At 37.8% G+C, this 242,586-nt stretch overlaps 10 protein-coding genes and 1 long non-coding RNA gene across 22 annotated transcripts; 7 read left to right on the forward strand and 4 right to left on the reverse strand.

Annotated features, from left to right (window-relative positions):
* Window positions 1-5,326: 5,326 nt before the first annotated feature.
* LOC115424090 (nuclear GTPase SLIP-GC-like) lies at window positions 5,327-13,187 on the forward strand. The gene is made up of 17 exons (XM_030141197.1): window positions 5,327-5,421; window positions 5,562-5,655; window positions 5,838-6,054; window positions 6,133-6,384; window positions 6,545-6,751; window positions 6,847-7,013; window positions 7,331-7,424; window positions 7,497-7,584; window positions 7,730-7,848; window positions 7,969-8,136; window positions 8,225-8,391; window positions 8,678-8,795; window positions 8,953-9,061; window positions 9,174-9,307; window positions 9,425-9,506; window positions 9,661-9,739; window positions 12,933-13,187. Exons 1-17 carry the CDS (start codon window positions 5,355-5,357, stop codon window positions 13,003-13,005), a joined length of 2,235 nt encoding a protein of 744 aa, XP_029997057.1. The 5' UTR covers window positions 5,327-5,354; the 3' UTR covers window positions 13,006-13,187.
* Window positions 9,659-11,099, reverse strand: LOC115424091 (uncharacterized). Its single transcript, XR_003936047.1, has 2 exons — window positions 11,049-11,099; window positions 9,659-9,736 (listed from the first exon to the last, which is right to left on the reverse strand). It is a non-coding gene; the product is annotated as an uncharacterized LOC115424091 (long non-coding RNA).
* A 14,293-nt stretch (window positions 13,188-27,480) lies between the features above and the next one.
* Window positions 27,481-40,782, forward strand: LOC115424089 (nuclear GTPase SLIP-GC-like). Its single transcript, XM_030141196.1, has 21 exons — window positions 27,481-27,556; window positions 28,060-28,172; window positions 30,981-31,019; window positions 31,203-31,236; window positions 31,339-31,431; window positions 31,582-31,675; window positions 31,859-32,075; window positions 32,154-32,405; window positions 32,566-32,772; window positions 32,868-33,034; window positions 33,350-33,443; window positions 33,525-33,612; window positions 33,766-33,884; window positions 34,005-34,181; window positions 34,267-34,427; window positions 34,714-34,831; window positions 34,969-35,077; window positions 35,188-35,321; window positions 35,439-35,520; window positions 35,687-35,765; window positions 40,163-40,782. Exons 1-21 carry the CDS (start codon window positions 27,490-27,492, stop codon window positions 40,239-40,241), a joined length of 2,523 nt encoding a protein of 840 aa, XP_029997056.1. The 5' UTR covers window positions 27,481-27,489; the 3' UTR covers window positions 40,242-40,782.
* Window positions 40,783-45,001: 4,219 nt separating this feature from the next.
* LOC115424088 (uncharacterized) lies at window positions 45,002-47,494 on the forward strand. Its single transcript, XM_030141195.1, has 2 exons — window positions 45,002-45,016; window positions 45,100-47,494. The coding sequence occupies exon 2, from the start codon at window positions 45,727-45,729 to the stop codon at window positions 47,278-47,280; it is 1,554 nt and encodes a 517-aa protein (XP_029997055.1). The 5' UTR covers window positions 45,002-45,016; window positions 45,100-45,726; the 3' UTR covers window positions 47,281-47,494.
* Window positions 47,495-49,785: 2,291 nt separating this feature from the next.
* LOC115424085 (centriolar coiled-coil protein of 110 kDa-like) lies at window positions 49,786-58,064 on the reverse strand. Of its 2 annotated transcripts, none has more exons than XM_030141191.1 (14): window positions 57,898-58,064; window positions 56,934-57,144; window positions 56,022-56,150; window positions 54,219-55,422; window positions 53,397-53,518; window positions 53,076-53,253; window positions 52,423-52,532; window positions 52,183-52,299; window positions 51,715-51,816; window positions 51,519-51,635; window positions 51,203-51,276; window positions 51,044-51,109; window positions 50,902-50,961; window positions 49,786-50,535 (listed from the first exon to the last, which is right to left on the reverse strand). In XM_030141191.1, exons 2-14 carry the CDS (start codon window positions 57,096-57,098, stop codon window positions 50,460-50,462), a joined length of 2,520 nt encoding a protein of 839 aa, XP_029997051.1. In that variant the 5' UTR covers window positions 57,099-57,144; window positions 57,898-58,064; the 3' UTR covers window positions 49,786-50,459. The 2 variants fall into 2 exon arrangements, with proteins under 2 accessions (XP_029997051.1, XP_029997050.1); XM_030141190.1 differs by having other exon boundaries at window positions 56,934-57,147.
* Window positions 58,065-62,621: 4,557 nt separating this feature from the next.
* Window positions 62,622-94,717, forward strand: sun1b (Sad1 and UNC84 domain containing 1b). 8 transcript variants are annotated; one of them, XM_030141124.1, is made up of 23 exons: window positions 65,608-65,884; window positions 68,302-68,399; window positions 78,605-78,802; window positions 78,947-79,212; window positions 79,689-79,976; window positions 80,131-80,265; window positions 80,649-80,777; window positions 81,497-81,580; window positions 82,289-82,399; window positions 82,495-82,617; window positions 82,717-82,810; window positions 83,089-83,147; window positions 83,618-83,820; window positions 84,577-84,852; window positions 84,948-85,040; window positions 86,260-86,351; window positions 88,884-89,028; window positions 89,142-89,459; window positions 89,570-89,654; window positions 90,425-90,540; window positions 92,451-92,618; window positions 92,703-92,795; window positions 93,127-94,717. In XM_030141124.1, the coding sequence occupies exons 2-23, from the start codon at window positions 68,317-68,319 to the stop codon at window positions 93,241-93,243; spliced, it is 3,276 nt and encodes a 1,091-aa protein (XP_029996984.1). In that variant the 5' UTR covers window positions 65,608-65,884; window positions 68,302-68,316; the 3' UTR covers window positions 93,244-94,717. The 8 variants fall into 8 exon arrangements, with proteins under 8 accessions (XP_029996986.1, XP_029996984.1, XP_029996987.1 ...); XM_030141123.1 differs by lacking the exon at window positions 65,608-65,884 and adding an exon at window positions 67,724-67,851; XM_030141126.1 differs by lacking the exons at window positions 65,608-65,884; window positions 68,302-68,399 and adding an exon at window positions 62,622-62,757.
* Window positions 94,718-95,158: 441 nt separating this feature from the next.
* Window positions 95,159-120,638, forward strand: iqck (IQ motif containing K). 2 transcript variants are annotated; one of them, XM_030141133.1, is made up of 10 exons: window positions 95,159-95,708; window positions 95,808-95,935; window positions 99,203-99,353; window positions 99,445-99,542; window positions 101,049-101,101; window positions 101,233-101,310; window positions 101,426-101,510; window positions 113,433-113,544; window positions 119,271-119,396; window positions 120,378-120,638. In XM_030141133.1, exons 1-10 carry the CDS (start codon window positions 95,654-95,656, stop codon window positions 120,395-120,397), a joined length of 906 nt encoding a protein of 301 aa, XP_029996993.1. In that variant the 5' UTR covers window positions 95,159-95,653; the 3' UTR covers window positions 120,398-120,638. The 2 variants fall into 2 exon arrangements, with proteins under 2 accessions (XP_029996993.1, XP_029996991.1); XM_030141131.1 differs by lacking the exon at window positions 120,378-120,638 and having other exon boundaries at window positions 119,271-120,321.
* Window positions 120,639-121,634: 996 nt separating this feature from the next.
* On the reverse strand, window positions 121,635-127,527 carry gprc5ba (G protein-coupled receptor, class C, group 5, member Ba; the record flags this gene model as incomplete). The annotated part of the gene is made up of 3 exons (XM_030141134.1): window positions 121,635-125,275; window positions 126,223-126,368; window positions 126,579-127,527. Coding segments are annotated over 3 exons (1,140 nt in total), but the record flags the coding sequence as incomplete, so codon positions are not given.
* A 26,424-nt stretch (window positions 127,528-153,951) lies between these two features.
* On the reverse strand, window positions 153,952-171,347 carry proza (protein Z, vitamin K-dependent plasma glycoprotein a). Of its 2 annotated transcripts, none has more exons than XM_030141883.1 (9): window positions 171,196-171,347; window positions 168,078-168,181; window positions 164,309-164,451; window positions 164,134-164,158; window positions 158,995-159,108; window positions 158,777-158,911; window positions 157,941-158,062; window positions 157,683-157,800; window positions 153,952-154,912 (listed from the first exon to the last, which is right to left on the reverse strand). In XM_030141883.1, the coding sequence occupies exons 2-9, from the start codon at window positions 168,154-168,156 to the stop codon at window positions 154,383-154,385; spliced, it is 1,266 nt and encodes a 421-aa protein (XP_029997743.1). In that variant the 5' UTR covers window positions 168,157-168,181; window positions 171,196-171,347; the 3' UTR covers window positions 153,952-154,382. The 2 variants fall into 2 exon arrangements, with proteins under 2 accessions (XP_029997743.1, XP_029997742.1); XM_030141882.1 differs by having other exon boundaries at window positions 168,078-168,222.
* A 14,149-nt stretch (window positions 171,348-185,496) lies between these two features.
* On the forward strand, window positions 185,497-201,246 carry gpr139 (G protein-coupled receptor 139). Its single transcript, XM_030141953.1, has 2 exons — window positions 185,497-185,644; window positions 200,137-201,246. The coding sequence occupies exons 1-2, from the start codon at window positions 185,497-185,499 to the stop codon at window positions 201,114-201,116; spliced, it is 1,128 nt and encodes a 375-aa protein (XP_029997813.1). The 3' UTR covers window positions 201,117-201,246.
* A 28,009-nt stretch (window positions 201,247-229,255) lies between these two features.
* Window positions 229,256-239,194, forward strand: LOC115423480 (promethin-like). Of its 2 annotated transcripts, XM_030140314.1 has the most exons (6): window positions 229,256-229,308; window positions 236,031-236,228; window positions 236,519-236,626; window positions 236,703-236,871; window positions 238,428-238,573; window positions 238,674-239,194. In XM_030140314.1, exons 3-6 carry the CDS (start codon window positions 236,540-236,542, stop codon window positions 238,716-238,718), a joined length of 447 nt encoding a protein of 148 aa, XP_029996174.1. In that variant the 5' UTR covers window positions 229,256-229,308; window positions 236,031-236,228; window positions 236,519-236,539; the 3' UTR covers window positions 238,719-239,194. The 2 variants fall into 2 exon arrangements, with proteins under 2 accessions (XP_029996174.1, XP_029996173.1); XM_030140313.1 differs by lacking the exon at window positions 229,256-229,308 and having other exon boundaries at window positions 235,957-236,228; window positions 238,428-238,585.
* Window positions 239,195-242,586: the final 3,392 nt, after the last annotated feature.

Consider the following 242,586-nt stretch of genomic DNA (forward strand, 5'->3'; position numbering starts at 1 on the left):
GAATACATTTTAAATGAAGTTAACCATCATTACATATCCTTGATTTCTATTTAAAAATGGTAGAACATGTATTTTCAACTTCCCATTCCTTAAACTAAATCACATCTAACTTTAAGTGTGATGGATGGTCCTTTTTCATTTGTATTGTTTTATAGATATAGTCCAGGTTCAAACTTAAAGTCATACAGATTTACTCAAATGCCTGCATTTAATTCGACTGCATATTACTTATAAAAGTACTTATACTCTACTTATATTTTGATGCCTTGTAAATGAACAGACAGTATTAAGTTAGATTTTGTTTTAATTAAAAATTGAAACAAAACAAAAGGTGCAAAAAAAAAACAAAACAAGTTGCCTTGAGATTAAAAGGGAAATAAACATGTGTGAATGGTTCGGGCTTCTGGACCAGGGTCTGGACCAGCTAGTCTAGGATAGCCGGTCTGGAACTCCATAGTCCTGGTCCCTATTTTGCTTTCCTACATGAAAAGTAATAAAAATGCATAAATGAATAACAGAACACATGAGGATTATCGTTAATATTATTATTATTATTATTAAGAAGAAGAAGAATCTCAAAGAATTTTTTACAACAGCAGAAAAATAGAAAATGTAATCAATATAACACTAGTGTCTACAATCACAATGCAAGCAATGCTACTTTAGTAAAAGATAATAAATTAAAACATAATAATTAATGAAATAAAATTATATTATTATTATTATTATTATTATTATTATTATTATTAATAATAATAATAATAATAATAATAATGAAGGTAACATTCCACAGGACACTGTTGAAATTAACATCCTGTCCTACTTACTCTGATTTAGATGGATTTCCTCCATCCTTGAAAATGTTGGGTGGTGTTTTTTTTTCTTGTCAAACTCCTCAAAATGTTTGGAATCAAAGGTCTTGATTGTTTTCAGAATCTCTGATAGTTAGTTAGTTAGGGCTCCTGCGATGGGGCGGGTGTCCTGTCCCGGTGTGTTGAGCTGACCAGGTGAACCAGTTTTTTCCATCGCTGGCGGTCTTGTGCCAGCTGCTCTGCGTCCTCCATGGTAACTCCTTGTTGTTGGAGGTCACCCACAATGACGTCGAACCATCGAGTGCAGGGCTTGCCTCGTGGTCGTTTCCAGTCTGCGGCCTCTCTGGAATCTCTGATAGCAAGAGTGTATTATGGTAAACAGAGAGCCTCCAGTGCAGTTTTGTGCCCCAAACAGGAAACGCGTCACTTGTCAGTTCACTAAATGACTGAAAACATTTTTAAACTACACCTGAATATAGATTATACATGGTACTCACAGGCTTAATCACGTATAGCTCATTTATTTAAGTATTAATGTTTTTACAAATTTATTTTAGGGGATTCCTTTCGTCATCATCTTCATGTGAGACAGGTAGGGCAGCACCCTCTATTGACAAGGTGCTGCTGCTCAGGACTAGAACAAACAGGCTCAAACACAGCCTTCCCACAAGCAATTAAATGAACCCCTCCACCCCCCACACCCATGGACTGAATAACCACAACCCTTAGTCTAATGAACAATGCAATACTCATCCTACCTCAGCTCAATTATAGTATTTAATTTGAATACTATATATTCAATATTACCTGTATATGTTCTTTATCTGTTGTACATATTTCTTCTATCTGTAGTATAGAGTTGGCTTTTGTATATTTTAGTATTTCTTTGTAGTTTTGTATATTGTCAGTATTTTTCAGTATATATTTTCAGTATAATTTTGTGACATTTTATAGTGTTTTTGCACTTAAAGTGTTTGCTGCTAAACAGAAACAGAGCTGCTAAATGGATTTTCATTATTCCTGCAACAGTGACAGTAAAAGTAAAGTTCTGTTCTGTTCTGTTCTATTCCATAATCGCATTTGACCAGGTGCAGTGGTTTCATACTGAGGGGCAGTTAACCTTTATCCATCATGAATAAAACACATTTTCACAGTCATTTTATAAGAAGTAAAAAAAAAAGTTTCCAACTTAATGGGCAACTGTGTATGACATGACTGTATCTGTTCTAAGTATTGGCAAGCAATAATAACATCTAACGAACCAACTTTTTTTTTTCCTTTTTTTTTTTTTAATTTATTTTTTTTTACATTAGTTCTTTTTTGGACATGGATGATTTTGTAAGCAACAAATTAACCTAATGGGGTTTCAGCGACTTGATACAGAGATTTAAAGGTAATGTATTGCCTTGTTTCCTTGTTACACACAGATTGAATGAAATATGACCTGCTAATCCTAAATCACCTATATGTTTACTAATCTAGACATGAACATGATTCAAGGTTACTTTCCTTCATTGGCATATATTTCGTATTATTTTAAAAACAACTATGAGAGCAGTAGAAACAAATCCATTGAAATTGTGTTTGTGCAGGATGGGGATGAGGTAGAAAACATAATTAGATTGAGAGACTTTGCAGAATTTTATGGATTATTGAGAGTAAAAGCTTTACACAAACAGGACAAGAATTGTGAAACCTTACATCATGTTGAGTTCATGAAACCAAATTATTCTTTGTGAACAATTCATGTTATATAAATATATTTGTTCAACAAGCATATTGCCTTGTCTCATAACCAAAGGATTTTTTGAATGACTATGTAAAATTATTATGCTAGACAGTTTTTCGTATTTAAATAAAACATTATACATAATGATGTCTTTTTTTATTGCAGATGAAGAAGTTGACCAGGAGGCTCTGGGCTGTCTTGATGATCATGAAATTGAAAAGTTGATCAGTACAGCAGGAAAAAGGATAAAATTCAAGAAGAAACTTAAGTTGTTTCAGGTATTTTTTACACCAGGAAGAAAATGTACACAAATATTGTATTGTTTTCTTTCAGATTCCATCTGTGAATTTTGGAGTAAGAGGTGCTCCTTTTCCTGTACTGTAATATTTGTTTTAACACCAACCATTTGTCATAATCTAATGCATTTAATGCTGTTAACTCTTTAAGTGCCAGACAGTTAAGGGGCTAATAAGCCTTAAAAGTGCCACAGAATTTGGCCGTTTTTCAGTATTTCGTGTCGTTTTTATAATATTGGAAGAATCCTGCAGGAAACCGCTCTGTAACATCCGACCGATTGCTGATTAGATCCAAAACGCACCGGACGCAGCCGATTCATTATTGATCGTAATTTGCATAATTTATAATGATAATAATAATCTTTATTTACATAGCACTTTTCATACATTAAAAACTGTAGCACAAAGTGCTTTACATATCAGTTTAAAAATCAGTACCGCCCCCCACCCACACCCACCCACTCACCCGCACACACACATATACATGCAAACCCACAAGCTCACACATACTTAAGAAGACTGACTGAGCACGGGTAGACCAGAACAAAAATGTACAAGTAAAAGTAAAACATCAATTTAGGAGGCGCTGTCTCAGGGAGCCATCCGCACCAGGAGGCAGCCGTCGACCCCGGCGACCAGGCACCAGCAACACAGCCCCGCATCCCAACTAGTGGGAGAGGGCCAACTGGGACCCCCACCCACCAGAAAGGAGCGGACCCCAGTGAGAGAAGGCGCCACAGCCCCCGGAGTCCACAGCCGCCCCCCAGCATGGAGGGCTCCCTCTGATGAAACACCGGAGAATAAGAAACATTAAAAAGATATAAAAATATTATTCGGTCGCGTGACCTCAAATTCCCGTCTGCTTGGTCTCAAAAGGGGGACACAGAAAGAACGTCATCGAAATGTGAGAAAGAAATGGGGGTGGATGGTTTGTTTGTACACAAATGTGGCGTGTTCTCCAAAGCCGATCTGATCGGCCCATGGCACTTTACAGGTTGTTTTCGTAAAGCCGATTTAATCGGCCCATGGCACTGAAAGTGTTAAAGGTGACGTATGTAGGATTGTGGCCAAAACTGGTACTGCAATCACATTCAAAATATTGTAGAGTGTGGTATCCTCTCCGCCTCCCCCCAGGCAAGGGGTTGCCAGATCCAGCATGAGAGTCTACTACTAGTGTTTCCACTAATCCTTGCCACCACATCATAAATTTCATAAAAAAAATCATCACCAGACTTATTCTACATAAGTATAATATATAATAGGTCAGGACAAACGTCCTGCCCACTCAAATGAAAGTTTGCGAAGATTCAGGAGATAGGGAAAAGGTAAGTGAGCCTTAAGTTTCGCTTTTACTTGTGCGAAGTACAAGCGACACGGATCGCTACCGTACACCCCTTTCAGATTACATACCGCTACATGAAGAGGTCACTTCCACAGAAAACATTGTACTACAAGGGGCTACCATGGCAAGCGACAAGTCCCACATCGGTACCTGGTCCCTTCACTAGTCCCGGACCGGCAGTCTCTTCATCAGTGCCAGGAGAAGAGACAGCAGGCCGGCCCCAGGAGAACACACTAACGGTCTGAGACCGTGTGAAGAGACCGCGGCCCCGGCTCTCAGTGGTTCTTACCGCCTGGTCAGACTAGCTGGCGTCGGTCTTCAAATTCTTCTCTGCTTCTGTCCGTCTCCATGTTTCAAAAGCATCTCCTATACATATCTTTGTTTTGTTTCTCACTTTGTCACGACGTATTTGGGAATAATAAGAGGCCTTTTAGGTTTATTAACATCAGACATTTATGATCAGAAATGTTGCAGCTGCAGCTCAGTGTGAACTGACAACCTGGATGCTGAAAGGCTTCTGACTCTGTGACTGGAAGACAGATGATGGGTGGAGCATCAGACCAAAACACACAATGTCAACATAAACATCATTTTGGGGCTGACACTGAGCTTTTCAAATGCAAATATTCTGGCTGGACTACTACTGTTAGTGATATCAGTATTTGAAATGAACATGATTCCTTGATGTCTGGTGACAGTCAAGGCCATTTTAGAATTATTTAGAACATAATTCCTACATACTGCACCTTTAAATCTCTTGTTTTCTTTGTGTGAAAGTATAATGTGACTTTGTACACTTTTATTTGCAGAGTCAACAGGAGTGTCAGGAACCAGCTCATTCTGCTCAGGTTTGATATACCTTTCCTCTTTACTCACTGTCCCTCATACAAAGTTAAATGTGTGAACCATAAATATGCATTATATCTTGTAGAATCCTGTTCTAAAAATAAGATTGTGTGAATACAGTTTTTTAGAAGTTTTCCCCAAATACTGTACTGGTTAAAATATTAAAGATTTATGTTCAACTTCAGGTTTTACCTTCAACAAGGAACAGAAGTGAGCCAGGTGAGATGATCCACACTGAATAATAATTGGTGTCCTTTTATTGTCGAGCTAAAAGCATTAATATTTTTATCCCTTAAAAAAAAGTAGTAAAGAGAAAGTTGGAACTTCGGATGGAGGAAAACAAAAATCAAACTCCAAATAAACGACAGTGTAACACTGTAACAGGAGCATATGAAGGTATTTATTTCATTAAAAATGTGGTACTTCACACTAATTTATACACTATATATTTTGAGACACATAATTATACAGTTATTGAAGATAGTGGTGCATATTTCCTGCTGAATGTTTTTTTAATTGTATTTTTACAATGACAGAACACAGAAAATTGGGTGAGGTGAAACGCATCATGAGCACTCTTCATGACAGATTACATAACTATGACAGAACAGAGCTGAATGATTTCCTGAGGTAAGTATATTGCATGCAAATGTTTTTGCATGTATATTTATCACAGATGTGTTGATGTGTAGATATGTAGCTGTTTGCTTACCTCCTGAGCTCCACTATTTATCACTTGTGTACCTGATTCCTAAGACATCCTGTTTTATTTTCTACTGAACATTTCTAACTCAATTTAACCTCTTAAACAGGAACCAAATTTGTGATTTGGAGACAGACAAAAGGGAGATGGTCGGGGTCTTTGGTAAAACCGGGGCTGGAAAGAGCTCTTTGATTAATGCCATCATTGGAGAGAAGCGTCTTTTGCCATCTGGAAGTGTCAGTGCATGTACTACAGTCATGATTCAAGTAGAAGCTAATATGGAGAACCAAAAATATGAGGCACACATTGAGTTCATCACAAAAGAGGTAAAATGAGCTAAATGATGTTTATGTTTACATAAAGCTGTTGAGTATTGGGTTTAATGTAATTGTTTTCATCCTTAGGAGTGGAAGGATGAGTTGTGGTCTTTCAAAAACCTCTCTGGTGACAGTGGAGATGAGGACAGTGACAATGGAGATGAGGAAAATAAATCTACCAGAGATGATGATGAATATTACGACAATGTTGAAAAGCTGACAGCACTTTATGGAGATCAATGGAAAAGCAAATCACCAGAAAACTTGATGGCATCCAAGTATTTCAAAGACGTCCCTGAATTTCTCCAATCCAAGAAGAAAATTTTGTCATGTGACTCGGTGAGGAACACGAATCATTTTCAATATAAATCACATAATGACAAAGAGGCAGTATTGTACGTCAGTCACAATTATTCACCATGTCTAGTCTTGTTTTGCATCAACATATATTTTAATATTTGATTTATTGATTCTACATTTGTTTGACTGTTGTGTGCAGCCCGAAGAGCTATCTGCAAAATATCTGAAATACACAAGAAGTGGGTCAACAAAAGAAAACAGTGGAGAAGTAGAAAAGTTTTATTGGCCTCTGGTGAAGTGTGTGACTGTCAAGGTGCCAAAAAATGATCTTCTCCAGCATGTCACATTGGTAGATCTTCCTGGAAATGGAGACCGTAACAAGAGCAGAGATCAAATGTGGAGAAGGGTAATTCATTATATATGAGCTTTAGTTCACTGGGAATCAATAATTCACCTACATGTTATTACAGGTTACTTTTTTAAAGCTTGATGTCCTTTCAGATTGTTGGAAATTGCTCTACTGTGTGGATAGTGGCTGAAATAAACCGAGCAGCAACAGAGATAGAAAGCTTGGAGATCTTGAAAAGAACCTGTAGCCTCATGGGAAATGGTGGCGAATGTCAGAACATTCACTTTATCTGCACTAAGACTGATGATGTAATTGAAGAGTAAGTAGTACCCTTTAAAATATCAGACAACTTTCCTTTTTGTTTTAATTAATTTGATTATACTTTCAGTATGTTTATTTAATTGAATTACTGTTGTAATATTGTTTGTAATAGTTATTAACTCAGATGTGTCAAGTTTTCTATGTCCTTTAATTCTTTATCATACTGTGCAATTCATGAAAATATCTCTAAGATTTTGTTTTGCTTATGAGTACCAAATCATTTCATATGAAACTATTAAAATAAAGTATGCACTTTGCTAACAAATAACACAATTAAATGAAAAGGATGCAGACTTATAGATACATGTTTTGCAGCTCAGATGCAGATGTTGGCCGTCGCATATTTAAGAGGAATATGGAAGCTAAGGACAAAGTGAGGCAGGAGTTCAACAAACTAAAAGACATTAAGGTGGGTATTATACAGAAAAATCTTGAATAAACTCAACCTCCAAACTAGAATAAACCCTATCTCTTGTTTCAGAAACAATTCAGGGATGACTGCTTCACAGTATTCACTGTGAGCGCCAGAGAATTTCTAAAGGAAAGACTTCTCAAACCAGAGGAAACTGGTGGGTTGAGTGCCTTGATAAAATTTTTTTCAGTTTTATCTTTTATAATGAAATTTTCTTTAAACAATTCACAATCAATTATAATTTTCTCTGAAACTTAATGTACAGTAACTAAATACTTTATATAAAATATGTATTTATACAGAAATACCCGAACTTCAGAAGTTTCTGCGAAGTCTCAATGACCAGCACTCAGAAACACTGAACTATGTGTCTGGAGCCTATGGGATTCTCTCTCTGATGAAGGCGGCACACTGTGGAGATGTGATCATTTATACTTACATTAATCTATAAAGAAAATATTCTGTTTTGAAAGCTTACATTCTCTAATAGTGTTTGTAGATGTAATAATGCTTATGCAGTGATTATTTCTGTTGGTTTCAGGCTGCCAAAAGAACATCTGTGTTTGCAGAGCTTATGGAAAATGTAGAACGTGAGAAAGAAAAAGTCAGAAAACCCATGAACGACGCTTACAAAGTTTTTAAAAAACAGCTTGATACGGGTGTTGAAAAATCCAAAAAGTCATGTGAAAAGGCGCTGGAAAAGATATTAGGCATAAGCCTGTATGTACAATTCTTTCAAATCAACATATACTTCAGATGAATATCTTTTCTGTTTGTAAAATGCTCATGTCTGTTTGTTTCAGACAAAATCAGGGAGTGGTTTTCACAAGAAATTGAAGTGTGTTGTGGTTAAAAATGGCATCCACAAACCAGTAAAAAAAAGGAAAAAAAGAATCAGCATGAACATGACATTGTCTTCACTTCTGTCTGCAAGCATTGATGAGGAGTTCAAAAACACCTTCCCGTAAGAAACACTTTGGAGAACACTTGAAATATATGCATATTTAGAGTATGAACAGAAATGTAAAATTATACAAGTTTACCCTTTAGGTGCCAGAGGTTTTTTGTTTGTTTGTTTGTTTGTTTTTGTTTTTTTTGGGGGGGGGATTAAGAATTCAATTTTGTTTTCAAAATTTCAAAAAGTGGTCTGTTTGATTTGATTATGTTGCTTGTTGCAATATTGTGAGTTTCACGCTTAAAACATGAAATAGTCTGTTTGGTTTACAGTTAAGTTTGTTATTACATTTCAGGAATGACGGGAATTCGGGTTCAGTCTACAGAGCTATCAGTGAATTTTCACTTGACACAGAGAAACTGATTCAAAACTACAAGGATGTTGAACTGCAGCTGATATTTCTCAAGTCAGAGGTAAAAGATCATGTCTTCATGTCCTTAGATCTATTATCAAGCAGGTATATTAACTTTGTCACTGAGAACTGGAGTGATGCACAACATTCAATTAGAATGTTTAAAAAACATAATCTTGACTTTAAGATAATCTACACTTTGGGTTTTTTTCTCTAAGGAAGAAAAAATGAAGGCGGAACTCTGCAAAACTATCCGGAATCGCAAGAAAACAATCTACAATAGTCTGATAGAGACAATTGAGGAAAACATGCGAAAATGCTATACAAGTAAGAGTTTCAAGACTTCATCTAACCCTATAATAAAACACATTTACACCTTTCATGGTTGTATAAAACATTATATAATAAAAATGTATAATATTGATCTATCATATTGCAGGAGTAGCAGAGGTCAGTGGCAAAGAGAGTCTTAATACAATGAGGAAAATTATTGAGGACCATGTACATGAGTCAAAGGCCACTATGTTTGACTTGGCCAAGAAGAAGATGTTGACCAAACTGAGAAAGCTGATGGTTTGTTTATTACACAAATTGTGGAGTTATTGTGAAGTAGTGTCATGAGAAAAATACACAAAGTAATATTTGTCCATGTGAGTAATGAGTAATGGAGGTTTTTTGATGCTGAAATAGAGGGACATCTTGAAAACACTGACGTACACTATGCAGAGATCCATAGAGCTGTCACTGAAGATGAATGACAACTCAATCCCAGGTAGAGGAAACGTTTCAAAATAAGAGATTATATACTGGTTATATATAAATGTATGTATGGATACAATAGATACAAATAAAAAAGACTGGAATTAAGATAATGTAAATGTGTAAACAGGTCTTGAATTTAATTATTTGCATTTTCTTTTTTTCAGATGTTTCAGCTGAACATTCTAAAGTGGAGAGTTACTACAAAGAGCTGAAAGGCCCAGATGAAGAGACTTCCTTACTCTGGTAAAACTTAATGCTCTGTTCTCTACACCAAGTGCTACTGTAGTTAATGCAGCCCCTTGAACTCTGCACTATATGATTATCACACACTCCTGTCCCTGCAAGATACACTGATCAGCCATAACATTATGACCACTGACAGGAAAAGTGCCTCGATATCACCTGTCTTTGGGTCAGTGTTTAGCCCTCAAAACTGAGGTGTTGAAAACAGTTCAAATGGGAAAACATTAGGATCTGAGTAACACTGATAAGGGAGCATTTGTGATCTCTAGATGATTTGGTCAGAGCATCACCAACACTGAAGGTCTGTGGTCTGCAATGGTTAGTATTACCTACCTAATGAAGTACAACTGGAGCTTAACACAAACAGGTATCTGCATGTCACACAAAAGAATTTAATCCATGGAGACCCCACATCGCAATTTATAGGATCTGCCACTAGTGTGTTGGTACCAAATATGAGAACACACTTTTGCAGACCTTGTAGAGTCCAGGCCACTAGGCCACTCATCAAGTCCTGCAATTTTGGAGGTCTTCTGATTCAGGATCATTCATTTAAGTCCCTTGGGCAAATGTAAGGACCTATTATGCTGCTTCCAATATATTAAGACTAAATGTTTGCATGCTGACAGGTGCCATTGTAATGAGATGATCAACATAATTTCCACTTAACCTGTCAGGGCTAATAGAGTCATGGCTGATTGGAATTAATCTAATTAACACCCTGTCCACATGAATACAGATATTTTTCTGAGCTGGTATTTTCTTCTACAACCTTCATTTTATAAAATATCTTGATCCACACTACAACACAGAATCAACTACAAACTAGTGCAAAATGCTCTGACAAACTATTGTGTCGGACAGACATTAAACTTGATCACATTAGATGTAGCAGAGTTTAGCCTGTCATGGAGATGAGTTACTAAACCAGGTTAAGTAATAAACCCACGAAAAGTGTGGGTTCAGTTGTGTCAAAGTGTGTTTTTTACATTATACAGGATTTTAATGTGTATTTTTTTGTGGTTTGAGGGGTCATGACAGTATTCAATGTTGGGCCTGTCAGATGTCACCTTTTGAAAATCTCTGTTTTTGTGACGTCGAACACTGTTTATGTGTGGACAAGAGGCCCAGATGTTGAAAAAAAAGTATGTTTTTTTTTTTTTTTGCAACTATCCACAGTAGTCCGGACAGGGCAGAAGACACAAGCAATGCATCAGCACTGGATAATCAATGTCATGTTATCTTACTGGGATAAAAAAAATGTTAAGGAGTCCACATTGTGTGACAAAGTGTTTCTTTTTCACTACACTAGGCCTGACATGTTGGATGACTGATTGGATTCACCTGGTCCAGCTTCAGCAGAGAGGCCAAACTTCAGACTTCATTGAAACTAACCATGTCTGACATTTCCTGTTTTGTAGAATTGTCTTATCTCCTGTGGTTTATGATCCAATGTGGGCATGTGTATTCAAAAGTGTAGCTAAGGTAAAACCTAAATCCTATGATCATAAATCTGCCAGTTTAGTATGTTGACCAAGATGTGCTATCACAAGAACTTTACCACTCACTAGTGAAATAAAGAAATCTAGTGAAACAAAGGAATTATCTTAAAACATTAACTACGACTAACTAATATATGATTAAACTAAGTAAAATAATATGAAGTATCTTTTAAGATGATTACATTTTGATTAAATGTTAATTAAATGTTAATTAAATATTGATTAATTCTCACATGATTTACATCTATTTTTGGGTCTAGCAAAAGCAGTATTACTGTGAAGCATTTTAAAAACATACAGTACAATCATGAACTTCTTGTGTAGTTCCACCAAGATGTATGGATTATTAATAAAATAAAGAATAATTGCAAAGCTATTTATGGCATTATTGTGATTTTACAGTAAGCACATTGTGTCTCTCTTTAGTGAGGACTTTTGTGACCAAATCAATGTACAGTACAAACAGAAATCTGAAGCTGAATCAACATCTTCATGTTTGGCAACAAACCTGCAGGTTAGGTGTGTCCTGTCCTGGAGTGGAAAATCACTGCAGGGCAGAGAGCGATGGTTGGGAATTGAAAGTGAAAGTGTTTGACAGTTAAGGGAGTGGAGGGACAGTCAGTAACCACAGCTTTAGGGATAACCTTGCGAATAAATTATGTAACAAAGGAGGAAGCAACCAGAATTTCCATAAAACAGTCACATGCAGTGACATGTAAACCAGGTAAACCATGTGATGCACATTATTTAGGGAGGGAAGAGAAAAAGCCATAACAAAATATTTACAACACCACAGAGTTGGATTAACTCCCATTCAAAATCAAAGAGACAAAACTGTAAGTATGATTACATGTATATTTGCATTGGTATTGCTGGACTGAACATATTGTTGCACATTTATAGAGAAAACGTGTCTCTGATGTAATCCTTGCTGCTCCTTGGTAGAACAGTGAAGCAAAGCACACACAAGAGTTTCCACATTAAAACCAAACATCTGTAACTGCACAGTTTTTGAATTAGTGACTACATTCAAGTCACCAGCCTTAAATATTTTCTTGTATGAGTCAAGTGGAAATGAAAATCTGAACTCCAAAGTGCTTTAAAAACTTGTCATGAGTTCTATGCACATGCCAGGAAGCACCAGTCCTTACATGTAACATACCATAATGTGTCAGCAAAATGAGTCAGCATGAAACTCAGTTAAAAGCTCTTACCAAGCGTTGCCACATGAACAAACAAAAATTCAAACCACAGCAATTATATGGCCACATCACAAAAACACAGATTCCAAAACAGCATGATAGTTTAAGTGTTTTTGTCTCAGTCTGAGAATGTCAATATGTTCAGCTTTTCACTACAGTATTATACTGCTTACATGGTGTGAAAAAATGTTTCTGCAGGATTTGGGTGTATTTATTGTATATCCATCTATTCTACAGTAAAGCTTGATGGTACAGACCTTGGGAAGGGACATGAAGGATAAAAAAGTATTGTGTTATAACATTTTTTCTTCCTTCATGTCCCTTCCTCGGTTCCGTACAATGGAGATTTGCAGTTTTGTCTGAGATAAATTAACTGAATGGAACCTCAGTCAGAGCTGAACACAAATATGTAATATGTCAGAATGATAAGGTATTGTTTAATACATCATGTGACAAAGTGCTGTGTTTTGTTTTTTTTCACTACACTAGGCCTGACATGTTGGATGACTCATTGAATTCACCTGGTTCATCTGCAGCAGCAGAGACGTCAGATTTCATTTAAACTCATCATGTCCTCACCATGTCGGACTGTTGTTTCAGGGAAAACAAACAAGACAATCTGATTAGCTGCAGAAGGTTTCGCTGCCATACCTAGGCTGTGGAGTTGCTATCAGTCACTTTTATTAACATATGTTGTATTTTGGCATTATTTTAATGTTTACCTTCATGTTAGAATAGGTTTGTATGAGTTTCAGTAGCATGCAGAACTTCCTCTTTGTAGCATTGTGTTTAGTGGAATGTTTTTCTTTGTATAATTAAACACAGCCAGGGCAAAACAAAACAAAAAAAATAACCCTGGATTTAACTAAGCAAGTAGTTCCGAACCATCCAACTGATAATTCCTGCAGTGATGAATATGTTTCAGCTGCAACAAGTTCTTTAATTCTAACTGATGCAGTGAGTAGCTTTTGATTTATTAAACAACCATCAGTTGAATATAGAGCATAAAGATTGGACTGTGTCTTGTGAGAATTAATCAAAATTTAATCATCTTAAAATATACTTCATATCCTACTATATAATGCATGTTGTCCGATTGATGTTCCAGCATTGGGAGGGTGTTTGGGTACAATGCCGCTGTTGCACCACAGGAGGGCGTTTTAGCCTCTCATGCTATCGTACAATGGCACCACAGGTACAATGCCAATAGTTACTTTAATTTAGATAGTTAAAGTTTTAAGTTTAATCACATATTAGTTTGCAGTAGTTAATGTTTTAAGGTAATTCCTTTGTTTCACTAGATTTCTTTGTTCCACTAGTGAGTGGTAATGTCTTAGGATAGCAGTGGGTCACATCTTGGTCAACATACTAAACTGGCAGATTTATGATCACAGGACTTAGGTTTTACCTTAGGTACACTTTTGAATACACATGCCCACATAGGATCGTAAACCACAGGAGATGAGATATAAACACATGGTCAGAATACGCTCAAACATCTGCTTGACCTTAGAGTCAGGTAATACCAGTCCATTATTTATGACACAACCCACCTAGTACGAGAGCGGTTTTGCAAAGAAATGAAACTTATTACTTGAATAAAGGGGAACTAGGGTGTGTATATCTTAACTGTCGTCAAAACAGGTTACATGGTGGAGTCTCAAGGTGCAACATGAAGCTACTGGAGAAAACCCAACCTACTAATGGAAACACTTATCCAGGGAAGCAATGAGAGGATGAGATCAACCTACATTGCTAGATAATCATTGTCTACTATAAAACACTGGGTCAGGAAAAGAATAGTGAGTAAGACTTTCCGAACTGACAAGACATATTGTTGTTGTCAGGGACAGAAAAAAGACCCAGAACTCTGTACAACTTATCAATTGCTACTTAGTAAATAAAGAGTTAACTGAACTCACGATTATTCTTTATAAAGGAACACGTAGGAGAACACAGACACATAGATGGCAATGAAGATAGAAGGTGATTCCCCAACAGTTTCAATGGGAAAAGGTCATGTGATCTGATGAATCTAGACTGACCCTGTTCCAGAGTGATGAGTGTATCAGAGTAGAGAGGTGGATGATGCGATTACCCATCATGCATAGCGCCTTCAGTACAAGCCCTAGGGGGCAGTGTTCTAGGTTCAGCATGTGTCCATAAGATGACAGAAATAAATGTTTTGACATTCCATGCATGTTTTGAAACAATATAATGACAAATGCTGTAACTGAAGCCAAAGGTGCCTTTTTTTTTAGTTAGGACATGTGAATGAAAGTTAGACAAATAACATGCAAATCATTAGAGGAGGAGGATGTGCAAAACAGGTAGTCTCACAAATTAAATAATAGACAATAGTAGTTTCCATTCATAGAGGAGTCTGTCAGGGAAACTTGAGTTTTCTGTAAAGTTAAACAAAATAGGTAAAGGGACTTTTAAACTTTTATGTATTCATGCAATTATAACAAAGGGATGTTTCCTTCCTGCAGACTTTCCTGTAGTTTGCATAAGTTTTAACTCATACACTCTGTAGTTTGATGTAGACATTAAAAATAACCTATAAAAACTAATTTAACTGTGGTTTGTTCTTTTCCAATAAGCAGACCCTGACAAAGATAGAACCGCCATTCACTTAAGAGTATAAATACTTCTTTTTTCACAGCATTTGCTTGTAGAAGTTTGACAGTTTTTGTCACTTAAATTTATCTTAATGAATTAATAAAATGAAACAGGAAGGGGGTAAGTACAATGTTCAAAGTGAGTGTTGTTAAAAGCATGTGTAAATGGAATTTTATAGTGTTTAAAAAGTAAAACATTGCTAACTGCAATTACTCAATATGCATTTTACCAGAACTAGATAGAAAAAAGTAAACTATTACTACATTACCACCACTACTACTACTTCTGTAATTGTTTTTAAACTTCAGGGCTGTGAACCAATTCCAATTGTTAATGGATGTTCTGTGTTGCTCTATAACAGAATACAAAATGTGTATTTTGGCTTTTTATGGTTAATTGTTCAAGGTTGATGCATATTGCAGCTTCACATCTATTTTTGTTTTAGCAAAAGTAATATTACGGTGAAGTATTTTCAAAACATACAGCACAATCAAGAACTTGTGTGGTTTGAGGGTTCTGGAACTCTTCTTGCCTTAACCCATAAGGACCCAAACAGCCACAGACAACCAAAACCATCCACTGATCTAAACTGTTTAATACCTGTTGATCCATTAATCTGAGTAAATAATTGGTGTAAAATGCAGTTTGTCATTATTTCATGGTCATCAGATATGACCCATTTGGACGTTTAGAGGCTCTGTAGTGAATGTGGAAACATCGTCATCTTCCATAACATTGATTCACCAGTAAAACCCATGGAGATGGATCAATGACAGTGAATGAAGACACTTGGTTTATGTTCAGTTAATGATAGATTTTACTGAAAAACTCACTTTTTCATCAGTTTTTCTGTTTTTGGTATAATAATCCTCAACTTTAATTTGAGCTTTTTAAGAACATCTACGTGATCAGTGAATTAAATATAGTAAAATACCTGATTTTCACTGAAAAAAAGCAAAATACAGGGGATGATATTATAATAAATGGTGATAAATCACTTTAAAAAGGTTAGAATAGAGAGAAAAATACTTTTGGGAAATGACACAAAAGTAGCACTGGGTCTTTATGGGTTAAATTATTGATCTTCTATCTTACGTTACTTGTCTTTGTTATCGCTGAAGTTATAATCTTTGGTTGTCCCTTCTGATGATTCCCCCCCCCCTCCCCTCTACACACACACACACACACACGCACACACACACACATTCCACATTTATAGGGGATTGACACCCAAATTCTTTAAAACACCCCTTTCTTAAGCCAAATTCCAATGTAAGATGGATTTCTCCTCATGTTGTTTGTAGATTCAGTTACTATATAAACATATGATCAATATGCAAAAGAATCTGCATATATAGATCATTATTTGGGACCTTTTTTTTTTTTTTTTTTTTTAATAAATCAAACGTTTTTATTCACAAGACTTCTCACAATTTTTATTGATTTCCAAAAATTTTGATGGAAAAATACATGTGAGAAGTTGTGATGTGTTGCTGTTGTTCTGACAGTGATTGATCTGGTTCAGTGAGATATTGGTGATTTGACATGAAGTTTAACTGCAGCAAATCTTTGTAATACTCAAGTGGCAATGTCTAATGTAAAACAAAACAAAACACCATGATTGCTTTAACTCTTATTTTATTTATGCTTTCTTCATGCAGGAAAGTTCCACTGAGATACAAGAATAATTTCACATGTAAAACAACATGACAAAGAAGATGTAGTAAAGAACCTGAAAATGACATGGTAAAGTAAAAGGAGGATAAAATAATGGTAAAGCAGATAAAGAGGTATGTAGACCAAACCAGTGATAATCATAATTCACATCATCTACAGAAATTATGAAAAACTGCACCAAGTGTCTTTCATAACACTTTGTAAAATGCATTTAAAGAAGGAAGTATTTCAAGTTGGATGGTGTTTGCAATTCCTTCCTTCTTCCTAGAGAATATCAGAAGTCAATCTATGTATGTAAATAGCTTGCTTGTACCTGTACCAAACACATATGAGCTATAATAGTCACCACAGCTGAAGGAAATGTAAATGGGGACTGCAGATGTCAATTAGCCAAAGGCAAGGTAAGGCAAATAAATTTGTATAGCACCATTCATACACAAAGCAATTCAAAGTGCTTTACAAAGGCATAGAAACACATTTGATTACATTAAAATCATAGACTAATACTAGGACAATAGCAGAATAAAACATTAAACAAACGGTGCCAGGCACAACAAACCCCGACCCTTGCAGGTATAGAGGGTATGCATGTGACGTCACCGCTAGCGGAAGTCACCGCGGTTCCACCCACTGAGTGGCAGAAAGAGGGAGATGAGTGACAGCGTTGGCTTCAATACTGTCTAAACTGAAGAACAATATTTAATAAAACATGGGGGAGAGCTGTTGTGAGATTGATTGTATGAACAGGTTTGAAAAGCAGTCGGAGCTATCGTTTTACAGGCACTGAAAGACAAAGAAAAAAGAAGTAGATGGATCCACAAATCCAGGAAACCAAACCTAGATCTGTGGATCCTGTTTGGTGTCAGCTAACATTAATTTATGCTGTATTTTTGGGTCAAATCAGACCTTAAATGACGTATTCTTTTGGCTAACGTTACTTCTTAGTAAAGCTCTTGGTTTCATGATCAGATTTTTCATGGTTTTTATCTTCATTTTGTGATTCTGAACCTTGTGCTCCTACAGGATTAGTAAACTAACTTAAACTGAGGCTAACCTAGTTTTTCAAATACAGGGGAACTGGAGAATAAACCTATGACGGAGTATTAGGGCCACATAAGAAAATAAAAACACTTGTCACTACTAGTATAAAGTCATAAATATCGATATAAAACCTGTAATTTTATGAGAATGAAGTCGAATATAAAAAGAATCACAATGTCATGAGAATAAAGTCGTAGTTATATAAAAAAAAATCATAATTTAACAAAAATGTCATTCGTTTATGAGATTAAAGTCGTCATATTCCGACAATAAAGCCATAATATTACCAGAATAATGTGTTAATTTAAAAACAGGTGGTATAAATCTCCTAATTTCCCAGAATCCAGTGGTCTCCTGCTGGTCCACAGCAGTAGTATCTGTGTTGTATAAAGTGCTTGATCTGAACTAGACTCAGTAAATCTCCTCAGTACCAGTAGATCATGCATATATTCACTGGGGTCAGTACACGGTCTACTGTAAACGCACTTTGGATCAGCTGGTTCTTGGATCTCCTGTATGTTTATGTAAGGGATGCATACACTGCCACAGCCACCCACCCACCCCCCAAGCAGATCCCACCATAACCTAGTCCTGTTGGTCCCTAAGTATGTCTGTCTCCCTTGTGAGAAGGCAGCCTGTTCACACCAGGATGGCGAAGAGGTGGACAGAGGAGGCTGCTGATGCACTTCAAGACTGCTTTGAGACAACGGACTGAGATGTGCTCTGTGATCCACTTGAGGAGGATATGGACAACATGACTGACTGTATCACAGAATACATCCAATTCTGTGTGAACACCAACATGCCTGCCTGGACTGTGTGTTGTTTCTCCATTAATAAGCCATGGATCATCAATGACCTGACAGCACTTCAAAATAATAAGAGGAGGGCTTTCAAGTCTGGAGACAGAGAGGAGCTGAGAAGAGTGTAGCCTGAACTCAGAGAGATGCTGAGGACTTGTAAGGACAACTACAGGAGGAAGATGGAGGCCAAAGTCCAGCAGGACAGTGTGAGAGACATATGGACAAGAATGAAACACATCACAGGGATGAAGGGAAAGGACAGACAGACATCAGGGAAGCCTGGACAGAGCAAACCTGTTAAAGCGTTTTCTCAACAGGTTTAGCTCACCTACTGTTACCCCCCAACACTCCCTGACTCCTACACACCCGCACTGTCCCACACACTTCAGCCCCTCCTCAGACAGCTTAGATATCCCAGAAGGCTGTTCACACTAGAGGATCAATGCTTGTGTAAAATAGTGGTGAAATGAAAGCTACTCTGAGACTCTGCAGTACTTTGTAGCCTGGTTTATAGCGCTCTGCTTCTGTCTTGTCTGTTCATTACCTATGACTGCACTGATGGGAAGATAATTTACTAGCTTCTATTGTTTTTTATTCACCAAACTAAGTGTTGCACTGACATTTCAACTATTTTCTGATGCAATGGTATACAACCAAGTTGAACACATGAATGAGCATTTATATGTATACTCATTGTGCCATTTATGGTTTTTCTTATAGAGAGTATTTGGCTGTCCATTGGTGTTGGACTGGAGGTGGTTGGACTGCAGAGACATGCTTTAATAACATTTGTTAACCTATCAAAACTGTTTAATTTTTTGAGTCTTTGAGTGTCCAAAAAAGCACTTTATAAGTGTGATGTATTATTATTATTATTATTATTATTATTATTGTTATTATTATTATTATTATTATTCACTCTGTTGTATTTATTCTATTCTTGCTGAATTGTTTTATCATATTCTTTCTCAAAGTAAAATCAGCAACGCAGGATTTGTCCCACGGTGCAGTGACCATAAACAACCAGCAGAAGTCACTAGTGCAGCAAAAATGGTGAAACACCTTTACAATATATCTACTTTTGCTTTTAATGGGTTTGTTAAGATGATGGTTGGGAATTTGAACAGTATTTAATAGCCTAACCCAATATTTAATATGTCTATCTACCATTTCTAAGTTTCCCCTGCTTATGTCTTTTTGTTTGTTGATAATTTTGTTTTTATTTCTTTATTTTAATTTATGTGTTGTTAGTGACCACATTATAACTTAACAGGTAGTCAGAGCCGCCAGGATGACGTAGGCATGGTAGGCAGCTGCCTAGGGCCCCCTGCCTGAAGAGGGCCCCCGATGGCCGCATGGTCATTTATCTGTACAACTTATTAAAAACCATCCATTGTAAACAAACCACCACAGTGAGGCAGTGCTAATCCTCTCCTGTACTGTTTTGTGACTGGCCCCCCAGACTAGAGGGATTCCCCCTATGCAATGACAAATGCTATGAGGGTCATGTAGAAGTGACCTCCGCCCTCGCGCACCCCCATCACACCCCCTGCTTGCTGTCAGTGGAGGAACAAATGGTCTGTCCACACTGAGCACGGCGGCAGCCATTTTAAAAGAACATCAATAGGCCCTTTCCCACCAAAAGGCCCAGGAACTTTATTACCAGGAACTTATTCACCAGGAACTTTTCAGGGTAAAAAAGTTCCTGGTAACTGCGTTTCCACCGCACCCGAAAGTTCAGGGTAATTTATTCAAATCAGGTTGATGATGTATGAGGAAGCAGTAACAGAAACTGTAGTCCAGTTCATGTACATTCACAAACTAGTTCAATAAAATGACACAGTACTTAAGTGGACAGTTTGGGTTTAACATTTTACTGGTTGTTGAATCACTTAATCCATCTGGAATACATTTTAAATTAAGTTAACCATCATTACATATCCTTAATTTGTATTTAAAAATGGTAGAACATGTATTTTCAACTTCTCATTCCTTAAACTAAATCAGATCTAACTTTATGTGTGATGGATGGTTCTGTTTCATTTCTCCTGTTTTATAGATATAGTCCAGGTTCAACCCTGAGGTCACACACATTTACTCAAATGCCTGCATTTAATTCGACTGCATAATACTGATAAAAGTACTTATACTCATATTTTGATGCCTTGTATATGATCAGACAGTATTAGGTTAGATTTTTTTTTTTAATTAAAAATTGAAACAAAACAAAGGTGCCTTGAGATTAAAAAGGAAATAAACATGTGTGAAAGGTTCAGGCTTTTGGACCAGGGTCTGGTCCAGCTAGTCCAGGACAGCTGGTCTGGAACTCCATGGTCCTGGTCCCTTTTTCACTTTCCTACAGGAAAAGTAATAAAAATGCTAAAATGAGTTACAGAACACATGATGACAGATTCCTACCAGTGTGATGTGACATGTCAAATCTGTTACCAGGGCTGTTGTAAACAGCAGTAGACGATGGACACAAACGAGCCGCAGGTTCAGAAAAAGAGGCGAGTCCGTCCGGTGTGGCATAAAATACGGACCTTGTAAAATTTGGACCTATTTGGAATTTGCGCACGCGCGAGCGCAGCCTTCCCGGATGTCAGGTTCAGCGAGGCTTATGAAATAAGTACCTTGCGAGTAGAATTGTGCGCTTTTGGGTTGTTAGGGTGAGGGTTAGGGTTAGGGCAGGGGTACAAATTTTATAGGGGTCCATACTTTATCCGACAGCGGTCCATTTCAGGTGGAAATCACAAACATAAAGAATAAATCAGTGTTCAGCTCACAACGACAACACGAATACATCCAGTTCTGTGATTTAGGTTTAGTGTCAGACTGTTGACCAGCTAGTATTAGGTTAACTGGACTTCACTTTGGACTAAACAGCTGATGCCGCTGACTACTGTTACAACACTGAACCAACTAAACAGTGAATATTTCTGTCATATTCTGACCATTGGTTTGTTCGACAGTCAGATCCACTGCGACTGTTGTGGTCCTTTAGTTTCTTTTAATCCTGCATAAGTTTCTTCTTCTTTTCTCATATTTCTTTAGGTATGTGTCTCATATTTGGCTCCAACAGCTTTTACTCGCTCGTTTTGTGTCGGCGATTCAAAGTCCATCTGAATTTCCTCGTCGTCCGTCCACTTGTTGTAGCTTCTCTTTTGGTCCATTTTCCGAATTATCAAAATACAAAGCTTGTGGAAATTAAATGAGTTAAATATTGAACAGAATGCGGAAATGCTGCCAGTCTAGTCCACCACTCAGCCTTCTCCAGCACACAGCTCCGCCCCCTAAAGTTCCTGGTAATCTGGAAAGTACTACCTCTGTACCAGGAACTTCTTCGGGGTAAATTCGGAGCCGGGGGAGGGTCAGTTACCAGGGTAATTTTCGATGGAAACGCACCAGGAACTTTGAAAGTTCAGGGTAATACAGAAAGTTCCTGCAAAAGTTCCTGCGGTGGGAAAGGGCCTAATGATGGAGCACTCCTACCCTTCAGGGTTTGCAAAAAGACAAAAAAAAAAAAAGAGAGAAGAGGAAAAACGCCAACAACACAGCGGTAAGTATTAAGTAAACCATTGTTTCCTCCAAATAGGCTACACCTGTGTGATATGTTTGAAAGTGTGTGAACAAAAGCCCTCACATCAGTGACCAAACACACAGATAGATGTTAGCATGAGAGGGAGAGGATTCAGTTCAATAACTAATCACATACACACAACACAACTGTGTTCTGTTGGAAGAATTTAACCATAGAATAAACACAACTTCTCCATCACCCTTTTCTACTGTCGTACAGCGTTCCAAAACTTCTTTGGAGCTGAATAATTTGGATGTGGAGGACTGAAGTACGACAGCAATAAAAGTATTTAGTCATGAAAAGCCAAAGCTAAGCCTACTGAAGTGTTTTCACTTACTCTGGACGGTTGTCTGCTCCTGCTGCGGTCACCCACACAACTTTATTCCAAACAAAATCGTCTGGTCCTGTGAATCCCATCCAGTTTGGCCAAATAATCCATCAAGTTCAATGGACATTTTCGGTTAGCTAGCAATTTCCGCTGGTGATCTGTCCATCCCATTAGGAGAAAAATGTCCCTTTTCCACTGCGTTTGTCCGTCTCATCCATACGTCTGTTCCTTGTGTGTCAGCTGGTTTAGGCACAGAAGAGGACTAGAGTAGGACTGCAGCAAAAGTTTGTATTTTCAAGCCAACATTTGTTCGAGTCCCTCACATCAGCTCTGTGCCCTCACTGCGGAACTGAGTTCTGTTCACGTTCCAGGAGGCACACGTAAACAATACATGAGGCGTTCAGGAACAATTAGAATAATTAGGAAATTACAACACTTTTCAAAATCGTCAAATATTCAGAATATTCTGGTGGTTCTGGTTCTGTGAACCATGTAATCACAATCCTACATTTTAAACTCTGTAATTATCTATATTTCCCACACTTGCCCATCAACACATCACAACTTTTTGCACCATGTGCTCAGGTAGTTTTGTCGATGAGGTCTGACGTTACATTTTAGTGCATTATGGGAAGTGAAGTTCTTCTCCTGCAAAGTTACTATCAAATCCTCTGCACTTTAATCATATACTTCTAGAATAAGGACAAAAGTAAGCCTACTCACCAAATGCCTTTTTTTTTTTTTTTTTTTTTTTTTTTTTAGGTGCTTTGCTTAAATTTCTGTCAGTCCCAATTGATAGTGACAATGCCACCTCCTCACAAGCTGAAGGTATTTATCAGGCTACATGGAATTAGTTACATCACAGTCTAGGGAAAAAAAATCTTATCATTATTAAATCTATCACAATCAGTACTAATTGCATATTATTATATAATAAATAGGCCTAATAGTAATAATAATATTTATTTTTCTTCTTTGGTGATTCGACCACCACATCTTCACGTATTAGGGGCCTCACTTTACTTTCTTGCCTTGGGACCCCAGATATCTTGAAACGGCCCTGCTGGTAGTTACAAGTAAACCGCAATTGGTGCAAAGTACTGCTTCATAATATTAGTCTCCTATGTTGTATTTTGTTGATCTTATGACCTCACCTTACTGAGCATGGGGCATTCTAGTTCAAGTGGTGCTCCCTGCAGAAACACAAGGGTGGAGCTGAACCAGACTCAGACCCAGAGGAGAAGGAGGTGTCCATGTAGAAGAGATATAAAGTTAAAGTGAAGACGAGTTCGAGCCATTTTTGTGCAGTAACACAAAAGAAGCAGAGCAAGGCAGAGAAAATGTAAGTACACTGACTGTTGTTATGTCTTTTACCAAGTGTGATTTTGATCATCTTTTGCAGTGTTATATAGTAACAAAATAATACTTCACTACTGTACTGAAGTATGTTTTGGGAGACTTTGTACTTTACTGTGGGAGGCTCTGTTCACTTTTACTTCACTACATTTTCTGACTCAATTGCATACTTCTACTCCCATTCATTTTTAATGCACAGTATCGCTACTCGTTACAAAAAACAAATGAAAGGAAATTGGATGTTTTAACTGCTGGTGTCCCCACCCCCGCTCCGAAAATCATGGACCGTTACTTGCCCCGCTCTCACAAACTATTCACCCCCCCACCTCCGTTTGTGTGCTTTCTGTGTACCTCACAATTTCATTCTGCAGGTGTGCCTGGGTATTAATACTGTATATTAATTGTCACATTTTAAAGAACGATTTAACAAACATTTTTTATGTCACTACTTATAAAATATAGACTCACATCTTTTCCCAAAAGTCTGCTCTCCCCAGCATAAAAACTACCACATCTACAACCTATGATTCCCACAGGTCACATACTAGTCTAATATGAGACTATTATACAGCGTTTTAAAGTTGTGTCAGTTATCTTTGTGAGATAAAAAAAGATGCAACTGTTAATTCACATGTCCGCCATTATCTAATATAAGACTATTGTATCCTGTGTCTATTAATGTTCTTATTTCATATATCGACCAATAGGGCTAGGTATTTCTTTTTAATTTTGCGTAATCGATTAATGGTGGATGAGATCGACTTTTCAGAGCAGGATCGCGAGTAAATGACCCGGAAACCGCCGACGGGAAGCGCGACCGGCTCCGTCTCGTGAGACCCCCCCTCCCGGAGAAGTGGGGTGTTGGCCGTGCTCGTGACGGTTCTGGCGCAGGAGGAACGCGGAGTAACGGTGGAGAAAACCCCTCCACGGGAGGTCCTCCGGGCCTCAAACTCGAACCCGCAGTGCGGAGGAACTGTCCAATGGAGGCGGGTCACAGAAGGAAGCCAGTCATTCTAAAAGTATGAACTTCCATCACCTGTGGCTGAGTGTGGAGTTAGAGGAATAGTAAAGGCTGTTTAAAGCGGAAACACGAAGCTCCGCCCACCCTCTCCTACCAGTGAGTGTGTTGTACCAAAGGCCCAACATGATTCTGTTTGAGGTGGGGGGGCAAATTGGTGTCAGTGCCCCAGGGTGATAGTAATGTGCCTTAAGGCTGGAAGCACCAGGTATAAAACAGAATAAAGATGACAAAGAAGTCTGATCTGAACCACTGTAGAAACACGGACATGTTTGTGTCCTGTTCATTATTTCAGAGCAGATTCAGCTATTTACTGCTGAAATGACCTTTATTTCCTTTCTAATATCAATATTGATTCTGTATTGCATGGCTGCAGTTGTCAAATAATCAAGTTACAACTCAAAATTATACTTTGGGATCACTAAATGAATCTGAATCAATCAATTAATACTGAATTGAACTGAATTTATTTGTATCACAGTTAATCGATTCAGAACCTTATGAATCGAAATCAAATCGATTAAGGAAATTGGCTATGATACCCAGCCCTGTCAGCAATAAATCAGTTATCTGCCTTTTTTAGCCCTCAATATCAGTATCGGCCCCAAAAATCCCATATCGGTTGGGCTCTACTTTATACATCACTGCTCTTTTGGGCCTTTTCCTCATTCTTTTCATTCTGATCAAAGTGATCGCTGTGTGATAGTAGTGGAGGAAAAATGTTTTGTTCTTTGTAGGATGGCCATACAACACAACAAAGACCTTTTATGAGGAAACTTATAATATGCATTTATTACGAGACTACGTGTCATTGTAATGTCATGTTGTGGATTTTGTTACTGGATTACTATAACCTTGTTTGTGTGATGTAGTGTAGGGTAACCATATCTCGATTTCAAAAAAGAGGACACTCAGCTCAGCCTTGAGATATTTAGATGATCCCATGCCATGCAAGTACCGTAGTATTTCTGTGCAAAGTGCCTATAAACCCAGAGAAAATATTTCAATGAAACAGATGGCTTGGAATTATTTTATTGTTTTAGCTGCAGAAGTGTCATAAAAGCTGCTGTGCATATGGACTTGTCCTTTTCTTGACGACTAGCCTATTTCTACTTTCCTGACCTGGCAAGATCAAGTTTTGCTTTACTGTGTGTTTTAGATGGCATAACAGGGTAGAATAACAGACAAAACAAAAAATAGAATTGATTTTTAACACATTTTTACTCAGGCACACAGAATGCACATCAATGGAAGATTTAGGATTTTCAATGAGTATTTGAATTTCAATCCAGTAGTTTTTGTTTTAGGTCTCTTTTCTAAATCAGTCCAGCTCCATCTAGGCCTCCATTGCTCTGCAGACACTTCCAAGGAGTGCTTCTCTTACAGTCAGTGCACTGTTGCCTTTCTATGCTGGTCTTCTGTCTCTTTTCCATCTCTCCAGTGCTTGTAGACTTGCATATGTGCCGTCCAAGTGAACACACAAACCTGCATAACTGTCAGTGACCCTTCATCAGAAGACATCCTAAAAATGAAAGATCAGATCAGATTAATCTCAAAGAATTTTTTACAACAGCAGAAAAATAGAAAATGTGATCAATATAACACTAGTGTCTACAATTGCAATGCAAACAATGCAACTTCAGTAAAAGATAAACAAATTAAAACATAATAATAAATGAAATAAAATTAATAATAACAATAATAATAATAATAATAATAATAATAATAGTAATAAAGGTAACATTCCACAGGACGTTGTTGAAATGAGCATCCTATCCTACTTACTCTGATTTAGATGGATTTCCTCCATCCTTGAAAATGTTGGGTGGTGTTCTTTTTTTTCTTGTCAAACTCCTCAAAATGTTTGGAATCAAAGGTCTTGATTCTTTTCAGAATCTCTGATAACGAGAGTGTATTATGGTAAACAAAGAGCCTTCACTCCACCCCCCACACCCACTGACTGAAGAACCACAACCCTCAGTCTAATGAACAATGCAATACTCACCCTACCTCAGTGAAATAATCATGACTCATGCACCTTGTTTTAATTTTAACTTGAATACTATATATCCAGTATTACCTGTATATATTCTTTATCTGTTGTACATATTTCTTCTATCTGTAATATAGAGCTGGCTTTTGTACATTTAGTATTTCTTTGTAGTTTTGTATATTGTCAGTGTTTTTCAGTATATATTTTCAGTATAATTTTGTGACATTTTATAGTCTTTTTGCACTTAAATTGTTTGCTGCTAAACAGAAACAGAGCTGCTAAACTGATTTTCATTATTCCTGTAACAGTGACAGTAAAAGTTAAGATCTATTCTATTCTATTCTATTCTATTCTATTCTATTCTATTCTATTCTATTCTATTCTCACCTTTGACCAGGTGCAATGGTTACATACTGAGAGGCAGTTACACTTTATCCATCATGAATAAAACACATTTTCACAGTCATTTTATAAGAAGTAAAAAATATTTTATTCCAACTTTATGGGCAACTGTGTATGACATGACTGTATCTGTTCTAAATATTGGCAAGCAATAATAACATCTAACCAACCAACTTTTTTTTCCTTTTTTACATTTTTTTTTTTTTTACATCAGTTCTTTTTGGACATGGATGATTTTGTTCGCAACAAATTAACCGAATGGGGTTTCAGCGACTTGATACAGAGATTTAAAGGTAATGTATTGCCATGTTTCCTTGTTAAACACAGATTGAATGAAATATGACCTGCTAATCCTAAATCACTTATATGTTTACTAATCTAGGCATGAACATGATTCAAGGTTACTTTCCTTCATTGGCATATATTTTATATTATTTTAAAAACAACTATGAGAGCAGTAGAAACAAATCCATTGAAATTGTGTTTGTGCAGGATGGGGATGAGGTAGAAAACATAATTAGATTGAGAGACTTTGCAGAATTTTATTGATTATTGAGATGAAATGCTTTACACAAACAGGACAAGAATTTTGAAACCTTACATCATGTTGAGTTCATGAAACCAAATTATTCTTTGTGAACAATTCATGGTATATAAATGTATTTGTTCAACATGCATATTGCCTTGTCTCATAACCAAAGGATTTTTATGAATGACTATGTAAAATTATTATGCTAGACAGTTTTTTGTATTTAAATAAAACATTATACATAATGATGTCTTTTTTTTATTGCAGATGAAGAAATTGACCAGGAGGCTCTGGGCTGTCTTGATGATCATGAAATTGAAAAGTTGATCAGTACAGCAGGAAAAAGGATAAAATTCAAGAAGAAACTTAAGTTGTTTCAGGTATTTTTTACACCAGGAAGAAAATGTACACAAATATTGTATTGTTTTCTTTCAAATTCCATCTGTGAATTTTGGAGTAAGAGGTGCTCCTTTTCCTGTACTGTAATATTTGTTTTAACACCAACCATTTGTCATAATCTAATGCATTTAATGCTGTTAAAGGTGACGTATGTAGGATTGTGGCCAAAACTGGTACTGCAATCACATTCAAAATATTGTAGAGTGTGGTATCCTCTCCGCCTCCCCCCAGGCTAGGGGTTGCCAGATCCAGCATGAGCGTCTACTACTAGTGTTTCCACTGATCCTTGCCACCACACCATAAATTTCATTAAAAAAATCATCACCAGACTTATTCTACATAAGTATAATACAGACCTGATCAAAATCTTAAGACCAGTTGAAAAATAGCTAGAATTTACCTTTTGCACATTTGGATCTTAATGAGGTTTTAAGTAGAGCTACAATATACAAAAGCAAGAAGGGGGAGTGAGACAAAAAGCACTTTGAAAAAGTAATTTATTGAAAACAACAAGTAAACTGAAATAGGCTGTTTATCAGCTGATCAAAAGTTTAAGACCATCGCTCAAAAAATTACAAAAAACTCTCCAAACCAGAACAAAAAATTTTCTCAGTAGGACTCAGTAATGAGTAGCTCCACCGTTCTTGTTAATCACTTCAAAAATTTGTTTGGGCATGCTTGATGCGAGTGTTTCCAGGAGGCTGGTGGGAGCATTGCTTCAAGTGGGGAAGATGGCTTCACGAAGGGCATCAACTGTGTGGAACTGATGGCCATTTTTATAAACTTCCCTTGCCATCCATCTCCAAATGTTCTCTATGGGATTTAAATCAGGGGAACATGCGGGATGGTCCAAAAGAGTGATGTTATTCTCCCAGAAGAAGTCCTTTGTCAAGCGAGCATTGTGAACTGCAGCGCTGTCCTGTTTTTAAACCCAGCTGTTACCACACAGACGAGGGCCCTCAGTCATGAGGGATGCCCGCTGCAACATCTGCACGTAACCAGCCGCCGTTTGACGACCCTGCACCACCTGAAGCTCCAGTGTTCCACTGAATGAAAAAGCACCCCAGATCATGATGGACCCCCCTCCACTGTGCCGGGTAGAAAACATCTCAGGTGGGATCTCCTTGTCATGCCAGTAACGTTGGAAGCCATCTGGACCGTCAAGGTTAAATTTTTTCTCATCAGAGAATAAAACTTTTTTCCACCTTTCAGTGTCCCATGTTTGATGCTCCCTGGCAAAGTCTAAACGGGCAGTTTTGTGGCATTGTAGGAGACGAGGTCTTTGAATTTGTTTTTTGTTTTTGAAATCCTTTTCCCGCAGATGCCGTCTGATGGTTATTGCGCTGCAGTCGGCACCAGTAAAGGCCTTAATTTGGGTCGAGGACCGCCCTGTGTCTTGACGGACAGTCAATCGGATCCTCCGGCTCAGCGCAGGTGTAATTTTTTTGGGTCTACCACTTGACTTTTTTGTTCCATAATGCTCAGGATCTGTCAAAAAATTTAGAATGACTGTCTTACTGCGTCCAACCTCAGCAGCAATGGCACGCTGCGAGAGGCCTTGCTTATGCAGCTCGACGATCCGACCACGTTCAAGAAGAGAAAGCTTCTTAGCTTTAGCCATCAGGAGGGCATGACCGTGTGAATGCCCGACAGAAAATGAGAATTTTGAGCAGATTTTGGCTTTTATAGCCTGCGGTCTTAAACTTTTGATCAGCTGATAAACAGCCTATTTCAGTTTACTTGTTGTTTTCAATAAATTACTTTTTCAAAGTGCTTTTTGTCTCACTCCCCCTTCTTGCTTTTGTATATTGTAGCTCTACTTAAAACCTCATTAAGATCCAAATGTGCAAAAGGTAAATTCTAGCTATTTTTCAACTGGTCTTAAGATTTTGATCAGGTCTCTATATAATAGGTGAGGACAAATGTCCTGCCCACTCAAATGAAAATTTGAGAAGATTCAGGAGATAGGGAAAAGGTAAACGAGCCTTAAGATTCACTTTTACTTCCACGAAGTACAAGCGACATGGATCGCTACCGTACCCCCCCCCCCCCCCGTCGGATTACACACTGCTGCATGAAGAGGTCACTTCCACAGAAAACACTGTACTACAAGGGGCTACCATGGCAAGCGACAAGTCCCACACTGGTACCCAGTCTCTTCACCAGTCCCGGACCGACAGTCTCATACAGCAGCCCGGCCCCGGGAGAACACACCAACGGTCTGAGACCGTGTGAAGAGACCGCGGCCCCGGCTCTCAGTGGTTCTTACCACGTGGTCAGACTAGCTGGCGTCGGTCTTCAAATTCTTCTCTGCTTCCATCCATCTCCATGTTTCAAAAGCATCTCCTATTCATATCTTTGTTTTGTTTCTCACTTTGTCACGACGTATTGGGGAATAATAAGAGGCCTTTTAGGTTTATTAATGTCAGACATTTATGATAAGAAATGTTGCAGCTGCAGCTCAGTGGGAACTGGCAACCTGGATGCTGAAAGGCTTCTGACTCTGTGACTGGAAGACAGGTGATGGGTGGAGCATCAGACCAAAACACACAGTGACAACATAAACATCATTTTGGGGCTGACACTGAGCTTTTCAAATGCAAATATTCTGGCTGGACTACTACTGTTAGTGATATCAGTATTTGAAATGAACATGATTCCTTAATGTCTGGTGACAGTCAAGGCCATTTTAGAATTATTTAGAACATAATTCCTACATACTGCACCTTTAAATCTCTCGTTTTTTTTGTGTGAAAGTATAATGTGACTTTGCACACTTTTATTTGCAGAGTCAACAGGAGTGTCAGGAACCAGCTCATTCTGCTCAGGTTTGATATACCTTTCCTCTTTACTCACTGTCCCTCATACAAAGTTAAATGTGTGAATCATAAATATGCATTAGATCTTGTAGAATCCTGTTCTAAAAATAAGATTGTGTGAATACAGTTTTTTAGAAGTTTTCCCCAAATACTGTACTGGTTAAAATATTAAAGATTTATGTTCATCTTCAGGTTTTACCTTCAACAAGTAACAGAAGTGAGCCAGGTGAGATGATCCACACTGAATAATAATTGGTGTCCTTTTATTGTCGAGCTAAAAGCATTAATATTTTTATCCCTTTGTGTTGCTTTCATTAATAAAAAAAAGTTGTAAAGAGAAAGTTGGAGCTTCGGATGGAGGAAAACAAAAATCAAACTCCAAATAAACGACAGTGTAACACTGTAACAGGAGCATATGAAGGTATTTATTTCATTAAAAATGTGGTACTTCACACTAATTTATACACTATATATTTTGAGACACATAATTATACAGTTATTGAAGATAGTGGTGCATATTTCCTGCTGAATGTTTTTTTTTTTTTTTTTAATTTTACTTTTACAATGACAGAACACAGAAAATTGGGTGAGGTGAAACGCATCATGAGCACTCTTCATGACAGATTACATAACTATGACAGAACAGAGCTGAATGATTTCCTGAGGTAAGTATATTGCATGCAAAATGTTTTTGCATGTATATTTATCACAGATGTGTTGCTGTGTAGATATGTAGCTGTTTGCTTACCTCCTGAGCTCCACTATTTATCACTTGTTTACCTGATTCCTGACACATCCTGTTTTATTTCCTACTGAACATTTCTAACTCAATTTAACCTCTTACACAGGAACCAAATTTGTGATTTGGAGACAGACAAAAGGGAGATGGTCGGGGTCTTTGGTAAAACCGGGGCTGGAAAGAGCTCTTTGATTAATGCCATCATTGGAGAGAAATATCTTTTGCCATCTGGAAGTGTCAGTGCATGTACTACAGTCATGATTCAAGTGGAGGCTAATATGGAGAACCAAAAATATGAGGCACACATTGAGTTCATCACAAAAGAGGTAAAATGAACTAAATGATGTTTATGTTTACATAAAGCTGTTGAGTATTGGGTTTAATGTAATTGTTTTCATCCTTAGGAGTGGAAGGATGAGTTGTGGTCTTTCAAAAACCTCTCTGGTGACAGTGGAGATGAGGACAGTGACAATGGAGATGAGGAAAATAAATCTACCAGAGATGATGATGAATATTACGACAATGTTGAAAAGCTGACAGCACTTTATGGAGATCAATGGAAAAGCAAATCACCAGAAAACTTGATGGAGGCTAAGTATTTCAAAGACGTCCCTGAATTTCTCCAATCCAAGAAGAAAATTTTGTCATGTAACTTGGTGAGGACCACAAATCATTTTCAATATAAATCACATAATGACAAAGAGGCAGTATTGTGCGTCAGTCACAATTATTCACCATGTCTAGTCTTGCTTTGCATCAACATATATTTTAATATTTGATTTACTGATTCTACATTTGTTTGACTGTTGTGTGCAGCCCGAAGAGCTATCTGCAAAATATCTGAAATACACAAGAAGTGGGTCAACAAAAGAAAACAGTGGAGAAGTAGAGAGGTGTTATTGGCCTCTGGTGAAGTGTGTGACTGTCAAGGTGCCAAATAATGATCTTCTCCAGCATGTCACATTGGTAGATCTTCCTGGAAATGGAGACCGTAACAAGAGCAGAGATCAAATGTGGAGAAGGGTAATTCATTATATATGAGCTTTAGTTCACTGGGAATCAATAATTCACCTACATGTTATTACAGGTTACTTTTTTAAAGCTTGATGTTCTTTCAGATTGTTGGAAGTTGCTCTACTGTGTGGATAGTGGCTGAAATAAACCGAGCAGCAACAGAGACAGAAAGCTGGGAGATCCTGAAAAGTGCCTGTAGCCTCATGGGAAATGGTGGCGAATGTCAGAACATTCACTTTATCTGCACTAAGACTGATGATATAGATGAAGAGTAAGTAGTACCCTTTAAAATATCAGACAACTCTCCTTTTTGTTTTAATTAATTTGAGTATACTTTCAATATGTTTATTTAATTGAATTACTGTTGTAATATTGTTTGTAGTAGTTGTTAACTCAGATGTGTCAAGTTTTCTATGTCCTTTAATTCTTTATCATACTGTGCAATTCATGAAAATATCTACGATTTTGTTTTGTTTATGAGTACCAAATCATTTCATATGAAACTATTAAAATAAAGTATGCACTTTTCTAACAAATAACACAGTTAAATGAAAAGGATGCAGACTTATAGATACATGTTTTGCAGCTCAGATGCAGATGTTGGCCGTCGCATATTTAAGAGGAATATGGAAGCTAAGGACAAAGTGAGGCAGGAGTTCAACAAACTAAAAGATGTTAAAGTGGGTATTTTACAGAAAAATCTAGAATAAACTCAACCTCCAAACTAGAATAAACCCTATCTCTTTTTATCATTGTTTCAGAAACAATTCAGGGATGACTGCTTCACAGTATTCACTGTGAGCGCCAAAGAATTTCTACAGAAAAGACTTCTCAAACCAGAGGAAACTGGTGGGTTGAGTGCCTTGATAAAAATGGTGGATTTGTTTCTTAGTTTTATCTTTTATAATGAATTTTCTTTAAACAATTCACAGTCAAGCAAAATAGTTAATGTACTTAATGTACAGTAACTAAATACTTTATGTAAAATATGTATTTATACAGAAATACCCGAACTTCAGATGTTTCTGCGAAGTCTCAATGACCAGCACTCAGAAACACTGAACTATGTGTTTGGAGCCTATGGGATTCTCTCTCTGATGAAGACGGCACACTGTGGAGATGTGATCATTTACACTTACATTAATCCATAAAGAACACATTCTGTTTTGAAAGGTTACATTCTCTAATAGTGTTTGTAGATGTAATAATGCTCATGCAGTGATTATTTTTGTTGGTTTCAGGCTGCCAGAAAAATGTCAGTGTGTGCAGAGCTTATGGAAAATATAACATGTGAGAAAGAAAAAGTCAGAAAACCCATGGAGGACGCTTATGAAGGTTTTAAAAAACACCTCCATACAAGTGTTGAAAAATCAAAAGAGTCTTGTGAAAAGGCGCTGGAAAAGATGTTATATCGTTCTGTATGTACAGTTTTGTCAGATCAGCCTTTACTTCAGATGAATATCTTTTCTGTTTGAAAATGTTCATGGCATTCATTTGTTTCAGGGAAAAGCAAAGCGTGGTTTTCACAACAAATTGAAACATGCTATGAAGAACAATGGCATCTTCAAACCAGTGAAAAAGACGAAAAAAGGAATCAACATGAACATGACATTGTCTTCACTTCTGTCTGAAAGCATTGATGAGGAGTTCAAAAACGCCTTCCCGTAAGAAATTATTGAGGAACTAAAACCATGTTACACTTTGAAGTACATACATATTTAAAATATGAACAGAAACGTGTCATTATACAAGTTTTAGGTGCCAGAGTTTTTTTTGTTTGTTTGTTTGTTTGTTTTTTAATATTCAATTTTGATTTCAAGATTTCAAAAAGATGTCTGTTTAATTCAGTTATGTTACTTGTTGCAATATTGTGACTTTCAGGCTCAAAGGGAAATAAAAGGTAAAACAGAGTCTGTTTGGTTTACAGTTCAGTTTGTTATTACATTTCAGGAATGATGGGAATTCGGGTCCATTCTACGGAGCTATCAGTGACTTTACACTTTACACAGAGAAACTGAGTCAAAACTACAAGGATGTTGAACTGCAGCTGATATTTCTCAAGACAGAGGTAAAAGATCATGTCTTCATGTCCTTAAATCTATTATCAAGCAGGTATAGAACTGGCATGATGCACAACATTCAGTTAGAATGTTTAAAAAACATCTCGACTTTAAGATAATCTACACTTTGGGGTTTTTCTCCAAGGAAGAAAAAATGAAGGCAAAACTCTGCAGAATCACCCGGCATCGCAAGAAAACAATCTACAATAGTCTGACTGAGACAATTGAGGAAACAATGCGAGAATGCTATACAAGTAAGAGTTTCAAGATAACATCTAACCCCATAATAAAATGCATTTACATCTTTCATGGTTCTATAAAACATTATTTAATGAAAATATATAATATTGATGTATAATTGCAGGAGCAGCAGAGGTCAGAGGCAAAGAAAGTCTTAATAAAATGAGGGAAATTATTCAGAACCATGTACGTGCATCAAAGGCCACTATGTTTGACTTGGCCAAGGATGATATGTTGACCCAACTGAGAGAACTGATGGTTTGTTTATTTCACAAAATGTGCAGTTATTGTGATGTAGTGTTATGATAAAAATACACAAAGTAATATTTGTCCATGTGAATAATGAGTAATGGAGGTTTTTTGATGCTGAAATAGGGGGACATCTTGAAAACATTGACGGACACTATGCAGAGATCCATAGAGCTGTCACTGAAGACGAATGACAACTCAATCCCAGGTAGAGGAAACGTTTCAAAATAAAAGATTATTTACTGATTATATAAATATATGTATGGATACTGTAGATATGAGTAAAAAAAATGGCTTTAAGATGATGTAAATGTTGAAACAGGTCTTGCATTTCATTAATTATTTAATAATAATTTGTATTTTCTTTTTTTCAGATGTTTCAGCTGAACATTCTAAAGTGGAGAGTTACTACAAAGAGCTGAAAGGCCCAGATGAAGAGACTTCCTTACTCTGGTAAAACTTAATGCTCTGTTCTCTACACCAAGTGCTACTGTAGTTAATGCAGCCCCTTGAACTCTGCACTATATGATTATCACACACTCCTGTCACTGCCAGATACACTGATCAGCCATAACATTATGACCACTGACAGGAAAAGTGCCTCGATATCGCCTGTCTTTGGGTCAGTGTTTAGCCCTCAAAACTGAGGTGTTGAAAACAGTTCAAATGGGAAAACATTAGGATCTGAGTAAAACTGATAAGGGACCATTTGTGATCTCTAGATGATTTGGTCAGAGCATCACCAACACTGAAGGTCTGCGGTCTGCAATGGTTAGTATTACCTACCAAAAGTGGTCTAATGAAGTACAACTGGAGCTTAACACAAACAGGTATCTGCATGTCACACAAAAGCATTTAATCCATGGAGACCCCACATCGCAATTTACAGGATCTGCCACTAGTGTGTTGGTACCAAATATGAGAACACTTTTACAGACCTTGTAGAGTCCAGGCCACTAGGCCACTCATCAAGTCCTGCAATTTTGGAGGTCTTCTGATTCAGGATCATTCATTTAAGTCCCTTGGGCAAATGTAAGGACCTGTTATGCTGCTTCCAATATATTAAGACTAAATGTTTGCATGCTGATAGGTGCCATTGTAATGAGATGATCAACATAATTTCCACTTAACCTGTCAGGGCTAATAGAGTCATGGCTGATTGAAATTAATCTAATTTACACCCTGTCCACATGAATACAGATATTTTTCTGAGCTGGTATTTTCTTCTGCAACCTTCATTTTACAAAATACACTATACTGCCAAAAGTATTCACTCACCTGCCTTAACTCGCATATGAATTTCAGTGACATCCCATTCCTAGTCTATGGGGCTCAATATGACGTCAGTCCACCCTTTGGAGCTATAACAGCTTCAACTCTTCTGGGAAGGCTGTCCACAAGGTTTAGGAGTGTGCTCATGGGAATTTTGGACCATTCTTCCAGAAGCGCATTTGTGAGGTCACACACTGATGTTGGACAGAAGGCCTGGCTCTCAGTCTCTGCTCTAATTCATCCCAAAGGTGTTCTATCAGGTTGAGGTCAGGACTCTGTGCAGGCCAGTCCAGTTCATCCACACCAGACTCTGTCATCCATGTCTTTATGGACCTTGCTTTGTGCACTGGTGCACAGTCATGTTGGAAGAGGAAGGGGCCAGCTCCAAACTGTTCCCACAAAGTTGGGAGCATGGAATTGTCTAAAATGTCTTGGTATGCTGAAGCATTCACAGTTCCTTTCACTGGAACTAAGGGGCCAAGCCCAGCTCCTGAAAAACAACCCCACACCATAATCCCCCCTCCACCAAACTTTACACTTGGCACAATGCGGTCCCACAAGCATTGTTCTCCTGGCGACCGCCAAACCCAGACCCGTCCATCAGATTGCCAGATGGAGAAGTGCGATTGGTCACTCCAGAGAAGGCGCCTCCACTGCTCTAGAGTCCAGTGGCGGCGTGCTTTACACCACTGCATCCGGCGCTTTGCATTGCACTTGGTGATGTATGGCTTGGATGCAGCTGCTCGGCCACAGAAACCCATTCCATGAAGCTCTCTGCGCACTGTTCTGGAGCTAATCTGAAGGCCACATGAAGTTTGGAGGTCTGTAGCGATTGACTCTGCAGAAAGTTGGCGACCTCTTTACACTATGCGCCTCAGCATCCGCTGACCCCGCTCTGTCAGTTTACGTGGCCTACCACTTTGTGGCTGAGTTGCTGTCGTTCCCAAACACTTCCACTTTCTTAAAATACAGCTGACAGTTGACTGTGGAATATTTAGGAGCGAGGAAATTTCACCACTGGATTTGTTGCACAGGTGGCATCCTATCACAGTTCCACACTGGAATTCACTGAGCTCCTGAAAGCGACCCATTCTTTCACAAATGTTTGTCAAAGCAGTCTGCATGCCTAGGTGCTTGATTTTATACACCTGTGGCCATGGAAGTGATTGGAACACCTGATTCTGATTATTTGGATGGGTGAGTGAATACTTTGGCAATATAGTGTATCTCTATCCACACTACAATGCAAAATCAACTACAAACTAGTGCAAAATGCTCTGACAAACTATTGTGTCAGACAAACATTAAACTTGATCCTAATAGATGTAGCAGAGTTTAGCCTGTCATGGAGATGAGTTACAAAAACAGGTTAAGTAATAAACCCACTCAAAGTGTGGGTTCAGTTGTGTCAAAGTGTGTTTTTTACATTATGTAGTATTTTAATGTGTATTTTTTTTGTGGTTTGAGGGGTCATTACAATATTCAATGTTGGGCCTGTCAAATGTCACCTTTTGAAAATCTCTGTTTTTGTGACGTCGAACACTGTTTATGTGTGGACAAGAGGCCCAAATGTTGAAAAAAAAGTATGTTTTTTTTTTTTTTTTTGGCAAATATCCACAGTAGTCTGGAAAGGGCAGCAGACACAAGCAATGCATCAGCACTAGATAATCAATGTCACGTTATCTTACTAGGATAAAAAAATGTTTTAAGGAGTCCAAATGATAAACTATTGTTGTAAATTGTTAAGAAGGAAAACACAGGGGGAGGGGGGTCTGCCCGCACCCCCTGTTTCCTGGATGCCGTGTAGGGCGGGGGGCCCCGGGGAAGGGGGGTTGGAACATTGGCTTGGGGCTCACCTGGCTGCATTGCGAGGGGGGTGCTGCCCTCTGATGAATAATGTGTGCGCATGGGGATTGTGGTCGGGGGGGGGGGGGGGGGGGGGGGGGGGTGCTGGGATAGCCGCTCTCTTGCCCACCACAGGTCGTGGTGGAACCAGGAAAGATGTGTGTATGCGGGCATTGGGGGTGTGGCGGTTGCTGGTGGGGTGGTGGACCGTTGTGGGGTTCCTGGTGGCTGGTGTTGCCGCTCTGGGCTGCAGTTGGTGCTTGGGGGGATTCGTGGCGGTGCTGCTCGCTGCCGGGGGGGGGGGGGCTGGCGGCGCTCCGGATACGCGTGTCTGGTGCGTGCAGGTGTGTGCGCAGGTGGGTGGAGGGTTGTTGATGGGTGTGGGTACATGTGTGGGTATGTGTGTACATGTAGATGTGTACGTGTGGGCGTGCATGTGGGTAGGTGGGTGTATGGGCATGGGTGGAGGTGTGTGTGTGAATGATCAAACATGTGGGATGGGTGGTGTGTATGTCTGGGAGTCAGTGGGTGTGTGCGCATATGCTTGTGTGGGTGAGTGGAGGACGGGAGGGTGTGTGGGGTTTGGGGGTTGGGCTTGGTGGGATGGGGGGATGGGCCTCCGGGCACCCGGGGCACTTGGCTGTGGCATCGGGGTGCGCACTGGCCTACAGTGGGTGGCTGTCTGGGCCAGCCTGGCCGCCCGGTGTGCTGGGTGGGACCCCTGCCTGGGGAGACGGGTGGCACCTGGGCTCGTGGGGCTCGGGGACCAGCGCCTTGCCTGCCCCTGGGTGGCCGGCGGCTGGGTGGCAGCTGGCGTCCCTGGCCCCCTGGGGCCTGTGCTCAGCTGCTGTGGGGCCTCTGGTGGGGGTTCTCCCTCGACCATCTTCGGGGCAGGCACACTGTTGCCTCTTGGGGGGGGGGGGGGGCTGGATTCCCCCCTCTCTGTGGTGTCTGCTGGATGGCCAGGTCTTGGGGCCCTCTTGGTCGGTCCCTGATCCTTGGAGGGAGTGCGGTTGCAGTTGCATGTCTGTGTTCTTCACCTCAGTCTGTTTGCCTGGTTCACTCTGTCACAGCAGACGAATGTGAACAACTGATGTTGTGTGGATTTGTTTCTGGTATTATTTGTGCGAACGTGGTACACGATATTTTGTTCATGCTTTCTTTTCTTATATTCATCATTTCGTAGGTCTTATGTATTTCATTGTTGTTGTTGTTGTTGTTGTTTTTTTTTCTTTGTAGTTTTGTTTGTTTTGTTTTTTTTCTCTCTCTTCTGCCCAGTTTACTCAGTTCTGGTTGTAGTTATTGTTACCATTATAATTGTCTCCATGGTTGTTACTGTTTGTATTGTTGATACTTTCTTGTGAGGGTCTTCGCCACCTTCTTCTCTCTTGTTCTCTCCACTTCTTCTACCCCCAGATTACCAGATTAATGACTGTTTTGACCATAGTTTGGTGAGAATTTCCTTCCATCCTTATTTTAAGGTCAAGCTGACCTGACACACACACCGCTTTACCAGAAATTGCTCAATCTCAGGAAACAGACACACACTTAAGGCTTATCAAAACAGTACATGTGACACTGGACAGATGGTGGAATTGATACTAACAGAGAGGAAAATGAGAATCACAATATTAAAGTATTCTTTTTACCTTCAAATACCATTTTAAATACCACATTATTGTTTAACACATTGTGTGACAAAGTTTTTTTGTTTTTTTTTTTCACTACACTAGGCCTGACATGTTGGATGACTCATTGGATTCACCTGGTCCAGCTGCAGCAGCAGAGACGTCAGACTTCAGATTTCATTGAAACTCATCATGTCCTCACCATGTCTGACTGTTTTAGGGAAAACAAACAAGACAATCTGATTAGCTGCAGGTTTTGCTGCCATACCTAGGCTGTGGAGTTGCTATCAATCACTCTTATTAACATATGTTGTATTATGGCATTATTTTAATGTTTACTTTTTTTGTTAGAATGGGTTTGTGTGGGAGTTTCAATAGCATGCAGAAACTTCCTGTTTTGTAGAATTGTGCTTAGTGAGATGTTTTTCTTTGTATAAACACAGCCTGGGCAAAAAAACAACAACAAAAAAACCTGGATTTAACTAAACAAGTAGTTCAGAACCATCCAAATACATACATTTTTTGAAACTATATAATGGGAAATACTATAGGTTTAGGGTTAGCGTTAGGGTTAAGGACTTTTACGTATTCATGTAATAATGACAAAGGGATGTTTCCTTCCTGCAGACTTTCCTGTAGTTTGCATACATTTTAACTCATATAAACTCTGCAGTTTGATGTAGACATTAAAAATAACCTATAAAAACTTATCTGTGGTTTGTTCTTTTCCAATAAGCAGACCCTGACAAAGATAGAACCATCATTCACTTACAAGTCTAAATACTTCCTTTTTCACAGCATTTGCTTTTACAAATTTGACAGTTTTTATCATTTGAATATGTTTTCATGACTTTGTCCTGCTCAGTGTCTGTTGGTGGCTCTTGAATTTCCCTGAACTGTTTGAACATTGAACACATGAAATCGCTTAGAGTCAAAACATCCTGATGGTTTTGACCCCTCTGTCATCAGTCATAGGGGCAGAGTTGTACCCTGTCTGTCAACATGATAGCTCACCAAATCATCTGATCTCCTTCATGTTTGAATTTTACTTATGACTTGTGAAGCTCTTTGATAAGTTCTTTGGGCGTTGACCTTGACCTTCATTTTCAAGGTGAAATTGGAGTTGACACATCAAATTCGGGCCACAATGTTGATCTACATTTTTCAGGTCTTTTGGGGTCAGTGCAGGGTCATGAGGGCAGATAGGAGAAAGCAGAACAGATGAGGAGAGGAGACAGTGATACTGGTAGGGGAGCAGTGAGCACCAGGAGTATAGGTGCAGGACAGCCCTCATTGTCAAAAGGGGTGGACGAGGGTCAGTACAATGGTCAAAGTGAGCATTAAAAGTATGTTTTAATGGAATTATCTACAATGTGTAAAAACAAAAACATTGCTAACTGCAAAATGGTGGCTTCAATATGCATTTACAGTGATCCCTTGCCAATTCACGCTTTAAGTTCCGCGGTTTTAGTTATTCACAGATTTTTCAGAAATATTCATCAAAAAATAAAAAATCAAGAAAAAAATCCACCCCACAGCAGACGAGAGGCCGCAGCTGCCAGAGAGAGAGAGAGAGAGAGAGAGAGAGAGAGAGAGAGAGAGAGAGAATGTAGAAATGTCAGTTCATGCATGTACGTGTGTTTGTGTGTGTTGATGCTCAAGACCAAAGAGAGAGAGAGAGAGAGAGAGAGAACTGATTCGTTTCTTGTGTGTATGAGAGGAAAAGAGCTGGGAGTAAATGTGCGTGTGTTCGTGTGTACGTATACGATGGATAAGCGTCACGAATGAAGAGAGGAGAGAGTACGTATCAGCTGTTAGTACGTATGCACGTGTGTGTGTTTTCTTTACTTTCTACATTCTTTTCTTTCAGATGTTTTACAGTACGTACATGCAGTGGTGCAGCTTGCCATTAGGCAAGGCAGGCAGCTGCTTGGGGCCCCTAAGCCAGCAGGGGCCCCCAAAGGACCAACAGACTTGATACAAACAGTCTAAAGAATAAGTTCACTACACAGCGGCAGTGAGAAGGTGCAGTAACAACTAGCTGTCTCAAATTCTCTGAAGAGGCCCCCTGTGTCCAAATTGCCCCTCCCCCACCTTTATGTGTGTGTGTGTGTGTGTGTGTGTGTGTATATATATATATATATATATATATATATATATATATACACACACACATTTTTTTTGGTTTTTTTTTGCTTGGGGCCCCAGGGGACCCTTTCTGCGCCACTACATACATGTACATGTATCCGATCTATATATATGCATGCATACATGTACTAATCATTGTTTTCTTTTATATATATATCTCATTTATTTCATAATTATTACATTTGCAGTACTTATATACTATTTATAGATACATACATACATGTACCTAGGTCTAGGATAGGCTTGGGGGCTCCGGTTCCAGTTCGCAGTTTTCGATTTTGGCGGGGGCCGCTGGTCCCCGTTAACCACAAAAAATACTATACAGAACAAGAAAAGCACTTGGAGAGCGCAGACCTCCACCAAGAGAGACCCGCCCCACCCCCCCAATCAACACCAAAATTTATTCTTTACTTCCTTGTGCCACTATCAATATTTCCTGAAAATTTCATGAAAATCCATCTATAACTTTTTTAGTTATCTTGCTAACAAACAAACATGCATGCACACAAAGCAAAGTGATCACAATATCTCCTGGTAAAAAAACAAAAAACAAAACTACTACTGTTTTTACTTTTTTAAATCATAATTGTTTTCTGAATGTTAGGGGTGTGAATCAATTCTATTAATGTATGTGCTGTGTTTCTCAATAACCAAATAAAAAATGTGTATTTTGGCTTTTTTGTGGTTGATTGTTTAAGGTTGATGCATGTTGCTGATTAACAACTATTTTTGGGTCTAGCAAAAGCAATATTACTGTGAAGCATTTTAAACATACAGTACAGTCATGAACTTCTTGTGTAGTTCCACCAAGATGTATGGATTATTAATAAAATAAATAATAATTTCAAAGCTATTTATGGTATTATGGTGATTTTACAAATATTTTACAGTAAGCACATTGTGTCTCTCTTTAGTGAGGACTTTTGTGACCAAATCAATGTACAGTACAAACAGAAATCTGAAGCTGAATCAGCATCTTCATGTTTGGCAACAAACCTTTAAATTAGGTGTGTCCTGTCCTGGAGTGGAAAATCACTGCAGGGCAGAGAGTGATGGTTGGGAAGTGAAAGTGAAAATGTTTGACAGTTAAGGGAGTGGAGGGACAGTCAGTAACCACAGCTTTGGAGATAAGCTAACTAATAAATTATGTAACAAAGGAGGAAGCAACCAGAATTTCCATAAAAACTGTCACATGCAGTGACATGTAAACCAGGTAAACCATGTGACACTATTTAGCGCGGGAAGAGAAAAAGCCATAACAAAATATTTACAACACCACAGAGTTGGATTAACTCCCATTCAAAATCAAAGAGACAAAACTGTAAGTATGATTACATGTATATTTGCATCGGTATTGCTGGACTGAACATATTGTTGCACATTTATAGAGAAAACGTGTCTCTGATGTAATCCTTGCTGCTCCTTGGTAGAACAGTGAAGCAAAGCACACACAAGAGTTTCCACATTAAAACCAAACATCTGTAACTGCACAGTTTTTGAATTAGTGACTACATTCAAGTCACCAGCCTTAAATGTTTTCTTGTATGTGGCAAGTGGAAATGAAAATCTGAACTCCAAACTGCTTTAAAACCTCATCATGAGTTCTATGCACATGCCAGGAAGCACTAATCCTTACATGTAACATACCAAAATGTGTCAGCAAAATGAGTCAGCATGAAACTCAGCTAAAAGCTCTTACCAAGCGTTGCCACATGAACAAACAAAAATTAAAACCAATTACATGGCCTCATCAAAAACACAGATTCAAAACAGCACGATAGTTTAAGTTGTTTTGTCTTAGTCTGAGAATGTCAATATGTTCCAGCTTTTCACTAAAGTATTAAACTGCTTACATGGTGTGAAAACATGTTTCTGCAGGATTTGGGTGTATTTATTGTATATCCATCTATTCTACAGTGACGCTGCTTGATGGAGATGTACAGTTTTGTCCGAGATAAATTAACTGAATGGAACCTCAGCCAGTTCATCCAAAGGTTTGAAGGTAACCTAATACTGACCTGGTGGGAATTTACTTCATATTCTTACTACTAATATTGAACAGGTTGGGTTGGGTATTTTCTATATGTGAGAACCAGAAAAGATGAACATTCGATTATGTTTTCATTTCAGATGAAGGTATTGACAAGGAGAGGTTCTTAAGTCTTGGAAATTCAGACAGCCTCAATATGTTGATTCCCAAGATTGGACCAAGAGTGAGATTCAGAATGAGACTCAGGGAACACATACAGGTATTGTACAACTGCCGTATACTGTTTTTTACATGGACATTTGAATAGTGTGCAGGAGTGGAAAGAATAAAAGCTCTTTTAACAAATAACAAACTCAAAGGAAGTTGCTTGAAGAAAAAACAGACTGACAAGATCATCAGAAATATTTTCCTTGAATGCAGCAGAAGTGGAATAATGGAATGTTATTCACATTAAAAAATGGGCTTGTGTTCCTACAGCAGGGTCTCAATCTAAGTTACACTGACAATGAAGAGATGATGGACACTGACACACCTTCAGATCAAGAAGATTGCAGTGAAACGGTTAGTTCTGTGAACAGGCATTCAGACTGTGTTCTCTTTATGCCATAGTTTGACTTTTTTTTTGCAGACCGTGCATATCTCAAACTGATTATCCAGTCATGACATTAGTTGGTTTTAGAAATATTCATCACATCTACAATCAAACACCTTAACTATCATAAATGTGTTCTTATATGCAGGACTCAACACTTTTTTCCTGGTTGGGACAGTCTTCAACAACAGGCACAGATCGTGGCAGTGATGTATTGACATGTCATTCTGTACGTTATTTCACATAGCTACATCACATTGTCTTTAAATCATTGTGTTACTGTACGTTTACAGAAATATTTTGTCTTTGCAGAGTGATGATCCAGTCTATCCTGGTGCAACAGTAAGTCAAAGACAGGGCATACTGGCTGCCATACTGTTCACCCTGCGTCATCATCTTACAGAAACTATGAAGTGTGACCTAATGGCTTTGGTCCATTTTCTCATCCCTAACCTGTTTGATGCATCTAAGAGTCTCTTTGATAAGATTCCTGGCATGTCTATCGAGTTTTACTGCAAAACCTGTCAAAACTACATGGGGAAAAATCCCAGTGATGCTCCTTGTATAAAATGTGGCACAATGTTCAACAGAAAAGCCAGTTTGAAAAGTATGAGCTTCTTCATGTTTACATCACTGAAAGACCTCTTGAAAGACATCCTTAAGTACCATGGCACTAAGCTGCTCCCGAAAACTATCAACCATGGGCAAGATATTAAGGATGTTATGGATGGTAGGATGTACCAGAATCTGCTTAAACAAAAAATACTGGCTGCTGATGACCTTACGCTGTCATGGAATTGTGATGGTTTACACATTTACCCAGATAGACAGTTCTACTCAGTTTAGTCTCTGCAGTTTAGTATCAATGAACTTCCTTATACTTTAAGAAAGGAAAATGTGGCAGTTGCAGGACTTTGGTTTGATTCTAAACATCCTGAGATGAAAGCATTTCTTAAACCTTTCGTAGATGAATGCTGTGATTTAGCTCAAAATCCGTTCCACTGGATGGACAGCAACGGCTCTGTTCACTCCTCAAAAGTCTTCGCCGTGATTTGCTCCTCCGATGCAGAGGCAAGGCCACTCCTTCGAAACTGCAAGAAATTTAATGGTGAACACGGTTGTGACTGGTGTTTACATCCGGGTACAACAGTTGAAAAGGGTTCAGGATCTATGAGATCCTACACATATGATAAAGAAAAGCGAAGGGCACGATCAGATGAAATGTTCAGACATAATGCAGAAACTGCAGACCACACAGGAGAGCCCAACAATGGAGTAAAAGGACATAGTTTGCTCTCTAATATTCCAAAGTTTGACATGGTTTTTGGATTTATCCCAGAGTACATGCACTCAGTTCTTCTTGGTGTGACCAGACAGCTGATGTCTCTGTGGTTGGATCCAAGTAATTCTGCAAAGCCTTGGTTTGTAGGTGAACAGATTTCAGAAATGGACCGCCGTCTTCTTGGTCTAAAGCCACCAGTGGAAATTTCCGAATCTCCACGCTCCCTGAAGTGTAGGGACAGTTGGAAAGCATCTGAGTGGCGAGCGTTCCTTTTGTTTTATGTCATACACGTCCTACCACGTTTCTTGTCGTGCAAGTTTCTTGAACATTTTTTTCTCTTGTCATTTAGTATTCACATTCTACTACAAGAATCAATATCCCAAGATGACCTTCAGTTGGCCCATGACTACTTGGTGCACTTTGTTGTAAACATGAAAGTACTTTATGGTGAAGAAAACGTATCCTTTAACTGTCATCAGTTAATCCACTTATCTAAAAGTGTACTAAACTGGGGCCCTCTCTGGGCTACATCAGCATTCAGTTTTGAGAGAAACAACGGAGCTTTATGGTCTCTGCTTAAAACCAATAATTACAACGCAAAACACGTTACTGAGAAGTTCCACACATGGCAACACATACCCAGACACATTAGTTCTTTAGTTTATAACCATTGTTCAGATTTTAGCAGTTTATTAACCAAGATGTCACCAGGGAATGATGGCAGCGGCTCTTTCAAACCCTTAGGAGAAGCACATCTCCTGGATCTAAAAGAATCCATAAAACTGATGCTAGAAAGACTCTTTAATCGACGAGTTTTTGCCAAATCAGTGGAAACTTATGATAAATTCACTTACAGCCACACTGTTTATCACTCTACAAACTTTGAAAAGTCTGACAAAACAGACTGTGTTATTGAACTTAAAAATGGGTCCTATGGAGAAATGCACATGTTGTTGTTTTTGAAAGAGAACTGTATGTGCACATCCAGCTGTGTGTGCCAGGTCATTCCAGTCATTGTGGTAAACATGTATGTCACCAAACCTGTGGAACTGTTTGGACAAACTGTTCCCTGTAGACCATCGAAGACTGTGTTTGTGACAGCTGAGAGCACAGGACAGCTCAAAGCTTTCTTCTTAGAGAACATCAGATGCAAACGTATGTATGTAAATGGCTTGCTTGTGCCTGTACCAAACACACATGAGAGATATTAGAGTCACCGCAGCTAAAGGACATGTAAATACAGAAGAGCTGTGGGGAAAAATGACACAAATGATGTGAAAGGTGAATAAAATTCTGAAGTTTTCCTGGTTGTAATAGTTGAGGTACTGTTATATTTATTGTAAAAATGTAAATATTATCTTGGCTTCACTCTACCATGTATGGCACAAGGTCATTTGTGCAGGATTATTTGCATTTATGGGTATATTTTGTATCAGCGCCTTTGTAATTAAATAAGTAAGAAAGAAGTTGTCAATAATCTGTCGTTCTTGTCAAGCAAAACTCATGTGATTTGACTTATAAGGTGAGTTTCCATCCAAATGTATACAATTGTGGCTGAACTTTCAGAAATCTGAAAAACGAAAATATAAAAGTGTTAAAAGTTTACCTGTTTATAGTAGCATTACATGTAATAGCATAGACTACCTGAGCTAATCGTAGGATGTATGTGCTTGGCTGTCCTGTCTGCAGTCTACATCTATCTTCTGTTGAAAATGTCTAGTGCATCCTCTTTTAAAACTTAAAAATAATAGGTGAGGCTGTTCACGCTGAGGTTGAATGATTTAGTCAGTATATAAACATCTGAACTGCAGAAGAAAACAAAAGACTATAATTGTTTTAACCTTTTATTTTATTTATGTATGCTTTATTCATCTAGGAAGGTTCCACTGAGATACAACAATTTCACATGTAAACCAACATGACAACATAAGAAGACATAGTAAAGAACCTAAAAATGATCTAGTAACATAAAAGAAGAATGAAATAGTGGTAAAGCAGATAAAGAGGTATGTAGACCCAGCTCCTGAAGACCCAGCTCTTCCGAGAGCACCTCCTATCCTAGCACCTTCAAACATTCCATTTTAAATATTCTAATAAGGTTTTTCCCAGGACAACCACAGATTCTTCCAGGATTATCTCTGGACCTGCTGCGGTGGTCCGGCCTCTTCCCTGCCCTCATCATCACCACTCACTTATCCTCAACCGCCTCCATGTGTCTCCCCCTACTCCCCCCTTCTCCCCCTCTCCCCCAGGCTCTCTCTTCTTTCTCCTTCTCTACCCTCTCTCTTTAACCCCAACTGGTCAAGGCAGACGGCCATCCTCCAGGAGTCTGGGTCTGCTCGAGGTTTCTGCCTGTTAAAGGGAAGTTTTTCCTCGCCACTGTCACCAGTCACAAGTGTTTGCTCCTGGAGGATTCTGTTGGGTTTCAGTAAATTGGCTTAGAGTCTGGTTTTGACCAACTCTATATATATAAGATGTCAAGAGATAACTTTTTTTGTGATCTGGCGCTATATAAATAAAATTTGATTGATTGAGTGATTTAATTGGTTTTCCCCTGTAAGTCGCTTTGGAAAAAAGCGTCTGCCAAATGCGTAAACATAAACATAAACATAGACCAAACCAGTTATATCCATAATTCACATCATCTACAGAAATGATGAAAAACTGCACCAAGTGTCTTACATAACACTTTGTAAAATGCATTTAAAGAAGGAAGTATTTCAAGTTGGATGGTGTGTGCAATTCCTTCCTTCTTCCTAGAGAATATCAGAAGCAAATCTATGTATGCAAATGGTGCTTGTACCAAACACACTTGAGCGATATTCGTCACCACAGCTGAAGGAAATGTAAATGGGGACTGCAGATGTAAATTAGCCAAAGGCAAGGCAAGGCAAATTAATTTGTATAGCACCATTCATACACAAGGCAATTCAAAGTGCTTTACAAAGGCATAGAAACACATAAAATTACATTCAAATCATAGACTAATACTAGGACAATAGTAGAATAAAACATTAAACAAATGGTGCCAGGTACAACAAACCCCGCCCCTCGCAGGTATTGTAGCTTATTTTGGAATCGATCCAGCTGATGTCATCATGTCTATGCATGTGCTGATGTCAGCATATCAATTGCCTCTATATATGTGCCAAGTTTGAAGTAACTTGAAATAAAATTGATGTTTTTATAGACATTTTTTTGCCCATTGTAAGTAAATGGGAGAGAAAAAAAAAGATTTTAAAAAATTCATAAAAAATGTGAACTTTGACCTACTTTTCCAAAAATGTAATCAAATCCATTCTGTGTCACCGGCAGTCTATAAACCCAATTTGGTATGAATTCAACAATACTTTTTCTGCTAGAGTTAACAAACAAACAAACCCAACCAAAGACAATACCCCTGGCCTCCCCTTTGAAATTTCATGGATGTTTGGAATGTATAGTATTTATTTAATGGAATGTTTGGATGTTTGGGATTTGATGTTTGTCTTTGACTTTATAAGAATAGTCAACAATGAAAAATTAATTCACCCTGGTCATTGGAAACATCAAAATAAAAAAAAAAAAAAAGATTTTGAAATTTTATTCATCAGTTAAGTTCCCAGAGAAAATGTCACTGTTGCCTGTTGTCCATCTGCTTTTATGTGAATCTACATTAATGCACAACACAACCATGTGTCAACAAATGCATTACATCTTTTTTATTTTTATTATTTGGCAATGACTTACATCAAATGAAATGTCTCAGAGCGTGTAGTACAAAAGGTAGCTCAGCACCAGTAAATACAGAAAAAAAAGCACAAGTAGGTCATTAAAGCCCTTGAATAAATAACTTAAATAAAGGAATCATACACACTCAAATATTCTGTATTTTTATGGCAACTACATCATGTGACAATAACCATGAAGCTTTTGTTTGTAAAGTTATATACAGATGTATGCACTAAATGTTTATCAACAATTAGTAATATATACATGCTAGCAAAGGCATAGTTCTTAGGCACAGCTGAAAATCTTCAACTTATTTCCCTTTAGCTCTGACTTTTTCTAGCTTACATCGAAGGACATTTAAAATGTGTAAAATGCACCTACTTTTTCATTTAATACTTCACATGAACTATTCAGCTACACATGAGTCTTGTGTATAACAGTTCATCAGTTAGGGGTGCTGGAAACTATTTTAGCAAGCTACAATAGTCAAAAACAATCACCGTGACAATGTTCATCATCATATAAGTGTTGAAGTGAATACAATCATTTAAACTTTACTAAAACACAATCATATGGTTAGCAGCGCTGACTGTTTCAGTGGTACAAGGTCAGTATAAAAAGACAAAAAAAACAAAAACAAATTCAAGTTGACAGGTCAGAAGATTTACTAAGGAACCTCTTAACCCAGAGAGTGTTGCTTCTTCAGGCTGTCTGAGCGCCTCAGCCTCTCCTCTGGGGTCTTCTTGTACCAGCTCCTGAGAGGAAACAGCAAATATCACATGAGACAACTACAAAAACTGTGGTGCAAGCTGAAATTTGTATTTGTCTGTAAAGCGTTTAGTTAAGCAAGAGTTGAGTTATGCTGGAGTCCCAGTTCATTATTAGTACTATCTTTATTGTGATATAGATTGACAGGTTTTTGCTTTTCTGTGAAATATAAGTAAATTTTATTTATATAGCACTTTTCACAGATAAATCACAAAGTGCTTTACAGTTTAAAATAAAATGTTAGTAAAAGCTTAAAATAAAATTTAAAACAATGTCATACATAAAGGAGTCAATAAGCAGAATATCAGTCAGTTTGGGTTGGCATGATGAACCAAACAGAAGTAGAAACCTACCCCTGGCGGTTTAGTTGGCCTGATGCAGGAGAATTTTGGCCTTGGTTTGGCTTTAGAACCCTGAGGAAAGAAATTACATGTAGAGAGTTAATTGTCATATCACTACAAGGTGATTATATATTTGTGACGCTGTATTTAATACCTGTTAGTAGTGGGGCTCTTTGGCTTCTGGTGCATCTTCCTGGTCTGAGCTGGAGATTCACCAGCCCTGGAAGATGTACAAATGATGTAGTAAACAAAGGCCACACTGCATCTTTGCAAACGGTGAAATCTAGAAGAAGTGTTCATATAACTATTTTACCTCTTTTTTCTGTCGAGGGACCTCTGTGTGGCAGCAGAAAAAAACACTCTTTCCTTGGGACACTTTGCTTTTTCCTATAGGTTAGAATCAAAGTTAAAAAAAAAAAAAAAAAAAAAAAAAGGAAAAAAAGGAAAAATTATGAGTTAATCATCCTGCGAATTATTTTGTGTTGTTTTTATACAAATGTTCACAAGTAATATATTAAAGGTTGCTATGTTTCACCTTTTATCCAAAGTAATAATAAAATAAGCTTTGCTGCAGAGAGGAAGTGGAGTAAAATGTATTTCTGAGCTTTAGGCCTGTATTATCTGGTTACCATGTCGCGTAGCTTCCGTTCTACTCGCAGCTCCCTGTCCTGCTGCAGCAATCCTAAACGATCCTCCAGAGGCATTTGAAAGAAGATTTCATGGATGTCATAAAGGGCTGCACGCAACTGAAAAACAAAAATATACACACAAATATGAAGGAGGATGGACCTCTGTTGGTGATTGACAGGAACTGCACATTCCTACCTGAGCTCTGACTCTCTCCTGCAGGGAGAGATCCTGTGCAGAGTAGTTGCATTTCTTTACTGAGGCTTCAGTTTGGAATGAATGGATGAACTCCTGTGTGTCCTAAAAGTACATACATGATACATATGTGGATTAATTTAAGTGCAATTTTAGGGAGACCTACAAATGTAATAGATTATACAGTACACATTGGCATAAAACCAAATCCTATTCACAGTAAAACACTGAAAACATGTCAAATGTTTAAACTGAGAAAATGTACTATTAAAACACAAGGTCATTTTTGACTTAGGCGGTAACAATAGATCTCTCTAAAGCTGGTATGCAGGCAAAAAAGTAAACCATAGGTTCATGAGATTTGCAATTATGCATTATGTTTTTATTTACATTTACGCAGCATCCACAGTTTTCTGGAATTAGGGTTATCCTCTGTCACCGTATTGGGTGAGTGTGATAGTTTAATCTTACCACAATTGTCTGGCGCAGATGTTTGACCTTCTCTGTTTTGAGCAGTCTGCGTGTGAGGAAGCCCCGAGTTATGGCACTAATTCGACAGAAGGCTTTCTGCTGTTCAGATGTCAGAACCTGGAGGAGATAACATAAGAACATTGGAAGGTGAAGTTTGTTACACGAAAAAAGGTTTTAGAAATAAAGGTCAGTCTACTGCTGTTATTCTAAGGTGCACTCTTGTTTCAGAGGTAAACTCACCACACTTAGCCTTGGCCGAGGTTTGCTTGCTGCCCATGTGGACCCCCACAGACTGACAGGAGACTGGACAGAAGGAGAGGTCACACTGGAATTCACAGGACTAGGAAAACCTGGAGAAAATATACAGACACTTTCATATACTACACACAGTTCAAACTGAAGCTTTTACATTATGTTACTATTTCAATGACAAAAAATGAATAATATAATACCGATCAATTTGGAACATGTATACTGTTTACAGTCTCTAACACAGTAATACAGTTAGGTAAAAAATTATTAGACCATCAAAAGTCATCAGAAACTATGGTTATGCAATCAAGTACTAACTCCTGTGTGTATCATGTGACTGAAACAGACAGAAAAGAAAACATGGAATGCCTAAAAGCACTGTTTTTGGCAGTACAATGCCATAGCTGTTGATGTAAGAACTGAAGTGATTTTGGTTATTATCTAGAAAACCATGGAAAATGGATAGATATCAGCTCTGAAATTAAACTCTTATGAGCTATTTTTGTTGTTATCATTATATTTGTCCAAACAAATGTACCTTTAGTTGTACCAGGCATTAAAATGAAAGAGAAATTGAAGAAAACAAGGGGTGGTTTACTAATTTTTTTCCATGACTGTATGTGAACTTTGTTAAGTGGTACCTATACTGTGTCCTGGTGAGCGTTCATTAGGTGTGTGAGCAGGGCTCAGCGCTGGGCAGGATGGGCTAATAACAGGGCAGATGTCATTGACAGATCTACGATTCCAGCTGGAAACATCTGCGCTCAGAGGACGCACGCGCCCCCGCTCCTTCATTCTCCTTTCTGTCACCTCAAGCTCCTTATAACACATGTACAAAAACACATGTTAACGCAGAAAAACACACACACCAATACAACATCCGACATTTACTCTGGAAAAACTAAAGAAGAAGAGATTCGAACACGAGTGATCGTACATATCATGCAGTTACATATATTTACCAGACGGAGGCGATGTTGCTCTTGTTCCTGCTCAGCCAGGAGACAGGACATCTGCAGGGCGTGCTCCTCCTGCAGACGCCTTTGCATGTCCTCCAGAGCCTGTGCTCGCCTCTGAGTCTCCTCTGTTGATGTGCAAAAACACAAAATATCTGGCTTTTATCATCTTAATTTCTTTTTTTTAAACTTTGTGTTTTTCTCCTGTATATCATAATTTTTCCCTAATATTGCACTGTAATAAATATTAGGGCTGTACGTTAATTACATAACTTGGCAGTGTTATTTGCATGGATATTTAGCCAAATTCCTGCTACTTTGAACATACTGTCTTTAATATACTCAGTTTGGTGGAGGTCTACTGCACATATTCCCTGTTTTTTCCATTATATGTAATACATGCAGAGCTGTGTTGAACCTCATACCACCAGTAACGCTCAACGAATAGGATAATTTACAGACCTTTTGGGATAAATGGATGTTTTCTGGAACCCATGTAATGGAAGTCTGGACCTTTTAAATGACTTCCTTTAGCAATTATATAATTACGCAGACTGCAATTATAATTTGATTTAATTAATTGTGCAGCTTTATACAGAACAAAACTCCAATCTACAATCAGTGTGGGTGTTTTTAAATATAAGATTTCACTAATTAATTGAGCCAACCAATATGTTGACATCTGCTGGCATGGTAACAAAGCTGCTGTGGGTGGAATATGTATGTGATGAATGCAATTTTTTGTTTTCATTTTTGTGAGTTGTTCTGTTTTAGCTTTTTTAATTTTCTGTTTTCATTACTGTAAGGATTAAATAAACATGCACTTACCTGACGTGTTGACCTGTGCTTCTGATGCATTTCTGAGAGCGGTTTGTGTGACTCTTGTATTGTTCAACCCCTGAGGGTCATCTGGCTCCATCCTGACTTTCACTTGAGACAAGTCAGACGTCACTCGGGGCCTCATCAGATATGGTGAGGGGTTCTCTATGTCATATGACTGGTTCAAGGGGGCTGCAGCAGCTCGCCGACCTGGGCCCAACCACGTAACTCCTGCCATAAAACGTGGGATCCTTTCTTGACTGCGGTCGATGGATTCAGCTGAGTTGTATGTGTGCAGCTGGCTGTCCAGAGTGTGGCAACGCCGGCGAAATCCTGTTGTCAGATGATCAAGGGGTCCACTTGGGCTGGACCCTGAAGTGCTGATGGGACTGCAGATTTCCTGTACTGGGCTGGTGCCACAGTGGCTAGATCGACGACTGCCACCTCTTTGAACGCTATCACCACAATCACTTCCCAGTGACCCCCAGTGATCAGTGGACCCTCTGGCCCCTGAGAACGGCTCTCCGCAATCGGCCACACCAACACGCTCCCCTGATCTTCCTGGGCCTCGGGGAATAAGGTCTGCTGGGCCAACTGGGAATGAGATATGGATGTTACCAGTAGAAACTGGACGTGGACGGCGTCTTTGTACATGAGGACTAACGGTGGACTCTGGACTGGGTAGGCGGGTATTCCAGTCAGGTAAACTCGGTGAAAGGCAGCCAGACTGCTGCAAACTGGGGTCGAAAAGCGTTTGATGCTGGATCTGGGTTTGAGGTGGACCAGTTGGACTGTGGTGTAGACTGAAACCAAACTCAATGCCACTGTCCCTCATGGGACTGCAGCTCACATTGTCAGTGTCAGGGACGCTGTCAGGCGGGAGAGTCCGGGTGACTGTGTGGACGACTTTCTGACCCTGTTCTCTCTTCACATACTCCCTGGATTTCTTGAGAAGGCTATCCAAGCTAATATCATCCTCTTCATCTTCCTCGTCACTCTTCTCTTCCTTTTTCACCATCTCTTCTTCCACTGCCTTGTGGCAATTAGGGATGGGAGTTTCACAGCATGGTGAGGCAGGAGGTTCATTTGTTTGAAGCCCAAATCCAGAGTCCCGAGGAAGTCCTGGCGAGTCAGTGACCAGGGTGTAACCACTGACAGTTGAAGATTTACAAACTGGCAGCTTTCCAACATCTTCATCTGGCACTTTATGTATCTGATTTTTAAAAAAATAACAAACAGTTGTCATTATTTGTCTTAACAATTGACAAACTGGCAAAAAATATGGTTCTACATCCCACAGGCAGGCGTAGCAATAAATTATTACTGATGTTTCCTCATTATTTGATGCCCAGAAAATGTTCAGAGCAGATTTGCAGGTGGATCCATCATCTCCGTGGATGTTGAATTACCACCATGTAAAAATAGCACAGCCCACTGGAAAAAAGTGCAGAGTCAGCCATCTGTACTCAAGTCTGAAAATGTCGCTAGAGATTCTGGGACAGACTATAATTTAGTTTTTGTGCTATGTCCTGGGATTGACACACAGACCCATTTCATATTTGAACACAATTTTAAATAAAACCTGATATTTTTCAAACAATAGTAAATAGTATTATAAATAGTAAATAGTAGTATGTAGTTGTATGATATGTCATTTATAACTTGAATATGGAACTAATAAATCTGTTCTATGGAAAATAATGAATTTGCAGTTGTATTTATTATGTTAAATGCACATTTAATATTTTCACAACACCACTGCCGCTCTCCACCTGGCCACACCTGGACCTGTGAGTATAATGTGCCACTGACCTGAACCTGGTCCACGATGTCCTGAACCCGAGCCAAGAGCTTGTTCTTGTGTTGGCTCTGTCTGTCCAACTCCAGCTGGACTGCTTGCTGCCTATAGTCACACATCTCATTACGCTGCTCTGCACTCAGCTGTACAAAGAAAGTAAACATGTTAAAATATTTGGACCCCCTAGGCTAAACTTGATACAACTTTCCACATTACAGATTCAAGAAAAAGCAATATACACTTAAAACTATCACTGAAAAATACCTTATGATGGGCTTTCATGTTATTTATTTTTTAGGCATTACACTATCTAAATTGCCCTAAAGCACACACATCCTGTGTTTTTGTTTTGTTTTACGTGAATGCATTGTACCAACATCTGAATCATCTGGCAGTTCCCAAAAACTAATTGTCAGCAGTGAACAGCAGATCAGTTTCTCCTGACTAACATCAAACAGCTTTGACATCAACAATTATCCCCTCTCTCTTTCCCCTGCCAACTGCTGATCTAATTGGGACTAGTCAGGCCACATGCTTTACATACACTCACAAAGAAATAAGGGTCTTTCCCAAAATTATACATTTAACTGTTTTCAAACCATGTAAGGGTGTATGTTAGTACAAATCTATAATCTATGCTTGAAGTACACTTTAAGTACATATACCGTAAATAGAGTAACTGAGTAAGTAATTTCATGTTTATGTATGCTGCATAAAAGTACATTTATGTATGCTGCATAAAAACAGAAGAGATGTAAAACAAAGCCGTACTATCATTTAATAATTAACAGCAGAGGTAAATGAATGGCAACAAAATAGCTATTTGTAAGCCTCATCAAACAACAACTTACAATTTATTATACATGCTTTTAATGAAGAAAGCTGAGCAATAAAGAACTGGTTTTGTGTGCTTTTTTCTTCCTTACCAGAGGTGAAAGCACAGCTCTTCCATGGAAGAGGATGACAGAGTGTGTCTTCAGGGAATACAGAGGCTCACATGTCGACTTCTTAAATTTCCCCTCCTCCTGCAGCATGACCAGACTCCGCAGGCAGAACTCCTCATAGCTTTCCATCTCTGGACACCCACACATCCACACTCTGAACAGGAAACATACACCATGTAGCCTCGTAACCCAGCTGCTGGATTAAATGGAGAGTGTCAAATTAGATGTATGTCTGCACATCAATTGTCAAGTGAGCCAAGACTCCAGTGGGTGAGGTCTGTGGAGGAATAACCATCTGGAATCAAGAGGAAGCAGGACAAATAGCTTTCAACAAAAGAGGATCTGTGTGCTTTTAGTAGTTTTATCACACTCATCACATTCCTGCCATTCCTTTCTGTTAGACCTTGCTGTTGAATGACTTCCATTTCCGTGTCTCCTAGAATCCTATTTGTAATCAATAACAGGCTGTGTTTCAGAAAATGTCTGTCAGCACATGGGCTTGACTGTACAGAACCTTTGATGACAGGTATCTTACCACAGGGCGTCAGCCATATATATGTTACATCAAATTTGGCGTAATTGCTTTGTGGGTATAGTATCATAAGCATACGTTCTACCTAAATTTTAACCTACAAAATGATCAGTGTTCAGAACTGAATTGTACATAATGCTGCCCTGATCCTCAACCGCCCTAGCGTTAATTAGCTACATACGGAGCTACCCAACACTGATTTTACAGCCTAGTGACAGCACAGTATGGGTGAGAATGGTCTTCTTTTTCTATAAAGCTTAGAACAAGCTTGACATCGAGCGTTTTGAAGATTTAAAATGAAGAATATTAAATTTGGGGGACCATATCTGAAGCCCCAAATGCGTTTATTATACAGATGTTCGGTGGTAAAATGACAGTTCTACACCACAGTCTACCGCTTTGCCATTTTCTTACCTTCACAATGGAGAAAAAGTAATATCTCCTCTCATTTTGTTCCCGAAGGCGAGTATAAGGGACGCACAAATGTCACGGGGAAACAATAAAGTGGCGGTTACAGCATGGACATTAGGTTTCTCCTCTCAATCTCGGGTTGCACATCATCATGTTCAACTCTTCCGGGCTCCAACAGCGCCTCCTAGCAACAGCAAACGGGCCGCGTTCCAATATGGTCCCGGTGCAGACCACTTCACCTTACCTAGGGGAAAATCCCGAAACAATAGCTTTTGTCTGTAAAAATTGACATTGTTTTAAGATAAATTATTGATTTTACTTTTATTTCAAGTGATATTAAAGGCCGTGTCTGTTAATATCGTGGTTAATCGTAGAAAATACACGAGCAAAAAGTCAAGGTTAAAACAATGAGAAAAATGGAACGAGATCATTTTCCTCACCATTTATTTATAAAATTATCCCAGTTGAAAGATCAAAAGATTGGTCTAATCCTGTCTCTAATTAAAGATATTACAAAATGTTTCGTGGCTTATTTAACTCCCTATTCCCTACACTTTCAACTCTGGATTTTGCAGGCAACCATCCAATGGAATTTACCAGTAAATACTTTGCATTATAGAACACCACCCTTCCTTCCTCAGGCAGGAAGGGTATACAGAACAACTCATCATTCAGTCCTTGGGCCTGTTGATAATTTTGTGTAGTTCTCAACATTCCCAAACAAAGATATCACTATTAATGTTGCAACAGTATTTGTCATTCAAAAGCCTAATGTAGTTGTAAGGGTGCAGTGGGAGTCTGGGGCCCCTGGAGGGTTGCACACTGTCATATTGCTGTCCTGGGACTCATCAGCACTGTGTAGATAATAATACAGGTCCCACTGATTTACTATCCAGGAAGAGAGGATCTGTTTAACCCTTTCATGCATGAATTATGAGAACCTTAATCAAGATTTTTATTCCTCTTTAGGCATGGGGAAAAACAAAACGAAACAAAATAAAAAAAACCCAATGTGATTGACATTTTTTTTTTTTTTTAATGAACCTATTTTTCACAGTTGCAAAAACGTCCACTCAGCTGGACACCATGTATTTCATTTTTGATATAAAGTGCGAAAACTGTGAAATAAAAATATTTATAATGCTGCTAATCTGATGTTTTCTCATATTTTAGCATACTTCAATATTAGTTATTACTCACTTCATGGAGATAATATGCAAAAAGAAAAAAAAAGTAAAGAAAGAAAGAAAGAAAGAAAGAAAGAAAGAAAGAAAGAAAGAAAGAAAGAAAGAAAGAAACCCGGTTAATTACAGTCTAATAACAATTAGCTATTGATTTACACTCAAACATGTTATTGCAGATCAGGTTTATCAAGGACAGCAAAGTTACAGTAATGATATGACTTGCAGTGTTTGTGATGATGCACAAGCGTCCACTGTGTTGGCTGATATGGAACTAAAACAACAAAACCCATGAATATATAAGAGAATAGCTGTAGAATCACTGTCCACTGTAGTGACCACTATGTATGAAAGGTTAATAACTCTGAAATAATATTTTGTCATTTACAGTTGTGGATACCCAGTGCTTGCTGCCTGGCTTCATCAAAGTATAATGGCAAATGATTCAAATTAAAATGTACACTCAATATTGTGTTAAAGCATAGGGTCCTCAGGCCCCTGTGTTTTATTACATTGCTCAGACATGATGTAGGCAAAGTTATGAACATTTGTTTCAAAGAGCAAAATTGTTGTACAGACAATCAAAAGTTATATATTGCAACAAAACATCCCATACTGAATAGCAAATAGTAAGATGTAGCTGTTTTCACAACTCATCTCTTGAGGATACAGGTGAACCTGAATGTGTGGGTTTAGCAATACGAACAATTTCCTTGTTTTGTTGAAGTAGCGCTTCAATGTCTCGTTCTGTAAAAGTGGATGTGGAGTCCTGGAACATACATTAAATTGTATACATCACAACACAGTAATAATGGAATTACCTAAAGATAATGCTAATTATTATGATAAATAAAACCAAATATACCTGAAATGAATGGCGTTTGACCCCTGAACAGGCTGTAGACTGCTCATAACACAGGACAATATCCAGGTTCTTTGGTTCTTTACTCACCAAAGCTTCACGGAACTTCTCATGGTGAGAATCTGGATGTATATTTGAGGAAAAAAACATATTAAAACTGCAACAAAAAGACAAAAACATGCACAACCTCATCCTGATCTTACCTAACAAATGTCTGCAGGACATTGTCATTTTGTCTTTAGAGACGTCATTTTTGTTGGTCTGCAGTTTCTTACACACTTCACCACTGAAGAGGTTTTCAATCACAGCCTGTCTTCTTTCAACTGTGACTTCCTTCAAGGTTTTCTCAATCTCTGAGAGTATAGTGCACAGATATTTTATTTATTTTCTATGTAAAAATATACTGTCATGTTCAGAAAAAAGTGGTAGTTACAATAAATAATTAAGCACAATTATTCATTTAACCCATAAGGACCCAGTATGACATTTGTGGCAGTTCCCAAATGATTTTTTTCTGTATATTTAACCGTCCTTAAGTGGTTTGTCATCATTTATTATAATTTCATCCTCTAAATTTTTGTTGTTTTTTTTTAAAGTGAATATCAGGTATTTTCCAGCATTTAATTTACTAAACATGTAGATGTTAATAAAAGCTCAGAGTAAAGTTTAGGATTATTATATCAAATATAGAGAAAACTGAAGAAAAAGGACTTTTTCAGCAAAATATATCATTAATTAAAAGTAAAAATAAGTGTGTCCATCCACTGTCATTGACCCAACTCCATGGGTTTTACTGGTGAATCAATGTTGTAGAAGATGACCATGTTTCCACGTTCACTACAAAGCCTTTGAACGTCCAGATGGGTCATATCTGATGATCATGAAAAGATAACAAACTGCATTTTACACCAATTATTTAGATATATTGATAGGATTAGTGGATTAACAGGTATTAAACAGTTTAGATCAGTAGATAATTTGGTAGATGGTGGATGTTTGGATCTTTATGGGTTAAATATAGTCAACACAGTCACTTAGTGTGTATCATTTTAAAACAGTGCTTCATGGTTAAAGATGAGCTGAATGATCTAATAATTCATTTTACCTTGTGCTGTTGTTATGCAACTCTCACAATAGGCGTCTGTCAAAACAAATCAGGTAAACCTTTAAAACAGCCATAACAAAGCAAACACGAAAACATATAGACTAGCCAAATTACTGAATCTATCTAAATGAGAAAACCAAAGTTAGAGCATATGAGAAATGTACTGTTAAATCAACTTACAGCGATCTATGTCTTTAAGCTGCACTCCAGAGAAGTAGCTCACGAATATTAAAAACATTAAGATCTTCATGGCAGTGATCGCAGACAAACACACAGACATTGAACAACCTGTATGTCAGAGCAGATGGACTGGGCTCAATCATGTAGGCTTTTCACATATTGTAGTCACATGATCACAGGGACAATAGGATCACATCACCATCATTCCACAGATGATGGATTTCCAGTTTTTCAGGTTTTCTCCGGTTATTTAAAGACGTTGTAAACAGACTAATTTACATTTGAACAGTGATCTTAACATACACTCAGGCCAAAGTATAGTTCTTGGCTACAGCAGTTACTTTTCATCAAGGCACAAAGACATCACCAAGAGTAGATGGTGATTGTTTTGTTGTTTGTTTTTGTAGTAGGAGGTAGTAGGAGGTACACCGCTGGGACAAAAATAAATTAAATAACACACATGCACACCCAATTGGATCACCTTTAGCTAATGTATGCCTCTTATGCAATGTCAATGTAGACCTAATCAACTGTATCAACCCCAAACCCTAACACTACCCCTACAGGCTTGAAGTGCTGGCTCTAGGCATGATGGGTAATCACTTCATCTGCCTTTCTTCTTGCTCTGATGTGCCCATCACTCTGGAACACTCTACACTAACCAGACCACATGACCTTTTTCTAATGAATCACAGTCCTGTCTTTGTGCTCTCTACAAGCTGATGATTGTTTAAGAAACCAGAAGCTACTGACTGCATCAGTTGCACCTGAAACATTAATCACAGCTGTAATTATCCAATGGAAGGAACTGAGCTAATCTGACTTAAACAAATTAAGCAAACTAAGCACATTTTCCCCTGAGGAGCCCTACATATATTGGAAAAAAAGTATATGAAAACCAGACACAGATAAATGGATGGATAAAGAGAGTTAATAGCTATTTGAGTACAAGTAAGTACATTGGAATTTCTGTTGCATTGCTCTTGAGTCAAAAGTAAAAAAGAAATAAATGTCTCATTATGTATTTGTTTAAAAAAAAAAAACAGTTAAAATACGCACAATAAGGTAGAAAGATAATAAATATATACACACAGGAGCTACAGCCTTTTACACATTAATAAAATAGTTAAAAGTTTAAATAATTTTTTTGCTCTTCCCGTGAGAATTTCATAACAGTGACAGTTCATGCTTTTTATTTTTATGTCTGTAATTTTATCAGTGGCCACTAAGAGGCGTTATTTTATCTCAAAAACAATTTGTTGGGCTCTTTATGGTCTAATCCAAATATGGTCATTTTTACCATATAAGGTGTGACGTAAGTGACGCCGGCCTCCCAACGGAAAATATGACCGTGTGCGGGAAAAGCGAACGTTAGTTAGGGCAACGTCCTCTTCTTTTTTCGGGATCGTAAATGGGCAACTACTTGTATTGTCAAGCTTTAATGATTTATCCATTTTTATCTGTTCACTGTATAAAGTCAAGTAGACCGCCGGTGCTAGTTTTTAGCCACAGGAATCCACTGTCAATGCCAATATGTGAGTATTCGGAGCTTCTGAAATGATATTTAAGCTTGTTAATTTCATACATCGGCATTATAAAGCTGCATATTGTAAATTTACAGTTAGCATGCTATCTTTAACACCTGTTGTTGGCTACATTGCAGGATATTTTGCGGTATAAATGTAGCTTATTTTGATATTTTAGACACAAGACTTCATGTAGGTTAGCTAACATATTTAACAACTGGAGTTGGAGATACATGTTGGCATTATGATAGCTTGTGTTGACTTTAATACTTTTCGTAAGTGAATTAGTGAATAAAATTAATAATGGACTTGAAGAGGAAGTGAGTTCTCCTTTCTTTTGCTTCCTAAACTTTCCATTATTAAAGAGCAGATATGCCAAGCGAGGGGATTCACTCCTATGCACTTCCGTCTTCGTTTGAGCCGTTAAGACCCTCACACGATCATTTCTTCACTTTATATGAGGCATATATTACCTATGACAATAACCACCTGCATGTGTTAACTTCAGCTACCACGGGTTTTGTTAATGAATGACTAAACAGGTCTGTGCAGAATGTTTTCAGCCTTATCAAAATGTGAAGAAGAAATACATAACCTAACATCGTTTGGTAGCATTCTTATTTAAGACAATGACTGGGTGTGTTTATAATTATTATTTACTCTTTGATCCTAGTAGGCTATAACACGCCTTCTATTGTTGACTACTAATCTTGCATAGACATTGGATCCAAAGTCCATATAAACTGACTATAAAATGCTGTCCTCTAGATGGCGCCTGGTGCTAGATCTTATTACCACATCAGTTCAATGTAGGACAAAGATGCTGGTGCATAAATATCAATACCATAGATTTCTCTGGAAAGAAATATCATCACCTGCTCAGGGGTCAGAGGTCAACTGTAAAGCTACACCACCGGTTTAGTTGACCTTGAGTGCCAGAGTGTGAGTTTTGTTGAGGTGAACCTTGGTCAAATGAGTAGGTATTAAGAGTCTTAGCAAAGTGATTATTCTTGATCTGGATTTGACTGTAAATGAGATTGTTTGATTTGGCAAAATGATTGACCTGTAGGTGGTGATACATATTCAGTCTCTGTGCAGCGATCTCATAATATTTACCTATATTGCCAGCATATCTATCTGTATAATGAATAAATTATTTTATGCCTGCAGTTATTTGATAATAGATTCATTATCTTATATTGATTCAACAAGAAGAACTGTGTTACTGCGTCATGCATATTTCCATGTCTTAATCACATTATGCAAACACTTAATATATTTCTGTGATATTACGCTAACACTGTTGTCAGTTACATAGGTTTGCTCTAAAGTTCTGTTTTGTTTGCATACTTTTTGTTTGTCTTCCTCTTGTTTTCTTTGTATTATAACCACTTGCCACTCATGCATCAGAGAGGCCTGTGTTAACATGTGAATGTGAATTTAGGTGGTGCCAATTTGCTTTTTCTTTTTTTAGTAATGGTTGTTTGTTGTTACTCTGTGCTCTTTTACACTTTGTGTAGCCTTTGTGTTGTATAAAAACTACTGTGAAAAACAGTTTCTCATAAGCTACAGTTTCAGAACTGTAACAGTAGTGATATTTAACATTTACAAAAAAATGACTGACATATTTTTCAAGTAAGATGGTTTGAAATTCATGGATTATAGCTTCACATTTGTTTAGTTTAGTAGTTTTAGTGGTGCACTACTGAATTTGCTTCCTAAGTTTCTCCTGTGAGCACTGTGGGTGTTCCTTATATCCTATCTTTGTATGACTATAACATAAACAGTAGTAAGAACAATCCCCTCAGGATTAGTTCAGTTATTTATCTGATGTCAGATTGGCGGGAATCAAACAGCAACAATGTCATCTTTCTCTCTCACTGCAAAAATCAAAATCTTACCAAGTGTATTTTTCTCATTAGTCAAAACACCTCATCACACTTAAAATAAGATATAATCACCCAAAGAGTAACTTTTCAGTGAGATATGAGAACTTATTTTTAGACATTAAATCTTGAAAATTTTATTTCAAGAAATCTTACCAAGATAATTTTCACTTGTTCCATTGGTAGTTTTTTTTTTTTTTTTTTTTTGCTTAATTCAAGATTGTTTTGCTTAATTCAAGCAAAAAAAAAATCTGCCAATGGAACAAGTGAAAATTATCTAAGATTTCTTGAAATAGAATTTTCAAGATTTAATGTCTAAAAATAAGTTCTTATATCTCACTGAAAAGTTACTCTTTGGGTGATCATATCTTATTTTAAGTGTGATGAGGAGTTTTGACTAATGAGAAAAATACACTTGGTAAGATTTTGATTTTTGCAGTGCTGCAGTTTTAGGATTAGGTTTAGAAAGTTTGTTGCAGTGTTAAAGGTGACATGAAATGGGGTAATTTACGTGATTTTATGTGAATTCTTTCAGAGGTCTGGTTCCAAACTCCAGACCAGATTTGAGCTGTACAATACTTTGATTGAAGCTTGCACACTATCAAATTTGCTACCTTTAAAGAAGACAGGTTTATTTATTATATAGGGAGTAACTGAACAGCAGTGTACAAAAACAATTAGCTATAATAGAAGCAAGAAAGTGAGTAATAATGAGTATTGTTGTGGTTATGGCTAATAGTGTCAGATTAAATAGGAGTCTGGTCTGTGCTTTGGTGGTAGAATACTGAAACTATTCAATATCAGTTAAGACCACCCCAGGGTTCAGTGTCAATGTAAACAATAGTGATTTCTGTGAGTGCATGGAGCTCCAGCAGCAGTCCGGTGCATGCCGTTGCAGCATTGCTTTCCTCCAATAGATTTGAAGTGTGCGCCCTGGCCGACAATAGAGGGCCTGGGAGTGGGAGGATCAGCTCCACAGCGATCCTTCTGGCTTTGTTACACTCGGGAAGCCATTTTGGAAATCTGCTTGTTGTGTACTAACATAACACACAGCGGCTACTTGTAAACTTTGCGTCTTTCTACGTGGATAATATCACTGAGGATTTTTCCATCGGGAAAAATAACCTTTGGTTTTCCGTGCGTCGGGATGCGGGGAATTTGCGCATCCTCCGTCATAGTAATGTGTGGATATTGTTCCTCTGGATTACGGTCCTAAAGAATAATAATATACATGGACTCTAACCACGCGGGCAAGTGGAAATGCTTCTGTAATTCATGTTTTCTAGTGAACTTAGCTGTATTCTGTTAAATGCGTGTGTTGTTTAATTTTGTCCTTGCTGGGCTCCTTTACCACACTACTGTTTTGACAGCGAACGCAACTGCAGGCCTTATTTTTTAAGGCGATTTCTGGATATCTGCGACCATATCAGACATTTACTGTGTTGTCTATTATCAGTAATATTCCATAAGTGTGTTTTTTTGGCCTGCTTATATTAAAAACGCCTTAGTTTTTTTAACGGGAATAGTGCGTCGTTGCACAACCTTGTAAGTCAGTGACGGCGTTGTCTAAATACATGGCGTCTAAATTTAGCACCAGGCAATATGAGAATGTAAAGGGTCTTGTATGTCATTTGACTGGATACTATTGGAAGTTATTATTAAACTAAAAGTGTTTTACAAGGCACTGCTCCTAAACACTGTCAGTAGGTGGACTCCAGGCTCAGTTGTTTGCGCTGTTTGGTCGCAGGTGGTTTGCGTAAAGGAGTATGCAAAACAGACATGTGAAGAGGACTTGACTGTAGAAACATGCTTATTATTACATTATATTTACTCTATAGGTGTGTGTTAGACTTAGTCATTTTTTGTTCAGTCTGTCTCCTGATTTATGAGCTCAAGCTTTAACTGCATTCCACAATGTGCATCTTTGCGTAAAGAGGTAGCCAGTGTCGATGTTATTGGAACTTAAGAGCTCACACATGCAGTCTAAGATGAGATCAGATGGATGTCTAAGAGGTTTCACTCCAGCTTCTTTATGTTTCTGCATTTTCCCCATGCACCCCGTTATTCAGTTCACCGTCCTGTGTCGCAGCCCCATAGCACAGCTGATGCACTCCAGAGGTTGGTGTTTAATTTTGGAGCCCACATTCAGATCTTGCGTCATCATTGACTGCACCAGCTGACGAGTCAAAATATACTAATCCTGTCTGAATTAAAGCAGTCCCCTTGGCTTTTGCATATTTGTTTCTGTTTATCCCTCTTTTCAGCTCTAAAACCTGAATGCGGATTTGAAACATGATTAAGATTATGGTTGAGATTTGGTGTTGGGTTTTAAGGAAAAGCCATCTGCTTCTGTGTCACTCTGTTGACATTACCTCTCTGTAGGATTGGGTATTGGTCAAACATTTCCAAAACTGGTATTAAATTGATTTGATACAGGTAATGAACAATTTTTTTTTTCTAAACCCCTTTAAAACAATGTAGTTTCAATTATCTGTTGCAAGGCTTTAGATTTAGTCTCAGCATCTTCACATTCTTCCAGTAAAAGTGATTTTAAAGTATATAAACCTATCCTCCACAACTTAAAGTTGTGTGCTGGTGTAATATTATTCATAGAAATGTATGTAAGGGGTGTGCAGTGCAGTTAAGTTGTCTAAGTGTGGTACCAAATGATGAGACGTTTTTCAATACCTGTAAACAGTTTGGGGCAATATCTGTGTAAGAAAAAATAAGTCGGTCAGTCAGTAAGTGGACAGTAAGAGTCTATTTGTCACCGAGGACCTGTAAGGAGTTTTTTGACATGAGATAAAGTGATAGAGTCATGGTCTGACTGGAGTTTTGGCTAATACAACATATTTGCACAGCCTGTTCATGCAGTACAGGTCTGACTCTGAGAAGCTCAACCCTCAGGCCATCGGTTTCCCGCCTCTTGCCTAAAAATCTGCCCCACCCCTTCCTTGTTTAGTTGGTTTCATAACACTGCTCTTTCTGTGTGTGGAGCTTACCCATGCAGTGACTGTTGGAGTAGCTGTCCTGGTGAAGAGTCCGCTTAATACAAAGGCAGAGGGGATTGTCATTCTTTCGGTGTGGTCTGTACCAGCCACTCCTGTCAGTTGCCGTCTTCTTGCTGACCAGAGGAGAAGAGACAAGTCATTCATTGCAGCTTTCCTGGCTTTCCTGTCCTCCGTCACAACCAGCCAGAGCCAACATGCAGCAAGAGGTCTGCCAAGTCTCATCCACAGGCAGAACTGTAGTAGTATTGTTATTTTCCTGGAGAAAAGGAATGTCCAGCAGCTCTCATTAGGGCCTGCCTGTGCCGGGCTTCTTGACATGGTTGTATGTTGTTAGTGTAGCCGTTACTGGTGGTTGTGTATTCTTGGAGAGTAGCCCAGTGGATAGCGCTAGAGCTGATTTGGGAAGAGGCAGCGAATTTTCAAGTGCTGTAATGTGCGTATGTTATGCGTTAATGCTGTTGCTTGGTACAGTTACACAGAAGCAGAACTTGAGCTCATTAGTTTGTCTAGTTTGTTTGTATTGTTAAAAAAATGTTGAGTTAAGAGACAGGCTGAACAAAGAAATGCATGTGTTTTTGTTTAGTTTGTGTATTTACTCCCCTCCATCGTCAGCTTTGGCCTAAAGAGTCCTGTCCCTTGCATCCTGACTCTTGCAGTCTAAACAAAGAAGAATGACCATGGATTTTTCTCAACTGCACACATATACGCCGCCACAGTGTGCTCCAGAGAACACCGGCTATACCTACTCTCTCAGGTGAGACTTGATTGCTGTGCTGTGCTGACTGCGGCATCAAACAGCTGGGCTATAGTATTTTACTCAAACTCTACTGATCATTTGAGCATCTAGACAGTTCTAATAGAGACCCTCGATCAGACCATGGGCAATTTGATTAGTCAAGTGTGCTTTTTAATTGATGTAGAAACACACCTAATTTGTGTAAAAATGCAACCTGTTCGCTTGTTTCAATGTGTAGCCCTAGTGACTACTTAACAGTAATGTTTAATTGATTTTTATCTTTTCACAAATAATGCACACTGACACCTTGATAATCACTCTTATTGTTTTTGTAGATTGTAGATTTAGATTGAATAAAGAAAGGTACTTTCTAATCCTTTTCTCTTGAGCTCATGTAGACATGGGAAAATTGCTGAAAATTGTGACTCATCCACAACACTGGGAGCATGAGCTGTAATTTTTTTCCATATCGCCCAGCCCTGCATTCTCATCATTATCAAGTCTTTGCATGTATAGAGTTCATTCAGTGCATAATATTCTTTATGTTAAGCATTACTTAATGCTATTATAGTACACATTGTCAATCCAGTTGTATTATTATAACAGTGTAAGAATATGAAAGGTGTCCAGACTGCCAAATTATCCTAGAGGTTATTTCACATTTTGTACAAAAGAACTGGTTCTCCAACTTTAATTTACATGCCGATTAAATGAAACACCTTCAGAAGAGTGATTATCCCCAGCCTTCATGACTTGAAGGTGAACAGGTTTCTGTGTGGTGACTCAGGTTTATGCTTGAGCAGAAAATATACTAGAATTATATTTAGGGCTACTTTTTATACAGAGAGATTTCTTTCTCTGCCTGTTGTCCTTGGTGAAACTTCCAGCGGTTTTGTTTTGGTTTGAAAAAAGAAAAAAAGTCTTGTGGTTGTGGTTTTTTATGACTCAGCCTCATGCCTCAGATGGCATGTTTGTATGCTCAATGTGGAATTCTGGAGCCTTGCGCAGAGTAAAAACAGAGCTTTTACGTTTTTTTTTCCAATTCTATATGAGCATTGCAGAAGCATGGTGCCCTTGCAAGCATTCTGGATGTAATATTACAAAAACTTAAATGCACAATAGTTGGTTTTGGAGTCAATGTACATAGCATTTCAAGACCTGTTTCTCCCATCATGTTATCCATGTGTTGTGTTCCACCTCACAGGTCAGACTGTAGGTGTGGTTGACACTTGTAAGGTCTGTGCATGTGAAGGAATGTTGTTATCCTCCGTGGCTGTCACCTCTGGCGTCTTAGAACAGAGAAAGGCGTGTTGGGTGTGTAGGTCTCCGAATGACACGTCTCCCCTGCCCCCAGCTTCGTTCACTCTTTGACTCAAGGGAAAGGAAGAGTTACTGCATTTCTTTAGCCGCACAGCCTGCCCATTTTTCAAGTGAAAGTATGAATGTGTCTCATAAAAAATCGAGTTCGAACAAACACCTCTCATTAGAGGTTTATAGCTAGGTCTCGGAGAAACGCAGGGCACACTGAGAGAACTGTAGTGGAAAGGCTTCAGCACATTTTCTTATCCAACTGAAACAAGTCCAGGCTGCAGACACTGAGTGGTGTGTTTAATATGTCAGTAGCTCTTATGGTTTTAATGGCTATGTGAATGATGTTGATGTGTTGTAGGAATTTGCCTTTTGGAAGTTTTCATGTTGAGATGAAGAAGAGCAGATGGTGATGTTTTTTTGCTCAATAAAAGTCAAAACAAGCTCATTAATATCATTGATTAAAGTGAGTCCTTTAGTGCACAAATAATTTGAAATGCTGTTAATGTAACTAGTTTTGTGAGGGTTTTTTTTGTGGATAATTTGAAATACCGTTAATGTCACTAGTTTTATGAGGGTTTTTTAAAGATAATTTGAAATACTGTTAATGTAACTAATTTTATGAGGGTTTTTTTTTTTTTTTTTAGATAATTTGAAATACTGTTAATGTCACTAGTTTTATGAGGGTTTTTTGTGGATAATTTGAAATACTGTTAATGTAACTAATTTTATGAGGGTTTTTTGTGGATAATTTGAAATACTGTTAGTGTCACTTGTTTTATGAGGGTTTTTTGTGGATAATTTCAAATACTGTTAATGTAACTAGTTTTATGAGGGTTTTTGAGGGGTTATTGAGGCTAGGCAAAGTGCATATACAAAAGCTCATTCGACACCCTGCTGGAATCTAAAAGGCTGGAACAAGCTAATCGTGTTTCTTTGAATGTAGTCAGCTGAAGGGCTATTAATGACCTTAGTCACAACCGTGGCTCTGATCCCAGGATTAGACTAGTTCATGCTTCTTGACTAGCTAGTAGAGAGATCTGTGCTTTTTATCACCCTCTGTCTCTTGCTGCTGAAATTCTACTTCTTCTCTGTCCTGCTAAACAAACCCAGTGAAATTAAATCAGTTAATGGTCATTAGAGTTCCTCCCAACGGAAATAGAAGGTCTGTTCTCGCTGCTTGTACATAAACATAAACCCATCGTGGTCTGACAGCTGACTGTTTAGACTTGATGGGTGTCAGTATGTGCGTATGGCTGCAGCGAATACAAGAGCAGTGTGGAGACAGCCGGAGTCAGGTGACAAAAACCGTTGGCCCATCTGTTGTCAAAACTCAAAAGAGCAGCGACACGTTTGTGGCACTGAATAGTCTAAGGCAGAGGAGGCCAGCCAGTCACATCCAGTTTCCATTTGCACTCAGGGCTCTTTGGAGCCTGAAATTATACCAGAATAGGACCATTACAACTTGGACCACCACCTTAGCCTTAATGACTAAATGAATATAAAGGCAGATGTGTAAAGGTCACTAGTAACAGGTGTTTCACAAGTTGTTTAAGGGTGAATTGGGAGTGTGTATGCGCTCACTTCCCAAGAGCTGTTGTCTCCTCCTTTCTATTGGACAGATTCTCACTAAAGACACTACAAAGCTTCAACCCACATTTGTCAGCGCTACTGCTTTGAGCACCTGGATTACATCATTCATGAGTACACACTTGGTAATATTTTTATGTAAGAATTAATACTTAGTCAAGCTTAGACTCACTGTTTATTTTGTCAATATGTGGTTTTCTTCAGAGGTCATGAAAAAAAGTTTTAACAGTAGATATATATATATATATATAAAAAAAAAAAATCGTATAAGAAAAACATGAGAATTGATATAAAAAATGCACAGCCTTCAGGAGTAGATTTGTGACATGCTGGTAGATGTTTCTTCATACCAAGGCCCTCCTGAAGGCAATGTTGCGATATGAGTGCTGTCTGCAGACCCACATGGATTCTTCATATTTTATGATGATGGAAGTGGGTCAGTGGGGCCTCTGACTGTTGACTGGAGCAGTAGTTTGATGGCGTCCTCTGATGTGCACTGATAAGAGGGAGTAGATAACTCAAGTTAAAGATAAAAAATGAATGTGGCATATAAGGCAGAACACCTGCAGTCCTAAAAAAAAACTCCACATGGCTGAAATACCATTTTGCTCACAGACTGATTCTAGCATAAATCTGCAAGTTGAGGCATATTGTTGCTGTTATGTGATGATCTCAGTTAAATTGTGTATTCAGAGTGTATGAAATACTATTAGTGCTGCCATATTTGCTCATGCATATCGTGGTCTGGGTGGAGGGGGTGTGGACAGTTGTTGTTCATGCCGCTCTCGCAGTTGTTTTGACATCTGGGTTGTGTGTATTTCGGTTCATGTATAACTGGTGAAGTGCCAAGCATTGAAATGACAGCGGCTAGATTTAAGGAGATGGCCCACACCATTCTTATCAGTGTTCAACTCATGACAGCTGTTTCTAAAGCTGCTTTGCTGGTATTCTAATAAAGAAATTCTTGGCAAATATTTAATAATTTAGTAATTTTTTTTATTTTTATGCTAGACATGCACATGCTTACTGTAAGGGCAATAGAAAAAAGCATGTTTGTGTTGGAGATGGATGTCCAGCTTCTGCTACTGATCAGTCTCCCTTGAGTCTGTTTGGAGTTGTCTCCATAGCAACCACAGCAACATGAGGCAGCACACTATAGTGCTATAATGTGGAGAGTGAAGGACACCACACAGAGAGGGGGGCAGAAGGAAAGTGTTGTCTGTGGGAGGGAAAATTGCGGTGGACAGGAGTGATCCTGATCATGGTGCCAAATTTTGCCCACCCAGAGATAGATAAATGGAAATATGAAGGCTCTCCACTTGGTCCCAGACTTCAGTTTCTGGCTTCTGGTAAAAATAGGCCTCAGCACCTCAGGGGGAAGAAGACTTTCTTCACTCTGTAACAGTTAGGGAAACAGGAAGGCAGATTGTGCAGCATTTGTGCTCGGCTTTGGTAATTTCCCTACAGGTTTCCAGAGGCTCTCTCTGCTGGATTTCAGGGAAAAATTGAGTGTAGTATAATTTTAGTAAACACAGCGGGGTCCCACAGTGTTCAAGGGAGGAGCACTACATAAATGGCTGGGAAAGGGAAACAAAATACTCTGCATGTCAGCCAAGCTACAATATCCCAAGGCACAACAACTACTTGTTACTGATGTAATCTGTGAAATTATACAATCTTAATGATATGACTAAAACCTCATTTACTGATATAGCAATTAATTTTATAACCACAAATCATAATATAATTTTTTTTTGTATTCAGCAAATAACAAGAATAAAAGGTGCTTACTATTTTTTTAGTTAGAAAGTTGTCATACATTTTCAAGTGCACGTATAACAAAATTTAGAATATGAATACAAAATTCTAATTACAAAAATGAAATGTTCTCTGTGAAGGTATTACAACCAATCAGATAATACTCTAGCAATAAAATATGATGTGATGAACATGGTGAAATGGTGAATGATTTTATTAATTTCCATGCTGTCTGGGGAAAATGACTATTTTCTAAATGATGAGATATCCTTTTAAAAAGTGTGGTTTGTGATGCAGTAGCATATAATATGAAATGATAAAAATCTTTCTGTCAACATCACATGATAGTCATATCCTACAATCTTACTGTGAGTTGACCCACATTGCCTATATGTATTCCACACTGCACAGTGTATCAGATGAGGGAGAAGATATATTTTCACTGCTGTTGTTATTATCATTGTTATTTCATAGAGTAAACTTTTTATTCTGTTTTGTGGGAACTTGTCAGTAGACGGTGTCGTAAATGTGATTGAAGGTGTATTGTCTTAATATACACTGTTCATAAGTGTACACTTTAAATGTTATTGATAAGTATTTAATTCATTTCAAAATCTGTCAAATGAGAATAAGAATTTCTAGTTGGACAGTCGTCTTGCCCCTGTATTAGTTTAAGCTCTCGTGTATGTTTTCGATAAGGTTTTTAGAGTCATACTTGTGGTTTTGAGCTGAGATTTACAACCCACATGGTTTCTCTAAAATGCATGACTCTGTGGGTATGAGTGAACGAGTGACAGTATTAACTGTATAGCAGTGGTTGACAGTTTATTTTGTCAAGGGTGATTAAAATTTAAGATTAGATAATTAAAAAAAAAAAAAATTAATTTCATAATATATTTTCCAGTTTTAATTTTTTGGGGGGCTTATGTGTTTCTTCAGCTAATGCATGTATGTATTTTCTGCAAAAATGTGGACCGTATTTTTTTTTTTTTTTTTGAAAAAAGTGACACACATATTTACACAACCCACATTTCTCACAACAATAGTGGACAACACATAACATGTAACATATACAAAGACTACTGATTGTTAGACATATGAAGATGTAGAAAATGCAACCGTTAACCATATTTGTAGCATAGATTAATAAAAAAAAGCCTTGCATGTAAACCCATTGTGTCCATCTGTATGCTTTGGGATCACATCTCTTTTTCATACACTATGCAAAGCGGGCAGCAGGTGGGTGGGTGGCAAGTCCCTTCAGTGGCAGAAAACCAAATGTGGTCTGGATGGTGTAGACTCAGTGAAGGCTATGTTACTAGAGTTACGTTTTTGTATTGTAATTGAAGGATTTGTTGTCTGTGGCTCTCTGGATTGATCTTGAACAAATGATGACAAGCCAGTTTGGCTACAACAATTTTTGGCACTTGCTGTGAACTTAACACTGTCATAAAATGTTTAGTTCTTGTCTCCAGGGTATGCTATTGTGAAAAGCTGTGGCTTAAGCCATGGCGCCCATGGGCAGATACAGCACTCATTATGTTGCATTTGCACCTGGATCAATGGCGGAGATCCAGTCACTGTATCTTGAGGCACTCTAAAAGATTTGATCCCATTCCAAAAGGGCTGAGCTGAAGACAGTGAATACGATGTTGAGCTCAGCCTTGTGATCTTTACTGTAGACATTGCCATATCTCTGTAATGTCCATTGTATTCTTAGGCCAAACATTAAACATATCATTTGCCAGGCATAGCAAAGATCCTCTGACATTTCATTCATTATTAATTAATCCTCCATCATCCCTGTTTCTGGCCCATTCATCGTTATTGAAGAATGAAATATATAAGTGATGATTTTTCACAAACACCTAGACATCTTCAGAAAAATAAAAATAAATCATGTACTACAAAAATAACATGGTCCAATTTTTAGGATTCTTTCTGTTTTTTTTTAGAACTTATTTTGCATTTCATAGTCATTTATGATAAATTGGGTAAAAGAAAACATACAATCATGTTTGGTTTTATATTCTGTTGTGCATTTTAAGGAGGTTGGCAGTGCCCACTGAGTGTGGGAAGAGTATCAAAGCATTAGTGTTATGTAAGGAGAGATTCCAGGAAACTGAATGTCAGCATGATAGTGTCTTCTTCATTCTCAGTTCTGCAGGTCTGTCTCTTCATCTGTCTTCTTTGCTAACATCTTAAAGCACAGTGTCCATGTCCATTTATATCACTGATGTGGGCTGGGGGAGCCGCCTGGGACAGAGAACCACATGGATCCATTTGGATACCCAGAACATTTGAAAATCTTTGTTTACCGCTTCTAATGACTGGCAGAACAGATACTCCTACATTTTCTGTGGAGTTGAGTGTGTTTGTCACTGGTGCTGGATGATTTACTTGTCCATATGGGATAAGTTGCTGTGTTTTTTAAATAAAGAGAAATAATTGCCAGTTGGCACAGCAGGTTAAATTAATGACTGTGTCTGATTTTAAGCTACACAAAGTATGTGTCTTTTCCCACACACACCCCACTATGCCCTGCCCTGAAATGCTACAGGCACTGACAATGCAGTGCCAGCAAATGTGGAATCATCATATTCTGGTTTGATAACCTAAGTTCACAAACACATATAGACTGTGAACTTTTAGTGTAAGTTCCCTGCATCCATCTCTCAGAACATTGAATATTGTCAGTAATAAATTCTAATATGCTGTCACCATAGGCTAGGTTGGTTTGTGGTTTGTTTGGTCTATTGGATGGGTTGTTTTTGTTGTTCCGTGCCACCCAGCAACTCTGTTCCTATATTTGAAAGTCAAATTTGCATTAGCCAAGCAGCGATGTGATATAAAATTGATGATATCTTGTTGATATCTTGAAAGTTATTTTTCCTCATATTGTATAATGTTACCTATTGTTGTACAGGACTTAATTGTGTGTGCATCTGTCAGTGAAGTTTGCAAAGGAAATGGCATTTGTTGCTCCTTTCCTGGGAGCAAGTTCTTCTGCTGCTGCTGCAATACTAATATCAATATTCTATAAATGATTTAGTGAGTTTAATAGGACAGTCTATGTATCGTACTGGATGGCTTTGTGTTTATATTCTGTCATCCTTGTTAGTTTGCAGTTAGGTGTCTGATGAATTGTGGCCAGAGGTGTGATCCAGAGGCATACAGATGCACTTCAGAGGCAGGACCAAGAATAACTACAGATGTGCACTGGTTTTATTGGTGTCTGTGGTTTAAAAATAACTAAATTATCACATGACACTTTTTGTGCTTTTGAGACATGTTCAACTCCTAATGTGTGGACTGTGGATATTCGGCGATTAGTGGATAGAGGAAGTATGATGTCCCCCATTGGTTTATGCTGTTTCAACGCAAGTAGTTTAAGATTTGGTTGTTGCCTCTTTCTATTTGGAGCTAGAAGTGACCATATTTGAATTAATGGGGCAGAACTCCATGAGCCTAAGGGGTCAGAGGTCAACTAAGGCTAAGTGCAAGCTTATTGACTCTGTAAAGAGCCAAATCTCATCAGGCCTTGCATAACAGATCATTTTACAATCTTTTTAGTGGATCTTATTAACCACATCTACAGTGGCGCTGTCTGTCCAGAAAATATGCATTTGACTAAATAAACTGAAACTGTGAAAGTCTGATTCAGAAGGTGCATGAACTCTCATATAGACCTGTCAATTAAGTCCTGACATGGCAGACATCCAAATCTTTATTCGACCTGAGATTTCATTAATGGAGGAAACATTTAAAGGTGGACCACCAGGTCAGTCAGCAGAGGTTCCAAATAAAACTGATCAGATAGGAAACAGTCCTGTGTAAATTTAAATAAAAAATATTGATTTAGTATTAAGTTCAATGTACATGAAATGCCAAATGGAGTCACTGTCACCCCCAGCGGGCCTTAGTGATATATTGCATTGGCTTTATTTTTGAGCTGAGATCCTTGCCTCCTGTTATAGACTGATAATCAGATATGATATTCAGCATTTTATCATTACCCCATCATTATTTTACTTAGTTCACTGTCTCATTTTTTCCACATTCTCCATAATTCCCCATATCAACACTGGCATTTATTTACTTCACTATTAGCCACATATACGGTATTTATAATTTTTCTAGGTCAGTGTGAATTAAATGTTCATATATCATTGAATTGTGCTGTCATTATTTGAGTTAATATTTAACAGCATGCTCAAAAATTTCACATGAACCTGTGAATAAAGATAGTGATTAAGAATATGAATCATGCATAAGTAGTACCTAGTTTGTATATTTCCTTTTCTTACACTCACATGATATCAAGGGAAAGGTGTTGCCCTGGTCATGTGTTCAGAGATGAGCCATTTGAAGCAAGAGGCAGAGACGCAGAAAAGCACATAATTGGCTCTCTGTGTGAGCGGGTAATCCTTAGGATTTAGAGTCAGAGGGTGGACCAGAGAGCACCAAGCACGGTTCATAAGCACATACGTGTACATGTATGTTACTAGCTCTACATTTTGTCCTGAGTTTCTTTGAAGATTTGCCAAACCAAAATGTGTGCACAACTCTACTCTATTCAGTCTCTCCAGTGAATGGGGCACCGACGGGGACTGTATGCTTCTAACATAGAGCAAACAGCTCCTGTTTACATAGCGAAGGCCACTCCTTTACAAGTGTCTAACAGGAAGTTTATTCTCTGTCCTCCAGTGACAGATAAAGCATTTTGCCCTACCCTGCATTTCTGGAGAGTTAGTCTGCCTGACCTAGTTTAGCCACATGATCAGGAGTGTGCACAGCTTGCAAACAAAATGCAGCATGCTCAGGACATTCTAACCTGCTCTGATAAAACATAATGGGCAAATATAAATGTAAAAATAGGCTATCGGTAAACAAAACAGAATTTTAAGGAGACTGCCTGATTTTACAGGCTATTCTGGAAGTGCTTAGTGATTTTCAGTGAATTTTGCAATCTCTGCCCTGTTGTCTGTTAGTCATGACTGACTGCCTCGACTCTGTGCTTTCTGCCAGGTGGGTGTGGCAAAGTGAGTCATTACTGCATAACACATGGCCAACTCTAAATTTATAACATTCATGGTGTGTTTCCACTTACTTCGAATTGCAGTGAGTGGAGTAGAATTATTTTCTGTCATTCAGACTACTTGCATGCTTGGAGATTATTTTTCTGGCTCTTTTTTGTCAGTTACTTTCAAACAATGTGCCCTATTCTTTTGTCTTTTATGTCCCCCCCCTTGTAAGTGAGTCACTTCCTGTCAAGCCCATTGCCAGTAACAGGGAACAAACTGTATCATGGTTGGTGTTTCCTCCAAGCGGACTGTCCGTCCGTCTGCTTAGTTTGCTTTTGTTTGGAGGAAAAAAAACAACCTCTTGGAAGTTGACTTTTTAGAGCCGATGCACATCTCAGGAAAAACACAGGATTTGTTTGAGGTTTAATGCTGCTCATAGCCTGCTCTGTTGAAGTTTGTTGTGGTAAAGTTCATTTCAGTTCAGCAGACGTGAGGAACATCCCTCCCTGTGATTAACTCTTTCCTCCCTCTTGTCTCTCTCAGCTCCAGCTACTCGACGGCAGCATTAGAGTTTGAGAAGGAGCACAAGATTGCTCCCGTGTACGAGTCACCAAGGATGTCACGGAGGAGCTTGCGTCTGCAGAACAGTGCCAGTCACCTTGGCAACGAGAGCCTGGCTGATTACTCCCTTAGCCACAGCCACAGCAATAGCAGCTACACCAGCACCAGGAGAGAAACACGGTAAGACCATCAGTGGATATACATTTTCATCATGTGCAAGCTTGCTTTAAGTGCTGAATTTGCATTCGCTAATTCTGTGTTTGTCTGAATGTAAAACCAATTGCACACAACAAAAGTTACACTTTGATCTGTTTTCTGTTCCAGAACGGCACGGAGCAGAAAGCAGCAGTCGAGCTCCCTGTCTTTATCCTTGAGCCAAGTCGCAACACCAAGGGTAAACCTCTCCTTCTCAGCTGTTAGTACTCCAATACACAACAGCAGCAGCAGCAGCAGCAGCAGGGTTATTCAGGAAAGCAATGCTGCATCCGATGCCTCTCTTCTCACTTCCATTCTGGACCAGTCTCAACTGAGACAGCGCAACATCACTACAACCACAACTACTACCACCACCACTGTGGATGGGCACTGGGGTCAGTACTAAAATAAACCTCACCAGAACCGACTCATCATTCATCTTATAATGGTTCAAGTATGCAAGCTGGTTTAGTTGAATTCAGGTTCCTCTTTTCCCACCATGTAAACAGACATTACCCATTAAGCACGGTTTTTAGCATTCTTTTCTGTCATTGGTGAAGAATAGGCTTTTCTTACCTGAATTGATATTTATTTTTTTGTTATGCTTAGTTTTGATTAATGTTCTTTCCTAAGGTTCTATCACAGTGATCATTTTAATGAATGAGCTTGTGAGTTTTATTGTTCCAGGCTATAAATACCTGAATATTGGGTTTGAAATTGTGGCCCTTATTTTCCTTGAATTACTCATATAGTCATAAAGTTTATCATAATCAACATTTTGATACTATGATGTGGAAATAAGACATGAAAAAAGCACAAATTAACTGTGTCTCTAGTAAATGCAAAGACTTGCTCATATGTTTTCCCTCAGGAACGAGCTCCAGTGCTGATCACAGTTCATCAAGTATCAATGGCGGTTGCAGTGCCACTTCATCAAAATCCCACAACACGCTCGTCAATGGCTACGTCTGTAAAGATTGCGCTCTACACGCTCAACGGACGGAGTCACTCACCACACGCACTGCTGCATCATCCTCATCATCATTGTCGTCATCATCATCTTTGAAGGCTGCTGAAGCTTCCACCGACATCCTTTCCTCCTCATCCTCACCTTTCACCAGTATATACTCCAGAGACAGGAGTCGGAGGAACAAGACAGGTGAGATACTGAAATGTGCAAAATCAGGCGCTTTACATCCCACATTTGTCCATCTCAGCAGCGAAATGAAATAGATGTGAAAGTGAAGGGCCTGCATCTTTACTTTAATGTTTCATGATAATGAGAATATAAACATAGCGGTGTCTCTCTCCAGGTGTGCTGGTGTCTGTTTCTAACACATGTATGCGCTACACCAAACGAGCCCTGGCCCCCATAGTGTCCTTAGTTACCCTGCTCGTCAACAATGTGGCCTGGCTGGGCTCAAAGGCCAAAAGCCCACCAGGAAAAGGTACAGAACAGATATTCATGATCTCCATCCATTACTCATCATTCTCTTTATCTCTTCTGCCTCATATGGCAGCAGTCACTAAGACTTCAAGAATTATAGAGGATTTTAGGTTCATCTTTCTTGCAGCTCATCTTCAGTCTTTTCTCCCGTTGTTACTTTCCTGAGCAGCTTTCTTGTCATCGTTCTTTGTTTCTAGCTGAGTCATGGTGTGTTTCTTACCAGGCTGTGGGTACCTTCTGTCATTTTCCTCTTTTTCTGCCATTTACTTGTCTTCCCACTCATCCTCTTAACCATTTTTCTGAGTACCTTTTTTTGTATCTCTTGCCGTGACTCCAGTGTACATTTTGACTAACAGTGCGTGTACGGGGCGGGTTTGTCACCAGGTGTCCTTGTGTCATTCTCGGAGTCCATGAGGCAGGCGCTGTCTTCCAGTTTGTCCCAACTATGGCTGTTTAAGCAGAGCACTCTCCACAGGATGATGGGCTACAGAGCCAATGGCTATGAAGGACAAGGTACCTGCTGTTGCTACAACTGTCAGAGCTCCAGACTTTGCAGACCTCTCTGCCACGTCTCTTTTCATAAGTCTTTGTCATATTCTCTTCTATTCAAGCTCATTCAACAGAATTGAAGAAAAAAGGAGCCTCTGATTTTGATAAATGTTTGTTTCAAAGTGGAGTTGACTTTGAAGGATCTCTTCATCTTCATCATCTCTCTTTCTTTCATCTAATATTCACTTTAAACTGTTGCTTTCGTCTTCTAAAGAAGGAAGTAAACTTGAGGTGAAATGAAAACTGCGAAACCCCATAAAACAATATTTTCTTGTCACTTAAGTTCTACGTAGTCTTGATTGGAGTCTTTTAGTTCACATGAGGTTGTCATAGTTTTTGTGTGCTTGAATTACTTCTGAAGCAGAACTAGAGTTTCTGACTTCTCCTTGATTGATAACTGCAGATGTGAAGAAAATAGTTTAAATTTGTATGACTTTAGTTTCTAGTGTACCTATGCTGACATGAGTTTTTTCCAGGTACCAAAAACTGATTTCATATATTGAAACTTCTTTTTTATAGTAGTTGTCATTGTGTTCTCTCAACTAACTATTTTCTTATGACTGTGCTTTCACTCTCTTTCCTTGTGGAATATGGTATCCTCATCCATCATTCATCATCGTCAGAATTTTCCCACGCAACATGCTTCTGTTATGTAAACAAAATGTGTTGTATGTATGTTGCAGCTCACTCAAGTTTCTGTGGAAGCATGAATGTGAAGGATCTGGTGACTGAAGATACATCACATCTTAATCTTAATGGTTCCCTGTGTAAGCAGACAAACACACAAGTCACACACAAACACAAATCTTGCCTCTACCTCTCAATACTCGTTACGTTGCCTTGTGGTAACGTTGATTGACAGAGTTAATTATATGCGTGACCTGTGTTGCCATCAGTGAACAGAGGTCATGTGAAGTATTTTAGCTGGTCAGCCGTCTGTTGACCATTATGAATTGCTGACGCCTCACTTTCACTCGAGTTTGTATACCATGCCTTTTTCAGAAATCTTTGTGAATACTTCAAATGCTTAAACATTAACAAGCTGCATTTTTAAGTGTGTTGTAGTCATTTTTATATTCACACTTTCAACCCCGTGTTAGTAGATTTTCAAGCCCAATTATCTATCCTGTCATCAAAGCCAGTGCTACATTTGAATAATGAAGCTATTAAACAGTTTCATTAAACCATGAAAACAGTAAATGTGTGTCACTCAGTGGGGTTCGACATTTTTGTCATTGCTTTGTCAAGCTTTGAGTGTTGTCATTGCTCATCTAACAGATTTTCAGATGCATGCAAATGGCCCATTTTGTTGTTAATTGACTGCATTTATTTTGGTTTTATCTTTTTTTTTTTTTTTTTTTTTTTAACATTAAAGTTATTTTTGTTGCTGCAAACCATCTTTATGCCTTTATTTACCTTTATTTGTTTTTGTGTTTTCTTTTTTCCCTGCCTGTCATCCCTTTGGCATTAAACAGGTGATGACTGTAAAGGAAAGCAGTATTCTGAGACTCACACCGTCCTCCTAACACAGTCCTCCAGGCCTCGGCGTCTGGCGGGGGCACTGTGGAGCCTCCTAGCTTACACAGGTTAACCAGCAACTCTTTCATTTTGGGATGGGATGTTTTAGTGCTGAAATGTGTATAATTAATTAATTTCTTTTTTGGTTTTCTGTGTGTTTTAGGTTACTGCCTCCTTCAGCCAGGTTACTGTGTGGTGAGAGCAGGCAAAGCGGTGGGTTCAGGAGTAGGAGCAGTAGCACAGAGACTAGTCTCACTGCTGCTCTGGATGTTTGTAGCAGCTCCGGGTTGGTGATGCTTCTTTACATCATTCTCTTTAGAAAATGGTCCATATTTCATTGCTAACTAACATGGGGTGAATCTTTTTTCACTCTTGACTTGCACAGTAAAAGCAGGAAGAGGGCTTCTCTGGTTACTCATGACTGGATGGTACAGGCTTGTGTCTCTCATGTCTCTCGTCAATGTCTTCTTTCTGACAAGGTAAGAGCCAACCCTTGTTTTCACTCTGAACTCATACTCAAATTTGTATGGTCATATTTCACAGGAAGCATAGCAAATGTAATTAAATTCTGTATCTGATGCCTTAAACACAGCATTTTGAAGTACAATTTATCAGATTTATGGTTAGAAACAGTCATTATGTGTTGCATGTTGTCTTTTCATTGGTTTGACTCTTTCCATTAAGGTCCTTGACTTTTTTTTTTGTTAAATGAATTCCTGGCAGCTGTTTATCTGACCAGTGTATGACTTCTTTACAGATGCCTTCCCAAACTCTGGAAGCTCCTGCTGCTCCTTTTACCCCTTTTACTCCTCCTAGGTGAGTTTAAAAAAAGGGTTGCACTACAGGTGTAACCCATTTTACGTATGTAGCGAAAAACTGCAGTTGTCCTATCCAGCGCACATCCCAAGAGTATGCTGCAAATCTGGTACCAAATTCAGGTCATGCTTTCTGGGCCTCTAGTGAGCTACACGTCTCTGTGGTTCAGCAACTTCATCTTAGACATCAGTGAAACACAACTGCATCTATGTTTCCGTCCTTTCTTTCTTTAAGTTACCTTAAGGTTAGATTTTTCTACCATATACCACTGTGAAGTGAAGAAAAAAGGATGAAAATCTACTACGTCTATTTTTACAGCAGCAGCTTTTCATTAACTATACACACAAACTACACAATTTTATGGTAATTTAGTATTTGGTTTTGTTAGGCTTTAAAATACATTTCCTTTGGTATGTGCAGAGTTTATACTCCAAGTGTGGTTTAACCTGCTTTATCCATCCTTCTCACAGCTTTATGGTTATGGGGTCCGTCCACTGCTGCTCTGCTTGCCTATCTCCCAGCCATAAACCTAACGGAGTGGCGTCCAGCATCTCCCTTCACCCTGTTGGCCAACTTGGTGCCAGCCTCTGGTCCAGTTCCTGCCTCTGTCCCCGTCCCAGTACCAGAGACCCCAGTGGAACAGACACCAGCCACCCCAGTTTCACAAGCATCGGTAAGAGAAAGAAAGAACTTTGTTACTGTTATTGTGTATACAAATGGCCCCAATACTGTAGTATCCTAAACTTTAAACGGAAAAATACAGTGATAACTACTTGTCCTGGTCAAGGTTACAGTGATCAACTGCTTTTATGGACAAGCCTGAGACAGAATCATTCCAATACAAATTCTGTTGAAGTAATTTAAGCCATTTTCTCTGACAAAAAATAGAAAGTAACGACCAGGGGAAAAACACCCTTGGACTGATAATGCTAGGTCATGTAATACCCGCTAGGATGGCCAGGGACATGATTTTTTTTAGTTTCTGATAGCTTTGAGTGATTTTAAAAAGAGGGAGAACTTTTTTTTTTACTGAAGCAGCTACAAGAAACTGTAGAGGTAACATGAGGCTAATGCTTCATTCATGTCATTGTTTAAACCACAACTACAACCCACTGAGTGGGAAAAACCACCCCACATGTAATTACGAGTTGGAGATAACAGGAATTCCTCACCGTTAACGCACCATAAATGTGTCAACATATCCAAAGTATGTGCAAAAACCACCACTACCAGCAGCTGAAAGCAAATTATTTTTACTCACTCAGGAAATTGACATTTTACTTTGAGAAAAGTGATACCTTCTCAGTCCCCTTATCAGAGACATCAGTGCAATCTGGATAGATATGATCACTGTATGGCTATTCTACTTTAAGATTATATTTCTCAAATGTCATGTCTTCCTCCTCTTTCACACCTTGGTGCTCCGCAGCCTATCCTTCCCCCAGTGGTGGTGTCTAGTGTGGATTTAGAGCGACTGCAACATGTGGAGCGCCAGCTAGCCCTTCTGTGGGAGCGAGTACAGCAGGGTGACCACAAACAGGAGCAGCGTCACGGGGACATTTTGGGTCTTTACAGCAGCCTGAAGGAGCAGCTCCACACACAGACTGACAGGGAGAGCCTGGGACTGTGGGTGTCCTCCCTGCTGGAGCAGAGGCTTGGGGTGCTGCAGGGAGAGCTGGACAAAGAGAACACACAAAGGGCACAGGTAGGGAGATGAAGGTAAACACATGCTGTTTGTGGTGGGTTTACCTATAGGACACACAATACAATATATGTCACTTTTTTTGTCCATGCTTGCAGACCGCAGAGCAACAAAAAAAGCAGCAGGAGAGTCAGACAACACGGCTGATTGATTTAGAATTACTGCTCAAAGCTCTGGCAGCAAAGACAGAGGTATGTCATATTCACGTGTTTTCAACTGTAAATGCCTTAAATGCTTAATATTTTCTGTGGACCACATGTTTACTTTTATTTATACATGTACTGCACTTGGCAAAGTTGAACGCTGATGTGAAAATGCATAATTAACAAATATAAAGGAAGGATGAGGTTAAGGATATGTCAGTTGTACTCTGTGGCTTTTGTTCATTTTGATGTCAACTTGAGACTAAATAAGATGTATAGTTATCACTGTAAATGTGCCACTGTCTCACTGGCTATTGGACTCAACAAAAAATAATTCAAACTGACAAGACACAAAACCATGCATAATATCAAAGCAAGTAAATTACAGAATGAATTTAATCATTAAGGAGCACACACTGCAGGTGGATAATAGAAACCATTTTTTCAAATTGTTAACTGACACATTGTAATGATGGCACCATGATATATTAAGTAATATAATACAACAATGGAGACAGTGTTTTCAAATGTTAAAACATATTCTGATGAGTTCCAACGTATGAGCTCTGCAGAGGAGAATGGAGAACACTTGGCACTAAAGCATCATGGATTGTCTTCAATGTTTTAAGGCTGAGTACAAAGAAACAGTGATGAGATACAGGGGTTGGACAAAATAATGGAAACACCTTCACCTCAAGATGATAATGCCCCAATCCATACAGCTAGAATTGTTAAAGAATAGCATGAGGAACATTCTAATGAAGTTGAGCATCTCGTATGGCCGGCGCAGTCCCCAGACCTCAACATTATTGAGCATTTATGGTCAGTTTTAGAGATTCAAGTAAGACGTCGATTGCCACCGCCATCGTCTCTAAAAGAGTTGGAGGGTATTCTAACTGAAGAATGGCTTAAAATTCCTTTGGAAACAATTCACAAGTTGTATGAATCAATACCTCGGAGAACTGAGGCTGTAATTGCCGCAAAAGGTGGACCTACACCATATTAAATTATATTTTGTTGATTTTTTTAAGGTGTTTTCATTATTTTGTCCAACCCCTGTATGATATATCAAGTGGAAACATGTTCCTTTCTTGTTGTTGAGACTTAGTGACCAAAACATGTTTCCTACTTGGAACAATAACAGAAATGTGTCATTGTCTTGATTTCATTTCCTGGTTTATTTTTCATTATGTGTTTGATTTGCAGGGTGAGAGATTTGTCTTTGTAACTGTTTCTTTTAATCTTAAACAATGTTTATGTGTTGTAGGAGATGCAACAGAAGCAGCAGCAGTTTGAGACTGAGAAGGAGGAAAGAGAGAAAGAAGCAGTTATTGCTGCAGCAGATGTGGCTCCTGTCAGGTACCAAAACCAAGATTAACACATTAAAACATTTAATATGGACATGTTCACACTGATTCTTCTTCTTTTTTGGCATATGGCATATGTACAGTATATGGCATATGTACAGTACAGGCCAAAGGTTTGGACACACCTTCTCATTCTTCGCATTTTCTTTATTTTCATGACTATTTACATTGTAGATTCTCACTGAAGGCATCAAAACTATGAATGAACACATGTGGAATTATGTACTTAACAAAAAAGTGTGAAATAACTGAAAACATCTCTTATATTCTAGTTTCTTCAAAGTAGCCACCCTTAGCTCTGATGACTGCCTTGCACACCCTTGGCATTCTCTTGATGAGCATCAAGAGGTAGTCACCTGAAATGGTTTTCACTTCATAGCTGTGCCTTGTCAGGGTTACTTAGTGGAATTTCTTGCCTTATTGATGGGGTTGGGACCATCAGTTGTGTTGTGCAGAAGTCAGGTTGATGCACAGCTGACAGCCCTGTTGGACAACTGTTAGAATGCATATTATGGCGAGAACCAATCAGCTAAGTAAAGACAAACGAGTGGCCATCATTACTTTAAGAAATGAAGGTCAGTCAGTCTAGAAAATTTCAAAAACTTTGAATGTGTCCCCAAGTGCAGTCGCAAAAACCATCAAGCGCTCCAACGAAACTGGCTCACATGAGGACCGCCCCAGGAAAGGAAGACCAAGAGTCACCTCTGATGCTGTTCATCTGAGTCACCAGCCTCAGAAATCGCAAATTAACAGCAGCTCAGATTAGAGACCAGATGAATACCACACAGAGCTCTAGCAGCAGACACATCTCTACAACAACTGTTAAGAGGAGACTGCGTGAATCAGGCCTTCATGGTCAAATAGCTGCTAGGAAACCACTGCTCAGGAGAGGCAACAAACAGAAGAGATTTATTTGGGCCAAGAAACCCAAGGAATGGACATTAGACCAGTGGAAATCTGTGCTTTGGTCTGATGAGTCCAAATTTGAGATCTTTGGATCCAACCGCCGTGTCTTTGTGCGACGCAGAAAAGGTGAACGGATGGATGCTACATGCGTGGTTCCCACCGTGAAGCATGGAGGGGGAGGTGTGATGGTGTGGGGGTGCTTTGCTGGTGACGCTGTTGGGGATTTATTCAAGATTGAAGGCAACCTGAATCAGCATGGCTACCACAGCATCCTGAAGTGACATGCCGTTCCATCCGGTTTGCGTTTAGTTGGACCATCATTTATGTTTCAACAGGACAATGACCCCAAACACACCTCCAGGCTGTGTGAGGGATATTTGACCAAGAAGGAGAGTGATGGAGTGCTGCGCCAGATGACCTGGCCTCCACAGTCACCGGACCTGAACCCAATCGAGATGGTTTGGGGTGAGCTGGACCGCAGAGTGAAGGCAAAAGGGCCAACAAGTGCTAAGCATCTCTGGGAACTTCTTCAAGACTGTTAGGAAACCATTTCAGGTGACTACCTCTTGAAGCTCATCAAGAGAATGCCAAGAGTGTGCAAAACAGTCATCAGAGCTAAGGGTGGCTACTTTGAAGAAACTAGAATATAAGATATGTTTTCAGTTATTTCACACTTTTTTGTTAAGTACATAATTCCACATGTGTTCATTCATAGTTTTGATGCCTTCAGTGAGAATCTGCAATGTAAATAGTCATGAAAATAAAGAAAATGCAAAGAATGAGAAGGTGTGTCCAAACTTTTGGCCTGTACTGTATATGTGTGTGTGTGTGTGTATATATATATATATATATATATATATATATATAATGTATGTATGTGTGTGTGTGTGTGTATTTTTTAACTCTTTATTTTGTTTTGTATATTAACATGTACAAGAAATATTATCCAAAATTAACAAACAACCCCAAAAAAAGGGGGTGGGGGGTGGATAATCATGTAGTTGTGTGAGCATTGTCCATATCTTTGAATAGTATCCATTTCCTCCACTTTTGTTCAAAGTCACCTGCTTTGATTCGCAAGTAGAATGTAATTTTCTCCATAATGTAGATCTTGTCCATAATGTCCATCCTTTGCCTTTGGTTTGGAGCATAACTTTTTAAACAGCTTCTGGAAATGGCCTACTTAATGGCCACAATCATTATTTTGAAGAGGTACATGTCTTCTTTCATGATTACCCCTTCTGGGATCAGTCCCACAAACAAAATCTGGGGATCCCTGAGGACCTTATGGTTTAAGATGTCCACCAGAATTTTGATAATATTGGCCCAAAACGGCTGAAGTTTGACACATGCCCAGAAAATGCGACTGTGACTGGCATCCATGTGACCATTGTTGTTGTGTTCCAATCTATTTACTTTTATTTTGAGGTGTAACAAAGACACGTGTTAAATTCCTCCAACCAAATTCTCTCTAGTGTCTGGAGCTTGTACTGCTATGTTGTATTTTATACATTAAATGCCAGTCACACTCTGAGATTTCAGTCTGTGTGATTAGCATATTTAATCAATATTATTTAAATTTATCAGAGCTCATTTGTAGGTTTTCTCTCTGTCTTAGTGTGGGTGTGCAGAAGGAGGACCACGATGCCCTCATGGCAGAGGTGCGGAGACTAGAGCTGGAACTGGGCAAAATCAAGCAGGACCTGCAGGGCGTTGTTAGATGCAAGGGCAAGTGTGAGCAGCTGGACACACTGCAGGAGACCGTAAGCCCACACAGATACTTTTTTTTTGCTCCTCATAGATTTAACTCTTTCTGTGACTTCTCTTGTATATCTGGACATGTTTTTACTGATTTTTCTCTGTGTCCTTCTCTCAGATTTCAGCCCAGGTGTTGTCCCAAGTGTCCTCTCAGGTGCGTAAGGAGTTGCAGGCTCTGTTCTTTGGCGCTGGTGCCGAGCAAGGAGAGCTGCCTGAGTCTCTGATCTACTGGTTGTCCCAACGCTACGTGAGCTCCCCTGACCTGAAAGCATCACTGGTCGAACTGGAGCAGAGCATCTTGAGAAATGTATCTTTGCAGCTGGACCTCAACAGAGCCCAGACCCTGGGTGACGTTGAGTCCCAAACTAAGAGCATCATTCAGACGGTATCTGGAAGTGTCCGGCACACTGCTTCTACTGAGGGAATGACAGAAGAGGTTTGTCATCTTGTATGGTCGACATCCAAGGCAAATCATCTAAGTACAGGTCTTAAATATACTTGGAAATTTCCTCTAATTTTAAACTTGTGTTGTGGTCTCTATCCCAGCAAGTGAAGCTGATTGTCCAGAACGCTCTGAAGCTCTTCTCGCAGGATCGAACAGGCCTAGTGGATTATGCCCTGGAGTCTGGAGGTAAGTAGGAAGCTTCACTTTAAGGCCTGTCATGTAGGGCTTTTACGCAATCCAGTCGTTAACCCGGTATCATATATAAGGGATTAACAAGCTAGCTGTTCCATAGTGTGATGTGCACTAATGTTTGTCTCTTATGTAATGAGAATGCAGGCATTAGCTAGACTTGAGGACAACAGGGTATTAGAGGCACAAGCACCGTTGTGAAGCCTCTTAATCAACAGTCTAGTGACTGATCTGTAGTCTGTGGTGTCTAGTGCTCAGTACACACACTGTACATTAAAACTGTAATGTTAACAGTTTGATCCTGCTCAATTCCTTTAGTTTAGGCTCCAGCAAAAATAATGAGAGTCTGTGCCATTTGGTTATAATATTGACTCGTTATGGAATGGAATTTTTTTCACATGAATATGCTGCACCAACCAGTTACTGCTGGAACAAATGTATATTCTGATGCCAAAAAAATTGAGACCAGCAGCTCTACAGAGAAAGGACCAAATGGTGAAGGAACATTTCACAGCATATGAGGGGATATTTTGGGATACTCTGTCTGTAACTCCAGTGATGGAAACAAAGAAAAAGTTCAGTGCAGATTTGGCTTCTTATATTGCCTCCGTTTTATGGTGAAAGATGCAAGCAACATCATGGTCCATCTAGACTATGAAGAGATCACTTTAATGTCTGAATTTATTGTATTGTGAATTCTTCACGCAGATGACACAATATCATCTACTCTGTACTACAGACTTTGATCATGTCTTGTGTGTGTTCAGGTGGTAGTATCCTCAGTACCCGCTGCTCTGAGACATATGAGACAAAGACGGCCCTCATGAGTCTGTTCGGTCTGCCTCTCTGGTACTTCTCCCAGTCTCCTCGGGTTGTCATTCAGGTGAGCTTTGCAGGAGAAAATATAACTGGTGATGAAAAGATGTCATTGTGCAGGGGTTGTACAATGTGACAAACTTGTGATGAATGAGTTCACCACAGAAGCATCAATATGATGCAGTGCATGTCTCAGACCATTTCACATGTGTGGGGGTGGGGTTAATGGTTCACTGTTGTAGTTGGTAAGCAAAGGCTGTTGTGTGATCAAAAAAGAATGTCCTTGACTACATAGAGGCTACACATTGAACATCAGTTTCCACAGTTCATTCACAGTTGCCTCTATATTCTGGTTTCTGAGCTAGTGAAGCCAGTAGTTCAATGAGGAAATTCAATGAAACGCTGTGATTCATCAAAACCCAAAGCAGCCCGCAAGGAAGAAAATGAAGAGGAAACGAAAGAAGAAATATTGCCAAATGAAACCAAAGAGGGGATTTATAAATATAACACCTAGTGCAGAAAAAAAGATTATCCTTTGGCTACTTTTCAGATGTAAACAGCTTTTTTTCTTTTGAAAATGGTTAGTCATTTTGCACTCATGCTATCATTGGTTATGGTCAAGCGGTTACGCAGGGTAAAAAAATTGTTCAGATGATAATGAGTCGGCCTACATTTACCTGGCATGTAAGTGTAGTACATGGATGGAAAGAGTATTTCTAGTAGTTTGAGGCCATGCAAAGACATTTGTCAATTTCAGCCATTTTTGCTGAAGTCTTTGTGAAAAACATCTCGGTTATGTAGGGTAAAAAAAACCTACATCAAAAATTGGCACATTTTTCGGCATAACAAAAGTTGCTGTTTTCACTTGAAGTTGCCAAAATTAACATTACCATAGTGTCAGGTATATTGTTGACTGCAACTCTTGCAATTTTGGTGAAAAAAGGTTACTCAGTCTGGGATTGGAGGATATCAATATGAAGGGAAGTCTGGTTGTGTAGCGTAAAGTGATTATGGTTATGTTAGGTAAATTCTCAAGTCCTCAAGGCTAGTAATTAAAATTATCTGTCAAGCACAAATGATTTAACATTATCTCAATATCAAGCTTGGAGTGAATAAGTATAGATAATGTTTAAAACCTATAATCATTAAGGTTGAGATATAAGCCAGTACTCTCTTGGGCAAGTAAAGTATGAGACAAAAATGTAAATATGGTCAAATATAGTCATTTAAAACAATGAAAATCAATTGTCTCTCTTTTTTTCTTTTTTTGTAGACATCATTTAGAAACAGTGAAGTTGGTTTAAGGACTCTCTAACAGTCATGTATCAGCTACAAATGACAAAAGAAGTCTAAAAGTTTTTTTTTTTCACCCAACATGTTCATAGTCCCCTTTGTGTGATATAGGTTTAATTTTAAACCCTTAAATTATTATCTCCATTAAAGCAGCGGTGCTTGATAGGTTTTTTGGCGTCGCTGGGCAAAAATTCCATAATCACCTCTCAGCATATTGTAATTCCAGTGGTCTGACAGGAAACAAGAACTTTATCCCCTTCACCAGACATTGTTTTCAAGCTGTACAAAATCTACCCTGAGGCAGGAGGTTTTGACTGCTCATAGGTGTTTTCAGACAGGTATGGTGATTAAATGCATGATTGGCAGCTGTGATTACAGATCGCTGTCTAGATTCAGTCAGATATGAATCTAGCTCTGTACTCTGGGTTTGACACTGAAGCAATGGAAAAGTGCATTTATTTTTCTACAGTGGCATGAAACCATATCAGGTCATCTGTCATATTTAGATTTTTGATATGAGCCAAGTGTGCTGTAGAGGGAAGATGTGTATCATGAAATATGGGCGTTTTTCCTTCAGGGCTTTGTTTCAAACAGCTTTAAGTCATTGTAGGGTAAATAAAACTTGTCATTGAAAGCACCTTCAAAACAAATTTGGATGTTTCTTCATTGCTTCCCTTTGTGCAGCCTGATGTTTATCCAGGTAACTGCTGGGCTTTCAAAGGCTCTCAGGGCTATCTGGTGATCCGGCTGTCCTTGAGGATCCTTCCCACTTCCTTCTGTGTGGAGCACATCCCCAAAGCGTTGTCTCCCACTGGAAACATCACCAGTGCCCCACGCAACTTCACTGTCTATGTAAGTACCATGCATGCATCCCAGTTGGTAATGCAATGCAAAGCAAGCATCAGTGACTAAACCTATTTTCATTCACGTCTAAAGGGTCTGGACGATGAGTACCAAGAGGAAGGGAAGCTACTGGGACACTACACCTACCAGGAGGACGGGGACTCACTGCAAACCTTCCCTGTCAATGTAACTAAAACTGTCATCCTCCCATAAATAGTAATCAGCCTCAATACAGGGTGCTTGCACAGGTCTTGAAAGTCTTAAAAAGTATGGAATTTTGAAACAGTGTTTTCCAGAGCTTAAAAAGTCTGGAAGTTCGTGTGAAAGTCTTAACTCTTTAAGTGCCAGACAGTTAAGGGGCTAATAAGCCTTAAAAGTGCCACAGAATTTGACCGTTTTTCAGTATTTCGCGTCGTTTTTATAATATTTTATATTATTATTATAATTATATAGCAAGCACCCTGTCAATAGTAATGCCTGCCAGCATGTTTTGAATATTTCCAATTTCCATTGTCAGGAGCAGAATGATAAGACCTTCCAGATCATCGAGGTGCGGGTGCTGTCTAACTGGGGTCATCCAGAATACACATGCCTCTACCGCTTCAGAGTCCATGGAGAACCACGACCACAGTGAACCCAGCACGACCATACACGCTTCGAGACATATCACCCTATCTGTACATAGCTCTTGCCAACTTCTTAAAAACGGATGTGACTCAACGGTTTTTGTGGACATTTTTATATGCCAGACAAGAAGACCCAGAAGGCTGTTAAAGGAATGTGCCCAGATTGCATTATGGATGGGTTTTGTAGAACTGAAAGAATCACAGGAAAGTTTGTACAGGGACTGTGGAGGATCACAGAAGAATTGAGTTGAACCACAGAAGAAGCTAGAACTCCCATTTCCCTTTTTTTTGTAAACACTTCTTGCACTGATTCAGCCCACGAGGGTACCAGGTTTGGCTGACTGGACAAATCTCTCCCTTTTGCCGCTGTTTTCACAAGCAGATGGACACTTGTAATGGGGGACTACAGACTCATCTCCAACATTTCTTTGCATACTTTTATCTGATTTGTGTTTTTAATCATCTTGTATTTAACTTTGATTTACCGTTAGAGTGTACTAGATTTTCAGGATCAAAGCCACTACACTTTTGCCTGCGACGTTGCACAGGCACGTTACTCCATTTGTTGGCCCTCAGTGATGTTTCGTTGAGTGGTTTGGGAAGTCTGCAGAGCTAAACCTCTACCAGTGGGTGTATATTGGACATGTACATTTTCCCGCTGTGGTTTACTACATTGAAGGTTTTGCATCATGCATCCACATAGCCACAACTAACATTTTCTGTTGCGATTTTAACACTGCCTGTGGACAGGCTTTGAATGTTTTCTCAAGTGGAGGCTTGTTGTAAGTCATCTTTTATCTACAGAAACACTATAAAACCACTCGCCTAAGCTCTAAGTGTAGAGTATTGGGAGGTTCCTCACTTATGTAAATCAAGAAACAGACAGAATATTTGTATGGTTATGGATGGACTCCAAGATTTACTCTAGCATGTGACTCTTCCTGAACCATATTTATACGTATTTTCTACATGCATCATTGCTTTAAATGAGAGTGTTCTCTCTTAGTTTGAGTTCTGTGCCTGGATCTCAAAATATAATTCAATGTTTAACGCTGATTAATATAACAATATAGACAAGTGTGGTTTCTCTTTTTCCTTTACAAGGAGGGACCTCCTTAATCTCCCTCTGGCTCAGTTCTAAACGTCCTCCTACATGGGCTCCCTCTATTCTGATACCCTGAAGGAATGTAATCTGTGTATTTCATTGTTGATAGTTGGTCCTTTATATCGGCTTTTATCAGTGTTGCTTTATTAAAAAACCTGTCATCACAATTATTGTATTATTTGAACTGTTACTCATTGTTTGTTTTTGTTGTTTCCTTTTTTGGGTTGTTAATGATGTCAAAGGATGCACTGTAACTTGAGAAATATTTGGCACAAGTCTTCACAATTTGTTAAAAAAAACCCAAACTAAACAGTGTGTGTAGTCATTAATTTTGGTTGCATATTTGGGGGGAGCCTAAAATGTCAAGTGTGTATATATATATAAAAAAAGGTTTGTTCACAATCATATTTATTAACAAGTCAAATAGTGACTGCAAGATATGAGTTACTGCAATGTATATTTTGTCAAAAGCTGTTCGGTGCATTTTGGAACCATCTTGGGACTTTTTTTTAAGATAAAATGGCTATTTTTGTTCAGTCATGAGATGACTTAACTGCTTTGGAATATATTCCAATAAAGACTTTAATTTTAAAAGAAAAACTGAGTGAATAGTGCAGCACTTTAATTTCAAAACATTTGGAAGCTGAAAAACAGCTTGACTGGAAAAATGAAACACTTCACACCAATACAGTTCAGTGGATTCAGAATTTTTCCTTTTTTTTGCGTTACTTGAAAATGAATATATACATAAAATAAATGATGATGAATAAAATACCTGATCAGAGAGTTATTATAGTTTAGGAAATTAGATGTACAGAATTGTACACAGAAGAATCTCACTATGCAATAGAGTACATTAAGTACGTTAAGTGTTAAGTAGCTGTCCTCTAGTGGCGAATATGAGAACTGCAGACAAATACTGCACCAGTATAAAATGGATCGCTAATGGTTTGGTGGTAATAATCGTTTATGTTTATACCGTTGCTCAGTTCCTACTTGTACAATATAACACCCAAGTTACTGTCATAAAATGAGAGGAGGATAAAAGCACTGCTACAGAATTAAAGTCAGTCTTTGGGATTTAATTGAATAAATGTTCGGTTGCAGAAACAGACGTAACTTAAAACTTATTATCTTCTCATTTAAACCCCTCACTGTTTTTCACCACCAGAATCTGTAGAAGTGTCAGCGGTATCTTTTATCATATGATTAAAGATCATACATCTATATTAATCTTTACACCGGAAGTGAAATGCTTATTACTTCCTTAGCAACCACCGAGTCCTTAGTAACCACAACAGTAAGACGAGAAAATGACAGCAAAGAAAATATGCGCCAAAAAATCGTTGTGGCAGCAAGTGTGTGAAGGTAAGAATGTGATTTGGCTTCATTTATCTAATGTAACAAACAACAGTTCAATAATTAAATCTGTCATGTGTTTTTTTTTTTTGTTTTTTTTTTTTGGAGAGTATGAGTGTGAGCAGCCCAGTCCTCCAAATGTTGAGTGGGAAGACAGCAGCTCAGTGAGCACCCAGTTCTCCCAGTACAGCGCCAGTACACACTCCCCCGTCTTCTATGGACTCACCACAGCCAAGGTCAGCTCCTCAGACACACAGCTTCTAACAAACCAACCATGCTGTAAGATGTTAATATTAAAATTCCTTATTAAAAGTACTAATGCTGCACTGTAAAAATACTTTAAGTCAGCATTCTGCATTCAAAGCTAAGTGTCTGTGCATGTTTTACTATGACACAATTGCTTTAAACCTTTTTAGGGCAGTCAAAATTCAAAAATCAAAATTTCAACCTCAGTGTGTTATTGGAGGACATAACCAGACTTTATTACTTCTGTGAAATTTTTCAAAATTTTTATTGTCATGTAGAAAATGAAGGTCAATGAAGTTGCTGTGTTTGGTTTCTTGCCTGTATGTGGCAATAAATAAATAAATAAATGAATAAATAAATCCAAGAAGTAAATCTAAAAAATACAAGAAAATCTCATGTAAGGTGCTAGGAACATGTATTTTAGAACATTACAAACACTGCTGTTGTTATCCTGTTTTCATATGCTGCTCATTTTAATCTTGCACTGTAGTATTTATGCATTATTTATGCATTATTTATTATTAGTTCATACTGTTATTATCAGATTTTATTGTTATTATTTTTAATACAGGATTCATTTTATAGGATTTTTACCATGTACATTGCTGGTCCTGAGTGCTGATTTTGTTTCATGTATACACTACATGCAATGACCTTGAACCTTGATTAGAACATGACTTTTAGAACATTACAACCTAAGTGCTGATCCAGACCCCTGTCCACATCCACATTCTCCCTTTGAACATCATTCCTTACATTAGTACCATTACTTCATGGTACCTAACAAAGCAGGTACACTCACTGTTCATGCAGAGGTGGACCTTACAGACCCTGTGGACCACATTGGACCTGAGTTTGTTGCCTCACTGTAACTGTCGCTGTCACTGTCTTGTAATACATGCTGAAATTACCAAAAATAGTCACTTGCCCGATAAAGGGTTAATGTGAATGTTGCATCTCGGTGAAGTAAATGCTTAAGGTCATGCTCATTTTAACTAGATTGAATACTGATGGATAATTTAATGCAGTCTTTCTCAAATGGGGGTATGCGTACCCCCAGGCCCAGGGTACTTGGAAGAAACCCAGGGGGTACTTGAAATTTTTTAGGGACTAATGCATTAAATAAGTCATCGAGTACTGAATACAAAATAAATAATGTGAATAAATGCTGAAATATAAATCACAATAAATACATTTATATAGTAGTTTTATTGTCAATCATCATGTTTAAGCTTTGGTAACATTTTATAACATTTCTATTTTATATTACTCAAGATGATAATTATTTTTTTGTTGATGAAAAGTTAGTCTATTCATTAATGACCAGTTCATTTATTTATTTTTTTAATAACGAAAGAGGGAACTTTTCAGTTTATATTTTGCATACAAAATGTGTTTATAAAAATGTGTCATTTTTAATATATTACAGTTAAATACGAGGGCTGTTCAATAAGTTCATGGCCTCACCCAGAACAGAACAACACAGACTGATAATTTATATTTTATTTTTCAACATAATCTCCATTTACAGCAATGCACTTGGTCCATCGATGTTCAAGCATCACTATCCCATCACGAAAGAATGTAACATCCTGTATTATAACAACCAGTATTTCTGGGTGAGGCCATGAACTTATTGAACAGCCCTTGTATATGTTGTTTGTTTACAAAGTTTTGAAAATAAAAAACAGACACCTTTGGCACGGGAACAAATTTTGCCTAATTTTGTCAATCAAAAATGCTGACGCGAGAGTCAGGGGTACTCGGCTGAAAAAGTATATTTCAGGGCGTAAAGTATGAGGAACACTGATTTAATGCACACACAACATATCTAAAAGAAGTCAACTTTTGCAGCTAACCAAAGGGTTTTAAAGGGTGTTGCAATGTCTGTCTGTCCACACTTGTATCTAAAAAACATCAGCACAGTTTGACTTGGATATTCTACATATGATAGGTGACTGCTGTTGCTCAATACTGCCAGAAGATGGTACAGAAAATGAATCACATGCACGCTGTAGGACAATATCTATCCCCATGATCAACTTCTTACTATTCTTGAAGATCCAAATCCATATCTTTGCAGCATATTTTCATTTCTTCAGATTTGATATTGACACTAATTGTTCATCCCTTTATCCTATAATACCTGTTCATATTTAGTACTTAATCATCTGATAATATTACTGACAGGATTGACAATCAAATGACATCCACTCAACCAAAGTAAGGACTGATAATGGGTACATGAATTCAACTCATGAGAGTACGTTTTAGGGTCAAAGAACAAGCTAATAACACATATATATGTTTGGTTTAGTAAATTTACAACCCAGTGGGAGTATTAACCACACATAGACACATTTCGTGTTCAGCAGTCTCCGTCATGTAATCAGAGTAACTAATATGCATGTATTATATATATTTGAGTAGGTATTTGTAAGCACTTTAACGTTATGTATGACAAAATTTAGGGAGATAAAATTTTTTGATGAAAAATGTCTAATTACTGCTCGGTAATGTGGACTTGAAACGGACATCAATTTTTTAAGCTTTCCGCAAACATTCAAAACATGCGGTTCTCGAAAGAAATTGATATCAAGTAGAACGAAACCTTTTAGATATTATGTTCAACTATGCTGAAAATACATTTTGGAGTAAAATATTGAAAAGTCTCTGTTTTATTGACACAGAGAATGTGGTGAAACATGGACAGGCTGCCATAGTGACACATGGACGACTCGTTACCATTGTATGCATCACCCAAAATGTATCAAAAGATCATTACTTTCTGAATGTTTCACCCAATTAACTGAATTATAGGTAACCTGAAAATTAAAATTGGTATTTTTGTGGTAACGTGTGGACAGGGCCATTTATGCAACTTGGAAATGTTCAAACTCATAAATATCAATAATATCCACAAAATAATGAAAATCTCATACTTGAAACTTAACAATCATCTATATAATCAACAGACTGAATACATTAAAAAAAAAAAATTAATAATTTTTAGCGTCAAATTCGAGCTACAGCTAGGGTGTAAAAAGTACAATCAATAAAATCAGTTGTAGCGTTTTTGTACAAGTGGTATTTTAAAAAGGATAACAGTTCGATTTGATAAATGATGTGTACAAATTAACTTTTTCATGTTGATGTTGACTCTTGCTTGATCAGATCCTTTTGTTTAAAGCAGGAACAGAATGTCATTGTTGGTCAGATTCCTTTCATTGTTGTCTTCTGTCTCTTGATTTCTTTAGGTTTTTGTAGACGATGACCCCCTGAGAGATTTTAACCCTCTGCTTTGCCACCCTGCTGTCGCTGGTTACTCTATATTAGACAAATCTCCTGCTACAAGACAGGAGAACCTCTCAGCGGCTGAAACGACACTGTCTCCACACTTTGGTGAACGTAAGATAAACTCTTCATGCAGTCCCAAACTGTGCTTCTCCAAACATCTTACCATTTCACCTTCCCTTAAGCCTTTGTATGTGTGTTTTAGATCCGGTCTCACGGTACTTAGAGCACAGGGTGTTTCCAGTGTTACTGCCTGGTCTGGAGGCAGTGCTGAGAGAAGCTGTGAAACAGGGCTGTTTTAAGGTCAGAATCATCTACTGAGACACAAAACAGCATACAAACCTGAACTCAAATATGTGCACCAACTAATTTACAGTTTACTGTTGTTTGTATTGTACTTGAAGGTGTCCATTCTCTGCATCTTTTTTCTTTAATGCAGATGCAGTTTGAATGGAAATAACAGATAAAACATTCACAGCTCTACTTACTTTGTATACGACTGTGTCGATGAAGTTAAAGGGGTCATATGATATTCAGACTGGACAACACAACAGTGTAACTCTGTCCTGTTTGTGTCCCATCTGTACTGTTTGGCTTTTTGCAGTTTCCCCTCTGTTGTAAATATGTATATAGTCTGTATAGTCTGTTAGTTTTTTTATTACTTTTATTATTTTTTTTATTTTATTTTGTTTGCTTATGCACTATCCTTACGCACGTATACTTTTTTCTTGCACTTTATTCTGTGGCTGCCTTGACCGTTGAATTTCCCCACTGTGGGATCAATAAAATCTAATCTAATCTAATCTAACCTAATCTAATCTAATCTAATCTAATCTAATCTAATCTAATCTAATCTAATATAATATAATATAATATAATATAATATAATCTAGTATTGTCTAATCTAATCTAATCTAATCTAATCTAGTATAATCTAATCTAATCTAATCTAATATAGTATAATCTAATCTAATCTAATCTAGTATAATCGAATCGAATCGAATCGAATCAAATCTAATGTAATATAACATAATCCAATCCACTCCACTCTAATCTAATCTAATCTAATCTAATCTAATCTAATCTAATATACTATATTCTAATGAAATGTAATGTAATGTAATCTAATCTAATATACTCTACTCTATTCTAATGTCATATAATGTAATCTAATGTAATCTAATCTAATCTAATCTAAATTAACAGCAGGGAAAAGGCATGTTCCACATCACATTTGCGGCTACTAATTCCACCAATAAATCCACACTATGTATCCACAGACTGTATCACTCACTGAATAAAGTATAAAGATCAATGTTTAAAATCAGATCAGATCAGACCTCAAAGGGAAGAGAAATTATTTAACTCATAAAGGAACACTCTTCAGTTTATGACAAACACTCAGAAGAATACTCACATAATTATTATTATTATTATTATTATTATTATTATTATTATTATTATTATTATTATTAATTTTTATTATTATTATTATTATTATTATTATTATTATTATTATTATTATTATTATTATTATTATTATTATTATTCAGAATAATCACATAATAAATACTTGGTTTTCATTGAACAGTGAAGAGTGGATGAAAAAATAATATAATCTGAAAAGTAACAAAGCTGTCAGACAAATGTAGTGAAGTACAACATTTGCTTTTGAGAGGTACTTGAGTAACAGCATCAAGTTATTTAAATGGAAACACTCCAGTACAGTACAAATACAGAACCGTACTTGGATAACAGCATTTACTTACATTCCATCGGTAAGTAAATGTGCACTTTTTTGTCTCTCAGCGGAAAATAACAGCGTTCAATCCGTGTGACTTCCTAACTGAGTGGCTCTACAAGTAAGAGCTCTCCCCCAAACACACAAACACACTCCACTCCTCACTTTATAATCTTCCTCTCTCCTCCTCCAGTAAATTGTGCCTGTGTGTGTCGTGGTCGTGTCCCTTCTCATTCTTGTTTTACTGCCCAGCCATAACCCCTGCAGGCGAGGACAGGCCCCAGTAAACTTCCAGGACATACCGTTTGTCAAGGACTGGCTCAGCATGCAGTGAGTGTCACCTCAGCCAGTCACCTGCAACTCATATTCACTAAGATTTACACCAGTGGAGGCTTAGGGGATTTTCTGATGCAGATTAATCTAGTCTCTTTGTTTCTCTCTGTAGTCCAAGGCTTCCCACTCCTCTGTTTTTGCGGCTGAGTGAAGAACAGGCCTCCCTGCTCATCCAGGCATTCTGGAGGGGATACAAGGTAGATGGAACATGACAAGTCCACAGCTGCTGTTTGTAGGCTTTTTGTGCGACTACATTTAAAGGACGAGACCATGATTCAGACAGTGGTTGCAGATGGAGAGTTAGTTCAAACTAAGTTAGTGGGTTCTGACAACACTGCAAAAATCCAAATCTTACCAAGTGTATTTTTCTCATTTCTAGTCAAAATATCTCATCACACTTAAAATCAGACATAATCACCTAAAGAGTAACTTTTCAGTGAGATATAAGAACTTATTTTTAGACAACAGATCTTCAAAATCTTATTTCAAGAAATCTCACCAAGATAATTTTCACTTGCTCCATTGGCAAATTTTTTGCTTGAATTAACAAAAAAAAAATCTTGAATTAAGCAAAAAAATCTGCCAGTGGAACAAGTAAAAATGATCTTGGTAAGATTTCTTGAAATAAGATTTTCAAGATCTATTGCAGTGGTTCCCAACCTTTTTTGGCTTGTGACCCCATGTTAACATCACATATTAATCGCAACCCCAGACATTCAAAACAGAGACATTTTTTTGGGCTAAAATTAATTTGTTTTCAATCATGTAATAGTTTGTTATACTATGTCGCAAATAAACATTAATTTTTAGATGACATTTAGGGTATTTAATGTATATAATGCACCTTTTTAAAGTTTTTATGAGGAAAAGTATGTGGTGTTTTAATTATAATGACATATATATTGAATCATTACAACATATTTTTTATTAGAAATTTTTTTTTTCAGTGAATCAATTACTAGAAACTTCAGGTGACCCCATTTGAATTCCAGGTGACCCTACGTGGGGTCCCGACCCCAAGGTTGAAAAACACTGATCTATTGTCTAAAAATAAGTTATTTTATCTCACTGAAAAGTTACTCTTTAGGTGATTGTGTCTTATTTTAAGTGTGATGAGATATGTTGACTAGAAATGAGAAAAATACACTTGGTAAGTTTTGGACTTTGCAGTGCAGTGGTGGATGAAGTGCTCACTTTTTTTCTTTTTTTTTTTTGACTTAAGTAAAAGTGCAGATACAGAGGCAAAAAAAATTACTTAAGTAAAAGTAAAAATATCCAGGGAAAAAACTACTTAAGCAAAAGTACTCATTTTAAAATGTACCTAAAATGTATAATTTTGCTCAACTGGAAACATAAAAACCCTCCAGCTCATCTAGTTTTACTCAATGATGTTATGGGGCACTTGCAGCTAGAAAAAATACGATGCTCCCTAAAGGACAAAGTAGGTATATTTTATTCAACATGGCAACCGTTCATTGACTATTATATTAAAAACAACCCATCATAAATAGGTAAAAAAACAAAACAAAAACAAAGCACATATGACATCCTCTATGTGTGTGTTTTTTTTCCTCATGTTTTTACTTTGTTTTGTCTTATTTTGTTTGGTTTAGTGCGCATGTTACGTGCGTATTTATTTATTCACTCATCTTCCATTTTCCCTTTCGGGAACTTATAGTATATACATATGCATCTCATTGTACCTTTTTTGAAATGTGCTTGTATCTGAGACTGTGAACAGAACCAAAACAAGCTCTGGTCACAGTAATCAACCCAACAGGCCAGACATTTCTACGTCTGAGTATTACCAGTATTTATGATTCAACTTCAAAAGGAGTTGATTGTCAAAGTCTTTAATTGAGTCGCACTCTTTTGGGAAAGAAGATCAATCCAGCTGTTCCTCTACACCTTCATTTCGGTGATGCATATAGTTGCACAACGCTTTGTGCACATGGTAAAACAATCAGTTTACAAAAAGAAGAAGAAAACAAAAGTAGCATGTAACACAAACACAATTCAAGAAGTAGTGGAGTAAAAATGTAAGAACGTCTAAAATGTAGTGAAGTAAAAGTAAAAAGTACCCTCCATAAATTTCCTTAAGTAAAGTACAGATACATAAAAAATTTACTTAAGTACAGAAACAAAGTACTTTTACTTCGTTCCATCCCACCACTGGTTCTGACACAGTACTATACTATACTAGAGAATACTATTGATATATTCTACCAGGTTCAACGTCATTGTGCTTTTTTTTTTTTTTTTACTTGTCCTCTCAAACAAATAAGTCCAAAATCTACTCAAATGAGGTCACATTTAAATTGCTGCCATGCTAATTGTTTTTTTCATTAGCATTGTAACTGTATTGTCTATTACTTGGTTGTATTCTTATCAAGCATTACCAAATGAAATCAAGCGTTACCAAACGAAGCCCAATGTGGGACAGCAGACTCCACGATCAATACTTTTTTTTTATGCCCGAATCAGAAAATAAAACCATACAACATCACATCCTAACATTTCAAGGTTCACTTTATTGTCATTACATGTATTATATACACAAAATGAAATCAGCACTCAGGACCAGCAATGTACATGGTAAAAATTCTATAAAATTAATCCTATATTAAAAATAATAACAATAAAATCTAATAACAACAGTAACACCTACTAATAAATAATGAATAAATATTGCATAAATACAACAGTGCAAGATTAAAATGAGCAGCATGTTAAAACAGGATAAAACAGCAGTGTTTTCAGTAGCAGCATGATGACATAATTTGAGGCTTCCCTCCGCTAATGTAATAATATTTACAACATTAACCACTATAAGCTGTACTTCTGATGCAGTTTCTTAACCCACTTATGTAAAATACTAATGTTCCAATCTAAAAATATAATAATCACTAATAGTTAGAATATAAAACAACCAACATTACTAAACAATTTGAAAATATTTGAAAAAAGAAATCTCATCAAGCAAGTTCAACATCAGGCAGTCTGTGTCGGATCATATTCACACCCTACATTTGTCTGCGTTCCTGTGGTTACTTCGGCTGATTGACTGCAACCATCACTTCGTAAACTTTTTAAATGAATTGCTAATGTTAGCGATCGGAAAAAATGTGATTTTTTTTTTTTTTTTTTTTTGAAGAAGGAAGCACAAAGAAACCCAGCAGCTATATTTCACGCCACAGTGAGCCTCTCTTCCTGTGGGTGTTTGTGGGTTTTTCAGGCTACAATAGGCACCCTCCTGCGTGTGCATCGGCCTACAGTGCAATCTTTTTGTATAATCCCATCTCCCTGAAAGCCCCTCATTCACAGGGACTGCAATTTCATTCAGCAGCTTGATTATGTCATCAGTGATGTTGGGCTTAATTCCTTCCTGTGTGGGCGTCATGGTCTGAAGCCTTGTGTACTATGATATTAATAGGCACACACAGACGCTACCAGGGACAAACAGCAGCAATTTTCCTGCAATCATACACTCCCATCCTCCTTCACAGACATAAACCCAACCTCCTATAGTGTAAGGATTTAAGTAGGGGTCATGCTTGTGTTGCTCCTCTTTTTATCCAGTGTTTCTTATCCTCTGGGCTTGTGGGAGGATTCATCTTTGGAGGACAGGATGCTGTAATCTGGATGCCATGTCCTGTCATATACAATTATATTTTCTGCGAAAGTGTGTTTTTACATGCATTTAAGTGGACATATAGTCCACTTTTAACATTTAGACTGCTAGTTTACCAGCAGGGGGCAACATTTACACATATTACTATCAGTTGTCACTGCTCTTCCGATGGCAGCAGTGAGCCAGCTGTCAGTCATTTCTCACTGTTTACCCTGAACTAAGAGATGTTCAGAAGGGCCACTGATAGCTCTGCAGCCTGAAATCCCAAAGGGTTTCAAGGATGAGAGGCGCAGTCAGAAGAGGGAAGAGAGAATAGTGAGGAAATGGGAGGATATGTGGGAGGAAACAGATAAGAAGGATGACTGCTGCAGAGTGGCCACGGATTAGGAATAAGGAAAGACTGAGGAAAAAGCAGCCTCAGAAACATCTGTAATTGCTAAGAATAGAGTAAAAGTTGGAGAAAGAAGGATGTAGGAAGCACAGGGAGGAGCTGCACCATAAGTTTAGACTCTGACCTCCTTAAAATACAGAGGGTCATGACTTATTCAAGATACACAGGGCAGAGATATTTTGGGTAGGCAGGTGTTGTACTTTGTCATGTCTGCTGTTACTTTAGCTTGTGGAAAACAGCATTTACAGCACAGGGCCAGCAGAGCTCAGACAAAGCATATCAGCGCAAACAGAGTCCGCTGTGAAGTGTTTGGGTACAGCAGGAGGACGTGTGTCCTCTGTTACAGAATTGACAGAAGTGTCATTGCATGGAGTCACACATCTCATGTCCAAGTGAACAATAACAAACAGCATTTCACCAAAATCCCAGTGTGAGATTTTAAACTACTTAAGAATATTTTCAAGGGTTTATAATGGTGTAATAGGATTATGGGATTTTGTTCTGGAAAAAATTGAAAAAATTAATCTGACTCACTAATGAATCTTCTTTGTAATTGTTGAATACTGCTCTGATTGTTTTAACATATTGATACTCAGACACTGTTATCTCAGTTACATGAAAATACAGGATTTAACATACAATCATAATTTTTTTCTTAGACATTTGTCCAGATTCTCTACCTTTATGAACATAAAACACTCCCTTCGACCCCCCCCACCACACACACTCACACACACCCCATCCTCTCTTTTCCCCTCACTCTTACACTCTCTGCTGTTATATAAGCTGCCTGACGCAGCGCTGACTGCAGAGGGGGTGTGTGTGTTTTTGTGTGTGTGAGAGTAATAACACAGACAGACCGAGCGCCAGGAAGCAGGGAAGGATGGCATTTTTGCTCTATCCATCCATTATTCTCCATTATTAATCTGTTTCATCAAACCATATTGAGGAGCAGCATTGGAAAAAGCACATGTATAAACACACACATACTCACATATTACATAATCTTCTTTACACTGTGTGTCTTAGCACAACTCTAATCCATTCATCCATGTCTGCTACTGTAATGTACACATACGTACTTTCGTATACACACTCACTAAGACTTTCTCAGGCTCCTTCTGATCACGTCAGCTGAGATGGAGTGTGGTGCCTGCTGGGTAATAAATAGGCATTCATATTAGGCTATCAATATTAGGAGTTTGTGGCCAGAGAGGAAGGCTTTTATCACAGTCATTTCCTCTGTCTCCATTTGCAGATTTATTAAGCGTACACACACTGTAGTTGGCTGTTAACAGGCTTTAACATTGGCCTTTGCAGACTGTCATGTCCAATCTAACCCGTGCAAACAAGAAATCCATTCCAACCAATTTACTCTATGTCAGATAAGGTGTCTGTTATTTATTGTCCTGTTTAGTTTTGCAGCCAGTTGCCATGATTTTATTTTATTTATTCTGTTTTTTGTTTTTTTTTTTTTTAGAAAATTTGGTATTTCTAGTAATGGGCACAGGTCTGAAATACATAATGTAGAAATGTTATAATGAAAAGCCTTGGAAAAAGCAGAAAAATGCTGAATTACCATGGTTGAATTATAAAACTACAATTTATAACATGATGAAATGCACATGAACACCTCCCTTTGGTTGATTTGTTATAGCTTGTATCTGTGCACGACCTGTGTTCAGATTTCAACAAAACTCTTTGTATTTATATGCCTCAGTGCTTCGTGTCTGCTCCGTGTCTAAATCATTCCTCTGAGTCAATTTTTTGGTGTTTTTGTTCATTAAATAAAATCTTTTACAGAGTTAGGTAATCTTGTGTTTAGCTTACCCATGACCTTTTGCACTCAATCACAATGTGGACAATGAAACAGTCTCAATTTTTACAAAAATCCTTCTAATCTACCGTGATATATTCTTCTGATTGGGTCTTCAAATGCTCAGAGTCTTGTTTCTTGCTCTTCCAGACACTCTTGTGTATATTTTCTCACCTGAAAATTAAATATGCAATGTCGGCTTATTAATTCATAGCTTTTTATTTTCATGCGATCCAGTTTCAGTCCTGACGTTTCTGCAGAGGCTTGCATTTAACTACAGCAGGCCCAGTTATTGTCTAGAAAGTGGGCCAATGTGAGCAGAGAATGGTTTTCCACTTGAGTTAAACTAATACAGTTTGTTGGAAGAATCTCTGACACACACACTTACACGGAGCTGTATAGTTAACAACAGAAGTAGGTCTGCGATTCCAGATGAATGATCAGAGCCCTGTGATAAATTAATGGATTGAATATAGGTCCAGTGTTAAGTCACCGACGGTCCACATGCAGTGACACTCATGCAGAAAATATGTCACAGGAGAGCATTCAGTAGCCAGCGGCTGTGGTTCATCTCCACACCCGCGTCCTGCAGAGGGCCCGTGGTAAGGGAGGCAAATTAGATGTCCTGGTCCTTACGCTGACACAGGTATTCCTATAATATCCACACATTTGTCTGCAACATAGAAAGTATTTTAGATCTTATTTGCCTTGCTGGGTCACACTGAAACCACTCACTGTGAATACATCTGCAGAAGCCTGAATTAGTTTGCTGTTTGTTTGGGTAAGTTGATGGAAGCTTTGGTCAATAAAAGGATGATGGATGAGTGGGTTGGTGACTGTGGAGAGCAGATAGAACATGTGACTGCAGCCAATTCCCTCAAATAGAATGCATTGTGTGGCTGCAAACTATGAGACTGGGAGAGGAGCTCAATCTCACAGGCAGCTTTGCACAAAGAGGAAGGCAGCTTAAAAGGCTGTGCAGTGGGATTTAAGTGTGTGTGAGAGAAAGAGAGAGCAGGTTGGAAAAGAACATAGTGCACAGTATGTTCACGTTGTAGTTGGGGGTTGTATGCATTTTTCTATTTGAGTGTGTGTGTGTGGGGTGGTGGTGGTGGTGGTGGAGATGTTAGTAGAACTTAACAGGTAGGAGACCCTCTGTTTAACCCTTTTTAAGACTGCCAGTATAACAGGCTGCCTGGATGTCTTTATGTTTTCTTTGCAATAAAAGTGTCAGAAAATGTATTTTTTGCCAATTCTTTTGCACTTTTGTTTTCAGGAAAAACTTAATTTTCAATATCAGGCCATTAATTATGATCATTAGAAATAATTTAATGCTTAACCCGTAACGACGCAAACATCCATCACCTACCAAAAGCATTTACTGATCTAAAATGTTTAATACCTATTGATCCACTAATCCTGCCAATACATGTAGATAATTGGTGTAAAATATAGTTGTCATCTTTTCATGGTCATCAGATGTGACCCATTTGGACATTTAGAGGCTCCGCAGTGAATGTGGAAACACTGTTATCATCTAAAACATTGATTCACTAGTAAAACCCGTGAAGTTTTAATAAATGACAGTGGATGGAGGCACTTGCTTTATGTTCAGTTAATGATATATTTGACTGAAAAAGTCATTTTTTTCTGCAGTTTTCTGCTTTTGACATAATAACCCTCAACTTCAATCTGACTTTTTGTGAACATCTACATGATCAGTTAATTAAATATTGGAAAATACCTAATTTATACTGATAAAACACAAAATACAGAAAATATTATTATAAATAAATGGTGATAAATCACTTAAGAAAGGTTAGCTATGGTGAAAATGTCATTTGGGAACTGACATAAAAGTAGCACTGGGTCTTTATGGGTTAAAACAGTGTGTTTTAGTTGAAAAAAAAAGTTTTTATTATATGTATTATCCAAAACAACTATAAATGTCCATAACGAAACATTATGAAATTGCAGAGATAAACTTTCAACTATTGTACATCTGCTCAAACATGCTTTTTGGTCTTGAACACTCAGTATCCATATTATGGCTTCATATTTTTTGCTATTTCCAGGTGTTTTTTAGCCTGTGTGGAAGTCTCTGAAATACTTCCTTTCTACTTATAATAGAGTCTCACATTGCTGCCAGAAAGTGTTATGTAGTGTCAGAAAGTTCAGGATCTCAGCTTTCTGATGCCATTTGAATTTTGGGGATAGTGCAAACACTTGAGGAGTTACAGTAATTTGAATGCTATAAAGTTCAAAATGCAGCGCCAGAGCAATTGCCGTTGTTAAAGGGTTAAAGTGCTGCATTATAATTTTAAATACATATATCACAATGCTGAGTAGGAATGCATGCATGCATCATTACAGTGTGTTTCTAATCTTCCTAATCACTTAAATCCCAGCTTTCATATTGTCGACACACACAGCATCAGAAGACTGACACACGTGCACACTGAAGCAGACCGTCTTGTTTACAGTGACATGAACTACAAATACAACAGCGCTCTGTATTGTCAAAAATTAACTAAGGAGGATTTTAAAAGCATCTATTATGGTCCTAAATCTGGCTGAAATACATGTAAAAACACATTTCCAGAGTGCTAGACTAGTCTCATACACATAGTCAAAACAATACCTCACTTCACTAATCAGCTGTACTGATGCGCACAGACAGGCTTCAAAACCCTCACGCACACACACTAAACTCAACTATTGTTTCCTACAGTCACACACAGCTTTCAGCATGTTGTAGATTTTTTTTTTTAACCCATAAGGACCCAGTGTGACTTTTGTGTCAGTTCCCAAATGAATTTTTCCTCTCTATTTAACCTTTCCTAAGTGATTTATCACCATTTATTTTACTATTATCCTCTGAATTTTGCATTTTTTCCAGTGAAAATCAGTTATTTTCTGATGTTTAATTGACTAATCATGTAGATGTTCATAAAAGCTCAGAGTAAATTCAAAGGTTATTGTAAAAAACTGAAGAAAAGGTGACTTTTTCATTAAAATTTATCACTAACTAAACATAAAAACAAGTGTCTCCATCCACTGTTATTTATCAAACTCCATCATGGGTTTTACTGGTGAATCGATGTTGTAGAAGATGACGGTGTTTTCACATTCACTACAGAGCCTCTGAACGTCCAAATGAGTCATATCTGATGACCATGAAAAGATGACAACTGCATTTTACACCAATTATTGACATGTATTGATAGAATTATCGGACCAGCCGTTTAGATCAGTAGATGCTTTTGGTTGATGGTGGAAGTTTGGGTCTTTTATGGGTTAATATATATGTATATTTAACAAATTCAGCTTTCCATAAACTTAGAGCTTGATTTTATCTCTCAGTGTGAGACCGATCATAAATAATTACAAAACAAATATCACATCTCATGAATCAAGAGGAGTCCAGTGGTGATTAAATATTTATGTCATTTAGATAAGGCCCACGAAGCCAAATTGGATGGAAAGTGACAGTGTAGAAATGGTTATGCAGACACGAATAGACACACAAGCGATGTGAGCAAGCACGACAGGCTCCAATCCTCCACCTCTCCTGACCCTCACCCCTTATTTCCATTTCTATGGTTTGTTCCCATCAGTAGAGGGGCTTTTGCAGCGCTGTGACACCCAGTGAATTAACTATAGGCGCACACTACTCTACTCTTAACCATTTTTTAACCCATCATCAGGCTTCATACTATAACAAACCCATTTTGAATAGCACACTTTCTGTCGCCACATAACTGGTCACTTAGGACGACATTTAGGTTAAGGTCAAAGGGCAGGGGGAAAACATAATGAGTGAGAGGTGACGTAGATGGACAGTGGTGGAGAAAGAGGAGTGAAAAAGGTGTTGATGTACAAGTGGTTAAGAGCATGGAAAGGGAAACAGAGTTCTGAAGAAGAAAAACCCAACCTCAGAGGAGGAGAGTGAGGGGAAGAGGAAATAAAGGGAAACAGAAAGAGGCCTGGTTAGTGAGAGAGGAGGAGGACGAGATGAAAGGAGGAGGAGGAGAATGAGCTCTTCAGGGACATTTTCTATTCATCTAAAACAGCTAGCTTGTGTGGTAATCTTTGAGGAAGGCCAGCAGCCCACACACAAACACAAACACTACAAGAGGGTTTTCTACAGGACTAAAGGGTTTACTGAAGACTGGATGGAGCGGAGGATAGGCTACAGCTTATTGCAACCAGGCTGCGTGAATCTGCGGTCACCTTTTCAACTAGTTTCCTATCATTTGGGCAAAATATGCAATATCTGATAACATCATTCAATGTTGTGATGACAATGCAAATATGATTAGTTGGTCAATATACACAGCCAAGCCTAGCAAATAGGTCTGACACTCTAATATTTAATCCTGTAAAACCTGAACCAATAAATCGTTGACAGAAAATTCCAGTTCTTTGAAACCAGAGCCTTCACTGGTCCTTCTGAACAACCCCCCAATTTTTTTTTTTCAAATATCAAGCATGTATGATTTTCAGTTTTGTATCATATTTGATACACCGGGTCTCAATGCTCAAATATTGTTAGTTTTGAAGAAACAGAAACATAATATAACACAAACATGTCTAAATAATTGGTAATTCCTTTTCAAAATTGGCAAAGTTCTGCCTCCGTCATCATTACTGACAATCTTGTAGTGTCACTGGAATGGCCTTTGGTGAACAAATTCCTCCCCCCTGGTGGATTATCTGTGTATTGCATGCATCTAATTGTATACATAAGTTTTTCAAGACAAAAAAAACCCACACTGATCATGTAGAGGGCTTCAAAACTCATGTATCAAATATGATACATTCGGCATTCAAGGGTTAATTGGACCTCCTGTAGCTCTTATTATATAATGGTTATATTTGTAAATAATATATACATAAACATATATTTTAATAGACCGGATCTCTGTACACATCTACTCAGTTATTTATATTTACTTTATACTATTTTTCAACCCATTGTTGTCCTTGTCTCTACTCAAATGTTTGTTTATGTTAGGTCATATTTAAGTGTGTTTGTGATTATACTTGAAATTGTACGTCATGAGCTAAGAAATAAACAAAGACAAATTCCTTGTATGTGTTCACATACTTGGCCAATAAAGCTGATTCTGATTTACTGGGGATCATTCCAGTGTAACAACATTTATTTCCATCATATTTTGGACACATCATAATGTTGACTTTGCCACTTTGCCAACTGAACCAACCCCACATCATAACACTGCTCACACAGGCTTGCACTGTAGGTACTAGGCATGATGGGTAATCACTTCATACACATCTCTTCTTACCCTGGTGTCTCCATCAGTCTGGAACAGGGTCAAGATGGACTCATCAGACCACATGACCTTTTTCCTGTTCAGTCTTTATGCTCAGTAGCAAACTTTGAAATAACAATCTACTCATTGCATCAGTTAGAGTTAAATTTGCATCTGAAAAATACTAATCACTCTAGTATTATTCAGTAGTAGGTGTAGACTTTTTATGACCAGGCTGTCATGACATTAAATGTTCTTAACCCATAAAGACCCAGTGCTACTTTTGTATCACTTCCTAAATGGATTTTTCTCTCTATTTAGCCTTTTTTTTTTAAGTGATTTATCACCATTGTTATAATATCATCCTCTGTGTTTTCCCTTTTTTCAGTCAAAGTCAGGTATTTTCCATTATTTAATTTGCTGATCCTATAAATGTTCATAAAAGCTCAGATTAAACTTGAGGTTAATTATATCCAAGACATGGAAAACTGAAGAAAAAGTGAATTTTTCAGTAAAATCTATCATTAACTGAACATAAACCATGTGTCTCCATCTACTGTCATTGATCCAACTCCATGGGTTTTACTGGTGAATTAATGTTATAGAAGATGACGATGTTTCCATGTTCACTACTAAGCCTCTGAACGTCCAAATGGGTCATATCTGATGATCATGAAAAGATGACAAACTGCATTTGACACCAGTTATTTACATGCATTGATAGGATTAGTGGGTCAACAATTATTAAACATTTTAGATCAGTAGATGGTTTGTCTGGGTCTTTATGGGTTAACTATTGTAAACTGGACACATAATGTTTCCAACCACATTTTCATTTTGTCAGCGTAACATACCTTCTTTACTAAAACTCCTGCTGTACACTTTAATAGAACAACACACTAGTTGTATTGATCAGCCTTCAGCATAATTACATTATTGATTATGCTAATCATTTGCATTTACACGTGCGACCTACACACGTGTGTCCTATGTATGTTATAGGTCAGGGCACGCCCAGATGTGCAGGAACTGCGCCAGTGGCAGAAAGACCTGAGAGAGAATCATGACATAGTCAAAACTGTTGAGGAATTCTGGGCCAAACAAGAGAGCCGAGGTGAGCACACACACACACACACTCACACACATACATCACATGGTATCACCAAATGCCAGGCCTTTCAGGCTTGCTGGAAACACAATTCCATTGATGTGGATTTTTTTTTCAACAGCTGCTGATAGGAAAGCATGATCCTCACATACATTAAAAATCACACACATACATAAGCTAAAATCCACAGATACCAGCCCATTGTATTACATACATGCACTCATATGCTTGCAGGCACACACACATATACACACAGTAACTGCAGAATCAGTGTACTCTTTCCAACTGCGCTTTTAAGTTAAAGCACAGGATGAAGATTCAGACAGCAGCAAAACAGAGAGAAAATGAGGGCAGGGCCAGAGATATAGAAAGAGATGGGAAGAGAGAAAGCGAGAGATGGTAAAGGAAGGAGAGAAAAGAAATGTCTGCAGGGCTCAGAGACTGTTTTTGTGACAGAGATAGAGCAGAGGATGGGGGCTGGGGATCCACGTGAAGAAAGAGAAGAGACACAGAGTGAAGAGGGGGAGATGAAGGCCGATAAAAAAATGAAGTGTGTCTAGGCCTTTGAGTGCATGTGTGTAGAAATACAGTGTGCACACATGAAGGACGGGGTAGAGCAGCTGAGAATGCATGGCTGTGTTCAGGTTGAGTGACTGGTATTGGTGCTCAAGGAGAGTGACAAAATGCTGTCCTTGGATCCAAACACACACAGTGGTACACTCTGGATGAGATTCACAACAGGGGTTGGAAAGGCTGCCATTTATTAGAGTTAACAGTGAATGTACTGAGAGTTTAGATTGTACTATTAAATAAAATGAGTGGTTTAATTTAATAATTACATACATGTTTGTGGTTGTGGTGGGGTAAATACACATAGAATTCCTGCTTAACCCATAAAGACCCAAACATCCACTGGCGACCAAAACCATCTACTGATCTAAACTGTTTAATACCTGTTGATCAATTAATCCTATCAATACATGTCAATAATTGGTGTAAAACACAGTTTTTCATCTTTTCATGGTCATCAGATATGACCCAATGAGATGTTCGAAGGCTTCGTAGTGAACGTGGAAACACCATCATCTTCTACAACATTGATTCACCAGTAAAACCCATGGAGTTTGATAAATGACAGTAAATGGAGACACTTGCTTATGTTCAGTTATTGATATAATTTACTGAAAAATTCACTTTTTCTTCAGTTTTCTCAGTTTGATACAATAATCTTTGAATTTACTTTGAGTTAAAATAAGCATCTACATCACAGGTGTCAAACATACGGCCCGGGGGCCAAATCTGGCCCGCCAAAGGGTCCAATCTGGCCCATGGGATGAATTTGTGAAATGCAAAATTTACACTGAAGATATTAACAATCAAGGATGTTCAAATCATTTTAGGTCAATTCAATCTAAAGTGGGTCAGACCAGTAAAATACTATCATAATAACCTATAAATAAAGAAAACCACAAATTTCTCTCTTTGTTTTAGTGTAAAAAAGGTAAAATTACACAAATATTTACATTTACAGACTAACCTTTTACAAAAAAATGTGAACAACCTGAAATTTCTTTAGAGAATTATATGGAATTTTACCAACAATCTGCCTTTTACTAAATGTTTTGTGTATTTGTAGATCCACTGTGGTCTGTAAGCTGTGATGTACATGTAAAAATAATAAACTACGGCGTGATATTCTTAAAATCTCACTTATTTTCTTAACAGTTCTCAGGTTGTTCATATTTGTTTGTGATATGCTCGAGTACAATTCATAGATGTAAACATATGACTTTTTTCACTCTAAAAATATAAGAAAAAATGTTGGAGTTGATATTAATTATAAGTTCTTATCCTATTATTTGTATAATTTTACTGGTCTGGCCCACTTTAGATCATATAGTCTGTATGAGGCCCCTGAACTAAAATGAGTTTGACACCCCTGATCTACATGATCGATACATTAAATATAGGGAAATACATGAGTTTTCACTTAAAAATGCCAAATTCAGAGAGAAATATTATAATAAATAGGGATGAATCACTTAAGAAAGGTTAAATAGAGAGGAAAAATTCATTTGGGAACTGACACTAAAGTAGCACTGAGTTGATAAAAGAGTGACTGTACAAGATGCTCCCTAAACAGACAGTGAAGTAGTTACCTTCAAGTGCAGAGAATCACACTTATTTTATCCATTTCATACATTTCCAACATTTCCAAAGTAAGAACACAGAGAAAAATAGAGTTAAAATAAATTCAGACCTGCTGGAAACAAGTAGGATAGAAAACACAGTAGAATATTCTAGGACCACAGCATGGTTTTATGGATTCCCTTTGTGAATACCGCTACTGCAGTGAATGAGTTTTCTCTGCACTGAAATAGCATGATGGGCTCAGCTGACAAAGCTGTATGGGTACATGAGACAGAAAAAAAAAAACCCACCAGCGTGACCGAACGGCAGTGTGGATGAACTACAGGACTCAAACACACTCCAACGAGCACAACAAAGCCGTTCACGGTAGCATCTCTGTTTTTGCGGCTCACAAACAATGACTCTATCATAAACACAGGTTGACACACACATTCCTCACAACAAAGGCTCTCGCTGCAGTCGTGGCAGGCTGACGAACATTCTTTCACGGGGGTGCCGTCGCCACACTGTGATGCTGCTGCTGCTGCTCCTGCTACACCACCACTACTGCTGACCTGACATTCTAGCATGGGGCCTGGGAATGTGTATGTGCCAGTAAGAGAGTCTGCTCCGACTGTTGTCCTCACTGGAAGCCATTTTATCATGTCTTCAACAGAATCTGAAAAGGATCACAATGGGAGAGAGGCAGCAACGTGTTACATAAACGGAGTGTGTGTTGGTGCTGAAGTTGCAGTTTGTTTGCTGTTGTTTTGGATGTGATGAAACAGGCATCGCCCTTCGCCAGAGGGAGAAATTATTTAGGGAAGCCCCCTCCCTACTGTACACTCTTTAAGTCGATCCTGCAACAGCTGCGCTCATCTCAACTGACCCGAGGAGACCAACACGCGATACCTCCTCTGCCATTTCACATTTCACAGTCTGAAATCAGAATTAGTCAGAGATGGAGAGAAAAACAATGAGGCAACGTGACCCCGAGGGCAGACACACAGTGATACTTCAGGGTTAAAAGGTGACGGACAGTTGGACAGGTGCAGCCGTTCAACAGCTCATGAATCACAACACGACTGACCTTGACTGTAGCCTCACATGTGTGATGTTTACCATCAGCGCAAGTGTTGTTAAGACAGACAAATTGGCAAAGTTCGTGTTAATGGTGTAGTATTATAATGAGAAGCCAGGGTGATTAAATTGACTTAGCCGTTCACATTGTTACCAGGAGGGTTACACTGGAAAAAATCCAAATCTTACCAAGTGTATTTTTCTCATTTCTTGGCAAAATATCTCATCACGCTTAAAATAAGATATAATCACCTAAAGAGTAACTTTTCAATGAGATATAAGAACTTATTTTTAGATATTTCAAATAGATCTGAAAAAAAAAAAAAAAACAATCACTCTATACACCGCGCCTTGAAATGTGTGAATACAATCAGAAGTCTTTGTTTACAGTGTTGTACAGGAATTTTTTTTTTAAAGAGGAAGTTCTATAGCAAGTTTTTTAGAGTATATATACTAACCTTAAGGTCAACCTGGTTACTAACCCACCTGTTCTGGTCTGTCTGTTTTTTGTCTTCTTGTGCTGTATGCAAAGCTATCTATCTATCTATCTATCTATCTATCTATCTATCTATCTATCTATCTATCTATCTATCTATCTATCTATCTATCTATCTATCTATCTATCTATCTATCTATCTATCTATCTATCTATCTATCTATCTATCTATCTATCTATCTATCTATCTATCTATCTATCTATCTATCTAAAAATCTTATTTCAAGAAATCTTACCAAGATCATTTTCACTTGTTCCATTGTCAGATTTTTTTTTCTGCTTGAATTAAGCAAAAAAAAATCTGCCAATGGAACAAGTGAAAATTATCTTGGTAAGATTTCTTGAAATAAGATTTTCAAGATCTATTGTTTAAAAATAAGTTCTTATATCTCATTGAAAAGTTACTCTTTAGGTGATCATGTCTTATTTTAAGTGTGATGAGATGTTTTGACTAGAAATGAGAAAAATACACTTAATAAGATTTAGATTTTTTCCAGTGTATGATGTTATTATAAAGACTCTGCTCACTGTTTCTTCGTGAACATGCACCGACATTTGGTTTCATTAAAATGGTTTATCACACATGTGCCAGGGAATAAAATACTACCATCTAGTATCTGCTAGTCTCTTCTATCTGAGGAAACTGAAGACTGCTAAAATCCCTCAGGAGCTCACGGTGAATTTCTAACACTGTGCTACTGGTAGCATATTGAGGGACAGTTTCCTAGTATGGTTGATGGGGCTTGAATATTGCAGTCCTACACTTCATTTTTCTTGTATATTGACTGAGTGATGAGTGCCCTACATTTGCTACTAAACTGTTACTGCTCCAACAACTGTGTCTGCAATAGGTATTCATGTTGTTTATTGTTTTACTATGCTAACTAGTACTCAGTACATGTTTTTGATATATTTTTGCACACTTTTTGCATGTTTGAATACTTTTGCTCTGCCAGTATTAAGATGTTTGAATCATATCCTGTTAATTATAACTGTATTGACAATAAAGTATTGAATTGAATATAACTGATTTCTTATTTATTTATTTATTTATTTATTTATTATTATTATTATTATTATTATTATTATTATTATTTGACATTGTTGAAATTGTTTGGTATAATGTAGATGCTCGGTTACTATCAGTGGCAATAAAGTGTTTTCTGTAGAGTTTCTTTCTGATAGAGGTGATACTAATAGTAGGCGTCTGAACCAAAAACCTGCATATCCAGAGTGCAAGACTGAAAAAAAATTACAGAAGTAATGAAAATCACCCACACCTCTTTTTTTTTTTTCTTATGATTAATTTTGTTTAGTTGAATTATTACTTTGAGATTGATGGTTAGTGATTGAGTTTTAATAATAATAATGGATTAGATTTTTTAACGCTTTTCTATGAACGCATATTCAAAGCGCACACAGCGGATCCATTATTCATTCACTCACACATTCTCACTCTGGTGGTGGTAAACTACATTTGTAGCCACAGCTGCCCTGGGGCAGACTGACAGAAGCATTACTACCACCAATCATTCATACACCAGTGTGAGTAGCAGCACTGGAGGCAAGGAGAGTGAAGTGTCTTGCCCAGCGACACACTAGCCAATAGCACATGACTGGGACAGAGCGGGATCGAACCGCCAACCCTTTGGTTATCGGATGACCTGCTCTACTATCTGAGCAATGGCTGCCCCAGAGTTTTATTCACTACTTATTTATTACATGACTGAGATGATCGTTTCAACAGTTTTCTGTTTCTAAAAAAAGACAGTTGATTTCAGACATGCATGATTCTTTTCAATTTTTTTTTTTTTTTTTTTTTGGGGGGGGGTTGAGATTGACCAATTAACCAGCCCTTGGCATTTCCCACCTCCAAACTACCATTGTTGCTTTATAGATTTGGTCGACCTCTAGTTAGTAGCCATAGCAACAAATTACATAACACAGGCCTCGTTATTTTTAGATATTTTAATGCAGCGATGTTACATGTTATAGTTGTAAAAGATGTGTGTTTTTTTTTCTCTAGTGGGCTCAGCAATGACAGATCTTCCCGAAAGCCCCCAGCCCGGCAATTCAGATGTTTCTATCCAGGTGGTTTCCCCCACTCCCCAGAGTACTGTGGTCCACACCCCCATCACCCAGATGGCCACCGGTGAGTGGTTGACCCCCAGCATGTGCAATGTGGAAGAAATAACCTCCACACCATTACTGACAAACATCCTGGCAGCAGCAGAGTCCAGTGACAAATCCTTGGCTTCGATGTCTCCATCTTTACTAGGAACTCATGACCTGAACTAGTCTGTTGGTAATATCAGCTTACATCATTAGTTCCATGTACAATACTCGTTTGGTGTTTCAAGGCTATTAAACTCTGTTGAGCTGGTGTCACACTGAGCAAAGTGATCAGTCCGACAAACCATTAAACATGCCTGTAACCAATTGGATATGACCAGGCAGGGATTTATGTCTGAGACCCCATGTCTAATTAGCTGATTGCTTTCATTGCCTTTTTGATGGATCACTTGGCTTCATGAGACTCACCCACCGAGCGCCATATCATGCACTATAGTTCACATATTATATTATTGGGAGTAAAACTTGTCGCACACCTATAACAGACATAATATTTCTCCCCAGTGCCTCTAGCTGATAGCTCACTGCTAGATAACCCAATCATATTTTCTGACTTGTCATTTCCTTTTCCCTGGGCAGTACATATAACTTGATTGTGGAATATGGAGCATTTTTCCATTAAAGTCAGGAATTGAGGCCAAAGAGAGCATGTGACTGTGTGCAGACTAGAGTGGTACTTTCTTTCCTGTTTATCAGCAGAGGAAATTACCTTGTCAGGGAAGCAGAGAACAGAAAAGGGCATTTAAAGACCACAATGAGATCAGTGGTGTTGAGGGAAAAGAAATACTTAATATCCATTGTAATCCAGTATAGTAGACACTGCTATGTGAGATGGCACTAAAAGTATATTTATGTGTTTGTAATGAATCGGTTTAATAAAAACTGTCACCATGTAGATTTAATTACTAAATGTCATAAAAAATTAAATGTATAGTGTGGTATTTCTGTTGTTTATGTGTACTGTATTCATTCATTACGTTGTGCATCACTGTGAGTCCAGCACCTCCAGTGTGTTTTTGAGCAACAAGACACCATGCCAGGTATCAGCCATGGAAAGCTGGTGAAATTTGCAAAAATATTCAGGATAAAAAACAGTGTGCTGCTCATCTGACTCTGCAGTTCTTCATGCCAACTCAAACCACTGAGCAGGGTCCAACTGTCCTCTCCTGTCTGTGTCAATTAAACTGAGTGAACAAAGTGCACTCCTGGCATATTTCCATCGCTCCTTGAGCTCGGGGTACCTGAGAGGATACTTCTGGTTTGCTCTTTCTTGGGCATCTCTGCAGAGCAGCCTTGTGACGCATGGCTTTATTGACCATCCCAGTCACTGATGCACAGCGCCTCACAGCGAGGCATGAAGAGGGTCATGTATCTCCCTTTGCAGGTATGTGGATGCCTGGGAGACAGCTGCCACAGGGTTAGGTGATAAAACAGTTCATTTCATTCTGGAGACATCTGATAGTGCAGCCAGCTCCAAAGAGTCTGGCAGCTCTGGGCCCGACTGTAACCGGATCACAGCAGCAGGAGCGAGCAGGCACCAGGCTGTCAGAGCAAAGCCAGATAACAACTGGCTCTGAGACACAATTCCAGGATGTAGGTGGAAGTGGAGAAGAGTGCAGAAAATGAGTGTTTACACAAAGACATCTAGGATTAAATGTTGAAAAATGTAACATTTCATACCTGTCATAATGTATGGGAGCAGAGAGGTGATTTACTATACAAATATAATAAGCAGCAGTAAAACTATTTTTAGAATGCAAAAATCCATGGCCCTGAAGCATCAAAGCAGAAGTTATTTTTAGCATGCAAGTGAATAGTTTTGGAAATGATGAGGGAAACTGGTGAAAACAGTACATTTTGCTTATATTCTCTAAACTGGATGGCACTCCAATAGCACACACCTCCACCAAGGCCCCATGACCTGCTAATTCAGCCTGACCCTATTTTAAAGTACCCCAGAAAGTGTTCTTCTTTCTGGGTCTGCTCCAAATTGTATTGGGTTCTTTCTTGGCCCATGACTCCAAGAATGACAATAAAACCTGACTGGTAATGAAAACATAACCTCCTAGGCAGAAGCAATAACTACAGACAATACAGTGAGTCTTATCGAAGTTTTCATATAATGCATTTCAGTCAAAAAGTGTCAGACAGTATTTCACTTTTAAAATCAATGCCACATCTGCTTAAAGAAATTACTAATGTTTGTACTTTACTTTCCCGCACCACCTTGAAGAAATACACCACATCCCGTTACAGGTTAGCTACAAACATGACACTTTTATTGAACTTTTTTTTCCTGCATCAGTTACAGAAACAAGAGTTAAGTGTTTTTTTCTTTTTCTAATCAGAGGAATCAAGTTCTATACATAGGCATGCTGCGTCACTGCACAGTCACAGCTGTGAAAACCAATATCACCCCTGTCAGCTGCCCTGGTGGAACAGTCTGAAGGCAAGACAAATCAGGAGAGGACAGGCAAGGACATGTCAAACCCAGGGAGGATGGGTGATCAACGGGCTGCCCAGGGATGACAAACTTAACATATAGAAGTTTTGTGCAAATTTCACCACAGTCTATTTGATTTAAACACAGAGACAAAACCAGTTGGAAGATTCTCTTTTTTCCCCCCTCGAGTCATCACACTAACAGAGGAAGTTATTGTTAGGTCCAATTATGATGGCATTTGTTCCTTTATGTGGAATCATACTATTTTGGACCATTTCCCCTGACATTAATCTCTTTTGCTTCACAAGAACCAGCTCTCTTTTGTGTTTAAGAAAGCACAGACATTAAGTGTGTCATTTGATATACACTGAAATTATGATTGCTGTCACATGACCTTTTACGTAAATAGTTAGTATTCAAAAGTACGTTTGAGAAAGGTCTTACATGTAGAAATGGTGATAAGCATGCACAGATAGGTAGTCGACAAGTGCAAAATCTACGAAGTCACATGTTATTATCATTTTTTTTTTGTATTCGACATTGAGTGAAAACATCACAAGAACTGAAACCTCCCCCCATCGGCTCTGTGTGTGGAATCTACACAGCTTTATTTCAGTACAGCTGAAGAACCAAAACCCTGAAGACCCTCCTTCTTCCTGGGCTTTGCCACACAGGTCCACAGTGTGATTCAGGCCAGGATCGGCCCAAACAGAGCCTGGCGCAGTAGGACAAGCTCTCTTTGGACATGGAGCTGGCTTACTGGTACCAGTTCTATTTTAGAATAGCCAGTGGGTAAGACATAAACATACAGCAGCAGTCAAGGGTTGACCCTTAGTCTTGTAAGTCTACCTCTGGAGTCTTTTCTTAGTTGAAGGTTGCTGTAAGACCAGGGTTCACCAACATGAGTTTGGATGGGGGCGAACTTATTTTCCTCAGCCCTCTCTCCTCCGCCTCTTAGAATTAACCTTAATGTATATTAGAATAAGTCATTGTTTACGGCATGAAGTTCCAAAAATATTCACAGCTATTTTCATTGTCATGTTTTTATCCCCATTACAGCATTAGAGCAAAGAAGAGTAGACAGCAGACGGCAAAGACAGTCAGAGTATTTGTCTTGACTAAATACTATGAATGAGTTCAGCAAGATGCTGCAGAAAAAGTATAACCAAAGACTATAAATTACAAATCATAATTGCCTTGAACGTGTATCAAACAAAAAAATAAAAAGCATATCTAGAGTTGGCAAGACATTTTCAAAAATGCTAATTAAAAAAAATAAGACACCAGCAGAAGAAAATAAAAGCTTAATATTACAACAAGCAAATGTATAAACACAAAGCAAACCAGTTAAAAAAAAAATCCCAGATACAGTTTGCAGTAGTCAGTTCTCCAGTGAGTCATATGACACCGGTGTCTAAACTCAGTCTACAGTTTAAAAAAAAAAAAAAAAAAAAAAAAAGGTAAACAAGCAAGTAAAGCTTTACAGCACTACTATGTACACAGCTTCTCAAGTGAAATGGAGAGAGCTGGTGTGATGATGAGGGGAAAGGGCGTGAAATGGAGACTCCAATGAAACAAGAGTCCTTGGCACAGGGACTTCTGCTAGCTGTCCACAGAGACAGGAGGATGAGGAGGAGGAGGAAGAGGAAGAGGGAGAGACACTTCACCAGATATAGAAGACAACCACATAGAGCCGTGCAGCACAGCCACCCCCACATTGTTCACAAACACACACTGAGGAGCCATTTTCTCCCACAGATCAGAGGCTGACAGAAGGAAGTCACAGGGATTTTACCGTCGCATTGACTCCCCTTGGACCATCCGCTGCTATCTCCTTCCTCTCTTCTAAACCTACCTCCCTCTCCCCACCTCTCCCCCTCTTCCTCCTCCAGTCCTTGCATGAGCTTCTATTTGATCTCCCTCTTTCAACCTTGCACAGTAAATCAGATCTTCCTAAGGCTCTAGGATATCTCCACACACCAGACGCAGCTCTATATATAGTCTGCCACTCACAGTCTGGACTACTGTATCTGAATAAGCAGTTGTCAGTGTTGTTCCTGTAGTTCTGTGCATCACTACAAACTTGTGTGGAGCAATAGTATGAGGGACATTTAGCACCAGAATGCAACCTTGACTCTGAATCTTCCTGTCAATTCCCAACACTCATAAAATAACAACACTCATATATGCGCACAAAAACACAGACAGAGGAACTAAGAACAGGAGACCATTTCATTTCCTCGCTCCGTTTCCTGCTGATATAAAGTGACAGTTTCTCCTGGCTGGTTCAAACCGCCAGTGGCCACCGGAGATGTGGGAGAGCACAGCAGTCTGACCTAGATTCACAAATCGCTGCCTCCCACTGATGACTGACGCCCTCCTCATCCAATCAGAATCCCTTTTACGCCATGGTTTATCCAACAACCGTTCATTAGCAGCTTATAATTCCTTCTGTTCAGGTGCTGCAGGCTGCTTTCGTTGAGTCTGCGGTCATCTGAAGTTCACATCCGACCGCAATTCAGGCTTCACAGTTTGTGTGAGATTTTTGCATTTGTGTCCATGCAGGTGGGCGGATGAGTCAACGTGAGAAGAGTTGAGGAGTTACGTGTTAAATTCACAGGCGATGCAGAGAAATGCAAACCGGAAACAGGGTCAAGGAGGGAAGGAAAAAGTGGTGTTTATGGATGGAACCAGCAGGCCATTTTTACACACTGAAGCGAGGGAAGGTTTGTCGAAGTGGGAGAGTTGAGATGTCGGGAAAATGCTCACTTTCTCTCATATACTGTACATACACACCCACAGAGGCTGGATTCTTTTATGGAGGGCGGTGCTGGAGCTGTACAGTTGCCCATGTGCTCTGTCTTCACCTACACTGTGGATGGATGGAGGACAGAGCCAAATGTTTCCACTTGAGTGCCAGCATTGCGAGAAGCACCAGAAAAGACATCCTGACTGACAGGACAGATAGAGTGGAAAGATGCGATAGATTTCACAGTTTTGAAGGATGCTTACAGTGCTGCAGTCTCAAGGGGACAAACAGAAATTTAAAAGAATACCGCATGTCGCTATATTCAGATCCGAGTCAGTGTTTGTTTTGTTTGTTGCTACTTGCTGGGCACATTTTTAAAACTCCTCTGTATAGATTTATGTGCTAGAAGAGATTTAGAGGGTTTTAGCTCTGTCCTCCATACCCTGCTGTCTCTCAGTCTCACACACACTCAAACAGTTGTTGATTGGCACACAGTCAGTGTTTTAAGTCTGTACACAGAGTGAAAGGGCCCTTGTTGGCATCCATGTTTTTAGAAGTCTATTCCAACCAGGCAGGGCATTCATCTCAGACCCCTCCTCGCCGTCTCCATCCTCTTCTTCTCTACATTTTCTGCCACACATCCTCTTTCCAGGCCTCTCCCTCACCACAGCTGTCGGCCCGTGTAGGTTGGAGGGGCAGAGGGCACCTGCAGGCAAGGAAGAAGGAAGCAAGTTAGGTTGGTCTGTTGGTGTGTATTTTTCCATATTCATTCATGTATCTGTACACACATAGACAGAGTAAGCACCATAGTTCCATTCTCATGCCTTACATTTACATACTTTACATTCTCTGTAGCTTTTATCTCACTACAAACCTCACAGTGGGTTCCATTGTTCTCTTCTAATTATTTGTCTGTGCTTTCATCTTTTATCCACTTAAAAAGCATGTGTAAAAAGCTCTATTTACTTAATGTCTTTTATAACTTATGCAAAATACGCCTCTTTAAGGATAAACCATGCTGAATAAATAAACTTACCTTACCTTTCAAATGGTTTTATAATGTTTTTGCAAACTAATGATATTTTATGCAGAACACCTTAAGAGATGTCTTTGTGTTCCCTTTGTTAGCTAAATCAGCATGACTGAATATACTTGCCACAATCTCTAGAAGTAGTGATTACAAATTATCTCGTAGTTTGTGAGTTAGAAGTGCTGCCACAGCATTTTAGCTTCCAGTCTTGTGTGAGGTGTGTTGTGCTGCTGCATGGCAGATCTAATTCATAACACAGTGGTGTTTCACCTCTGCCAAGCAGAGTGCCCATTCATCCTACATAACGAAGGGCTGGCAGACATTACCATTCCTCAATGGACATATAGCATCACATACACAAAGATATACACACACAAGCACATAGAGGCTCTCACACATCAACAAAATCGATGTCAGATGAGTAACTGTTGTGACAATCTCATCCATGCATGTGCTCCAAAATATGATACATACAGTCACGTGAGCGTGCAAATGCACACGTGCACACACACTCACACCTCTCCCTCATTCTTGTGCAACATCATATGGTCTGGAACGCACAAATGTGCATGCAGTCTCGTCGGGGCGGTTGAATGAGAGAGCGGCGTGTAAGCGGCGTGTACCTGTGACTGGGAGGATGTACTCACCGCTCCCCCGTTCAGGATCATGGTCATCTCGGTGGGCTGGTAGACATTACTGCGGAAAGGAGCACTGGGTCGAGCACCAGTGTTACTGTTATGTTGTCCAGCACCGCTACCGCTCCTCAAGCCTGGCATGGAACACACAGCGAGGCGGATGGAGATTAGTGTGATTCACCACTGATTCTTTTGAAGAAGGTAACACTTGCTGTGTAATCCTACACCACAGAAAATTCATCCTGTACTTATTTCTAGCCGCACAGCCAAAGATTTCCTGGTGTTCTATTACTCAATATGGCCTACATTCTACCCACAGGCTGCTGTAAAATATTACACTGTACCTGCAGTGTTCTCATCGTTGTATCCATAGCCCTGATTCTCCACAAACTGCCTGTGTGAGAGAGGGATATCTTCATCAAAACTCGTCTCCCTCATCCGTGTTGAGTTCTGGGAAGTGTCAAAGTAATCCGGGGCAGTGGGCTGTGGTGGGGGTCTCAGGCAAATATGCGATTCCGGAATGGCATGGAAGATCAGCAGCAGCCACCCCTGAGCCACTAAAGCGATTGCCAGTGCCGGGTCATTCCAGTCTGGGGATCTTCCCAACCAGGCGTTGCCGTACAGATAGAAACCCACCCAGGCCACCCACAGGAGCAGAGATAGAAGGCAGGTCACCAGCAGCCAGATGGCATTGCAGCGCCACTGACGAGTCTTCCCACACAAAGCCAGGGAGGCAGCAGTCAGCGCAGCTATTAGGAGGGCAAGTACGTAGCTACAGGCTAGTGAAAAGTCCAGAGGCAGGTACTGACAGGCTGCTCTTCCCTCCCTCAGCACTGTCAGGAGTAGCCACTCAGCAGCGATGATCCCCTGCACGGCACTCAAACCCAGCGCTAGGCCTGTTAGGGCACAGCCACCTGGGCTCCGACGCTCACGGCCCAGCCTGCGCAGACGGACACCCTGTACCAACAGGCAGGAAAAGCAAACAGCAAAAAGGAGACCCCACAAGGCCCTGCGGAGGAGGCACAAAGACTCATCCTGCTCAATAAGGTAAGCAAAGCTCAGACCGAACAAGCCGAGGATGCCGAAGAGCAGCAGGAGGATCGGCCCCACGCCGCTACGCTTTTCTGCCTCACTGATGTGGCGTAAACGGCACAGCAGGACAAGGGCTAGCAAGATGGCAGCCAGAGCTCCGCCGGCCGCCACTGACTCAACAGCCACACCCCATATGGAGTCCAGGTCACAGAGGAGGGTGTAAGGACGGACAAGACCCCAGCCACAGCCTCTTGAAGAGCCTCAGAGTCCTCAGAGTCTGACTGGTGACCCGATGGGCAAAGGTCAGCATCAGCAGGAGGAGGGACTGGGAGGAACGCCATCTCTGAGAGATCAACAGAACAGAAGACAGAGGGAAACAAGGAGCAAAGAAACAGAATGGAGAAAGAAAAGCAAAGACAGGAGAGAGAGGAAGAGAAATGAAGTGAGTCATTCAGGTCTAAATGTTTTGTAAGCAACAGAGTTGAGCAGTCAGTCATTCCCACAGTATCATTTGCCTCCGTGTGACAATACAGACAATCGCCTACTGCTGTGTTTTAGAGAGGAGACAATGGACAGTAGTTCATCCAGGGTGAATGAATGAAGCCTTTCCTCGCAAACACACACACAAAATACACACACATCCTGTTTCACCAGTAGTTAGAGCTCTGCATTTTAAAACCCTTTAACAGCTCTAAAAGTTTCCTTTTGTTGGAAACAACTTCACATAAACAACAGACACAGGACTGACACAAAACCCTACAAACACAGAAAAGCCTAGAGCAGCTGCTTTCACCAGTATAGTCATAGTCAGACCAACTACAATGTTTGTAAAGAGAGATTCAGGTATATAATTTGTCCAGTCTCATCTAGTACACTCACAGCTGGAGCACTGACAGGAAGGTCGCAGGATCATGCATATTTTTATGGGAAAAAAGTAAAAACACAGATAGTGAGAAAGGATCTAGTGGGTACAAGCAGTCCTACTCACTATCAGCCATCTAAGGGCATCTAGCAAGGCATGAGACACTGCATAATACACTACACACAAATACGCAGTGCCTTGAGCACAACACTTGTACTTTTTGAGAGAAGTGTCCCAGGGAAAAATAAATAAATAAAAGCAGGACTCAGCGTGCAAAAATCAGTGCTGTCTCAGTCTACCTATTCCTTTATTCATCACAGCTGTCAGACACACAAACACACATTCTGCCTCTTCATTGAGGTCTTTACTTGGATGATCTGGGCTGTCTTTTACCTGACAAGCTGTGTGTTTTATGAGAGGTTTATCTGTATTTAAAGTCACCACAAAACACACACACGGAGAGACAGTAACTACATCTTGCCAGGTTACTGTCAGCTGCCTCATCGCTAAGCTTTCAGAAATTCTTTCCAAGCTGGCTCATACGTAAGTGTGTTAAACAGTCTGCTATTACAAATCACACGCTCACACTTTCCTCTCCTCTCTATGCTCAAAGCTAGTCTTTGTTTATTCCGGCAGATTTCAGACCCACTTTAGTCTCGACATAAAAATCTCCCAGTGTCTACAAATAGTCTGTACCACAATATTTACATACCACATGAAGGACAGTTTCATATTCTCTAAATGCCAGTGAGTCTGGGATGTGTTACATGGCTGTCTCATCGGGCAATAGAGAGTTTGGCTTAAATACACACCAGCCGGGTCTTTGGGTCACACACAGTCCTTCCAGCATGCAGCTTAAATGGGGCAGACAGCACGAGAGAAACAACGGCGGGCCAATGCATCCCCTTGATACTCTGATTTATTTTGTCACACGGAACAGGCACAGAGGTAGGAGGAAGTTTAGTAAATCTGCAGCAAAAATATCCAGACTGACTGATACTGAATGATAGTAAAACCATAGTGTTTACACAGAAAAAATGTTTCATTGACTCATCTGGCAACATCTGGCAAGATTATTCCCCACTGCAGTTGATTTCACACTAGACTAGGTTATCTACGGTACTGTCTATGCCAGGGGTGTCAAACATACAACCACAGGCCAGAATCAGCCCACCAAAGGGTCCAATACAGGATGAATTTGTGATATATTCGTGAAGATATTAACAGTTAAGAGTGTTGAACTCATTTTCGTTCATTGATCACATACAGCCTTATGTTCTCTCAAGTGAAATAATAGCATAATTAGCTATCAAAATTAATGACAACTCCAAATGTTCCTCTTGGTTTAATGTGAAAAAAGTAAAATTACTGATTCAAATATTTACATTTACAAACTATCCTTTGACAATAAAATGTGAATAACCTGAGCATATGAGCAAATGTCTTAGGAAAAATAAGTGCAATTTTAACAATATAATGTCTTTCACTAAATGCTTTGTGCCTTTGTAGATCCACTGATATCTGTAAGTTGTGTTAATACTAAGCTGAGACAGTATATTGTTGAAATTTCAGGTCGTGCATGGCTGTTCTCATTTTCATAATGCAATTTTACTTTTTTACACGAAAACAAAGAGAAAAAAAAATTGGAGTTGTCATCACTTATACAGTCATGGAAAAATTTATTAGACCACCCTTGTTTTCTTCAATTTCTTGTTCATTTTAAATGCCTGGTACAACTAAAGGTACATTTGTTTGGACAAATATAATAATAACAACAAAAATAGCTCATAAGAGTTTAATTTCAAAGCTAATATCTATCCATTTTCCATGGTTTTCTTGATAATAACCAAAATCACTTCAGTTCTTACATCAATATCTATGGCATTGTACTGACAAAAACAGTGCTTTTAGGCATTCCATGTTTTCTTTTCTGTCTGTTTTAGTCACATGATACACACAGGAGTTAGTACTTGATTGTATAACCATTGCTTTTGATGACTTTTCACATGTTTTTGATGACAGATTACTTGAGATCACATCAGGATGTATGTGGCCCCTGAGCTAAAATGTAATTGACACCCTTGGTTTAGATAATCTAAAGATTGATCGATGGAAGACTCTCAAAGGTGATTCTCATTTATACACAGGTATCACCCGCAACACTTGGCCCAAAAGATATGACTGAAAACACATTATGACTCTCTGAAATTAACTGTCTTTGGCAACATTTTAAAATGGATAATTATTGAATTACATAAACAAGTGGTCCCAGGCACAACAAACCCTGCGCCTCACACGTATTGCAGCTTATTTTGGCCTCGATCCAGCTGACGTCATTATGTCTATGTGTGTGTTAATGTCAGCATAGACATAGACAGCACAGACAAATTTTGGCCATTATAAGTAAATGGGGAAAAAAAAAAAATCATAAAAAATTTGAACTTTGACCTACTTTTCCCAAATGTAATCACATCTATTTTGGGTCCCTGGCAATCTATAAACCCAATTTGGTATAAAATCAAACAATACTTTTGCTGCTAAAGTGTTAACAAACAAACAAACTGAACCAAAAAAACATACCCCTTGCCTCCCCTTCGAGGGGTGGGGTAATAAATATGGTTAACTGAATATCAAAATGGCCTTAGAAATTGTAGGTGAGAGCAGTTTTAATCTTTTCAGATATTACTTTATTCCACTTTAGATGCCTTATATTAGCCATTGGCTACTACCCAAGAGGCAACTTCTGCCAAAACAGTTAATCAGTCTGTGTCTTTTAATATATTATTGCTCTCATCCTGTTCTTCAGAGATGCAGACACAGCCATTTTTAAAGCTGTAACGACAATTCTCTATTGATAAAAGTGTTTTGGTATTAACCAGTGTTTTAGGATATATTTAAAATGCATGCAATGCTGCTCCACCCAGCTTTTGATGTCTGTCCTCATATCCATTTTTAAAAAACATTTTTGAAGCACTGGTTGTTTACATGTGAGATCCCTGCGGACATAAAGCTGGAAAATATGTGTATCTGAGCACATATGTGAGTGTGTGCATTCAGGGTTTGTGCATATTCATTTGTTTAGAGCTCTTTCATGTACCCCTCAGAGAGTTACACTTCCCAAATTCCCTCTAACACCTCATTACTAAAATTCACTTCCTTATTTCCTGTCTTTATTTTAGCCCTGTTCCTGCCATCTCCTATGATCCCCTTCTCTCCTTGCTTCTGCAGCTCGAAGCCACTGGTTATTATTGGTCTACATTAACATCAATCAGCTCTTACAGAGGGATGAGTCACCAAAAAACACATGGAAAACACGACACTGCTGGAACTTTACACCCAAACAGCTCACACCAATGGTGATAAGCTGCACAGCTGTACCCATGCTCACTCTTAACATCATGTTGTTTCTGTAACAACCATGGTTACAACCTATCAATGAGTGGCAGGAATAAAACAAAAAGAGAGGAGACAAAGAGATAGGCCTCACTCATCCTTAACAAGCTGAGCAGGCTGCTCCTCCCCTGACTTGTCTTTTTGTCTTCCTTCACTGCTTTCTTTGTCACTTCCTAATGACAGTCTACTAAACCACACAATCAGGACATACTCACAACAACACTGCAATTCATGTCATGCGCACTAGTGACCACTTTTCTCTTTCATTCGTTCACCCTCTCAGCCAGTCACCCCCTCTTGCACAGATGGTTACTCTGGCTGCTTTTGAGTGCGACTTGGCAGACTGGTGCGCCCAAAGCTAAAGGATGCACAGAAAGCTGCCAGCGGCAACACACGTTAAGCAGTCGGCCAAACATGCATGATCATAATCGCAAATGTTCATGCGAAGCTTCTACAAACATGCACAGCCTACAGTACATGACACACACCTACAAAACACATGCCACACACTCAAGTTCCCCCTTCCCTGCTGTCTCACTAATGACTCATGTGAAGATAGAAAGACAGAGAGAGAGAGAGAGAGAGAGAGCCACTGGCCTTCCTCTTTGTGCAGCACAGAGGATGCTGTCGCTGTCTCATCCTCCCCTCCCCTCTATCTTTCTAGACATGTTTCTCTCTCTGTCAGTCCTGCTCCATGCAGCCATTTTTGTCTCCCTCTGTTTAAAATCCTCAACTCTTTTACATTTTGATACCACGTCTCCTACACAGCAGCAGCAGCAGCAGCAGCGGTCTCATCCTTCTGCTACATTTGAAGACGTGCTGTGAAAGACTTGCCTCACACACACCCTCCTCTGCCCTTATTCTCTCCTTCTTTCACCTCCACCCTCTACATATCCCTCTTTCTTGCATTTTGGCTCCTCCCTCCTCCCTTTTTCCTTTGCTTTTGCCCCCTTCCTCCTCCACTACTCCCACTTTCACCCCCCCCCTCCCTCTCTTCCTCCCCTTTGACTTTCTTCTTGCTGTGTATCTTATGTAACGGGGTGGAAGGATCCAGCCTCTGCCAGTTCTACATGGCTGCTGTTTCTCAGGCATCATCTTCCTCTGTGCCAAACAGCCTGCTAGCACTAAGAGGTCCATCTTGTATTCTCCACGTAGCAGAGTTACATGCATTCATCCTGCACGTGTTAGTCAAAGACACATATATTTAAAGGCTGGCACAATGCCCATCTGTGCTAGGGTCTATTTGCATGTAAATATAACATTCAGTTTGGTTTCATGTATTATGCATGTGTGTAAAGGTTCCACATTCTCACACAAACCTAAATCTGGTAAGTATGCAGCGGTCATTCCTTATGCCACTACTATTAACACACAGCAAGAATACAAGTGTGCACGCCTAGAAATGTGCAGCGCTGCAGTCATTCATTCTGCTCCAGCCTAGATAGGCAAGAGATGTAGCAAGCCGTCCTGTACAATTACCACCTTCTATAATTATCAGACATAGCACAAAACCAGATGCTGTCTAATTACTGTGGTGATAATTGGGGGGATTATTGCATTTTGATGACTCGCTTCAGTTCTCTTTTTTTCTCCCAGTGTTTAATGCAGACAACTGGGATGTTAATGAGAAACTTCATCTGTACGTGTGGGGTTATCCACAGGGTATGCCCACGATATTTTAGGGTCTCACTTGAGATAGGACTAAAAAAATCAGTTCAATTCATTCATTCAGTTGTTGATTTGAATTTATTTACGTAGTACGTACCTTTTCTGAGTAAAGACTGAACTGTAACCCTATTAAATCATCCTTAAACTAAATAAAGCATACCTAAATAAATCACAATGTCTTTCTTATTTGGTACCCAAGCAAATTTGTGGATGAAATATCTATCAACATATTGATATAGAATTTAATTGAAATCTAAATGAATAATAAATTGGTAATTAATTTAGAAATTCTGTGGCCAGACCAATACCAAGACGCTCAGTTTGACTATTTCATGAGAACCAAAATGCTGGGAAAGACTTGGTTTTTGGTTAAACTTAGAATTAGTCTAATGTTTGGGTAAGATGCTGGGAAATGCAACATATGAGATGCTCCTACAAAGATATAACATGTGGCAGTTCAATGATCCAGCTGTTGAGGTGAGCAGATCATTTATGGGGACTGTGCTGGCATCTGCTTACTCATGACACTCTTTGCGACTCCAGCACTTCTTAGAAAAAATGCGAACAATGTCAATAACCTTATCTTTTTCTGACAGTGCATAAATTTATACCTTACATCAGAAGCCGGTCTTATGTAATGCCTCTGATATAAAAGCAGACTGTCTTATGTGGTTAAGTTATCTGCCAGAAATATCTTAAAGCTCTTGTGACATCAACCGAGTCAGTATGTGGTTTGGCCACATTGTCCTGAGATTTAGTACTTGTAAAATACTGCATGTTTTGAGCTCTATCCACTGTGAGTGAGAATAAGTGGCTTAAAGTGGCTTTCAGTGTCTGATCTAAAACATTTATTTAATTGTTGACTGTCAAATACTTTATAAGACACCCCTGTTGTTAGAAACTGTACATTTCCTTAGGTGGCCTGTTTTACTGACAGTTTGTGTGCTCTTAAAACATATCTACAGTATCACTGTCTATTTGTGATCATTCTTATTTAATGAGTTTAGCTGTCAGACAGACAGATGACAGGAATTTAGTTTTAATTCTGGATAAATGAAAACTATAAACTCATCCATCTTCCTATTTAATACAAAACATACCATAATAATGAAGGGAATCACATCACCTGATCTGTGTGACTTTGCCTTAGCTCTCTGCACATTTCTAACCCTCCAGACTGCTATCGCCAATCCCTCACAGCTGGTGCTGACAGATAAAGAGATGGGAAAGAAAAAGGATGAAGAAAAAGAAGAAGAATGAAGTAGGGCCTAACACCGAGGCAGAGATGTGGTAGACGACAAGGTATGACGTATGAGCATGCTAAAATATTGAAAAGGACTCGGGAAGGACGAAGTTTGGGAAAAGAAATAGCCTTGCAGATGACAGAGGAAAGCAATGGTGCAAGAAAAAAAGGACACTGAATGAATGGTGAGGTTGAAAAATACAGGCCCATGACTGTGCCAGCCTCCCGGGTGTCAGCATGAAAAACTGACAGTTGAAGTATTTCCCCAGCCTCTTCTGACATCTCTGGCCATCCTAATTAGGCCTCATTACCATGTGAATGGGCTCACAGCAAGACCCATATGCTAATTGACTTGCAATTATCAGTGCCAATGTTTAATCTCAACCCCCCCCACCCCCCCACCACCACCTCTACATTCTTTTTCTTACTGTCTTGCTTCAGCAATTGATGTGGTGATCAGTCAGATGTGAAGGCATCTAAAACCCCAAAATACATCATGAAACCAAAGCTCAGACTTCTGGTGTCATCCGCTCTGCCTCCACGTGATATCAATAATCATCTTCCATTATAGATAAAGTGAGGGGATAGAGGCTGTGATGAATGGGGGCTGATCACAGGAGCATACAGAGCTCAGATTTGGTTAGAGTGTGTGATATGATCAGAGGAGCTGTGTAAGCAGGAGAAACAAGGAACAGCCGGATGTATGGAGGAAGAACTGGAGCGAGCCTTGTGCCTGGAGCATGTGTGTGCATCTATGTGTGTGTTTTAGAAGGGGAGGAGGGGTAGGCACATCGACACGACGGTAAAGGGGTTCCCGTGTATGTGAAAACCGCACACTCTGTTTAGCTCATACACTTATTTGTGTCATATGTACATAAAAAGGCTGCACACACATGCACACAATCATCCAAACAGGGTGCATATGGCATCAGTAGGCCGGAGGAGATACTGTAGCATCCTCTTTTCCCAAGAGGAAGCTAACTAACTCATGAAAGCTCAGCCTGAGAATAAACAGCTCCGCTCGGCTGAATATTGATTAATGATGGAAAACAGAACACTCCAAAATAGGCCTGGGAGCTTTCGGAGTAGACAAATACTGCACTGACAATGGCTACAGGCTCATGTGTCACTGATCTATTGACAAGAAGAGCATCGCTCCATACATTGACGTCCATTTCGACACAAACTACGTTGATCTAATGGGACTCAAATGGGTATTTAAGTGCAGTTTGTTGTGGTGTTAAAACAACCAGACCAGGACTCAGGCTTTTGTTATGGACCAGTGTGGGAGGGCCACATCTCCCATTGGACATCCTTGGTTTTGGCTGACCTAAGGAGCAGCTTAATGCAACACACGTTTAGAAAATGCTTTTTTTTCTTTTCTTTTTTCAGCAACACCCCCTCTTTTAACAATGCCAGCCACATGGGAGGGTCCCTCTGGGGTTCCAGAAGAGTGTGTTTGTTTGTGAGACCAGGATAAGACCATTGTTACTTGTGTGTGTGTGTGTGGTGTGTGTGTGTGTGTGTGTGTGTGTGTGTGCGTGTGTGTGAGTGAGAGAGACAGAGAGAGAGAGAGAGAGAGAGAGGAGAGACGACGAGAGAGAGAGAGAGAGAGAGAGAGAGAGACTCAAACATAAAGAATGACATTTAACCTCTAAACTAAAGAATGGGGGAGGGCCAGGAGATGGTAAAAGGAGGTGTTGAGGATCAAGTGATTGACACTCCTAAATATCCCAATGTATTGTGCCATGAAAATTGAGGCCCAGCTACAAATAGAGCAACATTTTGATCCTCGTGAGAAAACGTGCTAAATGCACACAGGTCAGTTTTACTAAGACTTCACATTGTTTGGTCAAATGCCCCTTGAGGTCAAGGCCGCCTGTGTCGAATCCACGCACTGAATGTTCTATCTGCTTCCCACTCCTGTGTTTTTGGTGCATCGTCTTTCACACAGCAGACTCTGGGATGCACCCTACAAACACCTCAGTGGTGATAAGACCTGAAACATTAATTCCAACATAAGCAGGGAGGATGCATTTAGAATTATGGAGAACCCCAGTGGGGGATTCAGCCAAATGAGTCCTACCCACTGAATATATCACCACACACACATTAATCCAAGGATGTCACACATGTTCTTACAAATCCATACCATATGTGTTAGTCTACATGATGAGCAGCAAGTACCTTAATCGATGTAAACAATCCAATGGAGAAGGAGGGCAGTTTCACAGCTGTCAGGTATGATGGGAGACAATAAAAAATGTCACATTCGGACTGAGCCCTGCTCGCTGTGTTTGCGTATTCTCTCTCCATTCACACGGACCCTTCACGGTTTGCCCAGATGATTCCTGCTCCTGCTCAGGCTTCAGTCCGAGGGAACACACTTCTTCAGCCCCTGGTCCGTTGTCCTCAGAGGCAGAATGTGCATGAATGAAGTCCAGTCGGTGGAGAAGAAACGCGCAGGGGTGTTCAGGATTAAATTTGGAACAGATTTTGCACGTTTTGCTCTAAATCCTTTGTTGAGCCGATGCGCATTTTGACTCACACTCCGCACTAATTATTCACCAAAATCAATACTCGAAACACCACGGGTGGAAATCCTGTGTTGTGTATTAGGGATCATCCAGAGGCGGTTGTCCTGGTGTTCCGGTGCTTATGCAGCTGAATGTTCCAGGCTGTGCTTCACTGCTCCCCTATGCACATCTCCCGACTGAATGCATCACCAAAACTGCGCTCTGCATAACGTGCGTAATGATAATCCCTCTCCGCACACTCACATACGCACGCACACACACAGAAAATACACAGAAAGTGACAGCTCTATGGGCCCCCACAGCCCCCACGGACTCCTCTCTGTCCTCTCTCTTTAATGTTCCCACTTGTACTCTCCGGTAAATTAATTGTAGTCTTGAAGGGGGGTTGCCTTATTAAATCTCCACTCGACGTAGGCGACAGCGTATCCTCCCTCTTCTTTCCGCACAACAACACATGAACACACACCTCCTAAATCTGATCTAATGTCATGGACTGCGCACACTTTTCACTCTCTAAATGCCACCTCTGATTATTCCCAGCTCCACTGTTTTCCCTCGTTCACTGCGCTAAGTGAGAGCAAATAAGCCAATAATGCGTCAAGTTAAAGGTCCAATGCATTTCCGGTACAGTTTTCACAATAAAAATCACACGGCGGTCATTTTATCAGTTCACGCCATGAATGACTGACCCCTGTTGTACCAAGGCAGGTATCCTAGCTCAGAACTGTTTACCCTGGCCACAGGATAGTTTCGACTCTTTTTTAATCTCATAATTTTGACTTTTTATTGCATAATTATGACTTTATCTAATAAATATGACTTTTTTATGTCATAATTTCAATATTTTATCTCATAATTATGACTTTTTATGTCGTAATTATGATTTTTCTTTCATAATTTTGACTTTTTATCCCACAATTGTGACTTTTTATCTCATAATTTCAATATTTTATCTCATAATTATGACTTTTTATCTCGTAATTCAGATTTTTATTTCATAATTTCGATTTTTCAATCCCACAATTGTGACTTTTTATCTCATAATTTCAACATTTTATCTCATAATTATGACTTTTTATCTCGTAATTATGATTTTTCTTTCATAATTTCGACTTTTTATCCCACAATTATGACTTTTTATCTCATAATTTCAATATTTTATCTCATAATTATGACTTTTTATCTCGTAATTATGATTTTTCTGTCATAATTTCGACTTTTTATCCCACAATTGTGACTTTTTATCTCATAATTTCAACATTTTATCTCATACTTATGACTTTTTATCTCATAATTATGATTTTTCTTTCATAATTTCGACTTTTTATCCAACGATTGTGACTTTTTATCTCATAATTTCAACATTTTATCTCATAATTATGACTTTTTATCTCGTAATTCTGATTTTTATTTCATAGTTTCAACTTTTTATCCCGCAATTGTGACTTTGTTATCTCATAATTTCAACATTTTATTTCATAATGTGACTTTCTATCTCCTAATATGACTTTAAAAAAATCTCATAATTATGACTTTTTATCTCATAATTAAGACTAACCATGGGGATTTTTTTTTTTTTTTTTTTTCAGTGGCGGAAACAGGCTTCCTATGTATGGAAGCCCTAGGTGTATGAGAAATGATGCTCCCCCGACATGGGGAAAAAAAATTCTGACAGGGGATACGTACCTTACCACAACACCTGCCTTCCACCATTTACACCATCCACGTGCGCATGCGTGCGACACAAAGCTGCTTTAGTTACAGCCTACATTTATATATAATCAGTTTATGACATCACTACAACACAAGCTAATCTTTGCCTCATATTTGCATAACTTGCCAAACAGAGAACTATTTTGAAAACAAAACACCTATGTTCCTGTTGTACTCTGGTCATCTACGCTAACCTTTACGCACACACAGACTGCTGTGATGCTTATTATTTCTCCCCCTCGTCACATGCTTGTCGCTCAGCTGCTCTAGTCCTCCAGCAGCGGAGGCTTTTCAGTGTTGGAGCCTCCACAATCCCCAACCCCCAACCCACACCCGGACTCCCCATCCTGTCTTATATCTAGTTCCTGATGTAAGCCTGTGGAAACGATTGTGGCAATGTTGTCACAATGTGCACCGGCCCCCCAAAACTGTTTCACTGCAGACAAACACAAGCAGAGGATGGCAGCCATGACACCTCTGACCAGGTGACTGTAAAACCAATGTGCTGATAATCACAAATACAATAAAATAATAACCTTCCTGCTACATGCATTCCAGAAATGGATCAACATTTATTAGGGTTGCACCAGATCCAGTGGTTTGTTGCATTAACCTACATCCCAACATTACACGGACACTGGGAACCAACCAGTTACTCACATTTTGCAAACCCACATTCTGAATACGCCTGCCCTCTCGCTCCCTCTTACATCCAACTTCACTTTCACACATAAATACATGCAAAGTGAGATGACATGCAGGTCTCCAGGGCCAGTAAGGAGGCGTTTCATATGGACTGGCAGCTGAGGATGTGGAGACTAATCTGACAGGTGCAGCATGGAGAGTGACAGCATGGGAAGAAAGGGTGGAGGAAGGGGAGGGTGGTCCACCGTCCCAAACAGGCGATTAATGGTCCTTTTCCATGATCAGCACATGAGCACCATCGGTATATCACCAAGAGCTCCAGAACCTCCTCATCTTTGCTGTAGTGAAGATTATGTGCAGGAAAGGGGCACGTTAAACCTAATCACACTAAACGAGGGAGTAATGGACCTACTTTAGCAAATTATTTGGCTATTACAGGTGAATTACTGTGTCGTACTAAATGCAGAGCCAGGGAGATAACTAATGCATTTTACGCCATAGAACCCGCAGTAGCCCTTTATGATTTTGGCTTTGGAGAGTGTGTTGAGATGATGCTGCGTAATGTTGAGTGTGTACATAAGTCTGTGTGACAAATGTAATGTAGATATACCATAAATATAAAAAAAATACACTGTGTTCCTGCAAAGTAGCTTTAAAGGTTCCTTTTATGATCTCCGGTGATAGAAAGACTGGTTTCACAACTAGAAACTGTGTTTTTTCATTTCATTTGTTAAGATCCCCATTAGCAACTGATGATTCAGTTGCTATTCTTCTGGGGTCTCCTGTACACCCTCAAAAATAGAGGTACCGAGATCAGAACATTATGTACCTATAAGTACATTTTTTAAGAATGTTCTCTCAAAAGTACAGTATTGGTCTTTAGGAGGCCAGAATTGCACCTTTTAGACTATGGAAAAAGGGTCCAAAGTTATGTAAAGTACAAATTTGTACTATAAGGTACCCTGCAGCATTCAAAAATGTGTGTAGACCATGAGAATAGGCTATAGGCGAGGAGAACTGAACAGTAGGCCTAATTATAGTTAAAACATTAGGCTAGCGCATTATTTATTATATATCATACTGTAATTACTCTATATTATATTTAATAATAATTTGTGTTTTAATTTAATAGCCCAATTAGCTCAGTGATAATAGCCTAATAATTTATTATCTTATTAGAACCTCTGATTATTGCCTAATCTCTGTTGTTTATCAAGTTTTCATTCACACTCCATGTTCTTGATGTCGTAGCTTTGCCTATGCCGTTTTTTTTTTTTCTCAATTAGGCCACCGGTTCAAACTTTTAACATCATGGCATTATCAACTATACGAGAGTTTCTTTCTATGTAAAGTACTTAAGGTACAAAATGGACCATTTTGAAAGGGTACAGAAATGTCTCTCAAAAAAGTACACCCCCAGCGACAAGCATTTGTACCCTTTTAAGCACAAGCTGGTACCTCTGTTTTTGAGAGTGTATATTACATTACAATTTTAATTATTTTACATTAATCTTACATCATTCATGCCCACACAACACACACACACACACACACACACACACACACACACACACACACACACACACAAACAGGACATGTACAACAGCTCAATGCAATTAAAATAAATAAACAAACAAAATAACGCTACCTATACATTCGTACTCCTTTCACCAAACAATAGCTGTCTGATACAAATAACAAACCAAATAAATATATGCAACAGCTGTATTATTATTAAGAACGTCTAAGAAAGAATATTATCATAAATTACTAGATGATAATAAAGAGAATGTTAAAGGTATGTGGAAAACTCTAAATAGTATTATAAAAAATGGTTCAAGACAAGAAAGTTACCCAAAATATTTTATGATAGATAATTCTGAGAAACAGGACATGAATGAGGTGGTTAATTGCTTTAATAAATTCTTTGTTAATGTTGGGCCCAAGGTGGCAAAAAGTATCCCTGACTCAGGAACATCAGAGGAACTGAGTGGTGGTCTTCTAGAGAGAAATCTCAGCTCCATGTTCCTCACAGCAGTAGAGGAGAGAGAGGTGGTTGAAACGGTTTTAAAATGTAAAAACAAAAAATCAGCTGACTGTGACGATATTGACATGTTTTTTGTGAAGAATGTAATTGAGGAAATTTCACAACCACTAATATATATCTGTAATTTATCATTTCAAACTGGTACAGTTCCAAGCAAAATGAAACTAGCCAAAGTCATTTCGTTGTATAAGTCTGGTACCAAGCACCTCTTCACAAACTATAAACCTGTCTCACTACTCCCACAATTCTCGAAAATATTAGAAAAACTGTTCAATAATCGGCTGGATAAATTTCTGGACAAACACAAATTACTCCATGAAAGTCAGTATGGTTTCAGATCAAACAGATCAACATCACTGACAATAATAAAGTCGAGTAGATGGTTTATAGTTTATGAATGAATGAATGAACAAACCTTTATTTGGTATTATACATGTGTACTATTAAATTCTGTTGGGCCTCTCAAATCAAAAACAGACGAGGTTGAATGTGGTAGTATAAGTATTATGCTATAAATTGTCTTGTTGCTTAAAATATCAGAGAAGTATTAATAATAAATAACTAGTAGTAATAATCCTAATTATATTTTATATTTTTAGGTTGGTAAACTCCTTTTTTTTTAAGGCTGGTTAAACTTGGGGGGTCTTTCTGTGCAGAGTTTGCATGCTTCTAACTGTGTCTGCATGGGTTCTGTTCTCCGGCTTCCTCCCACCGCTCCAAAGACATTGCACTGATAGGTTAGATGGTGATCTAAATTGCCCATAGGTGTAAGTGTGAGTGTGATGGGTTGTTTGTTCTGTGCTGAACCGGCAACACATCCAGGATAAACCCCCACCTTTGCCCATAGGTAGCTGGATTGGCTCCAGCACCCCCCACCACCCTCTGGAGGACTAAGCGGTTTAGAAGATGAAATGAATGAAATGAAGTTGGTATAGTTTTTGGAGCATATACTGATTTATCTATTTTCTTGCAAATGTATTCAAATAATGTGAGAACCCCAATGACAGAAAAGATGCCATACTTTGTAAATATAAATCAAAATAGAACTGAAACCATTGCAAATCTCAGAAATCCATATTCTGTTCATACCAGATCATAAAAACATGTTTTTTTATATTATTATGGTTTTATATACATTATGGTATTGACAGCGGTGTTCACCTTTGTTTAGAAAAGGGGCTGGCATGTAAAAATGAACATTTAACAGTGTGCACGCTGTGGTTGCCTAAATGGCTGTCAGTCTGTTTTTTTTGTTGACTCATGTTAAAGGTAACAGGAACTAGGATGGACACTGTCTGGGCTGTGTAGAGGAAAGAGGGGAGATGCTGAACCATCTGGAGTAAGAAAATGGATTTACATGGACAATCCAACCAGAATCCATAGAAATGAGCATACAGGCTATCATATGGATGTAGGACCGGGGTCTCAAACTCAGATCCTCGAGGACCGGTATCCTGCATGTTTTAGTTGTTTCCCTCTTCCAGCAACACCTGAAGGTCATCCTCAGGCTTCTGCAGAGCTGATGGTAGGCTTATCATTTGAATCAGGTGTGTTGGAAGAGGGATACATCTAAAACATGCAGGATAGTGGCCCTCGAGGACCGGAGTTTGAGACCCCTGATGTAGGAGACATTGAAACAGTCAGAGGGTCTCATTACAGCCCACCTCCCACAGTGGGCAAAAAAAGTCACTAATACATGTGAATTTCAGATACTGTTTATATATAGACATTATTTGTAGAAATCAGCACAGTGTTGGACCACTATGATACAGATATAGATCATCCATCCATCCATCCCGCAGATGGCACCCATGGGTGAATGTACACCCTGGATGTGTACAGATATACAGATCCTATTTATCTGATGTTGTGTGATGTTACTTTATGTGAACAAACTGTTTTGTGATCGATTTGATATGTTATTTTCTTAGTTTTGAGCTGCCTCTGTGCGTGTTGTTTCATTTATATCCTGGTCCCATCGTTACTATGGCGGTCATATCAAAGCAGACTCCTGGTGTGGTATTTATAGAGGGCGACAAGCTGGGCCTGGATACATGTGATCATGTGTAGGGCTTAGTCGATGACTAATATAGCTTTACAGACAGATGCCACTAACTTTGGCTCTGTCTGGTGAGTTAGTCACCTTTAATGACAGGCCATGCTCTGGAGTGTCATGTGTCTGCAGACAACAGCTTTACATGGACTGTCAGCGTTAGCATGGGTTTATTTAGGTCTTCTCTTCTCTTCTCTTCTCTTCTTTCTTTCTTTCTTCTCTTCTTTTTCTATTCTCTTTCTTCCTTCTCTTCTCTTTTCTCTCTTTCTTTCTTTCTCTTCTCTTCCTTTTCTTTCTTTTTTCTTTCTTTCTTTCTCTCTCTCTTCTTTCTTTCTTTTTCTCTTTCTTCCTTCTTCCTCTCCCTCCCTCTCTGTTTTCTTTCTTTCTGTCTGTCTGTCTGTTTTCTTATTTCTTCTCTCTCTCTCTCTCTCTCTCCTTTTCTTTCTTCTTTCTTTCTTTCTTTCTTTCTTTCTTTCTTTCTTCTTTCTTTCTTTCTTTCTCTTATATTTGTTATTTACATTTTAAGTGACACAGCAGGGCGGGCCTACACACAGGCCACATGCTGCATCTGTTTCCAGGACAAGCATCAGGATGAGAGACTCTGACTCACAGGATGTTATCAGCTATGACAGGATGCAGGTGTCCAAAATTAGCAGGAAGAGAATCTAATTTTAAGGAGCACTTTGTTTTTTATTTCATTCATTTGAAACTATACCTTGTTGAGGCAGAGGATGTGTACTGCTGATGTCATTTTGGGAGCCGGAAAAGTTGGTAGCATATCATATTAAGCATAAACTCCTCACTTATGAACACATTTGCGTCATATTAGCTTCTTATTTTAACCCCTAAAGACCTACAACTGTTTCTGCTGTGATTTTGCAATTTGTTAGTGAAAATCTGGTATTTTCCTAATTTAATTCACTGATCATGATATTCAGAAAAGCTCAGAGTAAATTCAAAGGTTTATTCCATCAGAACAGAGAAACTGAATAAGAAGCTTGAGTTATAATTATTCCATGCTCACTACAGAGCCTCTGAACATCCCAAAAAGATACATGTGATGTCGCTGAAAAGTTGACAAACTGTATTTTACCTGAATTATTTCAATGTATTGATAAGATTAGTGGTCGCTGGTTGCTGTTTAGATTTATAAGGGTTTAAACCACTATGCTATTAACTAATAGTTCTCTCCTAGTAAATTAATTTCTAAACATTCATAGTAAGGAAGGACTTTATTAGTGTGAGGACTTTCAACATATAGTGCTTCTTGAATTGCATTTCTCCTTTAACTAAATACAGCCTAAATATGGCCCCTTTTTATGCAAGAAAACACATTAGTGTTTAGAGCAGAGGTGTCAGACTCATTTAAGTCGGGGCCATATTTAGCCCAATATGATCTGAAGTGAGCCAGACCAGTAACATAGTAACAGTGGGGAAAAAAAGTAAAATTACATTATGAAAGTGTTTACATCTACAAAATTTCCTTTAAATAATGTGAATAACATGCAACAACCTGAAATTTCTTAAGAAAAATAAGAGTAATTTTAACAATATCATGCCTCAGTTGATCATTTACCACATGTACATTATAACTTACAGATGATAGTGGATCTAAAAATACACAAAAACATTTAGTAACAGGCAGAATATTGTTAAAATTACACTTACTTCTCTTAAGACATTTCAGGTTGTTCATATTTGTTCAAGTATTAGATTTGTATGAAAGGATAGTTTGTAAATGTAACATTTTCATGTAATTTACTTTTTTATACTTAAACAAAGAGAAAATTTGATGTTGTAATATTTATAGGCTATTATGATGGGATTTTACTGGTTTCATCTACTTTAGATCAGATTGGTCTGTATGTGGAACCTGAACTAAACATTTTAAACCATTGTTGTAAAAAATCTTCAAAGCAATTTTTCACATTTCACAAATTCATGTGATGGGCGGATTAGACCCTTTGGCGGGCCAGTTTTGGCACCCGGAGTGTATGTTGACACCTGAGATTTAGAGGGTCCGATCACTCAAATTAACTAAATTATGTCTCTGTAACAACCAATATGTTTCACCCCTACAATTCACCAGTTCCTCATTCATTGATAACTACTAAAAATTAATATTGAAATTGGCATTTCTTGATCAGGATGTATTTGATGGAATTCTGGTAATTAATGACTCAGTTTTCGAATAAGATCATCAGGTCAAGTCAGTTTTGTTTTTTTTTAATCTCAATTCACCATATGTACCAGACATACAGAAGACTTCATCAAAACCTATCAACCCACAGTGTAAGTGACTGAACACACACATTCACAATATAAAAAGGTAAGCAATAATTATATACAAATATAAAAATGATAGAACTATATGAATAAATATAATACTGACTGTACATGCACTGTCCATTAGTATATGAGGTGCAGAATACCTGGTGATGACGCAGCAAAGATAGTCACTACCGTGCAGATGTTGCTCCGGAATTTAGGTTGTGAGGGAATGGGATTTGAAGACCAGAGTTTTTAAGAGGTGGATAGAGGTTTACTACATGTAGGTATACTTACTGTAGTGGAAAATAGTTTTCAGACACCTTTAACCCTTTAAACCCTAAAATAATCTGTCTGGACTTTTTTATTTTGACTATAAAAAGGTTAGAAATATGCTGTGAGTGAGTCATTTTGCAAATTTTCTAGCGCACTTACACCTTTCAAGATTGTAGCAGTTATTTACAATTTACTGCTAAAATGGCTAATTCTCCAGCTTCTAGCAGTGTAACGATCTGAGTACGGTGACTGAACCCAAATGCAAGACCGGAAGCAGACTTAAGTTTACAGTGTTTATTAAACACAGGTTTAACTGACAAGTCAAGATTGTGTTAGAATACAGATTCTTGAGGTTACAGAGTTCAGGGTTCTTCACAGGGTTTGTGAGGCGAACCGGAGACTGGACCCTCACAGCCCGGACTGAAAACACACGTCGGGTAGCCGACTAGGGGAGAGCAGAGGGATGTCAGTAAACAGACCAGGTCATACACGGTGAGGCACACAGATAGGCAACAGTACATTGGGATTAGACTAGCTCACATACCAGAAAACAGGCAAAAGGTCGTGAACACACGTGAGGCAAACAGCAGCAGAGGCACAGACAGGGGTCGGGCAGAAGGCAGAGGTCCAGAAAAACAATCCAGGTCAAAAACAGGCAGACTAGACAACAGGATCCAAAAACGCTGGTAAGTAACACACTAGGCGAATACGAACTGGCACAGGACAGGGGAAAACACAGGGCTTAAATACACAAGAGGGAGGGACGACAATGAGACACAGGTGGAGCAAATCAGGCGGGGGACAGGTAATCACACACAGGTGGAAACTGATTTAGGGAAAGGAAGCAAAGACACCAGACATGACACATGAGGAGAACTTAACAAAATAAAACAGGAAGTGACAGACAAAACACACAAGACAGACAAAACTAGACTAATGTCTTGGTGGCAGATGTGACAAGCAGAGGTGTTAGTGAAATTACCACAATGACCCAATATGGCCGACAAAGTGCAACGTCTCAGGTGTCAGAATCTGTTGGAATTTTTCCAAATGCACAAACTGTGAAAGAGTACAGCCATCCAAAATGCATATGCTCAGGGTGTGTCAGCGATGACACATCCGATTTAAAGAGTTAAATTTAACACAATCTCAAATATATCTTGATATTTAAACCCATAAAGACCCAACCATTCACCAGGACAAAACCATCTACTGATCATAACTGTTAATCCCCTCTTGATTCACTAATCCTATAAATCCATGTCAATAATGGTGTAAATGCAGTATTCATCTTTTCCTGGTCATCAGATATGACCCATATGGATGTTCAGAGGCTCCATAGTTACCATGGAAACATCATCCTTTTCTACAACACTGATTCATCAGTAAAACCCATAGAGTTGGATCATGTTCAGTTCAGTTAATGTATGTTCAGTAATGTGAGATTGGACTGAAAAAAAAAACACTTTTTTCTTCAGTTTCCTTTGTTCTGTAATAATAACTTTCAATTTCAATCTGAGTTGTTATGAACATCTATATGATCAGTAAATTAAATATAGTAAAATACATACTTTTTACTTGAAAACCACAAAGTAAAGAGGATAATATTACAATAAATGGTGATAAATCACTTAAGAAATGTTAAATATAAAGGAAAAATTATTTGGGACCTGACATAAAGTAGCGCTTGGGTCTTCATGAGTTCATATTTGTTTACCAGTAAGAAAAATAATCAAACTAAATTGTTGACAGTTTCAGCACCATGCCCTGGACATGTTTCATTATCTGCTAAATCATCCAGTTTGGACCTCGACTGAACGGAGCACGTGCAGAGGGAGCATGGGGTTTTAAGACTTAAGAGTGATTATTAATGCAGTGAATAACTTTTTTCCACCACTGTACATATATGTCTGTATACCATGTGCATTATTTAGTAATACCTAAATACTATCAATAAGGCATTAATAAGTGTTTTATAATGACCAGTAAGGAGCTAATATGTATGGTAATAAACAAATGGTGAATATGTGTACTTAATGTAAAGGTTTCCAGGTGTAAAGATGATGTAGTCAGACTACCTGCACATCAAATAAACCCTTAATAAATGTCCCATTACCCTGTACTTTATATCTGTGTTACTGCAATCAAATATGCTGACTTGGTCTCTGTGGTAATAAAGGTTGAATGTTGCGTAGTCTAATCCTGACCCGGTCTTTCCACCACAGTGACTTAAAGTCTCCGGCTGTGACTGACCATCCAGACTGTGAATATCTGTAGAGTCATGACCTTTGAGAACAGCGTAGCCCTGCAGAAGGAGAGCAGATATTAAAAGTCATCTGAATGCGACCTTGTCAGGACAGTTTACACAAACCTTACAGCGTTTGCTACAAGCCCGTATAGTATTAGTACATATGGTAGAACAGTGACCAAAACATACCCAGAAGTATCAGCATACACATTACTTACAATGTATGGTGGTCTTATCTGGAACACACCACCACTTGGACCGTGGTGCACTTGTTACCTCCGCCAAGGAGGTATGTTTGTGCCAGGGTTTGTTTGTTTGTCTGTCTGTTTGTTTGTTTGTTGTCTGTCCGTTAGTGTGCAACATAACTCAAAAAGTTATGGGCAGATTTTGATGAATTTTCAGGGTTTGTTGGAATGGGATAAGGAAGAAATGATTAAATTTTGGTGGTGATCGGGGGTGGGGGGGCCACGGGGGGGGGCGCAGACCAGAAAATTTCATCAAATCTGTCCATAACTTTTTGAGTTATGTTGCACACTAAACGGACAGACAAACAGACAGACCAGACAGACAGACAAACAAACCCTGGCAAAAACATAACCTCCTTGGCTGTGGGGGGGCCCATGGGGGGGGCCACTGATCAGCCTTGGTGGAGGTCTGCGCTCTCCGAGTGCTTCTAGTTTTCATTCTGTGCATCTTGGAGATCTTTGGCTCAGTTCCTCTGGTTCATGGAGTCTTGGAGGGTCAGGGTGAGGTCAGTGGAATAAAGGCAGTTCCATGATTGACCTCCTCCTCTATCAGCCAGTCATTGTATCTGCATGCTCTATATCACAAACTGTTTTTAAAGCCTTCTCAAGGATCTGGACTAGTGGTCAGAAGGTGTTAAAGGATGCTCTTTTTAATCAGCAGAGCAGAAAACCACAGATGACAGCAAGATTTAATAGAATATATGACATTAGTGAGATGCTTTCATTATTAGGGATGCACCGATACCACTTTTTTTCCAGGCTGAGTACAAGTACAAGTACTTACATTTGAGTACTTGCCAATACTGAGTACCGATACGGGTACTATAATCCCATTCCAGTTCTTAGTTCCTTTTGTAAATGTGCTTTATTGTCGTTGTCATTAGTCTGACTGTAACAAGGCGCTGTTACCTGACATTTAATGTGTTGGAATGAGCATTTGTCAAGTAATCACCAGGGGGTGCCGCTTTGAATTAACCATACTGGACAAATACCACGAAGAAGAGTAAAGTTTTTTGAGAAGAAGACAGTCAGTAATAACAAGCATGCAGACGACAGGTAACACTAATGTGAAAGCTTAGCTTCAGGAGGTAGAGAAAACATAAACTGAGCATTAAGTTTTGCTTTCACTTCTGTTAGCGGCACAGTCCGCACCGCTCCGTACTCCCATAGTATTATAAGTAGGATGGAAACTGGCCCAGCCTGGGTAGCTGTCATGAATCTGTCAGTAGTTTTTCTCTGACTCACACAATCGCTCTTTGAACAGATCCTCTACCTCCCCAGTTCCACTGGTATTCTCCCGTCTGGGCACGCATCTGTGAGCACCTGGAAAGCGGATGGAATGTACGCAGAGGACTGACAGAACGTTTGCGTCCATATCTGTCTGTGCCTTACGTTACTTGCAGTCAGCGTTACTTTTATCACCATCATTTATTTTGAAAAATCTCCCACACTCTTCACACTCCCCCACACATTATTCCACCGCCATGTACCTGCTACACTGAACTGTGAATGTCACACAGCTGTAGGTGGTATCGGTGCAGTTGTATTGGATTACTTTTACGAGTACGAGTACAAGTACACACACTGAGTATCGGAGCCGATGCCTGATACTGGTATTGGATCGGTGCATCCCTATCCTTATTCTACATCAGGGGAGCCCAACCCTGGTCCTCAAGAGCTACTATCCTGCATGTTTTAGATGTGTCCCTCTTCCAGCACACCTGATTCAAATGATAAGCCTATCATCAAGCTCTGCAGAAGCTCTGATAACGACTGTCAAGTGTGTGTGGATGAGGGATTATCTTAAACATGCAGGATAGTAGCTCTCAAGGATCAGGGTGGTCACCCCTGTTCTATATGATCATTCCCCCGCATGCCAGACCATTAACATTTTCCCCTCAATAACCCTTGACTGTAGTCTACAACACCAGTGCCACTGGGAAGTTATAATTAGAATGACTAAATAGATTTTAACACAACTATGACCTCATAATACTTTCCATCAACAATTTTTAATTATATGTAGTGGAAGAATTTGATGGGATTTGATAAAACGTAATAACATTTTATTTTATTTTATTTTATTTTATTTTATTTTCATTCATTCAGTCATTTTCTGAACCCACTGTCTCCTCACTAGGGTCACGGAGCACAAGTAAAATCAATAAATAATGACCATAAACATGTTTTTCAGCCAGAGAATACAATGATTCCACAGTGAAGTTGGCCTTTGATAGTTTGGATATCAAATGCCTCATATTACTGTTTTATCCTACCACACATTTGTGTAAAAGTTGTCATAATTGGGTAACAATTCCTCAGTTATGACCATGTGTCTTGACATTTGGCATGAAATACTATATTTTCTGAATGTGTTTTGGACATTGGTGCCTTATTATAGGAAAATTAGGAATAGCTCTCAACAAGTGATGCCAGACACAACAAATCCTGTTCCTCAACACATATTTCACCCATTATAAATAAATGGAAGATTTCAAAAATCTATACACAATTTGTATTTAGACCTACTGTTCCCAAAATGTAATTCGATTCATTCTGGTAACTGGCAATTTATAAACCCATTTGGTATGAATTCAACCAATAGTTTTGCTGCTGCAGACATTTGAAATTTCTCCCATTATAAGTGATGGGGAAAAAAAAGATTAAAAAAAAAAAATCATAAAAAATTTAACTTGGACCTATTTTTCCCAAAATGTAATTAGATCCATTCTAGGTCACTGGCAATCTATAAACCCATTTAGTATGAATTCAACCACATGGTTTTGCTGCTACAGACAATTAAAAATTACACCCATTATAAGTGAATGGGTAAAAAAAAGATTTTTAAAAATTCATTAAAAATTTAACTTTGACCTACTTTTTCCCATATGTAATGAGATCTATCTGGGTCACTGATAATCTATAAACCAATCTAGTATGAATTCAAACAATAGTTTTGCTGCTAGGGTGTTAACAAACAAACAAACAACAAAAACAAACAAACCGAACCAGAAACAATACCCCTTGCCTCCCTTCGGGGGGGGGGTAAAAAGGAAATAAAAAGGTAAAGAGAGCAGACACATGCAGCCAAAGGGCCCCTGAACATCAAACTCTAATCAGTTCATTCCTGAGTTCAATTTAGCTTTAGATATTCTACTATTTTTAAAATATTGCAATCTCTGAAAAGGGCCTGGATGCGACAGTTTTTGAAGCCTTCATCTAGTTATCTCTGGTGCAGAGGCATACATTAGAGAACATTAGGAGGAAACAGGACAGGATGAGTTTATACAAGTCTATAGCCTGTCTCCTGTTTCTCCTTCAGCCACTTCATCCAAACCAGCCAACCTCTCGAGGTCTGCGTAACCTCACCCCTCCTGCACAATTACCCAACCAAGTGGAAGCTGCTGTGTTTAGTATGGAGCAGTTTGAAGTGGGCCGGGTTGGTTCAGAGGAGAGGGGAGAGGGTTTGCTACCCAATCTGACTTTACAACAACCCGTGTCTATGGAGTCGTGAAGGGAAAAAAAAGATTGAGGACATGGATTTTTGGGGAGGGATGGGCGGATTTATTGGACCAGATCAATAAGCATGCCTTCACAGATAACACAGCGCTCATTATATACAAAGCAGTTAAAGCACAAAGACTTTAACTCTGTCAATCTGCCCATGACACTCAGACATACTGCTCACCCCCTGCGTGGAATCAGACACCACACAGACAGATAATCTTCCACCAAAGGCTGTCGTTTGATGCCCCCCCCCCCCCAGACTCAAAAGACATACATGTTGGTGCTACACATACATTCAAGCATGCATGTGCTCACACACAAGGGGATTTAAGGTCACAGCATGAAGCTTTTTTTTTTTTTTTTTCAGTTTGGAGAAAATAAAGGATTATTGATTTAGTAGGACAGTGACCAGATGTACACACAACCCACACATTCTGGTAAAAAGGATCTGCAGGAACACTTTCTCGTATTGCAGCATTCATGTCCAACATTATATTTGATTTGTCTAGAATGATGTCTTTGGCATTGAGTGCTTTCACCTCCCTCCATCGGTAATGGTCTTGCTAATGTTTGTCTCCCAGGCCTTTTCATTCATGTCTAATAAACTAGAGGTCCATCAAACTGTCTACACAATGGCAAACTTCCCTTCTGTGTAAACATCACAAATCCCAGGTCTCCTGCTGCATCCCTGCACTTTATCTGCAAGTCCTTTTCTATCTCTTCATTTCAGCTCTTCCTTTTTCAGCTTGTCAAACATATCTCTCTACGTCCCTCTTCCCTTTTCTTGCTCTTTTTTTTTCCCCACTCTTGTCATTCATGCCACGTCATCTCCCACCTTTTGGTCAGATTTAAAGCTCAGTTCAGGGAATAAAATGAAACCGATGCACAGAGTATTTAATATTTGAGTGATACAATGAGCTGGATTTAAAACAAGCATTAATTCAGGAGTTGAACCTGAGCTGCAACCTTGTGCCTCTGCGTAAACGTATGCTCGAGCATATAAATGTAGCTGGCAGGACCAGGCCCAGGAAGGAAGGAGCTCCACTCAAATTAATCTCCACTGGACGGCCCAGTAAAGGAGCACAGCCATTTTGGGAGTAAGGATCCATCTCCTAGGTGAGTACCATGGTAACAGCCAACGCGGGCCCCAGCTTTCAGGGCTGTCCTTTTCAAGAGCCCGATCAAAAGTGGCAGGCCAGGTTTTTGTTGTTTGGCGTGTCTTACTCTCTCCGGCCCATTCTTCTGCTTCTCCTTTTCAGTCCTGCATGACATGGCCCTGGCCTTTTTCACCAGAGAGGCTGTGAGAAGACTGCAGATGGGCCGAGTGTCTGTGGGAAATGTTGCCAGACAACACTGGGGTATGTGACAGGGAAAGCCAGCTAATATTGTCTTGGACAAAAAAAAAAAAAAAGATATATGATGAGTTTAGTCTAAGCTACAGTCTTGTTGTTTAACAGTATAATAAGACCTGCAGAAAATTCCATACACGAAGGCAGTTTGGTATATTTTGCATAACATAGAAAACAAAATAAACTCTTAAACCATAAATTATATAACTTTTAAAGCATATACCCAAATCTAAAAAATCCAGACTGCAGATTACATAAAATAACAGATTTATTGATAAGTGTAATACATTTAAGATTGTATATTCATAACTGTCTTCTTGATCTCAAAACTATTTTTAAGGTTTAATTTCTCCTGCAGCTTGCTCTTGGTATTTGGTGTGCATTAATGGAATGGTCCACTGTTTTATTAATGATAACATGCATCTTTTTGTTGTCAGTGATCTTTATATTAAAATGTCTTAAATAAAATCAGTGTCATTAGCCTCGTGGGATCTATTTATTGTGTTGTGATCATTCCAAATGCTACGTAATGTTTACTTAAAATCACGAGCACAATTTTAATGAAGCAACTGCAAGTGCACCCATAGTCCTGAAATGTTTATGAAAGCAGCAAAATGGCACAAAACTGACATGAAGTGTGGTATAGAGGTTTATTACATTCATAAAACAGTGATAACCAGTGTTTACGAGGTGCATGTCAACCAGTACAGAGATAAAAATAACATCACTTAAAAGCTATTAAAAGGTATGTTCACATCACAAAACACATGCTGAATAATTCACTGCTCTTTTACTGCGGTTGGCTGTAGTGGCAGTCGATGGATACACAGAATGAAGCGCTTCTCTGTCAAGTTTTAGTACAGAGCCACCGTGGGATGAAGGTGGAAGTCTGCAGTGATAAATGGTATTTATCTTAAAGGGTGAGACTATGTGGTTGTTCCCAACAGGAGACAGATAGGGTTTAAAGAGAGAAAGGTAAGATTAAGACTGAGCTAAAGCACACATGGAAATGTTCATCAGTACCTGCATTACCCTGTAGTTTTCATTCATTCCACTGTCTATCTAACGGGAGCCCATGATTGGTAGAAGCCAGCCAAGATGGCGTGATACTTTCTGGAAGATGTAGCCTTTGGTGCAGTCTGCATCTGGAGCCTTGGTGATCACCCCAGTGAGGAAGAACACGTCCCTGTGGAGGGTGACCACGGGGCTGCCAGAGCTCATGCTGCAGTCAGCGTTCGGCCGGCGAGTCGTGCATCCCATCTTATTGGTCATCAGATCTGGGTGAGCCGCCACACAGTTAGAAAGTGAGTCATAGTCCAGGTGGTTAAGAGTGAGCGGGCCCTGAAAGGCAGATCCGTCCTGGGATTCTTTCCAGCCGGTAACCATCGCGCCCGCCGTCATCAGGACATTGTCTGCAAAATCTTTTTCTGGCAGACAAACAGGAATCACCTCTCTCTTCAATGTGATGGGGTCACGAAGTTCAACCACAGCCAAGTCGTATTCAGGGCGATCCTGCACATAGCTCGGATGGACGTGGATTAATTTCACTTCGCGTGACTGCTCTCCATCTTCAGTGTTTGTTGTGCGTTTGCCTGAGGAGGTGCAGGAAAGAGAGGGGATTCAGAGTGAGCTTATGCAAAATACTGACATGAAGGTCATACATAAGCTGTTACAGACTGTCTCTGATACTCAGCGGTGTCTAAAGTAGGACAGGTTTAACTGGATGATGCCATTTTAATACAGAACTCACCCATTTTCTTCATTTTCTTAATATTTACCTCCGCCAAGGAGGTTATGTTTTTGCCGGCGTTGGTTTGTTTGTTTGTCTGTCCGTGTTCAAAATAACTTGAAAAGTTATGAACGGATTTGCCGTGGGGGGGGGGACGCCGCCGACAGATCTGTCTTGGTGGAGGTCTGCGCTCTCCGAGTGCTTTTCTACTTTTTCACTTTTTACTCCCTGTAGCACTGAGGTGGAAATGTGCTCCCTCACCACTGATTTTGTAACAGAATTGTGAAAGTTTACCTGGCCACTTTTCACTTATCTATATTATAAAAGCCAAGTGACCTCTGTGTGCGTGTATGTGTATCATCTTTATACAGAGCTAGCCTGTGCCTTTTGGAGTACTCATGTATTTTGGGTCAAGGATCAGACAGACCAAAACTGCATATTAATACGACCAATATTTTCGGAGTTATTAATTTTTAAATTTACAATGGGTTTACAGGCGGCCTGCAGACGAGTCCATTCACAGCCGCAAACAAGGTCGATCTGGTTCTTACTCTGGCCAGGTTCCACTCTGCCGGTCAGACCCGCCCATTAACATCCCCCTCTGGACCCCTGGATGCATTATTTTCGGTTACTTGGGATTTCAATACATAACAAAATGAGGGCCATTATATTTCTTCCTAAAGTTCGTGTTACACCACTCCTTTTAGACAAACTTTGCATAACTCAGGACCAACTTCTACAAAAACTCTGCTCCTCATTTTATCAACTCTACTTCTTCTAGAACCTGTGGATTCCCATGGGTCAACGCACTAGTTATTCATTTAATTGCCATTGCGTTTTTAGATTTTAAGGATCATAACTTACATTGATATGTTATATGTTTTGATTTGGTTTTGTTTTGGGGCTTTCACGAGGCTGAAATATTCGTGTGTATCCAGTTCCAGCTCTATCATTACCACACATTATACACTGTGCATATGGAAACAAGTGCTAGAGGGACACCAAAATAACTTCATCATAATCATCATCATAAAAATAAGGATGAATTACTCACATTTAAGATGAATTCAGTTTTGTGCAAGTACAATGTTTAACTTTTAGGCATGAAAACAGTTGATTTAGAAGTTATTAAACATTTCAGAATTCAGCCCGTGATGATACCACTTGTCTATATTCTAACATATATGTATACTATTTTTACTTTCCTCATGATTTCATTTAAAATAAGTCTTTAATGTCTAGGTGCTAAGTTGGTATATCACATATTTTTTATGTGACATTAGCAAATAATAGAACAAGACAAACTGCACACTAGTTTACCCTGTGCAAATTTTGATTCCAGCTGTATTCAACCGACATTTCTCTATTTCAGATTTGTATGGAAACATATACAGGGACACCATCTTAAAAACGCCAAATCCCTGTGTTACATCATCTTATAAAACAGGGGTGTCAAACTCATTTTAGTTCAGGGGCCACGTACAGCCCAATTTGAAGAAATGTCAACTTGTTCATGGGTTATTCACATTTTTTGTGAGAGGATAGTTTAGAAATGTAACCATCTTCATAATGTGATTTTACTTTTGCAAAAAAAAAGAAATAGTTTTTTATGCTATTACTTTACTGGTCTGACCCGCTGGAAATCAAACTGGACTGCATGTGGCCCCTGAACTAAAATGATTTTAACACCTTTGACTTTTAAATTCATCCTGCGGGCTAGATCAGACCCTTTGGTGGGCCTGTTTTGGCCCATGGGCCATATGTTTGCCACCCCTGCAATGAAATATACATATACATTTTTGCACAGGAGCTACTTGTATGCAGATTTGTTTCTTGCTCTACTTTTGTTTATTATACAACACTCAGTAAAACCACTTATTCATGGGGCTGTGCATGTTTGGACATTATACTACATCTCATTAGCCATCAGTGTTAGCCGCACAACTGCCTATGTCATATTTTTGGTCGAATTGTGTACATTACTCCCCTAACACTGCTGCTTCATTAGCATCATCGGCTATATCCTGAACCTCCCATTACCATCTGGTATTGTTCTTACCATTGCTGGTATGTGCTGCCCTTTACCATTAGTGCTGTTGTAGTTTTTTTGTTTTTTTTTCCTTACCATTGTTGGTATGTAATTATTATCATGTAAGTTGACGGTTAACTGTTATCTGTGGTAACACCACCAGGAATGTACTTTGTTTCTATTTTTTTTTACACACATTTTGGTTATGCAGTGTAAATACTGTCAAATGAGTTCATTCTAATTTGGTTTAGGCCTATTTTGTTCATTGTTCTGGCTTGAAGTCAAAGGACAGGAGTGAGTATTTAAAATGTTATTATGTTAAGTTATTTGATGATGAGAATAGGGGTGGGATTAAATAAGTTTTCTTCTTCCCACTCCTTTTCAAGTATAGATGAATGATTTTTTTTTGGAATTTTGAATTTGCATGTATTCTGTAAATGCTCCAAATAAACAAACGAATGAATGAAATAAAATATGACTTAGGTAATTATGCTATGAATCTAACGATTTGCAACTAATGAAATCATAAAATGCAACATAAATAATCAAATTGTTGCTAGTGGTGGCAGCAGTCATGTTTAACTTTATACTTATGTCTACTTACCAACAACCACCTGGAAGTATTTGTATTTGTTGGCACACTGAGCTGAAGTCAGGACCAGGTTGGTTTTCAGAATGACACCGCCACAGTAACCTGCTGACTCTGAACTCCTCAGGAGGGCCTGCAAAAACACAATAAACCCTGTAAGACTCCACATAACTGTCAGAAAGATTGATGGACTCAGACACTTAAATGTGTCTCTCAAACGGTTGCCTGAGGGAGTAACCTGCATCGTGTCACAGTGCTAGTGTGTGTTTCTACCTGCCAGGGACACTCAGTGGAAGTGCAGCTGAGGCCCTGAAAGTTGCTGTTGACATTGGTTCGCTTTCTGTCCTCCCATGAACTCAGACTCAAAGCGTTGACTTTACCGCAAGGATATGTGACTGAGGGAAGCAGAGGAGAGAAAATTACATTGTCTTCTCTCTTTATACAGGAAACAGACATTAAAGGAGTGATATTTTGCTTTTTTAAAATGGAATTATGCATTTAAAAACATTTCCCTGTGGTCTTCATAAACTGTAAATACTATAGTTGGGTTTGAGTTCTTCATTAGTTAAACTCCACAGGTCCATCTTCAACCCTAGTTCTGAGTAATGACAACAGAAAGGTCGTTTTGAGCGCTGGCCCTTTAAGTGCAAATGACCTACTTCACGCCCCACCCCCTCCAGGTTGTTGACCATGCTTTCTGTCCTGTTCAACCACTTGTGTTCATTAATACAACCAACAACTGAACATTTTAGGTAATCGGCTCAAAGTTTGGGCATATTTTCAGTTTTTACTACAACCGCTGCTGATAAACAATTACGGCGTACTCGGAGAAATGTTTGTCAGAAGTCTTAACCTTAAATGTGCAAATGTTGTGATGTAACTACTTAAAAAAAATGTAACAAATTCAGCAGGAATTATAACAGGTTGTAGAAATCCACTCGTTTTTTGCCAAAATGAATATAAAGATAGCTTTGCAGCACCTGAAGGGTTCAAATTCAAACTGTATGAACTATTAGGATCCAAATACACAAATAAATGTACCAAAGACTCATAAAAGTGGGTTTAGCAAAATATGACCCCTTTAAGGTGACGTCAGATCGATAACGTACCTGCAGGCTCACACTTATTTTTGTCTGTGCGGCTGAGCTTCCATCCCAGCGCACATGAACACTCATAGGAGGCGTATCCCGGTTTACAGAACTGGGAGCAGCCCTTGTCCTTTTCCAGGATGCACAGAGTCTCATCTACAGCAACAGAGGACGAAATTTACAACACTGACAAAACCAAAACCAAAACCAAAACCTAAACAGGAACGATCATCGCGCACCTTTCTCGCAGTGGATGCCTGAGAAACCCGACTTGCAGACACAGTCGTAGCCTCCCACACTGTCTGAACACAGGGCTCCGTTCTGGCAGGGGTTACTTACACACTGGTCTCCATCTACACAAAGACGACAAAGTACATGAGAAAATCTAATGCTACTACATACATGTCATCACCCATACACTTTCTCTGTTAAATTGTATGTAAGTATAGAGATGAATGTAAAGGCTAATGCCCCTGTGATCATCCTATGTCTATTTGTTTTTTGTTTATTTGTTTTGATGATGTCTATGTCATCATCATTATGTGTACTTTTTAAAATTTTTAATTTATAGCGAACAAGCGATGTATAAATGTTGGCTGTTTTATGTCTTGTTCTGTCACCTGCCTAGGGACTAGGGCTGTTAGAAAATATCGGTTCTGCAATATTCGTGATATTTCATTTCACAATACTGTATCGATATTAAAAAGTACTGTATCGATATTTTTAGGTATTTATTCAAATGCAGATATTGTAGAGGTTCATTTGACTTTTTGTTTTGTTTTTCTTTTTTGCTTATATTTTATTTATTATTATTTAACACTTATTAAATAATATTAGTTCCTTTGTTGGGATTGAACTTAAATAATGTTCTGATGTTAGTTATGAACTAATAGAATATGAACATTTGAACAGGATCTAAAACGGTAATGTCTGTAAAACAGAATTTAAGCTTTAACAGAGGAACATTTTGTGATATAGCATTAGATCCTGTTGTGATCAAATAAAAATGTGTTTAGTATTTGTGCAGATTTCTGCTGTAATTCAATTCTTCCAGGAAATAATCTTTTAAATAAGAAACCACACCGATTAAAAAATTGCTGTTTAACAGTATATTGATATATCGTGATATATCGTGATCCTAGTATTGTGATTTGTATCGTATCGCCAGATTCTTGCCAATACACAGCCCTACTGGGGACTACAAAAAGTAGTTATTTTTACTAATTCTGGCATATTTATATGGTGTATTTTTATACAACAATGTTCATAAATATGCATGGTCCCTATTAAACAGGGGAAAACTCTTTATAAACTTGTAAACTCTTTATTTATGTGGATAAAGCCCCATGTCTGACTATTACATTATCTGAGAATATTGCAACATGCTGACAACAATAGGACTCAGCAAAAGGAAATGAAATGAAAAATCGTTAGATAGATAGGTAAATATTTAAAACAGGTTGTAGTTATTTTGAACATCTTAATTTATTAAAGACTATAATGTAAATTGTGTTTCTCATCACATGTCTAAGGGTAGATAGGTATATATTTTAAAATATGTTTGTAGTTATTTAGAACACTTTAATTTATTAAAGATTATAATGTAGATAGTGTTTCTCATCACATGTCTAAGGGTAGATAGGTATATATTTTAAAATATGTTAAATAATGTAAATTGCATCTCTTATCACATGTCAAAGGGCCCCCATTTATAAGATGAGGACTGCTTCTGGGTGTCCTATTACAAAATGTATCTTGTAAATTAATTGTCAATTTTGACTGTAATAATTTTGTGATAAAATTTTGTAATAAATAAATAAAATGAACAGAATTAAACAAATAAAATAAAATAAAAATATATATACCAGTAGTATGTACAATACTGCATTAGATATACAGTACAATACTACGTACAATACTCATTCCATAAATAGAGGGGACCGAACATTTCAAGCAGTAGCCCCGAGACTTTGGAATACATTGCTACTGGCACTTCGCACTTTAAATTCACTTTAGATTCTTTTAAAAAGCAACTGAAGACCTTGTTGTTTGGACAGGCTTTTAGTTAGGGGTGGGTTTTATGACCATTTACTTTTATGTTTTTGTGCCTGTGTTTGTGTATGTAGCTGGGTTTTTTTTTTAATACCTGTGTGTTTTACCTCTGATTTTATTGTAAAGCACTTTGTGAGTTCTTCTGTGGTAAGCGCTATATAAATAAACTTTATTATTACTTTATTATTACTGCACTACAAAAACAACCTTGCAATGGGGGAAAGCAAATTTTACATGGAGGGACTTCTTTAAATGAAAACAAAGGTAAAAAAAAAAAAAAAAAAGAAGAAGAAACAAACAATATATGGAACTGCTGGAGAAAAGGATTTAAGGAAGCTGTGTTGAGTGCAAGCAATAGAAAATACAGTTATTTAGTACTCCTAAAGCACAGACTACTGCTATTTTTTCTAGATTTACACCTGATGTTTATTAAGTTACAAAGCAGAAATGCAAAAAAATATGACAAAAAGACTGTTTTCTGTGTAAACAAAAAAACAACAACAAAAAAAAGCATCAAGTTTAATTTCAGAAAGGACACGACTGAGGACATGAGTGATTTTAACACTTTAAGCTTGTTGAATTTAATTTAGATTCTTTTTTGCAAGAGAATGGAGTCTCTACTGTATCTAAAAGCAACAAAATACCTGGAAACTACTCCACCGACAACACTCCCACATTTTAATCTTTTCTGAATGTTGCTGGTATTCTCTTCAATACAAATCAGTATTTAGGTAAATAAATAAGAAAATTCTCTCTTCCTAGTTGTTACACTTGTTTAATATCTCTGCTACAATCGATTTTATGACATATTTACATGAAGACAAAGACTGAATGTCTGTCCTTAAGGCAGCAGGTGGAGTTATATCAGCGCTAGTTTAACCCTTTCATGCATAGTGGTCACTACAGTGGACAGTTACTCTACAGCTTTACTCTTGTATATTCATGAGTTTTGTTGTTTTAGTTCCATATCAACCAACACAGTGGACATTTATGCATCATCTCATAAACTGCAATTCATACCATTATTGTAACTTTGCTGTTCTTGATTGGTTCTTGAGTGGAAATCAATTGTTAATATTTATTTTTTGCATATTATCTCCATGAAGTGAGTAATAACTAGTATTAGAATATGTTAAATGTGAGAAAACATCAGATTAGCTGCATTAAACATGGTTTCATTTCACTGTTTTCATATCACTTTATGATATTGGGTTTTAAATACATGTTTCTTTGCTTCAAGAATAAAATTCATGGTGTAGCTGAGTGGACATTTTTGTAACTCCATGAAAAACAGGTTGATCTAAAAAAAAAAAAAAAAAAATCATTCACATTGTTTTTTTTTTTCATGCCTAAAGAGGAATAAAAACACTCAGGAAAAAAAAAAAATCTTAATTAAGGTTCTCATAATTAATGCATGAAAGGGTTAAAATGATGACTTTTCTAACTTTTAGCACCGAAGCCGAGACTCAACAACAGGTACAGACAATACACTGCCTGTTTTAATCCTAGTTCAGCCTCTCGGTCTAACGTAAACACAGCAGTGAATACAAAAATTTAAAAAACCCGCAGGCTCGCCTTCTATTTTCATCCCCTTTCAAACTTATGTTTTCCTCATGATGTTTATTTCTGCTTATCACCATCAGTTCCGGTTCCCTTTGATGCCACCAGACTCAAAATAATAAGACTGGGATCTGTTAGAACTGAATAAATGTATGTTTTCCAACTCGGTGTGGTCAGAATTAGCACTGCTGTTATATTTCTGATTCTTAGTCATGCATTATGCAACCTTCTCTGTGTGCTGTGAAGTGAAACCCTGGCAAAAGTAATACAAAATTAAATGTCAAGTGTATATGGACGTGCATAGTGTTTTCAGTTCCAGTTATTAGACTGTAACCATGACCAATGATCTATGGTGGTTAACCGACAAGTTGTACATAGGAGCAGCTGTGGAAGACGCCTCAGTTTTTAAATGGGTGCTTCTGTGAAACTGACTTCATTTTGGTATCTGGAACTTTGCCAGTTTTTTAGACCCAATAATAAAAGACACATTAGACATATATCCCCCCAGGATGTACCTAATGATGACCTCAGATAAATGCAAAAAAATTATACTCTTGCTCTGAGCCATCCCAAAATTAATGAATTTTTAATTAAATTTTGGGGCCAAAAATAGGAACAAAACTAGGACATGAAAAGCTACCTAGGTGTCAGTGCATTTGATCTGGAAAACATGGCTGAAGATGGTCTTATATACAGTACCACTATAAATAAAGACACTGTGTTAAATTTGACAATCCTAGTGGTTTTTCTAATCTAGACATGTGGGTTTTTCATTGATCTCAGTCTCATTCCAGGTTTCGTGTGTAACCCATTGTGTCCACTCATGTTACAAGTTAAAGCAAAGCTCAAGACCCACTTGTTTACTCTGTGTTATATGCCTTGATTTGTTTTTACTGTTAATGTTTTTAGTTTTTATGTTTTATTGTGATTGATTTTATATCTGTACAGCACTTTGATTGACAGCACTTTACAAATAATTATTACATGCAGAACCTGCTCATTTAGACACAAATAAATTGCGAGTGATTTTGCAACAGTGGTAATTTTTGCCTTGCATGATTAGTTCTATTCCCAAAATGCACCTGTGAGAAAATAAAGATATTCGAAAAATAGTAGCACATAATTTTTGTGTCCTTTTTACTGTGTTACATGCAGATTTTTGTATAATATAATATAAAAATGTGTTTTATCTGAAAAATTGTTTCTCTTTTATCTCAGTAAATATTTATTTTTAAAATAGACCCAAAGTGCTTCCAAACTTGCTTCATAACATTAATCTACATCTGGTTTGAATTTTAACCCCCATGTCCTGTTTTTAAGGACCAGTTTCATAGAAGCACCCAAATATGGAAAACAAGGTTTTAGTTTGTTATTTGGTTTAATGTTCCTCCTTATTAACTGGAATATCTGGAAATAAACTGAAATGTTAGATATTGTTGCTGTTGGGTGGAAACCTCGTAAGTCCATTTTTGGTCTTTTTTTTTTGTTGTCAAAGAACAATTCTATTGGTCAGTCTTCACGTTGGCCTGACGGTTTTAAATATTTAACCATTCATTTATTTAGAATATACATCGTTTTTCCACTTTCCTGAAAAACAACCATTTCAGACATAAAGAGGTTTGATGAAAAATATGCTTGGAAGATGATTTTTCTTTAAGGAAAAAATAAGAGCCATTTTCCAGAAGGTTTTATTATTTTCTTGAACTTCATTTTTTGCAGTGTGGTGACAGGACAGTTATTGGAAGTTATTTGAAAACAGCACTTACCAACGTAGACTGACCAGAAGATATCCTGCAAGAGAAATAATGGGAGACTGAAGCTGAGTCATAGCTTTATATTGGATTCCACTGTGATTTACACTGGTACAAGAGCAGAGAAAGAGAGAAAAGGTACAAAAACGATCATGGGACAGGTACTTCATGTTAAAATCCTGGCGCTCACCGTGCGGTACGTGTCTTGGAAGAACCTTCTAGCCTCGTCGTAGGTGCACAGTTTCTCCATGCACTCCTTCTCCAGGTTGGACCCAGGCTGGTTCCTCTTCTGGCGGGAAATCAGCGAGCTCGCCTGCTGCTTTTCCAGGAACACTAGATCAACCATACATGAGCATCAACCACAGAAACAGCTCCAATCTGTCGTCAGAGTCATTTTAATAATAATACTTAGATAAACAGTAACAGTGGCAATATTGAGTGGACTTACTGACTCTTTTTGACTCTTTCTGTGCTTATTCTTTAACCTTGAGAAAGACTGTGCCAAAGTTATGTACTTATCTAGATTATTCACAAAGAAGCCATAATATCATGTTTTTTTTTTCTCTTTTGTAAGTGTCTTTAACTCCTTAAATGAATACATAGTCCTGAATGTCACAACATAAAAATGATAGAAAAAATAAAATCAGAAAATTTTCTGTCTAAGGTTGAAGCAAATACTCATGAACAGGATTAGTTTATTTACTGAAAGCTCTACTAAGTCTCTTAAAAAGATGACTTCTGCCTCATATTTGTATTTCTAAACTACGAAGGAGGAAAGATACGATAAAAAATAAGACATTCCAAAGGTGAAGTCATAATATTTTGAGAAAAAGGTCATAGTATTCATTGAATAAAGTTGTAATATTTCAAGAAGAAATAATGTTAAGAATAAATTAGTAATCTACAACATTTTTATAGCAAAAACAAACACTCAACTAAATCAGGACAGTCTGAATCTGTGAATAACCTTATTTTATTTAAGTCCAAACAACTATTTCTTCTTATTCTTCTTTGTAAAACCTATAATAAAGTTTAGGTAATGCCCTATATTCTTCATTTCAACTCCTGACTTTTCTTCTTATCTTATCCTCTTCCTTTTATCTTCCTCTTTCCCTTTCTCTAAGACTTTATTCTCATAAAATTATAATCCTATATTATAAAAGGGAAGTGGACTCTGTGTGTCTCAGGCATCACACAAAATCCAGAAAGAGCTGACTGCTGCAGTTTGGCATACTTATGTATTTTTGGTCAAGAAAAAGACTAGTGAAAACAGCAAGTTGATAGAACCAATATTTTGGGAGATATTAGTAATTTTGGAATACAGTAGTCTTACAATCATGTTGTGTTGCCCATGACGACTGACGGGAAACACAGTACCATGCTGCATGATGGGAAATGAAGTTAAAAACAGGAACAACGCATTTACTAACTTTAGTCCCTAGATATCAGTATTATATGACCTGAGGTTCCCCACCAGTCAACATGCGAGTTATATATATATATATATATATATATATATATATATATATATATATATATATACACATACACACACACACATATATATATATATATATATATATATAAATATATATATATATATATATATATATATATATATATATATATATATATATATATATATGTACACACACACACATTATGGCTTTATAGATAGTTGGAGTCTTTCCCTTCTACCGTGTCCCCTTTGAAAAAATTATGAAGGTAGCCAATGTGGAGTGACAAATATTTGTTTTTCCATTTGAATTATATCTCCATATACAAATATGATGTTTGTCAGTTTAAAAGATAATTCAGTGAGATGAGAAAGGCACGGTTTGTGGCAAAAATAGTAAAGAAACATTTAGTTTCATGCTACACAGTGGATGTCACTGATACCAAAACAGCCACTGCCTTTACATTTAAACTCAGTCTTAAAAAGGAGGGTGAAAAAGAATTAAAAGAATTGAAAATCATTAGAGTCTGGTCATGATGAAGCTGCAGAGATAAACTCAGACTCTGAACAGATCATGGGGAGACAGTTAGCTTAGCAGTGTTAGTGTGCATGTAAATGATGCATAATTCAAAGGGAATTTAAAAATGTACTTGTCTTTCACCATTCAGTGCATTATAACTTTTTTTTCCCCCAAAATAAGGTCCCATCGGGGCACAGCTGGAAGGGGTGGGACGTCGGCGCTGGTCTGGAAACATCATAATTTTACTTAATCTTTCTTTAGTCTTCAGTGTGGCCCTAATCCTCCTTGTTATGCAAAACAAATGTTATACAAAAACCACAAAAAAATCTTAATGGTTATCTTGACAGATATTATGTCTTATGAGTTGTAAAATTAATTGAACTGCATTTGTAACTCCATCATCAGCCTGTGCAGACACATAACCCCCAAAAGGCTGCTACAGTGTTTAACATTTCCACATTTAACAGGATTCAGGGGGATATAACTGCATACATTCAAAAAATACTATAATAAAAGCAACGTCTGTTATCTGGTGACACTAAGCAGAGGCAGGAAGTGTGTGAAACATGTAAAATGCAAGTAGATATTTTGATTTTATTTTTATCCCGCCCCCCGAGGGGGAGGCAAGGGGTATTGTTTTTGGTTCGGCTTGTTTGCTTGTTTGTTTGTTAACACTTTAGCAGCAAAACTATCAGTTGAATTCATACCAAACTGGGTTTATAGATTGCCAGTGACCCAGAAAAGATCTGATTACATTTTGGGAAAAGTAGGTCAAAGGTCACATTTTTAATGAATTTAAAAAAAAAAAAATTTCCCCCCATTTACTTATAATGGGTGAAATTCCAAACGTCCATAAAGACATCAATTTTGTTTCAATTTACTTCAAACTTGGCACGTATATAGAGGTAATTGATATACTGACATCGGCACATGCACAGACATGATGACATCAGCTGGATCGATGCCAAAATAAGATACAAACTGTGCGAGGGGCGGGGTTTGTTGTGCCTGGCACCACTTGTTAACCATGTAATCAGTTAACCCATTTTAAGGAGGATATTTCCACTAATGAATGATAATAATCTAACATTTAGTTGTTTCAACTAAAATTCCTACTTTCTGTGAAATAATGATTATTAATTATTTTCAGAAAAAAAATCTAAAAATACTTTGTTAATAACAGGTTTTCTATTTTTAATAACCTCTTAATCACTTCATATTTTTCATTAATTTTTCATTCGTACCAAATTGGGTTTATAGATTGCCAGTGACCCAGAACAGATCTGATTACATTTTGGGAAAAGTAGGTCAAAGTTCAAATTTTTGATGAATTTTTAAAATCTTTTTTGTCTCCCATTTACTTATAATGGCTGAAATTTCAAATGTCTCTGAAAACATCAATTTACTTCAAACTTGGCACATATATAAAGCCAGTTGATAAGCTGACATCAGCACATGCGTAGCCATGATGACATCAGCTGGATCGATGCCAAAATAAACTACAAACCGTGCGAGGGGCGGGGTTTGTTGTGCCTGGCGCCACTCGTTACTGGCTTACATGTTTGTTTAGCTGGACAGTTCCAGGTAATATCTGTATTTTCTTTGGTAACAAGCCAGTAAATTCAATTCAGAGTCAAATCATTGGTTGTCAGTTTAACTTTTTCACCAAATTGTGCAGCCATAAAGTTAACATTTTAATGGGAATGGTCATTTTAATTTTCCCTGAGATGTTCCCTTATGTCAGGAGAATATGATTTGTAGGTCACAGAACCACACTGCTTCATTTATAACAGTATGCTGTGACACGTCAAAGCTCCTGTGATTCAGACATCACACTCAGTCATATTTTGACTAATTGTCCTGTTCTGCAACAAAAGCCTCTGACATGTTATAAGCAGCATGCTGTCATCTTGACCTCTTTTATTCCTTTGCTTCTGTTTCCTCTTTCTAAAGCTCAGAGTAGACTTGCAGCCTCCCTCTTACCCGTGTCTGGGCTCTGAAGGGCTGCTACAGCTCCTGCCAGTAGAAACAGCAGAGTGGTGGCCGCGGTCAAGAAGCTCATGGTGACACCAAAGTGCGACCTGGATCTGAGTTGAGGTGTTTCTGCAGCCCAGATCAACAAGCAGTCCTGTAAAAACCAGACAAACAGATAAGACAGGTTACACAGATGCACATGGTAATAAAAAATACAAACAATGACTCTACACAGGGAGAAGTGATGATGATTCTAAGGCCCATGACTGATTACTAGAACATTAGACCTTTTTTTTTTTTTTTTTTTTTTTTTTTACAAAAATTATTAACCTATCACTATAAAACAATGTTTGCTTTACAACACAGTAATAATCATATTTGTTCTTTGTATTGGTTTTGTTTTTGGAAAAAGAAAATAAAACCAGTCAGCTTTCACCCTCCCTATTTCATGATATGGTTTAGTCCAGGTTCTAGTAAATACACTTCCATCCAAAAATGTAATCTATATTTTACTGATATTTGTATATTAATGGAAAAATCTAATACTGTTATTATTTTCAAATATTAAAATGTCAAATAAGTGTTTGCGTCTAGCCTATTCCTTTTTTGGTTTTTATGCTTATTCTAATTATTGTACTATGTGCAATGATTAATGTACAAACCAAAATAAATTCATTAATTAAAAAATTGCACAAAATCATAAAATCTATTGTAAGCAGAATATTGATCCATGCCTGCGCAGTGTTATATTTTTAGGATTTGAAGCCCAAAATGCTATTTTTTTCCACAGGACCCAAAATCCCTGGTTCTACATCATATACAAGTGGATTCTGACAAGTATTAAAGCAGAAAAAGTCTGAACAGTCACCTAAAATATCATGTACATTATTATGAAGAGCAATCACATTAGCTAATAGGGATACTCAACCTATTGTCCATTCAACTTTAATGAGAGTTTCCGTAATAATACCAGTAATAATAATAATATCAACAGAGACAGTGAAGAGTCAAAGTCAGTCAAAACAGACTTGAATAAAGGGTTTCTTGATTTGAAAACATCGGTAGCTGTTTCCATAAACTTGAGGCAAACTTTTGTGTTTCTATAAACTGGTTTAAAGTGAATAATCTGGGCCATGTTGAGTCGTCAGTAGGTGGTGTCATGGGTTACATTACACATGGTTCTAATAAAAAGAGTGGAAGAAGTAGATCATTCTGTGTTCACATTTTCCATCTAAAATAACTGAAATGTGACAGATAAAATTCAGTTTCCTCATCAGTCCATACAACCGGTTGTGTTGCCCACTTTTTTTTTTCTTTTTTTTTTTTACACCTTTTCACTTTATGAGTGCTTATAATACCTTGTGACCACACAGCATCCTATTTAAAATGGGAAAACAATTCATAAAATATTAACTAAATTTCACATTCACATCCATGTTTATATTGTAAGTTTTATACATAGTGACGGAATATTATAAAAAGATGATGATGATTAGGCAGAAAAAGTAAGGTCAGAACAAGAAAAGTACTCGGAGAGCACAGACCTCCGCCAAGACAGATCTGACCCCCCGTCACCACCAAAATTTAATCATTTCTTCCTTGTGCCAGTATCAACATTTCCTGGAAATTTCATGAAAATCCATCCATAACTTTTTGAGTTATCCTGCTAACAAACAAAAAAACACGCACACAAACACACAAAGCAAAGCGATCACAAAACCTCCTGTGGATGTAATAACTGAAAAGTGTTAATACTACCACTAATTATCAAAATAATGTTAATGATGATAATAATAAAGTAAAACTCTACTTATATAGAACTTTTAAAACACATGGTTCAAAAGTGCTGCACAAGGGCTGCAAAAGGGCAGCCATGGCTCAGTTGGTAGAGTGGGTTGTCCAATAACCGAAGGGTTGGTGGTTCGAATCCCGCTCTGTCCATGTGCTGTTGTGTCCTTGGGCAAGACACTTCACCTCCCTTGCCTCCAGTGCTGCTACTCACACTGGTGTGTGAATGTTCAGTGGTGGTCAGAGGGGCCATAGGCGCAGACTGGCAGCCACTGGCAGCTGTGGCTACAGATGTAGTTCACCAGCACCAGAGGGAGGATGTGAGAGTGAATGAATAATGGATCCACTGTATGCGCTTTGAGTGAGCGTTCATAAATCTAATCCATTATTATATAATATATATATTATTATATATTATATATATTATATATATTAATATATAATATAATTATATGCTATATAAATCTAATCCATTATTATTCACACATAAAGCACATCTATCTATCTATCTATCTATCTATCTATCTATCTATCTATCTATCTATCTATCTATCTATCTATCTATCTCGATTGGAAAAGCATAAAGCAACAGTTTTTCAGATACAATTTTTAGTTTTGTCTTACTTTTTTGCAGTGGACAGGAAGAAAAGCTGTGAAACTCTTGTCCCCTACAGAGGACAAAAATGCATTGTTGGGTCTAAGGAGGATAAACCTTGTGAAAAATATACCCTTTAAACTCATATTCTATCACTCTTGTTTCTATTCTATTCTATTCTATTCTATTCTACTAATGTCAATAGAAACCTTCTTTAAAACAAAACAAAAACAATGTGATACTTATTGCCAAGCTTATTTTAAAAATGAAGAAATGTATGAAGCAGATCCACTCACTGCCTTCACACTGTGACTGTGCACTTTTCCCTCCTTTGCTTCTATTTGTTTACTGTAACCAAACATTGCCTTAATGCTAACTCACATAATTTTTTACTTTTATTTTTGATGACAGTCTTCTCAGCACAGATCTACAAAACAGTAGAAAGCAGACAGTGCTTTGTCGGAGTAGGGCTGTTTTTAATGCATGCATCCCAGTAGCATTAGCTCCTCTGTGGTTACATCAGCTGTTCTGACTCCATGTTTATTTTGGTGTCAGAACAGCATCTTGATTTGCAGCAAAACGACGCTACAATTAGTGAAAATAGTAACATGAGCACAGATCTGTCAGTGTTTCAGGGCGGGTCGTCGCAGTAAACAAACCTAGGCCTATATCCACATGAATAACGATGCACAATGAAACTATAATAACCCACAAATATAATAGGGATGGTCGGATCATACCTACCGTTCAGTTAAACCAAGATCGCGGTCTATCCTGCACCCCTCTGCTCCCGAAACACTCCACAACCAGCAGGGTGGGGCCTATGTGGATCTGAACACACCGATAATGACAACATCCAGAGCTGGAAAGCCTCCAGATGGTGACGCCTTAGGTGGATGTAATGACAGAAGTCAACCAGCAGAGGGCGGTGTAGGACAGAGCTGAGTGTCCATGTGGAGGGTGAGACAGTTTGGAGGGTAGAGAGAGGTCATCCTGTAGGATGAAGGGTAAAAAAAAAAAAAAAAAGTCTGTATTAACCCTTTCATGTGTGAATTATGAGAACCTTAGTCAATATTTTTGTCTTGAGTATTTTTATTCCTCTTTAGGCATGAAAAACAACAATGCAATTGAATTTTTTTTTTTTTTTTTTTTTATGACCGTATTTTTCATGGAGTTACAAAAATGTCCACTCAGCTGGACACCATGCATTTCATTTTTGAAGCAAAGAAACATGTATTTAAAACTCATCATCAGAAAGTGATATACTGTGTGAAAACTATGAAATAAAAACATTTTTATTGCTGCTAATCTTATTTTTTCTCATATATTAACATACTCTAATACTAGTTATTACTCATTTCATGGAGATAATATGCAAAAAAAAAAAGTCTATATTAACCCCTTCATGCATGAATTATGAGAACTATAGTCAGTATTTTTGTCTTGAGTATTTTTATTCCTCTTTAGACATGAAAAAACAATACAATTTAATTTTTTTTTTTTTTTTATGACCCTATTTTTCATGGAGTTACAAAAATGTCCACTCAGCTGGACACCATGCATTTCATTTTTGAAGCAAAGAAACATGTATTTAAAACTCATCATCAGAAAGTGATATACTGTGTGAAAACTATGAAATAAAATCATTTTTAATGCCGCTAATTGCTAAATTGCTAATGTTTTCTCACGTTTTATCATACTCTAATATTAGTTATTACTCATTTCATGGAGATAATATCCTCCTGAGACCCAGGAAATAGATAGTTTTAGCTGTTTTACATTAACCCTTTCATGCATGAATTATTAATCAAGATTTCTTTGGAGTGTTTCTATTCCTCTTTAGGCATGAAAGAAAAAACATGATTGAATTTTTTTTTTTTTTTTAATGAACCTATTTTTCATGGAGTTGCAAAAATGTCCACTCAGCTGGACACTGTGCATTTAATTTATGAAGCAAAAAACATGTATTTACTGATATACTGTGTGAAAACTATGAAATAAAAACATTTTTAATGCTGCTAATCTTATTTCTTCTCATATATTAACATACTCTAATACTAGTTATTACTCATTTCATGGAGATAATATGCAAAAAAAAAAAAAAAAAAAAAAAAAAAAAAAAAGCTTAAAAAATAAACTATGAATTTACAGTCTAACAACAATTAGCAATTGATTTACACTCAAACATGTTAGTGCAGATCAGGTTTATCAAGAACAGCAAAGTGACAGTAATTGTATGAATTGCAGTGTATGGGATGATGCATAAGCTCCACTATGTTGGCTGATATGGAACTATTAACAACAAAATCCATGAATAAACAATAGAACAGCTGTAGAATAGATGTCCACTGGAGTGACCACTGTGCATGAAAGGGTTAAACTGCAGTAGAGTTAAATGTGGCAGAAAATCTCCCCAAGATAGAAAAAAGAAAGAAAGACAGGTTCAATTGCATGTGTTTAATTCAGGCCGGTTTTATGTAATGTGTTCTGAAATGCAGTGTCATGTTCAACCTGATGGAAAAGCACAGGGATGAGACAATATCTGACTCACTTTCTTGTCATATTATATCAGGGGAGTCAAACTCATTTGAGTTCAGGGGCCACATACAGCCTAATATGAAATAAAGTGGGCCAGACCAGTAAAATAATATAAATAATAGGATAAGAACTTATAAATAATGTCAACTCCAAAGTTTTTCTTCTATGTTTTTGAGTGAAAAAAAAGTCAAATTCCATAATAAAAATGTTTACATCTATGAACCATACTTGAACATAACATGAAGAAATATGAACTTGAAAATTCTTAAGAAAAATCAGTGCAACTTGAACAATATTCTGCCCTAGTTTATCATTTATACATATGCATCACAACTTACAGATCACAGCGGATCTACAAATACACAAAACATTTAATAAGAAGCAGAATATTGGTACAATTCCACATACTTCTCTTTCAGGTTATTCACATTTTTTGTAAAAGGCTAGTCTGTAAATGTAAATATTTTTTGTGAAATTTTACTTTCTTTTACACTACAACAAAGAGAAAAAAATTGTAGTTTTCATTGTTTATAAGTTATCATGATGGTATTTTACTGGTCTGACCCACTTGAGATTGAATTGACCTAAAATGATTTTAACATCCTTGATTGTTAATATCTTCAGTGTAATTTTTACGCTTCACAAATTCATCCAAGGGGCCAAATTGGACCCTTTGGCGGGCTGGTTTTGGCCCCCAGGTCGCATGTTTGACACCTGTGTATTATATGATATTCTGGAGGATCCATGCTCTTTGAAAAGAATAAAATCACTCTGGGATTACTTTACTCACAGCTCATGCCAACACTTGTATTTTTTCAAGGCCATGTAGCTGCAGGGGCATTATTGTCTCTTACTGCAGCAGTGTGATCAGAATCACAAATTTCTCTGATGTGAACACTTAATCAAATAAATTGGGGTGCAATCTTCTTTGATCAATAGCAGAAGCCCAACTGCAAACAAACACACATCAACACAGACAATAGCCAACAACCAATAAACAGATCGGCACTCACCACAAATCAGCAAAAGCAGGCAGTTGAAAATCAAAGAGAGCAGACGGATTAGATAGAAGCTGTTGTCAAAACTGAGAGCAGGGATGGTGGTAAGTTTCTGACAAAGTGAACAGCAAAGTCTGAAAACTAGATGTCACATTTAAGTCACCCCAGAGGAGATATGAGCTTGATTTTTTTTTTTCTTGCAATAAAATTTTTATTTTCATTTTCATTTCCATTTAACAAATGAAGTCCAACAGAGGTATTTCAGGGGATACAGTATTACTGGAATGGATTCTCAGAACAAGAATACCAACAGTGGGCTCAAGACAAATGAAAGTGTCATGGGATAGAATGGAATAGAATAGAATAGAATAGAATAGAATAGAATAGAATAGAATAGAATCTTTATTTTGTCACAGACATAAACATGCACCACAAACCAAAACTTGTCTTCTGCCTTTAACCCATCACTAGATCATGCATCACACACACCACATGCTTGGAGCAGTGGGCTCCCCATGTGAGGTGCCCAGGGAGCAGATGAGGGGGAGTGTTGAGTGCCTTGCTCAAGGGCACATCAGCTAACAATTCACTGCCAGTCCAGGAAATCAAACTGGTGACCCTTTGGTCACAAACTGACTCTCCAGTCAACTAAGCCACAGCTGCCCCCCCATAGAACACAGTGATAGTATGATGATAAGAAAAGAAAAGAAAAGTTAATTACACACTCAAAAAATAAAAATGCATACATAATCTATAAAAATACACACATGTATACACAGAACATACAGACACAGAGACACACAAACAAATATAGACAAGAAAGAGGGGACCTGACATCTAGAGGCACTAAGGTGAGAGAGCCAGGAGCAAAATTAACTTATAGCATGTTTTTTGGAGTCAGCAGTGCTACACCAGGTATTTAGAGTGCTTCCATTCGCACCATTAGTTTGAGCCGATGAAAGCTCCATGTATATGACATCCAAAAAGGAGACAATCCAAGATTGGATAATTAAAGAATGAGGGGAAAGTTTTTCATATTTAATGCCAAATCTTGGTGGTGATGATCAAACACACAATGAAGTCCTGGTGAAACTGGGTCATCAAGACTATGCTGCCAGAGTTGCTCCTCACTGGCCTTATTTCAATGGGATTGTTTGTGAGAGCAATGTAATTTACAGACAGAGCCGTGGGGCTAGTCTCAGCTGCAGCCGTGTTAAATGTCTCCATTTCCCAAGTCTAATAACTGAAGCATTATAAGATCCTGCTCAGACCAGCTGGTCCCTGGTGCTGGACAGGGGCAGGAGCTGGACTGCCCGGCCCACAGAGACTCACCCTAAGTGTGGAAGAGGAGGAAGAGCCTGCCCTGGCCTGTACAGGCTTCCAGCACTGCACTGGGATGTGTAAATGATTGTTATTGTGGTAATTTCCCCAGTGACACAAACTCAGTACTTTGTGTGTTCATGTGTTATTAGGCATGAATGTCGTTATTGTAATTCTTTATTTTGTGGTCATATCACTACCTAGTACGATGATAAAAGTTAATAAGAGTTGTTAGAGAAATAGCACAGAGACACAGCTCTATGTTCAGTTTGACATCTGTATCAAAAGGCAGCACAATAACATTACTATCTTTAAATTCCAAGGTTCAAGGTTACTTTATTTATACCTGTGGGTAGATTTGTTTTGCAGAAAAAAACCCCAAAACTTTCATATTCATATGTTCTTCTTGAAGGCTTATCGAGGTGTATAATACTCTACTCTACAAAAATAAAACAATAAGGCTCCCAGTTGAAAATATTTATCATGACCAGGGACAATACACACACAAAATCACAGTACAGTGCAGTGCAGACGTTGGTTTTAGGTCATAGATCTGTTAAAATCAATCTTTCAAACAGAGCTAAGCTACTGTGTGGAGTTCCTCAGGATTCTATCCTTTGACCTCTCCTGTTTTTGATTTAAATGAATGACTTTCAACTTCCAAAAATCTAATTTGATGATATTTTGTGACAAGAATAAGAAGTATACCAGCGAATGTATAAAATATTAATAGATAGCTTGAAAATAACTCACTCTCCCCATGTTAAACTTTAGGAGTCACAGTAGAAATGCAAAATCTGAAATTTATTGCCACAGTTTTTGGTTGTTGTTGTTGTTGTTGTTGTTTTTAACCAGTTGTTGTTATCAATGAAACATTAACGATGTGCAAAAATAACACAGAAATACAAAATCTAAACAAATGTAAAATATGAGACATTAATGCTGCATGTTCTCCATAAATACATAGAATAATCTCCTGTAAAAACTATACAGTGTCCAAAAATATATTTTAAAAATTACAGTGCAACAGTAACAATCATACTCTGTCTGTCCACTTCTCAGATTTATTTTCCTTTTTCAAAAACTTAACTGTAACATATTCTGTTAAATGCAACAGTTGAGGCTTGTAGCCTTGTCCTTGCTGTTTTATTCTCATATTTCGGTCTGAAAAATTATGTTCACAATAGTCACTAATAATTTGAATACATCATAATTCAGTCCAATAATTAAATGAACGTTTGCACAAATGAAATCCTTGGAAAAATAAATCTTACTTTCCAATATGTTGACTAGGCTCACGTGTATCTGAACATGCATGTGCACAGTGTAATGCATAGGTCTGCATATTTTCCTCAATCATCCATCCATCTCTTTCTCCTTCAGTTATGTTTTATTCAACATCCCCGTCTTGTATTGTCTCACCCCACACCCACACCCACACTCTCTCTCTCTCTCTCTCTCTCTCTCTTTCTTGCTCCTGTTTCTTCCTCTTCCTCTCAGTACACCCCCACTTCTTGACCCAAATTGGTAAAGAGGAAAAGAGAAGAGGAGGTGCTCATGTTTGACCTCCCTGACCCGTTCCTCTCCAAATCCAGGGTTCAATTTTACAAGCGTGCTAACAAACAGCTCGGGCATTACAGTAGACATCCATAATTAATGCTACCTGAAACTTGACAACTTTCTGATGGATATAACAGGCTGCAGACGCAATCCCCAGGACTCCCTACATGTTGGAGTCGTGATTATTCTCCCTGCTTCTCTCTCCTCGCTCAGCTGTGTTCTGCTTAGCAACTAAATGTCATCAGGCACACATAAATTGACAATTATTTCTGTGTCCGTTTGAAGTGGGAACACGTGTGTGCTTTTGCACGTTTTGGCATGTCCGTGTGTCATTGTTCTATTTGGTGAGAATGCGACGGTGTTAGGTCCCCAGACAATCTGTGTAATGATGATGTAATGGGTTAATAACACACAGAAAGGCTTAGCTGCGCTCACAAACACACACACACACACATGCACTAATGACCTGAACAGACCTACTGACCTCAAAGCACTGATTTATCACTGTGGTATGTAATAAGGTCAAATAGACGTATGATCGCACATACATAACTAATAACACATAACAACCCTCACTTGCCCTGGTTTGGTTTGGAGTGAAACACCATCATCAAAACATACCAAGACACATAAACGGTGTCTTTTGTCCTGTATTGAATCCAAGTGCAAACAGCAGCCCACGCACAACACAATCACGCCTTTATCAAACCGCCAGAAGATTGTGTGTAACTGAGTTTCTCTGACAAGGACCAATGATGATGTTGTATTAAGTACTGGAGAGCAGGCAGGCACTGGCCCTGTGGGGGTCTCTCTGCGCTATACACTAGCTACTCTTGAAGAATCACCTTCTCCTGTCCTATATGTCTCCATGATCAATTCACGTCAGCTGGCCATATTTTATTTAACACTTAATCGTGGTGCGCCCCTCCCTGCATCTCCCACAGCTCATTTGTTCACGTGTAGGAGAAAAGAATTAAAGAAGGCGTGATTGCTCCCTTCAGCACTCAGCTACCTTCACTCCTTCTCACTTTTTGCATCTTGTTTCTGAATCTGAATCAAGTGGCATTCTGCAGACACAGGTCACCCATTATTACCCCGCCCCCCGTAGAGGAGGCAAGGGGTATTGGTTCGGTTTGTTTGTTTGTTTGTTAACACTCTAGCAGCAAAACTATTGGTTGAATTCATACCAGATTTGGTTTACATATTGCCAGTGACCCAGAATAGATCTGATTACATTTTTGGAAAAATAGGTCAAAGTTCAAATTTCTTATGAATTTTTCAAATCTTTTTTTTTTTTGCCATTTACTTATAATGGGCGAGATTTCACGTGTCTATAAAAACATCAATTTTGTTTCAATTTACTTTAAACTTGACAAATATATAGAGGCAATTGATATGCTGATATCGGCACATGCATAGACATGATGACATCAGCTGGATCGATGCCAAAATAAGCTACAATACCTGTGAGGGGAGGGGATTGTTGTGTGTTGTTGTGCCTGGCACCACCTGTTAACCATGTTACATTTTGGGAAAAGTAGGTCAAAGTTCAAATTTCTTATGAATTTTTCAAATCTTTTTTTTTTTTGCCATTTACTTATAATGAGGCAAAATTTCAAATGTCTATAGCAGCAAAACTATTGGTTGAATTCATACTAAATTGGGTTTATAGATAGACAGTGACCAAGAATAGACGTGGTTAGATTTTGGGAAAAGTAATCAAATTTTTTTATGATTTTTAAAATTTTTTTCTCCCATTTACTTATAATAGTTGAAATTTCAAATGTCTATAAAAACATCAATTTTGTTTCAATTTACTTCAAACTTGGCCCATATATAGAGGCAATTGATATGCTGATATCGGCACATGCATAGACATGATGACATCAGCTGGATCGATGCCAAAATAAGCTACAATACGTGTGAGGGGTGGGGTTTGTTGTGTGTTGCTGTGCCTGCCACCACTTGTTAATCATGGTACATTTTGGGAAAAGTAGGTCAAAGTTCAAATTTCCGATGAATTTTTCAAATCTTTTTTTTTTTTGCCATTTACTTATAATGAGGCAAAATTTCAAATGTCTGTAGCAGCAAAACTATTGGTTGAATTCATACTAAATTGGGTTTATAGATAGACAGTGACCAAGAATAGACGTGGTTAGATTTTGGGAAAAGTAGTCAAATTTTTTATGATGTTTTTTTTTTTTCTCCCATTTACTTATAATGGCTGAAATTTCAAAAGTCTATAAAATATCAATTTTGTTCAAACTTGACAAATATATAGAGGCAATTGATATGCTGTCCTCACCACACATATAGACATGATGACATCAGCTGGGTCCACACCAAAATAAGCAACAATATGTGCAAGGGACGGGGTTTGTTGTGCCTGGCACCACATGTTTGAGTTTCTGTAATTAATTCCCTCTTTCACAGTGTCCTCCTCTGACAGGTCAGACAGGCTCAAGATGCCATTATTGCAGCTTCAAGCAGCTTTTTAGATGGCGTTGATCCTTTTTGGTGACACTCGTTCACCCTTTTCTCCACATGTGCAACAGCTCATGAGTTCTTTCCTTCCCTACAATTTCTTTCTCCCTTTGTGTGTCTTTGTGTAGAAATGCTTTAATCTCTTCTGCCCTCAGGTCCTTGTCACAGCCACATGCTGTAGCCTCCCTTTAGAAATATACTGGGTGGGGAAGCAAAATTTACAATGAACATTTAGTTGTTTTTTCTCAGCAGGCACTACGTCAATTCTTTTGAAACCAAACATATATTGATGTCATAATCATACCTAACACTATTATCCATACCTTTTCAGAAACTTTTGCCCATATGAGTAATCAGGAAAGCAAACGTCAAAGAGTGTGTGATTTGCTGAATGCACTCGTCACACCAAAGGAGATTTCAAAAATAGTTGGAGTGTCCATAAAGACTGTTTATAATGTAAAGAAGAGAATGACTATGAGCAAAACTATTACGAGAAAGTCTGGAAGATACTATTAAAGAAGAATGGGAGAAGTTGTCACCCGAATATTTGAGGAACACTTGCGCAAGTTTCAGGAAGCGTGTGAAGGCAGTTATTGAGAAAGAAGGAGGACACATAGAATAAAAACATTTTCTATTATGTCAATTTTCTTGTGGCAAATAAATTCTCATGATTTTCAATAAACTAATTGGTCATACACTGTCTTTCAATCCCTGCCTAAAAATATTGTAAATTTTGCTTCCCCACCCTGTAGGTTCTGCATCCTCAGACCTGTGGAGAGTTGGCATATGCCTGGAGTATGTTCAAGAGGCAAATAGTAGAGATGCAGGTGAAAACTGCTCACATGTCAGCTTTTCAGACTTGAAACCAAAGGGTAACTTAATAATGAATCTTAAAAAAGAATAAATAAAAAGTGTAATAATAATAATAAGGTGCTTTTCCTTTCTTTGTTAATAATTATTGGATGCTCATTTTCGAATAGATGAATAAAACACTTTAGATATATAAAACAATATAGTTATCTTTTCTCGTTTTTACATAATTGGAAAGAGGATATTTACTGTGGCGCAAAAAATTTATGACCACCCTTGTTTTCTTCAATTTCTTGTTCATTGTAATGCCTGGTACAACTAAAGGTACATTTGTTTGGACAAATATAATGATAAAAACAAAAATAGCTCATAATAGTTTAATTTCAGAGCAGATATATATCCATTTTCCATGGTTTTCTGGATAATAACCAAAATCACTTAAGTTGTTACATCAATAGCTATGGCATTGCACTGACAAAAACAATGCTTTTAGGCATTCCATGTGTTCTTTTCTGTCTGTTTTAGTCACATGATACACACAGGCGTTAATAATTGATTGCGTAACCATAGTTTTTGATGACTTTTGATGGGCTAATGATTTTTTTCTAGGACTGTATGTCTCGATTATTTATCATAACAAAAGTGATTTAAGAAGAGGAAATGCATAATCTATAGTGAATGTTTGTTTGTATATGTCAGGGGTAGGCTCTGGAAGTCCTGCAACCCTTATGAGGATTAAATCTTTCATAAAATGGATGGATGAAATACATGATCTAAATTTCCCATGTTTGTTTATTTCCCAAATCTTTTCGGCTACATTCCCTTCATCAAGACAGTGAATATAAAGTAAAGTACCATCTTGGTGAAAAATAATGTGAACTGTTTATTAATTAGATTTTTCTTTGTTATCCTCACAAACCTGCAACTTAATTAGATCATCAATGTTTTTTGGTTTTTTTTTTTTTGTAGATTTAACACATATCAGATGACTTATAAAAGTGACAGTTTAATCTAAATAAAAAACAAGTGTCAGTAGCAGCCCTGCTGTCACCTTCAAAGAAAGTGATAAACCAGAAACTGTAGCGTGACTTAAGAAGAAATAATTGTGTATTTCAGTGTCAGCCTTGTCCTCATTATCACATTTTAGCTGGAGAATCAGACAGTTCACGCTGCATGGCAAATTAGATTGAACAGCCAGCCCTCACCTCCACTCACATACACACATGTGTCTAATTGCATGTATTTACATATTAGGTGTGATATAAAGGTGGATGTGGGTCTGCATGTTGGGAAACACATGTCTGTGCATGTGGCTAAAGAACCAACCTGTGCTTCAGTTGCCAAGTCACTGAATACCATGCATTTGCAGACACCAAACAAGACAAACACAGACAGATGCAAACAACACGTCAAGGGCAAACACAACCCATCCTCTCCACAGTCAACCTGTGAGAGGCACCGCAGCCGAAAGCTTATAGTGATTATTTATTCACAAGCAAATCATCAATATTCATTTATCTGAGTCACAGTTACACTTTATCTGTCAAGAATAAACCACATTGTCCCAATTATTTCATGAGAAGAGGTATATAATATTTCATTCTGGCTTTATGGACAGTGTAGATGTCATATGAAAGGCAGTCTCATGTTAAGTGTTCGGAATTTTTGATGATTTTATCAGATTGCAGAATAGTGACCAAATGTCTATTTTACTAAATAGATTGTGACATGTTGGAGAAGCAGCTGGGGAAGTTTCCCAGAATGCACTGAGACAAACTAGTTTGGACATTTGCATTTGTTTACAGTGTTCTGGGTTTATAAGTGTTGTTCTTGTTGGAGAGCAGATATGGTGTGTTTTACCCTTTTTGTTGTTGTTTTTTTGTTGTTGTATGATTTTTTTCTATTAAGATCATTTTCTTGCACTATAAGCTAAGTTGTTCCTTTGTTTCATGAAACTCTGTAGTGGTTTAATCATGAATTAATAGGTTGAAATCCTAGTTTCTAATCATTTCCCAGTTTGCTATAACATGTTTGTTGAACATAACCAGGATGTACCCCGCCTTCACCCATTGATAGCTGGGATAAACTCCAGCATCCCCATGGTCCTCCAAAGGATTAATTTCCGTGTATTTCAGACAGGCAAAAAAAACAAACAAACAAACAAACAAAATTATACATAACATAAACAGTAACAACAGCTATGCCTGAATGGGAGTGGGAAGAAGCCTCAAATGAACTTTTAGTTGATTCCATATTACCTCCACATCACTTATTTCATGGTCACAAGCTAATATTCTGCTGTTATTCTAAATATGACAACATTCAGCATTTGATTTGGTTATGCAAAATGGATCTTCCAAATTTGGTCTTTTTCCACATGGATCATTTTATGACATTGAATACGATGACATTATTTCGATTTCACAGGCATCCTTGCTTGTATATGCACCATTTAGATCATGTGTATCAGGTACTGCTGTTTATGATGGAGTTCCAACTAGCCAACAGTTTTTGAAGGTGTTTGTACAAGACAGGAGAAACACAGTTAAACACTATAGAAGACTTGGATATCAGCAGGTTTTTAATATTTAGATTTTTCAGCGTTTAAGTGATCACACAGCCCAACAAGTGCACTACATCCTGTACTTCAAAATAGAGCTTGAAGCTTTTTATATTAACCCATAAAGACCCAGTGCTACTTTTGTGGCCATTCCCACATGAATTTTTCTCTCTATTTATATGTAAAAACATAGAAAACTGAAGAAAAAGTGATTTTTTTCTGTAAAATCATATCACTAACTGAACATAAACCAAGTGTCTCCATCCACTGTCATTGATCCAACTCCATGGGTTTTATTGGTGAATCAATGTTGTGAAAGATGACAGAGTTTCCACGGCAACTACGGACCCTCTGAACATCCAAGTGGGTCATATCTGATGACCATGAAAACATGACAAACTGCATTTTACACCAGTTATTTACATGTATTGATAAGATTAGTGGGTCAACAGGTATTTAACATTATAGATGAGTAAATGCTTTAGGTCTTTGGGTCTTTATGGGTTAAAAAAAGAAAAAAGAAAACCAAACGACTAAGGTACTCCAGACATTTTTAGATAATTGATACAAACATTTTGTGTGCTGATTGGGTGGAATATGTAAAAAGCTCCAGTTATTTCCCCTTCAGTTTGGGCTCTCAGTTGCATGTCACTAAGAAAAAACTGAGGTATAGATGTTAAAAGCCTTTAACCCTTAAAGACCCTGAACAACTACCAGCAACCAAAAGCATCTACTGATTTCAAATGTGTAATAACTGTTGATACATCAATCCTATTGATGCATGTAAATAACTGAGGTAAAATGCAGTTTCTCAGTTTTTCATGATCGTCACATATGAGCCATTTGGACGTTCAGAGGCTTCGTAGTGAATGAAGAAACACTGTCATCTCCTACAACATTGATTCACTAGTAAAACCCATGGAGTTTGTGTAGTATGACAAATGACAGTGGATGGAAACCCTTGTTTTTATGTTCAGCGAATGATATACTTTGCTGAAGAAGTCACTGTTCTGATATAACCTTTAAATTTACTCAGAGTTTTTTTCAACATCTATATGATTAGTGAACTAAATATAGAAAAATACCTGATTTTCACTGACAATGCTAAATACAGAGGATAATATAATAAATGGTGATTAATCACTTATGAGGTCTTATTAGGTTTTTAAAGGTTAATATTTCTTGGCTATGCAGTCATTGTTGCAACACAGCAGTTATCAAAAAATGCTTTTAATGATATGTTACGGCTGGGGTGTCAAACTCATTTTCTTCTGGGGGCCACATTCAGTCCAATCTAATCTGAAGTGGGCCGGACCAGTAAAATAATAACATGATAGTCAATAAATAATGACAACTCCAAATTGTTTTAGTGTAAAAAATAACATTCAGTTATGCCAATATTTACATTTACAAACTATCCAAACAAAAAGGATATGAATAACCTGGGAAAAAAAAAACAAAAAACGGAATTTGTTAAGAAGTATAAGTACAATTTTATCAGTATTATGCCTTGACTTATCATTTATACATATGCACAAAAAATTTAGTAACGGGCAGAAAATTGTTAAAATTGCACTTCATTTTCTTCATTTCTTCATATTTGTTCAAGTTATTTATATGTTATTGTTAAAGGATAGTTTGTTAATGCAAACATTTTCATAATTTAATGTTTTTTTTGCGCTAAATCAAAGAGAAAAAAAATGGTGTCGGAATTTTTTATAGGTTATTGTGATATTATTTTTGAGTTAGATGCCCTAACTTGCACTTTGCAAATTCCCCCCACGGGCCGGATTGGAACCTTTGGCAGGCCGGTTTTGGCCCCTGGGCCACATGTTTGACACCTGTGTGTTATGGCATTGTTACCTAGAATACATATGGCTGTATGGAATATTAGTGGATTATTCATTTTTGTTACTGACGCAATCAGTTCAGTGATATTGACTTTTTCCAAACAAGCACAAAACTGCAATATTCTGTGCATTTAAAGCAATACCTGCAGGTGTTTGGTTCCTGTGTTTTTAAGATTGAAGAGTCATTGGAAGTTTTCTTTGACAACCCCATTTATCTTTTGGTATCTGTCCCACCTATCTGTCACATCAGTTCCATTGTCTCTATGTCCACTGCCCTCAGGAGAGACCATGTTTCCCCGAACTCATCCACCCATCCTCCACCTTCCCTCCTGCTCCTGCCTTCCATCTCCGTCCTCCTTCCCCACTTCTGCTCACTAACGTGTCCTTGTTCTCAATCTACCTTCTCCTCTCCTCCCTTCTTACCCTCCCCTCTCTCTTCGTCTTCCCTCCTCCTCCTCCTCCTCCTCCTCCTCCTCCTCCTCCTCCTCCTCCTCCTCCTCCTCCTCCTCCTCTTCCTCCTTCTCCTCCTGCAGCGCTCTCGACTCGCTCTCATTCCCCCTCACTCACACACTCAGGCAGCATCCCTCCCCTCTCCACTTCTACCTTCACACTCACCTCTTCGCGCCTCCCTCTCTGCTCCTTTCGCTTCCTTCCTTCCATCACCTACTAACACATATCATCTCTCGCATCTCCCCGCCTGTTGTCTCCCTCTCACACTCTTTCATCTCTCCCATTCCTCCCTCCTCCTCACACACCACACACTCAACCTTGCTGCCTCCCGCAAATGCACGCATACACACACTCATGCTGATTGGCACCCAAGGACAGAGCACCCTCTCTCCCAAACCGGCTACCCTGCAGTTTGCTTGTGTGGCCAGGCTTCTTGACACTGAGCTCAGCTAAGGAAGAGGATACAGAAGAGGCCATGGAGCACAGCCACATCTTCCCTGTTTTTTCCCCAAATGGAAGCACCTGGAGCCCAGGGCAGCATCCTTCTGAGGTTACCCAGGGATGCCCCCTCGGACCACTGCCTGTCATCTACTACAGTGTCCTGCTCTGTCTTGGCCTGCCAGGTAAGAGAAGCCAGGAGCCTGTGTGTGTGTGTTTGTGTGTCTGCACCTAATCGCATGCACAATACATTGGTTTTAATTTGCTCATACATCTGCATGAACGTGCACCACTCGGTTGCAGAAGTTATGCTTTGCATCTTGATTTGTTGTGCAAAGGTTTATGTCAGCTCGTCTAGAGTGTCAGCCTTCACACACTGTTGATTTGTCATTCTGACCTTGTGCATGCATACATACTTTGCGTTTGTTTGTTGCTGTGTCGGTGTGTTTGGAGTCTTTTTACTTGCCAGTACAAAATTAAAAAAAAACTGCAATTGCGTTGAGTAGAGTATTAATAAATTCACTGACTACCCCTGAGTTTGTTGAATCTAAATATTCCATATTTCTTTGTGATAAATAGTTGTGATAGATAGTTTTGTAATCTGGAGCTGTTATACATTTACATTTGTATAACAGATATTACGAGTAATGACTCAGGTTTGACCTCTGGGACAAGTATGGAATATATGATTCCTGCTGATGACCTGAATTAATGTCGCTTCCTCGTTGTGTCTAATCAGTCTCCGTTGACTGATTGGACCATTCACAGTCATTGTCGGACCCATTTGCTGCCTCTGTCCCACTGCGTGATCTATGAGCGATGACCTGCTCTCACACAATGAAGTAAAATGACATGCATTTAAATGTGCGTGTCTACATACGTGTATGTGTGTGTCCAAGAGAGAAAGATGGATTGACAGAGACGAGAGAGAGACACAGACAGAAAAGCTGGAGGTCAGATGAAAGAGGACGGTGCTGATGCCTAATCAGAGATTGGGGTTCAGATGCCTGAAGCCCTCAGGACTGTCAGACCCTCGTCCACTCTGTTTCACATAACGTCAGTGTTATTCTGTTTCCAAAAACCCTAAAAAAATAACATCAGGGTGTCATTATGAACACATCATTAATTATATAAATAACTAATGGCTTAAACATATCTCTAAAGGTGTGTTTTTAATAGGTAAGAGATTACAGTATTTTTGTATAACTTTTATCTTCTTATTTACTCTTATCTTCTTTAACCCTGAACTGCAGTTATTTGATAAAACTTGGGAGTGAGATGTTATCAACAACAAGCTGTTCTGGTTCAAAACAAATCTGCAATGCAAACTAAAAGCTTTTGTCTGCCAAGACTGCAGTTGCACCTCAGATTTGCTGTCTTGTAGAAGGAAAACCGTTGTTTCTGATCAAATCTTGCTTCATTATTTCTCCTGGACAACAAATCAAGTCTTGTACAAGCAATTCTCTCTGCTGTCATTTAAAGTTTTTCTAGCACGGCTGGAGTTTTATTTGATTCTACTGCTTGGTCGTCTTTACAAATGGGATTGAGGTTGTTTGTTTAATCACTGAGTAACAAAAAGCTGAGAGTGTAATGCAATCTCACAATAGTTGTCTGAATTAATGGCAGAGTTGAGTGCAGTGGGCTGATACTTTGCAGCAGCGACTTCGACTTATTCAATCATTATGACACAGCTCGTTCCACTCAAGCTGAATCATGAATGTTTCATGAGCTCGGCATGTGTGAGTAGTAGCGGTGTGACCTAAAGACCCACACGTATTTAACACTCCAGAAAGATTGGATGCTGTTACCTTGATTACTGACCGGTGTTTCATCAGTTAACAGCAAAAAGGCTTCTCAGAGACTTCATCACATCTGTGTTTCTCACAGGCTTGACCTTTATGCTGCAGACAGTGAAGGGTCACATCAAGAGTACAGATGTGTGGGGTGAACCGAGAGATGAAGAAAGGTGATGAGAAAAAGGATTCTGCAAGTCAAGTAGTAGGAGGTAATTATGGTGTGACCTGAGGAAATGATGAAGCGTAAGATCCACACAAAAAGGGGATGAACAGGGAGATACTGAAGAATAAGCAAGACAAGGACACAGAGAAGAAGAAGAAGAAGAAGACGGAGAAGAGGAGTGGAATTGAGAGCGAGAGATCAGAGCAGTAATAGAGAGAGAGATTAATAACAGCAGAGCTAGTGAAGTAGCACCTCTGAGCCCTGAGTGGGGGAGCTACAGACGACAGAGCTGAGACGAATTGCCACATTTTTAATTAATCGCTAACTCGCTCCCTCTCTTTTTCTCTCCACTCACTACACCACACTGCTAGAGACAGAACAGACGTGTGCTGGCATAGCAAACAGCACACTGACGGGGGGTTTGCACAAGTGAAGCCTGGTCTTTATACAGTAAAGTCCTTCTGACAGCACTCACTGCTCAGACACCAAACCTTAAAGTACTGTATGTTAAGCAGAAGAAGATAATGATGAGCAATTCTGCGTGACATAACTGGATGTTAATTAGACACCAGGCAAAGACAGCTTCTTCTATGTGCACCTGTTACATTTCTCTGCATGCAATAGACATATCTGAATTTGCACACCGGCAATATTCTAACCTGCCACCTGCTCGGGTGTGATTTGACAAAGGTGCTCGGTCTTCACACAGTTCGCTGCTGGAGCCTGAATATAGCCCAGAGGAGTATGTAATTGAATGAATGCAACAGTCTGTTAATAGAAATGTGTGTGCTGCAAAATCATGCAGCAGAAAACAAGGCATTTGTAAAGTCCCATAAAAGGAAAATTTGTTAAAACTGACAGTGCGTGTTAAAATTATACGTTTTTGTACATGGGATTTTTCATTTAACATATTCTTTACAGTCTTTACACTCCTAATGACTGTGATGTTTTTTTCTATTACCGAAATGTTAATGAAGTGTGTATAAGCTGAAAAGAAGTACTTCAAAGACTTCATTTTCATTTTAATCTTAATATTTTATGACATTTTGTACTGCATGGATTATAACCACCATGCTGAATAATTTCTACAAGTTCTGAAAACTCTCAAAGAAAGATTTGGATTCATGTTTCTATAATCATAGTGTCTGACTAATGTCAAAGTGATTATGAACGACCATTGGATGTGACGTTTTGGATCTGCAAGAAATGTTGATTGATGCAGGATTAACTTTTCAGGGCAATATATGACTAGAAAATTACAATAATGTCAAAAAGGGAAAACAAAATAGATAGACAAAGCCCAATAATAATAAAAATTACAATTATTCATAATTCAAGATTCAAGATTCTTTATTGTCATTAAACATTGGTATGATGAACAAAAATACAATCCACAAGATCAATAGTGAAATAAAATGAACATTAAAAAAAACACACACATATTTAAAATACAAAAAATAGAAAGTAGAAAACAGAGCACACAGACACTTAACCCATAAAGACCCAAACAACCACTGGCGACCAAAAGCATCTACTGATCCAAAATGTTTAATACCTGTTGATCCACTAAACCTACCAATACATGTAAATAATTGGTGTGAAACATAGTTTGTCATCTTTTCATGGTCATCAGATATGACCCATTTGGATGTTCAGAGGCTCTGCAGTGAAAGTGGAAATACCGTCCTCTTCTACAACATTGATTCATCAGTAAAATGCATGGAGTTGGATCAACAACAGTGGCTGGACACACTTGGTTTATGTTCAGTTAATGATATATTTTACTCAAAAAGTCACTTTTTCTTCAGTTTTCTGTGTTTTTGACATAATAACCCTCAACTGTAAACTCAGCATGATAATTAAATGATATGACCAATAAATTAAATATTGGAAAATACCTGATTTTCACTGAAAAAACACAAAATTCAGAGGATAATACTATGCTAGATGGTGATAAATTGCTTAAAAAAGGTTAAAATAGAGGGGAAAATGAATTTGGGAACTGCCACAAAAGTAGCAATGGGTCTTTATGGGTTAAAATAGAAATAAAAAAAAAACAAAAAAAGCAGAGCAAAGTGCAGATAATAATAGTAATAAATAAATCAACATATAAGAGGAAGAGAAATGACTGAAATGTAAACAGATTATGACACGTTATATGTAGAATTGCATGGACTTAACTTCAAATTGTTCACCATTATTTTGTTTTTCTGAGCTTTCTCTCACATTTCATGGTCATCACTAGTGTATGAAACTGCATCAGGTGTCACCACATCCACCTTTGTTTACAGTTCACGTACATGCTGGTACACAGTGGTGGTCCTTGGCTGAACACTGAAGCTGTTCAGTAGTCAGCAGTGGGCCTGGTACACATGTGGTTTGGAAAACTTTTCCTCCTACTCCCACTTATCCACCCTCCCAAGGGGAAAAGAATGTGATGTTCAGCGCTAACAGCCCTCTGTTTTGTGTCGCAGTGTAGGCCACATGTCAGCTGCTACTTAATGAAGAGATGGGCCCCATCGATTTTCAGTTGGACTATTGATCTGTCAATCTGCAGCAGTGAGAGGGTATCTGTGGTGGGATGGGACGTGTTAATAGATACTATCACAGTGAGAGTGAAGTTTAAGGTTAGAAGGTTTAAACTGAATGAAAGCAACGGATGTGAAGGTTGTGCTGATGCTCTTTGAATGGTAAAGGAGCAGAGGTGGTTAGTCTGGTTAGTCTCCAGGCTGCAGTGGAGGGAGCTTGTCAGATTTTCATAGAGGAGACAAGGCAGGGATAGGTACGGGAGGACAGAACAGAGGGGCAAAAAGAGGAAGGAGGAGGGTGTTTTTTGAGGCAATAAATCATTGTTGTTGTTGATGCGGGGACAGGGCTGACTTTGTTTGACCAGCTGAAAACAAAAAGCTGTCACTGCAGCTGAACTTCACACATCCAATCAGCAACAAACTGGACGAAGGAAATCCAAGGGCATAACAGGACTGTTAGTATGGTTTATGAAACAATTTAGTGAGATCAATGCCACATGATTGACAGACCACAGGGTTAGCCTTGATCTAAGGACAGTCATGTCCACTAAACTTTGAGTCACTGTGGTCTGTCTGTAAAATGAATGGTCGTGGAGGTGAGCAGAGACAGCGCAGTGAGCAGGCAGCACAGCACTGCAGTAGCATCAATATCATTAACAGCAACCGAGGCCTTTTTCTCTTAATATCTCCATTAGTCCTGCTTCAATATCTTTTTTGCTCATTCTTGGTGTTGCATTCTTCAGTTTCCTCTATCTCTCTGTCAACATTTCTCTTATTTGCCACCGGCAAGTTCAATGTAGACGATTATCATCTCGATAAAACATGGAATGATATTAAATTTGCATCATGCCACAGGCCTGCAGAGGCAAACTTATAATGATAAAAGTACCTCTTCTTTTGGTAGAGCGTGTCAGTAAAAATTTATTTTCATCTTTAATGTATGCTTTTTAAATACAGACATGGATTTGTAGCTTGGATATGTCCCTGGTTTTTGTTCGGTAGAATTAAGAATTGCCCTGCTTTATGTCCGGCCTGACACTTAGAGAAGACAAAGGGGAAATGGTTGTCATCAGGAACAAAGTGCCTGTGACCTTTGAAGCAAGCTTTGATATTCACCTCTCTGTGTCTGTCGCCACTTCCCTTCCTCCCACCACCTCATCGCTCTGTTCTACACCTCTCTCTTTTTCATTCTGTCTTTCTGTCTAATCCTCTCTCTCATTCTCTTCATTCTCAATCACCTGCTGTCTTTTTTTTTTTTTTTTTTTTTACTCCACGTGACCTTCATCCAACCATGCTTTTCCTCCATCCTCTGTCTAGTCGCTCAGCCCTCTCTTCTCTCATTTTCTTTAGTCTTATTAGCTTTCGGATAAGCCTTCAAAGCTGAAATTGCAACACCCGCTGCCTTTCTCTTATTTATTTATTTTTTTAAAAATATATTTTCATTTTCAGACTATGCCATATGAGACCCATTAGAAAGCATGATGACAAGAGAGTGAAAAGGTGGCGGTGTGTTGGCCAGTGCTTTCGAGGGGTTAAGCTGCGCAGTGTCGTTTGTCGACAGCCCGTCTGAACACGTCCCTTTAGTGGTGGGATGAGTCAGCCTCGTTACACACCTCAGGGAGCTTGCTGTGCCTTCTCTCTTCCCCGCTAAACAACGTCAATGGCCCTGTCCCTCGTTATATTAGAGGAACAGTTGGGGGAGCTGAGACACAAAAGCACTCCCACACAAACAGACAGAAGGGGTCACCCATGCAAACATACGCACACACAAATACACACACACACAAACAAAAAAAACAAATGTGGGCAGACTCACAAACACACACAGGTGCCTATTATATGTCCTACAGGTCATTTCAATCCCCTCTCAGCTGGAGATAAACTTCTTCTCACTTATTATTCCCTGCAAACTGAAAAAAGAAAAGACAGAGATCCTCCTTGTGACTATTTCCCGGTGTTTGGAAATGGAAAATATGAAACTATCACTGCAGAAATATAAAAACTAAGAGATCTACTGTGAGAAAAGAGAGTAGTGTTTAAAATGAAGTAGTTCGGTGAGGGAATGCATTATTTTTCTGTGTCCCGGCTTTAGTACTTGCTCTTAAATGACAATTTTTGGACACTAATTTCCCATTTTAAGAGAAAGAAACGTGAGGGTGTCTGTATTAAAAGCTGTTTGCATGCAGTGATGTTACTCCCTTATGTTACTCCCTTATGTGCTTAAATTTACTATCAAATGGTACCATCTTTTAATACTCCATAATATGTCAGCAGTTTATCCAGAGCCTTAAAAGGTCTGAGGCTCAGTACGCAGACCTGGTTACGTGACTGATGAGGTGAAAAACCATCTACCATGAACAAAGGGAACACCTGCAGACTTGTACTTGTACTTTTTTAAAGACATTGTTTTGATCCTATTTAGATGTTTGTCAGTATTTGTGATGTGGAATAAACGTGCAGGTATTACATATAGTAGAGGCTCATGTTAATGCATTCAGTATAAATACTTAGATTGCCTGGCTTAACCCTCCAGTATCCCGTCCAGCAAGACCCTTACTACGCCCCAAGTGTGCCTTTTCGCACACTTGTGGAATAATGTCAAAAATTTTTTCATACAGTTTGTTTTTAATTATTTTACACTTTTTTCTATTTCATCAACTTCAGCCATAAATAAAAATACTAAATACTCAATAATTGCCACATTTTTTAACATTTTAAATGCTGTGTTTGTAATGTAAACAATCCCTTTTTTTTTTTTGGATGCAAAAGCCAAAAAAAAAAAAAAAAAAATTTTCAATATACTACATAAAAAGTGGACCACATATTATTTGATTTTTGCAGCCTGGCATATGTCAATGATTAACAGCAACGTTGGTTAATTTGCATTATTATTTTTGGCGCTAGGTCAGATGTTCAAAAATACTAGCATCTGTCACCAAGTGTGCATAAAATACACATCTATAAATCAAACTATTAAATATTATATATCGATTTATTTCTCTGCTCTAATTTGATTTTATTTTTGTAAGTCAAGGTCAGCCCTAATCATACATATCAAATGGAAGAAATAGTGCGTTTTAGGCACACTCGGCAGAAAGATGCTAGTCTTGTAGTTTTCTTTTGTTCACAATGTGCAAATTTTAGTTGGTGGTCAGAATTATAAAGATCATGCACAAATGAACAACTTTTGAATTCTAACATCATTTAAATTGTGAAAAAATAATATGAAGTTTTTTAAAACAAAGTGCAAAGTGTGCCTAAAAGGCTCACCCAGATACAGGAGGGTTAAAGAATTATTGCCTTGCTTTACAGTCAATGGCACAGTTGTTCATCTTAACCAGAATGATTTTCTTCGGGGGAAAAAAAAAGAAAACATCAAATGAAATGAGATGCATTTGATTTTACTCTCCTGATCCTAATGGGAAATGAGTACAAGTGAGATAATCTGAACTGATTACAACTGCAAACACTAAGTGGCACAAAATGATCAAGTAATGATACATTCAGCTTTACTGATCATGCATGATACAGAGGGCAAAATTAGCATACATCTGGCAACCCCGCATATGTCGGTCTGACTGTGCAGCCATGGGTGTCCGTGAGTCCAGGCGTGACGTGCAGATGTCTCTGTACAGATGCCTTTGTGTGTACCTGTGTACATGTGTGGTCTCTGTGTGCGTGAGTGTGAATCTCTCCGGCTCGTCTGTCCCTGTCCCCTCTGAGACGAGCCTCGTATATGAGCCAAGTCATACCCATAGAATGCCGAGCAGATATCTGGCTCCTCTCCTCTCAGCCCCTGAGACGACGTAAAGAGCAGGAGTCAATTGAAATGAATGGGCAGCACAGTGCAAGCTGGCTGGAGCTAAATGGAAATGTCAAGCTCACCACGGATCCCTTTTGTTTGTCTGCAGAAAGCCCTGTCACACTGGGGAGCCCAACCAGAATAATACTGAGCCAATGACAATCAGAAACTCCCCGCTTTCATTCCATGTCACTCCTCTCTATTTAGCAGTATACGGACAGAGAAAGAGAGGAAAAAGCTATAGAAAAAAAGCAAGGAGATGGAAAAAGGTGAGGTCTACTGTATATGATTTTTGCCTCTCCATCAGGAAATTTTTGAGCAGCCTGTAGCCCCGGAGTGAAGCAGACTTTACCTCTTACAGGCACTGATTATATCCCACTATTGGATAAATCAGGTAAGAGGCTGCAGGTGCTCTTACAGTACACACACTGGCAGCTGTGAGGGGCAGCTGTATGGGAAGTAACATGTACTCCAAGGACAAAAGAGATTGATGACAAGAGCTAAAATGAGAAACAGTTTTATAACACAAAAATAGGTAGCTCAACAGATGAGTAGTCGCTTAGGTTAAGTGGTTTTTCGACCGTTTTTGGCTCGTGAACCCTGAACACAAAAACTGTCACTAGTAATATGCCCCTGGTTGTGACAGATGCATCCAAAAGGTCTAAAAAGAAACAATTTGGTGTTCTTCTGCTGTATTGGGATCTTGAAAGCACTAAAAGGTATTCTGTGATCCATAAGGAGGGTTCATTGGGAGTTTTTTTTTTTTTTTTATTATTATTATTGTTATTTCATTCCACAAAAGTAAAAAAAAATAAGAAAAACTGAAATCAAATCCTGAACAAAAACAGATAATGAAGAATAGCGACCAAACCTGAATTTAGTCAGTTTCATTACACAAGATTAAAATGAAATCATTTAGTAAAATTAGTCACTAGTCAACATCCTATAACAAACAGTTGATAAAGGGTCAGTTGTGTCATTATGGGACTCATCAAAATCTATATCCATTAACCTACAGCTGACCTTTGTATTCTGGTGTATTATGACTGAGATGTTGAACCAGACAAATAGAAAAATGAAAAAAAAAAAAAAAGATAAATAGAACGGGCAGAAGGTGAATGATTGCAGTTGAATACTACAGTCAGTGCAGAGGGTGCACAAGCAGCTTGACTTGGACTGAGGGTGGATGAAGGGGTGTAGTGTGATCCAGAAGCCCGACATACACAAGCATCGATTTGTCAAGTTTTGCAAGCTGGTTTGACATCTTGTTTATGGTTACTGATAGATTGCATGTTAATGAATTGGTGCATCCCTAATGATCTGAGTGTGCATGTGCAGACACGTGTTAAAGTGTGTGTCTTTTGCTGTACATCCTCCAGTCTGGCAAGGACATCTTTAGTCATTATCTGGAGCCGGTTTTGTAATTTGTAATCAGCTGATAGTGGCTGAGGCTGTGAAGTGTGATGTACCAGACTCCAAGCTGCCATATTTAATCCAATCCCAGATCTATTACCACGGAGAGGGACAGGACGACACGAATTCACCCACTCACACACACACATACGAACATGCACAAATATATATAGACAATGATGGCTGCTAAGTGCATTGATGTCTCAGAGATGCTGCAACGCAAATCAATGTCATCTACTGAAGACACAGATTGGAGATGGCTTAATGCTGCAAAAGCAAGTTTCACTGAAGCAAATGTAAAGGACAGAAATAACAATGTGTGTTCGATGGTTAGTTTTGGTAACTGAACTAATGCAGCAAGCAATAACAACTGTTGGGGACATTAGTAACATAATGATTTGGTCAAACAATCTTTTCATGTTACACTTCATGGAATCTGCTTACTTAAATGTGTGAGAAAATAGTTTCTTCTTCAGAGAATATAACAGAGTCAATGTCAAACAGACAGAGTCAATAAACTAACAAAGGCAAGAATTCAACATTGTTATACTCTTGTCAGCATAAACCAACTAAGGAACTAAGAAAAACAAATTCAGACCAGATGTTCATCATTAATTTTATTATATTAATTCATTTTAGATTAAATAATTTCAACCCTGAAAGGTTTTTTGTGTTTGTTTGTTTTGTATTCCAGGGTGTTTGATTTGCAGGACTATACAAAAACTACAGCACAAATGTTAAGGCCCAGTCCCAATTCACCCCTTACCCCTACCCCTTAGCCCTTCCATTTGGCATGACCCCTTAAAACGGAGTTGCAAAGGGTCACTGTGTTTACCTCCATATTGCTGACGATTCGAACAGAATTATGGGAGATTTCTCATACACCTCAGTTTGTAGTGTGGTCCTGAAAAATCTCTATTTTGAGGACCAAACAGCCCTCCCCCTTAGCCCTTTCCCTCCAACTCATCAAGAATCGGGACACTCCTACCCCTTCACGTGAACAAGGTTATTATTGTTAGCGAAAACTAACGAAATGACGAAAACTAGAATTGTAAAAACATTTTCGTTAACTGAAATAAATAAAAACTACAATTAAAAGAAAAAAATAACTAACTGAAACTGTATTGTGTGCTTACAAAACTAACTAAAACGTATAAAAATTATGGATACAATTCCCTTCGTTTTTGTCTTTGTCAATGTCGGATTGATATAAAATCGATTTATTTCCCTCAAGCAATTTTAGCTGCTGGCACCATATGATATTTAACGGTCCGTCACTTCTCGTCACTTGTCGTTTAGAGTCATCTTCTGGTCCCCACTCTACCTGGAAACATGGAGACTAAAGTTGGGAGAAAGCAGCAGAGTCCTGTCTGGGATTTATTTGAATACGACGGAGAAGAAGAGAAAAGTTAAAAAAAAAAAAAAAAACTAAACCTAAACTAAAACTAAGCATTCAGAAAATAACCAAAACTAATAAAAACTAGCAAACCTGCTCTAAAAACTAATTAAAACTAACTGAATTGGAGAAAATAGTCAAAACTAAATAAAACTAAACTATAATAAAAAATCCAAAACTATTATAACCTTGCACATGAACACGTAAAATGGAGGGGGAGGGGTAAGGGGGAGGGGCCAAGTGGTGAATTGGGATTGTATCTACATGAACCTTGGTGAGATTGCAGAAGCTTTTCTTTTTCATTTTACACCCCACATGAAATATAACTGGAAACTCATTAAAAAAGGTCTGACTATTTTGGCATACTTCAATTGTACAGACTAACATGCACATATGGAGCGAGGGGAAATAGGCAACAGAGTAAGAACAACACAAAAAGACATATAATGAGTCTGTTCAATTTAACGCCCATAGCACAGATCCACGTGAGAGTCAAAATCATGCTGCTTCTGTCAGATGCAGGTGCACAAAGGTCAAATCGTGGACAAATCATGTGCAGGTCTTGGTTTACAATCCTCCTGGAATACGCTGTTCAAAGAATTTTAAGATAGACAAAAATAAGAATAAGGAGTAAGGGACTGAAAAAGAATTCTATGTAGCAGAGTGGCAGACAGTTCAGCATATTGCCAGGGTTTTGATGTTGCCCTCCTGTTTTTGTTGTGGCTTTACTCTTTATTAGAGATAACAGTTTGGCCAAAGGCAGAGGCAGGTTCTGCATGAATTGCACAGCAGGTGTACATGACTAGCGCTGGAAAAGCCAAGGATTACTGAGTAGCAGAAGCTGATTGAATATTGTAAAGTGGCAGCAGGAGAGAAAAGTGTGTGCATAATGTGTACTTGTTCTGGACACTGTAATGTAAATCTAACAAGGTATTTCTGGAATATATGTATATAATAAGGAATCAGTCATTTATCCCTTTTGAAGCACTAGAGCCGTGTAACATGCATAGGCACTCGGGACATTTCTAGATGTGTACCTTCAGTCTACAGTCAGGACTCTATAAAAATGTAAAGAGTCTGGTTGTACAACTCAGAAGCACAGAATCACAACACACAGCCAAAACCTCTCAGCCACAGAAAAAGAATAAAACATTCACTACGAACCTTTCGGCTGAGTTGTGCGATGGCGTGACCATTATTTATTTGTGCTTTAGAATGTAACAACCATAAAGCAACAACCACCACTGCTCCGTCCTGTTGAGCGGAGAGGAGGGAGGAGTCTAAAGTGTTTCTGACAGCCAACAATAGAAGAATATTATCTATTGTACTTGAAAATATTAATGTCACCCAACACCATTTTGAGAACAGATGTTTGCCTTTGACCTTTGGAGACAGTGTTGACCATATTTGGACTAAAACAGGGGTTCCCAAAGTGGGGTATGTGTATCCCAAGGGGTAGTTGGAAGAAGCCCAGGGGGTTCTTGAAATTTTTTGGGGGAAAAACACATTAAATAAATCATTGTGTACTGAATACAAAATAAATAATGAGAATTAATGCTGAAAGATAAAAAAAAACAAAAAAATAAATTCATTTAATAGTTTTATTGTCAATCATCTTGTTTAGCTTTGGTAACATTTTAAGAACTTTTCTATGTTATATTATTTAAAATGTGATTATTTGAGTAGCTAAGTAATAATTTTTTTGTTGAAAGATTCATTTATTAATTAATGACCAATTTATTTATTTTTCTTATCAATGAAAGAGAGCATCTTTCAGTTTATATTTTGCACACAAAATTTACTTAAAAAAATGTATTACAGTTAAATATATGTTGTTTGTTAACAAAGTTTTGCAAATATAAACAGACACCTTTGGCACTGGAACAAATTTTGCCAAATTTTTTTCAATCAAAAATGCTGAAGTGAGAGTTGGGGGTACTTGGCTAAAAATATATATTTCAGGGGGTTATTCCACTGTAAAAAGTTTGAGAACCACTAGACTAAAGGATGGAGCAACAGGAGGGTTGGAGATGAGGTGTGAGCTGCTGCTAAACATTAGTTTGTTCACATGGTAAAACAGCAAACTTCCCCAAACATTTGTATAATGAAATAATTTTATGGTCTTGTTCAAATGTCCCATGAGGCAATCTGTAAAACTGAATTGCAGTCAGTGGGGAAAGACAAGTAATTATTTGATTGTGATGGAATTATGCCATTTACACATATGATGTTTGCCAATTTGAAGATAATTTTGCAAACCAAGAAAGCTGCAATTTGTTGTAAAACTGCTTGAGTAACAGACTGTGAAAATGCAAAAACTACACACCAGAATGTTGCAGAGGTGATATCATCCTAACAGTCTCTCTCCATCATCTGTTCAGAGTCACTGATGTTTCTGCAGCTTCAACATGATCAGACTTGTAGTTATTTTCACCTCTTTTAGAACTTTTTTACCTCACTGTCAAAGACTGAGATGTCATGCCATGGAAGTGGCCATTTTGGTGTTGATGATGTGTATTATGTGAGACAAGAGATGCTGTTTAACCCTTAAAGTCTTCTGCAACATTAGTGCACCAATAAAACCCATGTATTTTCACAAATTACGGTGTTTGTAGATGCTTTTTTGTGTAGAATTAATGATATATTTTGCTGAAAAAGTGTTGTTTTCTTCAGTTTTCTCTGTTTTGGTATAATAACCTTTGAATTTACTTTGAACATCTACATGATCAGTGAATTAAATACAGACAAATATCTGATTTACACTGAAGAAATCCAAACAAAAATATTTTAATAAATGATGAAAAATCACTTGGTAATGGTTAAATGAGGAGAGCATTCATTTGAACATTACCACAAAAAATAGTTCTGGGTCTTTCTGGGTTATCACAAATTAAATGTTTCATTACCATCTTTGTCTCTCTCATAAATTTATCTTTTAAATTGTTAAACATCACAGGTATAAATGGTGGAAAATTCAAACAGGATCAAAACATTATTTGTTTCTCACCACTGACCATATATTTATCCACAGGTAGATTCCATGGGGCACACTGGAAGGGGTGGGCTCTCTATTAACCTTAAAATCCTATTAACGTAGCAGTAATTGGACCACCAGAATGAATCTACATAAAGTAAATGAAACCAGAATGACTCCTGGAAAATAATGATGTCGTTTTTTTTAGGCGTAAGTCTGAGAGCTAGGACTTAGCAGCCTTCGATAGAGAGGGGGTTTCTGTTTAGGGTAAGGCTTAAGGTTCGTAAGAAGAGCAGGTTGGAGCAGGGGTTAGTCTCCAGGAAGTACATGTAAGTCTGTGTAATGTCCCCGAAAAGTGATTAAGAATATGTGTGTTAGCATAACCAAGTGTTTCCTCCTGTGCTGCTCTTTTTGTATTATTGTGTATTGTGTATTGTGCTGTGGTTTATTGTCTGTTCATGTTTAATTGGCTGCGCTCTAACACTCTGTTTCCTCTCCTGCCATAACCTTCTCCATTCCTTTTTTCAATCTCTTCATTCTTTGCCATGTTCTATCATTTCCCTCTTTCCTCTGCCAATCACCTCTGCCCTTCTTCTCTCCCCTAGCCAACATCCTGACAGTGGTTATCCTGTCCCAGCTGGTGCTGCGTCGTCAGAAGTCCTCCTACAACTATCTCCTGGCTTTGGCAGCTGCTGACATCTTAGTCCTGTTCCTCATTGTTTTTGTTGACTTCATATTAGAGGATTTTATTTTGGCCACACCACTGCCCCCCTCCTTAAACAGTGCCGTGCAGGTCCTGGAGTTCTCATCCATCCACACTTCCATCTGGATCACCGTGCCTCTAACCATCGACCGTTACATCGCCGTTTGCCACCCACTACGTTACCATACGGTCTCCTACCCGGCCCGTACACGACGAGTGATATTTGCGGTGTACATCGGGTGTTTGCTCTCTGCTGCACCTTACTACTGGTGGCCTGAGCTGTGGCACAGCCTTCCTGGGGTGGGCAGTGGTGGTGGAGGGGAAGGAAGCAGGAGAACCGTGGCCCAGCATGTCCTGGTGTGGGCCCACTGTGCCACCGTCTACCTCCTCCCTTGCACTGTCTTCTTCTCACTTAATGCTGTCATTGTGCGTAAGCTACGCAGACGACGCAGCTGTTTCCGTCTGCGTGGTTATTCTACTGGCAAGACCACCGCCATTCTCCTGGCAATCACCTCCATCTTTGCTGTGTTGTGGGCACCTCGCACACTTATGATCCTCTACCACTTCTACTCCCCTCCTCCAGCCTCACAAGGCGCCGGTCGACTGCTCCACATGCTAACGGATTTGGCGAACATGCTAGCATTGCTCAACACTGGTGTCAATTTTTTCCTGTATTGCTTCATCAGCAAGCGTTTCCGAGGCATGGCGGCCAATGTTCTGCGGGCCCTGGTCCACTGCCGGAAGCAGCCGCCACCATTCTATGCCAGCCACAATTTCTCCATCACAAGTAGTCCCTGGATCTCACCGGCCAACTCCCATTGCATCAAGATGTTGGTGTACCAGTATGACAAAAATGGAAAACCCATCTGCATTTCCTCTTGAGTCTTCAGCCACCAGCAGCTCACCCCACCTTCAACAGTGGGGGAAATTGTTGAGGTTTTGCCTTCATGGCAACCAGCTTAACTCACATGGGATTCTTTGAGGCTTGAAAATGTCATCATGCCCAGAGAGCACAAAGGTAATGGTTTAGCTGGCACTGAGTGATAACCACATGAAAGATGGAAAACCAAACAGCAGATGTGTGCTAGTTAAAAAAAAAAAAAAAAAAAAAAAATCACAAGCATAAATAGTATTCCCAAATCAGCAACCAGCATCTCTGAGATGGCGATTGTTTCCTCCATGCAAAAAAAAAGAAGCTACTGTAATTGACTGACTGCTGCCTGAGTGAGAACTCCAGACTGTATTATTGCCTGAAATCACAGACTGATAAACGCATATCACCACAATCTATCACTGACTTTTATGAGCCACCGTTTGAAACGGTGCTAAAGTCTAAAGTGACAATTCGATGTATCCTTGGTGGAGCATCAAATGCCTGATGACATTGGTTCATTTATGGTCGCTCTCTGCCTACTGCTGCCAGAAGTGAAAAACACCTGTGTCATTGTGCACTGGGAGTCATTTCCGGGAAAGGAGAGATCTAGTCGGAGGCTGGGCACTAAACATCTCACCTCAAGGGGTGATACACTCAGGCAGAGCCACCGATGGTGTGTCCACTGCCCACAGTTATGACTGTCTCTCAAGCAATGTAAAACAGCGCTGTAATTTCCAGTTTAATATGCAGAGGATTCTCAACAGCATGTTAACTTGGGCGTTTATAAAACAAACAGCCTTCTCTGACTTTCCTCTTGCGTGTTGAGTGCATCCTAGCAGTGCAGGTCACCTTCACGTCTGTGCTCGCTATGAAAATCATCCCACGTCGAAGAATTTTGTAAGATGAGTAAGCTTTCTGTTCATTGATGGTTAAATATCTATTAATGTTAGACTTGACTGTTATTGTAGTGTCACAAAAAATCCGAGACAAAAAATATATGTGGGGACGGTGTGGCTCTGAGGTGTCATTAATCTAGTTATCATATTTCCAATATTAGGGAGAGGAAATTTCTGCTACTTGTAGATAGTCCTCTATTAACTATTAATGGTCCTTGATGACTTACTGTTATAATGAATGTAAGAATATAATGAATGTAACTAATCTCTTTAACCCTTTAGCTTTCTGGGAGACTGAGTTTGAGAGAGAGAGACAGAGAGAGAGAGAGAGAGAGAGAGAGAGAGAGAGAGAGAGACAGGAGATAGATAGAAATTTTTTCTCTCATCCTTTGGTTGCTTTTCTTTCCCATGATGCAGAAGTGAATTTGGTCTCAGGGCCACAGTGATACATTTCAGCTCTGCTCATTCTGCTCTTGGCTGATGGCAGCTCAGTAACATTTTATACCAAAACATAGTCACGTACATCAACTCAGTCCTGCCCAGTAACAAACCATAAATGTGCACACACATACAGACAGAGCAGACACCTTGAGTTGTATTACCCACAGAAGAAGCACACTGAGATCAATGGGCATCCATTCTGTAGAAACTCTGGGCTATTAGCAGAGTTCATTCAGCAGGAATGGAGCAGTGCCAAAGGGCAAACATCTCTGAATGCCTGCCAGGGGGAAAAACACACATCATGCCTTTTTAATGGAGAAGGCTTTAAATCTGATGAATGTTAAGTGTATCTCTCATTGCTGATTAAGTCATGCCCTCAAAACGCACCACTCAAATTTCTTTTTTTATTGTACTTTTATGGTGTGTGTTGCATATTTAAATAAGATGAGTACATGGGAGGAAATAAAGAAAGAAGCCATTTTACAAATCATATACACGCACATATACAACTCTCAATCCCATACAAGTATGATTGTGGAGGAATATGTACTTTGCACTTTAAGCTCCTTCAAATTGAGTGTGAAAACAAATCAAACATGCACCTGTCAGAGTCTAAAGGCTGTAGTGTAAATTACTTACAATATTTTAAGTGCAATTAATCATAACACAACTAAAACTTAAGATTTAACATGGCATGAATGGGTGTACAGTGGTTTAATTTTAGAACTGTTATTAATTGTTTTTAGTATATAAACATGGTGATTTCTGTGTTTTGACATATAACTTATTACTAATTAATTAACAGAGGAGTTTTTTTTCCTATTATGTATTTCAAAAGAGAAAATATATGTATATTTTTAAAAAGTCATTAAGAAAAAGTACAATAAAAGCACATAAAGTCTCCGGTCATTGTGTTACATTCTCCACCTTGCAGCTTAACGCTAAACATGTCTGTAAAAGATCTGTGTGATCTAACAGGGCAAAGTCTTAAAACTTCAGATTGTTAAAAACAGAAAGAACAAAAGTGCTGCATTTGCACCATTTCTAACTGCTGGTGATTGTGATCATCTTTCCCATTTCCTTCCCCATCAAAAATTTGATGGGAAAAGCAATTGTGCACTCCATGACTGGCTCTTCCACACTCAATCCCCTTTTTTTGTTCCATACAAATTGATTTTCTTCAAAATTGCAAAGTGATTGAGGGAGTGCAGATGGCCACCTGCTCCTCACCTTCTTCACTTTGTTCCACTCCCACTTGTCCCCGTTTTCTCCCACTTTATGTCAAATGCACTTGCTCAAACTTAATTTCACAAGCATCCTCTTTACTTAGTGTCATTATGTGATGTCTACATAAGCTCAACACCTCATCATTTCTCATCAGAAAATGGATCGATGTAGTTAGGGGCTAACAGATCCCGAATGTTATTTGATGGAGATGAATGACCAATCTGACAACAAAGAGTCGATAACTGTCAGTCTCTCATCAACCCCAACCCTTAAGAGCCGTTTATTTAGTGAAAAGGCGGTAAAATGCACGCTTTTTTTCCCCCCTAATCATTACACCCTGATAATTAGATTGTGATCATTGAAGATACTGGATCACAAGAAATGAGGGAGGCTTTACCCGCTGGAGCTGATACCAGATCAATGTTGCCATGACATTCATTCCACGTATTAACCACATCCAGGGTCTGAGCCATGTAAATGTGACATTTCTGCGAGAACCGAAACAGCCAGGTCTCATTTCTGTGGCCTCCGGGGATAAGAGAAAGGCATGCTGGGAAACCAAAGCAGAAGGATGAGTTAGTGAGTGGAAAAGAGTGTCACATGCAGGTGTTCCTTCTACTCCCATGTGAGGCACTCGGGAGCTGGTGGGAGGGTGTGTGTGAGGGCGGTGATGCCAAGAAATCTCCCCCAGTGTAAGAGAAATAAATTCCCAGGATCTATATTTTGTTCAGCTAGATATTAAAAAGATAACCAAGCATAAATCAATCAGAGGGGGAAATATTGTATTTTCTCTCGCACACATCCCTGCCAGCTCCTTCTCTTCTGTGTCTCTACCGGCTCAGCTCTGCAGAGTGTGTGAGTGTGTGAGAGAGTGTGTACATAATGTTCGTGTTAGACAGACAGAAGCTTTAAAAAGTGTTTGTGCCATAGGAGCTGTAATGTATGACTTTAACTATGTATTTATACTCAGTCATGATGAATATAACTACATACAGCACAGTATTATAATGATATATTCATGAATGTAAACAGGCGCTTGTGGCATTTTTGTTGGTATTTTTCTGATTGTGATTTTCTACACAATGACCTTTTTGATCAGTCTTTTACCTCTCTCCATGGCAGTGTTTAAAACTGTTTTTTTTTATGGTACTGGAGTGATTATAGGCTTGCATAATTTGCTTTCTTTTCTCCTACTGAATGTATTGACTGTTTAAAGAGTATGTATTTCTGTGCTGTGAGAAGGTAAACAGAAAAGTATTGGCTAATATCAATATTTTTGATGAAAGAAATAAAGAATAATATCTTCAAAGAGCTATGTGGTGGCTGCTGGTCTGTGTGTGATTTTCTTTAATTCAACACTATAGTGTCAATTTCACATTCAGCGCAATCGATACGAATGAATGACGAGAATTTCACAGACTCACCAGGTACAAAAATCTACACTTTCAGGTGCAATGTTTTGTTTTTTGTTTTTTGTTTTTTTTACAAGATTATAATACAGTCAGCCTCATAGGCAATAACTCAAACTTTGCAATTTTGCCTCTTTCTTAAATCAATTTGAAATAAACTCCAGACCTTTCCTTTCTTTCATTTCTAATAGAATAACCAGGAAACAGGACTGGACATGAAGCTGCTGTTATGTTGTCCAATTACTGCTGAGCCTATAATAGTTGGAATTCCTTATTATTTGAATATTGTTGTTAAATCCATTCCTAATCCACTGTGGTGGTGTACAGATGAGAAATGAAAAAATGTGTGTCACTATAAATACTTATGGACCCGACTGTCTGTACTATTTAGATTAATAAATAAAATAATAATACAACATTTGAGAAAAATACATATTAGGCGCTTTCTTGTATAACAGTAGTCGTGTCAAATTTCTTTCTTTTGTTTAATTTTTTCAAGCCTCAGCTAGTACACCATTGCCCATAAAGTTGGAATAATTTTGTTTTCAGCCACATTCCTCTTTTTATTACTGTTTCTACACATTAGTAATCACCTCTGAGCAGGTGCAATGATAACATACTGATTCCCAGTTGCACTTTATTGTATGTAAGAATAAATGACATTGTCACAATCATTTCATGAGAAGAGATAAAAAATATTTTATTCCAACTTTATGGGCAACAGTGTACTTTAATTACCCCGCCCCCCGAAGGGGAGGCAAGGAGTATTGTTTTTGGTTCCGTTTGTTTGTTTGTTTGTTGGGTAACACTCCAGCAGCAAAACTATTGGTTGAATTCACACCAGATTTGGTTTATATATTGCCAGTGACCCAGAGCAGATCTCATTACATTTTTGGGAACTGTAGGTCAAAGTTCACATTTTTTAGGAATTTTTCAAATCTTTTTTTCCCATTTACTTATAATGGGCAAGATTTCAAATGTCTATAAAAACATCAGTTTTGTTTAACTTTACTTCAAACTTGGCACATATATAGAGGTAATTGATATATGCTGACTTCAGCACATGCATAGACATGATGACATCAGCTGGATCGATGCCAAAATAAGCTACAATATGTGCAAGGGGTGGGGTTTGTTGTGCCTGGCACCACGTGTTAACCACGTAATCAGTTAACCCATTTTAAGGAGGATATTTCCAGTAATAAATGATAATAATCTAACATTTAGCTGTTTCAACTAAAATTCCTACTTTCCTTGAAATAATGATTATTAATTATTTTTGGAAAAATATAAAAATACTAAAAAATACATAAATACTATAAAATATAAAAATACTTTGTAAATAACAGGTTTTCTATTTTCAATAATCTCTTAATCACTTTACAGAGAAGACGGCTTTAGCACCCAAAAAGAATATTCATAATCACCTTTGATGGAATCCCTCCTCTGCCTCTTACTGACTTTACATTCAAGCTGTATTTGCAACACACAGGGGTATTTGCCTTTGTCTGTGGGCTTTTGTGAATGTCAATAAATTCAATAGAAATATGCAAATGGTGGCATCACACATCCTAAATGCATGGGGCATGAGCAGCGCTGCATGGTGATCCTTCAGGCTGGTACATCCCTCAGCTTGGTACTGCTTCCAGTCACAGTGGGCAGTACCGGTGTGTCAGCGTGATATCAGTTTGTTATAAATTGTCGGATATACGCTGTAGGTCGGAGTGACAAACAGGCTTTGTTGTCCCACAGGATTAAGCCTTTCACTGCTTCTGTGCCCAATTTAATCTTAACAGCTGAGCTGAGTCAGCCGACACTCCGCCTCTGTCAACATCACAATAAGTGACGAACAAAGTGAACAAATACAAACACACATATGCGCAAGATGACACTTTTTATGTGTCAGCAACACAGGGATGTCAGGTTTCAAAGTCCCCTGGTTACATCCACAGGCACAGTCAGCCAATCACAGACGTGCTTATATTCACAGTCTACCAATCCTTAATACACACAGCTCACGACAAAAACCAATTAACACCTCTCTGACAAATAAGATGAAAAGTCACCCTCCTGCCAAATACAGCTTGTTATCTGACATTTCCCTGCACAAACAATCAAGTCACCAGCAGCCGAACAAAGGCATCATTGTAATGTTTCAGTGAGACAGCGTGTAGCTTCAGTAAATCGACATCATCACCTCACACTAAGGTGCCTTATCAAGTCTTTACACAGGTCACTGTACTGTAATATATTTGCTAAATTTCCTGTGGGTCTTTAGCTGAATCACATGTGAAACGGCAGCACCTGATGAAAAAAGATGTTGGTAGAGACAAGAGGGAGAAAAAGAGAAAGAAACAGGAGTGGGTGATAAGACGTAGACACTATATTGTGCATGTGTTTCTGGATGTGTGAGGGTGTATGTTTTGTGCCAAGTCTTTGCCATGTGTTGCAGTGATAAAGATGGATAAACCAGTCTGATGTTGATGTGATTGGGCTGCTGATTGTGAATGTGTGGGCCCACATCTATGCACATCTAAAGCCACGATTATTCATTTTTATTTATTTGGAATATTTGGTTTGATCTTGAGTAAATGAAAAGCAGAAAATGCATAAAGATAAAAATTCTGACAATGACAACATAAAACATTTCTTCCTCTCCTTCATTTCAAGCTTTGGACATATTTGTCAATGTTGTGTTAAAATCTTTTAATTCCTAAAGACCTACAACTATTTTTTCTTGTGACGACCAAATACATTTTTCATATTATCGTCGTTTATTATACTTTCCTCTGCATTTTGCATTTTTCAGTGAAAAGCACATATTTTCCTATATTTAATTCACTGATCATGTTTATGTTCATAAAAAGTCAGCGTAAATCATTATGTCAAAACACAGAAAAAAGGAAAAAAAAAAAGTTACTATTTCAACAAAACATATCATTAACTGAATTTATTTGTCAAACTACATGAGTTTGATGGTGAATCACAATTTCAGGAGATGTTAGAAACTAAAGAGCTCATGAATGTCCAAATAAAACACATCTGATGCTGGTGAGAAGCTAAGAAACTACATTTTATTAGTGCTGTCAAACGATTAAAATTGTTAATCAGCTTAATCACAGGGTTGCCATGGATTAATTTTGATTAATCACGATTAATTTCATTCATTTTTAATCTATATTAATCGTGTTTCATTTTGCATGAGCAAACAGACTCAAGAAAAAAGGGAATATATATGTACATAATGTGTTCATGAAACACCTTCAACAGTTTCAACAGAACAACTTGAAACAACTGTTCTGTCTTAGATTTTTTTTTTTGTACTCAAATTTCCCATTGAAAGTGTCATCATACTGTTTAGCATCTTCCATTTTTATGGGTTGATTCTGCTGCCTGTCACTACCGGATCAACTGCCCATTTGCGTATGCGCTACGTTAACTCTCCTTGGACAAATTGCCCGAGATGTGTTGCGTTCAGAGTCATTCTGCGCTGCAGATGGGTTAAATGTGTTAAAATTTTTAATCAGATTAATCTTGATGATGGATGAATCTGTGTTAATGCATTAATTTTGACAGTCCTAGATTTTAAATAAATTAAAGGGATTAATTTTCAGAAGTTGTTAAACATTAGTAGACATCAGTTGATGCTTTTGGTCATTGACAGTTGTTTAGGTTTTGGGGTCAAAATCTAAGATGAAAAAAAAAGGAATCTCCACATCTAATTCTCTGCTAAATGTAAGAAAAGACTTGTTTTGGTTAAAACCTCAATACTGTATGATCACTATGATCACTAAAGAATATGGCTGAAGAATGGGGTTTTTGTGGTGATTTCATCTGCAGGTCCTTTGAACAAAACAAAAAAATGATGAGTTTTTGATAGGATACAAACTATTTAGAAGAGGTTCCTGTAGTTCTCACATGAACTTCAGACTTTGATTGCGATCTGTGTGATCAACAGCATCACAAGTAGCTCAGAGATTAAGGAGTACTAAGATAAAACTTTGTGCAGTGCCAGTTTCAAGAAGAATATCTTTTCAGACTTTTAGCAAAGCTGTTTCTGTTCTGAAACCAAAAAGACCTTTAAACCAATAAATCAGCAAACTTGCCATACAGACCTCTGGAGATATGGTGAGAGACAACTGATGGACTGAAAAAAGTTCCTGGATAATGATTATCATTTATACTCTGGGCTGAATCTTTCCTCGGTTTCAGATGAAATGTGAATTTTAAACATGTGCATTTTCTAAATGAGGTCAGCCCACCTGTACTTTCTCATTATGGCATTAGTAGTTCTACTTAACCTTGAGGGAAAAACATTTAAAGTACACTACAAATACAAAATCTGCCATATTTACAAGTAAGAGGTTAAAAGGACAAGAATCTCCATCCACTGTAATTCAGTTTAATGACTTTGCAATAAATACTACTGCCAAAATGGTAATGACTTTGTGTGTCACAGTCTTTCTAGTTCTTTTCATTGAGCACATATTATGGAGGATTAGTGGGAGGATTGCATAAAGATGTAAATCTTATTTGTGTTGTAAGTTTGTGTGTGTGTGTGTGTGTGTGTGTGTGTGTGTGTGTGTGCGTGTGTGTGTGTGTGTGTGTGTGTGTGTGTGTGTGTCAGTGACAAGTAGAGGCTCAAATACTGCAGTCATCCCTTGTGTCTTCATAGAAAATGTTTGAGACTTGAAAAGAGGTTAACACTTTATAGGGCACTCATAGAAATACCTTAGTTTGCTATTGTAGAAAATCAAGGTCAATGAAGTTACTTATAAGTTACTAATATTTGGTTCCTTACCCGTAAGTGGCTAAATAAATAAATAAATAAATAAATAAAGAAAGAAAGAAAGAAAGAAAGAAAGAAAGAAAGAAAGAAAGAAAGAAAGAAAGAAAGAAAGAAAGAAAGAAAGAAAGAAAAGTAAAAACAAAAATAGGACCAATGGCCCTGTAGCTTACCGACCAAATTAAAAGCTTTGGGAAATGTATCCAGATGCCATTTATTATCACCCAGTTCTGTGTATTTATTATATTACAGAAATAGCCCATGTTTTGGTCATATTCCAATCAGATCTGTAAAAAATTCAAATTCCAACTTGATATCATTGATACTTGCTGATTTATTGGATCAATCCACTTCCTATCTGTTATAAAGGGAAAATTGTTCAAAGTCGCACCAAATCCAGAATCAGATCTGGATCAAAATAATTGCAATACCTTGTGTTGACATCATCATAAAGAAGCTGTATACCAAGTTTGAAGTCAATCAGAACTGTAGTTTCGGAAAAGAAGACGATTGAAATGTTTTCCCCATAAGAGCCCATGTTAAATTTTCCGTAAGTTCCCGGATCCAGAAGAAGATCCTGATCAGCATGTGGCCATTATGTTTTGGTCATCTCCCCATCAGGGCTGGACTGTAGAAATTTACACTGGATATCATTTATATTTACAGAGTTATTGCATCCATCCACTTCCTATCTCTTATAATGGGGAAATTTTTCAAAGTCGCACCAAATCCAGAATCAGATCCAGATCCAAATAATTTCACTAACTTTTGTTGGCATCATCATAAAGAAGCTGTATACCAAGTTTGAAGTCAATCGGTAGTTTTGGAGAAGAAGACGGCTGAAATTTTTGTAACAGACAAAAGACGACAATGACGATGGACGCCGCCGCCAGATGCCGCATGACGACAATAGCTTACAGCCTGTTTGCTGGTAAGCTAATAAGCTAAAAAAGAAAACAGAAGTAAAGAGAAAAAATACAAAAAAAAACATATGTATTGTGAAAGGAACATGTATTTTAGAATAATAGAACATTACTTTTATAACATTAGACCAACATAAGTGCTGATCCACACACCTGTCCACATCCACATTCTCCCTTTGAACATCATTCCTTACATTAGTACCATTACTTCATGGTACCTAACAAAGCAGGTCCACTCACTGTTCATGCAGAGGTGGACCTTACAGACCCTGAAGACCACATTGGACCTGAGATTGGTGACTCACTGTCCTTACTGTAGCTGTTGCTGTCACTGGTTGCTTTCTCTTTGGACATATTCACAAAACTTTATCAATATTTACTAAATGTCGAAAAAACAGAAGTGTGTAATGTCGGTTTTTCCATTTAATCACAAATGCAATGATTTGTTTATTTATCATCACGAGATGACATGAGAAGTTATTCCATAAACATGACGACAAACATGAATATTGTGTTGATTTACAGATATATCCTGTACTAAATTCAAAAATGATTTGGTTCCTAGTGTGTCCACACATACTGCACCATGTTTCTTTTAAAACTCTCCTTCGCTTGTTGTAACATATGTCAACATCCATTCTTCTTTATTCACATGACTGTAATTGTGGAAAAAGGTCTTTCCATTGCAGTTTTGCTTGATATACCAATTGTGCTACGTCCAAAAAACCACCTCTTGCCAGCACAAAAACTTTTAATCAAAAACAAGAGTTTTGGCGAAATTGACATTTTTCCATTTGGCAAATTTTTATGCGTAAGTTATATTTGCACCAATTTGAGGGTCAATGGAAAAACAACTACGGTCTTGTAATGCATGCGGAAATTACCAAAAATAGTCACTTTCCCAATAAAGGGTTAAATAAAAAGAGACAAAAAGGAAGCAGCAGCATTTTGTCCTGTGACTCAACTGCATGAGTATGAGTTCAACATCTACACACAAACAACAGCTCAGTCCATTTTTTTACAAGTCTCTCCCACAGATTATTGAATGACAGAACAAAAAGACATCAGTAAGAATTTATATCTGTGAATTCTCATTCGCAGGAGCTGATCTGCTCTCAGGTTGGGCCTGCAGATGATGGAAATTACACTTTGAGATTGAAAAAATTATACTCTGAGGCAGTGTAATGAAGCTTTCATAACAGTTCTGGAACTGGAGGACTGTCTTCAGGCACAGTGAATCAGACTGTCTCAGACAAGAAAAACATTATTAAGTAAAATCTGAAACACACATTTTCAACCCCAAACATTTTGTTGATCCTGAGACTGGTGAAGCATAATAAATATTTCAGGATGTATTTTATGAAAACATATCAATGAATGCACAAGACATGCATATTTCAACCTGATGAAATAGTCAGAGACAGAAAAAAACACAGGTTTAGTCTGAATATTTCCCACATCATATTCAACAGTTATTTAATTTTGGACTATACGGAAGTACAGGCGACATTTACAACATACCTGAGCAATACTTGTATGAGCAGTGGTGATAAAAAGAGTAATGAAGCAATTTAGTAACATTAAAAACTTAAATGAATAATTGACAGAATTGTGGGAACAGGAAACTGAGATATACATGGTGATAAAAACAATAGGAGGTAATTCAGTAAAACAATAAAAACCATTAAGAATAATTGAAGCTATTAAAATATAAAGTAAATGACTTGGCTGAAACAAGAACAGCTAGAGGTAAAATATGGTTAAATTAAATTTTTAAATTAGCCCAGGGTTATAAATGAAGTAGGCTTATTATTATTTTTTCTGTATGTTCTTCCAGGCAGCAGGTGCACAATGAATAAAACTAGATTTTCTGAGATCAGTAAAAATAGTCCACACTTGTAACACAACACAGTTATTTGCATGTCTTGAATAGCACCCTGGCTTAAACGGTAACAACTGAGTAAGTAAGAGGGTACATTACCAGTAAGGGCCCTATAAATAAATTAAAATTTAGTGTCTCGCCAAGAGGTTACGCTGTCATTCTTATCACCCAATTCAGAATGAGTATTGTATTTATCACTGGTAATAAATATAAGTGCAGAGTGATCAACAACAGTCGAGCCTGCATGTGTAAAAATGTCACCATAAACTAAAACTGATTGGAGAGCTGCCTCAATAAACATCCTTCTACAATACAGAGGAAAACATGTTTTATTCAAAATTATTCAGTTCTAATTTACTCACCACTTCAGTCACTTAATGTTGGTTATTGATGCAGATCCTAAGATACTTGAATACTGCATGACTGTTTGAATATTTGTATGATTTTTTAGGAAGGATTACAAGATTAAAGTGAACAGTATTTATCAAACATTGTTTTTAATAATCAAGGCCTTGACTATTGAGTGAAACTTCTGGTGTTATTTAAAGCCCACTTTTAACCCTTTCATGGATGAGTTATGAGAACCTTAATCAAGATTTTTTTCCCTGAGTGTTTTAATTCCTCTTTAGGCATGAAAAAAAAAATGCCATTGAAATTTTTTTTATGAACCTATTTTTCATGGAGTTGCAAAAATGTCCACTCAGCTGGACACCATGCATTTAATTTTTAAAGCAAAAAAACATGTATTTATGGACATACTGTGTGAAAACTATTGAATACATATATATATATATATATATATATATATATATATATATATATATATATATATATATTTTTTTTTTTTTTTTACCTGTCTTGTCCCGCATCATAACAGCAGAATGGTAGTCTGGCTGCCTTTTTGTGCTGAACAAATTTGCTTTTCTAAGGGCAATTTCAATGAGGCTCCCCTTGATATTCTACTGTCTTTATTATGAGTTTTGTTGAATCACATTTCGATACCGGACCTGACAACAAAACATGTATTTACTGACACACTGTGTGAAAACTCTTTTTTTTTTTTTTTTTTTTTTTTAATGCTGCTAATCAGATGTTTTGTCATTTTAACATACTCTAATACTAGTTATTACTTACTTTATGGAGATAAGATGCAAAAAAAAATATTTTAAAAAAACTGTTAATTACAGTCTAATAATAATAACAAGCAATTGATTTACACTCAAACATGTTACTGCAGATCAGGTTTATCAAGAACAGCAAAGTTACAGTAATGGTATGAATGTCAGTGTATGGGATGATCCACTGTGCTGGCTGATATGGAACTAAAACAATAAAATTCATGAACATACAAGAGAACAGCTGTAGAATAGCTGTCCACTGTAGTGACCACTATGCATGAAAGGGTTAATGTCCACCGTACATGATTTTATTATCAGCAGAAAGATAACCTAATTTTAACAGATGTTACACCCAATAACAGTCGAAACATTATCATCTAAACATGGAGTGAACAAAACAGGCCCCAGGGTTGAGCCTAGTGGGACACCTTTTGCAACTTGTGTTGGCTTTACAGTGCTGTTTGTCCAAATATGAAACCATTTATGAGCAATTTAATATGCAGGAATATTTCAAATCAGATTGAGAACAAAATCAACTGTATCAAATGTGTTTGAAAGATCAATAACAAGCAACATGAGTTCAGTTGGATGCATCCACTATTGCTGCATCAAAATCTGTTCATGCAAGTCATGAAGTCACAATAACCTTGGCCTTTGACCTTTGGAAACCCAAATCAAATTAATTCATCCATAAATCCAAATGAATGTTTGCACCAAATTAAAATAGTATATATTAGTCTCAAGGATTTTTTGTAACATTACCTTTATGAAGATGGACAGACATAGAGTCACAATGAGTGTGATCTTTGACAACCAAAACAGACTCAGTTTATTTTTGCATCCAAGTGAACACTGGTGCCACATTGTAACATTCTTTTAAAACCCTTCCTGACACGTTGTGTTTTAAATATAATGGGGTCTGACACTATCTGAGAGACTTTATGCATGCATCTAAAATGAGCTGCACAGTGTTTCCTCTTAACAACAACAATAATATTCTACTTTAGCGTGATGGAAGTACTAGTGCTGTGCTTTTGTTCAAATCTGATCAGAAGAATGGTTTTAGGCAACAGCTACATTACATTTCTGTTTTAACCCATAAAGACCCAGTGCTACTTTTGTGTCACTTCCCAAATGAATTTTTCCTCTCCATTTAACCTTTTATAAAGTAATTTATCACCATTGATTGTCATATTATCCTCTGTATTTTGTGTTTTTTCAGTGAAGATCAAGTATTTTCTTATATTTATCATCCGGATCATGTAGATGTTCATAAAAGCTGAAATCAAAGTTGAGTGTTTTTATATCAGAAACAGAGAAAACTGAAGAAAAACTGACTTTTTAAGCAAATCTATCAATAACTAAACATATCCCCAGTGTGTCCATCCACTGTCATTGATCCAACTCCATGGGTTTTACTGGTGAATCAATGTTGTTGAAGATGTCTCCACATTCACTACAGAGCCTCTGAATGTCCAAATGGGTCCTATTTAATGACTATGAAAAGATGAAAAACTGTATTTTACACCAATTATTTACATGGATTGATAGGATTAGTGGACCAGAAGTTGTTAAACAGTTTAGATCAGTAGATGCTTTTTGCCAACAGTGGCTGTTTGGGTCTTTATGGCTTAAATTTGTGTTTTAAAATGGATGTCTTACCAATAGTTCATAAATAATCTCAGAACACCCTTAAACAGCTGAGATGTGTATTAAATCACCAGGAGACATGGAAATTATTGCAAATTGCTTGAATAATTGTACATCTGCGGTGAATGTAGTCAGTGGTATCATGATTAAAAGCTGAATTTAACTGCACAACAGCTGCTAACAGGAACCACAGAACAGAATAGTGTTTAATTCAGTATCCATGTTGAATTATCAGCTGATAGTAAAATCATCAGAGTGGTAAACGGAGCAAAAGTAATGCTTTTTAATACAGAAACATAACAGTGTGGACATCATTTATCAGTGAAGTATTTTATAGTTACAGCTTATAGTTACCCCTATAACTGTTCCACCACCTTTGTGTGAGGAGGTTACATAACACCTTGGAAACTGTACCAGATAAAAACAGAGAGGTTAAAAATATGTAGCTGACTGCAAATGGGGCAACAAACCTTACAAAACAGAGATCAAATAATGGTGCAGTGGCCGCATCAGCTAAGGAGCAGCTAAAATAAAAAAAAACCAAAGCCTTGGATTTATCTGAATCTAAAGCAAACAGTGGATGTTTTATATAAGTATCAGCAAACAGGTTATCAGCAGATACAAAATGTTCATTAAAAGACACACAAATCTTATTATAGAGTGATATTAAACTCACATCAGCTCAGGCAGGACTAGGAAATGAGAGGGAAGACTCATCTATTACCAATTTAACTCATCTATTACCAATTTAACTCATCTATTACCAATTTAATCTTTTACCAATTTAACTCATCTATTACCAATTTAACTCATCTATTACCAGTTTAACTCAGCTATTACCAATACCTCATCTGTTACTTCACTGTTTCACCTTTATTGTCACCTCAACCCTCAGCTTTTTCTAGTTATATTCTACTTAGTTATATTCTGTTTCTAATTATATTCTGCTTTTTATAGTTATATTCTGTTTCTAGTTATATTCTACTTTTTTATAGTTACATTCTGTTTATAGTTATATTCTACTTAGTTATATTCTGTTTATAGTTATATTCTACTTTTTATAGTTATATTCTGTTTATAGTTATATTCTACTTTGTTATATTCTGTTTATAGTTATATTCTGCATAGTTATATTCTGTTTATAGTTATATTCTACTTAGTTATATTCTGTTTATAGTTATATTCTACTTAGTTACATTCTGTTTATAGTTATATTCTACTGTTATATTCAGTTTATAGTTACATTCTACTTAGTCACGTTCAGTTTATAGTTATATTCTACTTAGTTATTTTCTGTTTATAGTTGAATTCTACTTAGTTATATTCTGTTTCTAGGTATATTCTACTTAGTTATATTCAGTTTATAGTTATATTCTACTAAGTCACATTCAGTTTATAGTTATATTCTACATAGTTATATTCTGTTTATAGTTATATTTTGTATTTTGTATTGTATATTTACGTTTTGTATTTTTTGTACTACGTTCATTTTGCACCATGGGGCCTCAGAGTTTTGTAATTTCAGTTTTCTGTATGCAATGTACATGCGGCTAAACTGACAATAAAGCTGACTTTGACTTGTTGAGAAACTTTACTGCTGCATTTGAGTGTGTTTTGGGTATTAAAAGCAAATGATTAGCATATTTGACTTTTTTTTTTTATCGTAGATGTGCATTTATTCCTAAACTGCCTGAAAGTAAGCCAGTATGTTACAAGAAAATGGGATATTTTTGTCTTTCATTGAGGAAGATATTTCAACTGAGAACCAGTGACTTAACCTGTTTTGTCGCCTATACTTTTAAATGGAGAGGAATTAAACTCAACATGCGCAATCTTAACAGTATTATAAAGACACTGTCGCAATTGATCATTAAAATGTTTGAAATTCCATCTCATCACCTGTTTTCCTCTCCGAGCACTTCTAACATGTATTGAGACAATGGCCACAAAAGTCATGCTTAAACACTCCTGATTTTCTCAATTTTGTTTGTTTAAATTGCATCAGTTAATGACAATTTATAGGAATCATTTAGGTTTGACCTGACAGAGTTAGTAATTAATTAATATTTAATAAAGAGATTAATAGCGATTAATATTGCCACAGTATTATTTCAAATGATCAGGGGCAGGACTCAACTGACTGCATTCAGTTAATATCTCAATAACATATGTACCAAGATTTGTAGTCCATCTAATGCAGTGCAGTACTCCTAATGAATAAATCCCAAATACTTATAATAAAGCTGATTATAGATAGAATTTAAAGTAGGTTATTAATGCCCTGTCAGCACTAAAAGGGATAATTTTCTAAATGGATCTTTTCCCCTCTATTTATTAAAAAGAAATGTCCACACGACCTTCATTTTATAAAATATCTCTGTACACAGTAGAATGCAAAAACAAGTACTTACAGATAATGCTGTACACTGCAGACACAGAAACTTTTATCTGTTATGAAGTTCAGCAATGAGGACATGTTACTGGCCACTATATTAGGTACACATGTTCAACTGCTGTTAATCTAATAGGTCGATCACATGGTGGCAACTTAGTGTATTTAAAGCCGTCTGCTGAAGTTAACATTAAACATCAGAATGTAGAAGAAACGAGATTTACGTGACTTTGAACATGTTATGGTTGGTGTCAGATAGGCTGCTCTGACTATTTCAGAAACTGCTGATCTACTGGGATTTTCACACAACCGTTTCTGGGGTTTACAGAGAATATTTCCAAAATGGAGAAATTTACAGTTAGAGGCAGTTGTTCTATAGATGAATAGGCCTTGGTAATGCCAGAGGTCAAAGCAGAATGGAATGAATGGAGCTGTTATGAGGCAACGGTAACTCATATAACCACTGCTTACAGCTGAGGTATGCAAAGGAGCATCTCTGAACACACATGTCAAAGTTTGAAGCAGATGGACTTCAGCAGCAGCATATATAGTCACGGAAAAAATTATTAGACCATCAAAAGTCATCAAAAACAATGGTTATGCAATTAAGTACCAACTCCTGTGTGTATCATGTGACTAAAACAGACAGAAAAGAAAACATGGAATGCCTAAAAGCACTGTTTTTGGCAGTAAAATGCCATAGATATTGATGTAAGAACTGAAGTGATTTTGGTTATTATCAAGAAAACCATGAAAAATGGCTAGATATCAGCTCTGAAATTAAACTCTTATGAGCTATTTTTGTGTTTATCATTATTTTTGTCCAAACAAATGTAGTTTTAGTTGTACCAGGCATTAAAATGAACAAGAAATTAAAGAAAACAAGGGTGGTCTAATAATTTTTTCTGCGACTGTACACTCCCCGACCAATTTATTAGCAACACCTGTTACAAAAGTGGTGTATCTAATAAAGTGGCCATTGACTGTATTATTAGAGTCTCTAACATACATCTGTGGATTTTTTAAATCACTGTGTTTTCCCTGTCCAAACTGATACACACACTGTAATGTTTGGTATCTTTTCGAGGCATAAAATGCTGTTTACATGAACAGGAATGTGAATGTTTACGTGTGTTGACGTGTACTTTTGCAGTTTTACTGAGTGGGTTCATTTTACATTTTATTTCCACTGCAGAGAGAGAAGAGGTGAAACTGAACAAAGTCATCTCAAAGAAAATTAGTGGAGTAAAAAAAAATGGATTTTAGCCAAACATAGTTAGAGTCAATAAAAGCACTGTAGCATCATGCAGTTTTATGGAAGAAAAGGTGTTTTTATCTGTAAAGCTCTATCTAAAGTCAAATCTAAATGTTTCGCTCCCATCACAGGTGAGCTCTCTGTTCAGCTTGTCTCATTTGTCTCTCACCTAGCTGTAATGAATAATAAAAATGAGTTATCTTGTAAGTGAGCCAATAAATTGTTCTGACCGGCACAAAAGTATCTGTTATAGGGTGAGAAAAAAAAGCAGAAGTGCTTTGTTGCCACTTTGAGGCACTTTAACCAACAAACCTGCTGAGCCCCTCTCCTGACAATCACCAAGTAGTTTTATGTAGCACTCAAGCCTTTTCTGCGACACAGAGAGATGATGAATCCATGCTAATCCCCTTTTCATCACACCTTGTGTGTCTCCCCAGCTGCTTCGCCTCCGACTGTGAATACCTGCCTGTTTAATGCATTACCTGCAGTGAAACCCCTCTGCTTTCATCTGGCTGAAGTAGTGCTTAATTCAGGGTGGTTAGAGCTTCAAACAAACGGCATCTCCAAACAACGACAGGGACAAAAGGTCACCTGTGAAGTTGACGGCAGCACAGTGGGTGTGCGCTTTTTTGTCTGTGAATGTGCGCGATTGTGTGGGTGAGACATTATGCACATGCACATGACAAATTTGTTAGTGTTTGCATTATAAAAGATGTGTTTCAACACTGGAACATCACAGCATTCTGCTGTTTGATCTGAGGATATCCGACTCTGGTGCGCTGCAGAGACGGGAAGTAGAATAGTACAAATATATTGTTATTGTAGCTGCATTTTCTCTGACTATCATGCTTTGTTTTTGCTCTCACTCTCAACATTTTTACACAAATATCTGTACTTTCTACTCCTTTCTGTCATTACATAACTTTTCAACATCAAGAGCAATTTCACAGAAAATGGCTGGGAACATAAAAAAGACATTAGTGCATTTCACACACAACAGATGTAACAAGACAAAAACAACATAAAAGGTGCAGAAACATGAAATGGACAGGGAGAAAAGGCATCATAATGACTGTTGTGCATTATCATTCATTGTTCATTTCTGTTCATTACTTCTTTACTTTATTAGAAGTTGGAATAGTTTAGCAGTCTTAGCATTATTTGGCTTTGCACATAAATATCCTTTGAAAGGTTACTTTTTACTACTTTTACTTCTTAAACTTCTACTTTCTTTACTTTTCTTGAGTAAATTATTTGACACAGTACTTCTACTCTTTTCTTTCTTTTGCTTGTGAAAAGTGTGTACTTCTGTCACCTCTGAGCACTGCTGCAGAAACACACATGAAATATGATGAAATAAAAGCCCTTTTTCCTGCACAAAATCTGCTCTGCTCCATGAATCCCTCCCCTCAGTTCAGAACAAACCCATAAGTTTAATGAGCGAGTGCAGCAGCTGACATTAAAGCTGTGGTACACCGACAGAAAAGACCGGCTGTTCCAGAGAGACACAGTGATGAAAACTGCAGAAGGATAGCCACAGGTTTAATGAGACAGAGGAACTCCTATTGTAGCCCCATGTTGCCAACACTATTCATCTTCTCTCTGCTCCCCTTTCTCTCACCTCCTCTTCCTCTAGTGCAGAGGTCAGATCCACAGAAAGGTGCAGAAAATAATGGATGGGGGTGTATTACTCTAGCATCACCTTTTTGATAATAATGACCTCTCCAAACGCTCTTCCTCCTCTATTATTCTATCCTTTCTCAAGAGCTGTCACTAATCCTGCATCAGCTTTTAGCCCTCTCCCTCTTTAATCATAGCTCAAATGGTATATCAAAATGCAAAAGCACCCAGAGCAAATGGCAGTAACAGCAATCCATCACAATACTGAAGCTGAGAACAAAACTGCATATCTGATAAGGAACAAAAACAACACGATGCAACAGCTTTTTGCTGATCAAGTTCATTTTTCTTTGTGGTCCTGTTTTTCAAACTATAAACCCACTGACCCAGCTTTTGGAAAATCTCCATCCTGCTTTGTTATTCAACGACACCTCATAGATTTTGCATCTAACTAATGAAAAGTTTGTTTTCAGCAGCTGTGTGATGAATTTGGGTAGGTGTTCCTTCATTATAAATGACTGTGGGAAATACTCTGATTAACTATTGCAAATTCAATCACAATCCATTAAAAAGTGAGTGATAAACCTGTCTCATGTTTGGCTTCATCTGCAGTGATATGCAGCGAAATGTGACTCCTAAAATGATGGTGTTTACCTCATACGTGCACTTTAAGGTGCTAAACATATCGTGATCAAAAAGATGATCAGGTGTAACATTCAACAATTCAAAGATTCTTTGTTGTTAATTCATTAGATGCATAACATACAGAGAGTTGAGATACTATTTCTCTCTCACCTTGTCCAACATTATGCATTTAAAAAAGGTAAAAAAAAAAAAAAAAAAAAATAGAATAAGAATAAATAAACAGTAGCATATATATCCTCTTTGTTTTGCTGCTGCTGCTGGTTTTCATTTTTATTCTGAGAGACTGACGGGGGCAATGAGTCCGTCCTCCGCAGTGCCCTTTACCGCCCTCCAGGGAGCTCCCTTTGAGCCTCTAGCTATCCCCAGTCAGAGGACAGGAACTGAAAACACCCCCTTCATCTGGCAAAATGACAACCACTGACAATAAGCACTATCCTATTTGACACAGAACAGACTCCAAAGACATTTTGTTCTCCTGTGGCCAGCTGTTGGCCAAACACTCCTGTGGAACTTCAAAGAGAGGTGAACAAAGTGGGGACTGGCCAAGAGGAGGGTGGATGGAGTAAGACAGACTGATGAAGAGGTGTGAGTATCAGGAGTGACAGCCAAAGGGATGGAAAAAAAAGCACCAGATCCTCCTCGTTTTCTCATAAAACCCAACAGGCTTTGACTGCTGAGTGTCACTACGGGACAGACGTCAATAATGTAACGCATGATATAAAATTGGAAGCCGCACAAGAGGTGGACACGCACCAGTTAACACCAAACCACAGGAGATTTCCTACAATTTTATGCTCTTCATGGCTCCTCCTCTTGCAGTGATTAGTTTTTACAATCAGCAGATGTAAATTGGAATTTGCTGACAGCCCATCAATCACATAGGGACTGCAATCTGTTGAGCGCCTCAACACGTGCCAGTAGACATATCGTACAGTCAATTTGCTTTCAGACGCTCAAATACATCTCTGCACCACAGGTATAGGAGACACATTAAGAACATTCAATTTTCATCTGCCCTCAAGTAGGAAAGCGGGCTGCTTGTCACAAGAGTCATTTGTCTCAAGAGCCTCGGAATGACTGTGTTATGTTCAGCCCTGGGATTCTGATCAACAATGAAATGCTTAAAAATATGATACAAATGTTATGATTTGTATCACACATTTCACTGAATATAGGAATAAAATATTTAAACAGGCATATTTGGTTTTTTTCTTGAGCTGTACTGTTTCAGGTTGATACATATATTATCTATGTGCATTATTACATATGTTGTCTATATAATTATCTGTAAAATGGATTTCAATGAACTGTTTGGTTGTATTTCTTGACTGGAAAAACTTAACGTTGACTTAATTTGTTTTGTTTTAACATTGATTATTTCAGTAAGTCATACAATATTGACTTTATATCGACACCTTATTGGTTGGCAGTAATTAAGTGAGGTACACTTTATCGATTTTGCTTTTACACAAGCAAAGTGACAATGGTTTGAGGGGGGTGAAACACTTTAAGTTTCTGTGTGTTCAGGGAATCAAATCTGCTTCCTTAACCCATAAAGACCCAGTGCTACTTTTGTGTCAGTTCCCGAATATATTTTCCCCCATATTTATCCTTTCTTAACTGATTTATCACCATTTATTGTAATATTCTGCTTTTTATTTTGATTTTTTTCAGTATAAATCATGTATTTTCCTATGTTTAATTCACTGATCATGTAGATGTTTATTAAGCTCAGACTAAATTCAAAGGTTATTAAATCAAAACAGAGAAAACAGAAGAAAAAGTGACTTTTTCAGTAAAATACATCAGTAACTGAACATAATCTAAGTGTGCCCATACACTGTCATTGAACCAACTCCATGGGTTTTACTGGTGAATCAATGTTGTAGAAGATGACCATGTTTCCATGTTCACTACAGAATGTCCAAATGGGTCATATCTGATGACATGGGAAAGATGACAAACTGTATTTTACACCAGTTATTTACATGGATTGATAGGATTAGTGGATTAACAGGTATTAAACCGTTTAGATCAGTAGATGTTTTTGGTTGCCAGTGGATGTTTGGGTCTTTATGGGTTAAATGTATAGCATTCCCTGATATCATGCACACTAAAAACAATTGACTTCAATGTGCGCTGATGATAGACCTTATTGTCCCATGATGCAATGCGTATATTGATAACTAACAGCTCAAAGGGCAAAGGAGGGATTCACAACCATCAACAACTAAGTATATTTGCTGTTAACAAAATCAGCAAAATATTGACCCACAGAGGAAATGTCCAGTTAGTAGCTGTCTCAGATGATTTAGACAACAATGAAAACTGCAGTGATAGCTTTTTTAGTGTCACTGGACAAAAATTAGATAATTACATTTCAATATATTGTGATTCTAGTGGATGAGAGAACATAAGGCTTATATTTGTCCTTGATTATCTTTTCTGACTATGGAAAATCTACCCTTTGATGCACATATTTTAGCTAATCACAAGCATTTTCAGACAGGTGCAGGGTTAAATACATGAGTGACAAGTGCAATTATGATCGCTGGTCAGATTCCATTAGAAGTGACACACGTAGATACACCTCTACTGGTCTAATCTTTGGCTCTGTGTTTACTGTATATTTAGTCTTTTGATTTGGACTGAGAGCGGCTGCAGCTTTAACATAATTTTACAAATGTTACAAAACAAAAGAAAGAAAATTGTAAAGAACATGAAAGTAAAAGTTTTTGCAAAGGTAGTGAGGTATAGGCTTGTGTGAAACTACATCATTTGTCTCAACATTAAAAGAGCCTTTATCTCAACACATTTCACTTTCTCCTTCAAGAAAATTCATGCTGCCCTGTATGTAAGTTAGAGACATGATATGATGGAAAGATACGTTCACTGTAAATTTGGGTCTTGACAGACAATCAATGGCGCAAATCGTTGCAAATTCAGGCTCAGTGTTTTCAAAAGTCTTTAAAATCAGTGTTATATGAGACATAAAGTGACCAAATGTCAAATCAAAACATAAAAAATTATCAATATATTTGTTATATTTGACAAAGCAAGAGCAGAGACTGAATTTTTCAAATCACATTCCTATTTCAAAATAACAGCCTTGTTACTAAACACTGGATTTTCAGAAAGCATTTCTTTAATTCTTGTGCTGGTTGCAAGGGAAATCAATGTCTTAACATTGATAATATCCCCAGAAAGCAATAGTATGTACAACTATAAGCACCTTTTGATGAAATACCTGCAATAGCTGTCACAAATACTCATTGTTGATACACATACCAAGTTTGATAAAGACTTTTGCATGCAGAATCACAAAACAAATACACATGAAGTGCAAAATATAATAATATAATCCTAATTTTTATTTACATGGTGGTAAACCACAGTTTGCAAAGCGCATTACCACACAAATCAAAAGCCAGCTGGGTGTATTTTCTATTTTCTTTTTGATTTTGCTGCCTTTGGGATGTTTCTGGGCATCAACCTTTGCACAAAAAAAAAAAAAAAAAAAAACATCATGCAGTGGATGGAACAATGTAAAAACAAAACAGCTCTCCTCTTTCAGAGCAAAGCCCACATAGACCTTTCAAACACACAACAGAAATGAAAAAGGTTGTGCATTATGGTGCCTCTAGAACATTCCTGTAGAGTTTGGCCGTGACAGAATTAGGAAGTGATGCTTCATTTTTCTATTTCACTGCTTTTTTTCCTCGCTACAACACTCACTGTCAACATTCACTCTACTACATACTTTTGTGTCATGGGTTATTAATTCAGGTTCATACGTAGCAGCCAAAGCCAAATATTAAAAAGAACAAGAAGCCAAAGCAAAGAGACCAATAATTATAGCAAGCATATATCTGAAGTAACTCGCCCCTGGTGTGAATGTGAGAGTGGACAAAAATTATTATACTCTCCATTAAGCAGCTCTGAAAATGAATGGATGCACCTGAAACACAAAAAATATATTTCAGTTGTAATGATACCATATTCATCCTGTGTCCTGTTGTTCACGTCAACTTTTATTGAAGTTGTTTCAACTCTTTTTTGTTAATTTCTCTGTGAATACGATGACTTTCTGATTGCAGGACACTGAATAAACAAATATATATGTGGCTATCAAAACTTTTTCCTCTGAAAAGGAGGATGAGAAGGGAAAGATGAGGAACTAAAATCACAGTTAATCAGACAGCAGACATTTTCCTGTGAAGATGAAGATTATTAAGTCCAAATAGTGTTCCACTGCGAATGACGATCAATTCGTTAGGCATGAGTCATATTTTTTCAGGCTGTAGACTGTGATGAAAAATCACGCAGTAGTGTTAGGAGAGTAAAATTATGCAGAAATCACAATTTAGCCAAAAATATGACTCAGGCAATTATGCTATGAGGCTAATGATTTACAAGTCTGCTAGTGGCTGGATCCAGCAGCTACAGTCTGGACAATGCAACCCTGGATGATTCCATTCAGTTTAGGTCATCATAGTAAGGTACTGAACACAAATGTATTGAACTGTATTGTGCCATAAGGGTTCATGCAGGTACACCTATTATTACCTCTGCCAAGGAATGGCGGAGGTTATGTTTTCATCAGGGTTTGTCTGTTTGTTTGTCTGTTAGCAAGATAACTCAAAAGGTTATGGATGGATTTGGATGAAATTTTCAGGAAATGTTGATAATGGTACAAGTAACAAATGATTAAATTTAGGTGGTGATCAGGGGGGGTGGGGGTGGCGCTGATCTGCCTTGATGGAAGCCTGCGCTGTCTGAGTGCTCTTCTAGTACTGTATATATACTCAGTGTATATGTAGATAATCATACATTTAGCAATTTTTTTTCTAAGTAGGTCATTTTGTGTAGGTCAAAGGTAGCTCACAAGCCAAAAAATGCATGGGCACCCCTGAGTTAGAGGCTTCCAACATCAGGTCTCAGGGAAAACTCTACTGTATCAATTGCTACTTCTACACAGAGATCCCCGAAAAAAGGTAAGATGGTGATCACACCTTTTTTCCACCATTGACCGATTTCCACAGCCAGGCCAAAGGAGCAACAGAGGTGAGACAGACTGGACTTTTACACAGGGGACCTGCATTCCGGAATCAAAGGGGCGGTGATGCAGCGCAGTGTATAGTATGACATATAACTCGCACGTCGTAAATACCCCAAGTATAGGAGTGTTGCTAACCTCTTCAGAGCTGGTCCGTCTTTCACCATTCCACAAATGTTAGCATGGATATAGTCCTCCACCTGAAGTGACAACAGCTTGTAGATCTTGGCGTCTCCCTAGTTCGACATCTTTTTGGTCACGTTGATATGTTTGTTTACTGTACACAGCCCACGTACATTTTTAAATCCCCCCAGCACTGGGGTCGCACATGCAATGTGTCATCAAAACGTCACACCTTGGTTGTGGAACAAGAGGTGTTCCTTTTACATAACATTCCAGAATCATGATTCCATCTTTATCGCGACTCTGTTACTACCTCCAGAGTCGCTACAAAGTCACGATAAAAGTGGGACTAGATGATCCCATCATTTCGTTTACACAGACGTCCCGGAATAAAGGCGAAATATTCCCTTATGTAGCTGGGATAGGCTTCAAGTGACCCCCGTGACCCGAGTAAGGATAAAGCAGGCTCAGAAAATGAATGAATGAATATTCCCGAAACAGAAGGGCTGTGTAAAAGGGGCTTATGTCTGTATTGCAATGACACTGTGTAATGAGAGTAAGAGAACATGTATAAAGAACATAAAATCAGACCTCATTACGCTCCAGGAAAGTTGCAAAACTGTATCTCACTGTGAAACATCCAACAACTAAGTAAGGCTAATGCAGAGGTCAGCCAGAAAGAAAGGTGATAAAGTGTTGCAGCAAGGTTTAGAGCAGACAGCAGTTGATTTGTGAGATAAGAAAGAGAAGTAGCAGTTGGACCTTTAAGACTCTCATATCAAATGCGTCATAGAAACGAGAGCCTGGGGTGCAACTTCAAGGACTGTTTAATTCTGGGAAATCCGTGTTGTGTTTGCACATACACAACCTCACACTCCAGTCCTCAGAGCTCGGTTCAGTGGGTTCATTGTATTTAGCAGTCTGAAGAGGTGGTTGCAGTTTCTCACCTTCCCTCTCACACACCGAATCCTTTCCCCTATACTCAATACAAAAGAGCATGATTAATTAGTGTGGCCGGTAGCTATAAAGAGTCCAAATAAGTTGTCATCAGCGGTCCTGAGGGAATCTCCTTGCGGTGTAGTTTAGCACAGATCACACTGCCATCTCTCTCAACATGAACTCACAGTTATAGCCACATATATTTAATGCTAGTCAAAACTCAAGGGGCTAAACTTAATCTGTGGCACAGCTCACAATTCCCGCCTTTGAATGAAGAAGTAATCAGCCCCAGTGTTGAGGTTCAGTCATTTAATATTCAGATCAGTCTTCATCTTAGCAGAGAAGTCCTGCTGTTGCCATCTAATAGCAGCTCAGAGCAGGAAAGCACAAAGTGTGATCATTATTTCTAAGAAGTCATTTTAGTGTGACAGCTGTGGAGCAATCTGGGAACCCCCTCTAGTGGCCTTGAGGAGAAGTACAGCCCTGATTGTAACAGCAGCTCTAATATCACTTAAAAACTATCAAGCTGTGGTTGATTAAAAATCCACTGTAAGGATATTATCTTTCACAGCATCACTACATGTCACCTGGTGTTTCAACACTAAAATCAGCCCCAGAGTGGAGTAGTTTGTACAATTATGTGCAGGTTCTGTTGATGAAAAACACATAATAGTTCCCATTGGTTCCCTTAGACAGAGTTAAAGTACTTTTTAATCATCTATGTATTGAGGCAAATAGGCAAAAGCAAAAGAAATTGGCTCCAAAATCCATTATGTTCAGAAAATATTGGTCCATTAACTCTTAAAGACATGCACAATTTGTTTGGGATGAAATATATTATTCACATTTATTTTGTCACCAGTGCCCCTTGTAAGCAAATGTAGCCACATTGAGCTGTTTTTTTTAATTTACTTATTTATTTGCTGATTAATCCCTCATTGTAAAAAGAGATCCAATCCAATCCAACTTTATTTGTAAAGCACTTTAAAACAACCACAGTGGACCAAAGTGCTGTACAGAAAAATAAATGAATAAATGAATAAATGAATGAATGAATGAATGAATGAATGAATAAATAACAGAGTAAAATACAAGAATAGATTAAAAGTAAATAAATAAATAAAAATACAGAAAAATAGGTAAAAACCTGAATAAAAGAATAAAATACAAGAATAGTTTAAAAACATAAAAAGCTGTACAATTAAAAACAACAACAAATAAGAGCAATAAACCAATACCAAATAAAACAATTGAATAAAAACAATACATTAAAACATCTCACATGGTTTTAAAAGCCAAGGAGAAAAAATGAGTGTTAAGAAGGGATTTAAAAACAGACAGAGAGGAGGCCTGTCTGATACGGAGATGAACTATATATACATCTATTCTGACAGTGCTGATTTGAACAATGTCAGGTATTGGCTGATATGTCTGTAGATACCATACCATACCAACTTTATTTATAAAGCACTTTAAGAACTTTACAGCTGGCCAAAGTGCCGTACACCAAACATAAAACAAGGGATTAAATAAGTAAATAAAACTAGTGATAACACAGGGTGGTAAGTGGGCTAAGAACAACACACTAGATATCACTAATATCTTCTAAAATGAAAAGAATCAAAAATATTTCTGATGAATAATCCATGACAAAACTCTTCAACACACTTTAAAAAAATACATTGTGTGACTGCAGCTGCTGTTCGGTGCTGTTACACATCCATGCTTCAGTAGGTGGCAGCCTTTAGACATTTTCTGTAAAAAGGAGATGAGTGAGGAAGAGGAAACTACAGGAACAGTCTCACATCTTTGGAGCTGAATTTTATTACAACGTCCAGGTTTGTCTTTGCCAATAAAACTGTATTTTATGACCTAAGAAATGCATAACTCTAAATTTCTGATTTTTACTGGTAATGACAAATGTAGGATGTATTATCTCTGATTTTAAGTGTTTACTTTCAGTTTCAATTCTTTGGAAACAACTTAACTCAGTGTGTGCCAGGATGTGTTATTTTAATTAAAGACATGTAGGTGTAGCTTTAATTAGGTGAGATTTTATTTTATAGTTTATTGCTGCAGCTTTCACTGTGTGGATATTAGTGATGTAGTAGGACTGTAGTTTATCTGTTAACTTTGTAATTAATGGCATCACAGTGTGAAGTGTAGTCTAACTTTGAACACATTTACTTTTAGAGGTGATTTATGGTGTAACAGTGCTCATCTGTTACTGCTGTGTTTACATTACATACAATCTAAAAAAAAAAAAAAAAAAGATACAAAACACTCATTCTTTCATGCATTCATTTATGCAGAGTAAGAAATATAGAAACCTGTATCCCTCATGTTTCATACCAGAAAAACTGGATCTTTCAGTCACTTCTGTGGATCAAAATTCTCCAACTGCACACGGCTGATGATACCAATTATTACATTATTTGTCTTTTCCAGATGAAGACCAATGTACACTGATCATGAGGCAAACAAAAGAAGACCTTTCAAGTGGAAAATTCCTCTTTTTTTATTGTTAGTGTGCCCCAGTCTAGCCATTGTGCAGCAGTGGATTAGGTAGTTATTCAGGTCTCAGTGAACAAACTAGAAAACAATAGAAAAAATAGAATTCAAGAAGATCATAAAAACTCCATAAAAACACTCAGGTTAAATAATAAGTAAAGGCATATGTGGAATGAAATAACACAGTGGTTCTCAAAGTTTTTACAGTGGAGTACCCCCTGAATTATACTTTTTTAACCAAGTACCCCCAACTCCCACTTCAATATTTTTAACTGAAAAAAATAAAATAGAATAAAATAGGCAAAATTTGTTCCTGTGCCAAAGTTGTCTGTTTATATTTTCAAAAAATGACAAATTTTTTAAAGTAAATTTCGTATGCGTACACTCTTTCATTGATAAGAAAAACAAATAAATTGGTCGCTAATTAATGATTGAACCTTTCATCAACAAAAAAATATTACTTAGCTACTCAAATAAACTCAATAAACTGGTACATCTGTCACTTGTTTTTGCACAGTTTTAACATTCATTTACATTATTTTGGCCACTTTAACCCACATCTGCACCTGTGTAGTATTTTTTTTTTTTATATAACACTCATATTTACATATATATTTTCACCATATATTTGAATTTTCTATCTTGTAAAATTACTTTGCTTGTACCATACTTTACACAGTATATGTATATGTTTATATACTCTCTCTCTCTCTCTCTCTCTCTCTCTCTCTCTCTCTCTCTCTCTATCTATCCATATATATATATATATATATATATATATATATATATATAGTTCCATGTGTATAGTATATGTCACGTCATTTTCTTATCTTACCTAACTTATCTTATGCTCAGCAGCAGCAGACCAGGTAACAGTGTTTAGTAGATCATTCGTGCATACAGAATGATTCAGATAAAGAAACTTCTTCAACCTGGATGTTTGGATGTTTTAGTAATAATGAAAAGTTAATTAAAATTTGTCTCCTGATATTTCTGCTCTGAAAGGTAGCAATGTAGAGCCGGGTGACTAAATGGCTGTCAAACCACATTTACGAACATCCCAAGGTAATACTCAGACTCCGCAGCAGTAATTGAATTATCAGATGTTAAAGTGTGTACATGTGATGATCTGACGCAGGCTGCAGCTCCATGACTGTGATACAAGCTGTGGTGTGTGTTTGTCTCTTCCACAGGTGGTTGCGTTGATGAACACTTGGATCAGGGAGTTTCTCCACCAGCACTATTTTTTTGGTGTGACACTGTTCATGTTTTGTGCCACGGCTCTAGTGATCATTGGGCATTTCTTCAATTACCTTCTTCTGCCCGTTACGGTGATGTTGGTGTTTCTTTTCCATGTCTGTTTTTGTTGTGTGTACATGTGAAGATCTGACACTGACAGTAAAAGCTGTTATGTTTTCAAAGATAAGATAAGATAAGATAAGATAAGATAAGATAAGACTTAATTAATCCCACCATGAGGAAATTTCACAGACATTTTTCACAGACAGCAGCAACATAGAACACACCAGTGTAAAAGAAAGACAGGTAGAAAAAAACACAAGTGAGAGTGAAATATAACGGAAAATGAGACATTTGGTATTTATATAAATATTTATATAAACAGAGAATTAGAATTTAATTTTTTTTTTATTTAAACGGTATTTACATATTTACATTATTTACACTGTGGAATGGTATTTACATATTGACACTATTTACATTGTGGAATGGTATTTACATACCTACATTATTGACATTATTTACATTGTAGAATGGTATTTACACATTTACATTATTTATACTGTGGAATAGTATTTACATATTTACATTATTTATATTGTGGAATAGCATTTAGATATTTACACTATTGACATTATTTACATTGTGGAATGGTATTTACATATTTACGTTATTTATATTGTGGAATGGTATTTACATTATTTACATTGTTTAATGGTATTTACATATTTATATTATTTACATTATTTACATTGTGGAATGTTATTTACATATTTGCATTACTGACATTGTGGGTGTATATGTTTACAGGTAGTACGTCTAAAGAACACAAGACTCTGGCCGTTTCTCCACAGCCACCCTGTACTGGGAGTACCATTGTTCGCATTTACTACTGGGGCTGCACTGATTATGGGATATTGCCTCATTTACCCTCTTCTGCCCATTCTTCTGATATTGTGGGTGTGTGTTATCAATGAGGGTGAGTTTGCACCTAGACTATGCATCTACTGTTTATGATGTAACAGCCAAAAACATGTCACTTTGCTCTTACCTTCTCCATGTTTTTGTTGTAGGAGTGCATTGGCTGAGGGACCGTCTAGATGAATTTGTGATCTTCACGGCATCACTCGTGTGTTGCTGTTGGCTTGCCTGTCAGTCAACAGAAGAACTGCAGAACAAACTAGAGTAACAATTTTCATGAACATCTGGGGACGGATGAATCCATCAAGTTATCCAGCACATCCATAAAAAGGGTCAGTTTTACTTACTTGCATTAACATTTGAGAGCTTGCACAGACTAAATTTACCTTTAATAGAAGGAAGGGTACTTCATCTATGCACACACACGCAATTAACAAGTGTAGGTATGTACTTTTAAATGCATTACTTTATTTTTTCACTTTTATACATATGTTTATACACTTTTAAGTAACACTAAGGGTCAATATAAATGAGCTAATTAATCAATAAATGCAATAATACAGTTAATCTTTTACATATATTCTTTCAATTATATCTACACTTGTGTTTACGTATATTATTGGAATAAACTTTTTTTTTTTTCACTTTGCTTACTATTTGTTGTTTTTTGCACCTCTAATAGACAGATACAGCTACTTTATACAAGACTGTAGAACCTGTGATAAGAACGACATTAACCCATAAGAACCCAGTGTGACTTTTGTGGCAGTTCCCAAATGAATTTTTCTCTCTATTTAACCTTTTCTGAGTGATTTATTGCCATTTATTATAATATTATCCTCTGAATTGTGCATTTTTTCCAGTAAAAATTGTTTATTTTGCTATGTTTAATTGACTGATCATGTAGATATTCATAAAAGCTCAGAGTAAAGTCAAAGGTTATATCAAAACAGGAAAAAACTGAAGAAAAAGTGACTTTTTCAGTAAAATCTATCATTAACTGAACAAAAACCAAGTGTGTCCATCCACTGTCATTGATTCAACGTCATGGGTTTTACTGGTGAATCAGTGTTGTAGAAGATGATGGTGTTTCCATGTTCACTATGGAGCCTCTGCACATCCAAATGGGTCATATCTGATGACCATGAAAAGATGACAAACTGCATTTTACAACAGTTATTTACATGGATTGATAGAATTGGTGGATCAATAGGTATTAAACATTTTAGATCGGTAGATGGTTTTGGTCGTCGGTGGTTGTTTGGGTCTTTATGGGATAAATCTTTTCTATAATGAAGACGATTAAAGATATTTCTCAAGAATATACTGACTAAAACGACTTCAGCTGCAGTTATGTGTTGTAACCAGGACCCTTAAATTTATCTTATATCTTTAATAATCTGGAATTGTCAGAGGGCATTTATTAAACTTGATCTAGGGCAGAAAAAAATTGTGTCTATGTTCTGTGCAGTATTGTTTTACTGTTATTTTTCTAAAAGACCCAAAAAGTCAATTCAGTGTATCCTTGGGACCTAATCAAACCACAAAAATTAGATCCATACATATATCGATATATACACTACATTTTTACTGAGTTTTCTGCAGTTGAAAAACTGTCTTTGAAAGTCTTTATCTAAATATTGATTTTGGAATCTTGTGCTTTTTTGTCACTTTAATTGCATCTTTTATGTCTGTTTTTCCTGTTTCATCCTTTAGTCATCTTGTATTTGCTACACAACTTTTTGTTTTGTTACAGTTACATCAGTTCAATCTTTTCTACACCTTTATATTTTTTATATGGGTAAGGTTATGAATTGGACATAGTTTATTTTTGATATGTATATTACTGCTAAGAAATGACAGTTTATTTTTGTGCATTATTGTTATGAAACGGATAGTGTACTTTTGTTTTTGATATGTTTATTATTGTTATGAAATGGATAGAGGGTATTTTGTCTCTGATGTGCACTATTACTGCTATGAAAAGGACAGAGTTTATTTTAATGTGAAATGCTGCTGCAAAATGGACAATCTATCCTTGATATGTACAGTAATTTGGTGTTTTGTGCACAGTCAGAATTTAGTCTGATATGTGTAGGATTTTTGAGTTACTTAGGGAATCTGACAAAGGAATTTAGGGTAGGTGAACGATGGGGTAAGGGGCCGGGAGATTATAAATTAAACTTCATCCCGCTCCTTTTTGAATGTTTGACTTTCTTTTATATAATGCTTTTGTTATTTGATTTTAATGCAATATTTGAAATAAATAAATAAACAAACATAATTTTCATGTTACATCTTTTTTTATGTTGTTGCAATCTCATTACATTTTGTCTTGTTACATTCTTTAGCCTTGCTGTGTCTTTTATATATATTTTTTTTAAATCGTTACATGTTTTACATAATTTTATTGGTTTTATACATTTCACATAACCTTTGTGTTGTTGCATCTTTTACACTGTTTTAATCTTGTATTTTTCATGTCTTTTTTTACATTCTTGTGTCTTGCTGCATCTTTTACAGAATTTTTTGCCTAGTTTTATAACATCTTTTACATAAATCATGTACTGTTGCATCTTTTATGTCATGTTAATCTTGTTTTGTCTTTTTTTTTTATCTCTGCATTTTATCAGGCTTTGGTGAAGGCAACACTTAACCTTCTGTTCCACTTAGGAAATGGAATTCAAGTATCATAATTCTGCTGCTAATTCTGCTGTTGTATTCAGTTTTTTTTCACTCAAGAATATGAAGGTACATTTGTTTCTTTATTATTCAATCAAAAAAAAGTTGTTTTAACCCAAAAAATATTTTCAGTCAAAAAAACTTCAATCAATAAAACAAACAAACAAAAAAAACCCTTTTCAATCAAAGAAAAAAAACAGAGTTTGAAAGCATATATATATATATATATATATATATACAGTCTACTCTCGTTATACCGCCAACTTCCGTTCACGGCCAAATTGGCGGTATAGCGAAAATGGCGTTACAACGGGTTGCGTCCATAATGTGCATGTCTTTACTATATGATGTCTATGCTGCCTCCGTTAACCCGTTCTAATTACGTTTCTAAATAAATCTTGATTCTGTTATGTTGTAAGGCAGGGATCGGCAACCTTTAACACTCAAAGAGCCATTTCGACCCGGTTTCCACGGAAAAGACAACACTGGGAGCCACACCTCGGAGGTGCCACGGCGGCGCACCTCGGAGGTGCCGCGCCACGACGCTGGCGGTATAACGGTCGGGAAATCAATGGTATAAGTGTTGTTTGTGCATGGAACTGGGCTGGCGGATGGCGATAAGCGGAAATGGCGGTATAACGGCGGGCGGTTTAACGAGAGTAGACGGTACATATATATATATATGTGTGTGTGTGTGTGTGTGTGTGTGTGTGTGTGTGTGTGTGTGTGTATATATATATATATATATATATATATATATATATATATATATATATATATATATATATATACATATATTTGAGACCCAAAAAATTGCATTTGAACATTTTTTTATTTTTTTTATTTTTTATTGAAGTGAATTATTATTTGATTGATTTTTTTTTTTTTTTTTTTTTTTAATTGAAATCATCTTTTTTGTTTTTGGACCATACTATGGGTAGGACATTTGTGTCTTTATTATTCGATCCCCAAAAATACCATTTCAACTAAAAAACAAAATTCTGTCAATTCAGTCAGATTTCAAACACTTTTTGTTTGATTAAATTTTAAAAAATTTATTATTGAAGTGAAGATTTTTTTTATTGGTAATATTTTTTGGGTTAGAGCAACTTTTTTGGGGGGATTGAATAGTAAAGAAACAAATTTACCTTCGAATAAAAGCAGCTTCACACAAGTCATGAAATTTGCACTATTTATTTGTTATCAGTAGGTGGCAGCCTAATGTGTCAAAAATGTACATGAGGAAGAAGAAGAGGGAACAGAAGCAGGAAGAGTAGAGGGAGGAGGAGGAGGAGGAAGGAGGGGGAGGAGGAAGAAAAGAAGAGTGGAGTGTTTAAAAGGGTGTGTTGTTTCTGCTGTTGGAGTCTTTGAGGAAACTACAGAGCACAGTTTCATATCTCTTGAGGTGAGTTCTGCTGCACTGTCCAGGTTTGTCTTTGCTTTGAAAACTTTCCTTTAGATTTCTGAAGTGTGTAGTTGTGCATTTTAACATCATTTATGTTTCAGGTCATGACAGCTGATGTTATACACTTCTACTACTAGTTAACTGAAGTGTTTTTCTTCAGTCCATTTGGATCAAAATAAAACTGTCTGTACCAACTGTTTTTCTGTAACTTGCACCAGTTGGATTTAAACCCACCTGTTGTGTGTATGTGTGTGTGAGTGGTTTGTTTTAACATGTGTCTGTCATATCAGTCATATCAGGTGTGTGTGGAGATGCAACAGGGCAATAGTGTCTCTGGGGTGCAGCAGCTGTATGGAAGCTGGACGACCCTGCTGAACCGCCTCTACAATGATCCGAAGGTAGGACACCTCCCATCCTGTTCCTCTGGTGTTTACATGACCTGACAGCTGGGTTGTGTTGTTGACTCTTCCACAGGTGACTCAGCTGATGAACAGTAGAATCGGCCTCTACATCCGCACTCACCCTTTCCTGGGTCTGGCAGTGCTGCTGTTCAGTGCCATGTCTGCAGTACCTGTTGGGATCTTCCTCATTTTCTCTCTGGTGACCATTATTATGACAGCGGTGGGATTTGTTTTCTTTGAGTGTAAGTGTGATCACACTAGACTATGACACTGTGTTTCTACAACCAAGGGCTGGGAAATATGGTAAAAAAAAAAAAAAAGTAGGCATTTGTCAGGGATCGTAAGTAATTTTGAAAGTAAAAGTGATGAAAAAGGTATTTGCAAGGATGCCAAAGTGCATTATTTGTTGAAAAAAGAAGAAAGAAAAAATCTGAATAATTTAAGTGAAGTCATCTACCACTGGCAGGAAATGACTAGAACATACCCATCCATCCATCCATCCATCCATCCATCCATCCATCCATCCATCCATCCATCCATCCATCCATCCATCTATCCATCCTTTATAGACATTAGTCATGATTTTAATGAAGCAAATAATCAAAGGAATAACAATTATCGCCCAACGACAACACAAATTAAATAGTTTTCATCGTCACACTTATTGCAGTTTTGATATTTTCCTTTAATTTTAATTTTAATGTATTCTTTGTTTATTTTACTCAGTTTAGTTTTACTAGTAGTAGCAGTTTTATTTTGAGATATTGAATATAACTGATAGTGTTTTAGTGGGGGTTTTTTACAGTCATTATGAGGAAAGCACTGACTACTGAAGCCAAAAAGGTGGAATGAAAGAATACACAGTAACAAATATGATTTATAAAACCATTGTTTATTACGTATACATATTTGTGCAGAATCATTCCATAAAAGTGATGGTTTTAAACAAACAGCCACTATAAAGGTATAGCAACCACAGTAATTCTATTAGCTCCAATTTTTATTTAGTTTTAATATTATTCATTGGTGTTTTTAATGTGATGTTCATACTCTTAAAAGCTGACATTCTTATTTTATTTAAGTAATTTTTAAGTGGTAGTTTTAGTCTTAGTTTTAGTTAAAGCAGTTAACTAAATTCAAAAAGCAAAAATTCTAAATTCTAGGAATTGAAATGTTTATTAGCCCTTTTAACATAATCCAAACACAAAATTTTGCCATATGATTTTGTTTATGATATATTTTTTTTGTATCACATTCAATACATTGGGCGTTTTTGGAAACTTTTTGCTCACAACGTTAACTTTAAGATACAAAAGCTAATTTGACAGTAACATTTTGAAAATATAGAACATCTCAGGTATTTTTTTTTTTACATAAAACTTTTTACAGACTTTTTATTTCCCTTGAATGGCACTGTAACTTCAGTATTTTTTGGTTTTCAACTGAATAACAGTATAAATGTTCTTCTGAGCGTAACTTACACAATGTGTGTCGGATGATTTAACGTTAGTGGCCATATTGAAAAGGGCAAAAAAAAGCCTTTCCACTTGCTGTAGTGGGATGATAATCCACCAGGGGACAGAAAACACCTATCGGGTCATATGCAACAGGTTTTTAAGGAAAGTATTGATCGTGTTGAGAAGATAAAGGTCTCAGAACCTGGCGTAGCAAATATGATACAAATGGTTTTATAGGGTTAAAGCTTTACAGCGTACCTTAAAATGTGTAGCTTTTGTGTGTTTGTGAAAAGTGGAATCCATTCTCCTTTATAGACCTGTAATGTGTGTCTTTGTGTCAGTGTTTGTGTTGTTTGTCGGAGGGGTGACTCTGCTGTGTGTGCTGTCTGGCCTCGCCTTCTTCTCTGTCGTGGCTTCATTGATCTTCAGTGCTTTTTCTGTTACCATCACCAACGTCCTCAAGAGCTATTACCCACAACTGGCAACGGTAAAAACAACTGTACACATTTACAATCAAACTACTCCTGTATTTACATGGGAAAAGTGTGTATGTGTTGTATTAATGTCTGTTTTCTCTTGTTTTTCAGCAAAGTAGAGTCACGGAAACGGAGAACGTGCAGCCTCAAAACTGAAGAAAATACTGTGGTTTGATTTTTCTTCTCTTTGAAGATTCAGGACGTGGACCTTTTGAATGTATGATGGTTTGAGTCTCCCACTGTTTTTAACTCAAATCGTCTGTGACGGTACTTGTATGTGAAGAGATAAATATGACTATGGACTTTTACATGAAGTTTTCTACCTTTTGTGTATTTGGCGCAATCAGCATTAAGTACAACACTAATGGTATAATATTGTATTTGCAGGAAAATACAGGATTTAAGCATGTGTTTCTGAATATTAGTTATTGAGACCAAAGAGCTACTGGGAGGAAATGTTTACTGAAAATTTTAGCAGATATTTGATGCGCATCATGTCCACTGGGTAGCATAAATGCACTACAAAACGAATGTTACATACTACGTGAAATGTTACTGGTAAATTGTAAGAGAGCATTAAATAAAAACGTCCATTTGATGTTTTTTTGTCAGATTATTGCTTTATTAAACTGTTCAGAAAAGTAATGAAACTAGTTAAATCTATTCTTGTAAAATGATTAGTGTAGTATATAATAATGTGCTTGTTTGGTAAATTTCTATTTTTTATTTATTTTTTTACCAAAGTGGTGTTGATGAAGTAATTCTCTTTTTTTTCTGTCTGTTTTGGGAGGATCCACCTCCAGTCGTGTGTAGCATAAACCACTTTACTGATTTTACCAAATATGATGTATGTGTTAGTATGGGGGACTGAACCTGCTGTATTGAAAAATATATTCCGAAATATAAAAATGGCTTGATATATTAATTCATGTGCCAATACATAATACACAAAAATAAATAAATAAAGGCATTTATTTACTTTAACAATTCATTTCCCATAACATTTATTTATTTTGCCCTTATATTTTTCCTTCTTTAATTTTTATCCCTGCGTTTATTTTTGCATTGTTTTCTATTTACATTTTCTTTATCTCTTTTGTTATTTATTTCAATATATTATTTTCATGTGACATTTTTGTTTTTGTAGTCATATTTACCTCCTCAGTAATCCCCTTCTTGCATTTTCTTCCTCTATTTCTCCAAGCCTGTTTATTCCTGCATCTCTATTTGACATTTCTGCCTGTTTTTTTTTTTACATTTCTGTGTGTAAAAATAAATGCATGGACAAAAATTAAAGAAGGAAAAATATAAATAAGGACAAAATAGATAAATAAATGGTACGGAAAATGAAATGTTAAAGTAAATAAATGCCTTTTAATTATTTTATTTTTTTTTATCATGTATTGGCACATGAATTAATTTATCAAGCCATTTTTATATTTCTGTATATATTTTTTAATAGGGCAGGTTCGGTCCTCCATATTCTAGAAGTCAGATTTTACTAAAAAGTAATTGAAATAGCATTTGCAAGGATGCCAAAGTGCATAATTTGTTTCAAAAAAACAAAAGAAAATCAGAATAATTTCAATGAAATCATCTACCATTGGCAGGAAATTACTAGAGAAACAAATCCATCCTTCCATTATAAACATATCACATTTATTAATATCATTTTTTTGTTTGTTTTTTGACATTCATGATTGTGACAAATAAGTACAGCATGATACAATCTGGCAATTCATTTATAATGTATAAGGTTATAAAAAAAAATCAGTCTTGCACTACATGAGCAAAAGTGTATTGTTTTGAAAGATTATTCTCATGTGCATCAACTACCAATTGTATGGTTAAGACAATCCAACCATTTTTGTGCTTAATGAAGAGGACAATGAGAGTCAATGCTATGAGACATGGAATGAGCAAAACAACTGTTTATTACAAATTCCAGAGGAAAGTGCAGTAAGACTTAACAAAGATCCAGAAAAGAAGAAGCAGGACACACACTCTGACATCATGTTACCATCCAGATCTGTAAAGTATGCTGATGATCTCAAGCTGAGAAGGAATATCTGTACTAAAATGATGATTCTGCTCCTCTTTTCAGAAAATACAAACAAATATTTAGCAGTTGTGTCATTTCACTTATTTCATGACCTTCCCAGAGATTTTCCCCAGACATTCATAATTATTCCACAAAACACCCTAAGGATTTTCATCTTCTGTACACTAGGAAATCTGTTAATCAATGTTCATCTCACCACACTTCAATCAACATCTACAATATCCTTATTAAAACAAAACATCTGATAAGAACTCCAATTAGTGAATATGTACAGTGTGTCATATCTAATCTGTCCTGATCATACAGAGAGTGTCCTGGTGTTCTGTATTAATGCCTACAAGAAGGTTCTGCAGAGGATAATTAACCCTTAAAGATGTAAACAGCCACTGGTGACAAAAAAGCATCTACTGATCTAAAATGTTTAAAAGCTGTTGAGCAATTGATCCTATCAATACTTTTAGATAATTCATGTAAAATGCGGTTTCTCAGCTTTTTAGTGCCATCGGATGTGTATTTGGACGTTCAGAGGCTCCATAGTTAATCCCACATTATAAAAGGGAAGTGGAGTCTCTGTGTGTGTGTGCGTGTGTGTGTGTGTGTGTCTCAGGCATCACACAAAATCTGGAAAGAGCTCACTGCTGCAGCTTATCATAATTATGTATTTTTGGTCAAGGAAGAAACTAGCGAAAACGGCAAGTTGATAGGACCAAGATTTTGGGAGATATTAGAAACTTTGGAATACAATAGTTTTACAATCACATTGCTATGCCCAGAATCATAGAATCATCATTGAAGTGGGTTACTTAATAACAGATAGACAATAGGGCCATGTTGCCATGGTGTCCAGTTTCATGTGCAGAAACAGACATGCCAGCTGAGAGGCTATTCAACTGAAAATGCCAGTGGAATTTACCAAGAATGTAAAGAAAGTAAAGGAATGAACTGCATCAGAGGATTTAGAACTCGTGGTTCCCCACGTGTCAAAGCGCTAGTGTAAACCATTATTTTCTGTCACATTAATCCCCCCCCCAAAAAAAAGCATAGTTTGACAAATGACAGTGGTTGTGAATGTTTATTTTTATGTTGAGTTAATCACATATTTTGATGTAAACCTCACTTTTTCTTCAGTTTTCTCTGCTCTACCTTTGAGATATTAACCTTTAAATTTACTCTGAATATCTACATGATCAGTAAACTAAATACAAGAAAATACCCGATTTTCACTGAAAAATGCAAAATGTAAATGATAATATAATAATAAATGGTGATAAATAACTTAGGAAGGGTAAAATCTAGAGGGAAATTCCTTTAGAAGCTGCCGTAAAAATACATGTAGGTCTTTAAGGGTTAACACACCTCAAAGAATTATCGGTTGTCCCCCTCCTCCCCAACATCTGCTACTTCAACAGAATCTCAGCATCAGTCTGGTCTCACCCAGGAAACCACCTGTTTGACTTATTTTTCTGTTCCTCTGATAGAATAATCAGTTTTAGCTGTAACTTGTAGTAATGTCAAGAGGCTGATATACCGAAGCACATGATGTAGAGATGTTTAAATAACACTTAAATTGCATGAAGTATTTCTTTTGTACAATAATATAATTTTTGGTTTAATTCACTTTTCTGATGCTAATTAGCTTCAGGCTTTTGTTGATGTTTGTATTGTGTTTTTTATGTCCAAATAAAACATTCATTCACTCACAACTATCTGGAAAGCATTATATAGAACTCAAAACACAGATTTAACCACAGCTTTTGTCCCAAAGAAACACACACTTTCAGCAGATTGAAGTATATGATGACACATATCAAGTTTTATTTATTGCTTTTATACATTTAGTTATGGTTTTTATTCATTAGTAACTTATTGTGTGGTGGATGTATGAATGAATGCAAGGAGACTGTGCTTTTATGATATAGTGACAATAAAGACATCCTCTTATTTTACTCTGTTCTACATTTT

The sequence above is a fragment of the Sphaeramia orbicularis genome, chromosome 8 (genome assembly GCF_902148855.1).
Source record: "Sphaeramia orbicularis chromosome 8, fSphaOr1.1, whole genome shotgun sequence".
In the NCBI taxonomy this organism is placed as follows: Eukaryota; Metazoa; Chordata; class Actinopteri; order Kurtiformes; family Apogonidae; genus Sphaeramia; species Sphaeramia orbicularis.

Coding starts and splice junctions, on each gene's coding strand:
- LOC115424088 (XM_030141195.1), top strand. CDS start 45,727: ATGAAAGCATTTCTTAAACCTTTCGTAGATGAATGCTGTGATTTAGCT.
- sun1b (XM_030141123.1), top strand. Junction 86,352..88,883: donor GCAGATGTGGCTCCTGTCAG/GTACCAAAACCA, acceptor TCTCTGTCTTAG/TGTGGGTGTGCAGAAGGAGG. Junction 92,796..93,126: donor TGCAAACCTTCCCTGTCAAT/GTAACTAAAACT, acceptor TTCCATTGTCAG/GAGCAGAATGATAAGACCTT.
- proza (XM_030141883.1), bottom strand. CDS start 168,156: ATGAGCTTCTTGACCGCGGCCACCACTCTGCTGTTTCTACTGGCAGGA. Junction 157,801..157,940: donor CCACTGAGTGTCCCTGGCAG/GTAGAAACACAC, acceptor GTGTTTTTGCAG/GCCCTCCTGAGGAGTTCAGA. Junction 154,913..157,682: donor ATACTTCCAGGTGGTTGTTG/GTAAGTAGACAT, acceptor GCACCTCCTCAG/GCAAACGCACAACAAACACT.
- LOC115423480 (XM_030140313.1), top strand. CDS start 236,540: ATGCAACAGGGCAATAGTGTCTCTGGGGTGCAGCAGCTGTATGGAAGC. Junction 236,872..238,427: donor GGGATTTGTTTTCTTTGAGT/GTAAGTGTGATC, acceptor TCTTTGTGTCAG/TGTTTGTGTTGTTTGTCGGA. Junction 238,586..238,673: donor TGGCAACGGTAAAAACAACT/GTACACATTTAC, acceptor CTTGTTTTTCAG/CAAAGTAGAGTCACGGAAAC.
- LOC115424089 (XM_030141196.1), top strand. CDS start 27,490: ATGGATGATTTTGTTCGCAACAAATTAACCGAATGGGGTTTCAGCGAC. Junction 35,078..35,187: donor AATGCGAGAATGCTATACAA/GTAAGAGTTTCA, acceptor GTATAATTGCAG/GAGCAGCAGAGGTCAGAGGC. Junction 35,766..40,162: donor GAAGAGACTTCCTTACTCTG/GTAAAACTTAAT, acceptor TCACTACACTAG/GCCTGACATGTTGGATGACT.
- LOC115424085 (XM_030141191.1), bottom strand. CDS start 57,098: ATGTGTGGGTGTCCAGAGATGGAAAGCTATGAGGAGTTCTGCCTGCGG. Junction 55,423..56,021: donor ACATCGTGGACCAGGTTCAG/GTCAGTGGCACA, acceptor TTTAAAAATCAG/ATACATAAAGTGCCAGATGA. Junction 52,300..52,422: donor CTCGGCCAAGGCTAAGTGTG/GTGAGTTTACCT, acceptor TATCTCCTCCAG/GTTCTGACATCTGAACAGCA.
- LOC115424090 (XM_030141197.1), top strand. CDS start 5,355: ATGGAGGAAAACAAAAATCAAACTCCAAATAAACGACAGTGTAACACT. Junction 5,656..5,837: donor GAGCTGAATGATTTCCTGAG/GTAAGTATATTG, acceptor CCTCTTAAACAG/GAACCAAATTTGTGATTTGG. Junction 9,740..12,932: donor GAAGAGACTTCCTTACTCTG/GTAAAACTTAAT, acceptor TCACTACACTAG/GCCTGACATGTTGGATGACT.
- gpr139 (XM_030141953.1), top strand. CDS start 185,497: ATGGAGCACAGCCACATCTTCCCTGTTTTTTCCCCAAATGGAAGCACC. Junction 185,645..200,136: donor GCTCTGTCTTGGCCTGCCAG/GTAAGAGAAGCC, acceptor TCTCTCCCCTAG/CCAACATCCTGACAGTGGTT.
- iqck (XM_030141131.1), top strand. CDS start 95,654: ATGACAGCAAAGAAAATATGCGCCAAAAAATCGTTGTGGCAGCAAGTG. Junction 101,311..101,425: donor AAGGACTGGCTCAGCATGCA/GTGAGTGTCACC, acceptor TTCTCTCTGTAG/TCCAAGGCTTCCCACTCCTC. Junction 101,511..113,432: donor CATTCTGGAGGGGATACAAG/GTAGATGGAACA, acceptor TGTATGTTATAG/GTCAGGGCACGCCCAGATGT.